Source organism: Rhynchophorus ferrugineus, unplaced genomic scaffold (genome assembly GCF_030347505.1).
Source record: "Rhynchophorus ferrugineus isolate W39M unplaced genomic scaffold, kcgeb_rfMv2 rfM1, whole genome shotgun sequence".
Taxonomy (NCBI): Eukaryota; Metazoa; Arthropoda; class Insecta; order Coleoptera; family Curculionidae; genus Rhynchophorus; species Rhynchophorus ferrugineus.
Genome location: NW_027472580.1, coordinates 2,361,842 through 2,650,199, shown reverse-complemented (window position 1 = coordinate 2,650,199; position 288,358 = coordinate 2,361,842). Strand labels below are relative to the sequence as shown.

Sequence of the window (288,358 nt, the reverse complement as noted above, 5' to 3'; positions counted from 1 at the left end):
TAATGGAATATCGATGTATCAGCGCGTTAAAAAGCCCACTGCTTTTTCTGTCATTTATTTTACCTTTTTTTCAGTCTTTATCGGGAAAATAAGAGCGGTCCTAATCCCTGACACTGGGTACGGTTCTGATGACATAGCGACGTAGATTGGCCGAGAAGAGAGTCAATAAATGCGTCACCAAAAACAAACAGATGATGACGATTCTTATGCAACGCAGTCTCGATTTTGCCGCGAGTCAACACGCCAGAGACCAAAAAAAAAAATAAATTCTTAATTACTATAATAATTTCTACGTTTTAATTATTCTGAAATAATTACATTCGTTTATCACAGCAAATACACAGTTGTTGATACTTCAGAACTTCATAAACATTCCTTATCAAATTTTTATATTGTCAGTGCAACTGTTATAGATGTTATGTACAAATTACGTGGTTGTATTAAGTTTTATTTATGAAAACATATACATAACTATAACAATATAAATACTAATTAACATTGGAATAGTATATTCATTCAAGGAATATTAAAAATCCCTATCTAATCAAACAATAGTGATGTCTAGATTTGTTTTTTTATTAATCTCCTAGAACGTTAAGAATATGCCCGTGGGCAATAAGTGTTATTATATGACTTCAGTTATATAATATAACTATCCTGACATGTAGTAGATCACTTCAGTAAATGATTTACTGTACAACTTATAATCGAAATCTTATTCTAGATACTATTCTAACTTATTTTAAAGTATATCCTAACTTATTCTAAAAACTATTCTAGCTTATTCTAGGGATTATTAAATCTCACTCTGTGTCTATTAATTAGTTTGTATGGCAGTTTGCGTTTGAGCCTACGCATTTCACTATCATCGCACACGTTTAACTGTTTGGCAAGTGCATTAGGATGCACTAATAATCAGCCAGTGCATTTGGTTTGGTTTAAGCCCAAGCTGTTTGCGTTTTGTAAGTATATGTTTTTACCTTGTCAAACGTTGATCGAAATGCATTTCCAGACATTAAAGTTGTCTGCTTGCGAAAGTTCATGATTATTCAGTTTTACTACAAAGTCTTCTACAAAGACTGTATGTTACATGGGTAGATTTTGTCTCATTTGCTTTGATACGCCAGGTTTTCAACCACAATTCGACTTTGTTAAGATGAAGTAGGAGGTTTCTTGTGGCTGATTTTGGATCCTCGTGTGATGATAAAACCTCTGTATCGTCAGTATATGTTGCAACACTAGTGTTTCTTGAGGTGGGTAGGCCAGCTGTATACATAAGATATAACAATGGACCAAGAACACTGCCTTGTGGAACACCCAAATATATTGGGTGTAGGTCAGTGTATTCGTCACCTTGTTTTACAATAAAATGTCTGTCTGTGCGGTACGTTTTCAGCAATTGAAAGTGCGTATGTTGCAAAAGCTTTTTCAATTTAACATGCAGTCCAGTGTGCCACGCCTTGTCGAAGGCCTGAAAAATATCTAGAAAAGCAGCGGAGTAATATTTTTTATCGTTCAAGTTCATGTTAATTTGGTTGACTAATCTATGTAATTGTTCTGTTGTTCCGTGTTTATTACGGAAGCCAAATTGATGGTCTGAAGTAATATTTCTCACCTCTGCGATTATTTTAAGTCTTTTAATGTATAATTTTTCGAGTACTTTGAGATCACGGGTAACAGGCTTATAGGACGATAAGAGGAGACGTCTCTTGATTTTTTCCCAGATTCATATTTCCCATTTTCCCTGATTTGAGCCACTTTCCAAGTACTAGCAAAGTACTTAAGTCTTAGCATGGTATTAAATATGAATGTTATTAATTTGATGTACTTTCCAGACCGTTCTTTTAAGATTCTTTCAGTTATTAAGTCAATACCAGGAGCTTTTTAGAATTGATTTCTTTATGTAATGTTTGTTTTACTTGTCTGACATATATGAAAAATTATTCAATAGGCCAATAATATAATTTTAAAAGGGCATATATAGAATAGTTTTTCTTTGGGTCATTAACCATAACATATGTCAGATATATCTCCTTTTTTCAATATTTATACAATTAAAATATTTTCCTTTTTTACAGCATTTAAGTTATTTCAAGAAGTCGTGTGTTTAAAAGATTCTGTGGGGAAGCATATTTTTTAATTTTAGCCATATGATGTTTTATAATACTTGTTTGTTTGCGTTATTACATTTATATTCACTGTTCAATTATAATCAATAGCGATATTCTGTAATAGCTTTGTTTGGTTTGAGTTTCCATTTCCTGATGTTGGAAATTCACCTATTCATTAAAGTGTTATTTTCAACCAATCTGATATCACCGTTTGTAAAATTAGTGTCATTTTGAATAATTTTTTCAAATTTTTTTTTTGTTAAATATAAAGATATATAAGAAACATATAATCTAAATTATTTAATATGTAATATAACAGTTTTTAACTTACTTATTTCTATTTCAACTAATTATAGGTCTTACACAAATCTAGTAATTCTGCAAAATTAAACAGAGTCATTATTAACATTAAAACCTTAAGGATACCTCCACCAAAAGCTTCTTATATTTTTATGGCTTCTTTTCATTTTATGATAGACAAAAAGCTTTTTTTATACATAAAACTTAGTTTTTTACGATTCATTATTGTTATTATTAAAGTATATTAATACTTTTACTTAACGATTTGTTGGTAACATGATAATTTTAATAATATTATAATAATAATTTTTCTTAAACTTTTCATATACAAAATCAGACGTTGAATAAGGTGTAATTAGATTTATATCTAATATTTATACGTATTCATATATTCTTAACTTACTTAGTAATATATATGGTTAAGTATTTAATAGCATTGGGATCTATCGACTGAAAACAGCCGAAACAGTCGATAGTCGAAAAACAATCGAAACAGTCGATGATATAATATCAAAAACTAGTAATTACTCTTATCAGTCGAATGCACGGTTCGACTTTTTTTTCCATTCGTGAAGTCAGACGAAGATGTACGAATCCTTTCCTATATAAATTGTAAGAGAGGAAAGGATGAAGATAATTGCTTGGACCAGTTATTTTTAAATGATCTTATATTTTCCAACGGTAGTATAAGCGAGATATACTCCTATACGTATATATTCGTTCACGTACTAATTTTATGAATGAAAAGGAAAAAAATAATTACTGAGTACCTTGCAATGAATGATTTTAAAGAATTTATAATTACTTTTATATTTGACTGTTCTGTGGATATGTAAAATGGAATGGAATAGTAACATCACAAATGTTTTATCGTATGCTAATATATTAATTACTCTGTTTAAATAACATATTTCAATAAATATAGATAATACAATATAACTTAAATAATAAATAACCATAAATACTAAATAAAAATTAAACATATACCTAATCATAGAAAAAAACTAATATGACATACTTGACATACAGGCACAATAACTTTTTTAAATAAAATAAATGCTTTATTTATTATTGAACGGTAATGTGTTTTAATGTATATATATATATATATATATATATATATATATATATGTATATATAAGCCTAAATTCGGCATATTTTTGTCAAGGTCGCGGCTAGGACGCCAGAATGTTAAAAATCAATCGAATGAATCTACTAAAGCCGAAAATAGTAACTAAAAGTACACGACTAAAATAGTTGATAGTAGTTAGTAAAAAAATCAGTCGGACCGAAAATAGTGACTGAATGCAGTCGAATGAAACAGTCACTAATAAAAAGTAGTCTATTACTGAACAGAATTTCGGTCGAAAGTTCTCAACGCTAGTATTTAACTAGTACATTAAAATGCGTTAATAAGTAACACGTTTCATCATTCCTATTGCACGAATTCACGAAATATATGTTATATGATTGAGCATTTACGACAAGTAGTCTTGAATTTAACATAAGTTTGAGAATGAGTGATATAAGTATGTAAATTTAGATATATTTGCAGGGAGTGGATAAAATACTATGACTGATACCTGATATATACACAATATTTATATATTAGGTGATAAGCCATAATATTCCTTCAAACCAGTTGCATCCCATTCTTATACCAAAACATCCGTCCATTGTTTCAATAATGTTGGAGATGGAAATCTAGTTCTCATACTCTGTTCTAAATCTCTCCATAATGGTTCAATTATATTGACGCCTGATGATTGTTCTGAACACAGAAGATGCTTGGTGATGATGCTCTCAGATGATGATCTTCTGATGCTTTTTAAACCAAGACTGAACCATTTTGCCTGCTTGTACGAGCCGATTATCATTTTAGAAAATTCATACTAAAGCAATGTTGACAACTTTCCTGTATTCCTATATTGTATATCCCCTGTAGATTATGATTTGTAGAGTCTATGAACAGACTTTTAATCTTAGAATAAATTTTTTTCTTGATTTATTATCTTATTTATGCTAATCGAAGCTTCTATTACAAATACCTCAATCATCAGCTTACAACAGACGACTTTGATGAAAATTCATAAGTATCTTTACTTTAATGTATCATGAAAATATTTTTTACATAAACTTTATAAACACAACTCTAAATGAAAAATTTCCACAATCAGGTCAATGAAGCAAAATATTTCCATGTAACTTAACTCGCTTAGATTTCAGTAAGGTTTTTAGGAACAATATCATTCAAACCATAGATAAATCAAACAAAAATAACATTAGGAATGAACTCGTTTTGGTATATCGGTTATAAAAAGCTAATTTAAATAATTATACGTTAAAAGTAATATTATTGCTGGGGGTTTTTGTTTTTCATAAAACCCAATAGTAAAAATAAACACTATACAGATCACTTAGTTCCAATTAACGTAAACACAGTTCCTAATATAAATATTTATCGATAACAAATAAAAATGGTACAGCAAAAACTACTTTAGATACGGCACAAATAAAACAGAATCAGCCCTAATACGGTTTTGGTAGCCAAATCAATCAATAACATTTCAATCTGTATATCTTCATTGTTTGGTTATACTTTACGTATATAGTTCGGTCGCGTAATCTACAAGGTGCGTTCTAAAATAAACTGGACTTTATTCAAAATGGCCACGAGACTCTTCTTGCCTTAATGAAAAAGTATAAAGATCTTTAAATCCATCTACATATATATTTTTTATAACATTTTTATTAGATACGCTTAGTACAATTTTAATTTACAATTAATTTATTACTATTTTTCATTTGTACTTGGATTAATTCACAAGCAAGAGGAGTTGGAGAAAATACATCGATATATATTCCCCAATTATAAAATTATAATAACTTATAACTACAGCTTACACTAAAGTATGTTCGAATGGTTTGATTTGCTTCAATCTCCTGACATCCTGCGCGCTGTCCAGCAATTGTAATGCTTCCACGTTAATATGATTTAGTAATTTTCTTTCGTGTTTCAAGGCGAAATCTTGGATATCTACGCAAATCCATTTGATTTCCAGGTCATCGTGTAGTTCTTTGTTACAGATAGTAGCGATAGGCATTGGTAATCAATCGAAGAACCTTGTTTTGACAGCGTTGGATTACTAGTTGATTAGAATTTAAATTGGCTTTATAATTTTCTTATAAATCAACCTCTTTGATTTTAGATCAAGTTGAGAGTATCTTCCGACTAACCAGTAATGTATTTTGTCTTTTGTCTAACATGATGTTTCCAATATAATCCACCGTCAAGTTGGATTCCGAGGTATTCAGTTGATTCTGCTTGAGGAATCGGGCATCCGTTGAGTGATATAATTAAATTTTTATTATTTCGCCGCAATGCAAAATTAATGTGGACAGATTTGGTGCTATTAAGTTGAATTTTCCAATCTTTCGTCCATTTGTAGATTTTGTTAACTTCCACTTGTACTTTTTCTACCGCCCTAGACAGAGATATATCGTTTGCCATAACAAATGTATCATCAGCAAAGGTTCCAAGTAGTCTTTCTTTGTTGTTGTAATGCCAGCAATGTAGAGCAGATATAGGAGAAGTCCTAAGACGCTACATTGTGGAACTACAGTTGAAAGAGTTTTAAATGATCAGAACGCCATATCGTGCGATACTCTAAATTTTCTTCCAAAAAGAAATGACTCCACTTTTTAACAATAGTTACACGGTAACAATTTGCTCATGTCACAGATTAATCCCAAATGCCAAACCCGATCACAAGCTTATGAGATATCTGGGAATATTGCAGGACTGTATTTATTTTCCTCGAACGCTTTTTCAATAGCCGCAGTTACTCTGTGCACTTATCGACTGTTGAGTGGTGTTTTCGAAAACCAAACTGGAAATCTGATGTTATTACAAAATTTTTAACCCATTTAAGTATTAGTTTCTCAAATAGTTTTGATATTGCAGGTAGTAGCGAAATAGGCCTGTAAGATTCGACTTCTTCTGCCGATTTGTCAGGTTTTTTTGAGCATAATTATTTGTGCCACCTTAAAGCATTCCGGAACATGCTTCAGTCTTAGACAGGCATTAAATATATACGTTAACATGATGATTGCTTTTCGTGGCATTTCTTTCAATAATCCAGCTGAAATATCATCTATTCCAGGTGCCTTTTTAGGATTGAGATTATTAATTTCAATGGCAACTTCCAATGGAGAAATTAGATTTAGATCTACATATATTCTTGAGAATATTAGTGCAAGCCTTTTGGTGCAAGTCTCCAAAGGCTTTATACGAAAAGCAAAGCAGGTTATGAACTTGTTTAATATATAAGATTTTAATCTTAATTTTAGCTTAAGTAACCTAATTTAATGTTAATTTGAAAAATACATGCTGACATATTTATCTCGAACTCGTCCTTCTTGTATATTGATTCAAGTACAATAGAACAATAACAATAAATTAATTTTTAACCGCCCTCGAAATAGGGGAAGGTTCTATGTTCGGCTGTACATATTTTTTTAAAAGTATGTTTGCCGATTTCTCCATCAATTATGTAAAGAGTGCACTTTCGAGGTGGTCCCATTGGAACCAAATCGGGATCTGATAGGGGGAAGGGGGGAAATCGAGAGAAGTGCTTAAATTTCAAAGATACATACAAAGTTTTCACATATTTTTTACCTAGAATAATTAGATATTTGTTTATTATGTTATTTTGAGCTAATGTGACGAAGAATAGGAGGGAATTTAGTGTAAAAACTATTCAGTTTGCTTTTTAAGCACTAACCTTATGTTATGAGATGCTCAGTAGAAACAAAGTAGGCTACTGTTCGTATGGTGTAAAGATTACAACGCTATGCTTACACGAGGGGATCTCTGCTTCGATTTTCAACGGTGACAGCACCTTTTTTGTTCTAGTTTAGTTGGAAAATTTATCAGATCACCTAGACTATGTAGCGGGCCCCGGGTCCTGAAGCGTTCGTAAGTTTTAATCATCGTTTCTTTATTGGTTTATTTTATACGGGCTGCACTTTCAATTGGGCTATCCATTGTAATACTTAATAAAACAATTGCGTAATTTATTGAGTAAATATCACACTAAAAGGGAAAAATAAAATATTTACAACAAAAAAATTGAACCGACTTCAAAAAATAAATAAGGAACTCGAACAAACCTAATTTAGCTTAACACCTACCTAAACCTATTTATCTATTTATAATATTATTTTAACTGCTACCAACTGATTAATTTAGACGATTAGTTTTAAGACGTTTTTTTTGCGTTAAAAATCTAAGTTTGATTATTTTTTAATTTTTAGGAGTTCTTTATTTATTTTTTGAAGTCGGTTCGATTTTTTGTTAATAATATTTTGTGTAAATTAAGATTGTACTAAGCGTATATAATGAATGATGTAATCTTAAGAAAACACAGTTTTGGTGACTTATTCTGTTATCACAAACTTCAACATGACAGACAATGACAGCCAACACTGCTGTTCAGCATGTTCACGAAATATAAGATATTGTCTATAGTTGTAAAAATTACTTTAATTTTAATTTTATTTTCTCTCAACTTCATACAATTATCCCAACAATCATCAAATCTATGGAACCTATCAATGTACAAGTTTTGCTGAAGATTTGCAAACCCTTTACTCTTTACATCAGCTGTGGCCCTTTTATTTCCCGAAAATTATTTTTAAGGAAATAGTTTTTTGAGCTATGAGTAAATTCAGAAGTTAGAGGGAAATAAATCCGATCAAAAAAAAAACAATATTGAAACTATTTACCGATTTCAGTCTCTTAAAATTCTTACCATTTATGTAAATTTGGTTCTACTCTTATGAAAGATAATATATTGAAATACATAAAAATTATTGGACTTAAAACTTATTGGTTATTACAGAACGGACCTTGTAAAAGGACATTTTTAGATAGGCTTACTTTTGGTATGGAATGTCATAAAATTCTATTTATGCCCTATTTTATGGAGTTGTATGAAAATTAAACATCGAAATAGGAATTTGTTTAAATGACGAATATGTTATTCCAGTTTTAATATATTTTCATTTGTATTGGGTGACATTTAACACTAAAAAGTCGCGAAATGCAAATTTCTGGGGGAGTTATTGAGGTATGAAGAGATAAAAATTATCTTGTATGCTAAATAAAACACATACAACCAATATGGTTTTATTTATATTAAATATGCTAAAATATATTTTTGCAATTTGCAGCAAAATTTCCATGAATGCATATTTGTAAATGTAGAAATGTTGTTGTTGAAAGTACGATCAGTTGGTAACTAATACGTGTACTAGAAATTAATATTATATATTCACAATAATTGATAATTAATTACTTCCTATAGTCAAGCATGACGGAGGTTCCTTTGGGCAGCAATATAGTGGTATTCTGCTCTCTTGCTGACTCACATCACTGACCGTATTACTGCGAATGAACGAATGAATAGTTTGTAGTTTTTCCTAGCGTTGGGAACTATCGGTTGAAAACGACTATCGACTATTTAGTAATTCACTACTTTTCACTATCGACTATTTCAGTAGTTATTTTTGGTTCGAGTGGTTTTACTACTTTTTACCAGTGACTGTTTCAGTTAACTATTTTCGATCCGATTAATTTTGTTACTATTTACAATCGACTGTTTCAGTCGTGTACATTGAGTTACTATTTTTTGTTCTACTAGTTTCATTGGACTGATATTTAACGTTCTGGTCTATCGTCCTAGCCGCGACTTTGACAAAAATGTACCCAATTTATACTTACATAGACTTATATGTAATACTAGCGACCCGCACCGGCTTCGCACGGGTGCAATGCTGATACTAAATTAAATACACTACAGAAAAAATATGAACGTTGTATATAAAAACATAGCGGCCCGCTCCAACTTTGCACGGGCATAAAATATATATGCCTATGTCACTCAATGAAAACATGATTAAAATCGATCCAGTATTTTTGGTTCATTCATTACTGCCCTTGGCCTGCACGCATTAAATTTGGAGTAAAACAATTCCTCTTCCCCTATACTTACTATGAAGATTTCCTGCTATCTTTGGAATATCTAAATTCATACAATTTTTATTACATTACACATTTTTAAACGCAAATTTTAAATTTGTAATATCTCCGAAAATATTTGTTTAATTTACATGCTGTAAGGAACCATATTGATCTATATTAATTGCACACTGTATTTAAGGTATTTAATTCGATAAGGATTAATGCCGTATTGCTTAAAATAGCTTCGTAAATAAGCCATTTTCCCACGTAAAAAGTAAACAATAAAAATGGTTAATGTGGGTTATCCCTAAAAGATAAACATATACCATCGCGGACTTTTTTGTAGACCTTTTTATGGTGTACAATACTGTAGTACATTAATTTGATCTAACTCGTAGGGTTAGGCAGCGTTTTTGCTAATTGCTAAATAAGCCTAAAAAAATAGGTTAATTTACGACATCACGTTAGAAACGTCTAAAATTAGCAATGTTGCCTTAGTATATTATGCATGTATTATACATATAAACCTTCCTCTTGAATCACTCTATCTATTGAAAAAAAACCGCATCAAAATCCGTTGCGTAGTTTTAGAGATTTAAGCGCACATAGGGATATAGGGACAGAAAAGGCGACTTTGTTTTATACTATGTAGTGATATATAGTTTTATGACTTTGTTTGCCACTTTGTTTTTTAATAACAATATATTTTATATTAATATTTTGCAGCATTTTGGAACGATATTTTTCAAGATTGCTAATGTAATAAGGTAAAAAGATAAAAATTGTGAATGATAAATAGTAAAATACCGTTGACTGTTTTTATGGCAATAAAAATTTAATCCGTTATAATCACAGCATACGTATAATTAAATAATTGAAAATATTACACAAGAAATATATCAGCCTTTTATTGTCAAAGAAAACTTGTTGTTTTAATTTAGTGAAATTTAATTTAGTTCTTTTTGGAATATTAACCCCCAGTTACTAGTAGCAAAAATATAATATATTAAGACTTATTAAGAAAATATAAATAAAAATAAGAAAAACATGTTTCGCACTCAGTGAAGGAAATGGTCTACAATTAGTTCGTCAATATAATTTAGTAACGTCTGTCATTGATACGAGATATATTTAAATATTCTACCAATTTTCTTAATAAATGACACTTTAAATTGAAAACATTATCAAGCTTAGCTTAGGTCTAAATCCAATGAATACGGAGGGTGGACTCAGAATTTCCATGTTTTTGACCATCAAAACTACATATAATTTGTCTCAATGAAAAAAAAATTCAAATGAGAAGGCTCTTGGTGGTTTATGTACTCAACTATTATAATAATAACCCTTAATTAGAGAGATAGGAAAGAGATTGAGAGATATACAAGGTCCAATAGTTTCTTGCTTTTATTAACAAAAACAATTGAACTAAGTAAGGAATGCAATTAACACGATCCACTGAGTGATGTTTGTTTATTAACAAAGAACTTATTGAATGGCCCTCGTATATTTAATGTAAACTATGTATGTAGGCTATGTCTAATAAGTTGAAATAAATCAAGTTCTCAAACAATTGAAAAAGCAGGAGTATCATTGCTAATCCGGAAAAGTACTCTGTTCGAAAATATACTTCTCCGTTTGTACGGTTAAGTGTTCTTAGTCTCTAAATATTAACGTATTTTTGAGTTAGTAAAAATACATAAACATTTTACTTGTGTATATATTTGATGCGGATTTTGAGATGGAGGCAACTCTAGATGATATTTTATCTTAGGGATATCTGCATCTGCATTAATCGTAATTAATTATTGAACATCATTGGTAAAAGAGTGGGTAAAAATCATCCACAAATTATATAATGCATATTCTTAATTAACGGACCTAACTGTAACTAAAAATACTATAAGATGATCATAATAACATACAATTAGTGGAAAAAATTCTAGAATCCTATCGCAGCGCCACCTGAAGATATGAATCCAAACGATTATCGAAACTATTAAACGTACAAAAAAATTCCATCACAATTGGTCCAATCTATAAATTGAGTTCAGTGACATACGCACGGATAAAACAGTTATATAAATAAATATAAAGATTTATACTTAAAACCAAAATTTCAACCTTCTTTGATGAACTTGTCTTGTTTGTACAAAATTTTAAATAGTATATAAATTTCTGAGCATTAACTCATAATCTTAATAAGTATTGCGATAAAACAATCTTCAAAAAAAAGTGCAGAACAAATAATCAATCAGTTTGTTTCATAAGATGGGTTCCTGCCCATGACCTAGGTCGCTAAATTTTTTGTTAACTCAAGTCAATAAATGCGGAAAGCGATAGACATTACGTAATATTTTTTCAGTTTAATTTGAGAATTAAATACCCAATTTTTCATTATTTCTAACTAGTTTATAACATCCCAGGAGCTTCTTTATGTTTTGAACATTTGATTAATTTGTTTTCCTACTGTATTTTGTATGTCAACATCTAAAAAATGTAGACGTACATATTAATATGTTGGTGATTTAACCATGCCTGAAGAAAATCGAATTTCTAACAGATGTGTCATACCCTAGGTCATCTTTGGAATTTTTTTAGCATAAAAAGAGATTATTTTTTATTTGTAGAATTATCTTTTGGCTCATATTAAAATTCCTTATTACAGGATTAAAATTCTTTACAATAATAGCATGAATGAATGATATTTTGTCGCTATCAATGAAGGAAATGGTCTACAATTAGTTGGCCAATATAATTTGATAACGTCTGTCATTGATACGAGAAATATTTAACTAAATGCTTCTTATCTGAGCTTTGATGGAGAATTACATTGGAATATAATATCAAAACAGATATTCGGCCACAACTACCAATATTTAGTGTATGAAAAAGTAATCCACGTTATTATCAGAAAGTTAAACAACATTGCATCTGGTTTATAATAGATTGGGTAAGATCTCAAATATAACGTTAACCAAATTGGTTGATATGTTACCACACAAATTATAAAAAAACCTCTTCAATGTATATTTTCCTTCCCTTAGGTCTATAATAGTATGCCCCTTTCTTCAAATTAGTAGTTTTTCCCATTTACATATTTGTTCAGCTTTATCATTCATTCTTATTAAAAAGCCTACGGGTTATAAGGTAAAGTTGTTGTGCTTTGTTCTTTTAGAACAAAATTTTGTTCTAATTTCTTAGTCGTTTTTTTAAATGTTAAGATTAAGAATTTATAATTAGCAACATAATTTCTAAGCTACACACGCAGTTAACTGTAATTTTAATGTTTTATGGTTTGATTGTCGTAAAATATTGGATGTGGCAAATGGAAGAAAATGGTAACAGCTCACTTATAAAAGCTAAAATCTCGTATTAAAATTCTCAATAATTTTAATAAATATAGATATCATTGTATTGGGTGATGGGATGTAGTTTGATAAGCGATATCTACTGGTAAAATTATGGTTTTGACATTTCTCTACATAAAATAACAGTTTTTACTTAGTATTATTGAGTTTATTCATATGTATACAATATGTATATATAGACTCACGGAACAGTCAAAGTTTCATTTTCGATATTCAGTTCTTTCTTGCTAGATTTGGAGAAATCTTCTAGCAAAACCCATCAAAAGGTTTTAGGAACTTATGGTGATGCAACTCCGTGACATCGTAAATATTCGTCTAAATGTCCAAAAACTTTTATCTTATTATTTTAACGGGCCGTTTCCTGAAGTCTATATGTGTAGGAATGTTCGTCTGGTCGGTCGGAATGTGTGGCTGTCGATGTGATGGTATGATTGTTTGTCCGAACACTCACTACTATTTTGTGGAAGGAATTCCTTCCACGGGAACTGAAAACACTGGTTGAATAAAAACTTGTTTATCTCGATGTTGAATGATACATGCGGTCGACGGGATGATGAACAGGATATTAGGTTAGGTAAAGGAAGTACGGAAAAGCTATGGAAGTGTTACTATTACAAAGGGTAGAGGAAAGAGAAAAGAGAGCGAGACGTTTTTTTTTCTTATTCCATGATGACCAGCTAGAACCAGATATTTTTTTGCTGATGTCGCTTCGGGTTCGGGGTAGTGAGTGTTTTACGGGCGACAGAGACCCTGGGTTACGACTGGGATTGTCGTAGTTGGTTTACTACCGAGATTGGTGGATGGGTAGGTGGAGAACCTTACACTGAGCATGTTCGTGAAATTCTTCACACACGGAGTTTTTTGGACTGAAACACTTGGAGTAGTTCAAGTTGTCTCTCAGAGACACACCTGTACCACATCTGTGCTCCGTAGAGGCAGACTGGACGGACTACGGAGGACAGACGACGGCATTTTGTACAGTGTCGCTTTCTGGGGGATTGAAAGTTTACTTTTTCTGCAGAGGAGTGGAAATAGTAGGCTGTACACGTCATTGCCTTTGCAAATAGCGTGCGGTACCTGAGTTGACCATTGGAATCTGCGGTCGAACTTGATACCGAGGTATGAAACTTTCTGGAGCCAGGGAATAGGGACTTTGTCAATTTGGAGGCGATACTTTTGCTCGGGTTTATACTGGAGAGAGGTCCTGTCCGCTGAAGCTCGAGTTAAAACAGATTCCAATCGGTCTCTTTCTTGGGTATAGGAGGGAGGGAACTCGGGGAAAAGTCACTGACAGTAAGGACGACTGGCCTGAGGTTGGAATCGACCTTGTAGGTCGGATGATTGATTCGCATCTTGATAAATGAAGAAGCCCATCTCGTATATTATGCCGCCGATGCTCGCACCAGCAGTATTTCGTCTGCGAAAAATTTGGAGTTGTTCCCTTGAAATAATGATTTAAGTTCATTTTCAATGAATCGATCGTTTTTTCGATACATTGATGTGAATTTAATTCGCCTGCTATTCGACTCGATGTCTATTTAGGTGTGTTCAAGACTTGATAGAGACTGCGATTGTAGTTGGATGTGCTTGATGTTATTCTTGTTGGCGATGGCTGTGGCACCGCCGTGACCTGTTGTTCTATCATTTCGATAAATCGAATAATTCCGAATCTTGAATCGGATGGAGGATTTTAGAAAGGTTTCCTGGAGAAGCAATATGTCGACATTGTGTGTCGGCAGTGCGATGATAAGTTTCTACTTCTTACAACGCAGAGAGCGAGACGTCGTCGTGGTGGTCTTTTATAGCTGGCAACCGCATGGTACCAATCCACGAGCGTTGCCAACATTTGACGGTGATGTAGGTAAATGCGTAGTGGCTGTGAATGCTGAAGGGTTGTAGTGGTCTCTACAAGCCCAATGGGTCTTTCTAGATATATAACTAAAATAAAATTATTGTAAAGACAAATTGTAAGTTAGTCAGTAACGATTAATAACAATATAATAAATAAATTAAAAAAAAGAAGCATTTCTAAGCTCAAAAAATTGCGTGAAAGCACCTAATTTTATGCATGTAATGTTAATTACTTCTCATTATTATATTTTGATAGAACTTAAGTTGTAAGAAATAAAACTATGTTATTCTTAAACTAGTTCATTAACATTCCCTAGAAAGATACTCCTCTCTAATATGACTAATTTATGATAAATGAAAGAAATAATAAGCTATTTAATTTACTCTAATAATAATTTTAACTCTAATTATTGTAATACAAAGATAACTATTTTTTCGCCAAGTCATGACCTTCGGAACGTATCGATTACGAACTAAAAATATCGATTAATCAATCGAGGTCTGTGATATCGAAGTGACTGACTACACACTCACACTCGCGCAGTACCTTTATGTCGATGATCTCTCATTTGCTACTGTTCCCTGTAATCGTTGTCGGCCAGATCAAAGGCTCAATCGTAATTTCTTAACACTTTTATCTAAGTATATTGACTACCATTTATTGCAATCAATATCGCAGATAAGACGTACCGCCATTGATCTCTCACGTAGTTTATTTTCAATTTTATTGGAATAATAAATAAATAGATGTTTTCCGAAATTAGAATAGACTTATTGTTCGTCGTTGAGGCGTTTTTAGTTGGTGATAAAGTTGAATGTTTTTTTCGGGTTGTTGAAGTTGTTTTCGACGTGTTACTGATTAGATATTGAGGTTTCGTTTATTCATTCGGGGTACGCGCATTTATATCTTCAATGAAATAATTCATTTGCTTATACATAGTTATCAGTTAAAAAGTTTAAGAGTTGTTAAGTTAAAAAAGGAAAAGGATATTAAATATAAAAACTATAAATTTACTTAAAAACTATTATATTTAAAGAAAAGAAGAGACGACTTGTTGTTCGACCGAAATTGACTATCGACTGTTTAGTAATTTACAACTTTTTACTGTTTCAGTCGCTATTTTTGGTGCGAATGATTTTACTACCTTTTACTAGTGATTGTTTTAGTCGACTGTTTTCAGTCGCTACTTTAAGCCCAACTGATTTTGTTACTATTTACTATTGACTGTTTCAGTCGTGTACTTTTAGTTACTATTTTTAATTCTTCTAGTTTCATTCGACTCATTTTTAAAGTTCTAGGTCTGCCGTCTTAGCCGCGACCTTGACAAAAATGTACCGAATTTATGCTTACATAGATTTATATTTAATATATATATAGCTTTATGTCTTTTTTGGTAGTTTGCTTATAAATAACAATATATTCTATATAAATATAGCAGCATTTGGAATGCTAATTTTCAAGATTTTTAATGTAATATGGTAAAAAGATTAAAATTGTAAATGATAACGCTCTATTTTTGTTCAAGTCTTTTGGTTGTCAAATTTTCTTTCCTGAAATGTTGAAAACAAAATTTAGATTCGAAAGGTTCCAGAATTTGAATCTATTCCAAAAGATTAGAAGAAGTTTTTAGAGTAGCCGTTTAATTAAATCCCCTAGAATAGGTTAAAAGTTGCTTCCTCAACTGAATAATTTTCAGTGTTACAAATTCTAGTTTAAAATGCATTTGTCTAAAATACTTTGACAGAGATTTTGTTTTCTTTGACTTAATAGCCATAGAAACCTGAAAGATAACAAGTAGGAGAACACTTATTCGATTAACTTTATTTAAAAAGCATCATGTAGATATAAATTCTTGATAATTTCTTGATAATGAAGAAAAGAAAAAATGTATCTGAATTACAGACTGTCAAAATGTCAAATTTACCTTTGTCTCATTGTTTCATTCTAGGTGAACAATTATTGAGAATAGGGAATATTTTATTATTTACTAACAGGGGGAACTTTTCTATATCAAGGCAAATTTAAATATTTTAAATGTAGTAATCAAATTAAAAATAGAAAATATACAAATAAAACAATTTTGAAATTGTTCTTCTACTTTGACATGTATATTAAAACAATTTGATAATTTATTTTTTACAATTTAGAAGTGTATGTTAAAGGAATGTATTTACAATTCCTAAACAAACCATTGATTTTGCAAAATTTGGGTCAATAAAGTAAATAATCAAGTAATTGATACAAGGTTCAGAGAATAAAATATCATATAGTCACACATCTTATTGCATAAATCGTTATGTGCTTAGTTTCACATGGAAACACACAACTCAACAAAAAATGAGGAGTTAAATTTTATAAAGCTATAAAGTTTTAGAGTAGCTGTTAAATTTCGTAAAAAATATTAACCGTAAAGAAGTTATAAACTATATTCACAATTCTCTATACTAAATATTATCAGATATAAAACAGAAAAAACTGAACATATATATTATATTTTTGAATAGTAAATAAAAAATATTTCCGTCCAATAATAAAGAAAGTATTAATTTTATTTTAAAAAGTTCTAGTAGTTATTCTGATATCATTTTAAATTCTGTCGTGGATTAATTTTTTTTTGTGAATAGGTATTTGTTTAATTTTTATTTAGTATTTATTGTTATTATACATCTTTAATATTTAGGTTTTGTTTAAATAGTATGTTATATTATATTATATCGGTAGAAGGGCCGTCATCTCGCCTTGACAATTTCGCCAAACAATCCGACTAATTAATCACACAGTAATTGCTTGTCCAAGAGATTATTACTTAGTTGACTCTAATTCTGGATCTTCGGAAGTTTTCGTTGTTGATTGGAATTATTAAAACTTTAAAGTTTTCAGATCAAATTCCATAAATATCAGGACTGTCGTGTAAAACTTAACTGAATGATGCTGAATTGTATATCCAATGTTTGTAAATACACTGAAATCAGTCGTCAATATGATATGAAGAAATATTTTTAACATGTCCTTTTCCCTGAGAATTATTTTGTTTATTTTTTACCATTTATATTAGTAAGCAAATCGTATTAAATGTGTGAAGAAGTTCAGGGTAATAACAGCTGAGATAATACAAATGTTGATCGGAAGAAGAAGACATACTGTCAGTCTGGACCTATTCCTTATTATTAGTATATTTTCAGCCTGCTTGGTTGGCGCAGTGGTACTGTTGCGATTGTTACGAGTTCGAATCCTGCTGGGGCATGGTCGTAAATTTATGTTTGTGATTATTTGACATTTGCAGTTGCCCTTAGGCAAGATTGCAAAATCCCGACAAGGAAAATGATCCCAGTCAGGCCAGTAATCAGGCTGGATAAGACCGGATGTCTTCTGGAATGATTTCTAAGTTGGTCAATCGGTAGGCGGTAGTCTTAATGGCTATGACCGTGGTTCGAAGCCCACGTTAAACTTAAGGCCCAGTCCAGATGAACACTCGTTGTTAAAAATATCTTGAAAGAACAGAAATGGCTTTCTTTTGAAATCTTTGAAAATCTGTTCTTCTCTCTTGATGAGATCTTTTGAAAGGTTGCTAAAATAATATAAAATTTCTGAGATATTTCTCTCATTCAGACTATTACAACTACACTATCGGCTGTACAAATTATATAATATAGCTATTCAAATGGTGTTTGACGCAATAAAGTGAGATTAAAATAGTCAGATATGGGAAACTAACGTTAGGTATGTAATATCACATATCGAGATAAGATATATCTCGTTATCTCTACCATACAGACACTATCTACATTTTAATAATGATATTTCAAATGAGGATAAAACAATATCAAAGTAATTGAGTTTTTTTAAATTAATTATTTCACTTTTGATTAAGGTCAAGCTTACTATGAAAGACTGCTTTCAGTTGTTATAACATTGTTTTCGAGTAGCGATTTTATCTCCGACTATCATTTTTCTTTTGTTGTTATTACTAATTATACTGTTTTTACCCAAATTTCCATGGTATAGCCTATATAGTATGATTCCTTTTTTGTTGGTCCAAATCTCGATAATCTATGTCTAACCAATTGAGGTACTTCAATTCGCTTTTAGTAGTCGTACATCTTGAACTACAAGCTTCCATCCAAATTCCCCTAGAATAGGTTAAAAGTTGCTTCTTCAACTGAGTAATTTTCACTGTTACAAATTCTAGTTTAAAATGCATTTGTCTAAAATACTTGGACAGAGATTTTGTTTTCTTTGGCTTAATAGCCATAGAAACTTGAAAGATAACAAATAGGAGAACACTTCTTCGATGAACTTTATTTAAAAAGTATCATGTAAATATAAATTATTTCTTGATAATGAAGAAAAGAAAAAAAATTATCTAAATTACAAACTGTCAAAATGTCAAATTTATCTTTGTCTCATTGTTTCATTCTAGCTGAACAATTATTGCGAATAGGGAATATTTTATTATTTACTATTAGGGCGAACTTTTCTATATCAAGGCAAATTTAAATATGTTAAATGTAGTAATCAAATAAAAAATAGAAAATATACAAACAAAACAATTTTGAAATTGTTCTTCTACTTTGACACGTATATTAAAACAATTTGATAATTTATTTTTTACAATTTAGAAGTGTATGTTAAAGGAATGTATTTACAATTCCTAAACAAACCATTGATTTTGCAAAATTTAGGTCAATAAAGTAAATAATCAAATAATTGATACAAGGTTCAGAGAATAAAATATCATATAGTCACACATCTGATTGCATAAATCGTTATGTGCTTAGTTTCACGTGGAAACACACAACTCAACAAAAAATGAGGAGTTAAATTTTATAAAGCTTTGGTGAGATTTATGATTTATGATTGGTGAGATTATTTACAACATTCATTTAAACTCTTTTTAAGAAATGAATTTATTAATGAAACCTGAAATGTATCAAAAGTTTATACAACTAAAATTTACAAGAAAGTCTTAATAAACTCTCCTTTGAAATTGCCTCTAGTACAATAATACACTATGTTTTCATAACCATATCACTTACTATTAGTTCTTAAGCAAGAGAAATTTTTTTAGCTGTTCTGTCTTCACCATCCATCAAATTAGATCTAATATTGATTTCGAGAATCTAATTATCTTGAATTCTCGTTATTCTTGAATCTTGTTAATCTATGTTGGGAGGAGATTTTATTAAATTTTAGGTCTAAAAATTCTTCCTCTATATTAATTTGCAAAATTGCATGGCTTCACGTGCCTCAGTTTGAGAAAATGAGGCAAAATTTTCGCTAAGCCGATTAAGATATATATAGATACTAGCGACCCGCCCCGGCTTCGCACGGGTGCAATGCTGATACTAAATTAAATACACTACAGAAAAAATGTGAACGTTGTATATAAAAACATAGCGGCCCGCTCCGACTTTGCACGAGCATAAAATATATATGCCTATGTCACTCAATGAAAACATGATTAAAATCGATCCAGTATTTTTGGTTCATTCATTACTGCCCTTGGCCTGCACGCATTAAATTTGGAGTAAAACAATTCCTCTTCCCCTATACTTACTATGAAGATTTCCTGCTATCTTTGGAATATCTAAATTCATACAATTTTTATTACATTACACATTTTTAAACGCAAATTTTAAATTTGTAATATCTCCGAAAATATTTGTTTAATTTACATGCTGTAAGGAACCATATTGATCTATATTAATTGCACACTGTATTTAAGGTATTTAATTCGATAAGGATTAATGCCGTATTGCTTAAAATAGCTTCGTAAATAAGCCATTTTCTCACGTAAAAAGTAAACAATAAAAATGGTTAATGTGGGTTATCCCTAAAAGATAAACATATACCATCGCGGACTTTTTTGTAGACCTTTTTATGGTGTACAATACTGTAGTACATTAATTTGATCTAACTCGTAGGGTTAGGCAGCGTTTTTGCTAATTGCTAAATAAGCCTAAAAAAATAGGTTAATTTACGACATCACGTTAGAAACCTCTAAAATTAGCAATGTTGCCTTAGTATATTATGCATGTATTATACATATAAACCTTCCTCTTGAATCACTCTATCTATTGAAAAAAACCGCATCAAAATCCGTTGCGTAGTTTTAAAGATTTAAGCGCACATAGGGATATAGGGACAGAAAAGACGACTTTGTTTTATACTATATAGTGATGAATATGAGAATGGTGATGAAAAAATAGCGAGAAATGAAGAAACTAAGAACATATTTTTGTGTTATTTACAATTTGATAAATTATATAGGAAATCAAAAAATATATAACACTAAATAGATCTGATCTTGATCTTAAGTGTTATTTTGATATTATTTTAAGTAATGGTGATTTTAAACTATACAAGTAGTGAGAAGAATTCAAAAGAATTCAAAGATACATCATACAAAAATTATGTTAATTTTACTGATTCAATCGTTAATATTTTTAATATAAACTTATCTGTGAAATTATTTCTTAAATGTATCTATTAATCCTTCATTTATATTCATTTTTGTGTAGTACGTTAATAATAAAGCCTCTTAATATTCTACAAATAACAACGATTTTTTCGCATTTAAGTAGTTGTACGTGGTCTGTCGTCCAGTTCGTACATTCGAAGATAACGAACAGCAAAGCAATTTTGCATTGAAACGATATGCGTGCGTCGAAGTACACAGGTTGGATTAAACCACCAAACAGCTGTGCTGTTGTTAATCTGGGGAAGTCCAGAAGTAACGACACTCCCCCATTAACACCTTAGCTACCTGTATTAAAGGACCCGGCAGCTCAATCCGTGGTTCCGAGGGTACAAGGAGCTTATCTCTTAGAAAAACAGAACGACAATAAGGTGTAATAAGTGGATGATGGCGATCGCCCCATTAAGGGTTTTAATTATTCGGGTGGTGCTTTAATAAATTCTGCACCATTTCTTCGGTGTGGTTTCTAGTTTAGTACCTCTAAATATATTGAATTTGTGGCCGAAACAGGTAATAGTTGAAAACGGATTTCAACCGAATTTTAGATTGGGAAATTACAACCTTTCCATTCTGAATGTTATATTATATTACTAGCGACCCGCCCCGGCTTCGCACGGGTGCAATGCTGATACTAAATTAAATACACTACAGAAAAAATGTGAACGTTGTATATAAAAACATAGCGGCCCGCTCCGACTTTGCACGAGCATAAAATATATATGCCTATGTCACTCAATGAAAACATGATTAAAATCGATCCAGTATTTTTGGTTCATTCATTACTGCCATTGGCCTGCACGCATTAAATTTGGAGTAAAACAATTCCTCTTCCCCTATACTTACTATGAAGATTTCCTGCTATCTTTGGAATATCTAAATTCATACAATTTTTATTACATTACACATTTTTAAACGCAAATTTTAAATTTATAATATCTCCGAAAATATTTGTTTAATTTACATGTTGTAAGGAACCATATTGATCTATATTAATTGCACACTGTATTTAAGGTACTTAATTCGATAAGGATTAATGCCGTATTACTTAAAATAGCTTCGTAAATAAGCCATTTTCTCACGTAAAAAGTAAACAATAAAAATGGTTAATGTGGGTTATCCCTAAAAGATAAACATATACCATCGCGGACTTTTTTGTAGATCTTTTTATGGTGTACAATACTGTAGTACATTAATTTGATCTAACTCGTAGGGTTAGGCAGCGTTTTTGCTAATTGCTAAATAAGCCTAAAAAAATAGGTTAATTTCGACATCACGTTAGAAACCTCTAAAATTAGCAATGTTGCCTTAGTATATTATGCATGTATTATACACATAAACCTTCCTCTTGAATCACTCTATCTATTGAAAAAAACCGCATCAAAATCCGTTGCGTAGTTTTAAAGATTTAAGCGCACATAGGGATATAGGGACAGAAAAGGCGACTTTGTTTTATACTATGTAGTGATTTGCATGTAATTCATAGTTACTTAATTAGTAGTATTTAAATTAAATTAGCCGAATATTTAATTATCATATTGTTTTTAAATACACTTTCTGACGAATTTTCTTTTGTTGTATAACCTTAAATAAAACGATATTTTTTATCAAATTGTACCTGCTAAACAAAAAATATGTTTGGTTTTTTGTAACACGTACCATTTGAGAGTTATGATAAAAATTAATATAAGTAAATAAAGAAAATACGAAAATATTTTTTTTTACATATTTTAAAGTCCCCTTTTACCAACTCTCTGAAATGGACCTACTATTTAACGTGGGCTTCGAACTACGGTCCTCGGTGTTAAGCCTACCGACTAGCGAGTGACCAACCTATAAATCATCCCAGAAGACATCCGGTCTTACCCAGCCTGTTTACTGGCGTGGCTGGGATAATTTTCCTTGTCGGATTTTACACCTTTACCTAGAACAATCAGAAATATTAAATAATCACAAACATAAATTTATTACCATGCCTCAGGTCCTGTAGCCTTCACCATTGCGCCACCAAGCCGGCCAAGCCATCTTAGATATTACTGGCTGCAGTGACATAGGTTTATAGGCTTTTATTTCGTTTGGTGACTTCCCAGGTTTTGGGATCATTATAATTTCCGCCATTTTCCAAATGTCTGGGACATGTTTTAATCTAAATGCTGTATTGATCAAGCTGGTGAGTTTTATAATTCCCTTTCTTGGTAGTTTTTGCAGTAATTCTCATGTTATTGAATCGTAACCTGGTGATTTCCTGGGGTTAATGTCAGTTTTAATAACTTTGGTTAACTCTTTCAGCGTGACTAATTCAATCATCGAATTTTCAGCTTCTATGTCCGTCAAATTATGTTCAATATTAGTTTCGTGTGGTTTGTAAGCTTCTTAATAATAATATAATTTAATGGTAATTTCTTTCTTGAGTGCTACTTGGTATCTGTAGGTCTCGGTGTAAGTAATCAGTCCTGTAGTATCTGGGTGTATCCACAAAATTTCTCAGGAACTGAAAAACAGGATTTACTGTCTATTGTAGATTCTATATCATTCGATTGGAATACGTTAGCTAAATGTTCATAATTGGTCTTTTAAATCCCTTAGTTGATTTCCATAGCGTGTAATCTTTGTCTGCTTCCGGGCTTAATTAATTTACATATTTCTCGAAGCACACTCTGTTTATATTCTTTAATATTTTGACTTGTCTGATTACTGATTCTACCAAATATAGTTTTGTCTACAGCATTTGCCCTAATTTCGTTGGAGTAATTTACCTCCTATTCTGATTTCTCTCTTGATGTTGGTGTAACTTCTTTTGCAGCAGACCGAATTTATTCAATTATATTTCGGGTTTGCAGCTCAAGATCGTCTGTAGCTTTAAGTCTTACGTTTTAAGTGATTTGTTTCTGCATTATGTCTAAAGGTGTTCCAGTTAGTAAATTTGTTAGTAAGATTAAGCTTCTTTGTTTTTTCAGAATTGTCGTACCTAAACTAGACAAGATCAAGGAATTCCATATTCAAAATACAAAAGTGTAAACCAGTTACTGAACGACTTTCTGATCATACGTTATTTGCACAATTCGATGCTGATATCATGAAGTGATAGTGGTTTAACGATAAATACTAGTTTATATTTATTAATGAATCATGAGCGACATACCGCTCCTCAACGTGTCATGAAATATTTAGGGAAACTCACGAGATTCCCTATAGATTAAAAGTTTGCTAATCTGTCTGGTATAATATTATTTCAGATTGTTTGAGAATCCTATATACACATTTACTTATATAGGTAAATAACTTTATAGAAATAGGTAGGAATGGTAGAAATTGAGTTATTTAAACTCTTTGAGAAGGTATTGCTTCAGATATTTAAATGAACAAAAAAAACTACAAGGTATTGTCATCCAAATATAAATGTCAAGAAATTATTAATTTGTGTTCTAGTAAATTTTAATGACAACAATTTGAAATCTACTAATTATTAGCATTCTGTAATTCCATCAATACAAAAGTTAGATAATTACGGAATGAATATATTAGCATATAAGGATTCTAAATTAATTTTAAAGGATTTTATTTCGAAGCTATATTGTGAATAATCGGTACAATACATTTTATTGAAACTATTCTTCATGGATAGCTAAATTTTTCCACCCTTCTGGAAATTTATCGGAATATCCGCGAATATCCGAAAAAATCGTCCCATTTTTTTTTGTATTTCATAAGAAACTCATATGAATCTAACAAGTAGCAAACAGAACGAATAAGGTCTGCAAAATATGGGGTAGCACTTTCCATTTTAATGTTTCTTAACCGATGTATTTTTAACCAATGTTGTAATATGGAGCGAGGCGTTGTCATGCTGAAAAATAACATGATTGAATATCAAATGTGACGTCGTTGATGATAATAACTAAATACAAGAATACTCTATATAGACCTAAATAAGGTAAAATTTTGCTGATATTTAATTAGAACTGACAATACATTGATAATACAAATAAAAAACATTAGTGTAATAGACCACCAAAAGATGAGAATGAACAAGATTAATATTACCAAATCAATGGGATAACATAAGTAATCTTATCATTCTGTCAATCTTTTAGGTAAATATAACAATATAAATTAAACCTCCAAATATCACTGTTCCTTTTTTAATTCTAATAGTAATATTGTTATAATTCCCATCGATAAATATATATAAAATATAGCATTATACTTGGAGCCGTTAATCTTTTAGTTTGTTTTTATAAATTCAAAAATCTACACATAACGGTGTACGTTATTATACTTAAGAATCTGAAGCCTAATGATGAAACAAACAATACCATCTATTGTAATTCCCCCAAAATTATTAAAAATATCTACACTAATACAAAGAATTCAAAATTAACAATACAAATACAGTGAAAGCTTTGAAAATGGACAATAAAATAGCCGAGCGTGCTTTGAATCCATCACTCGGGATCAGAGTTCGGTCGAATTCGGATTACAATCGAATGAAATTTTTACAACCATTTGTTCGAATACCAGACAGATAATCTAAGATTTATTTTTACAGCATAGGGTTTTATTTGATGATATTATTACAAGTACACATTATTTGAGCAAAAGTGTTGGATTTATTCAGGTATTTGAATTTCCGTTCTTTAGCAGGTATTTCTATTGGTTTATTAAGGTTATTGTAAGATTATAATCTATAGTAGAAAGTTGTGAAGCTTTCATTAAATTTATTAGTTATTATTACATACGTTTTTTAGTTCACAAGCGAATGTTAAATAACTATGCCTGTATGTATTTTCCAAATTAAAATTGTAATTAAATAATTTACCTCAGAGTAAAACAATTTTTTTTACTACTTCTAAAAAATGCGGGAATACAAAAAAAGTTTAAAAAAACAGCAGTAATTAGTAAAAAAAGAATATATATAGAATATATAAAGAAAGAATGTGTAGAGAAGATACGATACGATAGAAGGTGCAATAAGAAGTTGTTTAAAAAAAACACTTTTAAATGTTCGATTTTAGTTGCCTCATCACTAAATCATCTATATCTCCGAAAATAAATTCAATTTCGAAAAATCCTGTTTTTATTCGTAAGGGCTAATCTTAAAGAATATATGAAAAACATCGATTTTTCCAAAATTACTACAGACTAGAATACCACGTTAACTTAAATTCGATGGTAACATATATACATTTGGCAGGTTGTGTGGTATTGCTTCCATATCGCTTGCAAAAATTGAAAATATAACAAAAATAATATTGCAGAATTATCATATTCAAAGAACAGTAACATTTGAGTGAGTAAACCAACGAAGCTTTTTATATATTCACAATATTACCTATGGACTATTACATTTCATACATTAGGACTTAATTGAATACGTTTTAGTAGTCAATTCACCTTATATGATTTAATTAATTAAGGTGACAGATATAATTCTGGAACTCTCTAAGTCTATAAGGCGATCTAGGGGAACAGCAGTGAAATATTGGAGAGTATCTCTTAATTAATTTAAATATTATTAATAGCTTGAAAAGAACCAACTAATTATCAGATTTCTAAGGATTTCATGTTTTTGGTACTGCTATTAACTCGTAAGTTAAACTAGCATAAATGCTAGATTATTAGTAATTTAATGATGATGGCCGAATCCAAAAGGTGGTTGTGGCATTACAAGAATCTCTGAGAAAAGGTCTAGTATAACCAGAAAAGCAAATTAATCAAACAAGCCAGCAATTTCAATATGTTCTCCGAAAAGTTAATAATTTAAATCATGTTAGATAAATGTAAGATATTATATGAAATTAATATAAGATTCTGAGATATAACATTAGTGCTATGTAGTAGGTCCTTAGATGCATTTTAAGCAACGATATATTTCGGTAAAATATACCTACTAACCTTTATACAACATTACGAACATTAATTATTAAATGCTTAAAATTGTATTTTCCACATACATTTATATTTTTGACTGATTCGAAGAAACTTTTACTTTGAATTAATTGAAAGTGGTGATTTTGATATCAACGATAAAGATCGGCCTGAAGGAGCAAGACAATTTGAGAACGGAGCACTTTCATAATCAACTGTTTTCAGACATTTATAGATCTGAGGTAGGAAAGAATCAAAAGATGGGAATGTCTACTACAGTTCCAAGAAGAAAAATCATGGGTTAGTTCAGAAGAGTTCCTTAAACATCATGGTCATAAGGTGTTTCTGTGAATACGGTAAGATCAGCAAGGTGTAGCCTATTATAAACTGCTAAATCCTGAGTCACATGTTGCAAGAGTTGTTAGAATACACTGATGCAGCTCAAATGGGACATTTTGCCGCACCTAGGGCACTCACCAGATAGAGCAGTTTCTATTCTACCGATTAGCACTTGTTCAGATAATTACAGCATAGAAATTAATGGAAAATATTTTAGTTAATATATACTGTATCAGTTTTGTCGTATAAAATTCAAAAAATTATCATAATACATGATTGAACCTAATATTAGATAAATCATATAAGATCTATGGTTTTTCTTGGAATTATTATTTATAGAAATAGCAATCACATAATTGATAAAGTATCATTTTATAAATAAATTTAAAATGAATTTTTGTAAAATTATATCAACACTGACGACACTTCACAACTTACTCATCAGTCTTTACTAGGTACTCTGTTTAATTATAGTACATGGAAATGATAAATTATCTTCAATTTCCAAGGCACTAGTTTTGGCGCTGCTTTTTTTATTGCAATTTCCTGCTGCCAAGTAAACGCCGTATCTCTTGAGTGTAAAATTAATGAGATAAGATCAGGGGCAGTATAATTTGAAACTGCATTACAACTCTGAAACAATTAAAGCAATATGTATATGAAAATTGCAAATCTGAATTGATACGTTTTTTATTTTTTTTATCTTGTATTATTTTTTGGATATATTTAAACTTGAATTTTCTGATTTCATGCGTGTTTGCCCAGTATTTGCATTTCTTCTACGTTTCTGTGATTTAGTAATCATATTTCATGTGTTAGAATAAAATCTTGGATAAATTCATAAATCTCTTGGATTTCGTGGTCATCGAACAGTTCTTCATTAATTACGAAACGATAAGCGTAAACTGGTAATTAATTGTAGAACTTTGTTTTGGCATCGTTGGATAACTAGTTGTTTTACTCCAATCCTATATTTGACCTTCATAAGTCCAAAGAAACATCATAGTTAACTGATAAACCAATATTTTGGATTTTAGGTCAAGCTAATATTTTGCGATTAACCTGTACGATTCTTTGATTTTCATCCTGATCTACATGCAGGATGTAAAGGTATTGCGCTGATTCTGTTTGAGTAATTAGGCAATTGTTATGTGTGTGGATCTCTACGATTTTTATTGCGCGGTATTTTGGTTATGTGACTTTTAGCTCAATTTCGCTTTCACCATTCTGTTGCGTACCTGTCCAAATTTTATTATGGATAAATATACGCCACAAGAACGAGCAGAAATAGTGACAATATTTATTGAAAACAATAGTTCCAATATTTATTTAACGTTTAGATACGAATTTTCGACAGTACGGTACGTCAGCAGACAGGCCTCGTTCTGGAAGACAACTGACGTCTCGTAACGGTGAAAATGTGGCTGTGGTGCGTGATAGTATTGCAGAGTCTCCAGAAACATCAATTCGGAGACGTGGTTCTCAGTTACACATTTCTGCACGCAGTTTAAGGCGAATTTTGAAAACTGATTGCAAAATGTTCCCGTACAAAATTCAGTTAGTCCAAAAATTGCTGCCGAGAGATCCTGATCAACGAGTTGACTGCACTAATGCAATTCTATGGCTGTCTGGTAAAATTGAAAATTTTTCGTCTAAATTGATGATGAGCGATGAAGCCCATTTTCTTCTCAATGGCCACGTCAATAAACAGAAGAGTCAGTTTTGGGGAACACAGAATCCTCAATTAATTCATGAAACATCATTGCATTCATTAAAAACACCTGTATGGTGTGGTATTTATGCTGAAAACATATTTGGCCCCTATTTTTTAGAAAATGACCAAGGTGTTGCAGTTTCTATTACTGCTGAATGGTACCAAGACATGATCTCAAATTGTCTTGTGCCTGAAATGGAAGAGCACGGACTAGATCACATGTGGTTTCTGTAAAATGGGGCCACAGTACACACAACTCGTTCAACAATTGAATAACGTTTTTTCACGAAGACTAATTTCGGGAATTGACGTTTTAACATGGATTGTTTTTGTTATTGAGAAATCAGCAGTGTAGTGGGAATCCGGGCAAAATACACAGACGACACAGCAATCTTAGCATCTCGTGAAGATCCTGTCACAGCATCAATGAAACTACAAACACACCTGGATCAAATACCACTCTGGTTGCAGACATGGCACATTAAAGCCAATGAAACAAAATCAACAATATAATTCAATGCGTTTGTGTGAAGTACTTCGAAAAAGAGTCAGTGCATCCCATAAGTATCCATCCCATTAGTATTTATACAGGAGATCACTTGATACGATATATATAATATATACATCAGATATACTTATTGCCTATTGGGCAGATTGTGGGACCACCAAGACTTATAAAAAAAGTGTAATGTCAAAGATATTTCACCTTTTATAAACATAATTAAATTTAAAAGCAGAAAGAGGAAATGATAAAACATGTAAAGTAACAAATATCTCAAAATTTATCTCTAAAAATCACTAAATAAAATATCTTGAACGCCTTTAAAAAATACCATTGTTTCCTCATCCAGTCTCTTCGATAGGCAAAAACAGCATGGAAACTAATGCTGTGGACTGAATATATGAGTAGCGACCCGCGATTGTGATAAGGTATACGCTCATAACGGACGTCGAGTCAGGTCATATCTGTCCTCTTGCTTTCGCAGGGTCAACTATGCTTAAAGTACAATCAAATTGGTATGGAATTCAATCAAATTTGAAAAAATAAAATAAAAATTAAATGGCTATGCACATGGATGGAATGTCCTCATATGTCTGTTCAGATTAAAAATGTAATAATAGCCTTTTTGACTGTTTGTTGTTTTGCTGTTTTCGCAAAATCAGGCGTAAACTACCGAAATTTGCCGAATACTGTTTGGGATTCCCCGGAAATTACTGCTACTGCCTGTTATTTGAGCCGAGATTAGGAAAAGGAAGAACGCATTATATTATTGGTCGTTTGAGTTGACATGTCTTAATTGACTATTACCTATTATCGCTATTACTCAAAAACACGACAAAAATCCATTATACCTAATGTTATGCTTAAATTTAACAACTGAAAACACTTTAAATGGTTGATCAAATAGTAGGAATAATTTTAGTGACATTTTCCCATGTGTGAGTGTCGTCTCTCTCCCCAGACTAACCAAACAACTCCGCCTGATGGTCGTACGCCCTCCCGCAAACCTTTACATGTACTAAAACGATATGATATCGAGGCAACAACATCGCCGAACGTTTTCGCCAACTGATTTTCACGTCTTTCCGACGTCTGGCGGCCACATCAAAGGGTTCCCATCAAAGGAGCCGTTATCTCGCCGCCCGAGGTGACACAGTTTATAGTAGCACTGATAAGCGTATGAACACACCTTTTTCACCATATTCAGCGGCGTGCCGCGTACATCACTTCCGAGAACATCGGAACAATTACACACGTATGTCGTCGTTAATCCCGAAATAAACGGAATTGAATAGGTTCGAGGTATTCTATCAGGATAGCGATGGAGAAGATAGATATCAGGAATACAATAACGATCCAATGATTAAGTTAGTCCTTAAGATGGTTTAATGTACTATATATGAGATAGGAGATGTGAAGCGTTTGAAATAACAAAACTGTTATTTTCTTTCGGAAATTATGTGACGATTGTTGTACAGCGAGCACCAAATAATACTGACGGTTACATCTTACATTAGATATTCTTAGTATAATCTTGATTTACAAATTAATTTGTTACTACTGTATACATCAATGTGAGTTTCCCAAATTAAAATTAAACTAAATTTGTTTCACGTAAGAAAATACAGAACGGCATTGTTGACGAATTACGTAGAATGCACCTCATGACTCGTCCGCTATATATTCGTAAAGACTTTGCGATAGCTGTACTTCCATAATCGCCAATTATCAAATAACACTATTAGAGTCATCTTCTTTGAACGGCTCCTTCTTTCAGGGCACAACCATCCTGAGTGTATTTTGGGAATATCCCCACTTCTGATTTGATCCACTTCTGAAATACTATTATTTCTTTATAAATCAAACTAGCGACCCGCCCCGGCTTCGCACGGGTGCAATGCTGATACTAAATTAAATACACTACAGAAAAAATATGAACGTTGTATATAAAAACATAGCGGCCCGCTCCGACTTTGCACGGGCATAATATATATATGCCTATGTCACTCAATGAAAACATGATTAAAATCGATCCAGTATTTTTGGTTCATTCATTACTGCCCTTGGCCTGCACGCATTAAATTTGAAGTAAAACAATTCCTCTTCTCCTATACTTACTATGAAGATTTCCTGCTAACTTTGGAATATCTAAATTCATACAATTTTTATTACATTACACATTTTTAAACGCAAATTTTAAATTTGTAATATCTCCGAAAATATTTGTTTAATTTACATGCTGTAAGGAACCATATTGATCTATATTAATTGCACACTGTATTTAAGGTACTTAATTCGATAAGGATTAATGCCGTATTGCTTAAAATAGCTTCGTAAATAAGCCATTTTCTCACGTAAAAAGTAAACAATAAAAATGGTTAATGTGGGTTATCCCTAAAAGATAAACATATACCATCACGGACTTTTTTGTAGACCTTTTTATGGTGTACAATACTGTAGTACATTAATTTGATCTAACTCGTAGGGTTAGGCAGCGTTTTTGCTAATAGCTAAATAAGCCTAAAAAAATAGGTTAATTTACGATATCACGTTAGAAACCTCTAAAATTAGCAATGTTGCCTTAGTATATTATGCATGTGTTATACATATAAACCTTCCTCTTGAATCACTCTATCTATTGAAAAAAACCGCATCAAAATCCGTTGCGTACTTTTAAAGATTTAAGCGCACATAAGGATATAGGGACAGAAAAGGCGACTTTGTTTTATACTATGTAGTGATATATATGTTCAACAAAACATTATAATGGATTACAATACCATTAGTCTATCAATTACGCCAACAAGTGCTCTTCGAGAGACTCTAAGAAACTATCCAATTTCTGTCATCAGGTGCCCTCTACGTAATTTGTCAACCATGCCCTTTTGTATTTTTTTACATTTTACATATATTTAACCTTCTGATTTCCTGGATGTTGTCCAGTACTTGTATTGCTTCCACGATTTAGAATCTTATTTCATATTTTAAGGCGAAATCTTGGACGAATATACGAACATACATCCCTTTGATTTCGAAATCATTGTGAGGTTTTTCGTTGGTTATGTAGGGATAATCATTGGTAATGATCGTAGAACTTTGCGTTGGATTGTTAGTTGATTTGATGTTTTAGTGTACCCCTATATTTCCACCCCATAGGTCCAAATAGGGTTTATAAACCAATCTCTTTTATTTTAGGTCAAGTTGAGACTACCTAATCCGTACAGTTGCTTGATTTTGAGTCTGATCTGCTCTATTTTTTCTCCAAAGTGATGTTTCCAATTTAACCTACTATCTAGATGGATACCGAGGTATTTAACCGATTTTGCTTGATTAACTGGGCATCTGTCAAGTAATATAATTAGATTTTTGTTATTTCGCTTCAACGCAAAATTTAGCACTTATAGATTTAGTGCTATCAAGCTGGCGACTGCTACTTGCATTTTTCTACGGTATTAAGCAGAAATATATCTCTTACCATAATAATTCTGTCTTCCGCAAATACTCCAAGCACTGTTTTTTATTGTTGGGATATCAGCAGTTTAGGCAGATACAGGAGTAGTTCAAGACACTACCATGGGGAACTTATTTCATATTTTAAGGCAAAATCTTGGACGAATATACGAACGTACATCCTTTTGATTTCGAAATCATTGTGCGGTTTTTTGTTGGTTATGTAGGGATAATCATTGGTAATAATCGTAGAACTTGCGTTGGATTGTTAGTTGATTTGATGTTTTAGTGTACCCCTATATTTCCACCCCATATGTCTAAATAGGTTTTATAAACCAATCTCTTTTATATTAGGTCAAGTTGAGACTACCTAATCCGTACAGTTGCTTGATTTTGAGTCTGATCTGCTCTATTTTTTCTCCAAAGTGACGTTTCCAATTTAACCTACTATCTAGATGGATACCGAGGTATTTAATCGATTCTGCTTGCCTAATTGGGCATCTGTCAAGTAATATAATTAGATTTTGTCATTTCGCTTCAACGAAAAATTTAGCACTTATAGATTTAATGCTATCAAGCTGGCGACTGCCACTTGCATTTTTCTACGGTATTAAGCAGAAATATATCTCTTACCATAATAATTTTGTCGTCCGCAAATACTCCAAGTACTGTTTTTTATTGTTGGGATATCAGCAGCTTAGGCAGATACAGCAGTAGTTCAAGACATTACCATGGGGAACTTTAGCCGAAATAGGTTTAAGTTGTGACTTTGCTCCTTCCTAGCAGCCTCTATATGTCCTTTCGAAAGGATATAACACAATAACTTGACAATAGTTAAACGGTAGCAGTTAATTGTTCTTGTAAATTAGTCATAGGTACCGTATTCGATCAAAAACGTCCAGGAATATTGTAGGGCAGTATATATTTAATTCAAATACTCTTTCAAGAACCGTTGTTCTGTGTACTTGGTCCATTGTTGAGTGGTGATTTCGAAATCCAAATTCGTAATCTAGTAATTTAATAAAAGGTTTAATGTGTTACAACAGCAATTTCTCAAATAATTTTGATATCGCAGGTAGGAGCGAAATAGCTGACAGTTTAAATCTATTCTAGTATTAACCTACATTCATCATATGTTCACACATGTTTCTGTTAAAGAAGCGACCCTATGGGGTGAACGTAATATTAAAATTATTTGGGAGTATCGCTTGTAATTTTGTCCGCCAATTTGCATTTAATGATCTTTTGAATAATGCTTTTTCTACCAAAATTGTATGGTATACCCTGTATGGAATGGAGTTTCAAACCTCGGTAACTCCAGATTCCAACAGTCTAGGGCTAAGAAATTAAGCTACTGCTATTCGCCTCTGGTGGTCGTACATCCTCAACGTTATTCAAGTTTCTGTCCAAATTCCAATAAACTATGATAGCTCAGAGTAACATCAGTTACTCTTTGCTGGCCTTGTATTTTAAACTGCCACACTTGTGCCAGGAATATAGAGACTATTATATTAACAGTTCAATTGAAAAACACATTATTTGGCATTTTTTTTTTAAATTCAACATAATTCCCTTCAAGGGTGATACACTGATCATAGCGACCCGGCAACTTTTCGATACCATTTTTGTAGTACGATGTGTCCTTTTCTTCAAAATAGACCTCAGTTTCGTCGATCACCTCTTCATTCGACGAATATTTCTACTCAGCGAACATTCTTTTGAGATCTAAGAACAGGAAATATTTGCTGGAGGCCAGATCTGGAGAATACGGTGGATAAGGGAGCAATTTGAAGCCCAATTCATGGATTTTTGCCATCGTTTTTACTGATTTGTGATACGGTGCATTGTCTTGGTGAAGCAGCATTTTCTTTTTCTTCAAATGCGGCGGTTTTCGACGATTTCCTCCTTCAAACGGACCAATTACGCTATACAATAGTCAGTGTTGATGGTCCTTCCTTTTTCAAGGTAACCAATGACAATTATTCCTTGCGCATCCCAAAATACAGACGCCATAACCTTGCCAGCCGACTGTTGCGTTTTCTCACGCTTTGGAGCGGGCTCATTGCGTGCAGTCCACTCGGATGACATTCATTCAGTTTCAATTTACAGTCATTCAAAATCCTTTTGTGGATTTTTTTAATGTTTTCGTCGGTAATAACCTTTTTTGGGTGTCCATTGCTTTCACCGTCTTCGGTGCTCATTTCACCACATCTAAACTTGGTATACCAATCCTTGATGATTGATTTCCAGAGATAATGTCCGGAAGCTCGGCATCAAGCCAAGTTTTTGCTTCAACTGTATTTTATCCCTTTAAAAAGCAATATTTTATCAATACGCGAGATTCCTTTCCATCCATTTTTTCACGATAACAAAAGTTACCTCATTTAAAATGCTATAATTCACAAACTAATGATCCGATAGCTGTCAAATTTATACATGCGTCTTTTGAGGGTTAGCGATTGCGTATCCGATATCAGCCTGTCTTCTTTGCTTGATAACTAGTTTGATTCCGGTTAACTGAATGCGGCAAGCCAATATGCGGCAAAAAATATATATTCTATTATATAATATAAATTGATAAAAATTAATTGCAAATGTATGTAAGCTAAACACTTCTGATTTATTGACAGGGTTCGTATAGAAAAAACATTTTAGAAAATGGTGGGGAAAAGTGAATATTTAGACTAGTAAATATCGATAGTGATTGAGACAAAAGGCTCTAGAATGAAAGATTATTGTCAGAATTGTTCTCCATTTATTCAGTTCGTCATGTCAGTTTGGCTTTTAGATTTTACCGATTAATCTAATCGACAATTTGTCCGAAAAATAGCTTACATAGCTAAACCGAAAGGTTATTCTATGAAAAAAGTTCTGGACTCATTTTCGTAATAATGTATAAAAATTAATTGACTATGGAAATAAATTATCTTTTATGGATCCATTAATCCAATTTCATTAAATAAATATAATATTTTTAGATTATCCGACAAATTATGCGTGTCTTAAATATATAACATCTCATGTTCTATTGAACGTTTCCTACTGCTTTAAATTTTACTATATTAAAAAAATTGAGGAACATATCGTTTTTTCAATTCTTGTTCCAAGGGCCTGGCCATAGCGAGGCCTTCAATAACCATGAGTATTTTGCTTCAAAACGCTACAAACATGTCTATCAGTAAATCTTTTTTTTTTGGTGATTTTTATTGATGACTGCATATTTATTTTTATACTTATAAATATAATACAACAAAAAGCTATATAAGTAAAAAACTTAATAAACTTATATTACCAAGAGTTTGGTAGTACCAAGAATGTAAACAAAATGCTCTAAAAATCCTCCTAAAAATCCTAACCTCGTAGACCTTTGTGAGGTCTGGTATTATAATACACGGCGGAATTGGTATATAGGGTTATCAATATCAATCATCTCTTTCTGTATGCGAAATCTGAATTCCAGATATCTAAGTACCGCCTAAACCGATAAATAATAACCACTAAAGAGGAAATGCTTCTCAAAATATGTCATAATAATATCATATAAATATAAAATATTTTGTCTTAATTGCAACAAGAAATATTTTAAGAGAAAAGAACCGCTCTGCTTCTGTTCTGTTTTCTTGTCAAGTTATTAGATACGATATTCATTGGTGAAAAGGTTAATTGTAAATCTGTGATACAGAATAATAATAGCAATTATATAACTACAACAGATTCCCCTTCATATACTTGTATCACTTTTGATCTGAAAAAACTACCGAAAACCTTCAACCTTCAGTGATGGTTCATTTTCGGTATCACTATCAGTCAGTCTCTTACTATGCTTATCAGTTTTCAATCTTATGTCTTCAAATAAAGTACGAACATGGCGACTGGCTTATTAATACCAGTTAATGCATATACAAATGCACATACACCATATTGGAATCTGTGCAGCTGTTTATCATTGGTTAAGAGTATTTGCCAGAGTAATGTTTGTTTTAATTAGATATGACTTAGATAGCATAAAGATATAAAGATTAATATTTAATTCGATTTAAGATTTTTATATTTTTATTTGATTTATATTTATTAGACGGTAATTCGACTCTTTTTAATTGCGCTTATCTTGTCGATCTTACTGCATGGTTGTTAGATTTGGACACTGTTAGAGTCTGACATCTTCACTCGGAAGAAGTTTTTTAATTGAGAAGGCAAATTCGCATTAAAATTTAAATAATTTGTTTAAAATAAGTAGAAACTTTTGCCTATCGCCGGCCATGGATATAGAATATATAAATATATAGTCAATTCAAAATAGCAGTGACACGAGTGTTAATATGTTTCTGTCTAAATTCGTTTTACAGTCAGACAATATTATCTTTGTCATTTTATTCTATTTAAAAAGAGATAAATTGCTGTTAGAGAAGTTCGAATATGTAACGAAATGAGCCTGTAAAAGTTGTCTAGTTGCCAAACCTCTGAAAATTCTCCAAAATATTATAATTATTGGTTATAAACCGGAAAACGTTGTTTTAATAAATTTGAAATCGCCGGGTTTTTATTGAAAATATTTTTTACGCCTTGCAGCTGCACTGTATACTATATAGTACGCTCACTAAAATATCTCAAAAAATAAAAAACAATATAACTTTAAATTCGCCAAAAAGAAACCGTGTTTATGCGAAACAGGTGACGAATCAAGATCAATCTTGGTGTATCAAAGATCAAATATACGAAATGTATAAAACAGTAACTAGTTTTTTCAATCGAAACATAATTTAATACAATTATTTCAGAGATTTTCTCTTAGTCTGGAGAGTATCCACAAAGATCCAAAAGTTGTACAGCTATTTGAGAGATGTAGAACATCCATACATTGTGGGATAATATAGGATTTAAGTAGTGTAAAGATCACCCACGAAGGGATTTAATGGAACTTCCAGAGATTGCTTTTAAAAGAATACAATTTTTAAAAACATATAACAAAATCAAGGAAGAATTTATTTATTTAATAGAGCCATGAATATTTTAGAAGGGTACATTGGGTTGCTCATGACAAGTTGATAATAAATCTAGTGTGAAGACAACAAATGTTCATGGAAAAATGTAAACGTTGGAACAACTATCGATTAGGTTTTGTAAGTCATAACGTTTATTCATTGCAGACATTTGGTTCTTCCTGATGGAAACAGGAATGATTTTATTCCTGGTGCAGAATTAGTGTTTCTCCAAGTCCAAAGGTGACTACCATGAAGAAATGAACCATAACTTGTCTTTGCATTAGTTTGAAAATCAGTTATTGTTATGTACAATGCACCATATCTACCATATATATATATATATATATATATATATATATATATATATATTTATATATAGTACACTAGTTTCCCATGCCACTGCTATTTTTAAATGTCTATATATATTACAGCAGTAGGACGACCATCTTCATTAGCCGGCTTCATTAGAATGGAGATTACTTGAACTGAATTGTTTTTGTTGTAAACACTTATTGCATACAAGTCAACACTAAAACAATTCACATGATTAATGGATCATTCAATAAATAATATAATATTATTCAACAACCAATTTTAAATTTGTTAATTATAGTATAATTTTTAAAAAGAGTTGTAATAACATTTATATTATAAATAATACCCTGTATTGAATTAACATATCATATACTGGAATAAGGATAATTATTTTAAAATAGATAACATCGATACGGACAAATTCTATGTTAATTCACGTAAAATAACAAGAAGCTTATTTGTTAGTTGTTATTCAGAAAAAATGTATTTGGAACCGTTTTTTATAATAATATTGTATATACATGTTGTTTTATAAATATGTTGTACCCATAAATTTCAATACAGCTCAGCTGATAAATGACATCAAATAATACTGATAAATGATAAGCAAAACTAACAGTTTATTTAAACTGTAGACCAGTTATCCAATTTTGAAAACCCATTCAAAAATAAAATCAAAAATAAAGGTTTTCAGAAGAAAGAACGTTTAAATAAAGATTTAAATTTGCGCCAAAACAACGATATTGTGCGCAAAAGTTTTAAAACCAATTATTTGTCATATTACCAAATATACAACAAAAGCTATGTTACTTCAACAAATGAGATATATTTAACTAGCGACCCGCCCCGGCTTCGCACGGGTGCAATGCTGATACTAAATTAAATACACTACAGAAAAAATATGAACGTTGTATATAAAAACATAGCGGCCCGCTCCGACTTTGCACGGGCATAATATATATATGCCTATGTCACTCAATGAAAACATGATTAAAATCGATCCAGTATTTTTGGTAGAAACCTCTAAAATTAGCAATGTTGCCTTAGTATATTATGCATGTATTATACATATAAACCTTCCTCTTGAATCACTCTATCTATTGAAAAAAACCGCATCAAAATCCGTTGCGTAGTTTTAAAGATTTAAGCGCACATAGGGATATAGGGACAGAAAAGGCGACTTTGTTTTATACTATGTAGTGATAAGTAATAATTGACATTTTTTTAAAATTACGATATACGGATATATCGGTGGGTTTGATATCCCTGTAGCATTCGTCAACGAACATTAGCGTTATTATATCTGATTGGCGTTCATTATGGTGTTTATTACGTATGTTAAAGCCTAGCGTATGTTGTAACTGTTTCGTCTTTAAGGATACCAGCTACGTAAATAATAACCAGTATCAGATCGAATTTGGAATCTTGTTAAACAATGTGAATGAATTCTCAGTTAAGAATAACCCAACTCTTTGACTCGGAATGATCGGTTCGAAATATTCTTGTCTTGAGAAATACGTTTTATTTCTTTCTCTTCTTTCTTTTTCTTCCTCTTCATTTTCACTACAGTTATTTGACTGCCGATTTCCGTAAAATAATCATTTACGAGGTTTAAAGTTAGCATAAAGTTAAAGTTAAATTAGAATTGATCTTAAAATGTAAATATCCTTCCTGGGTCACTAATACTTCTATACATTCATATTCAAAATCTCCATTGTTAAAAGAATCACCTCACGTGCTGCACCTATTAGACCGGAGGACGCTCACTAAAACGCTTGTAACTTCTAAATGGTTTGGAATTTTCCTTTTAAATTTTCAGCTTACCTCGCAGCTTGATGAATCAACGATTGTTTAATTCGAAATCCAAATTGTCCGTCTTGATATTCTTCAATTTCGTAGCGTAAGTAATGTAATATAAATAAACTGTAAAAAGCGACTACATTTCCTCCATTCGTAGAAATCCGTGTGTTTCTCTACGAATTACTTTAGTATATGTGTAGACAATGACTTTCGTTCGTTCATTTGACATTTGCAGCCGCAGCAGTAGCCATTCAAAGCATTTGCAGTCATTGAAGGAGACTGCTAAAATGCTAATTAGTAAAATTATTTTTACAAGCTGCGTTTGTATGTATATTCCATGTCATCTATAGCGTGGCTGTTTTATTGAAAAAACTATATAGTCTCTTTAATAAAGCAGTGAATTTACGTCATCAAAATTTATGACGTCAAAATGTTACAATATTATCCCATAGTGAGCTTTAGTTTATTTTGGCTTTGATACGTAACAAAATTTTAATCTAAGTAAAATTATGAAATAAGTTATCAAATAAAATTTATTTTAGCATTATATTACATCTATTGCATATATATATATATATATATATATATATATATATATATATATATATACTTCTACACATTCATATTCAAAGTCTCCATTGTTAAAAGAATCACCTCACGTGCTGGACCTATTAGACCGGAAGCCGCTCACTAAACGCTTTTAACTTCTAAATGGTTTGGAATTTTCCTTTTAAATTTTCAGCTTACCTCGCAGCTTGATGAATCAACGAGTGTTTAATTCGAAATCCAAATTGCCCATCTTGATATTCTTCAATTTCGTAGCGTATGTAATATAATATAAATAACCTGTAAAAAGCGACTACATTTCCTCCATTCGTAGAAATCCGTGTGTTTCTCTACGAATTACTTTAGTATATGTGTAGACAATGACTTTCGTTCGTTCATTTGACATTTGCAGCCGCAGCAGTAGCCATTCAAAGCATTTGCAGTCATTGAAGTAGACTGCTAAAATGCTAATTAGTAAAATTATTTTTACAAGCTGCGTTTGTATGTATATTCCATGTCATCTATAGCTTGGTTGTTTTATTGAAAAAACTATATAATCTCTTCAACAAAGCAGTGAATTTACGTCATCAAAATTTATGACGTCAAAATGTTACAATATTATCCCATAGTGAGCTTTACTTTATTTTGGCTTTGACACTTAACAAAATTTTAATCTAAGTATATGAAACAAATACTGTTATCAAATATATTTTATTTTAGCATTATAGTACATCTATTGCACATATATATCGTTCCTGTTCGAAGTAACTGATTAGAAACACTATCTGTTTCCAACCCTGACAATTCAATGGCTTCGGCTCCTTCTTTATCAGAGTAGTAATAAGCGGCGATTTGAAATTCACCCAAACAAGCAAAGGTCCAAAACCACGTTGGTCGGTTTATAATCTCTTATGTTTCATATCAGTAATGTTTTGAAGAATTTTGCAGACATCTGGCGGATTCAGTTCCATGTTCAAACGCATCCGAGAGCAGTTTATCTATTTTTATATCTTTAGGTCTTTAGCTACAATGATTTTTTTTATTATTTAATTAATACATTGTTACTAGTCGTTTCCGTCTAACCTACAATTTGTCTTTATGATAACTTAAATCTTGGTATATAACTAGGATGACCCATCGGCCCTATCTCAGTCTCTGGTGAAATAATGTTTATATATGTCACTGCTGTACTTTTTAATATGTGCACCTCACTGCACAACACTACACAAGATCAGATGGTTTGATTCTTTTTAATCTGTGTCCTGTTGTGGTGGTATCCAAAATCTCCAATATTTCAATTTTTGTATGAGAATGGAGTCTTTCCTCATGCCCCCTTGCAATTCTCTTGATTTCTTGACTGACTGTGGGTATCTGAAGGTCTCGATATAGTTAATCAGTCCTATAGTATTTGGGTGCACCCACAATACCTCTCAGGACTTTGTTCTGAAAAATTTGTATTTTTTTATGTTACTCTTTGCAGAACATCCCCATAATTGCACTCCGTATGTCCATATAGGTTTCAATATTTGCTTATATAATAACAATTTATTATGTACTGATAATTGTGATTTTCTTCCAATTAGCCAGTACATTTTCCTATATTTCAATTCCAGTTCTTTTCTGTTCTTCTTTATTCCTTCCAGCAAAGTTTTGCATCGATATTCATTCCGAGATACTTAGTGTTGTTGCTATATGGAATGATAGTGTTATTTAATGTTATTGGTGCTTGTACGGTCTGTTTATAGGTAAACTGCACATGTACATATTTACTTTCATTAGTTCTTATTTTCCAAGTTTATATTGTCACTTGCCTGTCGTAATTTTCGTAAGGCTTCTTCACTATTTTCTTCGACAGTTATAATCGCAGTATCATCAGCAATGTCAGTTTTAATAACTTTGGTTAACTCTTTCGGCGTGACTAATTCAATCATCGAATTTTCAGCTTCTATTTCCGGCAAATTATGTTCAATATTAGTTTCGTTTGATTTGAAATTTTTTTCTATATATTCAGCAAATGCTTCTGCTTTTTGGCGATAGCTAGAATGAAATGATAATGAAAATATTGTGTGATTTTCAAATTGCGATAGGCAATTGATTGTGTTGACTGTATTACACCCCGATGACATAAGTCCAGTGTTGGAAGTAACTAATAAAATCAATCTGTTTTGGCTGGGTTCGGAAAGTTTGGTTTTCAACTTTCAACTTCTTTTCGCTATGCAAATTTCGGCTCTTTTTGTCATTTGTCATGACATCCTGCAACATCTAAATTCCTTCAATTTCGTGACGAATATTGTCTTTAAGATGTTGAACCGTTTAGGTCTTATTTACATAAACTTTTGATTTTAAAAACCTCATAAACCCCATCTGGTTGGCCACATTAAATCGCCATTTCGCGAAATTAGTCTTCATTAAAAAACGCCATTCATTAATTGAATTATTGAACGAGCAGTGAACAACTACAGGTGATCTAGTCCTTGCTCTTCCATCTCAGACAAAAGAAAATTTGGAATCATGTCTTGGTACCATACAGCAGTAACAGTAAACGCAATACCTTGGTTATTTTCAAAAAAATTGGGACGAAGCATGTTTCCAGCATGACTATCATACCATACAATTGTTTTTAATGGATGCAATGTTGTTTCATGTATTAAATGAGGATTTTGTGTTCCCCAAAAACCGACTGTTCTGCTTATGGACGTAGCCACTGAGAAGAAAATGGGTTTCATCGCTCAATATCAATTTAGACGAAAAATCTTCTATTTCACCAGACAGCCTTAGGATTCCATTACTGTACTTAACTCGTTGATCAGGATCTTTGCGTAGCAATTGAATTTTGTAAGGGAATATTTTAAAGTCAGTTTTCAAAATTCGCCTTAAATTGCGTGCGGAAATGTGTGTAACTGGAAACCACGTCTCCGAATTGATGTTTCTAAAGACTCTGCAACACTATCGGGTACCAGAATCACATTTTCAACGTTAGGAGACGTCCGTTGTCTTCCAGAACAAGGCCTGTCTGCTATAGTACCGTACTGTCGAAAATTCGCATATAAACTGTTAATTAATTGTGGTTTTGTGAGGCACCAGACGAATAGGATATATTTGACGCATTTTCCGCTGAGTTGCAATAATGGAACGATTATTTTCAATAAATATTTTCACTATTTCTGCTCATTCTTGTGGCGTACATTTATTCGTAATAAAATTTGGACGTCTACACAATATAATGGTTAAAGTAAAACTGAGCTAAACGTCACAAAGCCAAGATGGCGCACAATCAAAATGGTAGCGATACTTTTGCCCCATCTTATAGAATAAAGTAAGAGGGAAAAATTGCCTGATTCTGAAATGAATTTACAAATTGCCGCAGGCAATACATTAAACCTCTTGATGTTGTGAATTCAGAATTACTTTGAACAGACTATAGGATGTAATTCAGTAAGCTCGTCATCTTGTTTTATGGTAAAAATGTTTATTTGAGGTAAGATAAGTAAATAACTAAAGTTACACTATAAAAAGTTAAGAAAAGTAATTTAAAAAATCTAGAACTAATATGCTTATTAAAAATAAGAATTACTATTTCACAATATGTCCATAATCGTCCTTTATTATTCACCTTATTGCTCAACTTTGGTTTGTGTATTTTTCAACGATAACGGGGAGTGTTTGAAGCCCGACAGCCGAAGGTGTTTCAGTCGTCGCCGTCCTCGCTACGCCACTGCTATACTCTTGTTCAAATGTCAAGCGTGTGCCGCCCAATAAACTGCGTAAACGTCGACACCGAGGGCGAACAGTTTTATTTCTATTTGCACAAGACACAAAGGAGCCGCCCGCGATTGTTCGGCCTGTCGCTTTTGTGCGTTTCCAGTAAACATCACCTGATAACCGGCTAGTAATGGGAAATTTTTGTACCGTTGCTTATCGGCGAAGGGTGAAATCACGCTCGTTGACCAGATAAGGTCGCGACTGACGGGTCTCCTCCGGATCTAGACTATTCTTCGTTCGAAATGTGCCAGAGATTGATCTAGACGGAATTAGCAGGCTTACTATCAATTCGTCTACATAATGATATCTTCGTCCTAGGATTTGCTTCTTTCCACTCTCTCTTCTCCAAATTTCTTAGCCTGTCTTATTTCTTCTATGCACTCAAAGTGCCACCACCAACTGAGTTGTTTTTCTCAGTCTCCTTTCTATGTACACAAAGCATTCAATTTTTTTGGTTCAAAAATTGATAGTACAGCTATTCAAGATTATAGTCTGAAAATTTGAGAGAAAAATTCCAAACCTTTTATGAGTTCCTCCGGTTTAATAGGTGCAGCACGTGAAGTAGTACTGGGAGGTATTGGAAGGATTCTTTGATTCCTTTAACAATGAAGATTTTGAATATACAATGGATATTTACATTTTAAAATCAATTCCGATTTAACTTTAGCTTTATGCTAATTTTAAACCTCGTAAATGATTACTTTACGGAAATCGGCAGTCAAGTAATTGTGCGGAAATCGGCAGTCAAGTAATTGTGCTGAAAATGAAGAAGAAGAAAAAGAAAGAAGAGAAAGAAAGTGAAGATTTAGCGAGAGATGTTTAGACGGTTATAGTGAAAATGGATTTAAAAATCGTTGAGGCCTCTGCATATATTACTGCGTGATTAGTAAATTAAGGAACTTCCAGTATTTTAACCATTCTGTACGAGCTCAATATTACTTTTGATAGCAGAAGTTTAAATTATGTCTAAGAAATAAAACCAAGACTACAGGGACAGTAAAGAAGCTCGTAAAGTACAGCAGCAAACCTAAAATAACACTTATACATATACAAGTTAACGAAGAACTGAAAGTGATGAATCGTATTTTCTTGAAAATATGTTTCTCCAATTTTTACATCTTTTTTTATAAGAAATTTTTGGCTAAAAAATTCATAAAAATGGTTCAAAATACGCCGTTCTACACATATTTCCTCCTTTAAATTCAGGTATTTTCTGCTTTCGTTGATTATTATCCTGTCAATTATAACAGGATCAAATATTTGACATTTTATTGTATACATTTTGTTCATCCCTCAGCTTCTCGATGAAGCCAGGTCTGATGCACATGACATGTGCGATAAAACTTTCCATCCAAATATCAACACTTCTTGGTCATAACTTTCTGTATGATGACATCGTCTCAAAATCACCATTTCGATGTAAGCACAGCTACTGCAATTGTTCAGTTATTGTTAATAGGGATCAGTATAAACCGTTCCTTCAAATTGAAGAATAATAATAATATATGACAACAACCTGGTCCCTCCAAACATAGAGCAGCGCCTTGCGATCAAAGCCATTTTCGAAATTAATACAATTTTCATCGCCCTTCACTATTCGATCCCGAAATGGAAATTCCTAACATACCCTTAAAGCAGTCTTTCAGTGCCGATGTTTCAATGCCTTATTCCATTCCATCTTCTCATTTTAGACATCCTCAAAAAACAAAATTTTCACATAAATCAGAGAATATGAAATTAAACCCTGTGGAGAAAATATAACACTGAAATTCTTAAAGGAAAATGGAAAATTAATTAATAGCAATTATGGAAAATTAATCTATTCTCTCGTAGGAAGATTGTTCTTTGGGATTTTGTATTTACCCACCTAGTTTGTAACGTAACAAACCGAGCATTAGTTCATGTTGCTTTCGTATGTTATGAACCACGTTGGGATTAGACTTACTCCTTTGAAAATTTAGCCATATTCGACCACTAAAGCTTTTTAAGGATACATATCTTAAATACAACTGATCTCCTGACCATAAAAATCACTATTGGGTCAACGAGAGCAGGAGGCACTGCAGTCTTAATAACACAAAAAGCATTAAAAATAGTATCAAATAAACTCCAAACACTACATAAAGGAACATGCGCACCAGTGAACATGAATAATTCTCAGCTCCTCCAGACCGAAGGTATTAAATAACTTTCCTATACTAGGAGATACTTCTAGAAAGTCTAATGTAATCATAATTGCACAGGTCCAAAATAAACTGTTGTGCGCTTTGTTGATGCTCCATACTATGTTTTTAATGAAGTTTTTTTTATTAATTACATCTTACAATATATATGCTTAGTACAGTCTTAATTTAAAAATTAATTTTTTACTACTGTTCTTTTGTACTTGTATTAATACACAAGCAAGGCAAGTATGGGATTGATACATCAGCCTATATTTCCCAAATTACATTAAAACTTAACTACCTAACCAGAAGTTAAGACACACACTTATACACTAAACAAGTTTGTTGTGGTTTGATTCGCTTCAGTCTTCCTGATTGATTTCCTGCGGGTTCTACGTTACTGTGATTTAGCAGCCTTGTATAATGTTTTAAGGCAAAATTTTAGATCACTTCGTATATTCATTTAACTTTTAACATTTAACTTTAACATTTTACTTTAAGTTATCGTGCAGCTCTTCGTACATAGCGATAAGTATTGGTAATTAATCGTAAAATTTTGTCTTGGGTGCTAGTTGCTAGTTGGTTTGATGTTTTAGTGCAACCCCATATTGACTAAATTGGCTTTGTGATTGACTGATCTTTAATGAAGTGTCAATAAATCATAGGGAACCAAAGAGGAGGATGTTTCAAATATCTCTGTCGTGTGCTGCGAAAAGTATTAATGCACATCAACAAGCTAAATATGTAACATAATTGTTAAGTATTTAGATTTTTTTTACTCCTTGTGATTCCACAATCTGCCCCATAGGCAATAAATATTTCTTATGTCTATATTATATTTACATGGCAAGCAGAAAATCACTTCATTAAGCGATCTTCTGTAGTGTTTAGAATAAAAAGTTTAAGAATATATTTGTGTAAGATTTGTGTGTGGATCACTTATATGTATAACTGTGAACCACGTCTCCGAATTGATGTTTCTGGAGACTCTGCAACACCAGAGCCACATCTTCAGCGTTACGAAACGTCCGTTGTCTTTCAGAACGAGGCCTGTGTGCGTACCGTACTGTTAAAAATTCGCATAAAAACGATAAATTGTAGTTTTGTGAGGCACTGGACGATTAAGATATTTTTAACACATTTTCCGCTGTGGCATTAATGGAACGATTAATTTCAATAAATATTGTCACTATTTCTGCTGAGTTAAATTGGGCTAAACGTCACATAACCAAGAGGGCGCGCAATCAAAACAGTAGCGGGTAGTGGAATAAAATAAGAGGGAAAATTTTGTCTGGTTCTGAAATTTATTTACAAATTGCGGTAGGCAATACATTAAACCTCTTGATTATGTGAATTCAGTATTAATTTGAATACACTAATGGATGTAATTCAGGAAGTTCGTCGTCATATTTTAAAATTATATTAGTGTAAGATTTTGAATAAGATATTTTACACAGTTAATCAATTAATTAAGTGATTTTTAGCATCTGGAAAGTAGCTAAAATATTAATGATTCTTAAACCAGGAAAAATATCAGTGTGTGTGACCTCATACCGGCCTATAAGTTTATTACCGAAATTCTCGAAAGCTTTCGAGAAACTATACATAGAAACCATATAATTGAAAAATGAAAAATTATTTCAGAACATCAGTTTGGCTTTCGCAATAAGCATGGGATTATAGAACAAGTGCATGACACGTGAGTGAACACTGACCTAAATGCCTAAAGATATTATTCGACTGCTTTTCTAGATATATCTCAATTTTTTGACAAAGTATGGCATACGAGCTTGCAGGTTAACCTAAAGAAACTTCTCATTCATCCAGACTATCAGTTACTAAAATTGTATCTCACTGATAGATATTTTATTATAAATCAAGGCGATGAACATACCGAATTAAATCCCATATATTCAGGAGTTCGGCAAGGTAGTGTACTGGGTCCATTACTGTATCTTCTGTATACGGCCGATCTACCCACCACAAAAATAACTATTGTAGCAATATACGCAGACAACACAGCAATCTTGGCATCCCATGAAGATCCAGTCACAGTATCAATAAAGCTACAAACCCACCTGGAGCAAATACAATTATGGTTGAAGATATGGCGCATTAAAGCCAATGAAACAAAATCCACGCATATAACGTTTACCCTGCGTAGAAGAACATGTCCACCAGTGAATATCAATCATCGTCAACGCTCCCAAGCAGAGCATGTTAAATATCTTAGTATGCACTTAGATCGACGCCTTACCTGGAAGAAGCACGTTCTCTCTAAACGAAAACAACTTGGACTTAAATTATATCAAATGTATTGTCTGATCGGGCGCAAATCCAAGTTATCATTACATAACAAGATGTTGCTGTATGAGTCTATACTCAAACCTATTTGGTCATACGGAATCCAACTATGGGGTACCGCCAGCAAATCTAATATATCCATTATTCAACCATTGGCCATGCCATTGTTGATGCTCCGTACTATATTTCAAATAAAGTGATACAACGCGATATTCCTCTTGAAACTATAACGAGTGTAATTCAACGTGTTTGTGTGAAGTACTTCGAAAGAGTACGTCAGTGCATCCCAACATACTCGCTAACTAGCTAAATATGCGACGTGACAGTGAAGTGCGTAGACTAAAACGTGTAACACCATCTGATCTGATCACTAAACACTGAACATATATATATAGACTTTAAAATAAGCTTTAGAATAAGACTAATTAATTAAGATAATATTTTATACAGGAGATCGCTTAATGAAGTGATTTTCTACATGCTTATTGCCTATAGGGCAGATTGTGGAATCACAAAGAGTATAAAAAAATGGAGTGATTTTATAATAGTTATAAGAAATACTTATTGCCCACTGGGTGGATTGAACCACTGATAATTGTAAAAATTACAAAGAAACTAACCGAAATATTAGAAGTCGAAGGAGACTGCACATTAGTCCGTCAAAGATTGGTTTAAGGAAACAAAGTTGTTCCGAACCGTCCGTATAAATAACGGTCTCATTAAAACAAACTGGCCGGCACTATTTAAACAAGGCGACGCCCAGAAATTCTATTAGGACGTCGGTTTATAACCGGAGGGTCGAGAAATCACATGATCGTTGCGTAGCTCCCACACTGTTGGCGGTCTAGTTTTGTGGAACGGTCGAGATCTTCGGTCGGTTCACCCACGAGCCGAAGAAGGTCCCGGGTCCGAACAGGTGAATAAGTGACCGCATGAATAATGCAACGGCAACAAGGTGCTGTTACGAATTCGCCAGCGGACATTCGTTGTGCGGGCGCATATCTATACAGCCCCCAACGTGCGTATCAATGATCTTGGCCAACCGTAGAGCTGTGAATCGATGGGATCCAGAAGGAATTCACAATAGAAGATGTATTGTGTATATTTTAAAATGCTATAAATAAACTGGAAATGAATAATACTTCACAACGCTACGGAACTATATTTGTCAAAGAATTGTTTTTTATGATCTTCAAGGTAATAAACCAAATAATATGAACACCTGACATATAACAGGTCAATTGAAAAGTTCCCAGTCTACCATAGTAAAACACATTTTTTTTGGCAAAATTAATTTATTTTATTCAACATAATTCCCTTCAATACACTGATTATAGCGATCCTCCAACTTTTCGATACCAGTTTTTTAGTACGATTTGTCTTTTACGTCAAAATAGGCTTCAGTTTCGGCGATTACCTCTTGGTTCGACGAAAATTTCTTCCCAACGAGCATTCTTTTGAGATCTGAGAACAGGAAATAGTCGCTGGGGGTCAGATCTGGATAATACGGTGAATGAGGGCTCAATAACACTATGTAATAGTCGCTATTGATGGTTCTTCCTTTCTCAAGTTAGTCAATAAAAATTATTCCATGCGCATCCTAAAATAAATTATCAAGTTTTTCCTTCAGAAAGTAATATTTTATCAACACGCGAAATTCCTTTTTATCTATTTTTTTCACAATAACAAAAGTTGCTTCACTCAAAATGCTATAATTCACAAACTAATGATCTGACAGCTGTCAAATTTATACACGCACCTTTTGAGGATTAGGGCTAACTAAAAAACGTATGGAATTAATTCTAGTAGCGCCATCTATGTGTCAGACCGGGGACTTTTCAAATGACTTGTTATGACAATATAGATATATAACTCAAAATTAAAAAATATAGTTTTAGTTTTATTATTTTTATAGTTTTGTGCCTTTTTACCTACAATTACTTTAAATTATTATAAGACGAATATGAGGTGCTTCTTGACTTATATTTTCTATAATGTTTCTTATATAGTTTTTCTTCTGATCTAATGCATTCTGTTGTTTTCTATGAAATGACCTACAGCATTTTTGGAATTTTTCAGCGACTGCAATTTTGATCTTTGTTAATTTAAGAAAACGATATCATACTTGAGAGCCAAATAGTTTCCATAGCTTCAAAACTGTTTAATTTATTTGTTAATAAAATGTGACTATTTAAGAGGAAAATATAAGGAAATGTACTGGCTAATTCGAAGAAAATCACAATTATCATTACATAATAAATTTGTGATGATTTGTGTGATTGATGATGTGTGATTACATAATAAATTGATTACCTATGTCGAGACCTTCAATCAGTCAAGAAATCAAGAGAATTGCAAAGGTACATGAGGAAAGACTCCATTCTCACGAGAATATTAAAGTATTGCATCTTTTTGATTCCACCAGAACAGGACACAGACTCAAAAGTATCAAACCATCTGATCTTGTGTAATGTTGTGTAGTGAAGTGCATATAATAAAAACATACAGCAATAACATATATAAATATTATTTCACCAGAGACTAAAATAGAGACTAGGATGACCCTAGTTATATACGTGTTATTATTTGTATATATTTAGGTTATCATAATGACATATAATAAAACAAAATTTTTTAGAGAAAATATATAATTTTAATAATCACAAAGAATTTAAAGAAATGGTAATACGCCGACTACATGAGGTGGTGGTGAGTTGAGTGATCAGACCATCAGATCATCTACGCTTAAAGTAAGGTTGTATATTGGACGACGTAATCAGAATTATATCCGGACATACGAACAGCAAGTTTATTATTTGATATATTATTCTGTTGGTTACTGGAAAATTATATTTAGTGAATGACTTTACATATATACATCGAATGGCTTTTCACAGTACTTTTCCACCAACGTATATGCCGATGACATGCCGTAAAAATTCTGCTTGGTTGTTGTAAAGTAACATAAGTATTTTATAGCATCCTTCACGGTGAAATTTAGTGAAAGTGACAATTAAAAATGATGTTTGTCACGTTTTCTAACCGAACGGTACCTTTAATTAAGCCATTAAAGCTAATCTCACTATAAAGCCGGGTGTTCATAAAGCTTTTATTCATTTATACGTAAATTATATTTAACAATTAGTGGTATTTAACTCATCATTCTATTTGCATGTTAAATACAGTAAATATCAAGAATGTTTTTTGAATTATACATGTATCATATTTAATTTACACTGGGTGTTTCAACACTACCTGGAACATTTGCTGACGACACAATTATCATGGCAAACGACATATCTCTGCCTAGGACAGTAGAAAAAGTACAAGTGGCAGTCAATAAAATCTACGAAAGGACGAAAGATTGGAAAATTCAACTTAATAATTTCAAATCTGTCTACGTTAATTTTACATTGGGGCGAAATAATAAAAACTTATTTATATCATTCAATGGATGATTCCTCACGCAGAATCATATAATCAGACCTCGGAATCCATCTTGACGGTAGATTAAATTGGAAACCTCATGTTAGACAAAAAGCAAAACACATTAGAACCAAAATAAAACAAATATACTGATTAGTCGGAAGATGCTCTCAACTTGATCTAAAATCAATGAGGTTGATTTATAAGACAATTATAAAGCTAATTTGGATCTATTTGGGTGCAAATACGGGGTTGCACTAAAATTCTAATCAACTAGTCATCCAACGCTGACAAAACAAGGTTCTTCGATTGATTACCAATGCCTATCGCTACGTAACCGTTGCCGGCTAATTTACAAGTGGTGTGATGTGAAGTGTTAGGACTTTATTATGAAATACTTGTATAATGGTTGCTCCTTCGCTTCTACAGCAGCATCTTATTATATGCAGATATATTTCCTTTTTTTGTGATATAATTCTTTTTTTGTTTGTTCTGGGCTAAAACCTGGTGGTGAAATGCATGACGCATACCTGGTCGTGGAAACGTGCCCTGGAGTGACAAGTTGGGCCGAGTTATGTGGGACTGCCTCTGGGCTTACCAATACACTAAACCGAAACTGCCTGACAGTTGACCCCTGTGGGTCGCTACTGCTAATTCATTAAATTTGGCGATATGGCACCGTCTCACCGGACAGCCGTTATTGGGCACGAGGACCTGGTGAAACAGATAGTGAAACTATGTTAAGTATTGATTCGCGAACTTGAGATAACACACGACTGGATACTGTCATATAAGGCCAAAAGTTATAACTGCAGCGACAGATGAGGTCGTTTCTGCCTGCAAAAGAGAAGTTTAGCGGTCACGCGGCGCTAAGCTCCCAGCATGTTCACCAGCTCGCGAAAAAGCACAAAGAACAAAGAACTTGAGCTGAGTTGTTGTTTGTGGAAGGATTTAGATATGACGTGCTTGATTTCTATATTGTCAGTTTCCCTATAGTGTAAATTTGATTATTTCTGACAAACCATGGGGATTTTAAAATTCTCCTGAAGAGATTATTTTCGAAAATTTGAAACCTTTTCGTCTGGTTGGGGCAAAAAAACTTGAAGTAAACATTAGATCCGTAGGGAAAGGGGTACGGACCGAATTAACAACTTGTAAAATAAGCATTTTATGGAGATGGGACGTCTGCTAGAAGTGCAGATCAGAGAAATCAACAGGTTTGCTATCCCCGAACCTTTCTAGATTGCTTTCTGGATTTGGGAATGCCAATCGAACCGCGGTCCTAAGTGGAGATCTAGGTACGTGGCGTTGTCCAGCCATGGAATTGTAATATAATGCAAGATCTTTTCGTTTCTACATGGAATAATAGTATTATTTAAGTATTATATCTATTGGTAAGTGAACAGTTCAATTATGGACTAATTCAATATTCGCATATTGACTTTGGTTGACTTTTTTTCTCGATGTATGGGTCCACTATTTATACTATTACACACATGTTGCAGTTTTTTGGTTAATTATTCGCTATTATCTCCAATAGTAACTGTCGTAGTATCATCAGTAAATGTAACTATGTATTGTGAAGGTAAAGAACAGGACTGAAAACACTGTCTTGCGGTACACCCGCTTTTGTTTTTTCCCTAATTTGAGCTTATGCTTCTTCCTGTTTAACTCTAAACATCCTAGATGAGTTTTAGGAGTTTATGAGTTTTAAGGACTAATGATCATGGTGGAAAGTTATAAGTCTTCTTATATTATTATAAAACAGTTAAGTTAAGTTAGTAAAGTTATAGTCTTCAGAAAGAATACGAAAATTTTACACCTCTTGACTAGATGCTGTTTGGAAATGTGAAAAGTGATTTTCATGCTTCGTGGCCAACAGAGAGTATTTATAAATTTGTTGTATTTTATATGTGATTGGGATAGCAAAGATTGAATTCATCCAAGGAACAATAGGCGGTAATAAAAACTGGCACTTTGCAAGAAGAATATCTTTCGTTAAACTAACAGATCTTAAAAAGATTGACATAAAGTTGGTCTTAATGAAGTAATTTATTAACATTTTGGAAAAAGATGGCAATTGCTTTAAATATTTTTACTCATTTATCAGAAACTAATTTGGAAATAGGATGTTTCGCTGCATAACTCGAAGCAACGATGACTATAAAGCTAAGGAAACATAATATTTAAAACTCTTGGCTGTCTGATGAATCTTAAAAATCATTTCTTGCACCAGCATCTTGACTTTTTTGTCCAAAACTTAATTGGCGTGAACGAAGACCAAAGGGAACGATTTTATCAGTACATAAAAGTTTTTCTTTAATTTATTTATTATATTGTAATTAGTCGTTATCGACTAACCTTCGATTTGTCTATATAATAACTTAAATCTAGATATACATCTAGAAGGACCCTATCTCTGGTGATAAAAAGTGTTTTGTTTACGAAATGTTTATGTATTAAAACTGTTGTTTTTCTGTCAAATGCACCTCACTATATAAGATCAAATAATTTGATTATTTTGAGTATTTGCCATGTTCTGATCTTATCTCAGAATTGTATTACTTCCATGTTGTTCGGTGTCTAGAGGTCTCAGTATAAGTAATAAGTGCTGAATATCTCGATGCACCTACAGTACTTCCCAGGACTTAATTTTAGTAAATTTGTTAGGTATTTGTACAGTATTCAAACAATTCCAGTATGTCCATATAGGTTTCAATATTTACTTATATAATAGCAATTTATTATCACTACATAGTATAAAACAAAGTCGCCTTTTCTGTCCCTATATCCCTATGTGCGCTTAAATCTTTAAAACTACGCAACGGATTTTGATGCGGCTTTTTTTCAATAGATAGAGTGATTCAAGAAAGAGGGTTTATATGTATAATACATGCATAATATACTAAGGCAACATTGCTAATTTTAGAGGTTTCTAACGTGATGTCGTAAATTAACCTATTTTTTAGGCTTATTTAGCAATTAGCAAAAACGCTGCCTAACCCTACGAGTTAGATCAAATTAATGTACTACAGTATTGTACACCATAAAAAGGTCTACAAAAAAGTCCGCGATGGTATATGTTTATCTTTTAGGGATAACCCACATTAACCATTTTTATTGTTTACTTTTTACGTGAGAAAATGGCTTATTTACGAAGCTATTTTAAGCAATACGGCATTAATCCTTATCGAATTAAGTACCTTAAATACAGTGTGCAATTAATATAGATCAATATGGTTCCTTACAGCATGTAAATTAAACAAATATTTTCGGAGATATTACAAATTTAAAATTTGCGTTTAAAAATGTGTAATGTAATAAAAATTGTATGAATTTAGATATTCCAAAGATAGCAGGAAATCTTCATAGTAAGTATAGGGGAAGAGGAATTGTTTTACTCCAAATTTAATGCGTGCAGGCCAACGGCAGTAATGAATGAACCAAAAATACTGGATCGATTTTAATCATGTTTTCATTGAGTAACATAGGCATATATATTTTATGCCCGTGCAAAGTCGGAGCGGGCCGCTATGTTTTTATATACAACGTTCATATTTTTTCTGTAGTGTATTTAATTTAGTATCAGCATTGCACCCGTGTGAAGCCGGGGCGGGTCGCTAGTATACTGATAATTGTGATATTCTTCCAGTTAACCAATACATTTTCCTGTATTTTAACTACACTTCTTTCCCTTTCTTTTGTACATATACGTTTCAGTGAAGTCTTATATCAAGATTCATTCGCTTCTTTTATTGTAGGGTAGGATTCCTCTTGTTTGACTCTAAACATTCTGGCTGTAGTGTAAGATTTCAATGGTTGGTTGGTTCAGTGTGTTGTTTAAGCAACAATTTCTGTAACTTATAAACAAAGACGCCAAGCTATATCATAAGGCTTGTGCTAATGTGTAGGTATTATGTCTTTTCTCTTTATAATCGGTTTTATTCCTTTCGACAGTTTTCGACAGTAGCGATTACTTTGAATTAATGTGAACTTCAATTACTTCGGTTACTTCTTTCGGCGTAACTAATTATTTTAATTATTAAAGTGACGGATAAATGATAACACATGCAGAAAACTTAAAATAATCAAAGAAATATTTAATTCTATACTTCCAGCATTTTATAGCTCGATGGATTTAAGCCGGGATCGCTTAAATCTAAATCAGCTTGTCGAGATACACCTGTACCCTCAAGGGCGAACGTGCGTTAATTTTACGAGTTTTAATTAGTCGCTGACGTGCCGACCCCAGAAATGAGACGTCAAGATTGGACCTTATGTGGTCCATTTCTGTTCTCGACCGTAACAACTTCGATTGCCTTAATAATTTGTTTCCTTTCCCTAACGGTTTTATCGACCAGCAGTTTTAAGGATACAAAGGAAGATAAACGAAGACCAATTGGTTTAATAGATTAATAGTTGCCAAGTTTCTGAGGAAAATGGACTCAACAAAACGATTATTTTTCAGTTGTCTACTGTCATCAAAAGTATTTGACTTTAGATGTGCTATAATTTTGGTTTGGTATTTAGTAATGAGGATAAATTTCGTTCTTTTATACCAGTTTATATTTATAACATATTTCACTAGCAATATAAGTATGCATTATAATTTACTCATTAGCCAAAACTATACAAATTACGTTTCGCCAAAATAACAGCGCTACAGATATATAATTTTGTGAAAATGTCGAGTTTTGTGTTTTCTTGTCTCATAAAGAGAAGAAAATCGCCGAAGAATTAAGTTTGGATACTTAATCTTCCCACAATAAGAACTTGTAAAACTTTCAAGGCAAAGAACGGTAGGCTGGAATGGTAAATGCGAAATTGCAGGCGTTATTGGATTAAAACACAACACAAACTCAAAAATAATTACTAGAAAATTTGAGCTTGAGCCAAGCCACAACTTTGAACGATTACAAGCGATGGGAAAGAGCCACAAGATGGGAAGACGGGTGAATTAGAAAATGGGGAAGAACTCTATCTCTTTCTCTCTCTCTCTCTCTATAGGACTAACGTGGGCTCCGAACGGTTTTATCCAGTCTGATTACTGGCGTGACTGGGATCATTTTCTTTATCGCATTTTGCACTCTTGCCTAAGGACAGTCACAAATGATAAACAATCACAATCATAAATTTACGACGATACCGCTGGTTTAAGATTATTCCTTTATTCACCTTGTACTTTTTAATTCAATAGAGGGCCATTTATGGTAAAAAATAGTAAAATAATTAATTTATAGGCTATTTCGAAAACCAGAGCCAATCTTAAAGAACAAATTACTGATTTGGAATCAGCCAGATCAATTTACCTTAAAATAGCTCGGATCCAAAACCGTGTGCAGTTGTTTTATTACAGGTCTTATTACATAATGTTTAACTAAGATGTTAAAATAACAATATAAACACAATTAGGTTGGATTATATCCAGTTTTGGAAACAATCGACTGAAATTGACTATCTATTGTTTAGTAATTGACTACTTTTTACTATCGACTGTTTCAGTCGTTTTTTCAACAAACAATTTTCGGTTCTACTAGTTCATTCGACTGATTTTTAACAATGTGGCTGTATCGATCTAGGCGCGCCCTTGAAAGTAATGCGCCGAATTTATGCTTATATAGATTTATATATAATATATGTGTTGTTATGTCTTTTTGTAGTTTGCTTGTGAATAACTATATACTGTAAATTAATATAGCAGCATTTTGGAACGCTAGTTTTAGAGGGCAAAAAAATTAAATTGTAAATAATTAATAGTAAGATACCTTTGACTGGCATAATAGGTAACACTTTGGGCTGGTATAATAGGTAATACTTGTTTGATAAACTTTCACGATTTTTGTTTGTCAAAACTTTTTTCCTAAAACCTTGAAAACTAAAGTTAGTTTCCAAATCTTTCAGAAAATGCAGCGATTCCAAAAGATTTGAAGAAGTTTTTGCAGTACAGTTGTTAAATTTCTTTTAAAAATATTAACGGTATAGAAGTGAATAAAGTATATTACATATTTGTAATAAACATATTTTCTGATAGGTAAACTCTACTTTAATATTAAACAATTTATTTTGATGGCTATTAAGAAGAGCGCCACAGCTTTTATTTGTTGACGAATGGACTATCTTAACAGAATGTATTCATCTTTTAAAGCCCATTGAAATCATGGCCACCGAATTATCACAAAAGAGATATCTTCCATTCTAACTTCAAAAAATACAAATATAGTTCCACAACTCGAAATTCAAGACACAACTACTGATCAAGAATGTGTTGACATCTGGAGATATTTTGATAAAAAATACGGCGAGAATGAAAGAAGTAATTAATCCAAGTACTGTAGTAACTTTACAGATTAAGCAGTATCTGGAAATGCCATTTATTGGGCGTTTAGAAAACTCTTTTGGCAAGTCCATAAATTGCCCGCTACCTGAATTATATCAGTTGCATGTAAAATATTCCTCTATACCCGTAACATATGTCCCCTATCTTTAATTAACTAATTCTATAATAAGAACATCTTTAATTTTTAGGTTTTGTTTAAGTTGTATTGAACTATTTATATGTATTATACTACGTTATTTAAAAATTGCAATTAATATATTAAAACACGATAAAACATTTGTGGTGTTATTATTCCATTCCTTTTTACACATCCACAGAACATTCAGTATAAAAGTAATCCTACTTCCTTTAAAATTTTAATATTTAGTACACGTAAATAGAATTTTCTCTTCCTTTTCTTTTTTAAAGTTATATAGCACGGGAATGAATATATATACATACTGTCTCGCTTATACTACCCTGGAAGACATAAAACCTTTAAAATTAACTGGTCCAAGCAATTATCTTCGTCCTTTCCTATCTCACAATTTATACAGACAAGAATTCCTACATCTTCGTCTGACATCACGAATGGAATAAAATAGTCGAACCGTGCATTTGACTGGAAATAGTAATTACTATTTTCAGTCGCTATTTTTTTGACAATCGACTATTTCGACTTGTTTTCAGTCGATGGTTCCCAATGCTAGTTATATCTAATATTTCTTTTAATTTACAAAAAGAAATTGATTCTCAATTTTATGAATTTTTTCAAAAATTAATTTCAACACTCAAAATATATTTAGTAAATATAATTTACCCTTAAAATTAATATAAGTTTGGTAACTCGATAGTTGCACTATCTTGAACGGACTCGCAAAATTCCGTATTTTAAAGAAGTGTTTCGAGAACTTAAAACAGAAGTACCTAATTTATCTCTAATATGCCTTAACTAGGTTTGACGTGATCACGTTCCAAATGAAAAAAACCAAACCACTGTGTGTTTTATCCATTAGCGAAATGTAGTTCGGTTTGAAGGTGTTGTGTAAAAAAGATACTTAAAATTTTGCCAGCTGTTAGATTCTTTCCCATCCGCTATTGGGACCTTTTTAACGCAGGCCTGTTTTATCACGTTCGAAAGTAAATTCAAGTGTTTCCACAAGAACATTCAAGGGCCTCAACCTGTTACGTCTTATAACGCTTTCAGGATAAACAAGCTGAGAATATTTAAACACCCATCATTAGATGATTTAGAGGATGTGGCCGGTTGACAACTTATAGAGTGAAATATTTAGGAAAGTTTACTTGTTTGGATAAAAGTTATAATCTGCGTTTTGTTGGAAAGGATGTAATTAATCTATCATCGTATGATTATATTTTTATACAACGATTATGGTTTGGTCTAAAAAAACCGATAAAGATTATTGAATTTTTATTTTCAACTATCTATACTAGACCACACATTGCTACAACTCAATTTTGATTAGAAGGGAAAAAGTTAAAATAAAAAAATATCTATATATTTTATTCCAATGGAGATACGCTCTTCCTATTGCTCTATTGTCTGCAAAGATATTGTATTGATTATATTTTCCAATGATATTTTTTAAATGTGTAAGAATTAATTTCAAGATTGTTAAAATAAAACAATTTTTTGTTATACTTTAGAATCTCCTTTTACCTGGGCTGGACCTATCGATTAATGTGAGCTCCGGCATTGAGCCAACCGACTGAGTGAATGACCAACTTAGAGATCATCTCAGAAGATAACCGGTCTTTCCCAGCCTGGTTACTGGAATAACTGGGATCATTTTCCTTGTTAGATTTTTCAATCTTGCCTTTTGGAAAATCACAAACATAAATTTACGACCGTTCCCCAGTAAAATTAGAACGTGCAACTATCGCTGTAGTAGGAAGATCGTCCTACTTCGACTGTGACCACTGTAGCAAACAAGTTGGCAAAATAATGTATTATTTTTATCAAGTGTTATGATGAAAACTGAATCCGTATGTAAACAAAACTAAACAAACAATAAAGAGACTGATAACTAAAATTCATATATTCAATATATATACCTTCTAATATTTAGATTGTTTACTTCTCAACTTCTATTGATATTCATTCTTACTCAGTGTGCAATAACCTTCAATTCAACCCAGATTATATAATAAACATCAGGACTTTCAGTTACCTACTGTTACTCAAAATTACTCAAGTTAATTAAATCAAGAGTATGGCAAAGAGAAATTAACAATGACTCCACTTTCATGCTAATAACAACTCTTGATATTAACATGAGATACAACTGATATATCCAAAACCTGCTTGTATATTACAAGATATATTAGCACTATGAGTTTCTACGACTAACTAAAGCATCAATATCTCTAGATCTAGATCTGTTGTAATTATTAAAAATGGCACAATGGACATTTGAAGTTGAAGAATTAAATATTCCAAGCAACAGGCTTTTTGTTATAATAAATAACGGCTTAAATAATGTTCTTCGGTTAAAATTAATAAAACAAAAATTATTAAATTTTCTGAAATAATTGACTTCAAAAATTTAGACTAACATAGACTTTTCGCATTTTGTACAAATAAAAACTAATGTTTTCATTTTACATAGTTGATTTCGAGACCGTTAAAATCAATATTTACCAAGAGAATTGTTATTGAATATTATTTAGTTCCCAATTCTGCAATCGTACACGTCGAAGGTCCAAATAATAAATTCAGTTTTAAATATAAATCCTTGAAAAAAATGTCTTCCTAAAAGATGACAAATTTCACTTTTTCTCATAATATTTTATTATCTATATATTAAATACATGCCTTCCTTGCTTCTCCCTACATAGTAAATTTATTTCAGACGTAATTATATCTCCATAAGACAATTATGTCCTCTAAGTACTACTCGTGTTTTTTTCATTCGAACTGTATCATGGGACATTTTAAAATCTTAAAATTCCTGACCGCTTCCTTCATATCTGCTAACGATAATAACTGCCACTTCAGAGGGTAGAAGTTTAACGCCACATGTGTCAGTAGAGCAATAATTTCTCGAAGGCATCTCGATAAGGACTTCTCATTGCGATAAAACTACTTATCTGCCAAAAAGTTTTTAATTTTCGGTCGGGCGGGTGTCGTGTTTCGGGCATCTGGAACTTACGTACGTCCACAGGCTACGGGGAACGATCTGGTGGCGTTCGGGTGCCGACTTTGTAACAGTATTTTTCGGTTTCAAGACAGATAACGGTTGATTTTTTGTATTGTGAACCGGCTGATTTATACATAATAATATTTGGAAGTAAATGTAACAATATATTCATTACAGTAACAGGAAATTATGTTTTAAATTAAATCAAAACTAATTGGAAGACGTTTAGATTTATAATGTAGGAATAAATTAGTTTAAACGTAAAACTTAAAAGTATAGACGATCTTGACCTCCAAACCCAAAATACATAGAAATCAGAATATGAGCAATGAATAACAGCGATATATTTAAAATACCTTTAAAATTTTTAAAATAATTACCAAAATACACTAAACCTTTGGTACCACTACCAAGTGCAATTTTATAATGTAAGAAAAATCATCAATTTTTTTTAGATATCGAAAAATATCGATATATCGGTTAATAAAATATCATACATCAATAGATATCACCACTACTACTCAAGTAATGTGTAAAAAATAGCCACTTCACTACATAGTATAAAACAAAGTCCCCTTTTCTGTCCCTATATCCCTATGTGTGCTTAAATCTTTAAAACTACGCAACGGATTTTGATGCGGTTTTCTTCAATAGATAGAGTGATTCAAGAGGAAGGTTTACATGTATAATACATGCATAACATACTAAGGCAACATTGCTAATTTTAGAGGTTTCTAACGTGATGTCGTAAATTAACCTATTTTTTAGGCTTATTTAGCAATTAGCAAAAACGCTGCCTAACCCTACGAGTTAGATCAAATTAATGTACTACAGTATTGTACACCATAAAAAGGTCTACAAAAAAGTCCGCGATGGTATATGTTTATCTTTTAGGGATAACCCACATTAACCATTTTTATTGTTTACTTTTTACGTGAGAAAATGGCTTATTTACGAAGCTATTTTAAGCAATACGGCATTAATCCTTATCGAATTAAGTACCTTAAATACAGTGTGCAATTAATATAGATCAATATGGCTCCTTACAGCATGTAAATTAAACAAATATTTTCGGAGATATTACAAATTTAAAATTTGCGTTTAAAAATGTGTAATGTAATAAAAATTGTATGAATTTAGATATTCCAAAGATAGCAGGAAATCTTCATAGTAAGTATAGGGGAAGAGGAATTGTTTTACTCCAAATTTAATGCGTGCAGGCCAAGGGCAGTAATGAATGAACCAAAAATACTGGATCGATTTTAATCATGTTTTCATTGAGTGACATAGGCATATATATTTTATGCCCGTGCAAAGTCGGAGCGGGCCGCTATGTTTTTATATACAACGTTCATATTTTTTCTGTAGTGTATTTAATTTAGTATTAGCATTGCACCCGTGCGAAGCCGGGGCGGGTCGCTAGTATAGAATATGACACCTTTTCAATGTAAAAAAAACCCTTGGTCAGTACACGATTGTGCTTCCTAAGTGGAGAAACATGTGACATTGAAGGAGTGTTCGGTTTTTCGGAGACGGTCCGATGGCGCCAATAAATCGACTGTGAAAAAAATGCCGCCCTGTGATGCCTGACAATATTTCATCGGCATTTTTTAACATGTGGCCGCATATCCTGAGGAAAAGCTTTATTTCCGCCCAATTTCGTACCAATTTCAATATTTTAACGGTACCCTTGAAATCTAAGTTTTATTATTTTTGAATTGATTTAAAAAAATCGTATTTGTAAATCCTACCAAATAATTTTAAACAATTCAACAGAAAAAGTCGTTGTATCACTATCACTACATAGTATAAAACAAAGTCACCTTTTCTGTCCCTGTATCCCTATGTGCGCTTAAATCTTTAAAACTACGCAACGGATTTTGATGCGGCTTTTTTTCAATAGATAGAGTGATTCAAGAAAGAGGGTTTATATGTATAATACATGCATAATATACTAAGGCAACATTGCTAATTTTAGAGGTTTCTAACGTGATGTCGTAAATTAACCTATTTTTTAGGCTTATTTAGCAATTAGCAAAAACGCTGCCTAACCCTACGAGTTAGATCAAATTAATGTACTACAGTATTGTACACCATAAAAAGGTCTACAAAAAAGTCCGCGATGGTATATGTTTATCTTTTAGGGATAACCCACATTAACCATTTTTATTGTTTACTTTTTACGTGAGAAAATGGCTTATTTACGAAGCTATTTTAAGCAATACGGCATTAATCCTTATCGAATTAAGTACCTTAAATACAGTGTGCAATTAATATAGATCAATATGGCTCCTTACAGCATGTAAATTAAACAAATATTTTCGGAGATATTACAAATTTAAAATTTGCGTTTAAAAATGTGTAATGTAATAAAAATTGTATGAATTTAGATATTCCAAAGATAGCAGGAAATCTTCATAGTAAGTATAGGGGAAGAGGAATTGTTTTACTCCAAATTTAATGCGTGCAGGCCAAGGGCAGTAATGAATGAACCAAAAATACTGGATCGATTTTAATCATGTTTTCATTGAGTGACATAGGCATATATATTTTATGCCCGTGCAAAGTCGGAGCGGGCCGCTATGTTTTTATATACAACGTTCATATTTTTTCTGTAGTGTATTTAATTTAGTATCAGCATTGCACCCGTGCGAAGCCGGGGTGGGTCGCTAGTATTATATATTAGGTGAAAAGTTGGTACGACACAACTTTCTATCAAAACTTCTATCATTATATACAACGTTTTTCCTAATTCTGACAAGATGGTGATACCGTGTCACAACACGATGTCAGTTTGGCAGCAGCGATAAAGAAAAATCTGTTTACAGTGGTTGGATAGTTTCTATGTTGAAAAAGCAATAAAAAAAATATTAAACAAGTATATACATAAAATTAAAATTATTTATAACGAAAATTAAATTGTTTTTAAATTTTTATATGTATGTTTGTTTGATAAGCAGACAGAAAACTGCAACACACAAGTAAAAATATTAATAAGTAGTTAATAAGGCATGGAGAATAAAAGCCAACGACAGTAAATCAGTGCATATCGAATTCATCTACAACCATCTGTTCATAAATCAATAAATAGGAATAATATTATTATAAGCATGAGATAATAACAATGTTAAGTATCTTGGAATAAACCTTGACGTAAAACTTTGTTTAAAATAGCATATCAAAAAGAAAATAAATAAATGTATTAAATAATGTGTAAATAAGTTGTAGCTATACAAGCAGATACTAAAACCTGCTAAAAAGTGGTAATCAGAAGGCGTTATGCCTGAAGAGTGCATTGAGTGCAAACTGTATTCAACAACTTTTACAACGTATGGCTAAGCGTTGTCATGAGAGGAGAATAATCATTCAAGGCAGACAGTTTGAATTGAAGCTTCACGCCTCAATAAATCTGGCAAATCCATCAAAGTCCGAGGTTACGATGAAATAAGTCAATATTTGCTTGACCAAAATGTTTGAAACAAGAATTAATTTACTCTGTAGTTTCAAAAGGACTCACCCTTACGCTGTCTTCTTTCTATACTCTGAATCGTCGAAATTTTTTAGTTAACCCTGATTCGGACCAGTGTTTGAAGATGATCAAGCATAACGCATTTAAACCGTTCGCATTTGAGGAAAAGAAAGTGCTGCTTCACCAAGACATGCACCGTGTCACAAGTCAGTGAAAACGATGGCAAAAATCCATGAATTGGGTTTCGAATTGCTTCCTCGCCGTATTCTCCATATCTGGCCCCTAGCGACTATTTCTTGTTCTCAGATCTCAAAAGAATGCTCGCTAGGAATAAATTTTCGTCGAATTAAGAGGTGATCGCCGAAACTGAGGCCTATTGTGAAGCAAAGGACAGAAATGGTATCGAGTAGTTGGAGGATCGCTATAATCAGTGTATCACTCTTGAAGGGAATTATGTTGAATAAAAAAAATAATTTTGCTTGTTATAAAAATAACTCGCTCTAAATTATATTCATACTAAAATTGTACAGGCAATTCAAGAGCAATTTATAAAAGCAATGTATTTGGATTCGAATATTTTTCAGTATCTTTCTAGTTTTTAATAAACTATGTTGCCACTATTATTCGTTGAATTTCTGTTCAATAATGTGTAGTATGGCACTGATTTGCAATGGATATCAATTATTAAATATAATCTATAAGTCTGAGCTTTCAATTACAGAAGATAGTGGTTTATTGCGTAATTGCCGATTAAATTTTAGCAAGATTTATTGAAGACTATTTAAGGTTCTGTGGTACTTACAGCAACATAAAAAAATTGAAAACACTTTCTCCGAGCATCAATTATGACAATATTATATCTAATTATTATAGAAAATTAATTAATGTGGTAGTCTGCAAAATATTCACCTGTATTCAATATAATAAATACATTTAAAAGTTAAATAAAAATAAGGAATACTTTGGTAAACATTATATGAATTCCAATATTTCACCAGAACCTAAATTATTTGTTATAGCAATATGGTAAATAAATACTAATAAACTATTTGTTTTTAGACACTTTGAGCTTAACATTTATATCACTCTTTTAAATGTGCTGTTTTAATGTCACTGTTTTGAATTTTACGTATAACTTCACTAAACCAGATCAAATGTCTTTGCTTCTTTTAACATTCTGACTAAGGCGTCATTATCTAAGAGCTGGATAACATCGACATTGATGTGCTGATGGAGCCACTGTTTATGTGTTTGAACTTTCAGTAACTTATGCAGATTGTCGTTACGAATGTAACATGGAAAATCAACAATTGTTCGCAGTATCTTGTTTTTGGTACCTTGCACTATATAAGCTTAATGCAATATTAAGTTACAAATTAATTTATTACTACTGTTCTGTTGTACTTGCATTAATACACACGCAAGGCGAGTACGGGATTAATGCATCAGTATGTATATTGCAAATTAAATAAAGCTAAACAACTTAAGTTAAAGTTAAGAATACAGTTAATTAAGAATACACTCAATCTTCTGATTTCCTGCATGTTATCCATATTGATTCCACCTTGCTATAATCTTGCAACCTTATTTCATGTTCCAAGGCGAAATCTTGGATCATTTCGTATATTCATTTCATTTCAGGATCATCGTGCATCTCTTCGTTGGTTACGTAAAGTTAAGCATTGGCAATTAATCGTAGAATTTTCTAATTTTGGGTGTGTTAGATTACTCGTTGATTTAATGGTTTAGTGCAACCCCATATTTGCAACCCATTAGTCCAATGGCTTTATAATTAACATGGAATGATTTGGGGTTATTGAGCTGTATTTTCCATATATCACAATATTTTCATTCACATTGATGCCTCGTTTTCTGTCCAGTATCTTTTAACTACCGGAGAAATTAATTTAATATTAAAAACAATCATATTTATTAGAGTTTAATTAACATAAAGGGCAAATGGCACCTTTCCACTCCCGAAGTATCACAATTTTTTTATTTGTTGGTTTTTCTAAAGGAAGTAAAACAAACAATACATAAAGAAATCAATTCTAAAAAAGCACCTGGTTTTAACCTAATAACTAGAAGACACTTAAAAGAGCTATCAGGAAAGTGCGTCAGATTAAGGACATTCATATTTAATGTCATGCTAAGAATAAATTACTTTCCTAGCACTTGGAAAGTGACTCAAATCATTATGACTCTGAAACCTGTGAAAAAAATAAGAAGACGTCTCCTCTTATCGACCAATAAGCCTTTGACCTGTGATCTTTAAACTATTCGAAAAATTATACATTAAAAGATTCAAAATAATCGCAGAGGAGACAATTATTATTCCAGACCATCAATTTGGCTTCCATAATAAGCACGGAACAATAAAACAAATATATAAATTAGACAACCAAAATAACAAAAATTTAAACGATAAAAAATATTGCTCCGCTGCACATCTCGATATTTCTCAGGCCTTCGACAAGATGTGGCGCACTGGACTGCATGTTAAATTGAAAAAACTTTTGCCTCATACGCAATTTCAACTGCTGAAATCGTACTTTACAGACGGACAATTTGTTGTCAAACAGGATGACGAATACACGGACCTACACCAAATATATTCGGGTGTTCCGCAGGGCAGTGTTCTTGGCCCATTGTTATATCTTATGTATACAGCTGGCCTACCGCCCACAAGAAACACTACTGTTGCAACATATGCTGACGATACAGTGGTTTTATCATCATACGAGTATCCAATATCAGCCACAAGGAACCTCCAACTTCATCTTAACAAAATCGAATTGTGGTTGAAAACGTGACATGTGACATTCGCACTTTGTAGAAGAATATGTCCCTGAGTAAAATTGAATAATCATGAACTTCCGCAAGCAGACAACGTTAAATATCTGGGAATGCATTTCGATCGACCTTTGACATGGAAAAAACATATAGTTACAAAACTCAAACAGCATGGCCTTAAACTAAATCAAATGTATTAGCTGATTAAATCTAAATTATTATTAGATAACAAGGTTTTACTGTATAAGTCAATACTTAGACCCATTTGGACCTATTGTATTAAACTGTGGGGTACTACTAGCAAATCTAACATAGATATCCTCCAGAGATTCCAGAATAAAATGTTGCGAGTTATCGTCGATGTCCCATATTACGTATCTATCCAACAAACTGATTCAGCTCGATATCCCTATAGAACCCATAACTAGTGTGATTTGGAGTGTTAGTGGGAAGTACTTTGAAAGACTATTAGTGCATCGCCAAACAGTTAAATGTGCGCGATGACAGTGCATATGCTCAAACGGAAACTGCCATACGAACTGATTAATAGACACATAGAGTGAGGTTTAATAATCTCTAGAGTAAACTAGAATAGTTTTTAAAATAAGTTAGGATAGGCTTTAAAATAAGTTAGAATATTATGTAGAATAAGATTTAGATTATAAGTTCTTATATTAGAATTTAGATTACTTACTGAAGTGATCTACTACTTGTCAAGATAGTTATATTATATAACTGGAATCATATAATACTTATTGCCCACGGGCAGGTTGTTGACGTTCTACAAGATTAATAAAATAAAAAAATGTGTTTTCACAGTCGCTCTTTAAAAAGGTACAAACAACCCGACTATAAAAAAGTCAGCTCCAAAACAGTAAAAGGCCCAACGAATCGGGACGTTCGACTCGCAGACGTCCTTCCTATTTGTGCCAATAACGGGCGATTGTCACGGGATGTCGCCGACAAACGTGATGTTTACGTTTCCTTGACAATGTTTTTACGACCGCCATTGTTGACTATTGGGAACCGTAGATAATCCTATTGCTTAAGACCGTTCCAGGTCAATTGTTAGAGAGAAAAGAAGGGTGCCGGCCCAGAGATGGACTTCTGTAAGTTCTCGTAAGGCGACATTTCAAAAAATAGTTACATTAATCCCCGAAAATTATTCAATGATGTTCTATGTTTTTTTATTCAATATAATTCCCTTCAAGGATGATACACTGATTATAACGATCCTCCAACTTTTCGATACCATTTTTGTAGTACGATTTGTCCTTTGCTTCAAAATAGGCTTCTGTTTCGGCGGTAACTTCTTCATTCGACGAAAATTTCTTTGGAGCGAAAATAAGAAATAGTCGCTGACGACCAGATCTGGAGAATACGGTGGATTAGGAAGCAATTCGAAGCCCAATTCATGAATTTTTGCCATCGTTTTCACTGATTTGTGATACGGTGCATTGTCTTGGTGAAGCAGCACTTTCTTTTTCTTCAAATGCGGCCGTTTTTCAGCGATGTCGTCCTTCAAATGGTCCAATAACGCTATGCAATAGTCGCTGTTGATGGTCCTTCCTTTTTCAAGGTAGTCAATGAAAATTAATCCATGCACATCCCAAAATACAGACGCCATAACCTTTCCAGATGACCGTTGCGTTTTCCCACACTTTGGAGCGGGTTCATCGTGTACAGTCAACTTGGATGACTGTCGATTGGAGTTCGAAGTAAAATGATGGAGCCATGTTTCATCCATTGACACAAAAATGAAAACTCGGGTTTATTACGCTTGATTATCTTCAAACACTGCTCCGAATCATCAACTCGTCGTTGTTTTTGGCCAAAAGTGAGCTCGTGCAGCACCCACGTTGCACAAAGCTTTTTCATACTCAAATATTCATGAATAATATGATGTACACATTCACTTGATATCTTTAGAGTGTCTACTATTTCATTCAATTTCAATTTACAGTCATTGAAAATGATTTTGTGGATTTTTTAAATGTTTTCGTCTGTAACAACCTCTTTTGGGGGTCCACTGCGTTCACCACTCATTTCACCACATCTAAACTTAGCATACCAATCCTTGGTGGTTGGTATTCCTAGGGCAGCGACCGGAAATTCGGCATCAAGCCAAGCTTTTCCTTCAACTGTATTTTTTCCCATCTATATGGCAGGCCGGGGACTTTTCAATTGACTTGTTACAGTATCAAATACAGCATACTGCCTTGTGTAAATATGTTGAACGTAATTGAGTCAGTCCATTGTCTTGTTTTATAGCGAAGTGTATATCACTGAGAAAAGATTTATGTAACTGAATATGTGGATGAGCGAAGAGTTTCTTTAATTGAACCTGCAACCCTGAATCATACTTTCATTCCAGAAATTCACCCGAACATACCTTTTGGCATTAAACTCCATATTTATGTTGTTTAGAAGTCTTATAGTCACTTGTTCCATAGTCTCGTGCTTATTATAGAACCCATATTAATTTTTTTTAAGTTATATTATTAACACTCTTCGGTAGTGAACTTATAGGCCAGTAGGAGGTTACATCCTCTGGTGTTTTTTTTAGTTTGAGAATCATTATTGTGTTTTACTCTTAAGTTTCATGTAAATCGAAGCGACAAAACTGTAGCACAGTTAATAATATAGCGATCGATATTCTTAATATTTATATCAGCAATGGGTACATCCTCCTCTATTTTGAAGTAATCACAAAAAAATGGTTTCAAACCTAAGGTCGATCAATATTATTCCCTAGAACCTGACCAAATGAGTCATATCAATCATGGCCTGACTGGCATACCGTTTCGTTCTTTCAACATTGTACCGGCATGTTGATAGAATAATGGAGGAAGTTATAGAATGTGATATAATGAAAATATCTTAATTAATATACAATGACTATATATTAAGTGCTCAGGGCATTCCTCTAATGAATTAATTTTTTATTAAACTGTTATTGCACACATGATCAAACAATTTCAAATAAAATTTCATTCAATTTCATTAATTTATTTTACAGATACCTTATATATCGTTTGGGATAATTTTAACAAACATTTCACCTACCAAATAGATCAATATACAAGGTATGATTTATTGGTTTGTAACAAATGTATATTGTATGCATTTACCATTTAAACACAAGAACTTTACCTGGAACTACGATATTATTTAGATCTAAAAATATAAAAATGCTCTTGGCCAATTTCAGAGTGATAAAGAGAAAGATGCAAAGGCTAATTTTTATTATCGGTAATAAATTTTATATAACTACAAAAAAAGAATAAACTTGTTATAAAATTCATATTTAGTTACATTTCGTCACGACAATTTAATCCCTAATGGAAGAATCGACAATTCCCTGCACAGGTCGGTATAAATAAAGATACATTAATATATCAAACAGTACATTATTTAATTTAAAAGCAAAACCGACAGGTTACAAGCTTTAACAATAGGAAAAACTTATATATTAACCTCCAAACAGTTTTATCTCGTTTTTAATTCTACAAATACTAAGGACTCTCGATGGAAAGTCTAATGGCTTATTCAGAACTGTGCGATCCAACCATATAATATCCAAAACAAAATATTCTACTATTCATACCACTGCTCTAAAATATTCATACCACTGCGCTTAAATATAATTATAGGCAAATTATTATATTGCTAATTCTTTCCAAATAACTAAATGTAACAAGCAAACACTATTTCTTCTACCTTTACAACGGTATATCATCGAAAGTGAGCTGTTTGCAAACTAAAAGAGGTAATAAACGATAATACAATAGGTTTCCATTCGATACGGCTACCTGTATACAATATTCATACCTAGTGAACTAATTTTACAAAATGTGATGTATTTTCTCGAATAACTGTTATAGTAGGGGTCATAAATCATTTAAGGATTTCAACAAACTGTCCCGAACATTTTTTATATTGACCATTTAAATTACTTAAATTACATTGACTTAAATATGAGTTTTTTTTTATAGCTGCTGTTTTACAACTCCTCCAGTATAATTTTATGATTATCTGAGTGTATTTCAAGTTTTATGGTATTTCAAATACACAAAGAATTAATTTTAGCGCAGGTTCATTATTTTATATTAATATATTACCAATCGATACTTTGTTCAACTTTTTATTTGTTAAAATTTAGTCACCGAGGATTCGAAATACTAAATAACCATTTCATAAAATATTCGGTACTACTTACCCTGGTTACTAGTGACAATCGTTATAAAACACCAACATAAATTTACAACTATGCCTTCATTGCCCTGTTAAGAAGACATTTATTGTGAAAAATTTAATTAGTACAATATATATATATATATATATATATATATATATATATATATATATATAACCTTGTTAATTTTACATACAAGTCAGAAAATAAGTTGCAGATTGAAATAATCTAAATGATATTAAAAGTTTATTAAATATATTTTAAATATAAATGGAATAACTGAAAAAATAATATAAACATTTAAGGAATAAAAAAACCTGAATATATTCAGAAGAACATATAGTATGTTCAAAGTCATTTTGTACAAACGTCATCTAAATTTGTGACATCAAAACGTCGCAATGTTACCGCATCAATTCTGAGATTTAGCTCAGATTGGTTTTGACATACAACAAAATTCTAATCCAAATAAAATAATTGAACAAAAATGTTATCAAATATCATTTATTTTAATATTATACTATATCTAAGAACTACAGATAATTTTACTGCCACAATAGTTTATAGGTTAGAGTTATAACCTCTAATCACGTCTGACAACCGGATGACTTGAACAGGCTCATTCGTTTACGTGTTTGAACTAATCAGATGTTTCTCTTGTTAACTAGCATAGAGTGGGAAGGAAAATGTCTGATTCTAAAACGAATTTACAAATTGCGGCAGACAATGCATTAAACATCTTGATGACGTATGTACAAAAAAACTTTGAACGTTGAAAGGACTATAATTTATAATCAAAGCAAAAGGAATAATTTAATTTAAATAGTAATGACCATTCAGAATAATAAATAATAATAACAGAAATATTCTTTACACATCAACTGTATCCAGTAAAACACAAGATAACCAAAACTTCTTCAAAAATAAAGACTACTGTGATAATAAAAGATTTTGATTTAAAAGAAGAATTCATTCCTAACCAAATTATCAACGAAGAATACAATTAAATATTTTGCATTATTTGCGTATTATCTGCCTCCTAAAAATGTCCATAAAAATCATATTATTGTACAACTATTCATTGATTCAGATAAAATGAAAATAACAATAGCAATAGAAATATTATTTGCAAATCAACTGTATCCACTAAAACACAAGATAACTAAAGCACCAAATTATCAACGAAGAATATAATTAAGTACTATGCATTACTTGCGTGTTACCAACCTCCTAAAATGTCCATAAAAATCATAATATTCCACAAGTATTCATCTGAATCAGATGAGTCGAAAACCTGGTTATTCATTAAACTCAAAATTTCTTATTGCTTAATGACAGTGATGTTAAGGAAAATACATGAGAAAATTGACGTAAATTGGTTAAGAGATATTAAAAATAATTTTCCTTATTTAAAAAGCACATGACATATATAAAACAACCAGCTATTCACCACTTAGTGATATTATATATCCTTAATATTGTGCTTACAGTATAGATATAATATTTCAGACTCAAACTTAATTTGTGTTTGATGGATATACTCACAGTGGTCCACTCCTAATATGTTTAAAATACGGTACAGTGTCCACAAATAGTTCGCCATACCAATTCAAAGGGTTTTTGGCTCTTCAACCTTCGAGTACGTCCATTGTTGTCGAGTGGTTGTAGTACTTCGACTTTTTATATTCAAGCGATCTCATCTGGCATATTTACTCACACCGTTTAATTTCTTCGCTGACCATGAATATGCCATGGGGTGTTAGCAATGCTGCGAAGAACTTAGGTTTGATAAGTTTGCATCACATCATATTAAATTTTTTTTTTATAACAATAACAATTTTTTTATAACAACCACCACATTTTTGAGCCTCATATCAAGTTCTGCTTGTTTTTTCTTAGCATGTTCTTTCCATTTGAATTTGGCGTCATATCCAAGCATTTTGTCATTATTACTACTTCACGTTTAGGGATATTACTGGCCTAAGGTAAGTACAGTATTGATGAAAAGGCATCTTATTGTTCAATCGCATAGATGGGTTTCAGATCTGAATATTCTTGATCTAAATCACATAATTTACAAGTGATTTTCTTAAGAACACAACTTATTTAGTGCAAAACTCAACATCATTAGAATTACAAAATACTTGTTAAGACTTTGGGACCTTAAAGTGTCTTAAAAGTACTATTATTCTAGAAACATAACAGAACAAATTTCCTTTTTTATCATTTTTCATTTTCATCTTTCTGGTAACAGTTGAATTCCTGGTTGGAAAAACGTTTTATATAAAAAATCGATATATTCTCATCTATTTATTCTTCTTTATCCAAACTAATCTCTGTATGCTTTGTTTGTGATGATATTTTCGACATAAATCATACGAAATATAGTTTTTTAAAGACACAAATTCTTCTACTACAAAACTCAACATAATTAGAATTAAAAGATACTTAAAGTATCTTAAAATACCATTAATTAAATTCATATCAGTGTAAAAGATGTAAGAAATATATGTTTTAGTATCAATGAGAAAAATATAAAAACTGAAAAGTAATAAGAAAATATTATATAAAAATTAAGCAATATTTTTGTCCCAGTACTAACGCGTTGTTTACGTATATCCAAACCAGCACTAGCTGTCACAAAATACGTTTAAAGGTGAATTTCCATCACAGCATCGTCAGGAATATTCGAGAACCGCGGAACACCTGAAAAAGTAAAACGGATTTTTACCTAAAAAACCGAGACCCGCCATTCAACAACCAACAGCCGATATGTTCGACTAACAGTCCAGTCGCTCGATAAAATCCGGCATAGGAATGTCATAATTGCATCCAATATGAATACCAAATATTCAGTATTTATTAAAATCGAACTGGTACGCGCGAACACAAAATTCTTAATAGCCGTCAACATAGCGAACTAACCGGTCCACACCATTGGTCGTATATTTCAATTTCAACATTAGGTTTAGTTCTTTTATATGCGTCAGCGTTTATATTTATTATTTTCGTTTTATCTGTGATACTCTTTCGTTGTCTCTCTGCCTCTCTCTCACTCACGCGTACTACGTGAGTGCTTGTCTCACGGAAGAAAAATCCATAGAAATATACTACGTTTCGTATATATATATATATATATATATATATATATATATATATATATATATATATATATATATATATATATATATATATATATATATATATATATATATATATATATATATATATATATATATATATATATATATATATATATATATATGAAAATGTTTCCCATCATTTTCTACAACCATTTTTATGGCAACATGGTCGTACTATGCTGGAAAAGAATGTTGGTTTAACTGCGATCCAGTCATGCATATGAATGACAATTGGTAATCAGAGGGTGCTACAATCAGTAGACAGGTATGAACCTTCTATTCGAGCTGAAAAGTGAATTTTTACAACTCTAGCAACTAGAATTGTTGTAGTAAATCTACTTTTGATCGCCAGTCACAATATTCCACAGAAATCTATTATTTTTGACCGACAATTAACGAAATCGCGATATTGTACCCGTTAGAAATACGTAAATGAAGTAATGAAAATAAGCAGCAGTAAAGAAAACTAACTACTTCGTATAAATATTAAGGTGTTTATCGATTAATATTACAAGTTATGTGACTATTAAACATTTTATTGTTTGAACTTATATCACATTCAATTTTTCTAATTATTTACTTTATAGATTTAATTTTTGAATAATTAATAGTTAATTTAATGATTGTCAATGCAGTTCTTTGATACAAGTTTCCAAATTGTAACTAATATATTAATAATTATATAATTGTGTTTTTTATTGTTTTAATCAACATGCTAATGTCAACTATAAGTCTATATTTTAATATTAATATAATATAATTATAATGTTCAGTGAAATAGTAATGTAAACATATTAATACTTATTGATTATTTAAACTTAATGGAATCTATATTAACTAAAGGTAATTTTAAAGAGATTAGTGTGTGTTAGTTCGTGAGGAAGTTATTTTAATATGTCTTAGTACACAGATATTTATAATTTTAATTAATGTTAACAGGTCAATTGAAAAGTCCCCGGCCTGCCACATAGCTGGCGCTACTAGAATTAAATCCATACGTTTTTTAGTTAGCCCTAAACATCAGAAGGTGCGTGTATAAATTTGACAGCTGTCGGATCATTAGTTTGTGAATTATAGCATTTTGAGTGAAGCAACTTTTATTATTGTGAAAAAAAATTGATAAAAGTAATTTCGCCAGTTGATAAAATATTGCTTTTTGAAGGGAAACAATACAGTTGAAGCAAAAAATTAACCATCAAAGATTGGTATGCTAAGTTTAGACGTGGTGAAATGAGCACCGAAGACAGTGAACGTAGTGGACGCCCAAAAGAGGTTGTTACCGAAGAAAACATTAAAAAAATCCATAATATGATTTTGAATGACTGTAAATTGAAATTGAATGAAATAGCAGACACTCTAAAGATCTCTAGTGAACGTGTACATCATATCATTTACAAATATTTGGGTATGAGGAGGCTCTGTGCAAAGTGGGCGCGATTTCACTTTGACCAAAAACAACGACGAGTTGATGATTCGGAGCAGTGTTTGCAGATGATCAAGCGTAATAATACTGAGTTTATACGTCGATATGTGACAATGGATGAAACATAGTTCCATCATTTCCCAATCGACAATAATCGACTAGACTGCACACGATGAACCCGCTCCAAAACGTGGGAAAACGCGACAGTCGGCTGGCAGGTTATGGCGTCTGTATTTTGGGCCGCATTTGAAGAAAAAGAAAGTGCTGCTTCCCCAGGACAATGTATCGTGTTACAAGTCATTGAAAGCGATGGCAAAAATCCATGAATTAGGCTTCGAATTGCTTCCTCATCCTCTGTATTCTCCAGATATGGCCAACAGCGACTATTTCCTGTTCTCAGATCTCAAAGGAATGCTCGCTGGGAGGAAATTTTTGTCGAATAAAGAGGTGATCGACGAAACTGAGGCCTATTTCGAAACAGAAGACAAATCAAACTATACAAATGGTATCGAAAAGTTGGAGGGTCGCTATAATGAGTGTATCAACCTTGAAGGGAATTATGTTGAATAAAAAGAACTAATTTTGCCAATAAATATGTTTCACTATGGTAGGCCGGGGACTTTTCAATTGACCTGTTATATATCAAATACATTTCTAATATTGTATTGAAAATATTATGGAAACAAGATTTAGTATCATATCTTTTTTAAATTAATCCCTTTACTCTGTTATGAGAGAAATATAATTATTTTAATAAATTGTGACGGAATTTGGAACACATGTATTGTTTAATTAATTTCTTAGGACTAAATATTATTTTTTATTTGCCTATTTTTACGAATATATGAATCAAATGTGTATATATTGTTTTAAGGTTTCTATCACAAGCAGTAGAAGTCGCGAGGAAGGACACCTATTTTCAAAATCTTTCAAAATTTTTATTAAAGCATATCCTTTTGCTATAAAATATGGACTTTAAATCTTTTACGTACAAAGTATTTTCTTTAGTCTATATATCGTAAATGTTTTACTAGATGATCATGCGGAGAATCTGCAGTAGAATGTTGAGGTCTTGAATGAATGAATGTACATGAATAGATCTCAGAATAAAAACCCCGAAAAAGAACTGAAAAATCTTCACAAAATCATAAAATATATATTTTTATTTTCATTTTGTTTTTCTTGCCTCGGACCACTGCTTTTCCAGTATCTCATTTTGCTTTCCAACTGTTTTTGGTGAATGTACTAAGAGAAAAGATGAGAGGACTCAATTCGGTTGTCGCCCTATTCCACATTCAATGTTGTATCAACATCAACTTCGATTTTGTACCTTTAAGAGCACATACAAGTTTCAAGAAGATTCAGCGTTTCTGGAAGATAGCACTAAGTAACCTCGTTGATACATCTTGGTGCTGCAGATACAGATACATCTATTAGGACCTTGATGGATATTGTTGACCAAGCCATTGGCCAGTGGCAATAGTTCTCTCTATAAGTCATATTTTAAACAACGAGAAAAGTATGTCCTAATTAACGGCGAAGTACTTGAACAAAGGGCTAACTTGTTAAATGAAAAACTGAAAGGAACATTTGACAACTAGTCATGGATGGTTACAACCATTTAGGTCACTATTTATATTTCGGCAATAGGAATAAAAACAAATAGTTAAGCTGTGAATATATTTTTATTGTTTTTCAAAGTACTCGCCACGATGATCGATATACTTTTGCATACGCCTAAACCAATTTTCAAAGCATTTATTCCATTCCGAATGAGGTATCTTCAAGACATTATATTTGAACGCTTCAATAACTTCTTCGGACGATGAAAATCGTTGACCACGCAGTTTGTTCTTCGCGGACGACCCAATAATTCGATGTTTTTAGTGCTCAAATAGTCTCTTATTTGAGCCGATGTGTAAGAGCTCGCATTGTCATGATGAAGAACAATCCGGCGTCTCTTGTTGGTTTTCCTTATTTCACCGAAGACTTCTGGCAAACATATGGCTGTGTACCAAGCAGAATTAAATTCTGTTCTGCGATCCTCTAGAGTTATTGTTGCAATATGATCAGTTTTCCCGAAGAACCAGGCCACCATTTTCTTTGAAGTGCTTCGTGCGCGAATATCTTTTGTTGAATTTGGTTCATCTTGGAACACCCATACAGTCGACTGCTGCCTACTTTCGGGCTCATACGAATATATCATGATTCGTCACCTGTCACGATTTTGTAAACGTCTTTTGATCACCGGGATTGAATTTCTTAAGTATTTCTTTGCACTACCTTTTTAGTGTCGATGAACCTTTTTTTGAACGATTGTCAAATTTTGTGGGATCCAACACGAACATAACTTACACAGCTAAGTGTTCATGTAATATCACATATAAACTGGTGGAACTAATGCTTAGGGATGGTTCAATCTCACAATAGCTGACATGACGATCTTGCTTAATCATTTCGCTAACAGCATAGATGTTTTCTAGCACAACAGCCGATTTTGGACGGCCAGCGAACTACGACCACAATTGAATTCACTAAATCAGAGATACACGGTGGTTTTTGATGGAGCTTCATCGCTAAATGTCAAATTAAGTTGATTGAGGTACTCTTGTTGTGATAATCCACATAGAAAATCGTCCAAAATCATCGCACGAAAATGTTCACGACTCAGTTCCATTTTTTGTCTAGATTAAACTTTCTACTAAATATAAAATAAACAAATAGCGTCCGTGCGACAAAATGTTCTGAGTACGTATATCGTCAAAAATGTCAAAATTTACGATGCAACCATCAGATGGACTCACATGACAACAGTGTTGCGAATTCACTAAATATAAATAGTGACTCTCGTACAATATATAAAATTTGAGTGTTGTCTATATCTGGTGAGTAATTATCATCTAACAACATCTAACACTGATATAAATTTATTGAACAAAGATAAATGGATGATTTTCCTTCTAAATTACTAAGAAACTAAGAATAAAACACTTATTATTCAAATCAGTTAAATTACGTCCGTAAATATAAATATTACAATAAAAACATCGATACTTGCTTTGAATTGGTTCACATTAACAGTAAGAGAGCCATTCGAGACAGCAGAACTAAATTATGTATTCAAATTTCCATAAATCAAGCCATGTAAATTTCACTAGTGCCACTGACAACTGTTGCAAATCGACCAGGAAAGGGTGACGGATCGACCGTCAAAGGGGTTGTTGCAATATCGACCATCTTTATGCAAAATGACCTGAAATGCTGTCGACTGAAGTCATTTTACGTGATTTTATTATAGCATCCATGTCTAGGAACTACCTAAATCTAGTTTTGTGAAATGTTGGCCTCAATTGGTAGTGAAACTAATGTTTATGAGTTGGACAATACATTTTATTTAAACGTAATTTTGAAGATATATTCAGATTAAGGCATTTACATCTTTTGAATTTGTATCCTTAACCTCTCTGAAGAAAAATTCTATTACATTTTTTTTATAACTGGAAGTCTGAGTTTAATTTTTAAAGTTAAAGCAATTTTTTCGGTGTTTAATTACTACATTATACTAAAATATTATTATAACCAGGAAATTATATATGAAACAAAACTTCGGAGTAGTCCCAAGTAAGAATTTATTGTGTTACATGCTTAGACAATGTGAAATCAGAATCATCTCCTTTTTTGAAAATTTGATAGAAGGGATTCGAAAAAAGGAAAAAAATCCAAGAGAGTGTCTAATATTTACATTTTGGTAATGAGTATTTTTATAAGGAGTTATAAAATATTCCATGATTTAACAATTATTACATTAATAATAAAATATTACATTTTTATCCTACAATAATACCAATAATAGCGAAATCAGAATGATATATCACCACAAAATTATCCGAAAAAATGTGCTGCTCATTTTACAATGTTTATATACTTCAAATATGCATCGAAAACAACATTATGGCAAATAAATTATATCGTTACTTCACCGACTTACTTTGAGATGTTTCCGAAAGCTATAAAGATAATCCAACAGAATTTGCTTGAAATTTATGACATCATTGACGAAAATTATTTATTTTGTCGATAGGAAGAAATATGGTAGGGCTATTAGTAAAGATATTGTTTTAAAACAAAGTAACATTAGCTAAGAAAACATAATACTTAATAATATTACTGAAACTGCATCTGTATGTTAAATATATTAAGACTACAAACAGGTATATCACATTAAGCCTGTAAAATTATTTAACTTAAAATACCAAATCATTGACTGGAGACATGTGTTGTCAAAACAAACTTCCCAAAACCTGGGAAGTCACGAAACGAAATAAAAGCCTAAAGACACAGCTGCCGGTAATATCTAAGATTTTTGAAAAACTCCTGTTGAAACGAATAAAACCGATCATAGAGAGAGAAAACCTAATACCAACACACCAGTTTGGGTTTATTAACAAGTATTCAACAATTGACCAGGTCCACAAAATAACAGATAGTATTGAAAAAGTCTACGAAAGTAAAAACGTATGCTCAGTTATATTTTTAGATGTAGCCTTCGATAAGGTTCGGCATAAAGGCATTGTTCATAGACTACAGAAAATGTTACCAAAACAACACACCGAACTATCAAAATCATACATTACAACCAGAATGTTTAAACTCAAACAAGAAGAAGCTTACTCTACAATAAAAGAAGCTAAAGCAGATGTACCACAAGGAAGTGTACTGGAGCCAATGCTTTATCTACTCTACACTTGTGATATACCACAAATGGAGAATATTACGATGGCTACTTTTGCTGATGATACTGCGATTATAGCTATCGGAGATAATAGTGAAGAAGCCTCATGAAAATTACAACAGTCAAGTGACAATATAAATGATTGGACACAAGCTTGGAAAATAAGAATTAATGAAAGTAAATCTGTACATGTGCAGTTAACCTACAAACAGACCGTACAAACTCCAATAACATTAAATAAAACTATCATTCCATATAGCAACAACGCTAAATATCTCGGAATGAATCTTGATGCAAAACTTCGCTAGAAGGAACATATAAAGAAGAAAAGAAAAGAACTGCAACTGATATATAGGAATATGTACTAGCTAATTGGAAGAAAATCCCAATTATCAGTTCATAATAAATTGCCATTATATAAGCAAATATTGAAACCTATATGGACATACGGAGTTCAATTATGGGGATGTTCTGCAAAGAGTAACATAAGTTATATAACTGTTTGGGCATGGCACCGGCTTCAAAGTGATTTTTATTTAGTTATTACAATGATTATTACGTACATATATTATCTTAAAACTGTTTTCTGTGTTAAAAGTCTATTTTTTGGGGATGCAGAAAAAATATGACTATATCGTATTTTTCAGAATAAATTAAAATGTAATTTTTCATACAACGTGTCTATCAAAAATATCACTATTCTTTAAGAAATTTAGAAAAAATATATATTTTTTTAAGCTAATATTTCACTATTTTTATTTTTTCTTAAAATATCGATATTTTTTATACTTATTACAATAAAAATATAGATATTTTTTCCTCCGATATGTCGATATATCGATATGTTTTAAAAAATATCGAAAACGATATATCAATATACTGAAATATCGTTATTTTTTTCGGTAGCCCTACATCCTGCCCATACACCCCTACTATGTTTGATTATGTTTTATTTTAAAACGCTTTGTTATTTTAATCGCAATCGCTATAAAAACATGGTCTCGCGCATTTATTCTTCATCTACTTTTTTCGTGTTGCTATCTGAACGAGGACGTAACGCACAGATAGCGAGATAAGATAGATGGCTGAAAGGTTGACACCTTCGAGAGTTCTATTGGCTGGCGGCACTATCATTTTTCGGTCGAAATTGGATTTTAAATTTCAATTTGCATAGAGAGTGACGTGTCTCGCGAACAGGGCGGGACGGATATGTGCGCGCCTTTGATAACAACAAACTACGTTACGGCCGCTTTTGATCTGCCTTATCTGAATATCGTTTTTATCGGTCTTTTAATCTGCCGCTGCGATTTACAATTTGACGATATGTCCTCTTACGTCGCCTCGTTATAAACTAATTGCATTTGAATGTCATTTTACAACCGTTCTCGTTGTAGAATGTTTATATTTAGGGCGGAAACTACATCAAGTGATTCAACGAATATTTGTTAAGCCATAAAGAGTCAGATAATTTCATCTATTATTAACCGACTTCAAAAAAGCAGGAGGTTCTATGTTCGGCTGTATATATATATATATATATATATATATATATATATATATATATATATATATATATATATATATATATATATATATATATATATATATATATATTTAAATGTATGTTCGCCGATTTCTCTGTCAATTGTGGATCGATTTACAAAATTATTTTTTTATTCGAAACAATGCACTTCCGAGGTGCTCCCATTAGAACCTAATCAGGATCTGTCGGGGGAATAGGGGAAACCAAGGAAAACGCTCAAATTTCAAAGACACGTACAAAGTTTTCAAATATTTTTTAACTAAAATAAACAGATATTTGTGCATAATATAATTGCTGAGCTGATGTGATGAAAAATCGGAAGTGCAAAAAACATTCCTTTTGCTTTTTAAGCACTAACTATTGCATATAAAGATGCTCCTCGTAGAGATATTGTAGACAAATTCCTCTATGGTGTAATGGTTAACCGTTTAGCTCCCTAACGATAGGCTAGATGTTCCTCCATGTGCTTTATCATTTGGTTGGTTTGTGTAATACAGCTTGTATTTCGGAATCCATAAATAATTTCAGTCAGTAAATAATCAGTGAAATATGTTTCGGATACCAACATGATATCAATATCTTGTTCGTATAAGAACATTTTAAGCTCTCTGGCATGTTGCTGGAGTCCACCAGCAATCCAGATAGCTATTTTGTATTTGCTGTAGTGGCTATCAGACATTAGGCTAGCTTGGTAATGACGACGGTGAGTAAATTCATCATTATATTCATTTGCTCCATAATCTTAATCATTTCCTCTAATTTATTGATAGTACTTACAGGGCCAGTGGTGATTGGCATTGTCTGCGTGTTAGGTTGGGTCTGACTGTTGGTTATTGCGTATAATATAACATATAAAGTGACCATCCTATAATTTACAGGATGGTCATTATATATATTTATATATATATATATATATATATATATATATATATATATATATATATATATATATATATATATATATATATAATTTATATATTATATACATACTTTTATATACATATATTATATATACATATATATATATATATATATATATATATATATATATATATATATATATATATATATTCATGAGCTTCCACTAAGTAATAGACATAGCAAAATGTAACAAAATTATTGTAGAATATTTACACATATATGCACAACGTGCAAAAAATAACGAGTATAACGATATTTTTTTAGCTTTCCCTTTTGTTGCCAGTTCTTTTTAAGAAACATTTTTACTTCGAAAATTAGAATAAGTATTTATTACTACAATAATAATAAAATGTGTAGTTAAAAAGAAGAATCTATATCTATATCTTCTCTACATCTCTACAATTCTCCGATTCTTTTATTCTCCGATATATCCATACTTCTTAGAAATATCGAAGGCGATATATCGACAATATTACATTATGTATGCCATGTATACCATAAGTATGCCACATATCCAGAAATGAAATTGAATGAAATTGATTGTTAAGAATAAATTGTTGTTAATTGAATGAAAAGAAATTGATTGTTATAAATAAAAGCTTGTTGGTCATTTGATGTTCATCATAAGAAACATACATGTTTTAAAGTAAAAGTGGATTACTTATTTAAATCCCAATATTACATTTATTCTAATAAAAATACTTATTTACATCAAAACACTTTATATCAGTGTTCCCATAAGGAACATGTGTTTTTATGTTGATATATTTCTACTGCCAATGTTTTTTAGGTTGAAATTTTATTAAAATGTGTTTTAAAATATCGAGTATTGTAAAAATGTGTTACTCTAGCTACCTCAAACATCAACTTCACGCTAGTTGGAAACAAATATTCATAAAAAACTCACTCCAGTTACGCGAAATAGGTGTTTAAGTGTTTGTTGACGAATGCTATCCTGTGTCGTAAATGGGTACAGTATCTGTTAACAATAGGCGACAATAAACGGCGTCCTTCTTTGTTGTACATAATTTACAAACTGCTTCCTCTCTTGGGTGGGCCATTCTTTCCATTTTAGAGATTCCGAAACGTCAAGTTCTGGCCCGTTGTTCAACTGTTGATTTATTGCACTTTCGGTCGAAAAGCACGATTCTTTTCGCTACCGATATTTACGTCAATTATTACTTTTTTGCCCAAAAATCCATTTCACTAGTAGATTTATTAACACTTCTAATATAATATAAAGAATATATTATATTTATAGTGTTATTAGACATGAACAATAGCTTATGAAAATAGTTTTAAATTAATAAGATAACATGAAGTGACATATATATATATATATATATATATATATATATATATATATATATATATATATATATATATATATATATATATATATATTATATCATTTTGTTACGAGAGACATTAAAATGATATATGATACATTAAAAATCATCGTGGTCCGGTAGATTGACTATACTGCGCTACCGCGCGCGTCCCCAGTGTAGAAATATTTGCATATTCTCAGTATTGCTTGGGACGTCATAAGTAGGGCTGTGTCTTATCTATAACCAAACTTCTGATATCGGCATAGTGTTAGTCTTCGAGGCATAAAAATATACTCTGTATTAGTTATTAAAATAAACAGGAACGTTCATAAGTTTTGTATAAAGCTATCTATACCATACATATGTATATATAGTAAAAAGGACTTAAAAAAAACATTAAGAACACGAATTTAATTTACGAATTTATCTTTTAGAGGAGGTAAAAAGAAAAATACAGCATAATACTATATTTTTGTATTATATTCATTTATATATTTTAAAATTTAATATTAATTTTAAATTATAAATTAGAGGATATAAAACAACGAATCTTAACTATGCCATAAACTATTTACTAAATTACCACATATTTCAATATACAATGCTACAAATGTATTATATATAAATAAAATATTGCAACAACTTTCTTGTAGATACAGTTTTTTATGCTTCTCAGACTAATTACTAATTAATTACAATACAATGAAAGGTGCAATAGATGATTTCCAAATTTCAAGTTCCTAAAAACTCAACGATTTTAATATTTTGTGTTTTATTTTAGTATATTTTTCATAAATATAATTTCATAATGCCTTTCAACTTATTCTTTTATTTCTGCCTAGGTCTGCTTTTCTCTTCTTTGATATTTTGGCAGACTACTTTTCCTTATCAACAAATCATACAGCTGTAGCAAGTACAATCCTTTTCTAAATATCTACCTTTTCAAGATTAATGGTATACAATATTTTTCTACACTTCTGCAAAGTGTATAAACTAGACGATTAACTGAAATTACTTATATATATAATTCTCTATTAGCTTGTCAAAATTAAATTGTCGAATATTATTCTGGGATTCATATTAGCTACTTGTATTTGCTTCAATATTGAGTCTTATAACATTCTTAACCAAAAAAAACTTATATAGACCGGCTCAAATTAATGTTTTGCCTGTAACCCTTCTTGACTTATCCTAAAATTGATTCGTAAGATAATAATCATATCAATAGTTTTATGGAAAATACTACCTTTATGATAACTTCTTATACAGTGATATATAAGCTTCTTGACTTCTTGTTTTCTAAGAAATTCATTAAGCAACATTTTTTTCTTTATCGTCCTGTGGCTTCCAACTTTCAAAACCTTACAAATTCTTAAAATATAGATTACTAGCGACCCGCCCGGGCTTCGCACGGGTGCAATGCTGATACTAAATTAAATACACTACAGAAAAAATATGAACGTTGTATATAAAAATATAGCGGCCCGCTCCGACTTTGCACGGGCATAAAATATATATGCCTATGTCACTCAATGAAAACATGATTAAAATCGATCCAGTATTTTTGGTTCATTCATTACTGCCCTTGGCCTGCACGCATTAAATTTGGAGTAAAACAATTCCTCTTCCCCTATACTTACTATGAAGATTTCCTGCTATCTTTGGAATATCTAAATTCATACAATTTTTATTACATTACACATTTTTAAACGCAAATTTTAAATTTGTAATATCTCCGAAAATATTTGTTTAATTTACATGCTGTAAGGAACCATATTGATCTATATTAATTGCACACTGTATTTAAGGTACTTAATTCGATAAGGATTAATGCCGTATTGCTTAAAATAGCTTCGTAAATAAGCCATTTTCTCACGTAAAAAGTAAACAATAAAAATGGTTAATGTGGGTTATCCCTAAAAGATAAACATATACCATCGCGGACTTTTTTGTAGACCTTTTTATGGTGTACAATACTGTAGTACATTAATTTGATCTAACTCGTAGGGTTAGGCAGCGTTTTTGCTAATTGCTAAATAAGCCTAAAAAAATAGGTTAATTTTCGACATCACGTTAGAAACCTCTAAAATTAGCAATGTTGTCTTAGTATATTATGCATGTATTATACATATAAACCTTCCTCTTGAATCACTCTATCTATTGAAAAAAACCGCATCAAAATCCGTTGCTTAGTTTTAAAGATTTAAGCGCACATAGGGATATAGGAACAGAAAAGGCGACTTTGTTTTATACTATGTAGTGATATTATTTAACATCTATATTATGGATCCGACAAAATACTGCCGAAATGCACTATGTACGGAAACTAAAATCATTAAATTGGAGATACAGAGAAGGCAGATGATTCTTCTTGTTATCGGCTTTAGTTGTGCAGCAAGCTCATGGTGAAATCTTTCTTTCTCTTGCTACTAAATATGTCATATTACAAACTTGACATATTAGTTTACTTTCACTGTAAAATTTAACTCATTTAATTAATTTATCCTATTTGTAACAACTGAAACTAAACCTACCTTTGACTCTCCATATTTTTAATTCCGTTAAGACGCTGAAATGTTAAACTAAAAGGCCTTCTTTTTAAGTAAAAAGGAACATCACAATATAACTTTAAAAATGCCATATCAAACCGCCATTTCTTTATAGAAACGCTTGGTTTGCATAATTCCATGCAGTGTTGCCAAATCTAAGGGCAAGACTACATTGTACCAAATACTAAAAAAACGTATTTACTCTATTATTGCTTTTTTTTAATAACAAAATATAAAAGTTAATTTTGAGAAAGCCTTTTTTTATTACTCTTCGTGAGTCCACAATCTGCCCTATTGGCAATAAGTATTTCTTATGTCTATATTATATATACATGGCATGTAGAAAATCACTTCGTTAAGCAATCTTCTGTATAAAATATTAAAAGTCTTCTTTTTTTTCATAACAAAATATAAAAGTTAATGTGAGAATTTTTTTTTATTACTCTTCGAGAGTCCACAATCTGCCCTATTGGCAATAAGTATTTCTTATGTCTATATTATATATACATTTTTTTTATATAACATCTTTATTAGATACGCTTAGTACAATCTTAATTATTATTATTATTACAATTAATTTATTACTACTTTTCCTATGTGCTTGGATTAATTAGCAAGCAAGACGAGTACGAGAAAATACATCAGTATGTATTCCTCAATTATAAAATTATAATTATTTATTAATTATTAACTTATAGCTATAGTTTACACTAATAATACACACTAAATGTTCACACAAGTTCGTATGGTTTTGTTCGTTTCAGTCTCCTGACATCCTGTGCGCTGTCCAGCAGTTGTATTGCTTCCACGTTAGAATGATTTAGTAATCTTCTTTCGTGTTTCAAGGCGAAATCCTGCACAACTTCGCAAATCCATTTGATTTCCAGGTCATCGTGTAGTTCTTCATTGGTTACATAGCGATAGGCATTGGTAATCAATCGAAGAATCTTGTTTTGACAGCGCTGTATGACTAACTGATTTGAATATTTAGTGCAACCCCATATTTGCACGCCATAGGTCCAAATTGGCTTTATAATTGTATTATAGATCAACCTCTTTGATTTTAGATCAAGTTGGGAGTATCTTCCGACTAACCAGTATAGTTGTTTTATTTTGGTTCTAATGTGTTTTGCTTTTTGTCTAACGTGATACTATTATATATACATGGCATGTAGAAAATCACTTCGTTAAGCAATCTTCTGTATAAAATATTAAAAGTCTTCTTAAATATATTATTTTTCTAAAATAAAATACATCCATGAAGCAAATAGCCTAGCTGTAAAATTGACCACATCGACTTTTACGCCGTAGATTGTTCCGAAAGTTGCCGAATCTCCGGACTACGATGATTTTTAATGTATACTCTTAAAACTGGCGATAAAAATCGTTTTAAAACTGTGAATTAATGATCTGATTTGATATACATTTTTCTCCATAAAAGTCCATAAGAAATCACCATCAAAGAAATTACACAACCACAGTAATTAATTTAAATCATAAAAACCGGGAAAAAAGAAATGAAAAATCATGAAACCGGTGATTATCTAATGTAAAAAGTCAGTCACTACGCTATATTCAGACTAGTGTATTATTTTCTAAATATTTTGTTCTGATAGCGTTCGACTATTAGTTGATTTGATTTTTAGTCCAATCTGATATTTGCACTTCGCATATCTAATTAAGTTTTATAGTACACTGCTAAACCTAACAATAGTTTTGATTTCAGATCAAGTTTAGAGGATATTTGGATTAACCAGTACAATTAATTTATTCTGATTATTTCCTGCAGTTTTTTCGTTCCAACGTGATATAGCATGCATTAGTTTCTCTCTAGCTCGTTAAAATTAAGCTCTATTTCAAAATATTTGATATTTTTGTCGCCTCAACACATATATCGTTTGGCGACAAAAATAACAAAGTAAAAATACATATATATGTATGTAGAAATTTGTACAAGATTAAAAGGTATTTGGTTATAAACGGTGGAATCTTTGGATATAAACAATTCGTTATCAGATGTACTGTTGTAGATTAAGGATTTCAAGGAACCTAAGTAGCTCAGGTAGATTTTCTGAGGTGAACAAGTGTGATAGACAGAGCCTCAGCGAGGACATTGAGGAAGTAAATCTCCTCTCAGAAAATGGAAATGGGTAAATGAATAAGTCGAATATCGCAGCAGAAGTCATTTAAAGATAACTTGGTTGGACCTGGATTTGATACTGTGACTCTCTTCCTTTTTTTTAATAGTAATCCAGGTGCATAGAACAGATATAATTGAAGAAGTCTATGAAGGTAAAAAGCTCTGTTCAGCTATTTTCTTATATATAGCAGAAGACTTCGATAAGGTGAGGCATGACGGTTCATAAGTTACGGAAAGTATTATTGAAGCAACGCGTTGAACAATTAAAATCTTATATTACAGCCAAAAAGTTTTTAGAGTGATACAAGAGAAAGCTTATAATAAAAGAAGCTAAAGCAGGCGTACTACACTGAAGTTTATTGTGGCCAATTAATTACCTACTCTACACATGTGATTAGTTGATGATACTGCGATTTTTACTGTCGAAGACAAGAGCGAAGAATAAGCCAGTGATGATATAAATAATTACACCCAAACCTGGAAAATAAAAATGAACGAAACTAAATCTGTGCATGTGTAGTACCGAAAAGTGAGTATTGAAACCTATATGATCATACGAAATTCACTTATGGAGATATTATGCAAAAATAATATATCTGTCCGGGCAAATTTCTTTAACAGCACTAATATACAACATTACGTGGACTTGAACTTTCTCTTTGTGGCTTTTTAAATACGACCTTTCAACTCTTTCTGTTGTTATTTGTAAGACGCTACGTTCCGGCGTAACGCTACCCTCATGAAGTTAGTCAATAGGGCTAAACCATGTATTGTAGGTACACCCATATATTACAGGATGGATTATTTAAAACGAGATATTCAGATACCGACTGTCACTCAGGAAATTAAGAAAATCGCAAGAATGTCATGAGGAGAAATTCTATTTAGTGTCAATATTAAAGTATCACAACTCTTGGATAAAATCAGGAAAAGACACAGGGCCAAAAAAAAATTGAATAGTGTAGTGTACTGAGGAGCATTTAGTAGAAAAATAGAAGCGTAAATACATAAATATTATTAAACCAGACATTAAGATAGGGCCGAGGGGTCCTCCTAGATATATACCTAGATTTAAGTTATTGACAAATTGTAGTTTAGCCGGCAAAGAGTTGTAACAATGTAGCAAACATATTTAAAATAATTGCTTTTCACTATATAATATAAAAATGCATTTAATAAATCAGAATCACAAATAAAACAACACGAAACCCCATGCAACTGTTTAAAATCGCCCGAAAAAACAACCCTTCAACATTTAACTACATCTAAAGGATCAGCTGCCCCCAAAAATAATAATAACACGTTTTCAGCACGTCAATAGTCGCGTCATGCAGCCAATTCTCGACGCCCACTCACTTGTATACCGAAATTAAGCGATTAACTCGGCACGATATTAAATCCTCCACCCTCCGCGGACCCGGCCCGCTCTGCTGCCCCATCAACCCCAAATTAGTCGTCGGAACGGGCCGACGGAAGATTACGGGACCTGAACGCCTTCGGGCCGCCTCGCCGACGAGGTCAGACTCGTGGGGGGTTGCGACGGGAGACGAGGGGAAACGGTTATCCTAATTGGAGCTGGGGATTGAGCCTTTGACTGCTCACGAACGCCTCTGATCGGATGAGGAATCGGGGCGATTAGATCAAGGCTTTGTGTTTGACGTTTTATATCCCTGATTTATATTTAAATATGGTCGAAAGAAATACGATTCTCATTTTAGGTATTTAATTTTATGGGGTTGGGGGAAAATAATATGAACACCTAACATATATGCAACATTTCTTTACCAAGTGTATCAGAAATTCATCATTCTTTTTTCTAAAAAAAAAATACAACGTTTTCAAGAAAAATATTGGCCATTTGATTCTACAGATCTTGTCCATATATCAGGCAATTTGTGAATGTCATCCTAAAAAACTGTTTGTCCTTTGAGAAAAACAATTCGTAGAACCATTTTCTAACTTCTTCTTAACTGGCGATTGTTTTTATGGCCAATATGGTAAAAATCTAAAAAGAAATGATTATTTCTATTTCGAAAATATTTTAATTAAAATTAAACTTACATTTTTTTGCAGCATCATATTATATGCAGATATTTTAAAGATTAATTTATACTGGTAACCGATATTTTTTTATTATAAAACCCAAAATATAATAGAAATCCATCGTTTAACTTGAGAATTTTTTTTTGTCTAACATTACTATTAACTACTATATAATAAATACCAGATAAAAGAAAACATGATTTGTATTTTTATCATAATAATAAGCATTTAAATTATATACTCAAATAATAACTATCTTCTGCACCTGGTCCATCCTAAACTAGCGTGTGTGGTGTGAAATGCTATAAAACAATCCTAAGAATGCCGAAGATTATCGTGCCGTTTCGTTCCCAATTTGTGCGTGCGTCCATCACCGTTGGTCACATCCTGAGGATAATTGGACTGACGGGAAATTGCTACTTAAAATTATTTGCACGTGCATTGGCTTTCAACAGCTTGCCAGCGGCTCGCAACTGACTCGCCAGCTAGGGGGGTCATATAAATCTGTGTTGAGAGTAAGATTCTATTTTAATGAGTTATTTTAAAATATCAGGTTAAAATTATAACATTAAGGAATTTTAAATAAATTAATCAAAATTGGCTTAAAAACGTAGACGCAGCAATGATATTCCAAAAATTACTAGTACACAAAAAAAATTAATAAATGGACCAAGCAATGAAGAATCAGTTTAAACGAGAGTAAAGGTGTCCACGTCAATTTCACAAAAGGAGAAATCAATACATCCCTATCAAAATAAATAATAAGCAATTGTCATATACTAGCATAGAAAAACATGAAGACGCGAAGTTGTGCTAAAAGGTTCATGTAAAGAAGAAGAAAGAAAAACTAGATATTAATGTTTGAGCTATTTGGAATAATTTTTGCCTTGTCAACATACTAAAAAGTACAGTATAAGCAAATCAGAAATGTAATATTTTATCGTAATCAAACAATAGGAACAAAAACAAAAATAAAAATATTACCTCATTTATAATATCACCAAAAACGTTTAAATTATATCTTTTATCTGTTAAAACATTTCAGGCTTTCTGGCTAGCCACTTAATAGTTTAAAAATCCGTATTACTACAGAACAATTTCTACATTATACTAAAGTATATTAAATCTTGAAAATACTATAAATTTATATAGTTTTTCTGAGATATGTTATCTTAAAGGATTAATTACTTGATTATTAATTAATTATTATAATATAATGATTATTGAAATTACAGATGCTATTTGTTCTTAATAAGTATTGAACTACAACTAAAACAACGTTCGGTTTTAACAGCAGTTTTTACAAGAACTGAAATCATAGAACAATCAATATATCTCTGAAATTATGAATAATAAATTATAACGAATCGTTTTAGAACGTCCCTTCGTTAGTAGCGGTTAGGTTCTATAACCGTTTTCTTTGGAGATTTGGAAGGGCTATATTACATTAACTACAGTCTGTTTGATTGTATTACTCTTTTACCATGTCTGTGTTTCTTTTTTACTTCCCGGAATTCTTCAACAGTTCATATCTACTTCAAAGAGTTCCAAAAGAGAAAAGAAAGAAGTCAAGAATAAGAGTAGGTAAGATCTAGACTGACTTGCGGTTGTGACAGTTGATAAGATCATTCTCCACCCTAAATGTATGCGTTAGAAGTAGAAAATGAAAACGGTGATATATATGTTTTAACTTAAACAATTTAGAAAGATATCTACTAATTTTTATCAAACACATGTACAGTCTTTCGCTCCAACTTTCGAACTGGCTTCAATATATAGATTTGTAGAAAATGATAGTGTATTAATAATAATATATATGCTATAGCCAATTGTTGGGTGGAGTTATAAGTATTTCTGTGGTAATAATATAACCTCTGTTATCTGAGTCTTCTCTGTTATTATCGAGTACGTTTTGTGTCTTCTTCGGCTCAACAGATTTGTTTTCTAGTAGGTGTGAAAGTCGTTCAAGATTAATATCCATAAAACATATAATCTTCTTCATACCTAAATGAAATTGAAATTGGAGGAAATGAACAAGAATTTTTTTGTGGTATATTCTGACTGACGATGAAAATAGTCATTTATGTCGACACATAGCCAGCAAAAGTCGTAAAGTGTATTGTTGCAGCTTGAATAGAAAATTTTGATCTATCCAAGATACTCACCAGATGAGCTGTTCTCTTGATATCCTGAGGGACAATAGATATCTGAAGATCTCAGTGTGAGTTATCAGTCCTATAGTATTTGGATGCACTTACTTATGCTTCATAGGGCTTTGTTCTGAAAAACTTCCTATTATATTTATACTTCTTGTCGCGAAATATCCCCGCAATTCAAGTCCATTGGTCTATGTAGGTTTTATAATTTGCTTGTATAATAGTAATTCGTCGATTGAATTAGTTATGCCGAAAGAACTCACGAAACTTACGCTACAATCACTAGGCTATGATTTAATAATAGAACAATTGCTGCAACATCTACCGAGAAAATCTGCCTGTCTAAACTGTAAACGATGAACCTACTAGATCTTATTATTTAAGTAACTAAACTCTTTCTGATGTAGAGCAGGATATCTTGGGAAGCAATGCATTCTATTCAAACCACTATAATCTAGAACGCAACACATAGGTCTTTAGCCAAAATTCTGAGAAACGCTACGCTAATACAGCAAATATTTAAACATTCTAGAAAATATTACATTATCCGTATTACTACAGAATAATTTCTACATTATACAAAAGTATATTAAATCTTGAAAATACTATAAATTTATTTATTGTTTTTCTGAAATATGTTATCTCAAAGGATTAGTTACTTGATTATTAATTAACTATTATAATATAATGATTATTGAAATTACAGATGCTATTTGTTCTCAATAAGTATTTAAGTACAACTAAAACAACGTCCGGCTTTAACAGCAGTTTTTACAAGAACTGAAATCATAGAATAATCAATATATCTCTGATATTATGAATAATAAATTATAACGAATCGTTTTAGAACAACGCTTCGTTAGTAGCGGTTAGGTTCTATAACCGTTTTCTTTGGATATTTGGAAGGGTTATATTACATTAACTACAGTCTGTTTGATTGTATTACTCTTTTACCATGTCTGTGTTTCTTTTTTACTCCCGGAATTCTTTAACAGTTCATAACTACTTCAAAGAGTTCCAAAAGAGAAAAGAAATAGGTCAAGAATAAGAGTAGGTAAGATTTAGACTGACTTGCGGTTGTGACAGTTGATAAGATCATTCTCCACCCTAAATGTATGCGTTAGAAGTAGAAAATGAAAACGGTGATATATATGTTTTAACTTAAACAATTTAGAAAGATATCTAATAATTTTTATCAAACACATGTACAGTCTTTCGCTCCAACTTTCGAACTGGCTTCAATATATAGATTTGTAGAAAATGGTAGTATATTAATGATAATATATATGCTATAGCCAATTGTTGGGTGGAGTTATTAAAGTGTTTCTGTGGTAGTAATATAACCTCTGTCATCTGTGTGTTCTCTGTTATTATCGAGTACGTTTTGTGTCTTCTTCGCCTCAACAGATTTGTTATCTAGTAGGTGTGAAAGTCGTTCAAGATTAATGTCCATAAAACATATAATCTTCTTCATACCTGAAGGAAATTGAAATTGGAGGAAATGAACAAGAATTTTTTTTGTGGTGTATTCTGACTGACGATGAAAAGAGTCATTTATATCGACACATAGCCAGCAAAAGTCATAAAGTGTATTGTTGCAGCTTGAATAGGAAATTATGATCTATCCAGGATACGCAGCAGATGAGCTGTTCTCTTGATAACCTAAGGGACAATGGATATCTGAAGATCTCAGTGTGAGTTATCAATCCTATAATATTTGGGTGCACTTACTTATGCTTCATAGGTCTTTGTTCTGAAAACTTCGTATTATATATATATACTCCTTTTCGCGGAAGATTACCGCAATTCAAGCCCATTGGTCTATGTAGGTTTTATAACTTGCTTGTATAATAGTAATTCGTCGATTGAATTAGTTATGCCGAAAGAACTCACGAAACTTACGCTACAATCACTACGCTATGATTTAATAATAGAACAATTGCTGCAACATCTACCGAGAAAATCTGCCTGTCTAAACTGTAAACGATGAACCTAATAGATCTTATTATTTAAGTAACTAAACTCCTTCTGATATAGAGCAGGATATCTTTTGAAGTAATGCATTCTATTCAATTCACTATAATCTAGAAAGCAACACATAGGTGTTTTAACCAAAATTCTGGGAAACGCTACTGATACAGCAAGTATTTAAACATTCTAGACAATATTACAGAATATATGTAATTATCAAGGAAGTTCAAGTTGAAGTATTTCTTCAATCGAAGAAGTTAACTTCAACAGCTCTTAAAGTGAATTACGTCAAATTTGTTATTTACTGTGCTTTTGCACTTCTTGTAAGCCGTAAAAAAAAATAAAAATAAAAATAAATAAAATAAAACGCTGTTTCATACGCGCCCATTTAAGATCTTCCATATTCTCTATATTTTGTGTTCACTTTCTCGTAGTAATAATAGTTCTCTTCATATTTACGTGTCTATATTTTTATTTTTAGTTTATTTTATCTAATTACAATTAAAAGTACTTTAATATTGTTAGGAATCACTTATAATTCAGGACAAGGCAGTTTTCGAACAAGAGAGAAACTTTATTTACATTTTTGGCCTTTTATACAAATTTTAAATAGTCTCTAGACAAATTACAATGCCTTCTACTCAATTTCGTCGTTCTTCTTCTTTTCTATATACTAGGAATGTTCGTGTGGTCGATCGGAATGTGTGGCTATCGATGCGATTGTTTGTCCGAACACTCACTACTATTTTGTGGAAGGAATTCGCACGAGAACTGAAAACATTGGTAGAATATGAACTTGTTTATTTCGATATTGAATGATACATGTTGTCGACGGGAGAATGGATAGGATATTAGGTTAGGTAAAGGAAGTACGGCAGCGCTGTGGAAGTGGAACTGTTACAAGGGGGTAGAGAAAAGAAAAAAGAGCGAGACTTTTTTTTTCTTATTCCATAATGACCCGCTAGAACCAAATGGTATATTGCTGATGTCGCTTCGGGTTCGGTATTGTGAGTGTTTTGCGGGTGACAGAGATCCTGGGTTACGAATGGGATTGTCGTAGTTGATTTACTATCAAGGTTTGTGGATGGGTAGGGATTTAATCAACGTGTCGTCGTGTTCTAAGGCGCCTATGGAAAACCTTACACTGAGCATATTCGAGGTGAGTGTTGATGTTCCTCATAAACCATGAGGCATTGAGCAATGCGCAGACTTTTTTGATTGGAACACTTGGAGTAGTTCAAGTTGTCTCTCAGAGACATACCTGTACCATACCTGTGCTCCATAGAGGCAGACTGGACGGACTAGCATTTTATACAGAGTCGCTTTCTGGGGGGTTGGAAGTTTACTTTTCCTACAGAGGGGTAGAAATAGTAGGCTGTACACTCCACTACTTTTGCAAATAGCATGCTGTATTTGGGCTGATCATTGGAATCTGCGGTCGAGTTGGAAACCGAGGTATGAAACTTTCTGGAGCCAGGGGATAGGGACTTTATCAATTTGGACGAGCGAGACGTCATCATGGTGGTCTTTTATAGCCGGGAACTGCATGATACCAATCCACGAGCGTTGACAACCTTTGACTTTGTAGGTGAAAACGTGGTGACCTAACGGGTTGTAGCGGTCGCTATACTAGAAATGAACTCTTGTATCGAGAGAACCATATATTTAACAAATATATATGTTAAAATCAATCGAGTATTTTTTTCTATTCTTAATTTATAACGATAGTATTTTAGAAATATTTTTTTTATTACTCTTCGTGAGTCCATAATCTGCCCTATTGGCAATAAGTATTTCTTCTGTTTATATTATATATACATGGCATGTAGAAAATCACTTCATTAAGCAATCTTCTGTATAAAATATTATCTTAATTAATTAGTCTTATTCTAATGCTTATTCTAAACTCTACATATGTCCAGTAATCAGATCAGGTGGTGTTAAACGTTTTAGTCTACGCACTTCACTATCACATCGCATATTTAGCTGATTAGCGAGTACATTGGGATGCACTGACACTCTTTCGAAGTATTTCACACAAACACGTTGGATTACACTCGTTATAGGTTCTAGAGGAATATCGCGTTGTATCACTTTATTTGAAATATAGTACGGAGCATCAACAATGGCACGCAACACCTTATTTTGGAACCGTTGAATGATGGATATATTAGATTTGCTAGCGGTACCCCATAGTTGAATTCCATATGTCCAAATGGGCTTGAGTATAGACTCATACAACAATACCTTGTTATCTAATGATAACTTGGATTTGCGCCCAATGAGCCAATACATTTGATATAATTTTAGTCCTAGTTGTTTCCGTTTAGAGAGTATGTGCTTCTTCCAGGTTAGGCGTCGATCTAAATGCATACCAAGATATTTAACATGCTCTGCTTGGGGGAGTTGACGATGATTGATATTTACTGGTGGACATGTTCTTCTACGCAGGGTAAACGTTATATGCGTGGATTTTGATTCATTGGCTTTAATGCGCCATGTCTTCAACCATAATTGTATTTGCTCCAGCTGGGTTTGTAGGTTTATTGATGCTGTGACTGGATCTTCATGGGATGCTAAGATTGCTGTATCGTCTGCATATGTTGCCACAGTAGTTATTTTTGTGGTGGGCAGATCAGCCGTATACAGAAGATACAGTACTGGACCCAGTACACTACCTTGCGGAACTCCTGAATATATGGGATTTAATTCGGTATGTTCATCGCCTTGATTTACAATAAAATGTCTGTCAGTGAGATACGATTTTAGTAGCTGATAGTCCGGATGAGGGAGAAGTTTCTTTAGTTTAACCTGCAAGCCCGTATGCCATAATTTGTCAAAAGCCTGAGATATGTCTAGGAAAGCAGCCGAACGATATCTTTTGGCATTTAGGTCAGCGTTTATTTGGTTTACAAGTCTATGCACTTGTTCTATAGTCCCATGCTTATTGCGAAAGCCAAACTAATGTTCTGGAATAATTTTTCTTTTTTCTATTATATAGTTTAGTTTTTTTATGTATAATTTCTCGAAAACTTTCGAGATTATTGGTAATAAACTTATAGGTCGGTAGGAGGTCACATCTTCTGGTATTTTTCCTGGTTTAAGTATCATTAATATTTTAGCTACTTTCCAGATACTAGGGAAGTAATTAATTCGTAGCATAGCATTAAATATATATGTTAATAGTTTTATAGCCTTTTCTGATAGTTCTTTTAAAATTTTGCCAGTAATTAAGTCATAACCAGGAGCTTTTTTAATATTAATCTCTCTCATTATTGTATGTTTAACTTTTTTGACCGTTAATTTCTCATGCGGTAAATCCATTTGAAATGGCGAATCTAGAAAGCTAGTAATTTTATTTTCGTCATCTTTATGTAGCTGAGACTGGAAAGGTTTAAAAACATTTTTTAAGTGTTTTGAGAAAATGTCTGCCTTCTCTTTATTGCTTCTCGCCCAATTATTTTATTTTAGAAATATCTACTTAAAATGTTAAACATACTTATAAAAAAATATATTTCATTATTTTTATAATATTTTTATACTTATTATTATTTCTGTTATTATTATGATAATTTAAATTTGTTATTCGTTTTAAACGACAGTAGCACCACAAAACATATCTAAACTTTTTCACCATTAACGCATAGCAAATTCTCGATATCTTGTGATTTTCGCGTTATTCGTCGCCACGCGTCACCTCTCGCATCTGTTCGCGTAGCATCAGCTCGGTTGCCGTTCTCCGAGACCGCAAAGAAGCCACGGACACGAGGCGGTGCCGCGCCAACCAGCCATTTGCATTCGGCGGCCGGCCGCCATTACGCGCCTCCCGGAAACCGATCAAAGCGGCACCGCCCCCGCCGCCCCCTACGCTATCGATCCGTGGAACGAGCCCCGGAGCTGGAGGACCGGAGCCTAATCGCATTTCCGACCGGTAAATCCGGATGGCGGTGCAAAGGGCCCGGAATCCGGAGATGCGGCGGCTCTGGTATGGCCGCGGGGGCTTGCTTCTCCCCCGTGCCGAGCACGAGCTCGTTTCGTCCGATGCGATCGTTAATGGAGCGGTCCCGTTTCAGAGAAAATGGATTTTCCTTTTTTTCTACGTTACGTACCATTATTTGCTTCGCAAAAAAGAATTGTCATATTCTTTATCAAATATCCATTACGTGAAAATATAATCCGCGTTGTTGTGTTGAATTTTGTTGATATAAATTCTTTGGCTACCCTAAGACCTGATTTTTTTAATTTAAAAAGCACTTCTTACATGTATTTATTACAATGCTATTAGTCGTTGCCGACTAACCTACAATTTGTCTTTATAATAACTTAAACCTAGGTATATATCTAGGATGACCCGTCAACTTTATCTTAGTCTCTGTTGTAATAATGTTTATGTATTTACACTGCCGTTTTTCTATTTAGTGTATCTCACTATACTACACTACACAAGATTAAATGGTTTGGCATAAGTGGATATGAATATTAACATAAGAATAGAGCCCGTCCTCGTATCTTTTGATTTCTGAAAGTCTCGGTGTAAGTAATCAGTCCTGTGCACCTACAATACTTATAAGGGCTTTGTTTTAGAAAACTTGAATTGTATTTATATTACTTTTTGCGGAACATCCCCATAATTGAATTCTGTATGTCCATATAGGTTTCAATACTTGGTTATATAATAACAATTTATTACTCACTGATAATAATGATTTTTTTCCAATTAACAAATATATTTTCCTATATTTCATCTCCAGTTCTTCCCTTCTTCTTCTATTTCTTCTTTTATTTTACGTATTCCTATCAGGGAAGTTTAACATTAATATTTATTCTGAGATATTTGCCTTATTGCTGTGTGAAATAATATTATTATTTATTGTTATTGGTACTTGTCCGGTCTGATTATACGTGAACCGCACATGCACAGAATTACTTTCGTTAATTTTTATTTTTGAGGTTTGGGTCCAATTATTTTATTGTTACCTGCTTTTGATAATTGTGGCTTCTTCGCCATTGTCAGACAGAATCGCAGCATCATCAGCAAACGGAGCCATTGTGATAATTTCTATTTGTGGTATCACATATGTAGAGTGGGTAAGGAATTGGTACTAATACATTTCCTTGTGATACGCATGCTTTAGCTTCTTTTTAATGTGTCAATCAGTAACATATTCTGTAGCTTATGAGCAAGAACATCATGCCATACCTTATATAAGGCTTGTGCTACATCTAAGAATATTGCCGAACATAGCTTTTTACCTTTACAGTGTTTTTCTGTTACGTCTATTGTTCTATGTCGAGTATATATTAACAAACCCAAACTGATGTGCTTTATTGGTGCCTAGTCTTTCCCTTATAATATTGTTTAAAGGGTACTGTGGTGTGGTACACATAAATACAGACACAGGCACATTTCTGATGATACAGAAAGCATTAATTTAAAAGAGCAAAATTTATTGTACTATCTAACAATTCTTCATATTTATATATATATATATATATGTATATATATATATATATATATATATATATATATATATATATATATATATATATATATTATTTATATAATATTATATTAATTTATATAATAATATTTTAATAATAATATTTTATATATAATAATATTTTATATATATATATTATAATCACTTTAAATGCGTATCTATAAATTTTAATACAATTATCTATAATAATCTATAATAATGCACATTTTGCGGTATATATAAAATATTTAAAAGACATAAACATATTTAAACATTAATACGAAAATACAGCATCGATTTTTTTTGAAAAGACCGTTGATATAAATGCTTCATATTATATTTAACTTTATATTTTAATTTAAGAGTTATGAGAATTCACTTTTCATTAAAACTGTTTTAAAATATTTATGTGAAGTTTAGATGAAGGATCGAAATATTAATGACTGATGGATCTGCTGCTATTATAAAGTTCATCAGCATCCAATTGAAGCAAGCGCAGAATTTGAAGCACTTGGGATCAGTAATACGACCGAAGAAAGTGTCACCCAACCGGCCAATCTAAAATAGTTTCTGTAAGATGGTACTGTGAAACAGAGGAAACTGTACAATCGAGACTAAATTATGACTCTCTTGAATGCTTGTTTTGTCAATTCTTCTGTATAGCTTCGAAATTTTAACACTGTTATCTAACATCTGTTAGTATCTAACATCTGTTGGTCTGGTGTATCTCAAAGCCGATATTTAAAGCAATCCCTATCTGATTATCTCTGAGATCGTAATAAAATATACAAAAAACAATATATTTTAATTGAAATAAGATTCAGATTTAATTTACAAAGAAATGTTTGCCTTATTTCAATAATAAGGTTCACTTTTGAAGTTTTGAAGATTCAATAACAGAATGTTTTTATAAATTTGGCCTGTGTGAACTAACAGGCAACTCATGTATTATCAACAAAACAAAACCACATTCTTTGAATAACTATAAAACCAAACGACTATTATTTAAAGAGATAATAGGCAGTCTAATATCCCTAAATTTAGTTCTCAAAACTAAAAGAGATACAGAAATAGTAGCAATAAATATTAAAAAATATATACAAGAGGCAACGTGGTACGCAACTCCTCAACTCAGTAAAAAGCAATAGAACGACATATCAAAAGTCTAATAATATATCATCTACAATTAAACAAAAAACTGGGCAAAAAAACATGACAACAAATAAGAACAGAAGAAAACAAGAGAAGATTTAACAAGGCAACAAAACAGTTGAAAGAGATAACGAACAATATCAAGGAATTCAAAAATATCTAGGAAACCAAGCGCCAACTGATGTGACGGAATATTTTCTCCGGAAAGTAACAAAAAAGATTAAAAAACATCAACAACATAACCCATCATGATAAAGATAAAGCGGAACCTAAACACTCAAAAGAAAGTATTTAATCTTTACCGGTCTGAAATATCCGCAATAGAAGAAAATAACATGGTTAGCTTTCTTAAAACTCCGTTTCAAATAGTTTGGCTACATGAGAAATGCAGTGTTAAGGAAGCAAAACAAACAATAGTTAAAGAAATCAATGCTAAAAAAGCCACTGGTTTTAAATTAATTATTGAAAGAATCCTAAAAAAGCTCTTAGAGAAGTTCATGAAATTAATATCCTTTAAATACAATGACATGTTAAGACTTAATTACTTTCCTAGCACTAAAAATCATCATGATTCAGAAGACGTCTCCTCCTCTTATCGTCCTATAAGCCTCTTACCTGTGATCTCTAAAATTGTTTAAAAACTATACATTTAAACACTCAGAATAATCATAGTAGAGAGAAATATTACTCCAGACCATCAATTTGGCTTCCGTAATAAACACAGAACAACAGAGCAAATACATAGATTAGTCAACAAAATTAATAAAAACCTACATGTTAAAAAATATTGCTCCGATGCATTTCTCGATATATCTCAGGCCTTCGATAAGGTGTCGCATACTGGACTGCATGTTATATTGAAAAAAGCTTGATACGCACTTTCAACTACTCAAAATACAGACAGATATTTTATTGTGAAACAGAGTGACAAATACACTGACCTCCATTCAATATATCAGTGTTCATGGTCCACTGTCATATTTATTGTATACAGCTGACCCGTCGATCTCAAAAAACATTACTGTTTCAACATATGCTGACGATACAGTTGTTTTATCATCACATAAGGATCCAATATCAGCCACAAGAAACCTCCAACTTTCGGCAAAATCGAATTGTGGTTGAAAACATGACGTATCAGAGCGAATGAGACAAAATCTATCCATGTGACAGCCATTAACCCTTTGTAAAAGAACTTGTCCGTCACTAAAAATAAATAATTTAAATCTCCCTCAAGCAGACAACAAACGCTAGCGACGACAAAACGCAAACAGCTTCGGCTTAAACTAAATCAAATGTATTGGCTGATAAGGCGTAAATCTAAATTATCCTTAGATAACAGGCTTCTGTTGTATAAATCAATACTTGGGCCCATTTGGATTCATGGTACTGAACTGTGGGGTACTGAACTAGTCGCAAATATAACATAGATATTCTCCAAAGGTCCAGATTAGAGTGTTGCGAGTCATCGTCGATGCCTCATATTACGTGTCGAATCCGATATCCCCTTAGAAATCATAACGAGCGTGATTCGAAGTATTAGTGTGAAGACTTTTAGTACATCCCAATGCACTCGTCAAACAGTTAAATGTGCATGATGAATGGCCAATCTACAATAGTTTCTATAAAATGGTGCTGTGAAAGAGAGAAAACCTTCTTGAACGCTTGTTTTGTTAATTCTTCTGTATGGCTCCGAAATTTTAACACTATTACAGTATCTAACATCGGTTAGTCTAAGGTTACCTTAGACTAACCTAAGATTATTCTGGCTGTTTCCAAACCCTATATGATCCTCTCTGATGTTATAATGGATTATATAAACAAACAATATGTTCTAATTGCAATGAGTTCCAAACTTAATTTACAATAGCTCTATTTTAATTATAAATTATACCAGTTTTGAGGATTTGAAGATTCAAAGATAAAATGTTACTTACTTAGAAATTCCTAACGAAAATATAGCGAACACAATAATTTTTTAAAGAGCAACAACTAGAGACGTTAAAAATTTTACTGAATAGTAGCACTGCTGCAGTAAAAAAAAATCGAATGAATAGAAACTCACAATAACAGATCGATAAATATCAATCCTGAAACGTATAAAACCGTATTTTCAATTAGTTTTATTGCTCCTTTAACTGCTAACCTCGAAATGATTTAGAACGTTTTTATGCGTCCTGTAACGGAGAGCGAAGAAAAAAAAGAAAATCCGATCAGCGCTTACGATATGCACATAAAATGCCCTCGACAAATGCTCCAACCTTGTGAAAAACACTTAACGATTTCACATATTCGTAAATCGACGATTTACTGCCCCTAAAAAGCGCTAAAACTTTTGAGAAAGCCGATCTATTTGCTACCTAGAAATTTTTTAGGGGCACCTTAAAAAACTTTAACGGGCACGCACCTTCAGCAATAAAAATAAATAGGAAACAGCTTCGGATATTCGACGATTAACGGAAGGACAATTCAAAACGGTTTCGGACTTTTTCTCAATCTTTATACTTGTGCCTGTTATAGCGCCAAATTTTGATTATCGTTAATAAAAAGTAAGAAAAACACATTTGTCAATATTAAACTTAGAAACATTAAATAATAGCGGATCCAAAGACGTTGTCCTATTCAAACCTCATTTTTTATACCGAGCCATGTATAACCAAGCTTATCAACGATTTTAATTTTTGTTTAAATATAGGTGCATTGATATCATGGCGATGCAATGATGCATGACTTGGCAACAACAACATATTGATAGATATACTCAACTGTATGCAGCACAAATATCATGAAGTTTTGAAAACATCTTTGCAAATAATGCGGTCACCATACATATGAAAATGGAGGAATATATAGTATACCCAAAGTTATTTTATATATACGTCTTCTAATAAAAAATATCTTCTTCTCTGTAATAACAACCCCATAATCTTATAAGCATGTGCTGCTACAATATTTCATCAAGTTTTCTACAACATCCGTGTATAGACACTCAATTTTTCCTATGAATTCTTCAACTAGATATCTGTTAGATTCTTTCACTTTACTTAACTTTAGTGTCAACATTTGTTTCACACATTGTCGATATATTGTAGGTATTGTTAGAAATGTTTGAAATGTCTATTTGTAATTGTTGAGATTTTACGGTTATTAATTGATATACTGAGATTAATATCCAAACAGTTGAAGGCTCTATATAAACGAACTAATGAATTAATCTATATGCAATTACAAACAACAACAACGTGTTTTCTCTCTTGACTTACACTTCTATATATCTGACACATTTTTACACTTAACACAGATTCCTTCTTTTAACTAACGAATAAATATTTACTTTAAGACTTTCCCTTGTTAAGTACAATAATGAAACAACGAAAAAGGATTCATTCATTCCTACAGCAACCACACAAAACGAGCAAACGAGACCTCTGAAGTGGTTTGGTCATGATGTCTGCCATCTGCTGCCCTGTCAAGATATGTTGAATTCCGTTGTTAGTTATTCCTGACTGTAGGCTGATCTGGTCGAGTCCCAAGCAATAGATACATTTATGCTCCGACTGCTTCTCTGTTTGGTATCTTCTGCTTTGTATTATATTCTTTCCCTGATTGCAAAGAATACGATCATTCAAAGACTGAGGATTTTTTAAAGGTGACCGATCTCTTAGCCTGGCATCTAGTCCCTCTTCTTGAAGCTCTGAACAACTTCATTAAAGTCTTCCTTTGGACTGTTTCTCTCACAATCTAACAGTTTCCAATGGTAATGGTAGTTTAATATGTTCATTACAACACCCAGGATTCTCTTAAAATGGTACATCTCTAGACCAAATAACGCTTTGATCATCACGATCATATCTCATGTGGCTCCCTTTTGCGGCTTTTCTATTCATTTTTATTCCTTTCTGACTAGGGATATGGGCATAATACGATGAACCAAAGATCCTTAGATGCTTGGTTCGCGGCTTCTTTCCTTTTCATAATTCGTAAGGACTAAGACCATCTACAGATTATTTCCCCGTTATGTTGAGAATATATACCGCGGTGTTAACTAACTCTGCCCATACTCCTGCTGAATAAATCTGATAATTTGAATATTTCAAGGTCATGGCTATTTCAACTACAGTTCTATTGTCTCGCTCACAAACTCTGCTTAGGAGTGCGTTTGTCTCCACTGTCTTGTCCTCTTCCTCCTTCAGCGTTGCATCCTTAAACGGTCGTCCATCAGCAATCCACTTTTGACATTATCTAATCGAATAGCCCAGTTGTTTGCAATAGTTAGAAGTACCTTCTCCGTTAAACTTATTTTTTATTCTGTTATCGTGATTTTCTTTACTTGATTTTACCACTAAAACTTCCTGTTCAACTTTTAAACTTATTCTTTTAGCTCTTCGAATGTCCTTATGTCATTCCTAGTTAATAACATCCAACTTGATTTGAAAGTTTCAAAGTTTTCTAGTAAAATATGCACAACTTTGCATAGTAACGTTAAATCAAGCAATTCATTGTCGTTTTTGGCTTTAAGTCCATTATTTAATTGGTTCCAGAAACCTGTCAATTTTGCAATCTGTGTTGCGATATCTTTCTTTTAACTAGAAAGAAGATTTTAAGAAGAAATATTTACTTTAACAGTAATAACACATATACCAGGCTATAAAAACTTGATAAAATCACGTTGTTCAATTCAAATATGCATAAATTGTCCTTAATATAGTGAAGTACAGCCCATCGAACTATTTGGTTTACCAGAAACCAGATATTTGTTACACCCTTTCGTAATCTAACCATACTAAGATTTGATTGAGACTTGTTGAAGGCTTGATTTTAATTAATATTTTTCTTTGCATTTTAAGAATATACGGCCAATATTGAACAACAGTGAACGTTTAAAGAGTTTAGTTAGAAACACATTTCCTTCTGTCTGATCAGCATTGGAACTTTGTAGAAACATATACTACTTCGCGCACACTTGTACAATTAAACCAGTCATATTATATTAAATACAGTTTTCTATATCATTTTGTAACTGAAAAAAGAACAAAACTATTGGTGACACATATACAAAATTAACGAAACAAATGAGACCTAACTTCAAATGTTCCCAACAGTGTTATGTACCTTGATATTACATTAATTATACTTTAAACATAATTAAAGGCACTTGAAATAGTAAATATAAGTATTTACTATTAAGCATTAGAATAATATTATTGCTGTGAATATATTACCAATATTAAAACTATACTCCCTGATTCTCGCCTTCCAATATTATTCTGCCTTGGAACGAAAATATACAACTTCTTTGGGGTTTTTAGAGATGTTTTATTACATTAGGCATCTAGCACTATCGACATATCTATAGGCTATTTAATTATAATACAAAATTATTAAAATAGTTTACAAATAAGATCTGTACACTTACAAATCGTCCACTACGCCCAAAATATCTACGTCACGCGCAGATTGAAGGCGCGCGTCACGTTTTAGCTCACATTTAAAATTTCATTATTTCAAATATCAGTTTTTCTTTCTAACCATTTTTTACTTCATCTACTTTATTTATTTACTTTTTTTTACTTTATTGTACTTGTGATATACCACAAATGGATAAGATTACGATGGCTACATTTGCTGATGATACCGCGATTATAGCTATCGGAGACAATAGGGAAGAAGCCTCACAAAAATTAAAAGATTCAAGTGACAATATATATAATTGGATACAAGCTTGGAAAATAAGAATTAATGAAAGTAAATCTGTACATGTGCAGTTCACCTATAAACAGACCGTACAAGCAACAATAACATTAAATAATATTATCATTCCATATAGCAACAACGCTAAATATCTTGGAATGAATCTTGATGCAAAAGTTCACTGGAAGGAACATATAAAGAAGAAAAGAAATGAACTGGAATTGAAATATAGGAAAATGTACTGTCTAATTGGAAGAAAATAACAATTATCAGTACATAATAAATTACTATTATATAAGCAAATACTGAAACCTATATGGACATACGGAGTTCAATTATGGGGATGTTCTTCAAAGAGTAACATAAATAAAATATAAATTTTCCGAAAAAAAAGTCCTGAGAGGTATTGTGGGCACACCCAAATACTATAGGACTGATAGGTAATCAGTAATCAGTACAGTGATAGGTAATCGAGACCTTCAGATACCCATAGTCGGGCAAGAAATCAAGAGAATTGCAAGGGCGAACGAGGAAAGACTTAATTCTCATAAGAATATTGAGGTATTGCAGATTTTAGATAACACCAGTACAGGACACAGACTCAAAAGAATCAAACCATCTGATCTTGTTTAGTGTTGTTTTCAGGTTCATATAACTAAAAATACAGTAGTGACATATATAAAAAATATTTCACCAGAGACTGAGATAGGACCGACGGGACCTCCTAGTTATATACCTAGATTTAAGTTATCATAAAGACAAATTGTATGTTAGACGGAAACGACTAAATTATTAAAATAGTTTATAAATAAGATCTGTACACATACAAATCGTCCACTGCGTCCAAAATAACTACATCATTTCATTATCACTGCTTTCATTATTTCAAATATCAATTTTTTTAAATCATGTTGTTACAGAAATAACTTTTATTGATAGTGAAGTAAATAGGTAGAATTGTTTTGAAGTGGTTTTCCAAAAATAGTTATCTAGTTTATAATTTTGCTTTTAAATAACATATCTAAAAGTTTACAAAAATTCAATTAATTATGAAAATTTCAGTAAAATATCAATATTCGTCAATATCAACGACGTCAAGTAGATATAATATCTTAAAAAGAAATGACTGGAGTTTTGTATTGGACTATGTGCTATTATGGGGTGTATTACCGATGTTGTCATGATCCAAGCATAGCAAAACAAATTTCTCTGCAGCATTGTTAATGTCCAATGGTATACTAGAAACAGGGAAATCCCCAAAGATGTAAAGATTAGCGAAGAAATGCTAAAAAGCATCAAAAAAAATTATCACAAACAGTACTACAACTGCTCAACAACAGTGGAGCACCTATCCAGTCTTATTCGGATGTTGAGGAAACCCTTTGAACTAATATAGTTATTTCTAGAAACCGTGTCCTGCTTCAAAACTATATGGAGTGCACCCTCCCACTGGTGGGGGTACACCAAACAAGGGTTTGTTAAGTTTAGGTCTTCGATCAGAACTAGATAGTTATATAAAATAACTAATTGTAATTAGTATGTCGTGTAGTTTTTAATAAAAAAAGACTTTGAGCTAATTCTAACTGACTTATGTACATAAGTCAAGAAACATGATTTTTTTATAAATTAAGACAGATTAAAGAGACAAAACAAAAATATAAACAAATATCACAATTAATTTTTGTGATATAGACAGCAGATGTTTTTAATGAAAAATCCTTTAAAACTCAATACCATATCTGATACTTTTTTTGTCAAAGAAATAAATCTACAGCAATAAACTGAAATCAGGCTTTTTATTAAACCGGTAGCCTCCTACAAATCTGGCAACAAGAGAACTCCGAAAATTCACAGTACAAATAAAATAAAAAGTTCTTTTCAAACGTTTTATATGACCTAGAATTTTTGGTTGTTAAAAAACCCCTTTTTATTGCCAACACGGCGGAAGGGTACGGTTTTGGACGGGTTTAAAAAAGGGTAATCGCTGAAATGCAGTTCTAAATGAATATTTACTAAAAAAATAATGACCGTAATAAGGTTGACGTTTACGATTTGATAATACCCAAAATATTTGGGCTTTAAACTTAAATAAATACTGAACGGTTACCGTGAATGCTTCGTGGTAGAGAAAATAACGGCACAACTTTCAATTCGTCTTTACATTCGAAGTTATTGAGGTTAGATTGTACATAAATTAATTAAACAGTATTTTATTTATTTCTAATGTAAAGTGTGGTAATTGGCACTCAGAAAGGAAGTGGTCTGAGGTATATAGCCGGTGAATTGATAACAACGTTTCAGTCCCATTTACAGTTAAATTCGAAGAACTCCAAAGAAAACTTTTAAGTTTCAAAGTAAATATTATGAACATTATATGGAAAAATCTTAGAAACAATTATATTGTTTTTATTACCCTTAGCAATTTCACAATCTCCCTATATCAATCTATTATATATATCGATGGCTTGAAGAAAATAACTTCATTAGGTGATCTATAAAAACTACTATTTTAATTCATTAGTTTTGTGTTAAAGCTTATTCTAAAGACTATATATTGTTCAATAATCAGGTCGGATGGTGTTAGAAGTTTTAAACTATGCACTTCATTGTCACTTCGTATAGTTAGCTGATTAACGAGAACATTGGGAAGCATGCATGGTAAGAAGGAGGAACTTCATCACAGCAGCCCTTAAAACCACTATGAGGTAAATTACCCAACCGAAATTAAAACATTCTTAAAAGAAGTACGAAAAGCCAGAAGAGTATGGTATAGAACTAGAAATGTTGTACACAAAATGATATTTAATAGAATTACTAATCAATATATTAAAAAAATCAATATATTAAAGAATATAGGAAACAGAATTTGCCTCGAAAAATATGTAAGTGAATTAAGCCCGGAAAAAGACAAAGATTGCACATTATGGAAAGCAACTCGGAGATTTAAAAGAGCAATTATTAAAGTACCGCTTATTAAAAATGACCGAGGTGAACAACGTATTTTAAACGAATAATCACTACATAGTATAAAACAAAGTCGCCTTTTCTGTCCCTATATCCCTATGTGCGCTTAAATCTTTAAAACTACGCAACGGATTTTGATGCGGTTTTTTTCAATAGATAGAGTGATTCAAGAGGAAGGTTTATATGTATAATACATGCATAATATACTAAGGCAACATTGCTAATTTTAGAGGTTTCTAACGTGATGTCGTAAATTAACCTATTTTTTAGGCTTATTTAGCAATTAGCAAAAACGCTGCCTAACCCTACGAGTTAGATCAAATTAATGTACTACAGTATTGTACACCATAAAAAGGTCTACAAAAAAGTCCGCGATGGTATATGTTTATCTTTTAGGGATAACCCACATTAACCATTTTTATTGTTTACTTTTTACGTGAGAAAATGGCTTATTTACGAAGCTATTTTAAGCAATACGGCATTAATGGTGTCGAAGTTTATCCTATAAATGATGATCCGAGATCCATATCCAAGATTTCGCTCTAAAATATGAAATAAGGCTGTTAAGGCACAGCAATGTGGAAGCAATACACCTACTGGAAAGGACGCAAGATATCAGAAGATTAAAACAGACGAAACCACACGAACTTGTTTAGTGTATAAGTCTTAACTGTAGCTTAAGTTGTTTAAGGACATGGCGTCTTTATCACACCACCCAGCTTGCGGTACATGAGTTAATCGCTCGTCGGAGAAGGTCGAGACAATTTGGAGTTAGAGCACAACGGGATAGTGTCGGCTGTGATAGAATAAGGCCACGAAGAGCCAAATGAGTTATTGGCCTAAAATATCGGCCACCTAGGTAATACATCAATTGTCCGAGAGACGAAAAGTGGAGAAATATCTCGAGTAGAGCTCGGATATAAAATAGTGAACCTGGGGGACGTTTGTTTTTCTATGAATTTGATTATTCCTGACGAACCATGGGGCATTGATTATTCTCCTGAGAATTTTGTTTGAAAGACCTGAAGACGTTCCACCTAACTGGGTGACACGTATTTTAGATAGGCACTGGAGTCGTATAGAACGACTGATCGAACCAGCATCTTGTACAGGAGAGATTCTATTGCGAAATAAAGCCTGCTGGCCCGGTTGATGAGCGGAAACAGCAAATTGACAATACCTTAACCTTACTGAATGGACCGTTGCATCTGGGAGTTCCACCTAAACTTGCAATCGAAGACAAGGCCGAGATAGGTGGCTTCTGGATTTTAAGACGCGAAATGCTCGGTGCAAAACGTTTCTTGTGGAAGAAGAAGCCTGGGTTTTCTGTGGGTTGACCTGCAACTTCCAGAAATGTAACTGGTGGGCCGTCTCATCGATTTTTTTTGGAGTCTGCTTTGGATGTGCGGTGCTACACTTGAAGAAGCAAAGTAAGTAGTATCGTCTGCGTAAAAAGCTGCCTCAACTTGTGGTGTCCTAGGGATATCTCAAAGAAAAATATTAAAGAAAGCGGGTGCCAGGTGGGAGCCTTGTGGAACTCCTGCGTCGATGGATCTTCACCTGGAGCGATCGTCCTGACAAAGATAATTTGATATGAGCTATTCGGTCATGAGATAAACCTTATCAGAGGCATTTCGCCACTAATCATTCGTGCCAAACCTTGTAAAAAGCTTTGGTTAGATCCAAGAAGACCGCTCCAAGTCATTCAAGGCGGTTAAAAGCACAATTGATGTTTTCGGCCAGCCGAAGGGCCTATAAGAAATACATACTGACGTATAGGTCCAGTACTCGTCTTGCTTGTGTATTAATGCAAGTTCAACAAAACAGTAGTATTAAATTAATTTATAAATTAAGAATATACCAAGCATATTTAATAAAAGATGCAATTAACTTTAAAAAATGACCAGATTCTTTTCACATTCTGTCAGCCAACGTATATTTTTAAAAATTTTAAACTATAGCATAAACTGTATCCCATCTGAGCGTCCAAAAACCAATAAACCAACGTTAATATTTTACGTTCTCTAATTTACTGGCGGAAAGCTTAACGTGTCGATACGGCGCGATGTCGAGAGGTCAGAATCGTGTAAATAAATGGATTGTTAATGAAAATATGTTGTTTTTATGGGCGGTCGTTTTCTGTAGTGAGTTATAGCGACGACTTCCGTCATATCGACGAGACCGACTCACAAAAAGCGCCTATACTTTCTCTAATTGAGTATGACGCCGTTTGGTTTATTGGGCTCGACGGTGTTGAATTACGTGGCCATCAAAATCAACTTGATTTCGTTCCGAGTTTACATTGTAACAAAATTAATAAGGACCGGCTTGTTTATTGCCTTTACGGATACTCTCGGGTCGGGTTTGCGTGTACAGAACGTAGATGGACTAACGGGAGGTTATCTTTAGAGAAGATGTGTTCTTCGACCGGAAAATGAAGACTATATCGGTTTAACTGTTTACTATCATTAACTGTTGTGTGCTCGAATAGTAGTTGTTCATCATCGCTTACAATATCATTCTAACGTAATAAATAAAATTTTAATTACAATAACACCTTAATTGTCAGGTCTGTAGTATAACCCATTTTAATAATATAAAGCTGGCGAAAAAGTAATTTCGGGGTTCCCTAACACAACAGACGAGACGACAGTGAAAAAACCTATCCAGCAAGTTTGGCTGGAATTGCACATGCGCACTTGCTGTAATCTAGTCTGACAGTTTTTACAACTACGTATCCTTTTCTATATACGCCTTGTTGTTGTGGTTAGAAGTCACTTTTAGGTTAATTTTTTATTTACATTTTGTTGAGGTAATATAATTATTTCATAGGCAAAATTAGGGGCAGATAGTGCGAAAATAATTGTATAAGGTATGAATTATTAGTAAAATATTATCATTGGAGATCTGGCTGGCCATGTTAAATCGCTGCTTCGTGAAATTAGGCTTCGTGGAAAAACGTCATTCAATAATTGAATTGTTGAACTAGCTTTGTGTGCTGTGGCCCCTATCTTGCTGAAGCCACATGTCCTCTAGTCCTTGCTCTTCCATTTCAAGCACAAGAAAATTTCGAATCATGTCTTCGTACCATTCAGCAGTAACAGTAACTGCAACACCTTGGTCATTTTCAAAAAAAGATAGAGACCAATAATGTTTCCAGCATTAATACACATACAGTTGTATTTAGTGGATGCAATGATGTTTCATGAATTAATTGAGGATTCGGTATTCCCAAAAATCAACTGTTTTGTTTATTGACGTAGCCACTGAAAAGAAAATGAGTTTCATTGGTCATTATCAATTTAGACTAAAAATCTTCAATTTTACCAGGCAGTCTTAGGATTGCATTACTACACTCAATTAGTTGATCATGATTTCTTGGTGGCAATTTTTAGACTAATTGAATTTTGTACGGGGTTTGTCGTTATAAATAATATAAATCTAAATCTAGGTACATATCTAGGAGGTGCTATCGGCCCTATCTTAGTCTCTGGTCTATACTACACAAGATCAAATGGTTTCGTTATTTTGAGTCTGTATCCTGTTTTGATGTTATTGTAGGAATGTTCGTCGGGTCGGTCGGTCGAAATGTGTGGCTGCCGCTACGATTATTTGTCAGAACACTCAATACTATTTTTGGAAGGAATTTGCACGGGAACTAAAAACACTGGTTGACTCAAAGTTGTTTATTTTAACTTATGATTGATACATGTGGTCGATGGGATAATTGACAGGATATTAGGTTAAGGTGAAGGAAGTACGGTAGCGCTGTGGAAGTGGTACTGTTATAGGGGGACGGCGATAAGAAAAGAGAGCGAGACGTCGTCGTGATGGTCTTTTATACCCTGGAACTTGCATGGTACCAATCCACCGGCGTTGCCAACCTTTGTAGTTGTTGATGGTGAATTGGTGGTGGCCTAAAGGGTCGTGGCGGTCGCCACATAACTCCCCTCCTAGTGGAACAGCCGTGGAACGTACCTATATGTGGTGCAAGTTCCGGAATGCACCCGCAATCACGCAAACAAACGCCCGGGGACTGCTGATGAGATGGGGATCCCAACCTGAGCGAGGAGTCTTACGGGATCAGCTGCCATCGGAGCTGTAGCAGGACGTCGTTCGTCTTGAGGCGTTTAGCTTTGTTTGAGGGTACCTGTAAATGTGTTACGTGTCCCGTTTCGTGATGCGAGGGTGCTCATGTGTTGCTGGTATACATGATGGGCTTCTGTGGTTTTCGTCCATCAGGCTAGTCTCGTGGGATGTCGTCGACCACGTGATGTTGATGGATTCCGTTCCTCGTGCTATCCTTCCATGTACGTGTCAAGCACCTGTCGAGTGGCTTATGTTAAGTTGATTTACCTGTTAGGCACTTTGATCACGTCGGGGTCACCAATTGTAGGAATGTTCGTCGGGTCGGTCAATCGGTCGAAATGTGTGGCTGCCGCGGCGATTATTTGTCAGAACACTCACTACTATTTTTGGAAGGAATTTGCACGGGAACTAAAAACACTGATTGAATCAAAGTTGTTTATTCTAACTTACGATTGATACATGTGGTCGATGGGAGAATAGACAGGATATTAGGTTAAGGTGAAGGAAGTACGGTAGCGCTGTGGAAGTGGTACTGTTACAGGGGGACGGTGATAAGAAAAGAGAGCGAGACGTCGTCGTGATGGTCTTTTATACCCTGGAACTTGCATGGTACCAATCCACCGGCGTTGCCAAACTTTGTAGTTGTTGATGGTGAATTGGTGGTGGCCTAAAGGGTCGTAGCGGTCGCCACATAACTCCCCTCCTGGTCGCCACATTATCTAAGAGTTGTATTATTTCGATATTGACATGAGAATTGAGTCCGTCCTCATTTCTCCTTACAATTCTCTGGTTTTCCTAAATGGCAATCAATATTTGAAGGTTGTGGTGTAAGTGGTCCTGTAATATATCGGTGCATCTACAACACTTCTCAGAACTTTGTTCTGGAAAGTTTGTATCGTGTTTATATTGCTTTTCTCGGAATATCCCCATAATTGAATTCCTTATGTCCTTATAGGTTTCAGTGATTTTCGTCTAAATTGCCTAAATTTATTTCCTTTTCCTTTTTATATGTTCCTTCCAGCAGAGTTCTAATGTAAATTTCAATAATTCAGTGTGTTGTAACACATTTTCTGTAGATTATGAACAAGGCCGTCATGTCATACCTTATTAAAAGCGCGTGCTACATCTAAGTATATAGCTGAACATACTTTTCCTTCATAAGCTTTTTTATTTCAATCTGTTATATTATACTCATGGCCAATTGACAAGTGTTTGTTAGCAAACCCATTGTGTTGATATTAGGATTTTTCTCTCCATAATCGGTTTTATTCTTTTCAACAGTAGTTTACGGGTAACGTGAGATAGGCTTTTATTTCACTTGGTGAATGACAGTATTATTGCAGGTGTATACCGACAGCAATGTCATTTTCTTACATGATAACGCTCGACCACGCGTTGCTAGAGTTCTAAATGATACATTGTTGCAGTTAGAATGAGAAATATTGCCGCATCCGCTGTACTCGCCTGACATAGCATCTTCTGATCACCACATTTCAAAAAAATTATAATTGCACAGATATTTCTCATACCCAAATATTCGTGAATGATATGATGTACACTTTCAGTTAATATCTTTAGGGTGTCTGCTATTTCATTCAGTTTCAATTTATGCTCATTCAAAATCATTTTGTGGATGTTTTAAATGTTTTCGTCGGTTATAACCTCTTTTGGGCATCCACTACGTTCACCGTCTTCGGTGCTGATTTCACTACGTCTAAACTTAGCATACCAATCCTTGATGGTTGATTTTCCTGGGGCAGTGTCCGAAAACTCGGACTTGGTATCAAGCCAAGTTTCCAACTTCAATTGTATTTTTCCACTACAAAAGTTGCTTCACTCAATATGTTATAATTCACAAACTAATGATCCGACAACCGTCAAATGTATACAACGCATCTTTTGACTCTCATCTTGGAGTGATCTATGGTCAGGCCGAGGACTTTTCAATTGCCCTGTTAAAGCAATATTTTTTGTTGATGATAAAATCACAAAATACGGAAGGTAAGAAAAAGAGACCACTACAGAATGACAGAGCACGCCAGAATTACAGTGTTAGTTGACAAAAAATATATGTATCCCATAATTAACATTGTACGCTGTAAAATATACCAGACCCGTTTCTGTTTAGGTATTAACACCTAAAGTGAAAGGCAGCCAACACATGGCCCTTTACGCTCTCATTATCTTTTACCCAAAGTGTCAGGACACGACGAAATCAGCCAGTCAATTATCGAAAGCACCTTATCGACCCGAACGTGAGAATCCACACCAAAACAAGTGGAAATATCAACATTCTCGGGCACAGATAAAACTGTTCACGAAGCGATATTACTTTCAAGGTATCTCTTTATGTGTGAAATGATACGTGAGAACGGTAAAAATCAGTGTTTATAAATAAAATCAGATGTACGTTTTGTAGTTGTTGAGTGTTCGTAAAATATGTACTGATACAGCAGACTTATTACGTGTAATTAATACCAATTAACAAATTTTTATAATAGATTGTTTTTTATGCATTATTCCATCCTGTAACTATTGTCAAGATTTTTTTTTATCAAATTGTACCTGCTAAATACAAAAAATTAAACTATTTTTGTAACACGTATCACTTTAAAGTTAGAGTAAATTAAAGTACTATAAATAAATAAAAACAGTATGAAAATTTCAAATCATGTTTAAGTATTTATATTATTAATTTTATTAAAAATTAAGCCATATATTCTGAATAAAATTTACGAAATATTAACTTTTCCTCTTGTGAACAATAGAGTTCGCTTTCCATACAAACTAGCAGAAATCTGCAAACGCTTTAGCATTCCATCTTCCTTTATAACGCCCTTCTATCCGTTTTATATCCTGGTTATAGCGCTCGCCTTGTTCGTCAATCACCATTTGTAGATTAGGGAGGAAAAATCGAAATGGAAATGCGAGAAATGTATTTTTAAAGACATTCTACATTCCATCGTTTTAAATTTTTGTAACAAGTCATTCACTAAAAACCCGGCATTTTGGGCTTTAAGATTGCCTAAAAATCCATGAATTACTTTCTTTAGAGATAACACTTTCATCGAATTTATTGATTTTTATAAATGTTCTTATTTGTGGACTAACAAAAGCGCCTTCTTTAATTTAGCATTACTTAATTTTAAAAAAAACAGTTTTCAAATACAACAGTCCTTTACCATGTTATCCATGGCTTTGACAATTTTTTTCAGTAACACATTTTTATATGTAAGGATGGAAGAATTATATTTTCTTGTGGAACTGATTTACCACAAATAAAGTCAGTTCGTTCTGTCCAATCTTTGACTTCATAGTGGTTATTGGTGTCTCTACTGTCTGAAGCCTCCCAAGTGGTTCAAGCTATATAGTAACACATTTTCTAGTTTTATTCTTTGTATTTGATTAACTCTGAAATTAATTTTTGACATTGGAATTATGGTGTGCAAATATGAGGTTGTATTAAAACATCAGACCAACTATTTATCCAACGCTGCCAAAATAATTTTTTTCCATTAATTGCCAACGCTGGTTTACACAGTTACAGTTACTAGATAACGTGCAGGATATTAGTAGACTGAAACCAACAAAACTACATTAACTTATTTAGTGTGTTAGTGTTTACTTTTAATTTTAACTTAAATAAACTAATTTAATTTTAATTTAAGGAATACATACAGAAAAACAAAATATATTCACTATCAAGCTTTATTTGATCTCGTTTAAATTTTGAATGAATATGTATATTATACGTAGGCCATCTTGTAGTTTCGTCTTTTCCTTTTTATTTACCAACCTTTTGATTTCTTCTTTGGCTATAGTGATTCTTTTCTTGAATCTAGGGATTCCTAAATCTTCATTTTAGTACTTCATTGCGTACATGCCAAAATGAATCCGATAAATTATTTCAAAGATTGGAACATTTTTTATATAACCATTACTGGTTTTATCATTTGTGAATTACAATATTATTGTGTAACATATTTTATTTTGATCCAAAAATTCGAGAGATTTTGTTTTTAACGTTGGATTTCATTATGATATCTATTGATGTTGTAATACCGTTTAAATTGAAGACATTCCTTCAGTAGCAGGCAATGTAGCGTTATATTTTTCTATATCGTTTGGAACTACGATATCATTCCCGCAAATCGACTATCATAGTTTATTACACATTATTAAAGAATCATAGACATTATTGAAGAAGGTTATGAAGAGAAAAAAGTTCCCTCAACTATATTCTTGAGGGTAGCCCAAGTTCTGGCATAAGAGATTCATTCATAAATTACATGAAATAATACAGAGGCAATACATTGTCTAGAATTAGATAGAAAAAAGCTAACTGAAGAATAAAATAAACTAAGAAAATTACGACAAGGAAATGTTTTAGTACAATTTTAACTAATAGAAAAGATGTTACTATGGTTACATTAGCTGATGACACCGTGATGTTGAGATACTAGTGAAGAAGCAAAGAGAAAACTGTAACACATAAGTAATAGTAAAAATGAGTAAACCCGGAGAGGGAGAATAAAACTGTTCATATCCCAATAAATGCGAATAACAATAATATCCCATCTTGTAACAACATTTTGATGTTCATTGGGGTGAACCTTTATGCAAAACTTAGAAGCGGTATATTAAAACGTTAGAATCAGCATATCAAAAAGAAAAAAAGTCGAATTAAAATACAATAGTTTGTATTAGTTGTCTGAAAGAAATTCTAAATCCTAGATCTAGTCTTCCTACAGAGATTGGGTAACTATATTAAACGAGTTATTACACTAAAACAAAAGATAAAAGACTTGAAACATATTAATTTGATTACAAATCATTAACGATAATATATTTTTTATCTAATGTACTTTCACTAGCATATATTACAACCTTTTCTTTGACCCATTGAGGCTCCTCTTTGTATATTTCGCTTGTGGGAAAAATCTGGAAGCACTCTCTAAAACGTCCAACATCAACCTGATATTATTGAGATGCCTCATTTTTCTTGGGATCTTTCCTGCATCTCTTTAATGTCCTAGAACATTCGTTCACCACGCTGTTCACTCACATCTCCCAACATTTCCTGAAAGAAGTCGAGGCGGGAATGAAGAAAATGTACTTTTAGACACTTTAGGCAACCTAAATCTTAAATACTTTTAGAATTCTTTTGACTGTTCGTTTAGAATCAGAGTATAATTATCTAAAAATTTCTCTATGACCTATGACCTCCTTAAAAAAGTCCACAATAATTTTTGAAAATCCATCATGGTCGTGAATTGTGGGTCATAAGCCGCCTAATATCCGATTCGACTTAAACATCGCCTTCACCTTTGCTTCTGAAGAGCCTAAAAACTTGGAACCTATGTATTTGGAACCCTTGAGAAGTGATTTTACAAATTGTATCATCAATTCCTACTGTATATGCAATGGTTGTAAAACTGTGGAACTTTATGTAGAGTTACCAATGTTTCTTGGAGAATATTTTGTTCACCATTTAAGCGGCCAACTCTTTTTGACCCAGTAATTTGCTCGGTCTCGGCTATCCTGTGGATATAAAAAGCAAGGCAATTTGGTAATACACTTGTCTCTTAACTCTGGTCTTGCTAAGTTAATTTGCAAAGGAGCAATGCCAATTTCTTCAATATAAATAAAAGTACTAGTGAAAGTATCTTTTAACAAATGCTTACTGAAAATTAGTTTCAAATAAAATCGCTTATTTTTATAATAATTTTGAATTTTGTAAAATATCCTGACGTCTTGATTTTTTTTGCATTCAACATACCAAAATACATAGAAATAAGTTGAAACAGCTACGAATCACTTAGTTATGATTCGAGAAGGGACGGAATTAATAACACCACTTATGACTTTGGAACAAAAGAGAAACTTTATTTACATCTCTGGTCTTTTATACAATTTTGAACAGCCTCGATACAAATCACAATGCCCTCTACTATTTCTTCTTCGTCTTTTCTACGCTGGCTCTTGTATCTATATAAATCATACATTTAACAGAAACTGTAACAGCTTTTTTGTTAGGGACAAATAAGGTAATTAATACAGAACTAAAATTATTGTACCCCAATAACAATCTGTGTCACGAAAAACTCATTAATTGAAATAATTCTGTCGACAAATATCCCAAAACCCGATGATCTCTCCAAATACGCGCGGGCATTACCCATCAGAAGACCGAAATGTTTGTTTGAATATAAAAAGGGACTTTTGTGGATAGAGAGATTCCGACCCGTCAATATTGGCTCGAAGATAATAACAAAAACCTGTAAATGAGTTTACTCAGGTCTAGGGCGTGCTCGAAATGACATAATTATCTGAAAAACAAATCCGAACAAATCAGATATAGTAAGCTGTACGGGCGGGTTATCGTGGAGCGCCATCTGCCTTGGACACAATTTCGCTATTTAACCGTAGTTACGTAGACATTCAGCGCGATTACTTGCACCTTTTAATTATTTTCGGGTATTATTTGGCGGGGACCGAAGTGATGTGTGTTGATTGGTGAAGCTGCTCGGCATATGGCGAAGATTTTCGCCCAGTTTCGACTAATGCGTTTCAAGATAAAAATACTATTTAAATGACAACTTAATCTGACAGGGAAAAACCAAAATTAAACGGGCATTTCGCTAATATTAATTAATTTGTTTTATTCTTGTTCGAGGGATTACTTTAAGTCAAATATGTGAACTATCAGAAAAGAATATTACAGTAAATTATTTCGAATAAAATATTCATTTAAAGTATTAGGTGCTTGCATTTGTAGCGACCGCTACGACCCTTCAGGCCACCGCGCATTCACCTATATCAAAGTCAGGGGTTGGCAACGCTCGTGGATTTGTTCCATGCGCTTTCCTGCTATAAAAGCCACCACGACGACGTCCCGCTCGTCCAAATTGTTCCTATCCCCTGGCTCCAGAAAGTTTCATACCTCGGTCTCTAATTCGACCGCAGATTCCAATGGTACTGGTTCCAGCCCAAATACAGCATACTGTTTGCAAAGACAATGGTGTGTATAGCCTACTATTTCCTCTGCAGGAAAAGTAAACTCCCAATCTCCCAGAAGGCGACTCTGTATAAATTGCTAGTCCAACTAGTCTGCCTCTACGGAGCACAGGTTTGGTACAGGTATGTCTCTGAGACCAACATAACCAACTTATGTTCCAATCAAAAAAAAATTCTGCGCATTGCTCAATGCCCCATGGTTTATGAGGAACGTCAACACTCATCTCGAATCAGGCATCCCGTTTGTGAAGAATTTCACGAATATGCTCAGTGTAAGGTTCTCCATAGGCGCCTTAAAATACAACGACACCTTGATTAAATCCCTACCCATCCACAAACCACGATATTAAATCAACTACGACAATCCCAGTCGTAAAGGAGAGTTTCTGTTTCTAGCGGGTGATTATGGAATAAGAAAAAAAATTCTCGCCCTTTTTTCTTTTCTCTACCCCCTTGTAATAGTACCACTTCCACAGCGTCGCCGTACTATCTTTACCTAACCTAATATCCTGTTCATCCTTCCATCGACCACATTCAATATCGTAATAAACAACTTTTTATTCAGCCATTGTTTTCAATTTCCGTGCGAATTCCTTCCACAAAATAGTAGTGAGTGTTCGGACAAACAATCGCATCGACAGCCACACATTCCGACCGACCAGACGAACATTCCTACAATTGGTGACCCCCGAAGTGATCGAAGTGCTAGCAGATAAACCAGCTCAACATAAACCACTCGACAGGTGCTCGACACGTACATGGAAGGATAGCACGAGGAGCGGAACCCATCAACATCACATGGTCGAAGTTATCCCACGAGACTAGCCCGATGGACGAAGACCACAGAAGCCCATCATGTATAACATCAACACATGAACACCCTTGCATCACGAAACGGGACGTGTAAGGCACCACACTTATAGATACCTTCAAACAAATTGGAACGCCCCAAGACGAACGACGTCCTGTTACACCGTCGATGGCAGCTCATCCCACAAAACTTCTGACTAAGGTTGAGATCCCCATCTCATAAGCAGTCCCTGGGCGATTTATTGTGTGATTGCGGGTGCACTCAGGAACCTGCACCACATTGAGGACGTTCCACTTCAGCTTCACTAGGAGGGGAGTAATACAACGCTATGACCCTTCAGGCCAGCACGCATTCACCTACATCAAAATCAAAATTTGTTAACGTTGGTGGATTGGTACCATGTGGTTTCCGGCTATAAAAGATCACCACGACTACGTCTCGCGCTCTTTTCTTTTCTCTACCCCCTTGTAACTATACCACTTCCACAGCGCTACCGTACTTCCTTTAACTAACCTAATATTGTCCATTCTCCTGTCGACCGCATGTACCATTCAATATCGTAATAAACAACTTTTTATTCAACAACAATCAATTTCTTCCACAAAATGGTAGTGAATGTTCAAACAATCGCATCGACAGCCACACATTCCGACCGACCAGACGAACATTCCTACACATTTAATTTGATCAGCGATATCTATTGGTAAAAATTCAAATTATAAATGTAAACAACTGTTAAACACAGCTCACGTCACTGCTTAAAGTTTTCCACTTTTCCATCCTTCATCATTCCAACATTTTTGGACCTTCCAACATTTTTGGACACTTATGGTGATTCTATTTTTCAACAATCTAAGAGCTGTAATTTTATTGTCAGTGTCAAATCATGTTCAAAAAAAGATGAAGAAAATGAGGTGTAAGACATATTTGCCGAAAACCAAGTTCAAACTTTAAAAAAACTTTCAAACTTAGCAGTTGTTGGAAAGATCGAAAAGGAAGAACAATGACTACCACACGAATTATTTTAGTTAACTACAGCTTACGTTATGTTAGAAGTGCTTAGCACAATCTTAATTTGCAAATTAATTTATTGCTACTGTTCTGTTGTACTTGCATTAATATAAAAAAGGCGAATACGGGATTAATACATTAGTATGTATTTCTCAAATTAAAATAAAACTAATCTACTTAAGCTAAACTTAAAAATACACTTATACACTGAACAAGTTTGTGTTTCGATTTGTTTCGATTTATTCCACGTTGCTGTAATTTAGCAACCTTATTCCATGTTTTAAGGCGAAATCTTAGATCAATTCGTGTATCCATTTGATTTCGAAGCCATCTTGCAGCTCTTTGTTGGTTACTTCGCGATAACCATTGCTAATTAATCGTAGAACTTTCTTGGCTTTATGATTGACTGATAAACAAGTCTCTTTGATTTTAGGTCAACTTGACAGTATCTTCCGACTAACCAGTACAGTTGCTTGACTTTGAGTCTAATCTGCTGTGCGGTTTGTCTGACATGATGTTGCCAGTTTAACCTACCACCGAGATATATTCTGAGGTATTTAGCTGATTCTACTAGAGGAATCGAAAGTGCATCAAGTGAGTAGTAAAGTTGTAGTCTTTGTACAGCCTTAGATAGAGATATATATTTTTACTACAAGTACTATTTAAAGTAGTCCCAAGACACTACGCTGTGAAGCTCCAGCGCTTGCTGATTTTGTATATTAATCCCAAATGCTAGACCCAGTGAAAAGCTTGTGAGACGTCCAGGAATATTGCAGGGCAGCATTTCTCTTCTTCGAATGCCTTTTCAACAACCGCGATTACTCCGTGCACTTGGTCGAGTGGTAATTTCAAAATCCAAACTGAAATACGTTTTAACAGCAGTTTTCGAACTAATTTTGGTATCGCAGCGAAATAAGCCTGTAAAATCCAACTTGTTCTGCCAGTTTGTCAAGACATTCTGAAACATAATTCAGTCTCAAACAGGCATTGAATATTTGTTTCAACATGATTATTGCTTTTATCACACGAATTAACTGAAAATGCCATTTTAAATTATTTCAACATCACATCTCATGGCTTGCTAAGTAATAATAAGGAAGAATTTTCTACAGCGTCTTATTGACTACCACAATCCTAAGAGAAAAAATTTATCGGAAGTGGAATAATCATGGCCATAAAGTCTATGAGGTAGTAAAACTGAATTAATATCTTACTACAATGTTTAAAAAAGACCAGCAGTAGTGAGTAACAAACGCAAAGTGATCTTACATGACAGCGCTTGCCATATCTTCTTGGGTTGTTGAAAAACATACAGTTCGAGCTCGAATAAAAATAATTCTTCCACACTCAGAGTACTCACTAGACACAGCGCCTTGCTGAGTTAAGAATTATTGTTTTAACTTATTTCATGTTTTAATGCGAAATCTTGGATCAATCTACCAAGTTAGATGCATTTGATTTCGAAGTCATTGTCCAATTGGTTTGCTTTTCACCTAGCCATAAGCATTGGTAATTCTACGATTAGAACTTTGTTTTGGCTACGGTGGATTATTAGCTGGTTTGATGATTTAGTGTAACCCCATATTTTAACATTAAGTCCAAGTAGGTTTTGCAAGTTGATAGTATATTTCAATAAACCTGGTCAGTTTTATCATTTAGAGAGCCTTTTCTAACGTGATATGTCCAACAACCAATCATCGAGATGAATGTCACTGTATTTACATGATTCTGCTAGAGCACTCGGCTATTTCTAAAGTGATACAATTGGGTTTTTGCAAATTAACCGGAACGCAATATAAACATGCATATATTTAGAGTCGTTACACTGTATTTTTCAATATCTAGTCCTTTTATGGATCTTGTTGACTGCCACTTGCACTTGATGACTTAAGAAAAAAAGGTAATAAAGAAACCTTATCGAAAATTATTCAGGCCAGTTTTCCTGGAAGAACAGTTCCATTATTCCTGATTGTGATCGCCTGGTGGGTGCCTAGAAGCATATTTAAATATATCTTGGTTGACAATGAGAAATAAAATGCCATTATTTTTAAAACTTAATGAACAACATAAAACAGTAATTATTTTCATGACTGTTTATTAATAGTACTACAAGAAATATAAAACATGGTCTGAAAATTCCCGGACCTAACACAGAAATGGCGGTAGTTTTATTTCTATCGCCGGTTTTTTCAATTAGTACTAAAATTCAAATGAAGGCTGTTAAAATAGCATGACATTTTACTAATAAGTTTATGAATTATTGTGTTAAGTGTGACAGTACTTTTTTTATTTTTAAAACAATGGATCAAAAACAATTTCGTGTTTTAATTTTACATTGCTTCTTGATGTAAGAAATACCGTTTAAGGGAAGCAATGGCTTCAAAAGTGTTATAATGAATTCCACTTCATCAGAAACATCAATAAAAGGCTGGTTTGTTGGCTTCAAACGTCGTCGTAGAGACATAGATGATGCAGAACGCAATGGACGTCTAAATGAGGTGGTAATACGAGAAAGCATCAGCAAAATCGTTTTTAATGATCAAAAAGTGAAGTTGCGTGAGTTAGCTAACATCGTAAAGAACGTATTGGTTTTTTTATGCATGAGCATTTGGCTACGATAAAGCGTTGGAAGTGTTGATGATTCTGAGCAGCGTTTGGCCATGTTTAAACGTAAGAAACCGGATTTTTTGCATTGATATGTGATAACGGATGAAACATGGATCCATCACTTCCCTCCGGAATCAAAACGATCGTCATCTGAGTGGACAAGAATAGGTGACAGGTCTATTTTGAAGCAAAAGATAAATTATTATTCAAAAGTGGTATTGAAATGTTTAAGCGGCGCTGGATTGATTGTGTTGCTCTTGATGGAGATTACTTTGATGAATAAAGCCAATTTTGAACAAAATAAAAACGCGTTTTCTTTGTAACGCCCGGAACTTTTCAGCTCATGTGTTATTATGCAAACACAGTATAAAATGTATGTACTGTAGTAACTGAATGATTGCATAAATACTAATATAATAGGTCTATACATAACAACATCTGTCATTCTTTGAAAATAATTTGACGTGCACATAAATCGTCGCAAAAAACACCGAACCCGCTGTCTGAAGAGTGAATTTTCTATCATCATAAACCTTGGCCCGATTCCCGGCTCCGTCAATCCGTTTTTATTTGTTTATAGTTTTATTACTTTTACTTTAGCGGCCCATGACGAATTTTATTGCGTTCCACCACGCGCCCAAGACAGCCGTGACGACGCTCCTTTGTCATCCACTGTAAACACGTACTCTACCGTTCGACTGGACAATTTACAAGCATCGTACCGGGGGACGTAACACAACAGACGCAGATTCGACATGCTTTCAAAAAGCGATCATGAAATCAAATTTTTAAGGTAAACAACGACGACGATGTTTCGTAGAATAGAGAAGATGGTGATCCTTGCGCAGCGACTGTTTCAAGGGAGGGTAGGTGATGGATTATTGCCATCTAAAAACCGGCTACTGACAGTGCAGGAAGGACACGATTTGGAAGCGTTCGAAACAATGGGCCGAAGTGGATTTACGACTTCGACTGCGCGTGGAATTCGACGACAAAACAAGCGAAGCTTAATCGAAGATTAGGCGTAAAATGACACCTTGAATGGGACCTTTTTTCAAAAAACTAAATACTTTGACAGGGCATCGGTGGGGGGTATGTCACTGATGAAATATCGGGGCATTTAATCTATTTAGCCCCACTGACTACTAGGTCAGTTGCACTCTTTTATCTCTGTTCGAAGTAAATGCAATGATGAAGAGCCATTATTTGCGTTAGTATACGTCAATACGTCAAGGATTCTTTCAATTGGTACATTACAGACATGCATTGAGATATATTAAAAGTGCTGGCGTCCTGTGACTTCAAGAAGGTCAATATTAGGTGCTTGCTTATATAACTCTTCCAGTAAAACATCCAATGCACGTCATCAAAACTTATGATGCCACATCAAATTTAAGCTTTGATTTGTTTTGACTCTGATAACAAACTACTATGTAAATAAAATATGTTTTGTTATTATTTAATTATTACATTATTACTAGTCGTTTCCGACTAACCTACAATATGTCTTTAAGATTAAATATGTCTTAAGATATGTCTTAAAACTTAAATCTAGGTATATAACTAGGAGGACCCGTCGGTCTCTGGTGAAATAATATATATACATGTCACTGCTGTATTTTTTATTATATGCACCTCACCACACAACACTACACAAGATCAGGTGGTTTGATTCTTTTGAGTCTGTGTCCTGTTCTGGTGGTATCCAAAAGCTGCAATACTTCAATATTCTCATGAGAATGGAATCTTTCCTCATACCCCCTTGCAATTCTCTTGACTTCTTGACTGAATGTGAGTATCTGAAGGTCTCGATGTAGGTAATCAGTCCTATAGTATTTGGGTGCTCCCATAATACCACTCAGGACTTTGTTCTGAAAAATTTGTATTTGATTTATGTTACTCTTTGCAGAACATCCCCATAATTGAACTCCGTATGTCCATATAGGTTTCAGTAATTGCTTATATAATAGCAATTTATTACGTACTGATAATTGTGATTTTCTTCCAATTAGCCAGTACATTTTCCTATATTTCAATTCCGGTTCTTTTCTTTTCTTCCTTATGTGTTCCTTCCGGCGAAATTTTCGATCAAGATTCATTCCGAGATATTTAGCGTTGTTGCTGTATGGAATGCTCGTATTATTTAATGTTACTGGGGCTTCTACGGTCTGGTTATAGGTGAAGTGTACATGCACAGATATACTTTCAATAATTTTTATTTTCCAAGCTTGGGTCCAATTATTTATATTGTCACTTGCCTGTTTTTTAGTGTGACTTCTTCACTATTGTCTCCGACAGCTGTAATCGCAGTGTCATCAGCAAATGTAGCCATCGTAATATTCTCCATTTGTGGTATATCACAAGTGTAGAGTAGATAAAGAATTGGACCCAGTACACTTCCTTGTGGTACACCTGCTGTAGCTTCTTTTATTGTAGAGTAAGCTTCTTCTTGTTAGACTCGAAAAATTTCGGTGTAAATAAAATAATTACACAAAAATAAGGCTCCAAAATAAAATTTATTTTAATATAAATGTACATCTAATGCATATATTATATCCTTCAATGACAAACTACACTTAATTAAACAGAACAATAATTCGCATGTTAGAGTTGTTTCATTGTATTTACATTCAACTCTCTTCCACACCACTTATGAGTTCTAGTCACGAGTTTTATGTAATAGTATCTCATAGAGACATAATATATCAAATTAATATTCAAGTAATGTAGTTTACTTTCATTAGAGAGAATATTTACTTTTTACGTTTAATCCTTCATTTCTTTGTTACCTTGTCAAATTATTTGGATATCACAGTATTTTCCCTTAGTTTCTTCTATTACTCACTGTATATTTTCCTTCCTAAAATTCATGAGATTTAATAACTGCATTCTCTTAATATATTTGCCAAAACTGCAAAACAATTTCTATTAATTCTCTTCCCATAAATTCTAACCTAATGCAAATCTATATTCTGAAAAATTAGACACATATCTACGCACACTAATCTTTCACACTCAACAATACGTTTCTCTATCCTATATTAGTTGAATACTCATCTTTAGTTGTTTCCACTCTCTCCACTGTAATGGTAATTGTCAGCACTGAGCCCACAAAAAAAAGATTCAATCAGTCACTGCCCCTTTCAGTATCAGAATTACTCTTCAAGTCAATTTTTAATTTCTAATCTATCGAATACTTGTTGACCATTTCACCATTTGTCAATTTCTTACTCTGTCTGCCTGATGGAATTTATTCGCCTTGAAGGTATTATTGTAGGTAGTGCTTCTTTCTACAGAGTATCATTTTCAGGTTTAAAAGAAAAAAAGTAAATTACTTAAAACACAAACATTTCATACATATTTATCAACTGACCAAAAACTAACTCAGCTCCGAGTGTAACACCATGCCCGTTCCACTATAAACAATAACATATTTGCAGTGAATTATAAAAAATAATATAACTAATAAAATGTTATTTTATATTTTACCTTTGTTCGTCAACTTATGTTGTCTTTACACTCTTTTAGCATTTTGCTAAGAGTGACCCAATATTCCATTTTGAAATATCCATGTCTCATTTAAATACCTACCAAATACCAATAATAAATCTTCGTTAATTTTATTATATGCTTTCAAAAATGGCTTGTATTAAAAGCAATGTCTTAAAGTTGCATTAGACCTCTTTCTTTATGTGTTATCTTTATACTATTTAAATGATCTGCCACTACTTGACTGCTATATTAATATATTATTATTATATAAGGCTTCTTATATTTTTACTTTTAAGAAATCTCTTACATAAGTTAATTTTGACGCTAATAATTAAGACAATCTGAAGGACCAAAAGAGTTTGAAGACAGTGAAGTGCACAACTTTTTGGATGAAAATCCAGCTCAAGCTCTCAACGATCTGACGATGAATCAGGTGTTTCCAGACGTTTACATGTGATGGCAAAGATCTACCACGCGAATTGGCTGCAAATATAAATTTCGAAGCATTTCAATTTTTAATATTTTACGACAAAAGTCATAGGAGATATATCGACTTCGACTGGATATGATGCTTTCGACAATACATTTGATAATGTAAAATTATTACTGCTCAATATTTTAACGCAATGCCAACGTCGGGTTCTTCCAAACACCAACTAATTACCTTATTTTCGATCTAGGATATCAATCCATCCTTTTGTATTATTATAAAATTCTGTTATCTCTAGCTTTCTCTATAGAAATAATTATAGCACATTGATATTCATGAAATAGTACACGAAAAGGGGGTGATATTTTACCCCAGCACTATACATATCTGGTTCAATGTTAAAACTAGGTATGCCGAAAAATATAGATTAAGAAACTAGTTTAATAATCATAATTATTATGATACTTTCAAATAACTCTGATAAGATAAAAAAATATTTAAAAAAAAATGAACCGACTTCAAAAAATAAATAAGAAACTCACTAATATGTAAGAAATAATCAAAATTAGACTTTTAGAATAAAAAAAAACATTTCAAAATAAAATATGTACGTAATAGCCGTTGTAATAACTAAATAAAAATCAGTTTGATGTCGGTACCGTGCCCAAACAGTTATATTAAATTAGATTTGTTTATGTTTAATAATCATAATTATTATGATACTTTCAAATAACTCTGATAAGATAAAAAAATATTTAAAAAAAAATTGAACCGACTTCAAAAAATAAATAAGAAACTCACTAATATGTAAGAAATAATCAAAATTAGACTTTTAGAACAAAAAAAACATTTCAAAATAAAATATGTACGTAATAGCCGTTGTAATAACTAAATAAAAATCAGTTTGATGTCGGTACCGTGCCCAAACAGTTATATTAAATTAGATTTGTTTATGTTCCTTTTAATTTTAATTTTGTGTTTATGACATAAAATTTTAATTACTTTACTTGACTTTACTTTTTAATTACTTGACTTTTAATATTAGATATTTACTCAATAAATTACGCAGTTATTTTATTAAGTATTACAATGGATAGTCCAAGTAATAGTACAGCCCGTATGACGAAAAATAAAAATAAAGAAACAATGATTGAAAATAAGGAATGTTTCAGGTATTGGAGCCCGCTACCTAATCTAGTTGATTTGACAAATGTTCCAACCAAACTAGAAAAAAGAAAGTTGCTGTTCTGTTGGAAATTGAATCCGCGACTTTCGCGTGTGGGCTTAACGTTCTCACTATTACACCATAGAAACAGTTGCCTACAATGTTTCTACGACTTCCAATATCATATGGTTAGTGCTTAAAACCAAACTGAATGTCTTCTACACTGAACTACTTCCAATTTTTCGTCACATCGGTTCAACAATAACATTATACCCAAATATCTGATTATTTTAGATAAAAATTTGTGAAAACATTGTACGTGCCATTGAATTTTGAGGTTTTCCCTCGATTTCCCCCCTTCCCTCCATCTCATCTTAGCTTTCAATGAGACCACCCCGGAAGGGCACTCTTTCGAATAAAAAAAGAATTTTGAAAATCGGTCCATAGTTGACGGAGAAATCGGCGAACGTACATTAAAAAAATATATATATTCAGTCGAACATAGAGCCTCCTCTTTTTTTGAAGTCGGTAAAATCCAAAAAGTGTGTTGTTAAATACACTATTGAACTTTTAATTTTTTTTCGTACTCTAAAATAGGGTTTGGCAACCCCTATTAAAATATTTAAAAAGTATATATCGATATATAAGATGAATAAAATATCGATATTTACAAAAAAATATATCGATGTTTTCAAGAAAAAATAATAATAGTGAAATATTAGTCCAAAAAAATATATTTTTTTTTCTAAATCTCTTTGTTTAAAAAATACCGGTCAAAAATATTGATATTTTTTTCAGAGTTCTCTAAAACCAGTTCCAGATGGTATTCGAACTTGAGATTGTTACAGCACTAGGAGGATTATTTTATTGATTTACCAAACAGTATCTTTAAACAGAGAAAGTTGATATTTAATAAAGAAACAAGAACAATAAAAATTATAGTTGAAATTAGCAGAGTGAGGTACAAAATTTAGAAATATGTTTAAGCTAAAAGATGAAACATTTTTTTAATATAATAAAGACATTTAATACTTATATGACTTGCACTTAAAACATATGAAAGAAAACTATTTATTTTGTCGAATTTATTTCATTAAAGCGTTTCGTATTCTTCAATTCTATTATAACGTTTTCATTCAATAATATCGTGAATACTATACAGTCTACTAATGTACTATAATTGTACTATAGGACAAATAACATAGTAAATTTGCTATAGTACAAGTACTATAGTAGGTTTTGTTATACTACAGAACGAGTATTATGGTATTATTGTATAAAATAGTACAACAACACCTTGAATGAAAATGTTTTTATTTTTTAAGACAACACAGTGGAAAAATATAATGCGATTAAGATTATATCATATTATACACAATTTATTTTAATAATTTAAGCTTTTTAGCAAATGTAATTTGTGTTACTTAGGAAAGTTATTTATAACAACAAACCTTATTACTGCAAAGAATGTTTATGACTCCGTTATAATTAGGATTAAGGAAATTCTTACTGTTTCGCAATGCGATATAGCATGTATTAAAACATACTATAAAGAGGGTTTAATAAAATAATTGTGTACCTTAAATAATAAAAGTCTTAAGTCACATGTTTGAAATTATGAAATATTAAAATATTAAAATATTTAAAATTATTATGCTCTTTATGAACTGTAAGAAAATTTGTTTGGTAGATGAAATAATGTTGTTTCTGCGTGAGTCGAGAGTAAAAACATATTTCTCTTTGTCATAAATGTGATAAGTATTTTGAAACAAAATATTATTTGGTTTAAAACAACTTTTTTTATTTTCACACAATACTATTTTCACTCATGGTATTAGTATAAATAAATGTAAATTGTAAAATATTAAAATAAATAAATCAAATAAAAATTATCAAGTTATAAAGCAATCTGTGTATGAGAAAATAAATAGAGTTTTATGTGATATATAATGTAGTATTAAAAAAATGTCTTCTTGTCTGTGTAATCTCTTTTCAGAGTCAGACCGAGACGTCTTTAAACTAATAATTCAAAACAAATATTGAAGAACTTAAAAATAATGGTTATTGAAATTTATGAAATTGGCTCAAATCATTATGATTCTTAGACCAGGGAAAAAATCAGAAGACGTCTCCTCTTATCGTCCTATAAGCCTCTTACCAAATTTTCGACAAACTATACATTAAAAGACTCACAATAATCATAGAAGAGAGAAATATTATTCCAGACCATTAATTTGGCTTCCGTAATGAACACCAAACAACAGAACAAATACATAGATTCAACAAAATTAATAAAAACCTAAATGATAAAAAATATTGCTCCGCTGCATTTCTCGATATATCTGAAGCCTTCCTTAAGGTGTGGCGCACTGGACAGCATTTTTAAATGTAAAAGTTCTTGACCCATGTGCACTTTCAAATACTTAAATCATACCTCACAGACAGACATTTTATTGTGAAACATGGTGACGAATACAGTACGTCCATCCAATATATTCGGGTGTTCCGCAGGGTGGTATTCTTGGCCCATTGCTATATCTATTGTATACAGCTGACATCCCGACCTCAAAAAACCCTACTGTTGCTCTTGCTTTTTACTGGGGAACAAGTTCTTCTACAAAGGGTCAATGTCACATGAGTAGAATATGTGTCATTTACTGTCATAAGCCATGTTTTCAACCACAATTCGACTTTGTTAAGATTAGTTTGGAGGTTTCTGGTGGCTGATATAGCTTTCTAATGTGATGATAAAACCGCTGTATCGTCAGCATATGTTGCTACAGTAGTGCTTTTTGATGTCGGTAGGTCACCTGTATACAATAGTAACAGTGGACCAAGAACACTGCCTTGCGGAATGTTATTTTGTGTAAAACAACTTTCTTTATTTTCACACAATACTATTTTCACTTATTTCTTTCCAAATATATTATTATTATAATTAAGTATTAAAATAAATAAATCAAATAAAAATTATCAAGTTATAAAGCAATCTGTTTTTGAGAAAATAAATAGAGTTTTATGTGCTATATAATGTAGTATTAAAAAAATGTCTTCTTGTCTGTGTAATGTCTTTTCTGTAAATCTCTGTTGACTAGAATGTCAAACTGAGTCAGACCGAGACGTCTTTAGACTAATAATTCAATACAAATATTGAAGAACTTAAAAATAAAGTTTATTAATACTTATAAAGGGAATTATATTTAATTTTTTATGATTGAAATTATAAATTAATTAGGCGAATTCATTCTAAATATAATCCTTTTTTTATTTTCAAATATTAAGTAATTGTTGCTTAATCATAAAACCCTGAGCACTTTATAGGAACAAAATTAATTAAATTTTATACCCTAAATATCCTGTCTATTAATCTAATCATTTTAATCCAATTAATACATTATTTTCTTTTCATAAGCTGATAAATAAATAATCGATTATTGGGGATTTAAATTGATTTAGGGATTTATGGGAATTTAAATAATTTTAATAATTAATAATAAATAATTAATAATTTCTCGAAATTATTTATATACTAGCGACCCGCCCCGGCTTCGCACGGGTGCAATGCTGATACTAAATTAAATACACTACAGAAAAAATATGAACGTTGTATATAAAAACATAGCGGCCCGCTCCGACTTTGCACGGGCATAAAATATATATGCCTATGTCACTCAATGAAAACATGATTAAAATCGATCCAGTATTTTTGGTTCATTCATTACTGCCCTTGGCCTGCACGCATTAAATTTGGAGTAAAACAATTCCTCTTCCCCTATACTTACTATGAAGATTTCCTGCTATCTTTGGAATATCTAAATTCATACAATTTTTATTACATTACACATTTTTAAACGCAAATTTTAAATTTGTAATATTTCCGAAAATATTTGTTTAATTTACATGCTTTAAGGAACCATATTGATCTATATTAATTGCACACTGTATTTAAGGTACTTAATTCGATAAGGATTAATGCCGTATTGCTTAAAATAGCTTCGTAAATAAGCCATTTTCTCACGTAAAAAGTAAACAATAAAAATGGTTAATGTGGGTTATCCCTAAAAGATAAACATACCATCGCGGACTTTTTTGTAGACCTTTTTATGGTGTACAATACTGTAGTACATTAATTTGATCTAACTCGTAGGGTTAGGCAGCGTTTTTGCTAATTGCTAAATAAGCCTAAAAAAATAGGTTAATTTACGACATCACGTTAGAAACCTCTGAAATTAGCAATGTTGCCTTAGTATATTATGCATGTATTATACATATAAACCTTCCTCTTGAATCACTCTATCTATTGAAAAAAACCGCTGTACTTATATCTTTGTTTTACATTTTAACAATGTTCTATAATGTGAAATATATATATATATATATATATATATATATATATATATATATATATATAAGTATATTAATTTATCAAGCTATATCCACTTCAACATCTTAAGAAGAAATTTTATGAATGGTGGCGCCCTCTATGCGTGAAATTCATTACTCCTTCTCGGTTGCACAAACTATAACAGAAACCTGTTATCACGGTGCTAATAATATATAAAACTACTTTGGTACTTATAATGATAAAAATAGTGTTTACAATTATCACTAGATGGCACATGTTTATTAGATTAATATACTAAATTAGTTGAATATAATTTGATTTAAATGATAAATGTGTTTAAAATAAAAGTGTTATATGATTATAAAAGGTAACTGGTTAATTGACGTAATTAGTTTTAACATATATATGATTATGATAATGAGCATTCTTCAGGGAATATTCTGTAAATCCAAATAACATCCTGAAACAGCATAAACATACGCAGCTGCCACCTTCTCCATTTGCTTCATTGCGAATATATAAACCCAACACCTGCCCAGATATTCGTTTCAGAAGAACTCTCTAGATTTTATTAAGTATGTCGGCCTAAGAACGCCGTCATTTGTTTCAGATGCATTACCTTTTTAACAGGTTTTTTTGGCAGGTGAGGAAATCAATAAATTGGCAATAAAAGGTCAAAAGCATATGGTCACGAAATTGCTTATTTTATGCCTTTAAAATAAATGAGGAAGTCGACATTTTGGCAATAATAATAAATAACACACTTTTATTCAATTTTAAGACCGACAAAGTAAGAAGAGAGCAGCATACTATATTAGAGCAAAGTGGTGTAAGTAATGAAATCGATATGAGTATAAATACCAATGCAACAACATAAAATCAAATATCTTAAAACCCTAGTAAGGATTAAAACAAAGCGGAAGTTTAAACCTAATCCTGTTTATAATTAATATAATTATTTTTTTTATTAATATAATAGAATTACAAAAATATGGAAAGAATGTATTATAGGTCAACCAACCTACAGTAGTTTTTTATCATTTAGGTTTTTATTAATGTTATTGAGTAATCTATGTATTTGTTCTGGTGTTCCGTGTTTATTACGGAAGCCAAATTGATGGTCTTGAATAATATTTCTCTCTTTTATGATTATATTTTGACCCTTTTAATGTATAGTTTTTCAAAACTTTCGAGATCACTGGTAAGAAGCTAACAAGATGATAAGAGGAGACTTCTTCTGATATTTCCTCAGGTTTAAGAATCATGATGATTTGAGCCACTTTTCAAGTGCTAGGAAAGTAATTAAGTCTTAACAATTTAAATAAAGTACTTATTACATAAGAATTAACCGATATCCAACATTTCAGACATTTTAGCACAGATACAGCTTTCAATCTTTCAAAAAAAAATTATATTTGGCTATCTAATGACTGGTTATAAATACATCGCCTCCTAGATAAAGTTTATCGTAAAAGTCGCGCAGTAAACTGAAGGTCGGTTTCCAATCAGTTGAACAAACATTATAAACACGAATGTAACAGCTTTAATCCCGACACTAATAGGCCTCGCCCCGTTATACTGGATCGCCAATATCGCCGGAGTCATAAAACTCGGCTCGTTTCTACCAAACGTGTCGCCGGCTGGGTCCCGTACCCGCCGTATCGGGACAAACAAGGACGTCGATCGGTTCGGGGGTCCTTTCCAGTTAGGAAACGACGGTTTTAATCAAAGCCGCCTCAGTTTCCAATAAGTAGGAACGTGGGGGACGAGTTACGATGTTTACCGAACATGTCGGATGAAATAGCTCGACTCACTGACACGAATCGTCTGGTTTGTTTAATTAATTTCGATAAGAGCGGGTGGCGATATATTACAGGACTATATAAAAGAACTTGGATGTTCATTAAACATTTATTATGAAGGAAAATAAGTTTTGTTTATTTCAATGCTTGAACACCAATATTTGCATATAGTCTATCCAAAGTAGTAGCGAACTAACGTCATCTCAATTTATGACGTCAAAACGTGGCAATGTTGCCGCATTTAACTTTGACATTTTTCACAGTTTAGTTTAATTTAGCTATGATAACAATATCCTAATATAAAATAAAATATGAAACAAAAATGTTATAAAATGTAATTTATTTTATCATTACAGCTCATGTATGATCGAATGACTTAAACTGCAATTAATTAAACAGCCACAATAGTTTGTAAGTTAGAGTTATTTTATTATGTTTATAATGAACACTTCAGAAGAGACACTGATTAGTCAACCAAATTAATAAAAACTTAAATGATAAAAAATATTGCTCCGCTGCCTTTCTCGATATATCTGAAGCTTTCGATAAGTGTGTTCGACACACGACTGCAGGTGAATTGAAAAGGCTTTTGTCCCATACCCACTTTCAACTAGTTAATTCATACCTCACAGACAGACATTTTATTGTAAAAACAGGTTAACGAATATACTGATCTACATCCAATATATTCAGATATTCCACAGGGGAATGTAATTGGTCCATTGTTGTATCTATTGTATACAGCTGACCTACCGACCTCAAGAAATACTACAGTTGCAACATATGCTGACGATACAGCCGTTTTATCATCACATAAGGATCCAATATCAAACACAAGGAACCTCCAATTTCATCTAAAGAAAGTCGAGGTGTAGTTGAAAAAAGGGCGTATAAAACAAAGCATAATCTACCCATGTGACATTCACCCTTTATAAAAAACTTACCTTTCAGTAAAAATGAATAATTATGAACTCCCGCAAGCAGTCAATTTTAAACCTCTGGAAGGTATTTTGATCGACGTTTAACATGGAAAAAACAAACAAGTTTGCGAGTCATATTAAGTCCCCAACAAACTAATTCAGCGCGATATCCTCTTAGAACCCATAACAAGTGTGATTCGAAGTGTTAGTGCAAAGTACTCTGAAGGATTGACTAAACGTGCGCCATAACAGAGAAGTTCGTAGGATGAAACGCAAACTACCATACGAACTGCCTAATATATACTTAGAGTGAGACATAATAATGTCTAGAATAAGTTATAATAGCCTTTAGAATAAGTTACGTTTGTAGAATAAGATTTAGATTATCAGTTTGTACAGCAGATCACTTACTAAAGCGATCTTCTACATGTCAGTATAGTTATATTGCATAACGGAAAATGAAGTATTAAGAGATTAATATAAAAATTAGTAAAAACACTTTTCGACACCACCTATGGTAACCCCTGGAGGATTAATCCACCTACTTAATTAATGTACATTTATGTAATGTAATGTGTCTTATTTTCATTAAAGAACATAATTACCTTTTTATGTTTAGTTCTTGTTTCCCTCGTTAATGTGTTTTCATGTCAAAATGTCAAATAGTTCTAGATAGTACTGTATTCTTCGCTAGTTTCTTCTGTTGCTACCTTTGTACATTTTTCTTAACATATTAATTCTCGCTTAGTTGATTTAACCAAATGTTCATATATATTCTGAATAATTACAAACATATCCATGCACATAATTCTTTGACAGTCTACAATACGATTTTTTACAGTGGTTCTAGATTAATTATATACTCAACTTTAGTGGTTTCCACTCTCATCACCCTGTCTTTGTCTTGTCAGCATTGAACTATTTACATCAATAATCACTTATCACTAATGTCTTGTAAAATTTTGCAGACATTTGATAACTGAACGACTTTTTCTGGCTGATTCGGTTACATGTTCGAACATATCAGAAAATATATTCGGCATCATTGTATCTCTATTTGACAAAAAAAAACGACAAGGAAAATATTGTCTGGTAATAAATCGAATTTATAAACTGCAATAGGCGATACATTATATATCTTAATGATGTAAGTGCACTGTTATTTTGGATAGACTATAATAGTCCTTCCAATAAAACAGCCAATGCGTGTAATCAACACCGTCGAACGTCAATACGTACAAATTCAATTTATTAAAATGTAAAATCCCTTTTAAACTCATAGCATTTTAAACTTACTTGAAAATATTATTTTATTTAATGGAAAGTAGAGGTAAAAGACAATACAAAACGCGACATAAGGACAAAACAGACCAACCTGTATCATTCGTTCACCATTCAGGGAACTTTAAGATCTTCTGTAATAGCTCACTCTTAAAGAAACAGCCACAGGGATGTAAAAGTTTAATTGAAAAGTCCCCGGCGTCAATGTTTTCTAGTTAGTTCTTACCCTGAAAAGATATAAAAAATAATGCGTGTATAAATTTGACCGCTGTCGGATCATTAGTTTGTCAATTATAGTATTTTTAGTGAAGCAACTTTTCTTATTGTGAAAGAAATGGATAAAAAGGATTTTCGCGTGTTGACAAAATATTTCTTTTTGAAGGGACTGCTCCAGGAAAATCTATCATCAAGGATTGGTACGCTAAGTTTAAACGTGGTGAAATGAGCACCGTAGACGGTGAACGCAGTGGACACCCAAAAGAGGTTGTTACCGACGAAAACATTTAAAAAATCCACAAAATGATTTTGAATAACCGTAAATTGAAATTGAATGAAATATCAGGCACTCTAAAAATAGCAACTGAACGTGTACATCTTATCATTCAATATTTGGGTATGATAAAGCTGCGTGCAAAGTGGGTGCCGCGCGGGCTCACTTTTGACCGAAAACAACGACGAGTTGATGATTCGGAGCAATGTTTGAAGATGATCAAGCGTAATAAGCGAATAAAAAGTTTGTCGCCGCTTGCTGACGCGATACGAGGCAGAGGGGGGCGGTTTTTTAATGCGAATCTTCACTACAGACGAGATATGGGTACACTATTACACTCCGAAAGTAAGATGTCGCCTAAAGAGTGGAGGAAGAAGGAGGAAGGAAGTCAGTCAAAGCGAAGACAACCAGGTCCGCGGGTAAGGTTCTGTGTACGGTGATCTGGAACCGGCGGGGCGTGCTGTAGGTCGATTTTCTACGCACCCAACTCTGCATCTAACTCTAACCTTCTGAAAACACTCGTGAAACCCGCTTATCGCTCGAACCGGAGGAGCATTCCGGCATGAACTGCTATTCTTCTCCAGGATAACGCTCGATACAATATCGGAATTAGGGCGGCAGGTACTAGAGTACCCCCCCTACAGTCCGAAATTATCACCCTGCGACTACCACATATTTGGACCACTGAAAGAAGCTCTCGGAGATCAAAGATTCAAAACCAACGAAGAAGTAGAAGAGTTCGTGCGCACGTGGCTGTCCGAGTTGCCCAAGGAATTCTTCGATACCGACATCAAAAAACTTGCAGAAAGATGGACACAATGCATAACTAGTGAGAAAAACTGTAAATTTTTGTAAATTTTTTCAATGGTAAATAAATATATCAGAATATTTGTCTAGATCATATTTGAACCACCCTTGTATACACCATCATTCTAAGTTTAGAGTTACTCGTTTGTTAAGAAAACCGGCACCATATAAATGTTAGAATTTTAATCTAATTATATAAAAATTGTATTCCAATAGTTAATCAATTTATTAATTGTATCTTATATCATATGGCATTAGAGGATATTTTCAATGCATCAGAGAGACTAAATATCCAGGGTAGGATACTATTATAACAGGGGAGAGATTATAACTTTATATTATGGAAAAAAACGGACTATTCTTAAGAATCAACTACATTTATTCATTATTTAATTATCTATTAGCAGACTTTTAATACCCAAATTAAAATGACTGCTGAGATATATTTATAACTGCTAGTACCAGCTGGAGTGTCATATAATAGAGCAATAAAATAAACAACATTAAAAACGTAGGATATCTTGCTGAACAATGATAACTATGCTATTCGTACATGGAGTAACGTTTTATACATGAAGAAACAATTGAATAATGGGTGTGAAAGGTGGCTTAATAGGCGTGGTATCAACACGTTTTTTTTTCAGAAATGGCGTAATGATTACCGATAAAACCGATAGCGAGCAACTTATTGACACCCCGAACAATGAATGACTTCATACTACTTCGTGACTGTTGACCTTTCGCCATGATTTTTTTCGCCGGTCACAAAAGAACCCGTTACACCCAACGTTACTAATTTTATTGCTCATTTATGATTAGTACGGATCCAGTTGCGAATAAATCTCAATTTTAATGTGGAAGTTGTTATTGAACCGTTTTCGTACCGACAAAATGTGTTGCATAAAATTAAGTCTTAATCGTTCCGAAGATTATGTGACTCATATGTTGATATATTTCTAGAGATATACTATATTTCGTTAATGCATTTTAAACAAAATATCTTTCAAAGGTGGTAAGATTTTTTTTAAATTAATATCTTAGAATCCAACAATCTGCCCGTGGGCAATAAGTATTATTATATGATTTCCGTTATATAATATAACTGACATGTAGAAGATCGCTTCAGTAAGTGATCTGATTTACAAACTTATAATCTACATCTTATTCTAGATACTATTCTAACTTATTCTAGAAGTTATTATATCTCAGTCTATATGTCTATTAATCAGTTCGTATGGTAGTTTGCGTTTGAGTTTTGACGAGTGCATTGGGATGCACTAATAGTCTTTCAGAGGAATTCGCACTAACACTTTGAATCACACTCTTTATGGGTCCTAAGGGTATATCGCGCTGAATTAGTTTGTTGGAAACGTAATATGGGGCATCGAGGATGACTCGCAACACTTTATTCTGAAACCTCTGAATGATTGCTATGTTAGATTTGCTACCAGTACCCCATGCTACCATCAACACCATAGGCCCAAATGGATCTAAATATTGCCTTATACAGCAAAACCTTGTTATCTACGCCAAAGCTGTTTGTGTTTTGTTACTATACGTTTTTTCCATGTTAAATGTCGATCAGAATGCATTCCCAGATATTTAACGTTGTCTGCTTGAGAGAGTTCATAGTTATTCATTTTTACTAAAGCACAAGTTCTTCTACAAAGGGTTAGTGTCACATGGGTTGTTTCATTCAGTCCAATGTGCCACACATTGTCGAAGGCTTGAGATATATAAGCAATATTTTTTATCTTTTAAGTTTTTGTTAATTTAGTTGACTAGTATTTGTTCTGTGTTTATTACGGAAGCCAAATTGATGGCCTGGAATAATATTTCCCTCGTCTGTGATTATTTTGAATGTCTCAATATATAGTTTTTTAAAATCTTTAGAGATTACAGGTAAGCTTATAAGAATCATAAGAGAAGGTGATTTTTAATGTTTTCCCTGGTTTAAGAATCATAATGATTTGAGATATTTTCAACGTACTAGGAAAGTAATTATATCTTTACATGGCATAAAATATAAACTTTATTAAGATTACTTTATACAAGATTTAATCCATGAATTATCATTGTGATATAAATAACAGAGTTAACAATCTGTTACTTTTATGTCTCATTATTGCCACAGGTATTAGGCTGTTCACTATATTTGTAAAGTACAAGCAATTCGTAAGTAAATTAATTGTTAAAAAAGTTGTTGTTTCGCTAAAGGAAATACATTGTTTAGATTTTTTTTACAGTAGATATACTCAGTGTAGTCTTAATTTACAAATTTATTACTACTGTTCTGTTGTTCTTGCATTAATATACAGTGTGTGCGAGATTAATACATCAGTATGCATTACCCAAATTAAAATAAAAATAAACTCCTTAAGCCAAAATTAAGAGTAATTTATGCACTCTTATGCAAACCTCTCACTTCCTGCATTTTGTCCAGTTGCTGTGTTGCTTCCACGCTGCTGTGATTTAGTAACCTTATTTCACTTTTCAAGGCGAAATCTTTGATAACTTCGTAAATACATTTGATTTCGAGCACTGATAAGCATTAATCGTAGAGCTTTGTCTTGACAGCGTTGGATTATTAGTTGGTTTGATATTTTAATGCAACTGCATATGTCCACCCCATATGTCCAAATTAGCATTATAATTAACTGATAAACCAATATCGTTGATTTTATGTCAAATCATCTTCCTTTTAACCAGTACAGTTGCTTGATTTTGAGTCTGTTCTGCTTTTTTCTAACATAAGGTAACCAATTTGACATATCATTTGGATGAATGCCGAGCTATTTACCTGATTCTACTTTGAGGAATAGAGGAACCGTCAAGTGGTACAATTAGGTTTTTGTCATTTCAACGCAACGCAAAATTAACATGGACAGATTTGGAGCTATTAAGCTGTATTTTCAGTCTCTGGTCCATTTGTAGATCTTGTTGAGTGCTACTTGTGCTTGTTCTATAGCCTAATAGGCACTACTAGAATTAAATCGATATGTTTTTAGTTAGCCCTAACCCTCAAAAGATGCGTGTATTTGACAACTGTCGGATCATTAGTTTGTGAATTATAACATTTTGAGTGAAGCAACTTTTGTTATTGTGAAAAAAATGGATAAAAAGGAATTTCGCGTGTTGATAAAATATTGCTTTTTCAAGGGAAAAATCACAATCGGACACTGCCAAAGGAAAATCAACCATCAAGGATTGGTATGCGAAGTTTAGACGTGGTGAAAGGAACAGTAAATTGAAATTGAATGAAATAGCAGACACTCTAGATATCAATAGGACGTGTACATCATATCATTCACGAGTATGTGGGTATGAGAAAAATCTGTGCAAAGTGGGTGCCGCGCGAGATTATTTTTGACCAAAAACAATGACGAGTTAATGATTTGGAGCAGTGTTTGAAGATGATCAAGCGTAATAAATCCGGGTTTTTGCGCCCATCATTTCACTCCGAAATCCTTTCGACAGTCCACTCGGATGACTGTCACATGGATATGACAATGGATGAAACATGGCTTCATTACTTCACTCTGAAGTTCAATCGACAGTCATTCGAGTGGACTGCACACGATGAACCCGCTCCAAAGCGTGGGAAAACGCAATAGTCGACTGGCAAGGTTATGGCGTCTGTATTTTGGGATGCGCGTGGAATAATTTTTATTAACTACGCTGAAAAAGAACAAACCATCAACAGCGACTATTACATAGCATATTGGATCGTTTGAAGGACGAAATCTCCGAAAAACGGTCGCATTTGAAGAAAAAGGAAGTGCTGCTTAACCAAGACAATGTAGCGTGACACAAGTCAGTGAAAACGATGGCAATAATCCATGAATTGGGCTTGGAATTGCTTCCTCATCCACCGTATTCTCCAGATATGGCCCCCAGCGATTATTTCCTGTTGAATTTCCTGTCCTATTGTTGGTGAATAAAACTAATTTTGCCAAAAAATGTGTTTTACTATGGTAGGCCGGGGACTTTTCAATTGACCTGTTAGTTAAAATGTATCTATTCAGAGCACTGGATGGCATTCTAAAAAAAAATAGTTTATCATTTGACCTAAACCACTCATGGAGCAATTTTTTCATTTTGGGAGATCTGTTGCTCTACAAGCGCGTGAACCATCGATGCGAAAAGGTAGTCGAATGGAGCCGGGTGTTAAGAATACGATGGAATATCCTCTATCATCAATCCATAGTCCTTTCCATAACCATCCATAGTAATCCAGCTGATTTAATCTCCGACAATGTTTGCTGTGTCTTTTAGCTAAAAGGTGGATTTCGCCACAGAAGTATCTAATCCCTTCGTCATTAATGTATAAATGACTATAATCAGCGTCTCCAAATTTGTTCCTTAACTATGTATTGGTAAGATTAGTGTTCGAACGAGACATATAGAAACAAAAGCTCCTGCCGCTTGGCCGATTCGGTTTATTGCTTCAGTGGTAGACGTCACTTTCTTCTCATATATTACTGATCTCTACTACTTGAACTGTTTCAGTTACTCTCACTGAATCGGCTGATTTTCGGTGGCTGTTGGCCATCGAAAAAAATATCGATATTAAAAAAATATCGATATTTTTAAGAAAAAATAAAAATAGTGAAAAATTAGCTTAAAAAGATATATCATATTTCTAAATATCTTAAATATCTTAACCAAAATTCGCTAAACCTTTCGAAAGATATCGGCCAAAAATATCGATATTTCCTGAAAATTATATCGATATTTTTTCTGCATCCCCACTGGATCCCGTTAATATTTACAATAGTGAGAGATTTACATCATTAAATAATAAAATGCAACATATATCTAAAAATTATTTTTATTGAAAAACAAACATACAATGTCCACTTATATAATTCCTAAAATACGTAAACATAAAAATATAGAGTATAAATAGACCAAGAATAATTTCGATTCGACATAACTTTCATACAATCAACCTCAAAAAAATGATATAAACGACTCTGAGAGATCTCTTGAAAATAGAATTTTAACTATATCATAATAAGAAAACGAAAAACATACCAATAAAGCTAATCTAAAAAACCTTAAAATACGGTATTATCCTAAAAGAAATAACAGAAATATATTTTGTACAATTGTATTTGTCGTGATTCATGACCAATGCAATGTTTAGTGGTCCACAAAGTGGGGAGGACCATGGAAGACCAAATAAAAATGATGTTGTTTTCCATGTGTATAATATCATGCAATCTACACTAATCGTTTTTATTGTACTTAATAATAAATAAACGTAAATATATTGCTAGATAATTCATAAATTAAAGCAAGATTAATAAACATATAGTAAACATAAACATAGTCTAAGATTCCGTGATCGCTAATTTTTGCCTAATACAAAAAGTTAATAATGATTAAATGATGTCTTCACGGTATCTTGTACTAGATACCCCTAGTTGATAGACCCTAGTTGATAGACAACACATTTAACAACCCCGGGGTGATCATATATACTATGGAATGTTTTGTACGTATTCTATCTCGACCGCATTCCAATATTAAACACAAACGCTTTCTGGAAATAATGTTAATAATTATAACTAAAAATTATAATACAAGTAATTGCGAGTCAAGGTCCCTCTATAGAAATTTACAAACGTTTTACAAAATATACATATTTTTACAGCTTATTGCTTAAAACAAAAAAAGTTAAATACACACAAAGGAAGGAACATCGTAGGTTGTTTACAGTCACTTAAATTGAAGTCTTCGGCAACAATAATGATACAGAATAAATGATGTAAATAATATATGAGGGTTTTAGGCATTTTCGTTGATATATCTAAGCTGTATCCGTTAAAATAGCTTTAAGAAGTCTGGGTCTGATAATTCTCATCAAATACTACACGAAACTGGGAAACGGACAGACCTTAAGTAACTCTACTCAATAATCACAGTAATTCTAGCACTATAGTCACTGAGTTATACATAAACATGATTCATTTAGAACACAAAATATGGAAAAAGTTCATTTTGTTTAATTATAATAATATTTCCTTGGGGGTATGCAACCAAATATCACTGTCTGAATCAAATCAAAACATTAATTTTGACGATTATTGTTGTTTAGCATTTTATTTGGGTATGTTACAGAGTCAAAATGCAACATTGCGTGGATTTATCTTCCCATTATATCAGCGATTGTGAAACCAGTCTTTTTAGGAGGCGGCCTTACAGGTGGAGGCGCCTCCACCTTCTTCATGCTAAGATCGCTGGGCATACTGTTCGGAGATATTTGCCCAGAACTAGACGACGGCTTCGAAGCCCCCGCTGTAGCTAATAAACCGCCTGCATTGGGCATTGGTCCAGCGAAAGATCCGGATCCATCTGGCGGTTTCAATATGGTGCTCGCTGTCGGAGGCAGGGTCACATTCTGCACCGGCAGGGACAAGTTCTGGGCGTATTGCGGATGAACGTGGCCCATCACGCCCATCCTCAACGACATCGGCGGGCTCAGAGGACGGGAATGCGTATAAGAGGAAGGAGTCCTGGGTCTGGGCGAACCCAGGAATCCCGGCGAACAGCTCGGACGGTCCTGGTCGAAGCCGCGTTTACGGAACGGTCCCAGGAAACTGGGCTCCATCGATTTGCTGGTGATGGTGCTCGGTTTGGCCAGGAGGTCTCGTCTGATTTGGAGCTGAGGTAATGGCGAAGGTGCCGGGCGAATGGATACCTGCAAACAAAATACACAATAAAGACTATTCTTATATCAGGGATATGAAAAAGTTTAAACTTTTCGCCAGTCAGTCAAAACAAGATATTTTAACCAACGTACATCAGAGCTCAGTTTTAATTAGATTAATTCGTTTTATTTTTATTCTATTGAACAATAATTGCTGGAAAATCGCTTCATTCTAGTGTTTGCCAGCATCTCCAAAATGTGTAAAGCACGTTTATATTCGACAATATATGTGTTTACTGTTGTCGTTTAAAAATTACTTATATTCATAAAATTATATTACCATTATGAATGTTTTTTTTTTCGAAAACGAAATAACCCATTGAACATCACATCTTCCTGGTTCATTACTACATTTATCTCACTTTATTTATATTGGAAGAAGTTTACCATCACATACATTTAGCCTAATATAAGCGATCCATAAAAATATAATTGGCATTCATAAATTTGGAAAAATAATTAGACCTTAGTCTATCTATTGCTCTATCTAACAGAAATATTATGGGTTATATAGGAACAAAGATAAACTAAATTATAAAATAGTAAGCGTAATTCAAGAAGTATATAGGACGAAAACAAAAGCTGTAAATACGGACAATAAGAAATCATCTTCAGAATTCAAGCAGCATTAAAACAAAACGGAAGTATAACCTCAACTTTGTTCATAGTCAGATGGAACACAGTACTAAAAGAATATGTAATTATACTGAATAAAAACAGAACGAAAATATTTAATATCTAGGAATAGAAATTGAAATAATGGATTCCAAGAAAAGGAAATTAATATTATAGTTTGAAAAGCTATGGTTTTATACTTTGCAATAAATGGTAAAATTATTGATAAAAAATGATGTCGAATACAACTAAAAAAGAAGCATACAAAACGATATATAGACTAATTCTGACGATAAAAAAATATAAAAACAAAATCCAAGCAGTGGATATGATCTGCATCAATAAAGTAAGAAGGATGAGCATCATGACAAATGCAGACATAAAAATAGACCTCAATATAGCAGCTTTAGTAGAGGATACAGGAAAGAAACAACTTTGTTGGTGAATACTATCAGCATATTTATGACTTAAATGAACCTTGTATCAGTCTGAAAAATCAGTTCTTTCAAAATAATGAATTTGTACACCAAATTTGACGTAAAAGATACCAAATATTAAATACCTGAAGTACTTAATCATAAAAATAATATTTTTGGAAGATGAAAATGTAACATACCTCATGATCAATTTCATTGACAACATCCGGACAATCCTCTTGACCTGGATCGATTTCTGGATCATCCTCGTCTTCTTCATCATCCTCCACTTCATGCCGATAATCTAATTTGTCCATGGAGGGTCTCATTGTATACGGCGACGCGGAACTGCTCGGTTCATGACAGTGTGTGCGTTCCGGAGTTGGTGAACAGACGCGGATGGAAGCATCATCTCGGGATTCTTGCGATGGCGATCTAGAAATCAACGTTCTCGTTAATTTTACTGTTATGTGATAATACAGAAAGACTAACCTTGGCCGCGGAGACATTCTCTCTCTTTCTCCGTCAATGTCGCCCTCAGGAGGCACATCTCCGACCGCGTGGGTCAAGGCATGTCTGCGTAAATCGCAATTTCTTCGAAACACCTTCCTGCAACTGCTACACTCGTAGGGCTTGTGGTCCGTGTGTGTTAGAAGATGGGTCTTCAGGTTGGAGCGTTGGTTAAACGATCTGGAGCACACCTGACACTTGTGCGGCGACTCCTCCATATGGAGGATCTTATGCACCGCCAACGTGCGGGACTGGCAGAAGCCTTTACCGCACTCATTGCACTTGAACGGCTTTTCTTTTGAATGAATATATCTGAAATAAAGAAGAATAATCATTAATATGTTTGTTGGAAGTTCTAGTATCTAAATACTGCAGATGCTCCATAACTTAAACATTCAAAATTGAAAGAATACGCGATAATGTGAACGACATTTGCATTTGATTATATAAACAATGATTGGCTTGGAGACGTAGAAGGGGAATCCCCAATCTATTTTGAGAATTCTACAAATTGAGCGTCAAAATAATTAAAGGAAGGAACACTGTAAGAGACTGAAAATTTCAGAGCTAGTAATGATAGATATATAATTCGACTGCTGACTATATCTGATGACCATTCAAAAGAAAACTGATGAAAACTATTAACGATGTAGACTTAAGAATAGAACAAATTTATAATGCTAATGACAATATCTTCTAATGGAAAATGTTCCCATCCCTGAAAATGAAAAAACGTATGCTGCATCACTTAAAAAATCTGCTTCGGATAGAGAGCCGGAAAACAGCAAAATTCGTTTCAACTTTATACTAATGCTAATGGTTTATACAAAATACGAAAAGCAAAAACTCCGAGCTCAGTAAAAACTGCTTGAATGACAAGCAATGTATTCCTGAAATAGTTTCTCAAACGTTTTGTTTATCAATAACTTTGTCATCGCAAATATTCTATTTAAAATTTAAAAACATGTTAAAAGATGTTCTAATAATATAAAATATTTCCATAAAAGCATTGTTACTGTTGGATAATGTATTTAGTCATCCTCCAGAAAATCAACTGGGGTGTAAGAATGGTCAATTTTTCCCATATATCTGCCACCCAACGTAGCTACATTAGTTCAACCAATGGACATAATACGAATTGCCATATTTTACTATCGAAAGTGTCTATTTTCATCTACTCTATCAAAGAATTCTGAAAACATTTGGCTTTAAAGACAGGCTAAGAGAGGTTTTTTAAATTTACATATTGCCTGGAATGTTCTTAATAAAAAATAATGGAACAATCAATTTTGTACCAAAGATGAAGATTAGGATGTTTCCTTAAGTGTAAGTAGGTAACAATTACGACAGAATACGGATATCGTCATTAGTACTTCCTCGAATATTGTTAACTTACTGAAAATGGTGAATATCAACATTGGTTGTACTCCAACTAATGTTAATTTTTAACAAAAAGAGAAGGGCGGACGAATTATAATAAAGAGAAAGATGTGGACACTAAATATGATGACGATATTTCCACTGAATTTAGAGATATAGTAATTGGCTCATAATTTAAAAGTTTTTTACCAAGCTTTAGATTTTTTGGATATTTGGTTCTTCGTAAATTACGGCTGCAAGAATTGGAACACAATGCTAAAAGCTTTAATTGGTTATTACAGATTATCTTTCATCTAATTAAAATAATTATCACTGTTGAAATATTTCTTTAGTTTGTTGTGTTTGTAAATGTGTAAATAAGTGTAAATGTATGTATATGTATTAATTGTTTGTTTAAATAAAACGTTTAATATTTATATAATTAAGTCACATTTCGATAATGTGCATTATACTTTTTTGGTTTGAAAGAGCATTTGCTGTATTCTTAAATGATATAGTTAGGAATGTTTCCTAACATAAAGGATGCGGTAGCTATTAAAGCATAATAATTTTTAACTTGGTCAATCGATAAAATAGTTATAGAACCAAGCTAGAGAGAAAACAACTATTTACCACACCTCTTTTATTAAAAGATATCGATAATTACGAGGCGTAGAAAGGTATCTCAACATTTTAAGCGGAAATAAATTTATCTCATTTGGATCGAGCTATTTTTGTCGGTAAAACTTTTACCAATATCAATTAGAGTAAAAATGATTTTAGCAAAATTAATAGTATGTAATTTGAAATAAGAATATAAAAATATCAGAGAACATTAAATAAAGCTATATAGCTGATATATGATCTGATTTTTGATATAAGTACAATGTTAACTGAATGAATCAATTGATTAATGGGGGTTTTCTGATACAAAAATGTTAATAAAAACTGAAAACATTATTCATTGAAGAGGATTATTTGAAATTATTGGATGAAACATTATTTGAAAAATGGTGAAATCATCTTGTTATAACTCTGATCAACAGTTATTGACTTACTATGTAATTATTATAAGTTGTCTATATATATATATATATATATATATATATATATATATATATATATATATATATATATATATATATATATATATATATATATATATAGACAAATATATATATATATATATATATATATATAGACAAATATATATATATATATATATATATATATATATATATATATATATAGACTATAAATTATTTATTTGAACAAGAAAAATTGACGCATTATTCACCATCATCATTCGTCATCGGCCCTCTTAATGACGTAGATCAAATCCGAATAATATTGCTTTCAAACTTAATTTAAAACCAATTTAATTCTTATTCTTAAAAATTATTTGGAAAATGGTGAAATCATCTTGTTATAATTCTGTTCAACAATTATTGACTTTCTATGTAATTATAATAAGTTGTGCTAACTTATTTCCAAAATCAGTGTACTGTTAGTACATTTATTGAACAGACCGTTTGAATTATGTATTCGAACAAGAAAAATTGACGCATTATTTACCATCATCATTCGTCATCGGTCCTCTTAATGACGCAGATCAAATCCGAGAAATATTGCTTTCAAACTTAATTTATAACAAATTTAATTCTTATTCTTGTAATTTTAATACTTTTTTAATTAATCAAATAATAGTTTTGTTACATTTTAAAGTCTAACTAACTAGCCACTTCTTTTGCTTAACCTGTGCTCCGAACCACGGTCCTCGGCTTTAGCCTATCAACTGGCGAGTGACCAACTTAAATATCCAAGCTTGCCTAGCTTGGTTGTTTTACATTGTTGCTTTTTGGACAATCACAGACATTTAGTTAGGAGTATATGCCCCAGCGGGATTCGAACCCGCGACTATCACAACAATAGGAGCACTGTCATATCACTTTGGCCACTGCGCCAACCAAACCAGTAAACAGTAAATAGTGTTGGTACAATTATGTAGAAACAATGATTGGTATATCTATGATTATTGAACATTCTTAGATTTCTTGACCGATATTTCTGACTGATAACAATACTTTAACATTTTTACCATTGTCCGTTATTCTTTTCTATATTATATATTTATACAAGAATAATATTTTTTCTTATTAAGTTATTCAACAAAAACATCGTGTTATTTTAAAACCATATGAAATTATAAAGGAAGAAGACGAAACGAAACATGTATATATCGTAAATTATATTCGGTTTCACGTAATTAACTTAATAGATTAGCGTTTTGCTGGACTGGATATATATTTAAAAAAAAGTAACGAGATTCAGACATCAGAACGAAGACCAACAACTAGTATGGTGTGAAGTAACATGCAAATTAAAAGGCTTTTTTTCGAGAGGCGAAAGAAAAAACCGACAATTCCTAGTAGAGCAGAAAACGAAATTACCAGACGATGGTGATTATATGATAGCATCACGCGTGGAAAAGAATCACGGAAGCATGCCATTTGCTGTTTTAATGTTGTTCAGGAAATGGGTTTCCTGCCACTGAATTACAACGTTATGTTCGATTGGTATAAAGACCGGATATATATTTTATGTGATTGAAGATATTTAAGTAATCAGGGGATGATTTATTTTACTATATACTGATTAGACACGTGCATATATTTAAATATTGTTTTGAATATTTTTTTTATTATACTAATCAATTTTTTAAAATACTACTCAAGTCGAGTAAAAACTGAAAACATAAAAATATATATTGGCCGTATTTATTTAGTAACATTTTAGTCTCTACTCTACCAAGTTTGTACCAATTAGCGTCAATCTGGACTGGACCTAATGCTTAACGTGAACCACGGTCCTCAGCACCGACTGGCAAATGACCAACTTAGAGATCATCCCAAAAGACATCGGGTCTTACCCAGCCCGGTTACTAGCGTAACTGGGATCACTTTCCTTGTTTGATTTTGCACTCTTTCCTTTTGTATAATCACAATTATAAACAATTACAAACACAAATTTACGACCACGCAAAACAGGATTCGAATCCTCGACTATCACAGTAGGAGGACCATTCTGTCACCTTGACGACTTCCCCAACCAAGTCGGCTCTTGATATCTATTGTTTAATATAACCAATTGAATGTATAGAGCGTATTTTCAATGATAGAGCTTTTAACACGGTTTATTGCAGGTTAACAGGTAGAAATAATTTATATTGATAACGAGCAAAGTGCATTGCATCTTAGGAGTGAAATATATTGTATCCTGGCGACAATAATGTAATATATATATATTTAAATCCTCATTCATTCATCAAAAGAATTGTGGAGTTTATAATTCTCCTTTAAAAATATATTTAAGTGTGCAACGAATTAGACAAATAATTTCATACGTACTTCTTATGGATCAAAAGGCATTAGAAAATAAAACTGTAGTCTTACAAAATTAGAAAGCTCATAATTTGAAATAAGATATTTGCAAATCTGTTAACCGAGCAAAATATCCTGTTTTCACAAATATAGCGAATATATCTAATATATCTATACTTGTTTCAAATATATACACTTGAAGATAACGAAGACCTAAACAACCTTCTATCCTCACTGATTCCAATACTGAAGATTCATCATTATTATTTTTCTCAGGATATAAACTTAATTATGATTCCTTGGTTAGAAACATGTAAACTCATTTTAATAATATATTTAGGGACTGTGTATTTAGATATTACAATAATATTATTAGGGACTCATATAAACAAATGATCAAAACTGGTAAATGTGATTGTAATTGTAAATCTCTTTATAGGCAACAGTGGAAAATCTGACAAGGACTAACCATCTCAGTCACGCTAGTAACCAAGCTGGGTAAGACCGGATATCCTCTGGGATAGTCTCTAAGTTGGTCACTGGGCAGCCGGTAGGTTTAATGCTGAGGGTCGTGGTTCAGAGCCCAAGTTAAACAGTAGGTTCAATACTGATAAACCCTCGTTGGTAACAAGGAGACTTTATAATATAACAGAAAAACGGAACCGGCAAATAATTTGAATTGAAGAATTGAATAGATGAAGAAGTGACGACTTTATAGAAGAAGAAGTGACGATTCTATCGAATAAGAAGTGACGACTCTATAGAAGAAGAAGTGACGACTTTATAGTAGAAAAGTGACGACACTATAGAAGACAAAGTGACGACTCTACTGAAGCAAAAGTGAGGACACTATAGAAGAACTGACGTCTCAATGAAGAAGAAGTAACGAATTTATAGAAGAAGAAGTGACGACACTATAGAAGAAGAAGTGACAATTCTATACCAGAAGAAGTGACGACTCTATTGAAGCAGAAGTGACGACTATATAGAAGAAGAAGTGACGACTTTATAGAAGAAGAAGTGACGACACTCTAGAAGAAGTGACACTCTATAGAAGAAGAAGTGACGACTCTATCGAAGAAGTTACGACTTTATACTAGAAAAGTGACGACTCTATAGAAGAAGAAGTGATGACTTTATAGAAGAAGAAGTGATGATGCTATAGAAGAAGAAGTGACGACTCTATAGAAGAAGTAGTGACGATTTTATAGAAGAAGTAACGACACTATAGAAGAAGTGACAACTTTATAGTAAAAAAGTGACGACACTATAGAAGATGAAGTGACAACTTTATAGAAGAAGAAGTGACGACGCTATAGAAGACAAAGTGACGACTGTACTGAAGCAAAAGTGACAACACTGTAGAAGAACTGACGACTCTATCGAAGAAGTAGTGACGATTTTATAGAAGAAGTGACGACTTTATAGAAAAAGAAGTGACGACTCTATAGAAGAAGTAGAAGAGACGACTCTATAGAAGAAGAAGTGACGACTTTATAGAAGAAGAAGTGATGACACTATAGAAGACAAAGTGACGAATTTATAGAAGAAGAAGTGATGACGCTATAGAAGACGAAGTGACGACTCTATAGAAGAAGTAGTGACGATTTTATAAAAGAATTGACGACACTATAGAAGAAGAAATGATGACAATATAGAGAAGAAATGATGACAATATAGAAGAAGAAGTGATTCTTTATAGAAAAAGACGTGACGACTTTATAGTAGAAGAAGTGAAGACTTTATGATATTAGTTGCGTCTATAAAATGCAGTTGCTGGGATTGCGTAGTAGGAGTCGAACACGGAAGCTACGACGGAGTTATTAAAGATTCCACATCGATTCCCATTAGATGACACTTTATGGACGACGGTACTACCGCAGTGGCCGTATATTGCGAAACAGTTCCATGGCTAATTAAGCGAAATACCGACCGATGGACCCACCGGGACATCGCTCGTCGGCGAAACCACTTGCCGCTCGCGAGATAATCACCCGATCTGCCGCATTCCATGCCGTATTAACCAGAGCAATCCGTAAGATACGACGTCTGCCCCGCTCGAGAAGAGATTAAATCGGAACCGGCTCGACCCTCTCACTCTCTCGGTCTCCGTCCCTCCATTTTTATATTCAAATCCCGCTTTTTATGTTCTACCTGCCGGGAGAGCCCGACCATTCTTATTTTTTCTGATCTGTTCTCGGATTGAACGTACCCCGCCATTGTTGGGATGGAATTAATATACGGGTTGCTTTCCGTATAAATTATTTTGGGATGTCCACCGCTACCAACTATTGCAAACATCGTTTTTTATAGGCGTTTTTTTATAAGCGGTTATTTAAAGACTCGTGTGAATAAAGCGGTGTTTTTGATAGGTGAGAGTTGAAGCGGTACCAAAAAAGTATGCAGTGTAATAAATACATTCACTTGTTTTTAGATGCTAGACTTTACTCGTCAAAGTACAGCTTCTCAATGGTACCAGGTGTACCGGAAAGTCATTATCAGGTTTTCCAGATGTCGCTAGGTTTAAATATGTAGTATTATGATTTCATACATATGTCATTTTATACTACTGGTATCAACCTTCAAAGCTATACATATTATATTTTGCGAAAGTAACATCGTCATATATTTATGCCCATTCGAAAATGTCAAGTTTGGTGCGTGAAAACGTGCATTTGTGGTACGCATTACTTTTCTTATTTAATTGTAAGAAAAAGCCGCTGGAAGTTATCATTTGTTGGTAGAAACTTACGATCAACATGTACTAGCCTGAAAAACATGCGGAGCGTGATTTCGAAAACTCACACGTGGTAATTTTGACGTACAAGACAAAAAATGTAGACCGAAAAAGTTTGAAGATGCGAAGAGTTATTAGATAAAAAACCAAGCCAAACTCAAATACAATTGACAGAAGTGTTAAATGTGGCATTTCTGCATCGAATAGTGATGGTGATGGAAAGTGGATTAATTTTGAAAATCGTAAAAATCGCAAAAAATCATCCGGTCAAGTCATCATCTGGCGAAGCCGGTCGATCGACTCCAAAGCCAAATCGTTTTGGTTGCAAGACAATGCTCTGTGTTTGATGGGACCAGAGTGACGTGGTGTATTACAAACTGTTTGAACGTGAAGAAATAGTTAATAGTTATCGCTACCGCTGATTGATAAAAAACGTCCAAAATGTGTCCGAAGATACGGTAAAGTGATTTTATAGCACGATAACACGCGGTCTCATACATATTATCGTACCCGCTGTACTGCCCATATCTTGCTCCTTTCGGTTTTTTTGGGATGGCATCCATAAATTACCTGAAAGATAAGCAAGATAGAATCAAATGGCCAATATTTTGAATATATAATTTTTATCATTTTCTTCAAAATTATGTAGTATTTTTTTCGAAAAAAAGAGTAGTTACTTTCCCGTACACATGGTAAATATTTATTGCTACGCTTCCATAATATTTTGATGCCTCTGGAATATCCATTTATCATTTATCATTTTAGTATCATTTTGCTTTAATATATTTTCGGCAAGCATTGACAATTTATTAATTGTTTCGAAAACATCAAGTTAGAACAAAATCAGAGCAGATCAGACTCAAAGTCAAAGACATTGGTTTATCAGTCAATTATAAAGCCTAGTTGGTCTTATAAGATATAAAAGATATTATAAGATATAAAACGGGATTGCACGAAGACATCAAACCAACTAGTAAACCAACTCTACCAAAACAACAATTTTCGATTAACTGCCAATGACCATTGTTATATAACCAACGAAGAATTACGAATGTATCCAACATTTCGCCTTAAAACATGAAATTTGATTACTAAATCATAACAACGTGGAAGCAATACAACTACTGAACAGTCATACAAGCAACATAACTGCTGGTATAAGTGCCTATTCTTAATTTCAGCTTAAGTATTCTAATTTATTTTTAATTTGTTTCACTTTGTTTGCATCAACACCAAGTACAATAGAACAATAGAAATAAGGTACTTTATAAATTGAGGTTGTGTTAAGTATATCTAAAGTAAACCGTAATAAAAAAGAGTTTCCAAAGGCCCGAAGACACCAAAACATCGTTGCAAAAACAAAACATGGACTGACAAGACAGAAATATATATCTGATATGGATAGTAGAGCCTAAAATATCCATTTTGTGATTAAAAGTATAATTAAATTTTCTCTAACGTTTATGAATCATAGAAATTGAAGGCATTTTATCTGACTTGGGTTCACTTAAGCTTGGTATTTACCTTCTAAAGCTAAAAACTGGCTAATACATAATGAATATGATGTACCTTCTGTTGTAATTAAATAAGAAGTAGCCAAGAGGAAATATCATAAGAATGAACATGAAGAATGTGTGAACATGAAGATGGTGATGACGAATGTTGAGGAATTTGTATTTTGTGTAACTATAGTTTATGTATTCTGTTGTTTTTATTAAAAAATGACACTGACTGTCATCGATTCAAGTGTTCTCTATTTGCCAATATCTTAGTAAATGATTGTTTGCAATTAAAATATATCGTTTGTCTGCTATATACTAGTGATATACCTAAAAAAATTGAGTGAAATTGTCATAAAACTTTAACGGATAGTACAGCACTTTTGACAGTGGATAAGAAGAACCAACTGACATTAAAAAATAGACTATCAACTTTATCAGCAAAATATAAAAGAGCCCAGAGTTCTTTCAGGTGACAAGATGAAGAACACATCGTTGACAGAATAGATAGAACCAAACCCTGTGAAATTACGTACTACCAGGTGAGAGAAAATGTTAAAAATGGAGACAACGAAAGTACGAACGTAGTTAAGGCCTAAGTGTGACAATAATTGATTTAACGTATTATAGTGCTTAAAATATATTGATATCAGGCACTAAATAACACTATATTGGCTTAAATTATAAACACAATTCACCATGATGGTGTGCCCAACATCCCTCCATGGCCACCAACACAATCGTATTAACCGTTAAAGGGAATTTTACAGTAGAGAGTGATGAGTAGATTTCCATCTTCATCAGCATTGAAGCATATTATTGAAGCATTGAAGTATAAAAATAGAACAACAGACTAAACTATTCAGACATTCTACGAATCTCTTTAGCGAAGAAATGCAGCTGTTTAAATGTATAAATAAATATTATGTATATGTCAGGTGTTCATATTATTTTGTCTAAACCCTGTAATTGATTAAAGTTTTCTAAACTACATAATTAATATGCATAATGATTTAATATGACTACTTCTTTCTATTATACAAGAGATATGGCTTCATTTCATGGCAGTTAATTTTTTATATACGACATTTAACTATATGTATTTGCATTATAAAGGCCACACTAGATTTATAATACAATATATATGTAAAATAATAAAGACAATGTAATCGAAAGAAATTACTCTAACAAAAAAATGAGTGGTTGTTAATTTCAGCTTCGTGGTTAATGAGAACATGATCTAGTTGTGTTAGTGGCATTTTCCATTAATGAAGTCATCAAGTTCACCTTTGTCGCATTAGATCGAATAAATTTGCATTAGAACATGTCTCAAAGGTATTATTAGATCATAAAGATTGTTCTACTTATTTTACTTTATGTATTAATCGATGAATAATGCATCCTTCACGCACTGTCTCGGTGGTTTTGCGTCAAGTATTTCTAATTAATCTTGAGTAATTGTGATTAAATTATTATTCGCATCTTGCGATATGATATTATGAGGTTTTTCTAAATATTGTTAGTTTTTGCAGTCGATAGGACATTGAGATGCATTTTTTTGGCGTGCGGCCTTCTACTTCAATGACAAATAATGAAGAAATATTTCTATTAGATCTGTCATAATAGTACAAAGCCAAGAAAGTAACTTGGATCCATTGTTAACACCAAATGTGGTCATAAATGGGGATCAAGACGAATGAAGAAATATTCAAAAACCAACATTCTGTTCATCAAACACAAAGAGAATTTCCTGATTTTTTTTGTTAACGTTTTATATATACGGACATATAGCAGAAACTATTTTACAATTAGAACAAAAATATTTCTAAATAATTCAGAATAAACCCAAGATCAAGCCCAGGAAGATCTATCTAAATAATCGTTTGTTGTTAATCAGTAAATTAATTAAAAGAATAATTTATTTACTATATTGCAAGCGTCACTTTTATTGTATCATCAAGGAAATTCCTGCAATAATTAGAAAGTTATTTGATTTTCAATATATTATGAAAATTTTCGCTATATTTTATATTATTACAGCAAACTTGAGAAAGAACGGTGTTTAAGATTCTAAATAAAGTATTTATTGAATTTACCTTTAGATAAAACTTTTATCTTAATTTTTAGTGTGATATTGATAATTTATTTAATAAAATATAACTACGAAATTGAACAATTAAAACGTATTTCGTCACGTTTATATAAACAGATGCAAATGGCATTTTGCTTTGGACCAACTTAGATAATCTTTGGCTCTTCAATTATTATTACCTATGTTTTTATAGTTTTCCGTGCTTTCTAAATATCAGTTCTACAGCTTTTTGACGTTAGGCAAAAACTTCTGTTCAAAAATGAGAAACTCAAAGCTTTACTGTAAATATATTAATAATAAATTTAAAAGGCGATATTTAACACCTAAAATATCGAAAAATGTGAATGTAATATTGGGCGAACCGCCAAGATACACAAACTATTTCATCGGAATGTAACAAAGCATTTTGAAATATTTCAAGTAGTAAACCTATAGGAATTCTCTTTGATATTTAACTTTTAAACAATTTGCTGTTACTAAGCATTGTTTTTTTTGGTATATTATGAAGTATAATATTTTACAAACGAGGGTTTATCTAGACTGGACAACTGTTTAACATGGGGTCCGAACCACGGTCTTCAGCATTAAGCCCTACACTTTACAATTACAATCACAAACATAAAGTATATCCATGTCCCAGAAGCATTGTCAAATTTAAAAATATAATCATTTTTTAAAAGAATATTTTCAATAGAAAATATATAACTTGAATTTTTAAAGCACATCTTCATATATTGTTATTAGAGACAATATTACATTATTAAAAGGGCACTCTAGTCTAGAGTACTAAAAAAATTTTTTTTTTCATATTTTCAAGCTATAATATATGCATTAGGTGTACTAAAACAGGTCAATTGAAAAGTCCCCCGCCTATCATCAGCCCGGACGAAAATTTCTTCCCAGCGAATATTCTTTTGAGATCTGAGAACAGGAAATAGCTGCTGGGAGCCAAATCTGGAGAATACGGTGGATGAGGAAGCAATTTGAAGCCAAATTCATGGATTTTTGACACGGTGCATTGTTTAGGTGAAGAGGCACTTTTTTTCTTCAAATGCGGCAGTTTTTCGGCGATTTTGTCCTTCAAACGGTTCAATAACGCTATGTAATAGTCGCTGCTGAAGGTCCTTCCTTTTACAAGGTAGTAAATGAAAATTATTCCATGCATATCTCAAAATACAGACGCCATAAGTTTGCCAGCCGACTGTTGCGTTTTCCCACGCTTTGGAGCGGATTCATCGTGTTCAGTAGATTGGATTTTGGAGTAAAATGATGGAGCCATGTTTCATCCATTGTCACATATCGACGCAAAAACTCGAGTTTATTACGCTTGATCATCTTCAAACGTCAATTCGACGTTGTTTTTGGTCAAGAGCCATCTCGCGCGTTACCCACTTTGCACAGAGCTTTCTCATACCCAAATATTCGTGAATGATATGAGGTACACGTTCAGTTGATACCTTCAGAGTATCTGCTATTTCATTCAGTTTCAATTTACGGTCATTCAAAATCACTTTGTGGATTTTTTAAATGGTTTCGTCGATAACAACCTCTTTTGGGCGTCCACTGCGTTCACCGTCTTCGGTGCTCATTTTACTACGTCTAAACTTAGCATACCAATCCTTGATGGTTGATTTTCCTGGGGCAGTGTCCGGAAACTCGGCATCAAGCCAGGTTTTTGCTTCAATTGTATGTTTTCCTTCAAAAAACAATATTTTATCAACACGCGAAATTCCTTATTATCGATTTTTTCACAATAACAAAAGTTGCTTCATTCAAAATGCTATAATTCACAAACTACTGATGATCCGACAGCTGTCAACTTTATACACGTATTTTTTGAGAGTTAGAGCTAACTGAAAAACATATGGAATTAGTTCTACTAGCGCCATCTAGGTGTCAGACAGAGACTTTTCAATTAGCCCGTTAATGTTATAATAAATTATATTTGATAATATTTGTGTTCAATTATTTCTTTTAGATTGGAATTAGTTGTATGTCAAAGCCAGAATTAACTTAGTTGATGATGATTAGTTGTGTTGATGCGGCAACATTGCGACGTTTTGTCGTTATTAATTCAGATGATGTAAGTTCACTGTTTTATTGAATGGACCATGTTTTCCACCCTATATAAAGTATAATTAAAAATCTATGTCCGTAATATTTCCTTGGAATCAAGCGTTCAGCGTTTTCCGGATAACCAATTACTCTCAAAGCGAAAAATGGCTGCCGTGCATACTTATTATTCCTATTTATTTATCACGACTATTCGTTTTTTTCTCGGCTTCCAAGAAAATTAATTCGATGCAATTAATTTCTCGCATATCCTTTACATGTGGCTTATAGCTGGCGCGTTTTTATTTTTCCTATTTTCAAATAACTTCTCGGAAAACGGCTCTTGAGCTGTTTCCGTCGCGCGAGCCTTAAAAAATGGTCGCAATTTACGTAGATATGTTTTCTTGGCATTCTTTCGGTTGCCCAGTTTTATGTATCACGCCCAAGATTTATCGGAGGTCGAGATCAGAGCGGGAACCCGTGTAACTCGTAGCCGCGATATGGAAGCGGTTGTCGTAAAGTCGTTTATTGCACCTCAAATAAAAAGCGTTAAGATGGAATGCTACATTGTGTTAGAAAAGTGTTCCTTTAAGCGGATAAAAATCCACTTACGGCGCTTGCGGTTTTAACGACCCGGGATTCCAACTTAATTTTATCACTGCAATAATTAAATTCCATTCGCTATCATCGATCCACAGCCAGCGCTAAATTTCCTTCATCAATTGCGCGTTCCAACGAATTCCAAAACAAAAAGACAAGGTTAATGCTTAGAATATAGTAAAAGGATTAAGGTAAAAACAGATCTCTTTAACGATATCATCTATAAATTAGTATGTTTTAGTAGCAGGTAAGTTCGCCTTCATCATTTATACGTTCCAAGGAATTCTAAAACAATAAGGCAGGGCCAGTGTTTAGAACTTTTTATTATTTATAATTCTCTCTTTTCTAAAGAGGTAACAGGGGGAAAGAAGCCCTTCTTAATGAGTCAAAAGCTTGTTCTCCTGCCCCAGCAGGACTCACTTTAGCTGCACTAGGCTATCTATCATATGCTCCATAAATGTGGAAAGATTTTTTTTATAATATAAAGTCTTGACAACTTGTACGTCTTCAATAGCGTTTTTGGTGAAGTTTTTGATCAATTTGTTCCCAGGTATGCTCTTATAGCTGGGGATCTAGACAAATACTATGTTGGTTTGTGATGGTGATTTGCACCAGTAGGATGTAAGAAAAAGAAACATCGATTATCGATAGTTTTTGGCATAGAGAACTTAGAGCCACCCGCATGAATAATCTAATAATTCAAATCCTCTGACAGGGTTTGAAGGAATAAGTTATTAGAAATATTAGATTATTGAACTTGAAATGTGTTTGTTATACTTATGCTATGTTGTTATACTATGTTTTTAAACCTTTGCGATGAAATATTTTCGTCCTACGCAGGTAGGAAAGGCTCGCTTGGAGATGGTAATTGAACATAATTTCTTCTTCTCCATTATTATTTCCAAACCCAGATCCTCCCATATCATATTCACGCTGAGATATTGCAAATTTACATACTCATATCTTCTGAGTGGAGTTTTTAGAGTAAGTAATTATGAGAGTAATATGTATGTTTAGTATGAAAATATGGACTAGAGAGTGTGTTAAGGAAGTTTCTCATATTATTTACCTCATCACAATGTGTTAAATGAGCTCACTGTTACAACGAAAACTTGGGGCAAAATTCAATAGATCAGCAAACCTACATCAGGACCATCATTTAATGGCATTCAACATACCGATCAAAAATGATTTATTTATATAGCTATAAAGATGAGCTATTGGCCATATTCTTGAATCTCTATAATTGTAATTATAGTAGTATTGTTTGTACATTATTGCAAAATAGACAGAATAATTTTAATAGAACTATATAAACAAATCTGACCATCAAGTCAAAGAATATTGATTATATGAACAAAATTAACATTTTACTCAAAAATAAACTGATTAAAAGAAATTGGTTTGCAAAGTAGTATACGCTTGTAAACTCTGAAAGTATTTTGGGTGGCCGTGCATGCTTTATATGTTGACAATGTTGAAGATTCTCAAAAAGTTATTAAATTATGTAATTGATTTCTCAGCGATTTTTATAATTTCTTATTAATGGTTATATTTAATAAAAGCGATTCTACTTAGGAAGTTATTCACTTTGGTTAGAACGACAATTATAACGTTATGTTATTATTGGTCTTTCAATGAAGACATTTTAAGTTTTATATTCAAATTCTTCCAATATTGAATCCAAAAAAACTAACTGACAACAAAATTAAATTAACAATTTTAATAATAACACAGAAATACTAATAATACAAAGTGCTCAATGAAATATCCTTAAAAACAAGTCCATTTTCTTAGTTCCAGTTACATATACGATCACTCAAGAACTTTATTTGGCCATAGAAAGCTAAAATATTGATTAAAACAGTCAATATAAAGCAAAATCAGTGAATTTAAATGATAGAAGAATGTGTAGAGAAGGCTCACACCAAATTTTAAGTAAATCGCGTCGGTAGAACTTAGATATCACATCAACCATCGCGAAAAAAGTACTTTCGATATTAAAAATCCGTTTTTAGATGTCGCGTCACTAAAACTGTCATATATAAAGTAATAGTAATTTAAATTTTGAAAAATCCTCTTAAGAGGATGATGAGGCTTATGCTGTGAATTTGTTTTTCAAACTTCAAATGTGATAACCTCTATAAGACTTTATACTGAATATCAGCATGACAAGAGCTGTAAGAAGCCATAAACAAACTTGAAAATATCAACTCGACAAGAAAACCGAAGAGAATGAATCATCCTGAGTAAATAACGCCCCTCAAGCGCTGCTAATTTATTTATAACACGCCATTAAAATAATTAATCGCACATAAGAAATATTTTATTACGCTCTCTGTAAAATATTTAACTTTCAAATATTCTGCAAGATTAGTTGTGGTACGTTTGACTTGTTTCCGAATATTTTAATATTAAATAGTCTATTATAAATGTCCGCCAGTACCATTTCTCTTGTATTTCTGTTTGATTTGTAAGTTGTGTCGGATTCCTTACCCGGACATAGATGTGTGAATGCAAACCACACGTATATATATAATACATATAATTAAAATACACTTTGAGAATGATTTATTCCAGTTTATGCAAAATATAATTCGACGACTTCAATGGCGCGCGTTTTTCCTTGCTACGAAAGCTATAGATTTAGAGGAATAAATCATGTTAAATCTGATAATTTAGCACCTTTTCCATAAGGCTAGTAGGCGCACGAGCAATAAATTACTAACTATATTACAGTAAATATACCTAGCAATCATTATGTATTCTTGAGGGCGTTATGAATACTTAAACAGTTATTTCAGCTCCTTTGACAAAACGTTCCAGAGGTAGAATTAATTCTTGATCTCGTCGGTTGACCTGCTAATATTACGAGGACTGTTTGCATCTATTAACAGATTTCTGTGAGATTTTAAGAATACGATATGCAGAAGGGAATTTTCAGATTAGCGCTTGAGTAAAATAGGTCATATTGTTCTCTCTATTTCTACCTACAGTATGTATGATCAAAAGTATCGATGTGCAATAAATGTCAATTGAAAAACATCGATGTTTTCGATAACAAATAAAATTGTCTATTATATTTATGAAATGTGTATTGTTATTGAAATTATAATAGCTAAAGAAAAAAAATCATTCTATTTTTACCATATATTTGGGCATACTCTTTCCTATTTAAGCCATTTTTTCATTGATCCAGCTATCTAAATTCTGTCGGGATACTGTCAGTTTTCAGTCCCAGAGTGCCCGTCAATTGTTTTTTTCTTTTTTCCCTCCATAATTACCGAATAATGGCCATTGACAATTGGTTATTACAATTTGTCTGTGTATTTATGCCAACATTAATTAAAAAGTAAGATGCAGATACTTAAACTCGACTTGATCACGTTCGTTGTTTATGCCTCTACCGACACTTCCCGTTTCTGATCTATCCGCTTCAGTGTCGGTTCTAATTACTGCCTTCGCCCAGTTATTTATCTGGTCTATATAGGTTTACGGCCCTTGTTCTTTTGTCGAGTGTGCATTCCACCATTATGTGCTTGGTGTCCTCCACACCATTACCACAGTAGCACAAACCTTCACTTTCCTTTAATCTAAATCTGATCATGTATGCAGCCATATTGCATGTCCCGTCGTTAGTAGCACCACCTTTCTGCTTAAGCTTAATCTCTCGCATACCATCCTCTCTCAGAAGTCATGGAGAGCTCAGCCATCGCTTGAGTTGTTCCATGCCAGTTGCCATCTGTCGATTGCTTCCATTTTACCGGATTTGATCTGTCTGATCTTATCATTTCTGGTTATCTATCAGTTCTGATAATGTGTTTGCCAATTATTTTGCTTTTGTTAACAACGTTCACCGCTGGCGTCAAGGCGACGATTTCCGCCACCCCTGCGTTAATGTTGCCATTTAGCTTAATGCTATATGCTGTTTCCTGTCCATTTTTAATATTTACAACATGCCCACAAATTTTGGATCAACTGATTTGGAGCCCATGGGGTAACCATATCGTTTGTTCAAAGTGGCCTGCACCAGTGTTTCTATGTGCAAAGCTGATATAAGTATCACTGTGCAATACAAATACTTTAGAGCTATTTTCTAAAATAAATTAGGGTAAGTTCAGTCTTCATGAATTGTTATTTCTATTGGTCATAAAATCTCATAAATTTTAGTTAAATTAAAAATAATTGACCTTTCGATATTTGATTCCTATGACAGCCATGTGTCGATCATATAGAAGTCAACACATCGATATTGAAACATGGATTTTTTCCAACTAAATATCGATCGATGAATATCGATCATCTCCAATATATACTCTCTGAAGGTGGAAGAGTGAAAAGAATATATTTTTATAAAGGAGCATAGGTTAATACTGGACTGGAGACTTCTTTCAGGTAAAAAGTAGGATGATCCGTAGATGAGAATTCTGCTTTAAGGTAGATGAATTACATACAAATATAGTTTTTGTATAGTTTCTAAATAATATGATATCAAGTCTTTATGTAAATATTGTGTCTTTCAATCAATAAAATGTTCTAATAGAATATGATTTGTTAAATGTTTCACTTGCATCATCCTCATGAATCCATAGACGTTCGGGGCTTGCGTAGTAATATATGCTATATCACTATAGTGCCATCTTATTTTAATATATTTAATATTTTACCAATAATAATCTATTTAGCTCTAACTATACTACTTAATTTGTTATGAGAATATAACCAAAATTGTTTGAATGTTATTTTTATGTAAATTATTTGCATTGTTTTGTTCATGTAATCATGCGTAAATAGAGCACCTGCCAATGTTAGTTGGTTCTAGAGTAGTTCCTTATGCGAAGTCAGCAAAATACTCGGGCATAACACTGGATGTCAGGCTTTGGTGGAAAGACATGTTTAAAAAATAAGCAGATCATTGTATCAGGCTCAAAAAATGGTGGTAGTTGCTTGGACGACAATCCGAATTATCACTCCACAATAAATTGTGAATGTATAAACAGGCATTGAACCCATTGTGGACCTACATTATACAACTATTTGGTTACACAAAGAAATAAAATGTTAATATGATCAAAACAAAGTTTGTCTCAACATTATTAACGATTCATCAGTACTGTTAATGACTTAAGAGTAATTAGAGAAGGATTAAAACGGTTTGCGAAAAAGCAACAACTAAGTATTTATTACGTGAACAAAAAAAAAGTGAACAAGAGTAGACCTAACTAAAGGTTGAAGAGACAAAAACTCTCTGGATGTGTTTTAAACTTATGTGGAGTACATCACTAGGAGTCGAATCCATCAAACTGTAATTATGTGTGAGTATGAAATCTTCAAACTGAATGTTAAGAACAATGTGAAAGAAAAATTACTACTTGTTGATAGTGTGTGATGCATAGCATCTGAAGTAAGTAAGTGTTCAACAAGATGCAGTTGTTCGAACTTTGCTCTTATTTTCGAATTGCATTCAACCTAGTTAATAAATAACATACCAGTTTGTGCCAAGACAACTCAAGACAACAAAAAATAATAACAACGAGGAAAACGATCTACCAGCAATCACACTAACATCCCGACAACTAATTAATATTTGCTTTAATAGAGCTCTTGATTCGGTTCGCATGTTCCAGCTTCGTTTGCATGAGAGAAAATTTCAGCCAGTTAATTTGGTAGTATAATTACGGACGGGAGACGTCAAGAATTATACCGAGACGGTTTGTTTTTATATCGGGACTTTTGAGAAACGAGAAAGAAAAAGAGAAAAAAAAATACGACAACGTCGAAGATGAAAAAATATTTTTGATGGCTCTCGGTCACGCGAGATCGGTTCTCGAGGAGCTTGGGAATGGTGTCTTCTGGTTTGGGTACAGGTGTTGCCTGAGGCTTCGTACGCTATCTGCCGAAATAGCTCGCTATTGATCTTTGTCGATAACAATATTGATTTCTATACATCCTATTATAAATCAATTATATCATTCAACACCAAGAAACAACCAAGGAAATTCAAATAAATCTAAACTCACATCCATAGAATCAGCCAACCATATCCATAGAATGATAGACCATGAAGTATCTTCAAAAGAAAGCTGTACATTATATACAATTAAACAGCAAATCACAGAGAAATGGAAGCAAGGAATTATAAAACGAACTGAAAGAGTTGATTCAAAATAAACAAAATTATGGGCATCAACAATACTTGGAAAGCCTAACGCCAACTGAAGAAACAGGGATATATTGAATTTAACAAGAAATCCCAAAAGACTTCCAAAAACTAATGACAATAATTGGGCTAAATTTAAATCGTTATATCAATATAAATAAAAATGAATCGCAAAAATGTATGTACGCGCATAACTTCCCACTCCTCGAACCTCCTCACTATATTAGATGGTTAGTTTTTATAAATAAATCAATATATCAATTATATAATTCAACCCCAAGAGACTACCAAGGATATTGAAATAAATCTGAACCCAACATTCATAGAATCAGTCGACCAAATCCATAGAATGATAGATCATGAAATATCGTCAAAAGAAAGCATCATACACAATTAAATGCAAATCAGAGAGAAAAGGAAACAAAGAATTAAACGAACTGAAAGAGTTGATTCAAAATGAACAAAAATATGAGTATCAACAATACTTGGAAACCTAACACCAACTAAAGATACAGGAAAATATTGAAATCTACAAGAAATAACCTAAAGTGTTAAATCTATATCAATAAAAATGAATCGCCGAAATGTATGTACGCGCATAAATTTAGAACCTCCCCACTATATTGTATGGTTATTTTTTTATAAATAAATCAATAAAGCAATTATATAATTCAGCCCCAAAAAACAACCAAGGAAATTGAAATAAATCATTTATAGAATCAGTCGACCAAGTCCTATAGAATGGTATACAGTAAAATATCTTCAAAAGAAAGTTACACAATGATCTACAATGTAACAAAAAATCTTCAATAAGAAAATGTTAAAAAAGTTAAAATGAAAAAGAACAAGAAACACATTATCAAAGAACTGAAAGAGATGATCTAAAATAAACGAAACTATGGGCTTTAATAATACTTGCCAAATCTGAACTGAAGAAACAGAGTATTCATTAGAGAAATCAATGATTTTATATGTTGGGCATTATATATTGTGTGCCCGGGGGTTGGCAAGTCAAAGCTTGTTCTTTTATGTCCATCAGGGTTTAATTAACAAAACTATTCATAAAATAGTATTATGTAATGAAAATAATATGAGTTTTTCTTTCGTGCTGTTATTAAAATATTCTAAAATTTGTATGTAACACTTATAAGTATACAGATATACTCAAACACATTTGATAGGTCAAGTTGTGATAAATATACCCGTGATGACGGGCCAAACAGTTACAATATATTTAGAAAAATATTAAATTTTTATATTTAAAATGTTTGAACAGGACAACGTCTGCCCGGTCTGCTATATATTGTATTATTTTTTATGTCTGTATTATTATTATTATTATTTTAGGCGGTACAAAGTTCGCAAGATCAGCTAGTACATAATAAAACCTTATGAGTAACAAGATTATTATATAACCAATAACTATAGGAAAATAATTGAAAATAATAAAACTAAACTAATGAAATAACAAACAGAGTTAACTGGCAATTATGCCTTTAAACTGAGCAAAAGTAGCTGCCTTTCGCAGTATTCTAATTTATTACGTTTATATAATCATAATGTTAATAATACTCAACATTCATGATTAAATAATTCTCATCTCTTTGTCCCATACTGGGACCCGATCAGGTAAAAGCTCGGTATAGTATTCTGATACGTAAGGTGCTATACTCTTTTAAAAAGACACCTGCTTGGGTTTAAAGTTAAAATTGTACCAGTACACTTGGCCTTAAATATTTGACTGCAGACATGCAAATCAGATACCTGCTTAAAATATTTTAACTTTTCTATATAACAATAGCTTTTTGGAATCTTAATAAGAAGATGCTATATGGTCTTACTATCGATCCCTTAAAATACGAAGTAGGACAAGAATGTTATTGTAATAAATATTTCTGGACCAAGAATTCAGTATTTTATCTCAGTATAATATTCATTTCGAATAAATTCTTTTAAAGCTAATTTTATAGTTTTGATAGTTTCATATCAGTTTGTTTAAGAAATTCGCGATTTAAAAACATATGAAAACTAATTTGATTAATGCCTGTTTTTATCATTAGTCCCAAAATATAAAAGGCAACCCCCCATTATAATTAAATAATGTATTCGATAGTTTGGCCCATAAAACTACTCAACCGAAATGTTAGTAAACAAACAATCGACCACACGGTATGCCTCGCTCTAAGAAATAAAAAAACTTTCATAAGTTCTACCGCGACCAAACTCCCGGGTACATTAAAAGGTTCGTGAAGATAACACCTGACCATTAACAGCATTATTTACACCCGACGGACTTGGCATACGTCCGAAGCGACTCTCCCGAGCTAGCTCGAGGTGTTGGGAAGTGTCTCGGCGCTCTTAGAATGTTCGACGCGTTTTAAAATCCTCGATCTGATAAGTGTTGTTCTAGGCGATGCATTAACGAAAATGCCTTCGGATAAAAGGGATCCACTCGGACCAATTAATGTATGGGATGAGTTCGATTCGATATAGATGTTTAACGGCCGCAGTGATTCGTACAAATGTTTACGAAAATCTAGTCACATTCTTTGAGAGGCGAAAGTAAATATTTTTAAACCCGCAAATAACTGTTGTGAAAATGTCAATATACTTCTTAGTAATACTCTTTTATTTATATGACCTAATTTTAAAGGATTTTTCTTTTTATTTGAAATCTTATTGGGAAAAATCGGTACCATTTATCTTATCTAAAGTATTTTCTATATATATATATATATATATATATATATATATATATATATATATATATATATATATATATATATATATATATATATATATATACATTTACATATATTTACATAGTTTCGTTTATTTTAAATCAGCTCTCTCATCATACATCGTTTTTTCGAGATGGAAACTGTACATTTTCTGAAAGATGAGAAAATGTATAGAAAATACTTTAGATAAGATAAATGGTACCGATTTTTCCCAATAAGATTATATATACAAACAGAGTTAACTGGCAATTATGCCTTTAAACTGAGCAAAAGCAGCTGCCTTTCGAATTATTCTAATTTATTACGTTTATATAATCATAATGTTTTAATAATACTCAACATTCGTGATTAAATAATTCTCATCTCTTTGTCCCATACTAGGACCCGATCAGGTAAAAGCTCGGTATAGTATTCTGATATGTAAGGTGCTACACTCTTTTAAAAAGACACCTGTTTGGGTTTAAAGTTAAAATTGTACCAGTACACTTAGCCTTACATATTTGACTGCAGACATGCAAATCAGATACCTGCTTAAAATATTTTAACCTTTCTATATAACAATAGCTTTTTGGAATCTTAATAATAAGATGCTATATGGTCTTACTATCGTTCCCTTAAAATACGAAGTAGGACAAGAATGTTATTGTAAAAAATATTTCTGGACAAAGAATTCAGTATTTTATCTCAGTATAATATTCGTTTTGAATAAATTCTTTTAAAGCTAATTTTATAGTTTTGATAGTTTCATATTAGTTTGTATATATCGAATGTATATATATATATATATATATATATATATATATATATATATATATATATATATATATATATATATATATATATATATATATATATATATATATATATATATATATATATATATATATATATATATATATATATATTTATAATATATGTATACTCGCCGATTTCTCCGTCAATTGTGGGCCGATTTTCAAAATTATTTTTTTATTAAAAAGAATGCGCCTCCGAGGTGGTCCCATTGGAATCAAATCAGGATCTGTTGGAGGGAAGGGGGGAGGGCATTTGTCAAAGTCAAATCCCCTAGTCTAGATAGTGGACCCCGGGCATGAAGCATTTTTTATTTTAAATCATTATTTCTTTATTCCTATTTTTCCTCATACGGGCTGCAGTTTTACTTAGCCTAACCATTGTAATATTAAAAATTTTAACTGATTTTGATTTCAACGATTTCAAGGATTTGAAAATTTTGAGAATGACCAAGATGACTAAGAAAGTATGAAGAAAATAAATTGCAAGACTAATTAGATGAAAACCGAGCTCAGTTGGTACTCATCTACATGCGTTGCGAAAGTTCAAAAAGAAAAATCCTCTTTTCATTAGTTAAATACTGTAGTGAGAATTCGACAATCTCGCGAGAGCTATGACAGTCATGAGCGAAATACCAAGGTTCGTGCTAGAACCATTTTATTTTTCAGACACATTCCGTGTGGCCGCGTAATGCGATTAATTACAGAAAACGTGATACGGACACAGAAATGGCGCCATACAGGTTTTCCTTCGGGGTTTGACTTTTTTAACGTATTCCAAGTACAGTTTTGCGCTTTTACGGCACGGAATACCGATCACGCCGCGTGTGAATTTCTAAATTGCCACTAAAAATAGTTCCTGACACTTATAATAAAAGCAGAAGCTAGTAGCCATAAAACATTAGACTCTGTTCATAGCCGATACTACATTTTCTACTATAAATCATGATGAAACTATTAATATTGGATGAATCACTTTATACACTGGGTCTAGCGGGAAAATTCCAATTACACTGTGAGTACATTTCAAAACAAAAATAATTGTAGAAAAGTTTTTGTCTGAAATATCTTATAAACGTTTTTCATCCTTTTTTTCAACCATTTTTTTTGTTTCTTTGTTTTACACTGCTGATATCACAACAAAATAGAAACAATGCTTGGAACAATCGCCGATGACACAGTTATAAGGCCATAAAAAAAGTACAAGTAGCAGTTAACAAGATATATAAACAGACTCGAGAAGACAAAAATGACAAAACCCTATTCATCACCTGACGGATGTCCCTTGAATCTTCCTAAAGCAGAATTCGCTAAATATCTCGGCATACATCATATTAGATTAGAAAGAAAGAAGTGCAGATTAAACTCAAAGTCAAGCAACTGCACCGATTAGTGTGAAGATACTGTGAACTTGACCTAAAATTAAAGAGATTGGTGTATCAGTCAATCATAAAGCCAATTTGGGCCTATGTAGTTGCACTGAAACCTTAAATAAACTAGTATTCCAACGTACTCAAAATAAAGTTCTACGATTAATTACTAATGCTTATTGGTACGTATCCAACCTCGAAATCGAAAGAATATACGAAGTCATCGAAGATTTTGTCTTAAAACCTGAAATAAGATTGCTAAATCACTGCAACGTGAAAGGAATACAACTACTGGACAACAGGCAGGAAATCGGAAGATTGAAGTGAACCAAACCAGACGAACTTAATGAGTTTAGTTTTATTTTAAGTTGGAATATACATAGTGATGTATTAATCCCATACCCGCCTTGCTTGTTTATTAACAAAAGTACAACAGAACAGTGATAATAAATTAAGTAGTAAATGCAGATTGTACTAAGCATATCTAATGTAAGATGTAATTAATTACTGGGTACCAATCGACGTTTTCGTTGTAACATGGTATTGTTGAATATAACATTCTTCAGAACATTCTGCAATTTGATCATGATGTATGCGATTCTTTTTTAAATATTTTGAGGTACATTATCAAGACAATGGGGTAGCGATCTACTTAATTCTATATATGGTCATCAAGTGCCATACCATAACACCTTCAGAACCTAGTATAAATGGTTGGCTGTTGGCTAAAGGCGAGTGATCCTCATCCACGACATTGCAAACCAAACAGGCAGTAGAATTTTCGACAGGTAAAAACATCAAATCGATCTTTCTAGCCCTGGTTTGACACCTAATGACTTTTTCCTTCTGACTCATTAAAAACAAACTGCAAAATGCAATGCAAACATTTGGTTTCATTACACAAAAAAGTGATTTTTACAGAAAATGTTTGAAAAACTGCAAATTCAAATTCGATCATCAATATTTGTTTATTTTTTTATTATTAGGCTAGAAATATAAACAGAAACTCTCGTAGTTACATTTCGACTGTGTAATAATCTTTGAGTTTTTTTTATTTTTGGTCTATTACAAATCACATGAGCTTTGTAATGCTTTTTCATCGTAATTTAGTGAAGCTCCAGTTAAGAATATTCAAAAATTACCTTAAAATAGCCTGATTAAGATATAAATCAGATGTATCGAATAAACAGGGAAACAGAACCAACTATGACTAGTTCACTTCACTACAGGATGTCCGAAGACATTAAGTGATGGCTCACCAAGATGCTAAAAAAGTTGGCGTCTAGTACTGAAATATTCATATTTAACTCTTCTTATATTCATTAAATAACATTTGAAACCAATTCGCAACAGCTACAGCACTTTACTTATATACTTGATGAATAATTTATTATTACTTAACTGCCTCTATGCCTCTCAATATGTTTATTTTCAAGTATGTCGAATGAAAAATAGATGAATGGATTTGAAAATGATAATGTGTTACTCACAAACAAAAACAAGTTAAACAATAATTAAACTATTATACTAAGCTAGAACAAGATGATATTAGTTAGTTAAAATGCTTGATGTGAAGTGAAGTGTGGACTTTATGATTTTCAACTCTAAGGAAATACAAGTCAAAGCAATAGAAATATTACACACACGCTACATTTATAACGACAATATGCCGAAGGACCTAAAGGTACTGTCGATAACGTTATCAAGGACTATGCCCAAAGGCATGAACATTTAAAGAGAATAAAACCTTTTGATCTAGTTCAGTAAAGTTATAAGTAAAACTCAGTTCAAATTAATAACAGTTGCATAGATCTTAAGCTCGAAGTCGCTGAATAAGTAGTTATATTAAAATCGTAACAAATTGGAATAAAAAACAAAGAGCTTATTAGTATTAATTTTTTATATTGCTATAATAAATATATTATTAAAAAAATCTGCAAGAAAATAACAAACATTTTCTGCACTTTTCAACATTATTCTTTTCACAATACAAAAATTGAAGGAAAAATAGAAAAACACATTTTGAAATCAAGACAAGAAGAACAAAAAACACAGATTTTTAAGACATTTTAAGACAAGTTAATCTTTACATTATTACTATCGGTTCTTAACAGCACAAAAAGATACCCATTTCTCTTATATGACACTAAGCCCAACTCTTTATTGTAGCGTATATTCTTTCTGATCTCGTCTGTGTCCGGAACATATAAAATATATGGTGAAAAATATCGCTAAGCTAGCGCAACGCAGCAAGAGGAGAAATAAATAATATTCTACGATACGAGATTAAATTAGTGAAGCATTTCTAGTGCGCGGCATGCTGGTACGAGGTCTCTTCCGAACTCTTCGCTCGTACGACTTAACCTTGAAATGCGTTCAAAGACCGCTGAACGCGATGAAGAGCACGGGTACTATTCTTGAACCCTACCGCGTACCAGCGTTGGATTTATTCTTGTTTGTGCTTTTAAAATAACTACGATTAGTTTTCTTTATCAATTAATCAGATAATTAAGTATTACAAATTATGCGGTCAATCATAGTTAATGATAAATGGAAATACTGAGAATTAGTAATTTTACTAAATCACTATTTCCACAGCATCAGGCTTCACTACATAGTATAAAACAAAGTCGCCTTTTCTGTCCCTATATCCCTATGTGCGCTTAAATCTTTAAAACTACGCAACGGATTTTGATTCGGTTTTTTTCAATAGATAGAGTGATTCAAGAGGAAGGTTTATATGTATAATACATGCATAATATACTAAGGCAACATTGCTAATTTTAGAGGTTTCTAACGTGATGTCGTAAATTAACCTATTTTTTAGGCTTATTTAGCAATTAGCAAAAACGCTGCCTAACCCTACGAGTTAGATCAAATTAATATACCACAGTATTGTATACCATAAAAAGGTCTACAAAAAAGTCTGCGATGGTATATGTTTATCTTAGGGATAACCCACATTAACCATTTTTATTGTTTACTTTTTACGTGAGAAAATGGCTTACTTACGAAGCTATTTTAAGCAATACGGCATTAATCCTTATCGAATTAAGTACCTTAAATACAGTGTGCAATTAATATAGATCAATATGGTTCCTTACAGCATGTAAATTAAACAAATATTTTCGGAGATATTACAAATTTAAAATTTGCGTTTAAAAATGTGTAATGTAATAAAAATTGTTATGAATTTAGATATTCCAAAGATAGCAGGAAATCTTCATAGTAAGTATAGGGGAAGAGGAATTGTTTTACTCCAAATTTAATGCGTGCAGGCCAAGGGCAGTAATGAATGAACCAAAAATACTGGATCGATTTTAATCATGTTTTCATTGAGTGACATAGGCATATATATTTTATGCCCGTGCAAACTCGGAGCGGGCCGCTATGTTTTTATATACAACGTTCATATTTTTTCTGTAGTGTATTTAATTTAGTATCAGCATTGCACCCGTGCGAAGCCGGGGCGGGTCGCTAGTAATGTATAACCTTTTCTTAATTTTTCCATCGACCATTTGGTAGCAGTCTCCATAACACGGCACACACAATGCTGGGGCCTCCTTAATTTGGACTGATCTAAACAATTCATCTAACAACTGTTCAAATAACAAACAGCCTTATTGAAAATCTTTTCCTATAAGGTGTCAACATATAAACCAGCTTTTCAAGTATCTCTTACTATTTTTAGGAGGCCATTGTAACTTAAAAGAATGATGTTAAAAACATATTTAATGATAATTAGTAATAACTATAATCGATAATTTTATTAGGTTGTTTGCACAGTTCACCATATCATCAGCTTCAGGCAGAATAGACTGATTTAACTCAATTTTTCCCTCCAAATCTTCAATTATCATTGAATGAGTACTCTGCATAACACGTCAATGCTCATATCTCCTTAATTTAGATTGATCTAAACAATTAACTAATAACATTCTTGAACTTTTTATAAACTTGTTCTCCTTCCTTTCCCCAAGACTATTCTTCATTACTCCAAATTTATTTAGCATCCATTGAATAAGCAACAATACAAACAGCATTGAAACACTATCTGACCGAGTACTTTTGTCAATATATAAATTTACTTTTCAGATATCTTATACTGGAGGTCACAAAATCACTCAAAAATCACAGTTTATAAATTAACTATTAGTAATGAGACCATTGAAGAAAGCTAATAAAACATTTCAAATTAATTACGTGTATTTAATTATATTAATTATATATAATGCTGCTGCTTGAATGATGTATAAACACTGCGATAATCAGTCGCATCATTAAAGAAGATAAACAAGTTTGTTGCCTCTTTTAATGATTTTTTTTAATTTGTAAAGAAATCGTAAGAAACGTAAGTATGAAATACATTTTGATCATTGTCATATTGTTTGATAATATTTTATGAATTCATCATTTGATAATGACACCACAAGTTACATTCCATTCCTTCTTCTTCAGTCACTCTCACAATACTATATACTATACAGGTTCTATAGCCTCTACATACCTTTTCACATCTATATTCAGAAACCGTGCAATGTTCTCAACAGCTTGTTAAAAGAAGTTTAATTTATAATCTATAAATATTAAAATTTTTTGCCGATATAATTAAGAGTTTATTATTTATTTTCTTGATGATTTGTATCAGCAAAATCATTTAGTTTTGACAGACATTTTCATTGCAAGCGGATGTAACATTTATTAATGAAAATGCTCATTAACCAATGAATATTTTTATAAGATAAAATGAAAACATTTTATAATAAAGTTTGCAAAAATTTGAAACTTATTTGTTATTAAATTCTAGTATCTTCTTCGATCTTCACTATTCGGTTCGAGAATAGTCGCCCATTAAACCAATCTACCTCCAAGGAACGCACCTGTTTGGAACGATAGAGAAGAAGTATCTTCTTTCTTCCTTTGAAACGATAAGGACAGAAATAGATCACCGGCCAATTAAGGAGAGATAGAGATAGAGAGAACAAGCCAAGAACGAGAAATTAGATTGATTCAAATAGGGCTTATAAAAACGAATGCCGCATACAAAATGTTCCAGCGGTAGGTAAAACGTAATTAAATTTATTGCCATTTAATTGAAATGGTTATTTCTCGGTTAATAACAGACTTAAAATGCAATAAAAACCAGTAAAATTAAATTGGTATAATTTGAATTAATGCATATATCATATATATAGTATAAAAAGTCAAATTATATTCCACAATATCTCTTAGCAACCGAAAATGTTTGATTAATTTGAAAAATTGTTTCATTGCCTTATTTTAGAGAAAATTAAATAATATACGTGGAGACGAACAACTAAAACGTCACGGTATTCTTCTTAACAGTGAAGTTTGATGGGTCTAGAACGAGTTTTTTATAGATTAACTTGTCTAGGGATGATTTATGGTTTTGGTGTCTACTACGATTCTGTGTAGGTAACTCTTTAAAAATTACGAATTATTTTTGTTTATCTTTGTTAGTTATGAAATTTGGTATAAAAACATAACATCATTTAGGAAAATTTGTCTATTGTAAAGAAAAAATAAGTTCAATAAAAGATTGGTCTTATAAAGTTCTTTGTACATAAAAAAGATTATTTATATCTTTTTAGTTACCAAATTATATTCGATATAATGCTGCTGGATTAGTAGTACAAGTGTACCTGATGCCAATATATGTTTTTACAAGATGAATGCCAACTAGACAGAAGAAAATTTGCTTCTAACTCACTAAACATTTACTGCTGCTCACTACTGACCATGTACTCTCAAAGTACCAATAATAATATTAATTAAATTCAAACTTTCATCAAGATTACGAATAGCCAATAGTACATATCTGATTTCTTGTTATATGCTTAAAAGATTATTAAGCTATTATTAAAATCAATTTTTTGTACATTATTGTATACATGTATATAATTTAAACACTTCTGTGATGGAGAAAATAAAATTGTTGATAAAATTTGAGCTTGGGCCTTATTGTTTTGTTTATTGCGTATATGAGTCCAATAATTTTCTTCAGCTATGTAAAATGAATATTATGGTAGCTCGGCCAAGTACATTTACATCTGCACCTTCAAATTATCGTCATAAAATGTTTCAGTTGGTTTGCCATCGAAACAGTTTTGATTTGTCTTAGACAATATAGAGAACTTGATTTTTTCTTATTCTCATAGCTCTCAAAACAATACAAAAATAATAATACAATTTTATCTTATAAACACAAAATTAAAGAGGAATAAAACAAATCTAATTTAATATAACTGGTTGGGCACGGTACCGACTTTAAACTGATTTTTATTTAGTTATTACAACGATTATTACGTACATATTTTATTTTAAAAGGTTTTTTTGGGGTATAAAAAATCTGTTAGAGAGTTCATTATTTATTTTTTAAAGTCGGATCTATTTTTTTGTAAAAATATTATTTTAGTAAACATCTGTCTATAGTATATTATTACTATTATAAAACAATATTTTATGATTCTTTATTACAGATATATAACCTATATACATTCCAAAATATATATATAACTGTAATTAAATCACTTCTCAATTAAGGCGAACAAATTGTAGATATAGAAACCAAAAAGGTTCCACTTAAACCAAGATATTTTATCGCCATTCCTTCGTAATATTCTCTAGAAAGGAACACTGGTATAATAAATCGACTCCGAATGGACATAGAAAACCCGCATAAGAAATAGTTTCGGTGGAAGAAGCGAGACGCTTGCTAGAGCGAGAACAACGTTATATTTTTTAATTAATCCCCATAGATGTTAAGTCATGATTGGCTGAATGCGGCGATGGGATGCTGATACCGCAACTTTTTTTTTCTTGTTAATAGCGCAGGTTCTTTTGAAATTAATTGTAACTGGTAATGGAAATGGTATCGGATCGAAATTCTTCGTCTGTAATGTGGCATCGGCGATCTAAAAATATGACCGGCCGTAGATATAACATCCTGGATTGGCTATCAGCTGGGTATTTCGCTAGGTTGTTTTTTCTGCTCTGATATTTATGGGTATCCAGTAGTGCGAGAAGAGGGTTTTTCATAACTGATTAGAGCTAATGAATGTCGGTGATGTAAAATAATATTGCAATTACCATCATGATTTCTATAAATTTATACATATTTCTTACTTCACAGGTCAATTGAAAAGTCCCCGGCCTGACATATAGATAGCGTATCATTAGTTTGCGAATTATAGCATTCTGAGTGAAGCAACTTTTGTTATTGTGAAAAAAAATCTATAAGAAGGAATTGCACGTGTTGATAAAATATTGCTTTTTGAAGGGCAAAAAACACAGTTGAAGCAAAAACTTGGCTTGATGCCGAGTGTCCCGATACTGCCTCAGTAAAATCAACCATCAAGGGTTCCTAAGTTTAGACGTGGTGAAATGAGCAGCGAAGGACGCCCAAAAGAGGTTGTTACCGAAGAAAACATAAAAAAAATCCACAAAGTGATTTTAAATGATCGTAAATTGAAATTGAATTAAATAGCAGACACTCAAGATATCAACTGAACGTGTACATCATGTCATTCACGAATATTTGGGTATGAGAAAAATCTGAGCAAAGTGGGTGCCGTACGAGCTCACTTTTGTCCAAAAACAACGATGAGTTGATGATTCGGAGCAGTGTTTGAAGATGATAAAGAGGAATAAACCCGAGTTTTTGCCTCTATATGTGACAATAAATGAAAGATGGCGTCCAAGGCGATAAAGTCCAATCGACAGTCATCTGAGTGAACTTCACACCATGAACACGCTTCAAAGAGTGGGAAAACGCAACAGTCGGCTGGCAAGGTTATGGCGTCTTTATTTTGGGATGCGCATAGAATAATTTTCATGGACTACCTTTAAAAAGAAAGGACCATCAACAGGGACTATTATATAGCGTTATTGGACGGTTTGAAGGAGGAAATCGCCGAAAACGGCCACATTTGCAGAAAAAGAAAGTGCTGCTTCACAAAGCCAATGCACTGCGTCACAAGTCAGTGAAAACGGTGGCAAAAATCCAAGAATTGGGCTTCGAATTATTTCCTCATCCACCGTATTCTTCAGATCTGGCTCCCAGCGACTCTTTCCTGTTCGCAGATCTCAAAATAAAGCTCGCTGGGAAGAAATTTTCGTTGAGTGAAGTGGTGATCGTCGAAACTGAAGCCTATTTTCAAGGAAAGGTCAAATCGTAATACCAAAATGGTATCGAAAAGTTGGAGGGTCGTTATAATCAGTGTATCACCCTTAAAGGGAATTATGTTGTTTTGTTACTACTTATGGAATTATCCAAATATGGGTCGATTCATGGATAGCCTCAAAGGATTTCATTCGTTCAAGATAGAGTTCATAAATTGCCTGAAAGATGGTAAAAGGTCACGGCTATCGATGGACAATACCTTAAATAATATACATTGTTATTTGTTTATTGTACAGTTTTTTACAATAAAGCTTGAAATTTAAAATAATCCTTTAAAACTAATTAGTAGGCTTAACAATAGTATCGAATTTTGATGACGTATTAATGAAATGAATATTACTATTATCCAGACATTAATTATCATTGATAAGTTATGTTTTATTGTAACAAATTTCAATAATTTAACAACAATTTATTAATACTATACGCAAAACAAAACTCCTCTTTTCTCTCTTTCTCTTCTCCACATGTCACATGTTTTCCAAATGTCAGCACAACGTCTGGATCAGGACTAGTTGCGATAACCAAAATATTTAGAGGTCGAACTCAGAAAGTCAATAATTAAAAAATAAGTAGTTGTACGTTCCAATATTTTTTTATCTAATTTAATATTTATGTGCATATATATTTTATCCGAATTAGGTTTACACACATCAAAAAAAAAAAACAAATAATTCAATATTTGTTTATTTTCTCATGTTTTGTTTCATTTTATAAGAAACAATGCTCTTAAATGTTTCCAGCTTACAAATACGCTAGAGCAGCCATTAAAACATTATTGAAAATATCAGTTATTACGATATTGAAGTATTTTTTCGTTGGAAATATGTTTCTTTACTAATTTGGGATTGAATCCTTTACTCGTAGATCACTTTTGTGTGCTCAAAAATTGGTTTGATGATTTAAATTGAGAATATCCTCCCATCTTACTCAATATCTATATAATTTTTAGACTTATCTATAATTAGATATCATCATACCATCTTATACAATCTCTAGAAAAATATTTTAATGACATTTCTTTGTCATTAGACCGAATATCAAGGTCACATCGAGATCAAAAATAATCCACTAAAAACTAATGACGGGTAATTATGGATAAAACAAAAAATATTTCGGTGGGTATCTTTGAGGAAACACCTTTAGACCCCAACAAATAACCCTTTCCGAAAAAAGAACGCTTATTATTTATTTTTAGTCGCGTCCTTGATTTATATATAAAAATCGGACCCGTAATTTCGAACGAATTTACATGCCATTAATCTCTGGCCCTGTAATTATTGTTTTATGAATAATGGTCTTGGGATCTCGGAACAGAGTCGCTGAAACTAATTGGCGTATAATAATAAAGATCGATTTTTTCTGGGATCCCAGTATTCTCGTCCATTTTCAATGAATTCTCCCATTTATAACCATTACTACATCAAGTTAGGCAAAAAGCAAAGTACTGTACTGGTTAGTCGAAAGATACTCCCAACTTACCCTAAGATCAAAGAGATTGGTTTATCAGTCAATTATATAGCTTATTTGAACGTACGTAAATAACAGGTGAATTGAAAAGTCCCCGGCGTGACACATATATGCCACTACTAGAATTAAATCTATATGTTTTTTAGATAGCCCTGACCCTCAAAAGATGCGTGTATAAATTTGACTGCTGTCGGATCATCAGTTAGTGAATTATAACATTTTGAGTGAAGCAACTTTTGTTATTGGGAAAAAAATGGATAAAAAGGAATTTCGCGTGTTGATAAAAAATTACTTTTTGAAGAGAAAAAGTACAGTTGAAGCAAAAACATAGACGTGGTGAGATGAGCACCGAAGACAGTGAATGTAGTGAACGCACAAAACAGGGTGTTGATGAAAATTGTGTTAGTATTGTTGAAAATGATTTTGAATGACCGTAAATTGAAATTGGATGAAATAGCAGATACTATAAAGATATCAACTGAACGTGTACATCATATCATTCACGAATATGTGGATATGAGAAAACTCTGTATAAAGTGGGGGCCGCGCCAGCTCAGTTTTGACCAAAAACAATGACGAGTTGATGATTCGGATCAGTGTATTGATGCAAGTACAACATAATGACAATAGTAATTTTATAAATTAAGATTGTATTAAGCATATCTACTGTAAGATGTAAAAAATATTGTAGGAATGTTCGTCGGGTCCGTCAGTCGGTCGAAATGTGTGGCTGCCGCTGCGATTATTTGTGAGAACACTCACTAGTATTTCTGGAAGCAATTTGCACGAGAACTGAAAAGACTGGTTGAAGAAATACTGTTTATTTTAATATTAAATTATACATGTGATTGACGGGAGAATTGAAAGGATATTAGGTTTGGTAGAGGAAGTACGGTAGCGCTGTGGAAGTGGTACTAGTACATGGAGAAAAGAAAACAGAATGCGACGTCGTCGTGATGGTCTTCTATCGCCTGGAACTACATGGTACCAATCCATGGTACCACCGGCGTTGCCAACCTTTTGTAGTCGTTGTTGATGAATTCCTGGTGGCCTTTCTCAAGATATTCTCAATTCCTAGGGTCGTGGCGGTCGCCACAAATTCTTACAAAAGAAGGAACAGGTCTACGAGACAATAATCCGTTCAATAATCTAGCCGTCAAGCATTTAATTAACAATAGTAGATCTTTTGCTGAAGCCTAAAAATAAAAATTCTCCATCCTTTTTAATCACAGCTTTCTCAGTGACAAATATTCATGGGAAGTCACTAAAATAATGCATTTAAAGGCAATATATCACCTCATAAATGTTATTATAACAGTATTTTTTGGTAAAAAACAAAATTTAGTCAACACATATAATTCCTTTTTATCAATTTTTGAGAAAATAATGACAGTTGTTTCACTAAAACCAGTATAAACTTTAAACTAAACAATACACCGTGTCTTGTGAAAGTTAGGATCTTTATACATACATACATAGAAGGGAGATTTAAATAAGGACTATCGGAACCATGTGTTTTTGCTTTTAAGTCACTAGAAAGCCGGAGATATAAGAGGAAGAAACATTTTTGTGTATATATAAATGTTAAAGGCGGTTATGTTTAATGAAATTTTTATGACGTAACTTGTATAGCATTTAGGGTAAAAATGTTTTATTTAAAAGTAAAAGCAGAACAAAAGTGTTTATTTTGAGGCTGTGAAAGTTCAAATAGAATGAGTTCTCTTTCAAAGCTTGAGTAGAATAAGCGTAGAAACATTTTTTGAAAGTAAATATTGATAAACTTAAGGCAATCTCTATGAGTTGCTACAACAAGCTTCAGGGTAGGAAGGCTTGTCCTTTGTATTTCAGACCTAATGATTAAGGACCCAAATTTGAAAGAATATCATATGTATATTTGAGAATATTGGAATCGGCAGTTGTACAGCTCACGTTAGAATTCAACAAGAATTAGAAGTAGAAATATTATGTATTTCAAATTATTATTCATGATATACAATTTTTTATTATAGACGTTCAAAACTTGCTTTTTATTTGAAACATAGGAGATCGCATTCCATGCCTTCTTATTTTATGACCATATATTTGGTAGTATATATAGTAAATACATTTATCTGCTACCTACATATAATATATTTAAATGTAAAACTTTAAGAATAATCATATTCTCCGGTACGTTAACTATTATTTGATCTCTTTTGTTTTCTCGAGCCTTTTCCCGTATATATTCATAAATACATACGTTTTGGAACATATAGATCAGATATAATATCCCTTTGTTTAGACGCACCTTGCTATTAACTCTTATAATATATATTTGTAAGTCGAGCAAATAGCGTAGGTGTGGCCTGTTGAAATTTGGAGTGTATTTGATTTCTCGGTTTCTGTTACGCTACTATAATTTGGTCCCGAAATGACACCTTCGATATTCGTTCGACGGAAGACGAAGAGTCGACCCACCCACAGCATTTGATCATCAAAAGGACCGCTCCGAAATATTTCGATAGTGTTTAAAGGTGATTCTCCGATATTAATTTCAATTTTAATGACATAAACTGAATTTGAACTCATTTTAGTAGTTTTATTAGTATTTTATTGAAATAAATTACTGCCTTTTTTGGCATTTGTATAATGCCATGTGTCATTTGTAACTATTATTTCGAAATAACGTGAAAAAATACTTCCTAAGAGATTAAAAACTATAACAGAAGAAAGTAATCACATCTCCTGCCACCAGTTTGGATCAGAACCTCACTCGACTATCGATAAGATACTTAGGATAACAAACGCCGTTAAAAATAACTAAGAGAAGGAAAACTCTTCTTCACTGCTTTCCTCGATGTCGCTCATATTTTCGACAAAATATGGCAGAGATACTTATTTACAAATTTTTATTTTAAAACTGAGTCTACCACAACAATATGTACAACTTTTACAAGCTTATTTATCAGAAAGATATTTTAGAATTAGCAAGATATTTATTCTGAAATAAACGAAATGAGACTAGGAGTACCACAAAGTAGTGTATTAGGGCCGGTGATCTATCTAATGATGATATCTCAAATATGAAACAATAGCCAGTATTTGCACTGCACTTATTGCCATTTTCCAGAGAGTCTGCTGATAAACTCCAACCCTCCATTAACAGAATTAACACGTGAACTAAAATTTGACGCATTTAATTGAATGAAAGTAAGCCTGACAGATCCCTTTTGCTACACGAGTTAAATATCTTTAAATGGCATTAAGCACCAGACTTTGCTATAAAGTTCATCTCAAAAAGAAACCAGACGGGCTTAACATCAACATGAGGAAAACCTATTGACTCCTTGGAAGAAATTTCTAGTTGTCTACCTATAAAAAACTGCTCCTATATAAGCAAATATTGAAACCTGTTTAGACATTAAAATCTGGGGTTGTGCTAGCAGAAACAACAAGTGATCCAGCATTTCTAGAATAAGGCACTAAGAAACATCATTAATGCACTCTTCTACTACCGAAACAAAAACACCCATGCAGCCTTCAAATAAATATTGGATACTGTTGACCAAACCATTGCTAAATTTACCAGTAACCTCGAACAAAGACTACTCAACCATTTGAACGTCGAGGATATTCAGCTCCTAGTCCCTGTCTCCAACACAAACCTAATAAGAAGATTCTAAAGGATGAAGCCTCATGAGTTAATGATATATTACAGGACGATTTAGTGCTTAAAGACCTTAGTGTAAATACTGCGCGGGATAAAAGTTATTTTAAAGAGTTTTATAAAGTTTAAGCTCATTTAAACATAAAATAGCCACACATTTTGAAATATTAATGGTGTTCCTATATAACATTAAATTTGACAAATTTTAAGATATTTCAGCTTCAATAAAATATTTAAAAAGCAACAATATTACAAGCTTTATTTACCACGTTAAACAACTAAATGAAGACAATAAAGTTCAAAATAATAATATGTTGAAGAATTTTTAGTCAAAACGAATTGTGAGAGGACAACAAACTAAGAATTATAATACTGATCAGAAGGAAATTATATTGTGAAGGACAGGTCAGTTTTTCAGACAAAACTAAGCAAATTTACAGAATTAGTACAATTCGACTCTTAAATATTTGTTTAGATCAAATTATGCCCTCGTAATAATAGATGGTAACAATCTATCATGAAACGAAAAATAGATAAGAAAGTGCAAGAATAATATTAGTTGAACTACAGTAATACAATTCACAATATTCTTCTAGAACTACGAGTACATATTTCCTAAAGAGAAATATTCTTGTTTAAAGTGCCGACTTATTTATTGATATATATAATTTTATATGATATAATTTTAAAAAGTTTTAAATTCGATTGTTTCAGTCAACTGTCATTTAAGCTGAACTAAATAAAAAGAAGCGTAATTGCTGTTTTCTTGTTTTAATATATTCTATTCGTAATTTGCTGATAATATTATCAAACCGTAACAAAATTGTGTATACAAGAAATATGGCTTCATAACACTTAATGTTAGAATACAACAGTCTATAAATTTGCTAATAAAAATCATACCACTTCTCTGAATTTACTTATAATAATTAGTTCCTCAACTAAGTAATTGAGATTACTTATTGTAATAAAATAATTAATTTATTACCGATAAAAATAAAATATATTTCTCGTATCTAAATCAAATATATTTATTTTCATATTATTATAAACTGCAATACCTTTTCCCAGTATAAATCTTCTTTAGAGCTAAAATATAAATAAATATTATATTAACATCTAATAAAAAGATGCCCAATAAGGCTGCTAGAATATAAATCACCCTATATACTGTTTATTGCACTATGAAGATTCTCTTGAGAATTGTTATTACGCTACATCTTCAATTTTACTGTTTACATAATCGATTAATAAAACACATCAAGAAACATAAAGCTCCAGAAATCCGATAAATTTTCCATAAAAAACATTAATATTGAATATATACTTTTTAAATATGCGAATTCTTGCTGGACTGTTATATCAAAAAAAAACGGTTTTCATTAATGATAAATTTATCAGTCAATCATATTTGGAGCTATGGGGTGCAAATATGGGGTTGCCCTAAAACGTCAAACCAACTAGTAAATCAACGCACCCAAAACAAACTTCTACTATTAATTATCAATGGTTATCGCTACGTAACCAACGAAGAGTTGTACCATAATCTCGGAATCAAATGATACACGAAGTGATCCACGATTTCGCCCTAAAACATGAAACAAGGTTGCTAAAGCACAGCGACGTATAAGCAATACAGCTACTGGACAACACGCAAGAAATCAGAAGATTGAAGCGAACCAGACCACACGAATTAGTTTACCGTGATATAAATATATATATATATATATATATATATATATATATATATATATATATATATATATATATATATATATATATATATATATATATATATATATATACTAGCGACCCGCCCCGGCTTCGCACGGGTGCAATGCTGATACTAAATTAAATACACTACAGAAAAAATATGAACGTTGTATATAAAAACATAGCGGCCCGCTCCGACTTTGCACGCGCATAAAATATATATGCCTATGTCACTCAATGAAAACATGATTAAAATCGATCCAGTATTTTTGGTTCATTCATTACTGCCCTTGGCCTGCACGCATTAAATTTGGAGTAAAACAACTCCTCTTCCCCTATACTTACTATGAAGATTTCCTGCTATCTTTGGAATATCTAAATTCATACAATTTTTATTACATTACACATTTTTAAATGCAAATTTTAAATTTGTAATATCTCCGAAAATATTTGTTTAATTTACATGCTGTAAGGAACCATATTGATCTATATTAATTGCACACTGTATTTAAGGTACTTAATTCGATAAGGATTAATGCCGTATTGCTTAAAATAGCTTCGTAAATAAGCCATTTTCTCACGTAAAAAAGTAAACAATAAAAATGGTTAATGTGGGTTATCCCTAAAAGATAAACATATACCATCGCGGACTTTTTTGTAGACCTTTTTATGGTGTACAATACTGTAGTACATTAATTTGATCTAACTCGTAGGGTTAGGCAGCGTTTTTGCTAATTGCTAAATAAGCCTAAAAAATAGGTTAATTTACGACATCACGTTAGAAACCTCTAAAATTAGCAATGTTGCCTTAGTATATTATGCATGTATTATACATATAAACCTTCCTCTTGAATCACTCTATCTATTGAAAAAAACCGCATCAAAATCCGTTGCGTAGTTTTAAAGATTTAAGCGCACATAGGGATATAGGGACAGAAAAGGCGACTTTGTTTTATACTATGTAGTGATAGTGATATACACGTACTCGCCTTGCTTGTATATTAATGCAAGTACAGCAGAACAGCAGTAACAAATTAATTTGTAAATTAAGATTGTACTAAGCATATCTAATCTAAGATGTAATTAATAAAAAAAATTAATGACAAATTAACTGGCGTAATAAATCAAAATTCAGCATGAAATGCTAAGGATTCTCTTGAAACTTCCATATAGAAGGTACATAGAAACATTCATATGATAAGATGCAATATTGCGTACAAAAATAAGCTCAATTGATCAACTTGCTTTTACGAGTTTTGCGGACACAAACATACGGAACTTGACAAAAGAAGATGCAAGTATATGTTCTAAAAGTTATTATCGCAATTATAAAAGTAATCTGAATAATGTTTACTGATTATTTGCTGTTATTAATCATCGCCCAAACTCATCTCAGTTGTGCAACAAAGAAATCCATCGAAACAGATGAATGATCAAGGAAATCAAACGATATACTACTACGTTGTCAGCTATTGAAAGCATGAAAAAACAACACTCTGTTACAATCGCCGTAGTTTTTTTTTCTTCTCTCGGAGTTCGTTTGTATTGTTGCGAATTCGGTCCTGTAGTGGTATCGTGACAGCCCAGAGCTGTGTATGTGCGCTGGCGGCTATTTCTTCCAAATGTATAATTAAAAAATGTGTCGTGGGAACGAATGGCTGGGCTAGCTCGCCATTAGAAATCGTTCGCGGTTGACCATACACTGTGTCGGAATTGAAGTGAACCACAAAACTGGTTATTTAATGTGTACGGTTCGGTGTGAGGCCTGTGAGACTAACGCATATTGTGTTTCAAATGACGCCACATATCTCGCTCATTTGCCCGATACGACTTTCGGTTAAATTAACCATAATTGACTTGCATTAGTGATTCGATACAGTGATTCTGTTTTCTATTAGCATATTTTCACAATATTTCTGTTGTCGGTTGCATAAGATAAAAATAACAATAGACCTCATGATCTCAAATAACAAAATACGATATTATTTCGGTTTCAGAGTCATATTTCATTATATTATCGGGTTTAGTAGATAATGAAAGATAGGAGAAGTCGCTGTACGGCTGTGTAGTGTGAACATTGGCAGTTTTGTTCAGATTTTCGCTTTACAAAATAATTGTTTAAAATTTAGTAAATGTTGAGTGATATTGAAAAAATAAATGTATTGGATGGCAGAATCAAATAGTGATCACTTAATATGGGTTTTGTCGCATTATTTGTTTTTATTCCTTTGCAAATGAAAAACTACAGATGTATTATTTGACCGTATGCAGGCTGATACACGTTGGCTGCCAATAACGCGCTAACGCGTAATGTGACGCTTTCATTGGACGCCAATTACGATTAAGAGCATTAGATGCGCGGTGGTCTTTCTAAACATTGTATTTAGTTCGGTACTAGCTGTGTGCCCATACAGTTATATCGGCATTATCTGAAGAATATAGGTGATTCATTTACGTGCTTAGTTCGATTTTTCTTTTTTGATTCATATGTATTACAGAATTATATATGGCGTCTCTTGTCCTAAAAGTGGAAAAATGGACATAAAACGTGCCCTGACTGTACAATAAATTCTGGCATTGATATTCCAATTTACGACTTTCCTTTGTCTGTCATAAAAAGGTTACTAAAGGCTCCGTCCAAAGCTACTTCCAGAGAACATATTTTGAAAATACGAGAAGAGAAGAAAGCAATAAAGGTAATGAGAAATTAATGTGAAAATTGTTATTTACAAAAAAAAAGAAAAGGCATAGTTTATGTATGCAGTGCATGTCCTGGATATCCTGGTTACTGTTTAGACTGCGCCATTAGTTAATTAGTTATGAGTGACCTCTTATGATTTATCTGAATAGGGCTTTTATTTATTTTGTGAGTTTTAGTAAAAATTTGTATTAACTTATAGTCATTCATTTATTTCTAATGACTTCTCAATTTACAAATAATATAAAATTGAATATATATTTTGTTTGTTTGTAGTAACATTTACTTAGTTATATTTTATCTTATATTTGTAGTTGATTCATTCTCATTATATATATATATATATATATACTAACGACGAAGTTGAAACTGTTGTAGATATTCCAGAATGGAACGAGTATCAGCTTACGTTACATCAATTACTCAATCTCTCAAGAAGTATCTAATACATCAAAATTACAATAACCCTAAAATAAAGAGAATATTTAAGAACTTAAATTTAAGTAAAATAATATAATAAATAATAATATAGTAATATACCACCAGACTGTGAATCGCATTATACAGTATATGTTTGAGGCTTAGGTAACAAATATTAAAACTGAACAATATAAAGCAATTAATATGAGTTTAACAAAATATAAACCAAAAACCCTAACCAATATAAAATATTTTATTCATATTTCAAACCTAATTTCGACTGATTCCAAAATTAGCATTTAGTTCGAAGTGATTAATTTATATGGAGATTGATAAATAACAAATAAAATGAACTGATGAATTTGGAAATAAGTTCCCATAGCTTGTAGATTATTTCCACTATCCATCAAATGGTATGTTGTGTCATTCTAAAAAACCATCTTATACAGGAAAACAACACATAAACAGTTCAATATTTAATACTTCTACCAAAACTTCGAAGAAAATTAAAATAAAATAATTTTTCAAACCTTATGCATAATGCATATTTATGGGTTTTAATTTAATTAATTCAAATATGTGAATTTATTTTCTGAAAAAACAATATCTACTGAGAAATTTTAAGATATTTGAGTGAAAAACTGAATCACTAAATCTGAAACTGAATGTATAGCTTCTCGTTGAGCCAGCACATATCCGCATTGTAGTTGCACATAAAAAAAGGAACTGGATTTCAGATAAAAAAATGTTTTGGTTATTTGAAAGAAAATCTGAATTATCAATGTGTAATAAGTTGCTGTTGTATAAGCAAATTCTAGAACCCATGTGGACTTCAGTTAAGTCTTAAATGTAATGACCGAGATCTTTAGATACTAACTACAACTCAAGTAATCAGTATAATCGCAAAGAGATATGCGGAAAATGTCTCACGCTCATGTTTATACTGAAATATTGCAACTCTTAGATAACACTCAAGCAAGACACAAATCCAAAAGTATCAAACAACTTTATCTTGTAGCAGTATTAACACATTTTTTATTATTTATTATAGCAACCTAATAAATTAACACTAATATGCTGATTATTTTTAATCTAATTTGCATTTAAAATTAAAAAGTACTTATTCTATGATACTATGATATGTATACTTTGAGTTTAACATATATAACTTATATAACTTATTATATAACTTAACTGAACTAGATCAAATAGGTTTACTCTCTCTAATCTTTTGACTAAGCTATCATTATCTAGGAGCTGAAGAACCTCAATATTGATGTGCAGATGAAGCCTATGTTCGCCTTCGTCTTTGGGCAAAGTTCTTGATAATGTTATCGACAGTTTCTACCTCCAGATCATTGTGCAAATTGTCCTTACGAATATGCCATGGAGCATTAACGATATATTGCAGTACCTTGTTCAGTAATATTTGTATGATTTTTCTGTTGCTCTGGGTGGTACAACTCCAGAGTTGAACATAATAAGTCTACACTGGTTTTAAGACTTGTTGGTCTATCATATCTATAGTGACAATTTAAACTAGTAATTTTTTAATAAACTTCAGGTTGAGTGCTTCACATTATTTTCTCAACAGGTAGCTTCCACCTGAGTTTAACACCAAGAGTGTATTTCCATACACATGTAAACATATGAAAAAAATAACACATATTGAACATAGCATGGCTTCGTCGATCATGTATATATTAGAAATAATAACAACAATATCCAGCGCCCTCAAAATAAATAAAATCCTTCTCACCACCCATCATGATAGATATAATAGATTACGATATAATTAAATAAGAACTATACGAAAACATAATGAAGATTGGAACATCAAAATTGCTTTCTTCCTAACCCAACAAATTAATTATAAATTTGAACCAAATAAGATATCTAGGCCGTCAGTCAGCATCATAACGAGAAACAAAATCGACCATTATAGATTATCCGCGCTGAACTGCAAATGCGCTCTGTTATAGGATATGGGTATGTTAAGATATAACAAGACATTTGACTATAGCTACGTACACATGATAAAATATGAAAAAAACACCAGCATTGAACATAGCATGGCTTCATTGAACATGTACGATGGCAGTCATGTAGTACATTCTCGTGGACACCTACTGTCGAAATTTCAGCTGCATCGGTAGTTTTGTTTTGACCGCATGTGGAAGCGGGCGTGTCCGTGGGTTATTAGAAAGATGGGAGAAGAACAATATCGATGATTCAATTCTTGTTTTTGGAAAGGAAATTGCACAGCAAAACCAAAGTGCGCTTGGACGCTGTGTACGGTGACTATTCTCCTTAGATGGCAACCATTGAAAATTGGTTTTACGTGCCCCGAAAACGGCTACCATGGTTAGAAAGAGCAGTGGAAATAGTGGACTACATCCGGCGACCGTACTCCAAAGAAGGCGAAGACTGTCCCATCGGCCAGAAAGGTGAAGGAGTAAAATCTATACAGCCAAATTGGTTAAATTGGGCTGCGAACTAGTGCCCCATACTCCGTATTCTCCAGATTTGACCTCGAGCGAGTTGTTTTTGTTTGTAAACTTGCAACAGTCGCTCGCCGGGCGGAGATGCCACGGGGGTCCACTTTGCGGACCATCAGCTTCAAAGAAGTTGGGGCATAGCTAGGTTAACTGTATCAAGCTAAAAGGAGACTATGTTGAGAAATAAATCGCCACTTCTTCAAAATTTTGTTTTTTTTTTTCTGGGCTAAATACTTAACAGACCACCCGAATATTAGAAATAAAAATAACAAACTGAAATTAACAAAATATAGCGCCTATAGACACTGCATCTATATTCCGTTAATGTGATATCAATATAAGTAAGCCCTCAAGATGATAAACTTAAATAGATTGCGATATAATTAAGTTATAAACAAAATCAGAACAGAATTAAGACGACAATATCTTCCTATAGTAAAAAGAAATAAAATGTCTTCCCAACCCAACAAATTAATCATAAATTTGAACCAAATAAGTTATCTAGGCCGTCAATCAGCATAATAGTCAATACCATAATAGATTATCCGCGCTGAACTGCAAATGCGCCCCGTTATTGCACCAGTCCAGCGTTGATAAAGGCGAATTAAGTTCGAACGGCATCGAAAGTCCGAATTAAACAATAAATTACCGGTCCGGGACGCAATCAAGTAGCAACAATAATCGATGCATTTTTAGCCTTTCGCTAACCGTCGAACGCGAACCTACTACGGTGAAAAAATAATTATGCAACGAGAGCAACGACGTAGAGAGAGGGAGACGGAGAGAGGACCGATCGGTCGGTAACGCGCCGGCAGAATTTATTGAAAATTCGGGCCGAACCCCCAGAGACCACCCGCGGTCCTTGCCAAACAGAATCGGCCGGAATACGGAGCTCAGTTCCGACATTTGACGTGTGTCGAAATATTCGGCACGATCCGAAACGCTCAGCGAAACTACGAAGGTTTCTGAAATTGTCTCTGACGATTAATGAAAGAGCAAGAGCATTTTTTCCGCGTGTTCAAATCGCCAAAGGTTCTTTGTTGTTCCTATTTACTTGCGGGCTTGTTTTTGTTTCGCCTTTTGTAAGCCAGTCATTATTAAACTGTTATAAACTCAATCAGAATCAAAATAATTTGGCTGTGAATCAAATGAATATTTACATTATATATATATATATATATATATATATATATATATATATATATATATATATATATATATATATATATATATGTTAGGCTTAATGCCTACTGACTGGCGAGTGACCAACTTAGAAAATCATATCAGAAGACATCCGGTCTTACCCAGCCTGGTTACCGGCGTGACTAGGATCATTTTCCTTGTCGGATTTTGCACTCTTGCCTAGGACAATCACAAATTTTAAATAATGACAAACATATATTTACGACCATTCCCCAGCAGGATTCGAACCCGCGATTATCGCAACAGTAGGAGGACCATCCCGTCGCCTTTACCACTGTGCCACCAAGCCAGCTAAAATGAATTTTTATTTATAGTGTTGCATTTAAATACACTGGTCAGACATTGAACGAATCAAGAAATGTGAGAACATTAAACGTATTTTAAAATGTTCGACAGGACCTTTCTCCGAAATCTCTCCGAGCTTATTATTAAAACTTATTGTTTTAAAAGTATGATGGTCAGCAAGATGATACTGCTTTTAAATAGATGAACGACATATATATATATATGGTTTCTGGACTTTTTGTAAATAACACCAAGTCCTTATGTAAATATGGTTCATAGACATTCTTTAAAAATATTTCATAAGTATGTATGTAAATATGCTGCATGGACTTGATTTTTTTTGTAATATATATATATATATATATACTAGCGACCCGCCCCGGCTTCGCACGGGTGCAATTTAAATACACTACAGAAAAAATATGAACGTTGTATATAAAAACATAGCGGCCCGTTCCGACTTTGCACGGGCATAAAATATATATGCCTATGTCACTCAATGAAAACATGATTAAAATCGATCCAGTATTTTTGGTTCATTCATTACTGCCCTTGGCCTGCACGCATTAAATTTGGAGTAAAACAATTCCTCTTCCCCTATACTTACTATGAATATTTCCTGCTATCTTTGGAATATCTAAATTCATACAATTTTTATTACATTACACATTTTTAAACGCAAATTTTAAATTTTTAATATCTCCGAAAATATTTGTTTAATTTACATGCTGTAAGGAACCATATTGATCTATATTAATTGCACACTGTATTTAAGGTACTTAATTCGATAAGGATTAATGCCGTATTGCTTAAAATAGCTTCGTAAATAAGCCATTTTCTCACGTAAAAAGTAAACAATAAAAATGGTTAATGTGGGTTATCCCTAAAAGATAAACATATACCATCGGGGACTTTTTTATAGACCTTTTTATGGTGTACAATACTGTAGTACATTAATTTGATCTAACTCGTAGGGTTAGGCAGCGTTTTTGCTAATTGCTAAATAAGCCTAAAAAAATAGATTAATTTAGGACATCACGTTAGAAATCTCTAAAATTAGCAATGTTGCCTTAGTATATTATGCATGCATTATACATATAAACCTTCCTCTTGAATCACTCTATCTATTGAAAAAAACCGCATCAAAATCCGTTGCGTAGTTTTAAAGATTTAAGCGCACATAGGGATATAGGGACAGAAAAGGCGACTTTGTTTTATACTATGTAGTGTTATATATATATATATATATATATATATATATATATATATATATATGTTCTTTCTTCTGAGGCATTAGCCATCTGGAGAATAAATAATAAACAATAAATAATATAAAATATAAAAGCAAAATTATAGCAGATTTATTTTCTCAACCATATGAATGCCCGATTTAACGTTCTAAAAATGGAGATTTTGAAGTCAAAGGTCAAGAGTATTCTGGACCAAAAAAAAATTATAAAACGGGGATTCTAAGGCATTACTGTATGAAATCATAAACGGGGATCGTTATTGACTAGAATTGATGTATTTGAGCCGAGTACTGCGCGAAAAACTGCCGGAATACGAGCAGAAATAAACAATGTTGCTCTTCAGCATAATAGCACTCGACCACATGTTACAAAACCGGTGAAAAGATGCTTGGAAACATTAAAATTGAAAGTGATACTCCACCTGTCGTATTCTGCAGACCTTGCTCCTTCTGATTACTACTTGTTCTGATATATGTATCGTGACCTGTCTCAATAGCGCTTCATTTCTTATGAAGATACCAAAACATGGGTCGCTTAGTGGATAGCCTCAAAAGATGCATCGCTCTTGCGATATGGAATCCGTAAATTTCTTGAAAGATGGGTAGCGGCCATCGATGGATATTATTTCGAAAAAAAAACTGTACCGATTTTTTTAACAAATTCAAATATATAAAATCACTCACGTTTTTATGTATTTCGTAAATGTTTTATACAAGTGTTAACTAGTAATTAGCCTCCAACAATTACTAACAAACGATTTTTTTGTCTACAATGTAAATATTCTTTGTTCTTCTTTCTATTTACTTGTCGCCTTGTATCCCATTTACTTTCGTAATATGCCTATTAACAAAAGATTAAGAGCTGAATTAAGTGTAATATAAGTTCACTTGTGAGACAGATTAAAATCTATTTATTGTACTACATTAAATATGATCAATATTTGAACGAATTACAGTTACCACATTAAATGTTTCTTGAAATGTTCAGCAGCATCTTATTCGAAATTGTCCTTGAAAATTAATAAAAGAGAACACTTTTTGTGCGCAACCTAAATATTCTAAAAAAAATTCTTCCTATTTAATTGTTAGCGCGTATATAATTAAAATATTAAATACCATATTCTTAAAATGTCGATGACGAAAAAGGGCAAGGACATGGCAAATGAAAAATATAGAACATAAAGAAAATATAATAAAAATAAGCGTAGCAGAGAAGAGAGAAAAGGAGAGATAAATTGTCGAAATTTGGAAGATTTTTATGTCTATTTCGGAGTATATAAAAGCAAGAGAACATCGATGGCTATAGTCTGCGTAATAAATAACAAACTAGGATTAGAAATAGAGAAAGGGAGAATATATTCAGACCGAATTTCACTGACTGAAAGAGAATCATAAGCATTTCAAAATATTGACTCAATTAAGAGAACACCCTAACCAGCGGAAAGATATTTAAGATATGGATCTGGAATATCAGAGAAAAGTACTACATATTGCTTGTAAATTTATAACAAATTAAAAGACAAATGCAATAGACCAATAGGCTCGTTAATGTGAAGTAATTAAAACCGAAATGCAGTTCATATAAACTGGCGAATTTTTTTGCTGTTGAGTTTGTTTTCATTATTGAGTGTTTATGTTATCGAACGTTTACTGTATAAATGGTAGACATAAAAAGTAATATAATTTTAATAACAATTTAGTGATCATTTATATATCGAATATTTCATAAATATGTGATGTCAAATCCTATATATTATAAAAAGTGATGTTTTCATGATTTCAAAAAAAAAAACAATAGAGACACCACAAACCACTATGAAGTTAAAGAATGACAAAAAAAGACTTTGTGGTAAATCAAACGATGAATATGAAGTTCTTATTCCACAAGAAAATGTGATACTTCCACCCTTACATCTAAAACTTGGGTTAATTAACGGGGAATACACGGAGGTTTCATGAAATATTGTTGACATCTCTATCTTGTGAAACAATAGAGACACCACAAACTACTATGAAGTTAAAGAATGACCAAATAAACTGACTTTGTGGTAAATCAAACGATAAATATGAAGCTCTTATTCCACATGAAAATGTGATTCTTCCACCCTTACATATATAACTTGGGTTAATGAAAATTATATCAAGGCCATCGATAAAAAAAGTAAAGAATTTTTGTATTTAAAAACTGTTTTCTCTAAACTAAGTGATTAAGCTAAATTAAAATAAGGCAAAAAAATGAATACATTAAAAATATTACAGTGAAAAAGAGGCTTGGTTTTCTCTAAAGAAAGTTATTCAAGGATTTTTAGGCAATCTTAAAGCTGAAAATGCCGAGTTTTTAGTGAATGACTTGTTACAAAAAGTTAAAACGATGGACAGGATGTCTTTAAAAACACATATCTTGCATCCTCATTTTGACTTTTCTCCGCTAATCTTGGAATGGTGAGTGGGGAACAAGGTCAAGCATTCACCAGGGTATAACACAGAAGGAAGAGCGTTATCAAGGAAGATGGAATGCTAAAATGTTAGCAGCCTTCTGCTGGTTTGTAATGAAAGAGGATTCTACCGTTCACAAGAGCAAAAATTAATATTTCGTAATTTTCTTTCAGAATATATGGCTCATTTTTTTAATGGCCACATAAACCTGAGCTATTTTCTAATTGTATTGTCTAATTATAAATATATTTTACTATTTTTTTTATAACATAATATAAATAAATAAATATGATTAAAAAGTTTCATACTGTCTTTATTTATTTGTAGTAATTTATTTTTATCATAACTTTAAAATGGTACGTGTTACATAAAATCTATCTAAGTTTTTGTGTTCAACAGGTACAATTTATATAAAAAAAGCCGTTTTATGTAATCTTATAGAACAAAAAAATGTTGTGTAATGCACGCAGTGTAATGAGTGCCTGTTAATATAAAAAACATAATTATTTAAGTAAACGTGTCACAAGAAACACGCTATCTATATCGATTGGAAGAAATTAGTTCGAATTACATAGATACAACAACAACAGGGGAAAAAACTAAGATTTCTATCCATTTCTTTGCCATGCGATCGAGCGTGAAGATCGAACTTTGATGAAAGACGCCTCGGTAGAAAGGCAGCGGCTGATCCGATTTTTGCTTTTTTCTTCTAGTTTTTTTTTCCACCGTCCAAGCCGGGCCATTCTTTTTTGTCACCGCGTGAAAGGCGAGAACGAAAAGTTAGTTGACCGTAAAAACGCTAATTAATTGACTCTGCGTCCATTTTTTTTCGCGTAATGGTCGCCCGGACGACGGCGAAGTAGTGGCGAGGCCCTAACGGAAAAGTCAACAGACTCTCTCGTCGAAGAAGACGATGAAGAACAGGTTCTTGATGTTAGTGGAGCAATCGCCACAGGACGTCTTGAAATAACCATTTGTATAGATAAAGAGACCAGAAAAAAATACAGATTGACCATCCAAAAAATTAACGGATGGTTCTTCGATATTCGAAGATATCATAACGTGCTAATAAGCGATAAAAAATAAAATATAGTCTCGTTTACCCTATACAGAAACTTATTTTAAAAACAGGCTGGTATCTTATTATTGTTTTATTATAACAGGTCAATTGAAAAGTCCTCGACATATAGATGAGATGCGCATGGAATAATTTTCATTGACTACCTTGAAAAAGGAAGGACCATCAACAGCGACTATTACATAGCGTTATTGGACCGTTTGAAGAACGAAATCGCGGAAAAAAGGCCGAATTTTAAGAAAAAGAAAGTGCTGTTTCACCAAGAAAATGCACCGTGCTACAAGTCAGTGAAAACGGCAAAAATCCATGAATTGGGCTTCGAACTGCTTCCTTATCCTATGTATTCTCTAGATCTGGCCCCCAGCGACTATTTCCTGTCCTCATATCTCAAAAGAATGCTCGCTGGAAAGAAATTTAGAAAGAAATAAAGAAAGAGGCAAAAAACCAATTGTACTACAAAAATGGTATCGAAAAATTGGAGGGTCGCTATAATCAGTTTATCACCCTTGAAGGGAATTATGTAGAATAAAAAAAATAATATTGTCAAAAAAATGTGTTTTACTATGGTAAGCCGCGGAATTTTCAATTGACCTGTTAAGACTATAAAATCTATAAATGAATTCTGATAATTATATTAAAGCGTTCTTTATATCCGAACTTGATAACTCAAAACATGGTTCCAGCAAAATAATTATTACGAGCTGGATTAAATGTGATTTCATATAGATTTCTTAATTTATATCCCTCGTCCATTTTATATTCCTTCTTGACTTCTTTTTGCGAGTATATCTCAAAGGGAACTGCACAATCTTAATAATTGTAGACAACAGTATCTCAAAATTAAATAGAATTAATAATAATAATAATATTATATTTATTATTATAAATGTGCAGGGGGTGTAAAGACAAGTTGCATATCCCCATTCTACTTTCTTGCGGTAATATATTTAGTTGTTCATATAAACCGACATCGTAGACATAGTAGTATATAAAAAATAAATAATTTAATTCAAAACACGAAAAATATACCCAAATTTACTATACCTAGAGACCAAGGGTGCAGCAATAATATAATAATATTACTGAGATATTATTTAATAAAAATATCATTATTTCAATGATATTTCATTTAGATAAAATTAAAGTCCATAGATAATCTCTAAGTGACATAATGTTAACACTATCGAATAGATATGCAGGCTCAAAATATATCATATTCTACAATACTAACTATATATCGAGTGTTGTTATTTTAGCAGATTAAGAAATGCAACATTCCTCCATTAGTCATACACAATAAAAGTTACGAAACCCTTATGTCCTATTGTAATTGTACCTAAGACCCACGAATCTCAGCGTAAATATTAGAATTATTTTGTAATATACGACTAATATTCCAGCACTCGTCTACTAGTATGAAACTCATTAAATTTTATTGATCATAACTGACATGTTTCAAACTGCAATTTACGGTCGAGTAACCTTGTCGAATCGCACTGTATAATCTGGCTACAATAAGTACTTGTAGCGGCAATATACATTTTTTGTTCTGCACACATTTCATCAACCACAAAAGTTCTTTTTGTTGAGCGATTGGCGATAAGTCGGTTGTTCAGTATAAAAAAACGTTTGTTTAAAGTTAAATGCATAGTTTTGAAGTGATAAAAGATAGAATTAATTTACGGTTATTAGAAAGCATAAACAAAAATTAGAATTTAAACATATCCTTATTATTTAATAAATATATATGCCTATGTCACTCAATGAAAACATGATTAAAATCGATCCAGTATTTTTGGTTCATTCATTACTGCCCTTGGCCTGCACGCATTAAATTTGGAGTAAAACAATTCCTCTTCCCCTATACTTACTATGAAGATTTCCTGCTATCTTTGGAATATCTAAATTCATACAATTTTTATTACATTACACATTTTTAAACGCAAATTTTAAATTTGTAATATCTCCGAAAATATTTGTTTAATTTACATGCTGTAAGGAACCATATTGATCTATATTAATTGCACACTGTATTTAAGGTACTTAATTCGATAAGGATTAATGCCGTATTGCTTAAAATAGCTTCGTAAATAAGCCATTTTCTCACGTAAAAAGTAAACAATAAAAATGGTTAATGTGGGTTATCCCTAAAAGATAAACATATACCATCGGGGACTTTTTTGTAGACCTTTTTATGGTGTACAATACTGTAGTACATTAATCTAACTCGTAGGGTTAGGCAGCGTTTTTGCTAATTGCTAAATAACCCTAAAAAAATAGGTTAATTTACGACATCACGTTAGAAACCTCTAAAATTAGCAATGTTGCCTTAGTATATTATGCATGTATTATACATATAAACCTTCTTGAATCAGTCTATCTATTGAAAAAAACCGCATCAAAATCCGTTGCGTAGTTTTAAAGATTTAAGCGCACATAGGGATATAGGGACAGAAAAGGCGACTTTGTTTTATACTATGTAGTGATATATATATATATATATATATATATATATATATATATATATATATATATATATATATATATATATATATATTGATTATATTTATATATCAAGAAATTATATTATCCAAGTATAATTAATAGTTAAGTTTCTAGTTAATAGTTTTGCTATTAAACCAATAAATTCGTTTTAAAAGATTTTTTAATTTAAACTTTATTGTAAAAAATCGATGCAATGTATTTTTTTCAAAGTATTGTCCATCATAAGCGCTCTTTTTCCCATTGGCTTTTTGTAATCCAACCATGATGGGATTTGATTGTTCTGCCTTGGAATAACAATATAAAACTTGTTTGTGTTTTTTTAAATGTATTTTAAAGTCTCCTTTTACCAACTATGGGTTTATCTGGACTGGACCTACAGTTTAACGTGGGCTCCGAACCACGGTCCTCAGCATTAAGCCTACCGACTGTGAGTGACCAACTTTAGAAATCATCCCAGAAGACATCCGATCTTACTCAGCCTGGTTACTGACGTAACTGGGATCATTTCCCTTATCGGATTTTACACTCTTGGCTAGGATAATCATAAATTTTAAACAATTACAAACATAAATTTACGATCATGCCCCAGCAGGATTCGAACCCGGGGCTACCGCAACAGTAGCAGGACCGTCCTTAGGAGGTCGCCTTTACCACTGCGCCATCAAGCCGGCGTTTGGGGTTTTTACCGATGTATAATTACATTAGGGATACTCACACTATCGATAACATTAGAATGTCTAATTATAACAAAAAATTATTAGAATAACGTATAAATAAGATATTACAAGTATATAAAATGTATCAATAAGTAAGAATGAGAATAATTTAAAAATGATATTTTAATATTAATAAAACTTTTATTGATAATATTTTCAATGTAAGAAATAAATTTGATATATTAAATTAATTACACTAACACATTTGTGCATAATAAAATACATGGAAACTATCTCAAGAATTAACATTCACCAAGTTTTATAATCAACAAAGTGTTGATATGTTTAAATTATTATATCACTACACATTATAACGAAAACATCGACAATGGCACACATTTTATTTATTTATATATATTTTTTTTTGATGACATCTTTATTAAATATACTTAGTATAATCTTAATTATAAGTTAATTAATTGATTACTACATTTCATTTGTATTAGGATTAATTCACAAGCAAGACGAGTGCGAGATAAATACCTCAATACATATTCCTCAATGATAAAATTATAATAACTTAAGCTAAAGTTTACACTAAAGGTATACACTTTATATAATTTCGTATGGTTTGGTTCTTCTTATAAATCCTTTGACATCCTATCTGGACAGCGCTGTCCAGCAGTTGTATTGCTTCCACGTTAGTATGATTTAGTAATATTATTTCGTGCTTCAAGACGAAATCTTGGATAACTTCGCAAATCCGGTTGATTTCCAGGTCATCGTGCAGTTCTTCGTTGGTTACGTAGTGATAGGCATTGGTAATTGATCGAAGAATTTTGTTTTGACAACGTTGGATGACTAGTTGATTTGAATTTTTAGGGTAGCCCCATATTTGCACCCATAGGTCCAAACTGGCTTTATGATTGTCTTATAAATCAATGTTTTTGATTTTAGATCTAGTTGAGAGTATCTTCCCACTAACCGGTATAGTTGTTTTATTTTGGTTCTAATGTGTTTTGCTTTTTGTCTAACATGATGTTGTAAAAGACATATGACTGGATTTTGTTTCGTTGGCTTTAATGCACCATGTTTTCAGTCACATTTTTTTTATTTAGGTGTGTGTAGGTTAATTGATGCTCTGGATCTTCATGAGAGGCTAATACTGGCAGACGATACGAATCTGCGCATATTGCAACAATGGTTATTTTTGTTGTAGGTAGATCGGCTGTATACAGAACATTTCGGTTATCTTCATGGCCCTGTTTTACAGTTAAATGAAGAAGAAGTCTCTTTAATTTAATCTACAATTCCGGATGCCATATTTAATCAAAGGCCTGTAATATGTCCAGGAATAGAGCTGAACTATATAATTTGGCATTAGGTCCATATTTATTTTGTTTATAAGTCCATGCTTATTGCGAAACCCAAACCTTTCTTTTTTCTATTGTACAGTTCAGCCTTTTTATATACAGTTTCTCCAAAACTTTTGAGATTATCTGTAATAAACTTATAACTTATATAAATGGATAATTATATTTCTCTAGCCCGCTTCACTTCGTTTCCAAGCCTAGCTAGATAATGTTCGCCGCTCTCTCGCTCTCTCACTGTCTCTCTCCTCGATCGTCCATTAAGTCTCTCCTACTAATTACTTCTAACTGTCCGACCTGTACGCTGTACGTACGATCGAGACGAACGATAAGAGTCCATCGGTAAAACTCGCCGGACCAGTTATTTTGACGCACGACTGATTCCGCCCGATAAAATTCTTCTCGCGGCCGAGACATCAGGAACGGATTCTCGGAGCGTTCGCCCGATTGATGTGCCCTCGATTGCGGGGAATCGTCCGTAGTCTCGTCGATAGGTGAGTTTTAATATAAAAATATCCAGTGTTTTATTTCGGCTGCCCCTTCATTTGTAAATCAACTAAATACGATTTAAAAGTGGCTGGCACACTGGCCTCTCGTTCACAAACGTTAGACAGTCAGCTCAGTGAGATTTATGCCAGGGTTATCTAAGTACAGGCTTTTTTCCCCGACAAATAGTAAACATGCTTACTATCAGGTAGTCTTCACCAATTCCATACTGAAGTATTTCGAATTGTCCTGTATTCCTGCTTATCATTTCAGTATCTGGTGCCTACGCATTGTAGCTAACTTAAACTCCCCCATTTTCCAAGCTGAAACGACCTGAATGATCCGTCGCTGCAGTTATAACTTTTGCCCCTATACGACTATATAGTATCCAGTCGTGTGTTAACACAAGTTCGCGAATCAATAGAGTCGCCGAGTCCTCGTGCCCAATAACGGCTGCCCGATATGCGGGTGCCAAATTTAATGCAGTAGCAGTAGCAATCCACAGGGGACAACTGTGAGGCGGTTTCGGTTTAATGTATTGGTAAGCCCAGAAGTAGTCCCACATAACCCGGTCCAGCTTGTCACTCCAGGGCAAGTCTCTGCGACCAGGTATGCGTCATGCATTCCATCGCCTAGTTTTAGGCCAGAACAAAAAAAGTTGTAGTTAACTTAATGTTTACATTATTCCTGGATTATTTAATATAAGTATTTATTACCTAACAGAGAAAATTAACAGTCAATACGCGCGTAAATAACGAATTACAGGAAAATGTTATTAATTTTGTACATTGCTGTGGAAGTTTATTTATGTTAAATAATAAGAAAACACTGAGCAATATGACGTGGGTAAATACGACATGCGAAACAGGCTGCCGAGAAGGTACTGCTAGAAATGACAATTGTGTTTAATTTAATGTAATTGTGAGTGTCCTGAAAATAATATCAAAGATATAGCGTGTAAACACATTCTTGTCTGTTTTTTCATAAGAGAAACTACCCTACCACAGCTTGATTAGCAAACATGTGATTGGTGAATATTACTGTATACTCAAATTAGCAAGATCAACATCTCTAGAGACCAGCACAAAGGCTCATATCGTAGATGTCATGTCGTCGATGCCTTTTTCTATAATTTGCACCTGTCTACATTTTCTGGCATTGATCTCTCCATAAAGAATCCCCCAAGAGTAACTGTTAACCTCTTTAACTAATAGATACCCTGAACATTTTTTTATCAACACGGACGAATCCAAGAGCAGTGATTATGTGGACGCTGATTTTACATTATCGTTATCGGAAAATGACTTCGAGGTTCCCTCTTCATTGGGAATCTTAAACAGCTTTACTACTAGCCATTTACAAAGCTCTAAGGTTTCTACAGAATATACATAAAGGTATTATTGCTTCCGACTTGATGAGTTCCCTGGAAAGCCCTAATTCCATACAACCCCATCACCAATCAGGTTACCTCATCCGAGAATTGACTATAAACCCGAGAAGAAGCGGTAAAATCGCCACAATTATGTATCTGCCCTCTCACACTGGAATCGAGGGCAATGGGCTTTTCTGGCTACGAACACCGAGCCTTTAGTTTTAAATTAAGGACCCGACGCCTTTAGACTTTTTAAAGTCGTTTTATTTTTTCAGGGTAGATGTACGTACAATAATAACATTTATAAATTAAGTGTAGCTACCTAAAGGAGTAAAACAACAGTAGTATTTATAATTTCAGGTAACATATATAACTAGAAATGTATAATAAATGGCAATTGGATACAAACACATGGCAATAATGTTCTATAATGTAGTATGCCGAGTCCCAGTATATGATTGATCTGAGTAATAATATTCAGCGCACTTATTCTATCTTAGTGAAGATTAATTTATTTCAATAGTTTATATGTCCCTGAATAAGTCACAGTCTCTGAGGAAGGTGATCAAGTTATCCCAACTGCTTATATGAAGGATATACTTTAGGTTGTACCATATATTTGCCTTAGTTGTGAGTATTTCCCTGCATAATATCATTATGTGCTCAACAGTGATCTTTAAGTAGTATACGATGCAAATTGGGGGAGGTTCATTTTTAGAACTTAATCTTAATTGATCCGGTTTTCCGTAAAGTTTTGCTGTGTACGCATTAGGAGTAAGGTTAATCACATAAAGGTTATGGATTTGTCTTTTGGGGTCTCAATTTTGTTGATCATAACCATGATCAGTGACTGTTTGGAATGATTTGACATAAAACATTTTTTAAGGGAGCTCATAGAGTCCGCCGTATTGCATATTTTTTTTATTAACGTTGTAAAGAAAATCAAGGAATTTTTATATGGCAAAGGATTGTTCTGTCGGAATGCCCCAGTCTCCAAATGTACCGGAAGCTCTTCTCCTGTTCTAGGTTCATGTAAGCAGCTCCCATATGTTTTAAACTTTTCTTGCTTAATTTGATCAAATAAAATGCGTATGCCTTGTGGTTTCATTTCTTTTTTTTTGGAAAATTTTTTCATTGATAAATTAATATTTATGGCTAGTGGATCACATGAGATCAGATCGCCGTTTGCAATAAAAGCAGGTGCATATGTTAAATTAGATTCAATCTGCTTTTTAACTCCCAATATCGACAGTAAAATAATTTGTACTTATTATTTTTTAGAGCATTATATTTCGGACATAATATTTGTTGATTCAGATTTCCCCTTCAGAACCAGAGAAAGTATGCATATTTTAACAATAGTATCTCTCTTTTGTTCTCTATAGAGACTATTTCTGCTTCACAATATATATTTAATATGGGCAGTTTTATTGTGGATGGTGGTATGATATTCAGCTTGCCTATAGTATGAAGGAACTGCTGCAGGAATAACACTGGCTACCATAATCCCTTTTTAACAGTGTGACCGCCTTGTAGATATTAATTAAAGTGGTCCTGAGGGCTCCCCAGTAGTATCCAGACAATGATTAGAATACTCTGATATCATATATCTATCTCTTGGGTAATTTATGCGTGGAAATCATGTCAGGCAGGAATCAAAGATACCACCAAGGAATTTGTGGTATTAAGTTATTATCAACGAATTCCTCATATTAATGGTGTTGGTTCAGTGATAATATGTATGTATGTATATATTATAATTTTTATACTTCTGTATACTTTTACTTTGTTATGTGCTTTATATTTTGTATCTTGTATTTGAAATAGTTGCCCACCTATATTTCGCTTGAATATTATATTATTTTATAAAATTTAGGATAGATCCTAAATAGCCCAAGGGACTGATGGCTCTTGGATCTCATCACTGGATAAATAAATGTAATATAAAATCGTATAGGCCATCTATTGGAACAAGAACTGCCAACAAACATCGTTTACTTTCGATTAATATTTATCGGTTGCGAGGAAATTGTCGCCAGTACGTCCCTGGTGAAATGTAAATCGAATGATAAGAGAACGAGATGCTTGCAGAAGTTGGGTAGTAATGGTGTGGAAATAATCGGAGGGATGCTTTTATTAGCCGACGCAATTGATCGTGAAATTTTACTATGTAATTACGAATAATCAGCGCTACTTTACGAGCAGTGTGTGGTCGAGAATTTTAATGAAGATTATTTAAAATGTATATGTGACCGTTCTGCGACAATTAATATTTTATGTCCCTAATTATTCGACAGTTGATTGGATATAAATATTCAAATTTATCTATATTGTATTACATTATTATCTTTATTTGTAGTAGCTAGTCATCATTTTAATGTTTTGAGATTTTATGATGTTGCTAGCTATATTATAACCGCCATTATTTATATTTTATTTTTTACGTCGCTGGCTTCACAATTCCTGTTATTTCCTGTTGATAGTGAAATGAGGTATACTCAATGTGATGCATCTTAAAACCTCTATATATCTTTCAATATTGACATATTCCCTGAAGGTTATAGACGACGCTGTTACTGTATCCATAGATTTAGTGGTTTTTGTTGCTATTTTTGTTTAACTTCGCCCGCAGAAATAGAATTGTTAACTAGGTTTGATCGATAAAAATAGAAACATTGAAATATCTGGTTTTGTATCTGTTATTTGATCAATTTAATATTCAGACAATTTACCAGTTCATTGTTTCACTATTTCTCATCCCAAATGAAGACAGTGTGGAGAGGAAACATTCAGTAAAGCTATCACATTCCATGACCCATATAATTTTATTACATTCTGTTATTTGCATATATACCTACATTCTTTTATTTCATACTATTCTCCAGATTTCTTGCAATCTATATGATGCTGAAGAAGACTATCTGTTAGTTATATCGACAAAAAGTGAAGCAAAATAAAAACAACAACTTCAAGAAGAAACATTATAAGCTTATATGATGAGGGATTTCAACTATTCACTGAAAAAGAAAATAAAGTTTGGTTGAAAACTAAAGACACTCAATTAATAGATACATGTTATAAATGTAAATATATACATCTGATGCTAAATTTGCGCGAAAGTGTTCCACAGATACAACATAAAAGAGATTATCTCTGAGTTAGTATCGGATTATGGAGATATTTCCGGATTACATAGCTATTATGCTAGATGGAACATGTCGGGTTGAATACAGAAGTACCGTTAATATTGTCGGAGCTTCGAAGAAAACCAGTAAAAAAATTATCGCGTTTTAAAGTAAGTTGAAGCATTAAAAGGCATACCGCTTAATCTCTAGTTAAACAACGGTAAAATACGAGAACTAACATACAGAAAAGGATAAAAACTGGTATAGAATGTAGAAGATAAACACTGTCATTCACACGAACTAACACGGCTTATTTGTGAAGCTTTTATTCGCGTATACTTGTATTATTTAAGAGGTTATAAACGACTCAAGAGGAATAAAACAGACTGGAAATATATAGATTCATTTGACACATTCATACAACATTTCAAGGATTCATTCGTTTTGAGGAACACAGTGAATAGTAGATAAAGAACAGGTATATTCACAAATATTTTAATGCCTTACTAGTAAAATTAAAAGTATAAAAAGTACAGAAGAATATTCCAGCAACAAAAAATAAAGAGGAATCCCAAAATTAAACATACAGAGTGAATGACATTTTCAGTGACTAGAAGTAACCATTTAAACATGAAACTAATAAAAATTAAAAAAAAAACAAATCTAAAATTGAATTCGCTAGGACAACCGTAATAAGCATACAGTAGTCTTCAATAATCAGTAATATTATCTTAATATAATCGTAACAGAATCTTCATAAATTCCACTCACATTCTTGCTGTTATAACTGTGGTATGAATGTTGTCTAGTATACCTTTGATATCATTTTCAGTGTACTGGCAGTTATATAAAAGACGTCACTTACCGTAACTACGTCATATTGCTCAGTTTTTTCATATTACTTAACATAGATAAACGTTTGTTCCTTAGCAATCTACAAAATTATTTTTACTATGTTATAACATTTTACCTATAATTCATACTTAACACACGTATTGCCTGCTGCTAATTTTCTCCGTTAAGTAATAAATAGTTATATAAACTAATCCGTGAATAATGGAAACATAAAATTAACAAAGAAAAATATCACCTAAACAACAATCTTAGGAAGAGCAACATGTGAGTATTAGGCACTGAAATGATAGGGATATGGCAATTTGTGTATTGGTGAAGATTACTGTATATACTCACAAAATATAAACAATAATTATGGGTGATATATAGTAGGAAGCTGAAAAAAACACATCTGAACTAGAGAAATGTTAAACTGACATAATATGAATCCAAAAGATTCAAGAAAACGTGGAAATGATATGAGTTTATCAACAAATATAATAAAAATCAACAATGTCTTGTTAGTTAATTAATCATCGATAAACCATGCTAGTATAAATTATGGATAAAATATTGATTCATATTTGAATCACCTCAAGTACCAAAACCTACTAATTAACATATCGAAATCGCCTAATTATTTGAAAAACAAACCCAATAATTAACGGAGATGATAGTGTTTATGGGCTAGCTCCTAAAATGTCATAAATGGAACGCCTGATTAGCATACGGTAATTAAAGTTGGTAGCTCCGATTATTTTTCATCTTCCAGTCGCCCGAAATGGGACAGGTCGCGAAAGCAACTCGTTAAGAGCGTTTCGGTGCCGCTCATCTTCGGTCCAATCTTAATTAAAACATACAGGGCGTTCGGCAGATCGTAACTTTCCTCCTTAACGTTCTCGCTAATTAAAAACGACGGATTAAAAACTGGACGCATTATTTTTTATAGGCCCGGATTTCGAACCGACCTTTGTTGTATCCGATTGACTTATATATAATAAAAGCTCGAATATATATATATATATATATATATATATATATATATATATATATATATATATATATATATATATATATATATATATATATATATATAATATAAGAGAAAACGACAACTAGAAATAGCTGTACATAGACAGGACAGCACCAGATTATATACTACCTTTAATTAAATTATGAATTCTATAGCTTCTAAAGGTGAAATTCTGGACGAATGGAAGAAAAATTACTTCTTTAAAAAGACCACATGTCCTTTAAAGATCATCATTTCGGCCGATATTCTGTCTGCTGGACATTGAAGATAAATTATATGAAAAATATGAAGACTCAATCAAAAATTAACGCGCATTTTTTTATTAAAATCATCATTATTATTGATCTTGAATGAGAATCAAAAACAATCACTTGACGTTAACGATACCTTTAGTAGTCCATCTAGGACATTTATCCTAGACAATCTCAAAAGAAGGAGAATAAAGTAGGTGGCCAAATTATTAGGGAAAGTACAGGTACAGGTAATTTATAGTTTATTATAAACAAATTATATTATTTTTAAAGATTTATTTTATTATAAATAAGGGCATAAATTATTATTATTGTTTTTGAGAAGTGGCGACACAATATGTGCGCGTCAATTATCAGTTGTGTGGTCAGTATAACTGTTATATTGTTTAAATATTGTGATTTCATTCTTTTAACCAATCTTTGTATTTAATACAATCAAAAGGTAAGTAATGCTCCGTATAATAACACTTTTGCTATATTTTGTGCAAAAATTTAAATTTTATTAATGGTTCGACGCGATTATTTCAAGTTTTCAACTTTTCAGGATGAGTAAGGTTTTGGACACATCTCTAAAACAGAAGATGTAGAGAGATACAAACGTTATTACTGCATTCTACACATTTTCAGAGAGTGATGACAGCTATTACTGGGGTTTCAATGTATGCCGTCCATCAAATTGAAATTAAAATTAATAAATATATATATATATATATATATATATATATATATATATATATATATATATATATAAGAGAAAACGACAACTATATATACATATAGACAAGACAGTATCTGATTATATACTATCGCTAATTAAATTATGAATTCTATAGCTTCTAAAGGTGAAATTCTGTACTAATGGAAGAAAAATTACATCTTTAAAAAGACCACATGTCCTTTAAAGATCATCATTTCGGCCGATATTCTGTCTGCTGGATGTTGAAGATAAGTTATATGAAAAATATAAGGACTGAATCAAAAATTAACGCACATTTTTTTATCAAAATCATCATTATTATTGAACTTGAATGAGAATCAAAAACAATCACTTGACGTTAACGATACCTTCAATAGTCCAACTAGGAAATTTATCCTAGACAATCTCAAAAGAAGGAGAATAAAGTAGGTGGCCCAATTATTAAGGAAAGTATTAGGTAATTTATAGTTTATTATAAACAAATCATATTATTTTTAAAGATTTATTTTATTATAAATAGGGGCAGAAATTATTATTATTGTTTTAGAGAAGTGACGACACAATATGTGCGCGTCATTTATCAATTGTGTGATCAGTATTGCTGTTGTATTGTTTAAATATTGTGATTTCATTCTTTTAACCGATCTTTGTATTTAATACATTCAAAAGGTAAGTAATGCTCCGTATAATAACACTTTTGCTATATTTTGTCTAAAAATTTACATTTTATTAATGGTTCGACGCGATTATCTCAAGTTTTCAACTTTTCAGGATGAGTAAGGTTTTGGACACATCTCTAAGAAAAAAGATGTAGAGAGATACAAACGTTATTACTGCACTCTACACATTTACAGAGAGTGATGACAGCTATTACTGGGGTTTCAATGTATGCCGTCCATCAAATTGAAATTAAAATTAATAAATATATATATATATATATATATATATATATATATATATATACATATAGACAAGACAGCATCTGATTATATACTATCGCTAATTAAATTATGAATTCTATAGCTTCTAAAGGTGAAATTCTGTACTAATGGAAGAAAAATTACTTCTTTAAAAAGACCACATGTCCTTTAAAGATCATCATTTCGGCCGATATTCTGTCTGCTGGATGTTGAAGATAAGTTATATGAAAAATATAAGGACTGAATCAAAAATTAACGCACATTTTTTTATCAAAATCATCATTATTATTGAACTTGAATGAGAATCAAAAACAATCACTTGACGTTAACGATACCTTCAATAGTCCAACTAGGAAATTTATCCTAGACAATCTCAAAAGAAGGAGAATAAAGTAGGTGGCCAAATTATTAGGTACAGGTAATTTATAGTCTATTATAAACAAATTATATTATTTTTAAAGATTTATTTTATTATAAATAAGGGCAGAAATTATTATTATTGTTTTTGAGAAGTTGCGACACAATATATGTCATTTATCAATTGTGTGGTCAGTATTGCTGTTGTATTGTTTAAACATTGTGATTTCATTCTTTTAACCAATCTTTGTATTTAATACAATCAAAAGGTAAGTAATGCTCCGTATAATAACACTTTTGCTATATTTTGTGCAAAAATTTAAATTTTATTAATGGTTCGACGCGATTATCTCAAGTTTTCAACTTTTCAGGATGAGTAAGGTTTTGGACACATCTCTAAGAAAAAAGATGTAGAGAGATACAAACGTTATTACTGCACTCTACACATTTACAGAGAGTGATGACAGCTATTACTGGGGTTTCAATGTATGCCGTCCATCAAATTGAAATTAAAATTAATATATATATATATATATATATATATATATATATATATATATATATATATATATATATATACATATAGACAAGACAGCATCTGATTATATACTATCGCTAATTAAATTATGAATTCTATAGCTTCTAAAGGTGAAATTCTGTACTAATGGAAGAAAAATTACTTCTTTAAAAAGACCACATGTCCTTTAAAGATCATCATTTCGGCCGATATTCTGTCTGCTGGACATTGAAGATAAGTTATATGAAAAATATGAAGACTCAATCAAAAATTAACACGCATTTTTTTATCAAAATCATCATTATTATTGAACTTGAATGAGAATCAAAAACAATCACTTGACGCTAACGATACCTTCAATAGCCCATCTAGGAAATTTATCCTAGACAATCTCAAAAGAAGGAGAATAAAGTAGGTGGCCAAATTATTAGGGAAAGCATTAGGTACAGGTAATTTATTGTTTATTATAAACAAATTATATTATTTTTAAAGATTTATTTTATTATAAATAGGGGCAGAAATGATTATTATTGTTTTTGAGAAGTGGCGACAAAATATATGCGCATCATTTGTCAATTGTGTAGTCAGTATTGCTGTTGTATTGTTTAAATATTGTGATTTCATTCTTTTAACCAACCTTTGTATTTAATACAATCAAAAGGTAAGTAATGCTCCGTATAATAACACTTTTGCTATATTTTGCCTAAAAATTTACGTTTTATTAATGGTTTGACGCGATTATTTCAAGTTTTCAACTTTTCAGGATGAGTAAGGTTTTGGACACATCTCTAAAACAGAAGATGTAGAGAGATACAAACGTTATTACTGCACTCTACACATTTCCAGAGAGTGATGACAGCTATTACTGGGGTTTCAAAGTATGTCGTCCATCAAATTGAAATTAAAATTAAAAAATAATTAATAACCTCTTGAGGCAAATCATAATGGTAAATGGAACAGAAAAAGAATCATCACACCTCGTACCGATCAAAAAATCAGAAATATCTGCCTGGAAAATCGCAAAAAAGGACATGCGATAATAAACGACGACGGTGTAAAGACTTCGGGGAAGATAATGCAGAGGCGGTTGGGCTAGAAAACATCGAAGTGTGACTGGAGTCGTCAATAACGATTTTCTAATATTAATTCTATTAATTTAGAGGTGTGATTCTCCGACGAATCAACCTTCCAACTTTTGATTTTAACTTCTTTGAGTCAAAAGATTACAATAATAACCAGAGTTTGGTTCCCAAATCTAATGCTATTTTTCTTAACCATAATACGTTTCGGGCTCTTGACTTTCTTGAATTTTTATTTTAATTGGGGATCATCGCACAAAATCCAATCAAATCTGACTTGAATACATTCGTGTTCCATGATTAATAATTATCTGTAATTCAAAGCTTCAGACAAAATATTGTTTATAAAACTAGTGAGAGTTATTGAAGACCAAACTTGCTGAACAATATATAACATAACATATGGGCTCAAAAGTCCCCGACGTAACAAAGAAAACGCGTTTTTCGTTTGTTCAAAATTGGCTTTATTGATTAACGTAATCTCTATCAACAGCCACACTATCATTCCAGCGCTTGTCTAATATTTCGATACCACTTTTCGAGAACGAATTATCTTTTGCCTCAAAATAGGCCACTAGTTGCTGTTTCATGGACCCATCGTCTGATCCATCGTCACATATCGACACAAAAATTCCGGTTTGTTGCGTTTAAACATAACCAAACACAGTTCAGAATCATCAACACATTCTTGTTTATGGTCAATAGTGAGCAAAGCGGAACCCACTTTGAACAGAGCTTTCTCATAGTCAAATGTTTCTGTAGTATAAACCAACACGTTCTTTTGATATCCTTACAATGTAAGCTAACTCACGCAACTTCACTTTTCAATCATTCAACACGACTTTGGGGATTTTATGATGATGCGTTCTGCATCATCGGTGTCTCTGAGACCACGTTTAGAGTCAGCAAACCAACGTTTTATTGATGTTTCTGATGGAGTGGAAACCTTATAATACTTTTCAAACTATTACTTCGCTTGAACTTCGCTATTTTTATCGCTTAATTTTTTCCATCAAGAAGCAGTGTAAAAAGAAAGTTAGAACGCGAAATTGTTTTTGTTCCATTGTTTTGAAAACAACAAAAGGAGAGTCACTCTTAGCACAATAACTCACAAACTTATGACTAGAATATCGTGCAATTTTAAAAGCTTTCTTCTGAAGGTTAGTAGTAACTAAAAAAGTGGTGAATGCAATAAAACTAGCGTCATCTATGCATTAGGCACGGACTTTTCAGTCCATGTGTTATATAAGTAACAACAAGAGTATTATTGCTGTTTTGTCGTATTGTGATGTAGAATATTTCATGTGTATAAATAAAATATACCTACTATTAAGCACAATCACGTTTAGCTCCGAACCAAAAACAATAAATCGTCTTAAACGTTCGTATAACATTAAAATAGACTAAAACAATATTTGATCGACGTTCCGAGTACCCTAAATTATCCTTTCGACTCTCCCGTTTTATTTACCTTTAACTCCCACGTAAGCCACTCGAAGCCTTTGAGCCGACCGAGTCCGAGAATGTTGACCTCTCGGTCCAGGTGCACCATTTACACTCGGGCCACAATGCATCATACATAAAACTTTCCATCGGATTGGCTGGTGTTCGGTTTTGTGTAGGCAACGCGCCGACGAAGAAAAACCCGAGCAATTTCTTCGCGCGCCTAGGCCTTACGAAATCGCCCTAGGAAGTTGGAAGTAATGGTGTAAGTTCGTTTCGAAACAGTGTTGAAGAACCCCAACGTAATAAATCCAACTGTCGTTGTTATAAATGTAGAGTACAATAATGAAGAAATACTTGATCAGTACTAAATAAAAGCTGAAATATATATATATATATATATATATATATATATATATATATATATATATATATATATATATATATATACTGTTTCAGGCAACTACTTTAAGTCGCTATTTTCGGACCTACTCATTGAAAATAGTGTGTCGAACATATGGTTACATTGATTTATATGTAATTTATATGGTTTTATGTTTTGTTTGTAGTATAATTGTAAATAATAATACATTAACATAGCAGCAGTTTGAAGCTCTAATTTTCTAGATTATTTATTAATGTAATTTGAAAACTCCCCGGCCCTTGCCTAACGACAACTACAAATGTTAACCAATCACAAACATAAATTTACGATCATATAGGATTCGAACCTGCGACAATCGCAACAGAGCTCCTGTCGCTCTTACCACTGCACCACCAAGCCGGCTACAAATGAATATTTGTTTCTAGAGACAGTGACACAAATGTGCTATATATGTGCAAGTAACTTTGCTCCGAAATTGTCCTTAACGCCGAAGAGCGAGATAAACTAGGAAAAAAGAATTTATTTTTAAACAAGAGCATAGGTAAATTTAGCAAGTTATTGTTTTGTAAAAATAATTTTTTTTAACAAAAAAGCGAACTAAGAAACTCATTAAAATGTAAAAAATAATAAAACTTAGACTTTTAACACAAAAAAATGTTTTAAAATAAAATATGTACGTATTAATCGTAATAACGGAATAACAGATCAATTGGAAAAGTCCCCGGCCTACCATAGTAAAACAAATGATTTGGCTAAATTAGTTATTTTTTATTCAACAGATTGACCCTTGGTGTGGGTGATACACTGATTATAGCGACCCTTCAACTTCTTGATACCATTTTTGTAATACGATTTTTCCTTTGCTTGAAAATAGACTTCAGTCGATCGACGACCATCAACTTTTCATTCGACGAAAATTTCTTCCCAGCCAGGATTCTTTTGATTTCGTCCTTCAAACGGTCCAATAACGCAATAAATAGTCACTGTTGATGGTCCTTCCTTTTTCATGGTAGTCAATGAAAATGATTCCATGCGAATCCCAAAATACAGATGCCATAACCTTGCCAGCCGACTGCTGCGTATTCCCACGCTTTTGAGCGGGTTCATCGTGTTCAGTCCACTTGGATGACTGTCGATTGAACTTCGGAGTGAAATAATGGAGCTATGATTCATCCATTGTCACATATCGAGCAAAAGCTTGGGTTTATTAAGCTTGATCATCTTCAAACATTGCTCCGAATCATCAACTCGTTGTTGTTTTTGGTCAAAAGTGAGCTCGCGCGGCACCCACTTTGCACAGAGCTTTCTCGTGAATTCGTGTATAATATGATGTACACGTTCAGTTGATATTTTTAGAATGTCTGCTACTTATTTCAATTTCAATTTACGGTCATTCAAAATCATTTTGTGGATTTTGTAAATGTTTTCTTCGGTAACAACCTCTTTTGGGTGTCCACTGCGTTCACCGTCTTCGGTTCTTATTTCACCACATCCAAACTTAGCATACCAATCCTTGATGGTTGATATTCCTGGGAAAGTGCCCGGAAACTAGGCACCAAGCCAAGTTTCTGCTTCAACTATATTTTCCCCTCAAAAAGCAATATTTTATCAATATGCAAAATTCCTTTTCATCCATTTTTTTCAAAATAACAAAACTTGCTTCACTTAAAATGCTATAATTCACAAACTAATGATCCGACAGCTGTCAAATCTATACACGCATCTTTTAAGGATTGGGGATAACGAAAAAACAGATGGATTTAATTCTAGTAGCGCCATCTATGGGTCAGGCCGAGGACTTTTCAATTGACCTGTTAGAAAGAACAAAATTTTGATTAACCAATAGAAAAATAACTTTGACTGCATTTAAGTTAACTTAGCAACTATTTCGTCTTTTTGATTTTTCAAATGTCAATGTCTCTCGGTGCTTGTTCAAACCTTTTGTATGTTAATACTCCTAATAATAATATATTCTTTATTAATGATAAATAAAATTATTATTGTATTTAAAACGAGTGCTACAGTTAAATATTTAACAAAGGTTGATAAAGCGCATGTTGGAATGAACTAGAAATAAACCAAGTACTTTTATTTTATTGTGTCATACTTTCCGAATATGTATTAAATATATCCGTTCTAATACTAAATTCTAATCTAAAGTTTTGTGGCGATATATATAGTAAAAAAGTAGATAGAAAGAACCAGCGACTGAAAATAGTAATCAAGATCACCTTCATATTTTTCAAACTTTATTCGAGCTTTATTCGAAATGTTGTAACAAACTGTAAAAACTGTACTGTACACCTTCTTTCTTAGTTTGAACAAGCTCTATCATACAGACAAAAGAAGAAATTGACTAATGGTGGATTTCGATAGATTATAGATTGACAGTTTGGTAATTAACTTGAACAGTGATACTGATTATGGCATTTTGGCCTAATGTTGAGAAATACACAGAATGCTAAGATCGGAAACACCTGAAGATATCAGAAAAGTCATATATAAATAATATACGATAAATGTAGAAAATCGTATTGAGAGTGTAAAAGATTTGGTATGCATATATATGCATCAAATTGTTTAGAATATACATGAGCATTATGAGGAAAGGATTAATATTAATTGTTTTACTTTAGCAAAAATGTAGTGACTAAATCTAGTTTTATCAATTTTATGAAGAATATGTATACAGGTAGTAACAGAAACAAACTAAAGATCAATTCAGTAATATCAAAATCACTAGACAATGAAACAAGAACTAAACGTAAAAAGGTAAATATGTTCTCTAACGAAAGTAAAATACATTACTTGGATATACAATTATCAAAAAGAAAGATTAATCCTCCTCAAGGGGAACATACTATAAAACAAATTATGTAATTTGTTATGTCAGAATCAAAATAAACTCTGAATGACGTGATTTTATGATAAATTTTGATGATGCGTATTGGCTATTTTATTGGAAGGTCTATATAAAACTATTTAATAAATTCCCACAATGCTACCTTCTTATATCAGAAAAGGGAAAAAATCACGGTACCGAAATTAATTACATTATAATTCCTCTCTCGAATATCCCATTCGGGGACGGAACCCACTGAGCACCTGAAAGTTAATTGTCGAGGCCGCCAAATTGAAAAAAAAACCTTCCCGTACAACGGGGGTCGATTTTTGAGATAAAATCTAACTTTTCGAGACACGTCTCAAAACACAAACTTCTCTAATATGTGAGCCACAGTCGTATTTTGGTGGGTGTGTTGAGGTGTCCACTTTATATTCGTTCAGTGGCGTCCAACATCCATCTATCATCTTCATAAAAACATTCTTTAAAATATTTTATAGAAACTAATACCAAATAAAAATTAAATTAAACAATTTGGTAAAATCAGTAAAAGAACATTTTCCAAAAAGGAACTTGCAGAAAAGTATCAAAAATCATATTGAAATCGACTGATTTTAAACCATAAACCTCTGAAATATTCCTAAAAACTATATTATATAAACAATATGTCTTAAAATAAAGGCATTTCATAATAATTATATGAAAAAATGGAACTTGAAAGAAGAACTTTAAAATTTATTGGGAGCAGATTGACCTACATCCGGTATTTATTTTATTTGGTGACTCTGATTTCCTTTCGTCTTCTTAATGTTGGTTATTTTTTCTTATTTTGCTCATATTCTTAACAGATCATGTCTTACCTTAAATGGCCACAATGCTACCTTCTTATATCAGATCAGATCTCGATCTTGCTTGATATTTGATATTGATTATTTCCGTTTTACTACTTTCTTTAACAGATTGTCACAATTACAACCTTGCTTACTTCTGTGCAGAGTTACTTTACTCACGTCTGTTTTATTGTTTCTTTTCTTTAATGCATAGTTAATTTATATTCTACATTTTCTCTAGTATTTCGTAATTTCTCTAGTTCTTAATACCCTCCCTTTTTTTTTCATAATTTTTCTTTCACATATATTGTTGTTGTCTTTGTGACTGCACTTTACATTATTATTATCTCTGTTATTCATTATTTTATGTATTCGTACTTTTATTCATTTTGATATACGCATATTTATTTTTTAGTCTAGCATTGTGAGAAATGAGATTTTATTTTTCCCAGTATACACAGCAGGATATCTTAAATAATAATGATAATAATAATAACACACACAACTACAATAGATTTGTTAAAATAATATTATCCATCGAATAATTACAAAATCTAGCATATCTACTGCAGTTTATCCAAATATAGCCAGCAAAATTACAGTAAAAAATATATTTTATAAACAATATAAAATAAATGTTATGCTCAATCGAATTCTGTTAGTGTACTTGCTTCTTTTACTGTTGTCTCTTTATACACCACTTATAATTAATGATATTTAAAATTAATAAACCTATAACATTATTTTATTGTCCATATTGTACAACGGAGTATTTAAGATAATAAAATAGTATAAGCTTTTGTAGAATTACTAGAAACAAAAACGTCCTCGGTCAAATCTTGAACGTATAAAAAAATTAATAAAAAAGTATTATAACTAAGTATTTCCTTGTTACATGATTCTGCTAAGAAATTTCAGATTTTATTATAGAAATATAGTAGCAAATTAGTTAAAAGTCAATAAGAGAGAATGAAAATTAAGGCAATACGTATGTAAAGAAAAACAAAATAGTAATTAAAAACAAGCAAAGTAACTAAGATTGATTAAAATATATACTACTTGTAGAGAATCTTATATGAATAACATTCATATTTGGCAATATAAATATAAGCACGCCACTGAGCTTGTACCTGGGCCATCCAACAAACATGACATCAAAAGGAAAGGCTGTCAGAGCGCCTCGGACTGGTCTGTCCTATTGTCCTTCTTGTGATTAATATTTTTGAACCTTTTTAACTCTAATCTATAGGAATTGTATCATTAAGAAAGGGAAAAAACGTTCGCGTCTTGTATGGATACACATGCTGGTCATCTAATTTCTTTTCGAAAGAAGTTTTGTGATATTTACAGTTTTAGTTTTTATATTTACATTTTTAGTATGAATAGCAGCATAGAATAATAATACCGCTATCAAATAAAACGTATACGAAATTAAAAAATATTTATATACAATGATAGAAAAATAATTAGCATATACAAAATGATGATTGGTTATTTGAGATTGATGAACAAGAGTCAACAGTGCATAACTATTAGGGTCAGAACGTATTATACAATAAACATAATATATCTTGGCAGTGAGATGGTCAGATGTAGCATATTTACTAAAGAAGAATACGTTAATAAGACAGAATCTATACGTAATTAAATTTAGGTCTAATCTTAGTTGTTTGCAACGTAATAAAGAGCAACGGAAACTAAAAATCATGCTAATATAATCTAAAGTCTGCGCTACAATTATTATGTCAGCTATTAATAAACAAGGTTACTAATAGATACAAAAAATTAAATTAACTTTCACGTAATTAGAGTATATTTAAGAAGCAGTGCAACGCATTCACTTTCCTTGAGATTTTTTTGCTTGGTTGCAGTTTGACTCAAAATGTTATATTTCTTTATATATTGTATATTATATTATATTTCGAAAAAGATGATAAAGCAACAAAGAGAACGTTTAAATCAAATTAAAATCATTATAATAATATTTTGTAATTAAGTACTGCTCTTAAAATATTCAACATCACCTTCATATGGTAGTAATTGATCAGTAATGAATTTGATTAACTCGAAATAGACATACCTGTGGTCCCGAAGGTGATCCTGTCTTCTGAACGCCTTTCCGCAGATGTCGCAACTGTACGGACGCTCATCCGTGTGGGTTCTTTCGTGGATCAACAGGTTGTAGCTCTTCGTGAATTGCCTGTTGCAGAATTTACAGATGAATTGCTTCTTGGGCCTCGATGCTCTACCGGGCGCTCTTAGTAATCTCCGATCAAGATGAGCGTGCATTTGTGGCGGTCCTGCTAATAGATTCACAGTTGTGGCATGATAATTTCGTTCTATCTGTAAGGATATTTTACCTGGTGGAAACAGTGCACCGCCTCCTGGGAAAGAGAATGTACCGGCGTTCGCGGGACTGGTAGGCAAGAAGCCAGGATAACCGTGAGCTTGTTGACTGCCAGATGATTCTAGTAGGGCACCTGGAGGACCAGGACGATGAGGCAACATCAACGCTGCAGCGTGTGCGGCTGCAGCGACACATGCGGCTTCCTCTCGGAGCTGCAGCTCCTTTCTTTTATCCGCCATCATCGCCATCAAATCGAAGGAGGACGTTGATTTACGCATGGCAGGCGAACCTGCTAATAAAACTACTATTAATGATAGGCATTATTATTATAAAATAATATATCGAATGCGAATGTACATTAGTTTGTATTTATTGATACTTCTGAAACTGTACCAAGTTTTTATAGAGTAATTGTCCTCATAAAATAATTTAAAACAGCTTAAGATAAAATCACTGAACAAGAGCCTTTTTGACAAAGTTCCTACTCCAAGAATTTTGTACGAAAAAGCGAATCGGAGTTTTCTCCAACTGATAATAAAGTCTTTCCTCTACAATAATCTATAATTCCTCTGTGACATAATAATTAATTCTTCTTCTTATTAAAATTCAATAATATCATCAAAATAGAGCTAATGAAAATGTTAGGTCAACGTATAAATATAAGAACATTGCTTTGGAGAAAAATACTAAGACATATCGTAGATGTGTTGAAAGGGGAGAAAAAACAATAATTTAGAGTAAAACCTTTAAAACCAACTGGTCACTGGCGTTACTGTATACTTTAGCTTAAGTAGATTAATTTTATTTTATCTAGGAGGCGAGGAAAAGCGAAGAGTAGTTAGTAAACGGGAAGAGTAAATGACTAATTAACTCATTACTAAAGTATTATAACTCTAGAGAATAATAGTAAAATCTAAAATATCCCCCAGGATAAGTATTTAGTTTTAAAACATCCTGATAATAAAAAAAAGGAATATTTTTATAAAATCTATAAAAGTTTAATTAGCACAATTCACATCAGATAATAACTAAATTCTTGAAAAACATTTCGATTGTACTGTCGTTATGGTGAAAGTTATTTTTTCGATTCAACGCTTTATAAAAAGTTTTTGACCCTTGTGATGTTATAATTTTCGCCGCGCATTGCCTTATATGGGAACCGGGCAATTCTTGGTAGTTTACTGGTTGACAAGAATTTATGAAATTGTCATCGAAATATGAAACAGGTGGGCGGAGCTGGAGAATATATTACTTCACGGTATCAAAATGACTTGAAATATCGATTTCTGTCTACGGCATTGGTTTAGTATTTGAGACGCCTTGATCTTTCCACAGTCCTTTATATTGAAGAAACTTATGGTAATAGTTGTTGAAGAACTTACAGAATATTTAGCTTATGCTTACTACAGTGTATTAGATGTACAAATATGACTCGGTCCATTTTTTTGTCAATAGCAGACTTGTTTACTTATATTGATTTTTTCAGGAAAATTATATCGATACTGTTACCTGCTATTTAATATGTTGTATATTCCCTCCCGAATAAAAAAAATTAATACCGAACATATGGAACATAGAGCGTACTTATTAAATAGCACTACATAATATTGCGGGCTTGGTAGCGCAGTAGTAAAGGCGATGGGACGGTCCTCCTACTATTGCGATAGTTGCGGGCTCGAATCCTGCTGGGGCATGGTCGTAAATTTATGTTTGTGATTGTTTAAAATTTGTGAATGTTCTAGGCAAGAGTCTAAAGTCCGACAAGGAAAATGATTTCAGTCATGCCAGTAACCAGGCTGGGTAACACCGGATGTCCTTTGGGATGATTTCTAAAGTTAGTCACTCGCCAATCGGTAGGCTCAATGCTGAGGATCGTGGTTCGGAGCCCACGTTAAACTTTAGGTCCAGTCCAGATAAACCCATAGTTGGTAAAAGGAGACTTTAAAATATATATATTTAAAAAAAACTACATAATATTTACCAATTTTTTAAATAATTTACGATTTTCCTCTGTACATGTCATACTTATTAAACTGTGATGAAATTAATCAACTTATTATTAACATTTTTCGATATGTTCACCTGTATTGTTCAACATTTCAGGAATATTACTCACTAAATTAAAAAAAATAGCGACTATCGCTTCTCTCTTCTATCATAAGTATTTTAACACATTAAAATAGCATGAATACAGCTTTTTATGCTCATTCGGCTATTCTGGATTATCTCTGGTATTTGTATAGCATTATCTTGATGTAACGAATATTTTTCTTTGGATGTGGTTGATCTACTTTCTTCTGGTTTTGTTCAATGTATTTTCTTTACCAACAATAATCTAATATAGATTTTTTTTTAAATTTAAATATCAAAATGCTGTTTCGTAAATGAATGTCTTTAAATTATATTTACATTAAATAATATTTTTCACCAAATTCGTTTGTTTTCCTATGGGTGTATTGTTTGAACTATTCCTATATTTCTGTAAATATTTTACGTCATGTGCCAATAGCAATAATATATTCATTTTTTATTTAGTTGATTTTCATAGATTCTGTCCTCTGAGTCAAAAACTATTCCCATCTTAAGTAAATGTTGTGAAACATATTGCATATGACGAATACTTAGAAACCATTAATAAATTACGTAAAATAATTTTATCGCATTTTGACGCAAGCTGCAATATAAAAAAAACAAAATCTGTTTGAAATTATAATTTTAAAATAATCTCAAAATTGATGAAATCGTATCCCCTGGTCAAAATGTATTGGACCTCTTTAAGCTCTGTCATTTCAAAATCGTCTTAAATAATAAATAAACAACCCCTTGAAGATGAAGTACTTTTAAAAACAAAAAATAAATTGTCATTGCAATTTTATTTCAAAATATGTAAAGACAGATAATAATTGAGCTTTTCTTTAGAAATCTAAAAGAAAAGGGCAAAATTTATTGTAACATGTATGAGAATTAAAAGTATTGTGAATTAAGATAAAGGGATTAATTTAAGAGAATTATTGAGTATTGAAAAAAAGACACAATTATAATTATATATAGAGTGGATAAACAAAATAATATGAACCCCATGCATATAGTACATCTTGTTGACAACACTGCTTCTGTATTATATGCAGGTATATTGAGACACGTATGTATTGCTCATTTTGCATGCCAAGTATTGTGGTTATAGTTTAATGTATTATTCGACTGTTTAAACAAATGATAGGTAACATGTGTGATTTGCTAGATGTTTGTTTCATGAGCGACAGTACCTATGGTAATGGCAGCACACATAAAACATGCTAAAATATCACCAACGAAGAGGAATTGTAAGATTGTGGTCAGAGAACATAAAATTACCGCAGCAAAAATAAAAGCAGAACTCAACAATCACTTGTGGAATAATGTTTCGACAAAAACGGTACGGTGGAAGTTCCATAAAGTTAACATTCATAGAAAGGATGCGATTGGAAAGCCCTTTATAGAAAAGTGGTGCAACGATCATAAAACCTGAACACTTGATTATAGGAAGAATGTGGTATGGTCTGAGGAATAATTGTTTACATTTTTTCTTATAAACGGTCGTGTTTATGTATGGGGGAACTCCAAAGGAAGCCTGCCTCTTGCTATTTGTTATTTGGGCGCCAATATCGTGGTATTCAACTGGTCCTCTCATTCACATCCCTGAATGGATTGGATTGCTGAATATCTTGACATGTTCAATAATCAAGATTTTACATGACTAACATATTGCTGTCAAAATCAGCCATGTTGTAAGATGATAATACGCCCAGGTACATTCAACAAAGTTCAAACTTAGTTCGAGGAACATCATTTTCCATGACCAGCACCATAGCCAGACATCAACATAATTGAAACATCATGGGAAATTTTAGAACAGAAAGTAAGGAGTTGATCTCCATGTCCAACACCATTGAAGCATTTGGTGCATGTTTCGGTTGAAGAATGGGACAATATTATCTTGCAAATAAGTACAGGTACTCTAGGAATCTATTCCGCAATGAATTACAGTTGTTTTAAAGTAAATGGTAAACTTAATAAGTAAACTTAATGTTATGATATCATTACTAGATTTATAGTAATACCTTCAGCATTTTTGTTATTTTCATTTCCACGCTCTCTATTTTCCAAACCCAGCAGCGGATGAATGTCGCCCGGATACAACATGGGATGAGGGATGTTCCTAGACGGGACCACCGGAACGAAAGCCGAACTCTCCCGATGATGACTCATCGTAGACGATAGGGAGACCTGGGAACCAAGTATCTTCGATATTACTCGTTTTTATCGCACCTCTCGATTACCTTACCTGATGATAAGCTATTTGTCCTTCGTATCTGCTCCCGGACGAGGACCTATTCGAATTTCCTGGCGACGGCAACGGGAAGTCTCGTCTCGACAACGCCAGAGGGCGCTCCTCGGAAGCAGACGTGGTAGCGGTTTCAGGCATGACTACCTGAAAAAAAAACAGAATACAATAAACTCTGTCATTTTTTACCTACAGCGTATAATCGGCCATTTTGGAATTAACCGTTGATAGAGTCAAAACAAATAATCTAGAATATTTAGATTTTGTGATGTATCAACAAGTTTATAATAATTATAATTAAATTGTCGTATTATTCTTAGTGTTGTAACATACATTGCTTTTATAATATGGAGGAACAATTTTTCACCCCGATAACAAGAAGCAAACAATAAAATTATTTTTTTGCTCAAATAGAGACGTTACAAAAAGTATGAGAAAAATAATATACTATTGTACTAGAAGTAATATTAAAGGTAATTATGACGTTTATACACTTTTTGTTGTAACTAACCATCAGGGGTGTGAACTCCAATGGTAAGTAGTGGGGCAAAGTTTTGCTTAGTTCAATTATTGGCGGCGCTGACAACGTGAATTTGATTGGTTAGTTTAAAATCGTTATGTAGAAACCTGTAAGGAAGATACTTTGCTTTGATTGGTCTGCCATTTCGCCTGATTACTTTGTGACGTCACATTTATTGGCCAATAGTATTTAAATGAAAATCAAATATAATTTTTAAAATTAATTTATTAAAATAAAATCCTATACAAATATACATAAGTGTAAATAATATAAATATATATAAACAAAAAGCGAAAAAAAAAACAATTATGAACTCTGTTCTAGGCAAAATTAAAATATCTATAATTCTTGTATAAAGCCTTCCCATATTTGTTTAGTGTCATCAATTTTATGGAATCTATTAGAGTTCTAACTTATCTTGATATATTGAAGGTAAACTTTAAATCCTTCTCTGTTGATATTGCATTAACTTCATTAAACCAAAAATACAATCAAACGTCATAATAACTTTTAAAATTTGGTCTTGAAAATATTATGGATTAGACAGTTGAAACACTAAAAATTTATGTGTTTTTTTAAGATATTTAGATTTTAGAGTACTTAATCTGTAGAACTACTTAATATAGAATGTAGACAATATTGCATGTTGCCTTTTTTTCAGAAGTTTTGTTAAATAGCCTGAAATAAGACTAAAAAACAATATTAGATTCTTGTTTTTCTCAGAGCAATGTTCTCTGGAACTGAAAATATAGACTCAACTGGTGATTTAACAACCTCAGTCAGGTGGTACTAGATCTCCCGCTAAAAAGAATATAAGTTATCTAACATTATCTTCTTATTTTTATTGCAATAATTAAAGTTAGTAGTAATTTTATTACTAATAACATCTTCATAAGTAGGTTTTGATTTTCTGTAAACAAACAATATATAAACAGACATGTAGTTAGTAGTAGACAGATAATTTTATATTGTGGCAACCGCCACGACCCTTTAGGCCACAAGGAATTCATCAACAACAACTACAAAGGTTGACAACGCCGGTGGATTGATACCATGCAGTTCCAAGCTTTAAAGACGATCACGACGACGTCTCGTTCTCTTTTCTTTTCTCCATCCCTTTGTAATAGTATCACTTCCACAGCGCTACCGTACTTCCTCTACCTAATCTAATATCCTGTCAATTCTCCCGTCGACCACATGTATAATTTAATATTAAAAATAAACAGTATTTCTTCAACCAGTGTTTTCAGTTCTCGTGCAAATTCCTTCCAAAAATAGTAGTGAGTGTTCTGACAAATAATCGCAGCGGCAGTCACATATTTCGACCGACTGACCGACCCGACGAACATTCCTACAATATGTACCTGATAAAAACAATGTTGGATATGCATTTACCCTAATATCTGTTCGTGAAGGAATGGTAATTCTAAATTTTTCACTAAAATGTCCGTGACAGACACCATGACGTTGATATATTTGCATTTTGGTTTATCCATGTAACTTACTACTATTTACTTGATCAACCCATTTTTGGAAAGGAGCGAGATCATTCTTTGGGAAACGATGTCTAATTTCCGCAGTAGATTTTTACCCCGGTATACTACATCTTTTACTACACTGACGCATTGTCATCAATTTTTATATTATTACTCCATAATAATTAATGTAAAACAGAAAATATGCACAACGTAAAACGAAGATTTCTTGATCTATGCAAAAACACAACAAACCAAAACCTTCAAACAACAAACTAAAAAATGGACGCCCATAGAAAATGCTGACTTCACACAATTTGATCGACCAATCACGTTCCATGTTAGTGGCGGCACCAGGAATTTAAACTAGCAAATCACAATTTGCGATCGCAGCGCTACCTTTGATTGAACCAAACAAAACATTTCCCCAAGGTCGTCTATACCGTGAAATTTCTATTTATTCTATGCTAATCATCCATTCATTTTAGGTTAATAAAAGCTACATAGTCAGTTTAGTAGTCAATGCATTACTGAGGTTTATTCATCAAAAATAATAGCAAATAATGCAGCAACTGATAAAATTTAGACACTTACTTTAATCATGATATATATTAAAAAATAGAAAGAATTGCATGAGCAGATTCTTGAAGTTCTAAGATATTAATTTAAAAAATTTAAATAAAAAATGCGCATGTGCTAAACCGAAATTTCCTTCTGTTTACTACATCCTAAAAGAAACGAGGACATCAGTCGAAGATAATCGAATGAATGCATTTTCTTCCTCCGTCAGACCGACGACGTCCAGGTATAAGTTTAGTTCTCGATGTTGAGACGAGAGCGTGTGTTTGCTTATCTATTATGGAACCGTGTTTGTCGATGGATTTCTCGGAACGTGAAGAAACGGCCGATGTGTTTGTTTTAAACATAACTTTATAGTTTTCGTCAGTACCACCAGCCGGGCAAAAAAACGCTTATTTGTCCGAGCCAAACAGACTTGCACAACAGATGGACAAGGTACTTTCCTATAGTTTTACTTAGCACTTACATCTCGCCGTTCATCCGAGCGAACGATCCCACATGGTTCAAGAATTACGATGAATAATTAAATTACGTTTCTTGAAACGAGTATAAAATGCAAATTTTCGGTTTACGACCTTTTTATGAGGTGGTTTATGAATGACCGCGGAAATATTGGTATATGATAATCAAACAACATTAATTTTTCATTAAATTCAATGTTTTTGGCACCCAAACATTAAAATATCAGACATATCAAAAAATAATCCATATTTTTAACACCTAACTCTTTCTGGGGCCATATCTCCATTATTAGTAGTAAGTAAAAATATTATTTTTTGTACTGCTATCTCTGCTGGATGGTTAAGTAGCATATAGCGCTTCGGTAATGTAAAGTATCATAAGCTTGTTTAAGATAAAGTTTAGTAAACAAAAATATTTCCTCTGGAAAGAATAGCTGAACTAGAATAGCATCTTCTACTGTTTACAGCTAATTTTTAAACTTACTTTAAATACATAAAAAAACTAAAGATAATTATTCATAAAAAAAGTTCATATTTATTTTAAAAAATTACTTTGATAACTCTTGCTAAGAGCCAATTCCCACTGTTGGTAGTAAGTAAATATATTATTGAATGTACTACCTCTCTATTATATAGTTAAATAGTATATACCTCTTCTGAAAAGTAAAGCATTATAGCTTGTTGAAAATAACATTTAATAAAGAAAACAAACCTCTGGAACGAGTAGCTAAACCAGAATAGTACATTCTAATATTTTCTAAACTGACTTTTTATAAGCACAGAATGATACTTGTGTAACACTTTTTCATCACAAAAGAAATTATAAATAATTTTTCATAAGATAGTTCAGAATTATTTCAAAAAATTAGGCTGATAACTCTTGCTGGCAGCAGATCCCTATTGTTAGTAACTTTTTAGGTAGTTCAGTGCTATAGCCGCTTCAGTAACGTTGTTCAAAATAACATTTAATTGAACTGAATGGCAATGAATGAACCAGAATGGCATCTTTTAATGTTTTTAGGTCAATTTTAACATAAAAATGTAAAGAAAATTCTTCATAATAAGATTTATTCATAGATTAATTCAAAATATTATATTTTGAAAAAACGTAGATTATTTTTTCATTCCATCTAAATCTTTATTCATATTAAAAAATAAATAAATTTACTTATTAAATATAACACATGCTACAATAATACTTCAAACGTTAACACAGAAATATTACTATATAACATAATTAAAAAAGTCAATCCACTAATATGTAAAACGATCTTAATTCAGAAAAATTTATTCTTGCGTTTATTCCCTTTTTATTAGCGATTTAATTTACAGCAATTTACCAACCTTGATTATTTTTAACACCCAGACATTAAAAGGTAAAAGCCACAAAAGCAATGGGAACCCAATCCCTTAGTTACCTTAACAGGGCTTGGTTAATGAAACGCAGGTATAAACTTCTTAACTTTACTAGAGGGCCTTTCCCAATACGATGCTTTACAGAAACATTGTTTGGATGAAATATTAACTCTTACTTTCATGTCGCTATTTATGTTTCATTACGTCTTATTCAGTTTACTCAGGTTTATTTAAAGAAAGGTTGGTAGATAAAACATTAAGGAAACATTAATTATAAACATTTTTAAGCCTTAACAGTCCATAAAAAATGAGAAAACAGTAATAAAAATAATGCCCCTTGGGAGATATCAACAGCCGACTAGAACGCAAAACTAATATAAAATAATGTGTTAAAATTAATGATATTTATTGTAGTGTCAAGGTTTTCATATACATTCGACAAAATCTCTATATTTATTGTATTTTAAACAAATTGTAAAATGTATTAAATATATTACAAATACAATATTTTCCAATATTACCTTTTTGAAATTCCATTTTATTGAAGTAAAATTATAGATTCACAAATTTAGTGCTTAAAGTTTTCTATTAAAATAAATGATATAACACAGCCCAAGCAACGAAACTACATGCACAAGTGAATATAACTATCATACTATGATAAGGATAAAGCCACTCATTAAAAAAATATTCTATGAATTATCAGGTCCACAGAATCATCAGTGTTACAGAAAAGTCATTAGAATATAATGAAATTTGTTCTACACTACTTCTGGCTCAAAATTTTGATAAATAATTTTTGTCTTGAAGGTTTAAAACATAAGATTATACGTTTCTCCCTGACCAATATTCAAAAATTTTAGTCACATAACTGACCCATACTACCAAAATATCTTAAAAATACACTCAAATGTTAAGAAAAATTTATAAAACTCAAACTGAACTACAAAAAATGTACTGATTATTGAGTAAATATTCAGTCCTGTCCGTATTTAATAAACTTCTACTTTACCATCAAGTCTTGAAATCAGTGTGGATTTTTGGTATTTAACTCTGGAGTTGTTCCAGTCAAAAAAATAAAAATATTATACAAATATTGAAAAACAAGTTACTGCTAGATATTGTTGATACTCCATGATAAAATTCTAATAACAATCTGCATAAAGATATGAAGGTAGAAACTGTCGATAACGTTATCAAAGACTATGTCCAAAGACATTAACAGAGTCTCCATCAGCACGTCAATATTGTTATAAGTTCTCCACCACGTAGATAACGATGGTCTAGTCAAAAGATTAAAGAGAATAAAACTAATTGATCTAGTTCTGTGAAGTTATTAGTAAGTCAGTGTACATTAAAAACAAAGACTTAGTTAAAGCTAATAAGTACTTTGTAATTTTAAAACCGTATTAAGTTAGTTTGTTTTGTTATTAATTGCACGTTAATAGTATTCAGTAATATCTACTCCTTTTCTCTTTTAAAGTCAGTACGTGAAGGAACATATTCATCTCCGTCTTGCTTATACTACAGTTAGAACATAAGCTGTTATAAAATTAACCAATCCAAGTAGTTAACATATTTACGACCTTTCCTGTCTCACAGTTTATACAGGAAAGGATTCATACATCTTCGTCTCACATCACGAATTTAACAAAACAGTCGAACCGTGCATTTGACTGAAAATAGTAATTAATATTTGCGATTATCCACTGTTTTGCGATTATCTGCTGTTTCGGTTGTTTTCAGTTGATATTTCCCAACGCTACTTATTTTTATAACGAATAAAGAAGATATATGAACTATATGTATATCTATATAACTTATGACGAACAGGCTAAATATTTTTCGAGCAGAATTTAAGAATTTAAGAAATAATAACGACGACATTGACAAATATACAGAACGGCTTTATTGCACATAATAATTAAGCGCGACACCTTTCCTTCTATGCGAGACGATTAAAATTGCGATCGGAATACGCGATTATCTAAAAATGTCCATAACGCTTATTCTGAACGAGCCCGATAACGTCGAACCGACATCTCAATAAATAAATCACACAATCGTCCGTCTAAAATCAGCGTTTTGCCGCAAATAAAGCCATTTGCATATCGTTTCGCGACATCTATATGCGAAACTTATCGGTATTCGTGTTGTCTCTTCCCACATTCGGAACGCAACAGAAGTTAAAAACATTAATTTACAGTTACCGCTTCGATTTACTGCCGCACTACTGTTTAACGACGTCAGACACGTCGTCCATTAAAATACACTAACGACAAAAATAATAATTTTCGTGCATTCTTAAATAGATTCGTTAATTAATCATTCCGTTCAGAGCTTTACGACGGTATAATGCTAAGGTCGGAGAGCTTCTATTTTATGAAGGCACTTGCTAGTAATTTATATGTATAAAAATGAACTGCAGATTGTTGGTCTCGTTAAAACTAGAGAACAGCTAGACGGATGTGGTTAATTTCGATCAACAAAAACTTGTAGAAGTCCAGAGAAGGTTTATATAGCGAGAAAATATGGAATAATTGCGAAGAAAATATTAAAAACAACAATTTAGTTTTCCCTTATAAAGTGGAAACTCACTATCATCAATAGTGTCAAATATTTATAGTCTATTCAAAATAACAATGAACTCACGTCATCAAAATCTGATGTACTGCCTGTCGCAATATGTCGCAATTAGAATTAGACAATATACTCCTACTCATTTTATTATAGTTTTTTTTTGTTTTTATTAATCTCCTAGAATGTCAACAGTCTGCCCGTGGGGGCAATAAGTATTATTATATGATTTCAGACATGCAGTAGATTACTTCAGTAAGGTACAACTTATAATCTAAATCTTATTCTAGATACTATTCTAACTTATATTAAGGCATATCCTAACTTATTCTAAAAGCTATTCTAGCTTATTCTAGAGATTATTAAATCTCACTCTAATTGTCAGTCTATTAATCAGTTCGCATGGTAGTTTGCGTTTGAGCCTACGCACTTCACTATTATCATTTAACTGTTTGGCGAGTGCATTGGGATGCACTAATAGTCTTTCGGACACTCCGAATAATACTCGTTATGGATTCTACGCGGACATGACGCCGAATCAGTTTCTTGGCCACGTAATATGGGGGGCATCGATGATGACTCGCAACAATTTATTCTGGAACCGCTGGAGGATATCTATGTTAGATACTTCACACTTCAATACCATAGGTCCAAATGGGCTTCAGACTTATTGACTTATACAGCCTTATTATCTAATGATAATTTAGATTTATGCCCTATCAGCCAATTCATTTGATTTAGTTTAAGCCCAAGCTTTTTGCGTTTTGTCACTATATATTTTTTCCATGTCAAACGTCGATCGAAGTGCATTCCCACATATTTAACGTTGTCTGCTTACGGAAGTTCATGGTTATTCAGTTTGACTGAGGGACATGTTCATCTACAAAGGGTGAATGTCACATGGGTAGATTTTGTCTCATTTGTTTTGATACGCCACGTTTTCAACTACAATTCGATTTTGTTAACATGAAGTTGGAGGTTGCTTGTGGCTGATATTGGATCCTCGTGTGATGATCAAACCACTGTATCGTCAGCATATGTTGCAACAGTAGTGTTTTTTCAGGTCGGTAGGTGAGCTGTATACAATAAATATAATAATGGGCCAAGAGCATTTTTACTCCTCAATATTGCTGCTGATTTTACAGAAAATGTGTGTTAGTGTGTTGCAGCTGCACTGAATATTACTAATAACACGACCACTGAAATACTTCAAAGAATGAAAAATATAAACTTGGTTTCACTGAAAAAAAATCATCATATATATTGGGTGGAGAATCAAGGTCAGTTTGATGTCAGCCCTGTCAGAGATGAAATATATGAATTGCATAAAAACGGTCAGTCGTTTTTTCAATATAAACATAATTTATTACATTTATCACAGAGGATACTGTTAGTCTAGATAGTATCCATAGAAAGCTTAGATATATAGTTCTTTGAGGGACGTAGAACATCTCTGCAGTGTATCTTTAGCAATATAGAATTTAAATAGTGTAAAGATGATTTACAGATATTGCTTTTAAAATAAGACAATTTTTAAAAGCATATAATAAAATCACTAAGGACTTATTATTCCAATTTGTATATTTAGATGAGACATGGATATTTCAGAATGGAGCTAATATACCCAATTGCCAGTCATTATAAGATGATAATAAAAATAGTGTTAAGACAACAAAAGTTGATGAAGAAAGATTAATGTTGGAACAAAAATGGATTAGGGTATTATTCATGGCATTTGTTAATAAATCATTGCAAATATCATTGCTCGATCGATCTCGATCAGAAAGATTGAAGAAGGAATTGGTAAATGATGAAATTGTGAACAAATATTAGATAGATTTAAAATTAACAGCTTAGTTATTCAGTTGAATGAAACTTTCTGAATATAGGGTTATGATTCAATGCTGACAATTTCCAAAAGAGGATGATGAGAGTGGAAACAACTAAAAATGGGTATATAGTTAATATAATGATAACTATAACACATATAAATTAACAAAATCTTAAACAATTTAAGAAAAAAAATTGTCACTTACTAGGTCCTAGTATTGTCAATTACTACAAATTTATTTTATGAGCAATTGGAATGCGGAAATTGATAGCCGTTGTACGTTGTACACGCGACAGTGAAGCGATATATTGTCCAATAATTAGAGAAGTTTTTTCGATCGATATAGTCAAATGTTCAACATAGCATTGGATCTGATACTATCTGACTATCGTCATCAGATCTGAAAAAACACGTGAGCGCGCAAGGAGGTTGACTATTGTTATTGTCAGAGAGGATTCGTAAGATATATGGCAAGTTCAGATAGTCAAGTCCAAGAAAATGTATCAGCTTCAACAACCCAGTAGAATACAAAATTAATATAGATAGATTAAAAGATAAATTAAAATTGATTATTTTTTACTATTATTATTTTCTGCTCGCAATACATGCGAGGCAGAGTTAGTAAAGATTATGAATATCAATCTTAGAAGCAAGGATAATTAAAAACAATCTATGATTTAATTAATTATTCGAGTCACAATGTTACGACGGTAATTTGCCAAGGTCTAAGTGCTTCTAATAATTAAGACCTTCATTTTTAAAACCGATGAACTGACATGAAGAGACAATTTAATATATTGAAACAAAAAAATTTGGTTAGCAACTGAAGGAGATGTCAAAGCTTCGAACAGAAATTCTACAAAATTAAAATTTTGTTACTAAATAGAAATAAATAAATATCGAATGTAAACAAATGTTGATTGTATATGTGTCATAGAATAATTCTTTCGTAATATTTATAAGAATTTGTTTAAATATAACTAAAAACAACTTCATTTTCTAATATTTTCCATTTATAAATTTATATCGTTATAACCTGTTAAAAATCTATATTAATAATTCTGGCCAAATATTTCAAAATTGCTTCAATGCAGTTTTCTTTTGCTTTCAGTTGGCCTTTTATTACGTTCTTATCACGTAACAGAGACATATGTCAAATACTTAAACCTCAAAAAAAGCCATAAAAAAGAAAAGACAATATTAAAAGCATACGAAAAACCTTCTCTAGCAAGCAAGAGTGTAAATGATTGTTCCGTCTGTTAATTATTGGTTAAAAATCATCAGATTATAGACATTCTGGCACTTGAAATCATAATAGAGATAATAGATTATAAATATCCCGTGTAGAAGTAGATCTATCGTAAAAGTACACAACAATCAAAGGCTATTAAAACTTTTATTAGCACCATTGAGGAAACCAGAAGGTGGCAAAATATTTCTATTTATAGTTTCATAAAATTACCGCATTTTATAAACACATTTTATTAATACTCAAGCTATTTACACTTAAGCGACAACAAAAAAACCCGCTTGGTTCTTTCTATTTGTTTTTATCGACATTGGATATGACCAAAAAAAATGAACAAATAAAAAAGACGATATTGTTTTTCTAGCGAGCCAGCGCCATCTGTTCCTACCATCATACTCCGCATCGATAAACAAAGACAAAGATGTCGACTGTTTATGAGCCGTCACGTCTCCAATACTAATAAGACGACAGATTGAAGATGGACCGAAGCCCGAGACAAGTTTACAACCTCTGGAGACAGAGCCATTAAGAATGCCGCGTTAAAATTAGCATCTCGCCCTTTTCGTGGCTGCAATAAACATAGATAAGCTACCTGCGGAATTACTACCGACCACTGAACATAAATCGGCGGACGAAAGTTCTTCGGATATCATTTTAATGTCGTTATGGAACCCGTAATAGTAAGAAACCTCATAAAAATATATTTGTACCAATCATAGAAAACAAAATTTCTATTCGGTCATAACTAAACTTTTTTTTTTATTACTCTTCGTGAGTCCACAATCTGCCCTATTGGCAATAAGTATTTCTTCTGTTTATATTATATATACATGGCATGTAGAAAATCACTTCAATAAGCAATCTTCTGTATAAAATATTACCTTAATTAATTAGACTTATTCTAATGCTTATTCTAAACTCTACATATGTCCAGTAATCAGATCAGGTGGTGTTAAACGTTTTAGTCTACGCACTTCACTATCACGTCGCATATTTAGCTGATTAGCGAGTACATTGGGATGCACTGACACTCTTTCGAAGTACTTCACACAAACACGTTGGATTACATTCGTTATAGGTTCTAGAGGAATATCGCGTTGTATCACTTTATTTGAAATATAGTACGGAGCATCAACAATGGCACGCAACACCTTATTTTGGAACCGTTGAATGATGGATATATTAGATTTGCTAGCGGTACCCCATAGTTGAATTCCATATGTCCAAATGGGCTTGAGTATAGACTCATACAGCAATATCTTGTTATCTAATGATAACTTGGATTTGCGCCCAATGAGCCAATACATTTGATATAATTTTAGTCCTAGTTGTTTCCGTTTAGAGAGTATGTGCTTCTTCCAGGTTAGGCGTCGATCTAAATGCATACCAAGATATTTAACATGCTCTGCTTGGGGGAGTTGACGATGATTGATATTTACTGGTGGACATGGTCTTCTACGCAGGGTAAACGTTATATGCGTGGATTTTGATTCATTGGCTTTAATGCGCCATGTCTTCAACCATAATTGTATTTGATCCAGGTGGGTTTGTAGGTTTATTGATGCTGTGACTGGATCTTCATGGGATGCTAAGATTGCTGTATCGTCTGCATATGTTGCCACAGTAGTTATTTTTGTGGTGGGCAGATCAGCCGTATACAGAAGATACAGTACTGGACCCAGTACACTACCTTGCGGAACTCCTGAATATATGGGATTTAATTCGGTATGTTCATCGCCTTGATTTACAATAAAATATCTGTCAGTGAGATACGATTTAAAATGCCAAAAAAATAACTAAACTGAAAATCTTTAGGTACTTCTTTTCTCTGTGGGATTTCACAGGTTCTCCGAAGCTTTAATATGTAAAACGAAATAACCAGAACTAATTTTTAAAATTCAAATTCAACCACAAATGATGGTTACTCATTAGAAATTAGGACAGTTTTCATAACAAATGAATATATTGTTTTTGGTTTCCAGTAACTATGACACATTAGATATATACACATTAACATTCTAATATTGTTAAATGCGGTAAAATCAATAAAAACCTTTCAAACCAATCTTTTTAGATGATTAAATGACTAATATAATTATTCTATATTGTTATCATCATTTTTAATATATATGTTATGCATGAATAAAATATTCTTTTTAATAAAATCAAATTTATTTCACGAATAGGTCCAATTAAATGACGTCCGAACAAAAAAAAACGGACGAAAAATAATACCACATCGTAATATTGAGTACTATCGACACGTCAGTTGATGATTGATAAAGGAACTTTTACCATGCTATTAAACAGCCTTTCTAAGTTATAAAAACACATCTGTCGCTCTCTAAAAGATTGATCGTCATACTTTAAATATTACAAGAACAGTTCAATTCGATTTCAATAACTACGTATAAGTTGAAATTAATAAGATTCACGTATTAAACTGACGAATGAAAAAATCAGAAATAAAATATTGTAGTACTTATTTCGTTGTAGTAAGTTCAATCACATGGATATTAGTTTCATTACCACCAGAGATATCAATAAGCAGTAAGTAAACTAACCCTAGACCTAACTTGTCAACTTTTATTTTTGTGCTTGTCTGATATAATATTGATTTAACCAATGCCATAATGAAATTATTAACAATAATCTTATTTTTATAATGGCCACACAAATATTTTGTTGAAAGTATTATATGTTTGTTAATTTTACCCCAAAGTTTTCTTGGAGACATCAACAGGCAAGAAGAACACAAACCCTTTCTATATATTATCCAAAGTTGCTGTCCAAATATACGTCATAAATATGTTTAATGTATTGACTGTATTCATACATCCGTTTTAAAATAAGACAATATTTTCCTTCTCATTTTATACTAGTTAAAAAGAGATACAAGCGGATGACGATTTAAGATCAGCTTGATGTTAACACTATCAGCGATCAAATATATGAAATGTATAAAAACAATGAGTAGTTTTTACAATATAAAGATAATTTAGTAGAATTATTTCACAGGAAAATGTTAGTCTAAAGAGTATTGAAGATGTTTAATGGGTTAATTTAAACTTCCAGACATTGCTTTTAAAAGAATAAATTTTTAAGAGCATATAATAAAATTTAAAAGATCGCTTAAACTTATAAACTTACATTTAGTAATAATTTATTACAGATATATTGTGCTTCATGCTGAAATCAGGAATGGTTATTAACACCTTCAGTTTCGATGATCTCGATCAGACACATTGAAGAAGAAGTTGAGAAATGATGGAATCGTTAACAGACATTCGGTAGATTGGAAATGACCAGTTTAGTTATTCATTTCAAAACACACTTTCACAACCAAACTTTCTGAATATGGGATTATGATTCAATGCTGATTATTCTCAAGACAGGGTGATGAGAGTAGAAACAACTAAAGGTGTGTATATAATTAATATACGATAATTGTAGAAAATCTTATCCTAGGGCTGTGAAAGATTTATGTTCGTTAGATATGTGTGTAGCTGTTTTGCAGATACTACTTTTATTAAGAATGGTGTACACAGGTAGTAACAGAAGAAATAAAAAATACAGTGCCAAAATGACTTGTGAAGGAAACACTTCATCGAAGGAAACTGGAACTAAACGTAAGAAGGACATATTTACCCTCTAATAAGAGTAAAATACATTACTTAGATATATAATTCTTAATTATGTATATTAGGCCTCCAGAGACAGGACATAAAAAATGCGCCTAGAGTTCCACCTCATGGGCGGTCTGGAAAAGAGTTAAATGTAAATATAATAAAACAATTCTAACTTATGAACATTGCGACGTTTTGACGTCATAAATTTAGATGACATATGTTCACACCAACTTTGGACAAACTATATAATGATGACATATAAATTCGGATTGATCACGTTATAGAATAGAATTTCCGATTAGTCATCGTGTGAAAAGTAAGTGTTTTACATAAATACAGTGCACGAAAAGTATAAGGATTGTTTCAAACAAACCGACAAAGAAACAATTCGGTGGGTTATACCTGGTTGGAATACATAACATCTTTATTCGGTAATTATCAGATTTAGTTTTGTACGTGAGAGCAATTTTAACCGATGCGTTTGTTTCAGAACTTGGTTTTCGTCGTTTTCACGCTACTCTGACGTCATCTTCATAACGCCATATATATGGGTAAACCCTATTAAAATATTAGATAAGGTTCATCAACGATCCCATTTCAGTTTAATAAAAATGATATCAGCGTTAGGAGGATGTGAAAAATATGTAGTGCATATATAATCAGCAATGAAAACCACATCCTATCTAAACCGAAGACAGAAACAGTTGCTTTCGATAATATGATACATGGAAACCATATCATGCTGATATCAAACTTCAACCATAGCTTACCAGTTATATTTACTTTTGGATTAGCTACGAGTGACGCAATAAAAGCGATTAGGAAGTGTGTTTCTAAGTATACATTAAAAATCATCGTGGTCCGGAGATTCGTCTACTTTCGGAACTATTCGTATATTCGTCGGCCCAATCTACTCGCCGCAAGCCGAAATGCTAAAAGTCGATGTTGCCAAATTTACAGCTAGGCTATTTGCTTTATGGATGTATTTTATTTTAGAAAAATAATATATTTAACAAGCCTTTCTGTATTTTTTTTTGTATTTAGTACAATACATAGTCTTGCTCTTAGATTTGGCAACACTGCATGGTATTACAATCCAAGCACTTCTCAAAAGAAATGGCGATGTAAGGTATTGCTTTAACTAAACGTTGGGCATTTATTTGTTTAACTATTAAAGCGTTTGATATGGCATTTTTAAAGTTATATTGTGATGTTCCTTTTTACTTCAAAAGAAGGCCTTTTAGTTAAACATTTCAGCGTTATAACAGGATCACAAATATGGATAGTCTAAGGTAGGTTTAGTTTCAGTTATTACAAATAGGGTAAATTAATTAAATGACTTAAATTTTGCAGTGAAAGTAAATTAATATGTCTAGTTCGTAATATGACATACTTGGAAGCAAGAGAAAGAAAGATTTCACCATGAGCTTGCTGCACAGTTAAAGCCGATAGCAAGAAGGATCATCTGCCCTCTCTGCGTCTTCGATTTATTGATCTTGGTATCCATACATACTGAATTTCGGCAGCATCTTTGTCGGATCCATAATATAGATGTTAAATAATTTAATCTATATTTTCAGAATTTGTAAGGCTTTGAAAGTTGGAAGCCACAGGACGATAAAGAAAAAAAAATGTTGCTTAAAGAATTTCATTTCAATGCTCAGAAAACAAGAAGTCAAGAAGCTTATAGACCACTGTATAAGGAGTTATCATCAAGGTAGAATTTTTCATAAACCTATCGATATGATTATTATCTTACGAATGATTTTTAGGTAGGGTACTATAAGTCAAGAAGGTTTACAGGCAAAACTTTAATTTGAGTGTGCCTATATAAGTTTTTCGTTTTGTTAAGAATGTTATAAGACTCAATATCGAAGCAGATACAAGTGCCAATATGAATCACAGAATAATATTCGACAATTGAATTTTGACAAGGTAATAGGGAATTATATATTTAAGTAATTTCAATCAATCGCTCAGTTTATAGGCTTTGCGGAAGTGAAGGAAAATATTGCAACCATTAATCCTGAAAAGGTAGCTAGTTAGAAAAGGATTGTACTTGCTACAGCTGTATGATTTGTTGATAAGGAAAAGTAATCTACCAAAATAAAGAAGAAAAAAGCAGGCCTAAGCAGAAATAAAAGAAAATAGTTGAAAGTTATTTAGTAATTAGTGTGAGAAGTATAAAGGACTGTGTCTACAAGAAAGTTGCTAATTTTATTTGTGTAACAAATATGTGGTAATTTAGTAAATAGTTTATGGCATAGTTAAGGTTCATTGTTTTATATCCTCTAATTTATACTTTAAAATTAATACTAAATTTAAAAATATATCACTACATAGTATAAAACAAAGTCGCCTTTTCTGTCCCTATATCCCTATGTGCGCTTAAATCTTTAAAACTACGCAACGGATTTTGATGCGGTTTTTTTCAATAGATAGAGTGATTCAAGAGGAAGGTTTATATGTATAATACATGCATAATATACTAAGGCAACATTGCTAATTTTGGAGGTTTCTAACGTGATGTCGTAAATTAACCTATTTTTATTTATTTAGCAATTAGCAAAAACGCTGCCTAACCCTACGAGTTATATCAAATTAATGTACTACAGTATTGTACACCATAAAAAGGTCTACAAAAAAGTCCGCGATGATATATGTTTATCTTTTAGGGATAACCCACATTAACCATTTTTATTATTTACTTTTTACGTGAGAAAATGGCTTATTTACGAAGCTATTTTAAGCAATACGGCATTAATCCTTATCGAATTAAGTACCTTAAATACAGTGTGCAATTAATATAGATAAATATGGTTACTTACAGCATGTAAATAAACAAATATTTTCAGAGATATTACAAATTTAAAATTTGCGTTTAAAAATGTGTAATGTAATAGAAATTGTATGAATTTAGATATTCCAAAGATAGCAGGAAATCTTCATAGTAAGTATAGGGGAAGAGGAATTGTTTTACTCCAAATTTAATGCGTGCAGGCCAAGGGCAGTAATGAATGAACCAAAAATACTGGATCGATTTTAATCATGTTTTCATTGAGTGACATAGGCATATATATTTTATGCCCGTGCAAAGTCGGAGCGGGCCGCTATGTTTTTATATACAACGTTCCTATTTTTTCTGTAGTGTATTTAATTTAGTATCAGCATTGCACCCGTGCGAAGCCGGGGCGGGTCGCTAGTAAATAAATATAATATATAGATTTAGTATTATTCTGTATTTTTCTTTTTACCTCTAAATATTTCGTAAATTAATGTCATGTTCTTACGGTTTTTTTAAAGTCATTTTTACTATATATACATATGTATGGTATATATAGCTTAATATAAAACTTATGAACATTATCTTTTATTTTAATAACTAATACAGAGTATATTCTACGCCTCGGAGACTAACAATATGCCGATATCAGAAGTTTGGTTATAGATAAGACACAACCCTACTCATGACGTCCCAAGCAATACTGAGAATATTAAAATATTTCTAACACTGGGGACGCACGCGGCAACGCAGTATAGTCAATCTACCGGGCCACGATGATTTTTAATGTATCCTGTGTTTCTATTGTGTCGTTACATTCACAATATTTACATCATTTAACATCTTATGAAGAATCAAAGGATAACCAATCTTATTGTCCATCGCTAGTCGCTACGTTTCTCCTTTTTCAGGCAATATATGGATTCCATTTCGAAAAAATGATATATCTTTTGGTATCTTCATAATAAATATCTCGCTACTCAGACAGGTCAAGACTCATATATCGGAACTAATAGATATCAGAAGGAAAAGGGTCTGGATCTTCTTTTCTTTTTTATGTAAATTGAAGTGAAAGTGTAAACCTTTCCGCAAATGCGATTTATTCGCCACAAATTCTGATATTTTAAACGGCCTGATATATTCCAGTTCACTTGACGTATTGCGAAAACTACTATAAATAGAATATTTATTTGATTTCCAAGAAGTAATAATAAGTCGTACGACTACTTGCAACCGAAAAGCTGCCACAACCTTACCGAATACGATTTCCTGATGCGGACTAGGCTGGGCTCAGATTTCGGTTGAACGTTTTAGTGCAAAAGAATTACCAATTAGTCAGCACACGAAAAGAAAAAAAACTTTAGTCGACATTAATACCGCGACTGTACATGGACATTACGGAATTAAATTATTTCTACCCACAAAAGAATAATTCAACGTTTTTTTTTTGTCATATGGTTCCTGACTTGAAAGACTTATTAGCGTTTTTTTTCGATAATATAAAGATATAGGACACAAGAGACACATTTAAATTAGTGTAATATGTATATTTGTCTTGAACCAAATTTTTATTTTTTTATTTTTGATTTTGATTGTGAATCAAGTTATAAAAACTAAACTGATGTAAAGTAATAGATGTATCCTCGTGACTTAACCATTCTGGTGTATATTTATTTAATGTTTTAATGAATATGCCATTCTAACATAAACTGATATTGTTGTGATAAAACTATTTAAAACAAGAAAATACCTAGGATTGTAAGCACAGTATAATTCTATATATAAAATATCATAAAGTAAAGCAAAAACTAAAGTAAAAATGTTTATGAGTAATATGTACATTTAGATTCCAGTAGCTTGCAGATAACAGATGCATTTTTAGCTGAATCATCGATATTTATATATTAATAATCTCTATATTCTTCGAACTCTGATCATCTGATATATAACCTCTTTGTTAATGGTGTTTGTATTCTTGTATTGTATTATTCCACACGAAATATTGATTATGCTATATTTTTCAAATCTTACATACAGTTTATTACAGCGATTTTGAATGAAAACTATAAAATATGTTTCAAAAGATAATTTTTTGTTTTTTTTACATTTCACAGTTTTTAGGTTTCATCCTGTCCATCTCTGTTGTATTTCTGACTCTTCAGAGGTATTTTATTTTTACTTTTTGGATCTTATATTTATTTCTCTTTGATATAACCCACGTTTCTCAACAGAATGTAAAAAAAACTGTCTGTAATTTACGTGTACCAAGTTCTAAGTTCCATTTTTGTTCCGCTTTATATTTCGCTTTTATTCGCTATTTATAGTAAACTGTAAATTAATAGTTTATCCAGTTCTGGAATTCATTTCCGTCTACACTTAATAATAACGAATATGTTACGGAATGATTTATTAGTTGATACTTAAAAAAAAGCCAGTCCTAATAAGTCCTAATCAATAGACGAAGTAATAGAAACGAAACTTTTAAACTATAACAGTTCTTTTTGTTATATGTAGTAATTTATATTGAAAAAATAATTACCAAAACATGTTAAAATAAATAAGCAATATAACAGTGTTGAGCAAAATTCATCTTAACATGTTGACTATTTCTTGTTAACGCTTGTTAAAGATAAATCAACTCAACGATATACGACTACAATCTACAACATTATAAAACAGAAGCAAACCCAAAAAAAGCGAACACAGCCACCAAAAAAAAACAAGCTACCTGCTTCAAGCTGCAAACGACATATATTATAACGTCCGACTGAATAATATATTATAACGATATTATCTAGAAGAGACAAATACGGATATAACTTTAATATAGAATATAAAAAAACTAATGATGGACTTATAGATAATATTGTAATTATTCAGCTTTCTAAATGTCATAGTTGAATAGCATCATTTCTGTATTGTATCTATTAAAATAATCGAGTTGTTGAAAAATATCATTAATTACGATCCGTACGAGTTATTGTGTAAATTATCATTGTCATGAAGCAATAACTAAAGTACATTTAATGTTAATACCCGATGTCGAGAAATTCATTGTTCAGCGTCTTTAATATCGTGAAATATTATATTTGAACATAAATATATTAATGCTCATTTCGTTCTTGTTTATTGTAGTAGTTTAGCGTCAATAATCAATATTTCATTAATAATCTTGTCGTTTTTATTTGAATTTTAATAATAAAATATTTTTAAGAAAAAAATGAACCGAAACTCACTAAAAATTAAAAAATATTCAAACTTTGATTTTAATATAAAAAAACATTCTAAAATAAAATATATATATAATAACCGTTGTAATAACTAACTAAAAATTAACGAAAGCGTTATTTAACTTATCTACTACACGTATATTATGTTCTAGTATATACTCACAATTTAGCTTAATACCTACGTTAACCTATTTATATATTTACAATATTATTTTAACTATAAAAAGCTACTGACCCCGCTGGGAATCGAACCCATGACCTCCGTTAGGGAGCTAAACCCTTTAAGTGTTACAACATAAAACCAGTTGTGTACAATATTTCTACGTGATAATATATATGGTATAATTTGTATTTAAAAAGCAAATTGAATGGCTTTTACACTGAACGACTTCCGATATTTCGTCGCATCATCTCAGTAATAATTTTATACACTAATATCTGATTATTCTAAATAAAAAATATGTGAAAACATTGTATATATATATATATATATATATATATATATATATATATATATACAGCCGAACATAGAACCTCCTCCTTTTTCGAAGTTTCGGTTAAAAAATCGGGATATATTTGTGAGTACATTAGGATTACTTTTGCACAAAAAGAACATACTACGATAAATACTATGGAAATCTTGCACAATAAATGTTAATGGTTAAAAAGTAGTTTACTAAGATCTATGGTGGTTGTCATGTCAGAAATCGTCTATAGAATCCATGGAATGATATTGGATGATTGGAGAATGAAAGTATGCATGAAGCTGTAATAAAATAGTGAGTAAAACAATCACTGGCGAATATTATTCAGAGCTGTTAGATACATTTAATATTGTTTTGAAGCAAAAACGGTCGCATTTTGTGAAGAAAAAAAGTGTTCGAACAATACAATATACAATACACTAAAGACGATACAGTTCACCTGTGTATAGGTACTCTTGCAAGAATCCTGTTATACTATCCAGCTCATTCTCCAGATTTAACCCCATGTGATAATTTTCTATTTCCAAATCTGAATAAATAACCAGATAAGAAGCATAAAAAAGGAATTTTCTTTCAAAAATGTTGGGTAAGAAACGAAAACTGATATCTGTCTTGAAATATATACAGGATTGGGCTGTATTTTTACTCTTGCAAGAATCCTGTTATACTATCCAGCTCATTCTCCAGATTTAACCCCATGTGATAATTTTCTATTTCCAAATCTGAATAAATAACCAGATTAGAAGCATAAAAAAGGAATTTTCTTTCAAAAATGTTGGGTAAGAAACAAAAACTGATATCTGTCTTGAAATATATACAGGATTGGGCTGTATTTTTACTCTTGCAAGAATCCTGTTATACTATCCAGCTCATTCTCCAGATTTAACCCCATGTGATAATTTTCTATTTCCAAATCTGAATAAATAACCAGATTAGAAGCATAAAATAGGAATTTTCTTTCAAAAATGTTGGGTAAGAAACAAAAACTGATATCTGTCTTGAAATATATACAGGATTGGGGTGTATTTTTACTCTTGCAAGAATCCTGTTATATTATCCAGCTCATTCTCCAGATTTAACCCCATGTGATAATTTTCTATTTCCAAATCTGAATAAATAACCAGATAAGAAGCATAAAAAAGGAATTTTCTTTCAAAAATGTTGGGTAAGAAACAAAAACTGATATCTGTCTTGAAATATATACAGGATTGGGCTGTATTTTTACTCTTGCAAGAATCCTGTTATACTATCCAGCTCATTCTCCAGATTTAACCCCATGTGATAATTTTCTATTTCCAAATCTGAATAAATAACCAGATAAGAAGCATATATAAGGAATTTTCTTTCAAAAATGTTGGGTAAGAAACAAAAACTGATATCTGTCTTGAAATATATACAGGATTGGGGTGTATTTTTACTCTTGCAAGAATCCTGTTATACTATCCAGCTCATTCTCCAGATTTAACCCCATGTGATAATTTTTTATTTCCAAATCTGAATAAATAACCAGATAAGAAGCATAAAAAAGGAATTTTCTTTCAAAAATGTTGGGTAAGAAACAAAAACTGATATCTGTCTTGAAATATATACAGGATTGGGGTGTATTTTTACTCTTGCAAGAATCCTGTTATACTATCCAGCTCATTCTCCAGATTTAACCCCATGTGATAATTTTCTATTTCCAAATCTGAATAAATAACCAGATAAGAAGCATAAAAAAGGAATTTTCTTTCAAAAATGTTGGGTAAGAAACAAAAACTGATATCTGTCTTGAAATATATACAGGATTGGGCTGTATTTTTATTACTTACAATTAAATACGTATTGAAATACAAATACATATGTGGTATTTGTTATTCAAATGCTTCTTAAAAATTTAATTTGCAATTGGTATTTCAAGTCCTGACGCTTTTTTTAGTTAGTATTTCAATTAGTATTACAAATCTGCTGAGGTTATAAAATACTGTCTAGGACATCAATAAATATGCTCCACGAGATGAAACTCTCCTTACGCATATAAGCTAGAGTACAGCTTATGACATGTAAATCAAAATTAATTTCTTTGATATATTAGTAAGACTACCACTTTTTCAGCCGTAGAACTAGACTACTTGGAGGAATATATTGAAATAGTGGAACTAATTGCTACAGGTTTAGTTTGGGTTCTATATACTAATAACTGATGCTATAGCAAACTTCTGCCTATCTGTAAGCACCACATTAGATCGATTGCAGGATTGCAATTTTAAGTAATTTACTCTTATTGTATCTCAACAAAAAGAGCGCTTAGAAAGAAGATTAGATACGTTTTTAGACTATCGTCTGAAGTAAATATAGCCGTATTGGCATTACGCTACTACCCAGGTTACAAATTGCGCTAGTTCCTAGAAAACATGACAGTAGATGAGCTACAGAAAATATAGAACTTTCAATTTAGGCCTAATTCTGTCAAGATATTTATTTCCTTCAGTTGAATCTTCTCCAAGTAATACTACTATTATGTTTAGCCAATTATTATGTTCTCCTGGAAGGAGAATGTACCGTGTCCTCTAACTAATTATATAAACTTCGGAATCTTACGAGATAACATTCAGGACACGACATTACAAATGGCGACCGATACATTTTGAAATTTTCTAAGATTAACATCGAACTCTTTACAGATCATTCGAGTTCGTTCTTCGGGTTTCGTAATCTGTCTTATCTCGACGGATAGAAGCCGGTTGGTCTACGACACGGATTCGTGACGTAATAATTCGCTTTAATCTCTCAGATCATTCCTAATAAGTCAAAGCGTTCGCGGAAAATAAAATGCGGTATCTCGTCCGCTCATATGCGAATCACGAAGGCGAGTTCTTCGTCGCAGTCCTCATTTTTTGTTCTGCTTCGTTTTTATTATATGTAAACGAGGAAATTTCCATTGTCCTAGTCGACCGCGGATTTACAACGACGGTACGGTTCGTTCGGTTAAAAGCGCGAGATCGGTCGTTGCGATATCGAGGTGAAATGGATATGATACGACGGAGATATGGCAGCGTCCATGGGGTAGGGTACCCTTTTGTTGCAGGACATTGAACGTATTCGGGTTTTTGGAACGTATGAATGGATGCGTGTGGCTTTGTTGCCGGTTTTCTGCGAGCATAACACGCTTCAGTAAGAATTTATGATTGTAACATGATTTATTTTCATTTATTTTGATAAGATTATACCCTTCAATCGAACAATATTGTCCATAAGAGATAATGAATAAATAATTTACATTTTCTACTTTTATATATCAGGTTTTTAAATTAATTTTAAAGAATTCACAAAAGATGGTGTTACCGTGCATTAAGCTGTAGCGACCGCTACAACCCTTTAAGCCATCACGTATACATCTACATCAAATCCAAAGGTTGGCAACGCTAGTGGATTAGTACCGTGCGGTTCCCGGCTATAAAATAACATTACAACGACGTCTCGCTCTCTCTTCTTTTTCTCTACCCCTCATAACAGTACCACGGTCGACCACATGTATCATTTAACATCGAAATAAACAAGTTTTTATGCAACCAGTGTTTTCAGGTCCCGTGCGAATTCCTTCCACAAAATAATAGTGTTCGGATAAACAATCGTATTGACTGAACTATCCTACAGATCTCATCGGGTAGATTTGTGATCAACTTCATGTTGCAGCTTGAATACGTGTTTACGTGACCAGACAAAAGGACTGCATCTCATTTTTATTAGTGTTTAAAATAATTTCATCTTATTTTACAACAGTCCTTTTGAAATTCATTTATAGTATTTATAGTAAAAAACTAGTGCTAAAATAACGTAAGTGAAAAATGAAGTGCGTGAAATAAACAATGTATTTATTTTATTTTTTTTATCCTCTGGAAGTAAATTAAATAAAATATTAAAAATTAAAAAATGGCAAACAATAGCGATTCAACCAAATCACCTGCACACTTTGATATAAGATTAGAACAAACAGCAATAACGCAAACTCCACCATCAGAATGGACTACAGTCGTTAACAAAAAACGATTGAGAAGTCCAGAAGAAGAAATCGCGAGGAAACAAACAAGAATCAGTGACTATTGGTTGCAGAAACCGATAGAGACAAAAAACAGTTTTAGCAACCTGTCGGAAGAAATTGAAGAGAACATACAACCAAGCCCTGAAAAAGTTGTTCCCAAAACCACCACCAATAACAGTCTATAAGGTAGGAATAATAAAAAACATCCATGATTTATTAAAAACCATTACTACGAACTACACAATTAAAACAGTGAGCTATGAAACAATTAAAATCCAATTGTTCGAAGCGGATCACTTTAAAGTTCTTATAAAAGAATTAGATGAAAGAAACACCCAATACCATACATTCAGGCCAAAATCCGAGAGAACATTTAAATTCGTATTAAAAGGATTACATCACGGGACGGACTTTAACACCATCAAGGTAGCACTAGCTGAAAAAGGCCACGAGGTCGTAAATATTCACAATATACGACATCACACGACAAAAAAACCTCTGCCTATGTTTTATATAGACATAAAACCTAATGGAAACAATAAGGCGGTGTATGAAATCACCAAATTGGAAAATAATATTATTAAATGCGAACCACCACATATAAAAAGAATTATACCACAATGCACAAGGTGTCAAGCGCACGGGCACACGAAGACTTACTGTCGCAAATCATATAGATGCGTAAAATGTGCAGGAGAACATAAGACAGGAGATTGTACTCGTAAAGTTCGCGATGAAAAAGTGAAATGTGTTAACTGTAACGGAAATCATCCAGCGAACTACAAGGGTTGCGCAGTTCACAAGCAACTACAGCAGAAACTCTATCCTGCCTTAAGGGAAAAAAGGCATCAACAAAAACAATCCACTACTGCCAATCTACCCACCAGAACAAGTCAACCAGACATAACTTATGCCCAAATAGTTGAAAATGGTTCAGCACAAAAACGAGAGACAATATCTCAACCTACTGAAACTAGCAACATCTCAAGATTAGAAAATATGATGGCCAAACTAATGGATCAAATGAGTACGATGCTTGGTCTACTCACAACCGTCGTAAGCAAACTTGCCTAATGCCTGAAACCAATAGCTACAAAATCGCCGTCTGGAATGCCAATGGGCTCCAACAACACGCCAGGGAACTAAAAATGTTCGTAATTGAACAAAATATTGACGTTATGATGGTTTCCGAAACACACTTTACGGACAAAAATTATTTGAAAGTTCCTAAATATAAGCTTTATCATACAAATCACCCTGATGATAAAGCACATGGAGGTACAGCCATAATAATTCGAGATGATATAAAGCATTTCGAAAAAGAAAAATTCCGCAAAGACTACCTGCAAGCCACCAGTATAACCATAGAGGAAGCCCATGGACCATTAACAATTTCTGCGATTTATTGCCCACCCAAACATAACAACAAGGCAGAACAATTTCAAGAATTCTTCCGTACGCTAGGTAATAGATTTATAGCAGGAGGAGATTATAATGCAAAACATTTAATGTGGGGTTCAAGAATAATAACCTCAAAAGGTAGAGAACTGCTCAAAGCCATAAGGATAGATAACTTACAACATATCTCTACTGGTGAACCAACATATTGGCCTTCAGACAGAAATAAAAAACCAGATATAATAGATTTCTGTATTACAAAAAATATTGATCCAAAAAAGTGTCAGGCAGAATCATGTTTCGACCTGTCTTCTGATCATTCACCAATAATAGTAACAATTTCTTCAAAAATTACCATCAAAGATAAACCCCCTTCTCTGTGCAATAATAGAACTAACTGGCCCTCATTTAGAGAAAACTTAGACCAAAATATCTCTCTAAACTTACCGTTACAAACTGAAATGGATATAGAAATAGCAGCAATAAATCTTACAAAAAATATACAGGAGGCAGCATATTCCGCGACTCCCAACATTGAAACATTTCCAAGAAAAAATACACATATATCATGTACAATACAGAAAAAGATAGCAGAAAAAAGAAAGTTACGACGAAATTGGCAACAGCAAAGGACTGAAGAAAATAAGAGAAAATTTAATAGGGCCATAAAAGAGCTGAGAGATCTAATCCAAATCGAACAGAACCAAGGCATTCAAGAATACCTAGAAAACTTGACATCAACTGAGGCTACAGACTATTCGTTGTGGAAAGCAACAAAAAAGCTTAGGAGATCCCAGCAGCATAACCCACCTATTAAAACAAGCGAAAATAATTGGGCGAGAAGCAATAAAGAGAAGGCCGACATTTTCTCAAAACACTTAAAAAATGTTTTTAAACCTTTCCAGTCTCAGCTACATAAAGATGACGAAAATAAAATTACTAGCTTTCTAGATTCCCCATTTCAAATGGATTTACCGCACGAGAAATTAACGGTCAAAAAAGTTAAACATACAATAATGAGAGAGATTAATATTAAAAAAGCTCCTGGTTATGACTTAATTACTGGCAAAATTTTAAAAGAACTATCAGAAAAGGCTATAAAACTATTAACATATATATTTAATGCTATGCTACGAATTAATTACTTCCCTAGTATCTGGAAAGTAGCTAAAATATTAATGATACTTAAACCAGGAAAAATACCAGAAGATGTGACCTCCTACCGACCTATAAGTTTATTACCAATAATCTCGAAAGTTTTCGAGAAGTTATACATAAAAAAACTAAACTATATAATAGAAAAAAGAAAAATTATTCCAGAACATCAGTTTGGCTTTCGCAATAAGCATGGGACTATAGAACAAGTGCATAGACTTGTAAACCAAATAAACGCTGACCTAAATGCCAAAAGATATTGTTCGGCTGCTTTCCTAGACATATCTCAGGCTTTTGACAAAGTATGACATACGGGCTTGCAGGTTAAACTAAAGAAACTTCTCCCTCATCCGGACTATCAGCTACTAAAATCGTATCTCACTGACAGACATTTTATTGTAAATCAAGGCGATGAACATACCGAATTAAATCCCATATATTCAGGAGTTCCGCAAGGTAGTGTACTGGGTCCAGTACTGTATCTTCTGTATACGGCTGATCTGCCCACCACAAAAATAACTACTGTGGCAACATATGCAGACGATACAGCAATCTTAGCATCCCATAAAGATCCAGTCACAGCATCAATAAACCTACAAACCCACCTGGAGCAAATACAATTATGGTTGAAGACATGGCGCATTAAAGCCAATGAATCAAAATCCACGCATATAACGTTTACCCTGCGTAGAAGAACATGTCCACCAGTAAATATCAATCATCGTCAACTCCCCCAAGCAGACCATGTTAAATATCTTGGTATGCATTTAGATCGGCGCCTAACCTGGAAGAAGCACATACTCTCTAAACGGAAACAACTAGGACTAAAATTATATCAAATGTATTGGCTCATTGGGCGCAAATCCAAGTTATCATTAGATAACAAGGTATTGCTGTATGAGTCTATACTCAAGCCCATTTGGACATATGGAATTCAACTATGGGGTACCGCTAGCAAATCCAATATATCCATCATTCAACGGTTCCAAAATAAGGTGTTGCGTGCCATTGTTGATGCTCCGTACTATATTTCAAATAAAGTGATACAACGCGATATTCCTCTAGAACCTATAACGAGTGTAATCCAACGTGTTTGTGTGAAGTACTTCGAAAGAGTGTCAGTGCATCCCAATGTACTCGCTAATCAGCTAAATATGCGACGTGATAGTGAAGTGCGTAGACTAAAACGTTTAACACCATCTGATCTGATTACTGGACATATGTAGAGTTTAGAATAAGCATTAGAATAAGACTAATTAATTAAGATAATATTTTATACAGAAGATTGCTTAATGAAGTGATTTTCTACATGCCATGTATATATAATATAAACAGAAGAAATACTTATTGCCAATAGGGCAGATTGTGGACTCACGAAGAGTAATAATAAAAAAAAAAAAAAAAAAAAATGTTGCAGCTTCACCTAAAGACTTCACTTTTTAGTATATGTCAATTCGCCGAAGTGTGAACAAGACATTTTTGAATTTGTAGCAAGTAAATCGCATTTGCGGAAAGTTTTTTTTTTACTCAAATTTGAAGAAAAGGCAACTAAATATCACCAAATGCTGTACGAAGCTCATGAGAATCATTCTATAGATTTTTTCATGTGAATACTGTTTTCAACCTTTTAAAATTGGTAATTTTGACACCTAAGACAAGGAGCAATCTGGACAGTTAAAAAAATTGAAGACGAAGATTTGAAGACTACTTGATGAAACCATTAATGGTATCTGGATCGGCTACATTGATGCATTGCATCAAGCATTGCGCGAAAAAGGACCGACCGTAATACGAGCAAAAACAATGTTATTCTTCAGCATGACAACGCTCGGACACTTCCCATTAAAATAGGATATATTAGTGTTAACCAACACTAGCCGTATTTTCCAGACCTTGCTCCCTCTGATTACTACTTCTTCCGACATATGAGTCTTAATTTCGAATAAAAATACCAAAAATGGGTCAATTTGTGGGTAGATTCAAAAGATACTTCCTTTATTCCAACAGATCAATTGAAAAGTCCCCGGCCTACCATAGTAAAACATATTTTTTGGCAATTTTTTTTTATTCAAAATAATTCCTTGCAAGGGTGATATAGTGATTATAGCGTCCCTCCAACTTTTCAATGCCGTTTTTGTAGTACGATTAGTGCTTTGCTCCAAAATAGGCCTCAATTTCGGTGATCACCTCTTCATTCGACAAAAATTTCCTCCCAGCGAGCATTTTTTTGAGATCTCAGAACAGGAAATAGTCGCTGGGGGTCAGATCTGGAGAATACGGTGGATGAGGAAGCAATGCGAAACCCAATTCATGGATTTTTGCCATCGTTTTCACTGACTTATGACTTATCTTGTGAAGCAGCACTTTCTTCTTCTTCAAATTCGGTCGTTTTTCAGCGATTTCGGTCCAATAACGCTATTTATTAGTCGCTGTTCAGTCCGACGATTTCTACTATTCTGGAGGTAATTATTGAACAAAATTCCTTTCATATCTCAAGAAAACGGCCGCTTCTTTGGTGGATTTATAATTGATAGATCCAGAATTAATATATTTATGATAACCATGCAACTTAAAAAATATGGATTACTTTTTAGGCACCTTATATATTTAAAAATCTCTATATTATACTTATATTTTATAAAAATTGTATCAATTTTTTACTTTAATTATATTTACTTAATTTTTTTAGTTTATTAAAATGTTGCTATTTATTCAAGTCCCATTTCTTTCAAAGCACTTCTAAGTTTAAGAGTACGTTTAACATTACTTCCTACTTCAGAAATAATGATAATGATTATAAAATAAAACAAATATATAAATATATTATGTTACTTATTGGACAAGAAAATGTTCATATTGCAATTTTAGTAATATTACTGAGATATCACTTAATACAAAAAAAACAATACATTTACATAATTTCCTTATCATTAACTATAATTTTGTCAACATTAATTAATCCTAAACATTCATTACGTCTATTATATTTGTTGGATTTTATTTATCATTTTTAATGGATACACAGGTTGCAATAAAAATAAAATGTTAGCCATAAATCATGTAAAACTTACTACCCATCTCATGTCATAATATCATAAAAGGACCTTATATAAGTCTCTTGAAAATAGACAGGTACTACAAGCACTAACAGAGAAAGAACCCCACAAACAGGGTTAACTTTATTTCAACAATCGCTCATAAAATTCTGATACCTCCCCACAAGATGAATAGACACAATAAGTTCTAACAATTTATTTTTATAGCATAGAAGTACTAAATTAAAAAGTAATTAATTAGTTATATTTTTAATAAATGTTTACGTCTATTTTGATCATTGTCAATTCATAACAGTAATAACACAAGTGACCAATATGTGTCTGTCAAAAGTTGTAAATTCGTTTTATAGTCCGACCATATTTTCCTTTTTTTATTCCTTTTAAAAAGAGATAGAACGCTGTTAGAGAATTCGAACATGTATCCGAAAGAGCCTGCAAAAGTTGTCCGTTTGTCAAACCTCTGCAAACCGACAAACGTTAAAATATCTCTAAAAACACTAAAATATCTCTAAATTACAAAACAATATAACCATAAATTCACCAACAAGAAACTGTCTGCATGCGAAACAGGTGGCGAATCAAGATCAGCTTGATGTTTCAGAGATCAAATATACCAATTGTTAGTCTGGAAAGTATCAATAAAAAGCCAAGACATATACAGCTATTTGAGGGATGTAGAACATGCCTTCATACACTATTGGGTAATATAGGATTTAAGTGGTGTAGAGATAAACCAAGAAGGGGTTTAATGGAACTTCCAGAGAGAACCATAACTTGTCTTTGCAGTAGTTTGAAAATCAGCTTTTAAAGAACTTGGAGGAACCATCAGTTACTGTTATGTACAATGCCCCATATCTACCATATATATAGTACACTGGTGGAGAAAATCCCAACAGTTAAAGCTTAAAGTACACAATATAAGTTTCGAGGAAACCATATTAAATAATAAATTATTTCAAATTGTGCATTTTATGTAATTTACTTTTTTAGTAATAAGCCTGAGAAAAGATACATAGTAGATCAGATTACTGAATGTTATGGCCATAGAGTACTACGTCTCCTTCCACTCATTTTTGCACTCATCACTGCATTTTTAATTCAATTGAGATGATATGGGGTATTGCAAAGAATTATTACAATAGATATTTAAACCAAAACTATGTGGATTTATGAAAAGAGGCACTGTCGAAGATAACACCTTCGGTTTGTGTGAGCTCGATCAGACACATTGAAGAAAAAATTGACAAATGGTAGAATCTTCCGATTGTTTAACAGTTGTTTACATGAATATTTCGCTTTTTCATCAATACACGATCATCGATAATACACAAAAGCAATGAGTAGCAACTCAAGCAACTCTTAATATTGATACCTTTAATAATATTGATACCTAAAATCAATACTGCCAACTACTAAACAAAATTGTTACGTTAACGACTCCAATAATAAAAGTTATGCGCAATATTAAACTTTAATAATAAACTAGCACTCGAAGCAATTTATTTTAAAGTAGAAAATCTCTATAAAATAAACTAGGCTCTTTAAATCCGACTTACAAGCTTCATCTGGGATTATCTTAAACACAGACCGATAATAAGCAGCTTTAAAACACGACAGACAACTACAATACAATAATTCAGTTTAGACTTTGTGTGACTCCCGAATTAACTCTTGTGTCGTTGAATCAATTAATGATATTGTTTTAGCATAACCAATTATACAATTCCAGACACCTAACATGCAATATTCATATATTACCACTTAACCGGCAAACAGTTTAAACACAATTCGACGAATTTATAACGAAAAACAACCGGACAATGAAGTGGTGCTGTTCACTTTAATGCTAACCATAACGAGCTCAGGCGAGGGCAAAAAGTGTTGAATAAATACATGAGATTGTATTAAATAATCGGCGAGACAAATTGTCTAACACGCGTGAAGCTCTGAAACTATCGGCATTGCAAACATGTAGGTTAAATTTTGCATGAGAATTTAGATATGGGAAGGTTTGAAGCAAAAAAACTACAGCTGTTACTTGGTTATCATAATTTATAAATGTTTATAATTAGTTTCAGTAAGTTCTATGTTCAGTCATTTCACCATAACAACACAAAAAAAGCATGACAAAATCTATCAACTAATATACGAGCATTCATTCGCCAGATTTAACTCCCTCTGACACATATGTTTGGTTTAATTTAAGCAACGAATATTATATTAAATATTCTTTTAATTGATTCTCTAGAACTAGAGTCACTAAACTAAAAATCAACGAGGCTAAATTCAAGACATAACAGATCTTTCTCAATATATAGAGACAGTTTTAAATTCATAATTAAGATGTTAAAATTTAAGAGTGTTACCAATTGTCGAAGACATCTTAGAGATCAATTTATCAATCTTTCAGGTCATCATTATTCTGCTATTACTATTTCAGCTGTATGGTTGTTGTATATTATGAGTTAATTAATATTTGTATTAATTAATTTAGCGTACTTGGACCTTTCTTCGCGTAGACACTTAAAACTAATTCAAACCAAATCGAATCCACCATTTTTATATGTAAAGAGTCAGATAGCATATATTTGCATTCACAAAACTCAGAAAGTAGACCATAAATTAGTTTGAAATTATTGTGGAACATTTTATTTTAATAGTGAAGTGTTTATATATACATATTATTTCGACATTACAATACAAACAGAATAATTATAAGCCTTTTTGTTCGATTTATAATAAATCATGATTAAGTTATCAAAATAACTTCTATTATGTAGCATTGCATGCTATTGGAAATGTTTCGTTATGATTTGGACAACAATATCATGGTATTCAGCTCATTCTCTCATTTATATCACTAATCTGAAGCTCCTAGTATATCTTTAACTTTTAGTTTTAGTGCCTACACAGCTTTTTCAGTTAGTACCAACCAACCAAGAAAGCTGTTAAAATTTCATGATATTCTACTCATAAATTTGTGAGTTATTGATATATATTTTGTGACTAATAGTGACACTACTTTTGTTATTTTCAAAACAATGGATCAAAAACAACTTCGTGTATAATTTGACATTGCTTCTTAATCGGGAAAAATACCGTTCAAAAGAAGTAATGGCTTAAAAAGTGTTATAAGGACTCGGCTCCATCAAAAACAACAACAACAACAAAACGTTGGTTTGCTGACTTCCAACGTGGTCGTAGAGACACCGATGATTCAGAACGCAGTGGACGTCCAAATGAGGTGGTAAAACCAGAAAACATCAAAAAATCATCAAAATCGTTTTGAGAGATCGAAAAGTGAAGTTGCTTAAGTTAACTAACATATTAAAGATATCAAAACAACGTGTTGGTTATATATTGCACGTGTGTCGTGTGCCATGTTTGCTCACTGTTGACCAAAAACAAGAATATATTGATGATTCTGATCAGTATTTGGCCAAGTATAAACGTAACAAACCGGAATGTTTGCGTCGATATGTGACAATGGATGAAACTTGGATCCATCACTTCACTCCGGAATGAAAACGATCTTCATCTGAGCGTAGAGCAACTAGTGACAACCGTATTGAGAGGTAAAAGATAAATCGTTCTAAAAAAGTAGTATTGAAATGTTAGAGCGGCGCTGGAATGATTGTGTGGTTCTTGATGGAGATTACGTTGATGAATAAAGCCAAGATTGAACCAAAAAAATGCTTTTTCTTTATTACGCCCGGGACCTTTCAGTTCATGAATTATGTGTTATTTATAATTGCCTTAAAATGTTCTAAAGCCAAGTAGTAAACAATATTGTTAATGTTTTGCATCATAGAGATGCGCAACTGAAATAATATAACTGGGGAAAAAAAAAAAAAAAAAAAATATATATATATATGTATATATATATATATATATATATATATATATTCCACAAGTACTTAAGTGTTAAAACACAATAGCTCTCGGCTTAGGAATCATATATTTTAAGACAATGAAAAGCAGATCGCAGAAAATTCACCCAAACGCAGGAATTAGCCAAAATTTACTATTGGTATCAGGATTATAAACTTTAATGGTTGAAATAAAAAATTATTTATAGTTATCAAATTTGATGCGGTATATTCGTATTTATTGTTTTATTATTAAAACAATATAATTTTTCGGGTATTTTTTGCAATCATGTTTGGTATTATAAATATTAATCCTTATATATCCACGTATTAACAACAACTAATCCATTGATACAACATGGAGTAATTGAATTGTTCTTAAAGTATGTCCGGACTCTTTGATCGACACACGAATCATTTAATAATTTATCAGAGAAAGTATACGACGTACCGTAAACGCTTCAGATAAGAAAGCAAAGACAATATATTCCCGCGTATTAGCAAACAAGTAAATTTAGATAGGAAACGAAATCCGTTGACTTATTATGGGTTTATCTTAATTAAGTTGTTTACCCCTTGTCATTAAAATCGTAAAAAATACTCAATATCGTTAATATTACTGATAATTTTTGGTGGTGGGGTTTACTTTTGTCTTGAATATGATTCAAAATTAATTTTAATTGGTGCAAAATTGGTTTTTCCTAATATGTGGCACGTATCTCTAGTAGTACTTATTTAACGAATCCATGCTATAGCGAGTTCATAGAATCTTCTAGATATAGAGTCGTACTTTTACTCCGTCAAATTTATTGAGTTTGAAAGTGGAAATTCGAGTATGTGATTGAAAAACAATTATGTGATATTTATAATAATGAGTGTTTAGGGGAACGTCAACTTTAAAACCATTTTGCTGATATTCATTCCAAACACTTCATTGTTAAAGATGAAGCTTACCCCAATCGTTGAAATTTTTATATATATCGAGGTAAATTGACATATTTAATATCATCACTATATCACTACAGAACTAAACATGATTATAAAATACTTTTGAAACATTCCCATGGAACTAGGTACCAAAAGAAGCTCGATACTTGGATTCCATATGAATTAACAGTTACCATCTGTAAATCGCTGTTGAAACAAATCGAAATCAAGTCATTGCTGAAACAAATGAATATGTTGAATGAAAAGTGGATCATATACGATAACATTATGGGAAAAAAGCCGCAGAACTGTTAAAAACTATTGCGTGATAATAAACGCCATAAATCACACTAAGTTTTTGACAGGATTGAAAAGGAAATGTTCTTCATGAACTGTTTATCAAAATAGGACAAATCATTAATTCTATCTAGTACCAATAGTTAAAGCGATTAAAACAAATGATTAAAGAGCCACCAAAAGTATGGACCACACACATAATGATAGGAAAAAATTTGAGAGAGGCCTTATTCAACAACCAGGAAAATCCAATATTAATGGTGAAAAGTTAGCTTCAAAAAAGGCTTATTTAAATCATTTCGTTCAGTTTCTTTACCCACACATCTCAAGTTATGCCGTGATGGTAGATAGATTAGTGTCTGAAAGGTAGATGAAGAAACCTACTTAAAAAAAATACGAAAAAAAAAAACTAAAATTAATATGAATGGACAAAGAAGTTGTTGGAGCTCCAAATCACAATGTAAGAAATGTAATTAGTGGGAAACCATAAGGAAGATTTATGTTCACTAACTATAATTTGAGATTATTTTAATTTAATTTATTTATAGTATATAACTAACAATCAAATAACTACAACTATGATATTTGCATTGTTTTAATTAGTGTTCAGAAATTAGTTATCAAATGGTTTTTCCTGTTTCATACGCTTAATGATATTATGCATATATAGAAATCTTAATAATAGTGTTCATAGTCTTCTTTATTGGGAATAGGCATATCTTCTAATAGTGTCCTTGTTCATCTCAATTTCTAGGTATTTACTTCAATTTCAAGAAAAATGCAAATGAAGGTAATCGAATGCTGTGTGAAGCTTATGACAACCATCTTCCATCGATTTCAAGATGTGAGTACTGCTTTAGGGGTTTTAACAGAGAAGATTTTGATACCAAAGACAAGGATCATTCTGGAGAGTCAAAAAAAATAAGACAATAATTTCAATACAATACTCGATGATCATCCCTGCAAGAAAAATATGCAGAATTGTTGGGTGTAACACAATAAACCGTATCCAAACGCTAGAAAAGAAACATAGAAAGGCGTTAGGTCATGTATGAAATGCTGATTCAACGGCAAAATCGGTAATGCTTTTTTCACTGTATTAATGTTGGTGGTAAAAAGTGGTATGATAATCAAGAGCAAGGTCGAATATCCATGGCTTTAAGCTGACGTTCTCTATTTGGAGAGATCAGCAGTGTGATGTACTATGAGCTGCTAAAACCTAATGAAACCATCATTAGGGATCGCTATCCACAATAATAAATGAGTTTGTGCTGAGTACTACTTAAAAAACGGTCGGAATACGAGGAAAGACACAACAATGTTCTTCAACAATTCTTCAGCATGATAACGCTCAATCATATGTTGCGAAACCGATGAAGACATAATTGCAAACATTAAAATGGCAAGTGTTTTATTCTATAGAACTTGCACCTTCTGACTACTACTTGTTCCGACATGTGAGTCGTGGACTGCCTGAGCAGCACTTCACTTCTTATGAAGATACCAAAAAATGGTTCCATTCGCAGATAGCCTCAAAAGATGCATCACTTATTTAAGATAGAACCCGTAAAATGTCTGAAAAATCGACAAAAATAGCTGCTAATATACTTTGAATAAAACTTCAAATTAGAAAAAAAAACTTTAAAATAGATTTACAGAATATACATAATGTTGCAGGGAAATCAGTGACACATATGCAAATAACATATAGTAATAATTTGAGATCAGATTCATATTTAACATGGAAGATCGATTATTCAAATAAAACTGCTTAAGGATATGTGGCTTTGTTTTATGCATTAGTGTCCCATGTCCCACTCACACAATATCATCCACACCCCAGTCCCACATCAAACCTGTGCAATATCGAGAAATACTGTAGAACACACACATTTATTTTCAAAAGACTTAAAAAAAACAATATTATTTGTCCACCAGATATTATTCAACGTTTCTCATTATTCCAACATATAATAAACAGGATTGAATAAATCGATAAAACAATTATTGAAGTAGACGGGGAAAATGCACGAGTACCACGAAAACAACTATTAAAATTTAAATGAGGCGGTTCTGTAATTACCTATACCTGGGTACTATAAAAGTAATGGGGTTGCTGTGGAATTATTATGTTAATAATCAGATATATTGAAAGCACAATTACCGTACGTAAGAGTGGTAGATTACTCGGAGATTAATATTTTACGATAAAATTACGAGCGCCTATTAAGCCTCGTTCGTTGTTTTTTTCCTGTATTCCGGTCGTATCCTACCGCGAGAGTCCCTATCGCCATGCGAGATACATAGTAGACGATATAAAATTTATGTTTCGAGAGCTCGGTGATGTAATTAGCGATAATGCGACCGAAACCACACATGTTGTAAGCGAAATGGAACCATTTCCAGAGACAGAGGAAACTATTTGGATAGAAATTGGTTCAAGTGTACGTAAACTGGGCTGACGTCATCCCGATAGCTGTGGTCTACCAAGTAGTCGACATGATATCAATCGATATACGCACTAACTAAAGCCGGAGTCTGATCAGTCCTTGGATTTATTGATTTTAGTATAAAATAATCGATATATAACTTTTAGTAATTTTTTTTATTATCGTTTCCGACGAACCTACAATTTGTCTTTATGATAACTAAAATCTAGGTATATAACCAGGATGGCCCATCGGCCCTATCTCAGTCTCTGGTGAAATAACACTATACACAATACTATACAAGATCGGATGGTTTGATTCTTTTAAGTCTGTATCCTGTTCTGGTGGTATTCAAAAGCTGTAATACTTCAATATTTTCATGAGAAGGGAGTCTTTTCTCATGCCCCCTTGCAATTCTTTTGATTTCTTGACTTACTGTGGGTATCTGAAGGACTCGATGTAGGTAATCAGACCTATAGTATTTGGGTGCGCCCACAATACCTCTCAGGACTTTGTTCTGAAAAATGTGTAATTTGTTTATGTTATTCTTTGCAGAACATCCCCATAATTGAACTCCGTACGTTCATATCGGATTCAGTATTTGCTTAGATAATAGCAATTTATTATGTACTGATAATTGTGATTTTCTTTCAATTAGCCAGTACATTTTCCATTATTTCAATTCCAGTTATTTTGTTTTCTTCTTTATACGTTCCTTCCAGCGAAGTTTTGCATCAAGATTCATTCCGAGATATTTAGCGTTGTTGCTATATGGAATGATAGTATTATTTAATGTTATAGGTGCATGTACGGTCTCATTGTAGGTAAACTGCACATGCGCAGATTTACTTTCCTTAATACTTTTACTAAATAACCAATTTTTGGGCTCCTACAATATCTAATAAGTGGAATTAATAAAATTCCACTAATTATGGCATAGAAGAACATGCCTGCCAGTGAATATCAATAATTGTCAACTTCCCAAAGCAGAGGATAGTAAATATCTTGGTATGCTTCTAGATCGACGGCTAGAAAGAAGCACATACTTGCTAAACGAAAACAACTTAAACTTAAATTATATCAAGTGTATTGACTTATCGTGTGAAAGTGCGTAATCTAAAAGGTTTAACACCATTCGATCTAGATATATGACATATATAAACTTTAGAATAACATTTAGAACAATACTAACTAATTAAGATAATATTTTACATAAGATATCACTTAATTAACTGATCTTGAACATGTCATGTATATAATTTAAATGCCTATTGCCCACTGGACAAATTGTTGAACCACTAAAAAAATAATTTTTAAAAAATCCACTCATCATTATTTCCACTAAACCATCACTTCGAAATAGAAACCAGCTCATATAACCGTAAAGTAGCACCACACTTTACAGTAATTTACTGAAAATGCTATTTGGAACCAATTTAACATCGCTCCTTTATTTTAAGAGTTTAAGTGGTGTATTGTGACTAATGATGAAACGTGGACATTTTACGATAATTTTAAATACAAAAAGTCATGTAAAAGTTATGCATCTTAACACCGGAGTGGAATAATCATGACCACAAAGTTTTGCCGCGCATATAATGGTATCAGCAAAGTGTAGTGTGTTATGAGCAGCTAAAAGCAAATAAAACTATTCCTCCAGGTATCTACCGACATCAGTTGACCAAATTTTACGATGTGTTCTTGTAAAAATTATCAGAAAAAGCTAGTAACAGATACAAAGTTCTAAAGTTGTGCGCTTGAAGTTCTGCCGTAACCAGCGTAATGATACTCATAGATAGCGTTTTCCGATTACCACTTGTTCAGATTGATACGGCATGGCTTGGCGGACACGCAACTTCGAAATACTGAAGTTGTGGGAAACCATATTCCTACTACTCCAGTGGCATACAATCGGTACCAAACAAACGGCATTCTTCAAGCACGATATTACCATATAACCAGAAATATGACAAGAAGTTGTAGAATATGATGTAAAATATTTTAATGAATGCATATTACACCATTTTATCTCAATAAATTCCTTCTTAAAGTGAAAAAGTTGCTAGAAAGGGAATAGAAAGTACATACAAGCACCTTAAGTTTACTTCTGTAAGTTTATTTATGCTATCTTTGATTCATAACGTAAAAAATAATAGTTAATATTTTGGTAATACTTAGTTAAAACCAAGTAAACAATTTCGTAAGCAAAACGTTGTTGTAATTCTTAAATTAATTGATAATGAGAAGTTTGTTAGTTTGAAATTTTAGCTATCGCCAGAACTCATCCACTTGTATCATAACATAGTTACGAAACCATATTTATTTAATGCAGTTATTGTATTAATGCTTTCTCAAAAGTTCATATTACAAACATTGAAAAAAGATTTTATTAACATGCTATATAGAGGAGACAATTTTCTATTCCTAGTAAAAATATTTCTAAATCAATTTTAATATGCACGTATAGTTTTCATAATTTTACGAATGCTATTTTACACTAGCAATCTATATATTATCATTACTTCATTTATGTATTAATACAATGTTTATCTTTTAAAGATATTTTTCACCAGTTATATTTTCGATTACATTTACATAGTGTTCTTCATCCTCAACAGTTTTGCAGAAAACAATATTTGATCTACGCGTAAACAAACTTAATGCAAATACTTACGTATTTTCTTTGTATCCCCAACAACAAAAGAAACAGCATTTGGAACATTTGTCGACGGTACAGTTATCATGGCAAGAAATATACCTATGCCCAAGGCTGTAGAAAAGCACAAATAGCAGTCAACAAGGTCTACAAATAGACTAGAGAGTAGAAAATACAGCTTAACAGGCCCAAATTTTACGTTGCCGTGAAATGATAAGAACCTAATTGTATCACTTGACGGATGGCCTCGTGATCATGTTCCTCAAGCAGAAACAGCTGGATACCTCGGCATACATCTCGATGGTAGATTAAATTGAAAACATCATGTTAGACCAAAATCAGAGCGAATTGGATTCAAATTCAAGCAACTCAGTCAGAAGATACTCCCATTTTGACCTAAAATCAAAGTAATTGGATTATCATAAACCCAGTTAAAACCAATGGGGTGCAAACATGGGATGACATGAAAATATTAAACCAACTAGTAATCCGACGCGTCCGAAATAAAGTTGTACGATTAATTACCAAGCCTTATCGATACGTAACCAACAAAGACATCACCTGCACGATGACCACAGAATCATATGATGATACGTGGGATCCAAGATTTCGCCTTAAAACACAAAATAAAGTTACTAAATCACAAGTATTGGACAGCACGCAGGAAATCAGAAAATTGAAGCAAACCAAACCAACACGAACAAGTTTTGTTTAATTTTAATTTGGGATATACGTACTGATGTATTAATCCCCTACTCGCCTTTCTTGTGCATAATACAAGTACAACAGAACAGTAGTGATTAATTAATTTGTAAATTAAGATTGTATGTAACACGTCAATTGAAAAGTCCCCGGCCTACCATAGTAAAACATTTTTTTTTACAAAATTGGTTTTTTTATTCAACATAATTCCCTTAATGGGTGATACACTTATTATAGCGACCCTCCAACTTTTCGATGCCATTTTGTAGGACGATTTGTTCTTTTCTTCAAAATAGGCCTGTTTCGGCGATCACCCCTTCATTCGACAAAAATTTCTTCCCAGCGAACAATATTTTGAGATCTGAGAACAGGAAATAGTCGCTGGGGGCCAGATCTGGAGAATACGGTGGATAAGGAAGCAATTCGAAGCCCAATTCATGGATTTTTGCCATCGTTTTACTGATTTGTGACACGGTGTATTGCCTCGGCGAAGCAGCACTTTCTTTTTCTTCAAATGCGGCCGTTTTTCGGAGATTTCGTCCTTCAAACGGCCCATCAACGCTATGTAATAGTCACTGTTGATGGCCCTTCCTTTTTCAAGACAGTCAATGAAAATTATTCCATGCGCATCCCAAAATACAAATATCATAACCTTGCCAGCGGACTGTTGCGTTTTCTCACGCTTTGGAGCGAGTTTATCGTGTGCAATCCACTCGGATGACTGTCGATTGGACTTCGGAGTGAAATGATTGAGCTATGTTTTATTCATTGTATGTGACAACAACGAAAAACTAGGGTTTATTACGCTTGATCATCTTCAAACACTGCTCTGAATCATCAACTCGTCGTTATTTTTGGTCAAAAGTGAGCTCGCGCATGGCACAGAGCTGTCTTATACCCAAATATTCGCAAATGATATGATGTACACGTTCAGCTGATATCTTTAGAGTGTCTGCTCTTTCACTTAATTTCAATTTAGGGTTATTCAAAATCATTTTGTGGATTTTTTAAATATTTTCGTCGGTTACAAGCTCTTTTGGGCATCCACTGCATTCACCGCTTTCGGTGCTCATTTCACCACGTCTCAGCTTAGCATACCAATCCTGATGATTGATTTTCCTGGTACAATGTCCGAAAACTCGGCATCAATCCAAGTTTTTGCTATAACTGTATTTTTTTCATTCAAAAAGCAATATTTTATCAACATGTTAAATTCCTTTTTTTCTATTTTTCTTTTGCAATAACAAAAGTCAAAATGCCATAATTCGTAAACTAATCATCCGACAGCTGTCAAGTTTATACACGCATCTTTTGATTTAATTCTGGTAGCGCCATCTATGTGTCAGGGCGGGGACTTTTCGATTGACCTGTTAACTAAGCATAGCTAATGTAAGATGTGAGTAATTATTATAATTATTAATAAGATTAATAAGCATCCGCAATATTTTTGGATTCAACCTTGTATCACGTATTCAGTAGTATATTATTTATTATCACCATATTGTTAGCTGGCACGTTCGCTTTGGAAGAGGAATTGAACACGAGATAAAAACCGCAAAATTATATCATCAGTAAATGTTGCAATAGAGAAACACGCCACTAGTATTAAGAAAAATACTAAGTTAACGTTTCCAACGAATAGTTCGACGATATTTATAGAATATGAACTCACATTTATATTAAACAGATTTAATCGAAAACGTCAAATAATATTAGAACGATTTTCGAATCGAGATGGCTTCGATGCTTCGATCGAGCGTTAGTCTTTTTTTTCTTCAGTCTCTCGATTCCCTTCGAGCGACCGGCGTTCGGAACCAGTTTGACGTATGATTTGCATATCGGTAGCCAATTTCGGAATTTTAATTTAATATGAAGCAAAGCGTTTCCTTTTAATGTATTTTATGCGCTAAATTTAAATCATGTTAACTGACAAACGTCAACTTCCTGTATTTTAATAAATATTTAATTATTTTTTTCATGGTGTCGGGTTTATGTCGGGAATTATTATAAAACGAAATTATTATTACTACGTAAGTAGGTATTAGAAATAGGAATTTATTAATACCACATTCTGTGACGCAATCCGTTCACAAGCAACATGTCCTGAATATTTGCAAAATGGCTGAAGTTATCATGATTCAGAAACCTGGAAAACCACCAAAAACAGTAAAATTTTATCTTTTGAAAATATTTAAAAAATCTTATTCGTGCACCTCAGTTTGTGTTTATGAACAAACATTCAACAACTTACCAAGTATAGAAAAGTCTACGAAGATTGCTCAACTATGTTATTCGACGTAGCGTAAGTCTAAATTAAAAACTCCATATAATCCATAAAAAGCGAAACGATACCTTAAACTTTTAAACTTCTACTCTAAGCCAGGCTGTTTCGTGTTAAAAAAAAGAAGCTTATACCAAAACGCCACTCAGACAAGTCACGACTCATATGCCAGAACAAGAAGTAATCTGAAGGAGCAGATTCTTGATAATAAGGCGGGTGGCGTAGTACTTCTCATTTTCACGTTTCCAAGTACGATTTCACCGGTTTTGAAAAATATGATCGAGCTTTGTAGTGCTGAAGAATAACATTATTGTGTTTTGACTCATATTCAGGCCACTCAGTTTAAACTCATTAATTGTAGTCGATAGTAATCCCCATGTTGCTGAGACTGGGTATGTCGCATCTTTCGAACTACATGTGCTCTTGTCTTCTGATTCCCACTCAGTGCCAATGTCAGTTTGCACGTATGCTGCCCAAGTCTCCTCTAATAATTACAGGTAAATGCTATAATTATTAGTTATTAAGATAAGAACTTTTTGCTCATAATTTGATATTGCATATTCCTGGACCTCTGAAGTTTTTTCAACATTTCTATATTGCTGTTGCTTGCTGTAGAGTGCTTGTTGTGATAGAGATTTGATATGAAAATAACCTTATATTTTCATTAATAGAAGAAGTTAATAAAAATATTGAGTAAGCCAATATGTCAAATTCGTGTTATTGAAATAGACCATTAATAATTTAGTAGTTTAATAACAAGTAAGACAACAAAAGTGGAACAAACGCTGTTCTTGGATAACTGATAAAAACCACTTAGAAAAAGAATTATTTAGTTTATTACATATAAAAACCATGCTAAATATCGCATGTTTGTTTTGAGAATGAATGAATCACAACTACCGCTCAATCAAAACATTTTGATCAATTCGTGTACTCTTCTTGAGTCAATTGTAAAGATAAGAATGAAAGATGGTCATATTTGTACCTGTTATATTACAGATATTTGAAAAATGAACTTTAGTAAGGAATTTTTAAATTTGAATTATTAGTAAAATGTTAAAATTTAGTAACCCTAACTTTATAAATTACTTCAGAACAAAGGAACATTACTTCATATCGAATAATATGCAAATAGAACTTGTTTTAGGACTGTAGTAAAATTAAGAATGAAAAATAGACATATTTTTATACATATACATTTCTGATATAACAGATATTTAGAAGATGAAAAAAAGTAAAAGGTAGTTAGTATTTTTAGGTTGATTCGGGTTTATATTATTTTCCAATTAATCTATATAATTATTTATTAATTAATAGAGAAAATTAGCAACTATAAGGTACGTGCTATTAGCAAATTGTTATAAATTAGTCACCCTAACTTTATAGATTGCTACAGAAGAAAGATATACTTATGTCGAATAATATATAAAATAAAACTTGTTTGAAGATGATAGTAATGATAAGAATGAAAAAGGGTCGTATTTTTATACGTTTCTGATATTGCAGATATTTGAAAATATTAAACAAAAGGTAGAAGGCATCTAAAGAAAATACCATGGATTTTAAAATACGCCATCTAACGACTACACTCGTAAAAAATGACGCGTGGCCACCATCACCACGTTACTCCACATCTCCGGATTTGACGCATGGCATACATGATTTCATCTCCTGCATAGAATAAACCTTAGAAAATAATAAACTATATTGTCTACCTTTTCTAATGGCAGTCCATTCTTTTCGAGTGGATCGGTATAGTCAAGTCAAAAGAACAAAAAAATCTTGAATATTTAGACTATGTGTTACATTAACAAATCTATAGTAATAATAATAAATTGTTGTGTTTAAATTATTGTGTTGTGTTGGGTAAGAACAAGGGTAAGTGCAGAATGTAAGGTTAAGTTTTTCTTAACCTTACATTAATAAACAAAGTTATAAAATTCAAATAGCATCTATTTTATTTATAGTGGGTTTGTGAGTTATAGGGGGTATTTTATTTATAGTAGCTCCCAAATCTATAACACGACATCATTTTCAATGACATCGAATAGGCATCAACATATGCCAAAATTTAATGATAACAAGAACAGAGAACAAAATTATTCTTGTTGTGTTGGAAGTGGTCATTAATGAGGTTTTCCATCAAGAATAGTAGCAAAAATTGTAGTAACTGGTAATAGTTAGACATTTTTACATATTTTAGTAATGATTTAAATTTTAATTTATAGGTGAGATGTAGCTAGAATTTGTTAAGAGTGAAAATCGAAGCATGTGAAATTCGGAGAAGAAAAAATTAGACTACATTTTGCTAAGATGTAAGAACAGTGTACAGTTATACTATGAAATAATTAAATTTGTCAACAAAAGTATACCTAGATCAATAAACAAAATATAAAACTATCAACGACACCCTAGTGATCTAATGACAAGGAAAGTAAAATGCATTATTACATAAGAGTATAAGAAAATACATTATTGTTTTGTAAAAATTATGATGTATTGACTGAGATTTACTTCAGCTTAAAAGTACGATCATCCATTCGCTTTAGCCTAGTAAAGGTATAATATGTTAATCAAAAGCTCGAGGTAGTCAATTCATTAATGGAGTTTGTGGATGAAGAATAGTACCGATCATATTTGGTCATATTTGGAGTTTGTTAAGGAGATTTCACTGCTTTCATATATAGTGGTGGCTTTTTCATTTGGTTTTAACTATATTGGCTGGGTTTGATCTAAACAATTTCAGTATTTTTATGGTACTGTTTATTTATATGGTTCTTGGAGATCTTGTTAATTGTTGAAATATGTAAATTAATGTAAATATGACGCTTTTATAAAAATAGAAACGCATATAGAAATTATTTTTATTTCATTTTATTCAATATTTTTTTAAATAAAATGTGTTATTTCAAAAAAATTTCAATGTTTACTTCTCTCCTTATATATAGTTTCAACATCAAATCAATTATTTATCAAATTAGTTTGATTGATTGATTGATATTGATTTATAAAAAATAATAATGTGTAATATGATGTTTTTATAAAAATAGAAAGGCTGGACATTTATTAATTATATTTTTATCACTTCATTTTTCAATAGCATTTGCATTTACCCTCCTGAACCTATATATATATATATATATATATATATATATATATATATATATATATATACATATATATACATATATATATATATATATATATATATATATATACATATATATATATATATATATATATATATATATATATATATATGTACATACATATGTATATATATGTATATACATGTATATATATATATATATATATATATATATATATATATATATATGTATATATATATATATATATATATATATATATATATATATATAAGTATAGATAATATAAAAAATTTAAGTGAATAATGTATGCTGTATGTACGCTTGCGCCAAACTCAGATTATTCTGTTTTACAATTAAATGGAGCTCAATATAGGCATGCGCCAAATCCGGAGATATTGTGGAGTAACGTATTCTATCACCACTATCCAAATATTGGTCAGAAGCACAGAAATATTTTATTAATGCGCGAGATAGTAAGGGAATCCGTGAAAGTTCACTTATGATATTAGAAAGAAGTATTGTTATGCAATACCGGTGACACCGGCAATAAATCTCCAATCCGTCATTTATCCCAGCAATGGTTCGTTAAGAGCGGCACAAGACGAATCAATATTAATGTATTCGATTAGAACCATAGTGAATCGAGGTCAAAACCTCTAAAACAAATACTGGTTCCGAAGGCAGAGGTAGATAACATGTCATATAATGTCACTAAATGCGGCTTGAATAAATTTAATTAACATATTGAAGTGACTACCATCGCGGCTTCTTGGGCGGTGGCCGCCAGACCAGGTGGTTGTGTTGGTCTCTTGCAAAACGTTCATATTTGGCTATTAATTAGTTGAATGTGATATTGCTCGATTCGGAAATGGGTATTAATGAAATGACAGTTACGACCATGCGAATAGTCGAGTAACTAATAACTAAGATGCTCCATTGATTATTTGATATTTTAAAAAATTTAAATACTGAGAAAGGCTCAAGGATCTTTAGAATTGTACATGCCGAATGGAATAAGACATTTTTAATTGTCATTTTATTGATTCTCGTTATTAAATAGTATTACACTATCGTTAAAAAGCTTGAAAACATATTTTCACGGGTGTAACGGCGATCCAACATATGATACATTTATAATATGATGTGTGGTTTCAATGTTTTAAACGTGATGATTTTAGCATCGAAGACAAAGGGCGTTATGGGCAGCCAAAAACAATTAAAGACGATAATTTGAAGCCATTACTCGATGAAACATTTCATGATGATTTATTTAGTGCTTCTTTTAATAGTTTCCCAACCAAACAACTTTGGAAATAGTTGTATCTTAGAGGCATCCTATCGTTAAAAGAATATTGTTTTGAAGGAAATTATTAATTTAAACAATAGAAACGTGTTTGTATAATTCTAATATTGAACTAACCGTTGAAGGACGAAATCGGCGAAAAACGGCCGCATTTGAATAAAAAGAATGTCTTACTTCACCAAGACAATGCACCGTGTCACAAGTCACTGAAACCGATGGCAAAAATCCATGAACTGGGCTTCGAATTGCGTATTCACCAGATCTGGCCCCCAGCGACTATCTCTCAAAAGAATGCTCGCTGGGAAGAAATTTTCGTCGAATGAAGAGGTGATTGTCGAAGCTAAGGCCTATTTTCAGACAAAGGACAAATCGTACTACAAAAATGTTATCCGAAAGTTGGAGGGTCGCTATAATCAGTGTATCACCCTTAAATTTTGTAAGACCTCTTAGGCTGTATTAGTTTTGTTTATTTTTGTGTACAATTTTAAGGAAATGTGTTGCTATGGTGTTATTTTTATAACTCTTAAGGTAAATATTTGTTTAAATGTAAAAAACATACTAAGAGGATTGTTTCCCAGGATGTGAGGGTTCAAATAAAATTAATTGTTTTCCAAAGGATTCTTCTTTAGCGCAGAAAGGGTCTTTAAAAGTCAACAATGATAAATTGGAAGGTTTATTCCTGGTAATTCAGATCGACCAATATGCATTTCGTAATTGTAATTTTAATAGTAAATCTTTCATTAAAGTCTACATCAATAATTGAATTGAAACACATAATATATATATGTTGACAGATCATTTCCCTTAACCTATCGAAGAAGAAAATGTGGCTACGAGTTAAATAATACCTTAAATACACGAAGATTCAGTAGCTTGAAAATTGAATAACACATGTTTTTCAGCAGATGCTTCTGAAACAGCCAAATATGTGCCTTTAACTTCAAATAATGATAAGAACCAGATAGTAAAACAACAAAAGGACTAAGAATTAACTGTAAATATGCTAATATTGCAAGCAAGAATTCTTATATATATTTTTTACGATTCTGCTATTATGCTATGTTGTCTAAATATTATTTAACAGAACCAGGAACCTATTTTATGCTATGCGAAGATCTCTAAACTTTTTAATTTATTGGCAAAATTATCTACAAAAACCAATTTCACAAAAATTCTCTTTCAGATAATATATCAGCAAATGGTGGTCATATTTAAAGCAGTTGATGGTATACAACATTCTGAGCAAAGCAATATAATATAAAAAAATAATAATTATATGTTCTGAATGTTTAATTACCTAGGAGTATGATATGGATATGTACAATAAGACATTTTGAATTATAATGTTGTCGATTCTCATTATTATATAGCAACGATATTTTCATAAGTACAACGTCAATTTCAACATGTAAATATTGGTATGGATGTTTTGAAAATGGTGATTTTGACAGCGAAGATACAGAGCATCCTGGACAGCCGAAAACGTCTGAAGGCAAGAATGTGAACTGCTATTGGCTACAGTTGATGCATTGAGACCTTTGAGCACTTTAAAAGTACTACCCCACCCACCGTATTCTCCCGGCATTGCCCCTTCTACTTATCCCTACATATGTGTCACGACCTGTCTGAGCAGTACTTCACTTATTATGAGAATACGTGGATTTCTAGATTTAATCCGTAGATTGCCTGAAATTTAGGAAAACTAGTGACTTTCGATGGACAATATTCTGCACAATAAGCTGCACATTAAAGAAAAACTGAAAACGAATTTATAGAGCTAATATATCAAACGTCTTATTCAACAAATAGTAATATCAACGTCAAATATCGAAATTGACATTACAATTTTATCAGTCTTATTAAAACTGATTAATATTAAAGATTACAATCTTGACATGTTCCTTTCCATATATTACTGTGTAAATAAATTAACATGCCATGTCAGCCAGTGCCACAGAAAATAAAAGTTCGAATAACCCTATTATCCAGTGAGATTTTAGACTGCGACTTAATGGTACCGCATCCCGATAAAATCATTAATCATCTGAAATAAATTAGCTTAAATAGAACGCTCCTTCGTGCAATGCATGGTTAATGCATTTTGATTACTGCCTACGAAGATTCAGTGGGAATGCTAAGATGCAACTGGTTTAAATTAGATCAAAAATACTTGATATTTTAAATTATAACATTTATATAGTTACTGTCAGGTATTTGCATGTATTTTCGGTAGCGATATCTAGTAGTTAAAATAGAAAGTATCAAATGACTGTTAAATTTGATGGTTTTAACATTTCTCGGCATAAAATGAAACAGTTTTCCACTTAATGTTGTTAGTAGCTTAAGTTGTACAGTATCAAAATTATATTTACGATATTCATTACTTTTGCAGTTTGATTAGAGCGTGGGTAGTGATATTCCATCAAATCTCATTTATTTATTTTAGTTTCAATGATTAAAGAGTAGGGATTTTGATGTCAATGACAATGAACAGCCTGGAGGACCAAAAACTTCGAAGATAATGAGTTACAAGGCTTCTTCGAAGAGAATCCAACAAAACTCTCAAAAATATTTAAGGAAACAACAGTTTGAAAATTAAAACAGGATTAAGAAAGAATTTAAAAAGACGAAAAAAGGCAAATAATACCGATACCGAAGCCAAATAAATAAAAGTTAAAAAAGTAACCAAAAGTTAATAAAATAACCAGAGTATTCATAAACGAATTGTATAACAGGTCAATTGAAAAGTCCCCGGGCTGACACATATATGGCGCTACTAGAATTAAATCCATATGTTTTTTAGTTAGCCCTAACCCTCAAAAGATGCGTGTATAAATTTGACAGCTGTCGGATCATTAGTTTGTGAATTATAGCATCTTGAGTGAAGCAACTTTTGTTTCCGGACACTACCCGAGGCAAGTCAACCATCAAGTATTGGTATGCTAAATTTAGACGTGGTGAAACAAGCACCGAAGACGGTGAACGCAGTGGACGCCCAAAAGAGGTTGATAACGACAAAAACATTTTAAAAAATCTACAAAATGATCTTCAATGACCGTAAATTGAAATTGAATGAAATAGCAAACATTCTAAAAATATCTACTGATCGTGTACATCATATCATTCACGAATATTTGGGTTTGAGAAAGCTCTGTGCAAAGTGGGTGCCGCCCTAGCTCACTTTTGACCAAAAACAAAGACGAGTTGATGATTCGGAGCAGTGTTTGAAGATGATCAAGCGTAATAAACCCGAGTTTTTGCATCGATACGTGACAATGAATGGAATATGGCTCCATCATTTCACTGCGAACAACGATGGATCCGCTCCAAAGCGTGGAAAAACGCAACAGTCGGCTGGCAAGGTTATGGCGTCTGTATTTTGGGATGCGCATGGAATATAATTTACATTGACTACCCTGGAAGAGGAATGACCATCAACAGCGACTATTACATAGCGTTATTGGACCATTTGAAAGACGAAATCGGCGAAAAACGGCCGCATTTGAATAAAAAGAAAATATTACTTCACCAAGACAATGCACCGTGTCACAAGTCAGTGAAAACGATGACAAAAATCCATGAACTGGGCTTCGAATTGCTTGCTCATCCACCGTATTCTCCAGATCTGGCCCCCGGCGACTATCTTTCAAAAGAATGCTCGCTGGGAAAAAAATTTCGTCGAATGAAGAGGTGATCGACGAAACTGAGGCCTATTTTCAGGCAAAGGACAAGTCGTACTACAAAAATGTTATCGGAAAGTTGGAAGGTCGCTATAATCAATGTATCGGTCTTGAAGGGAATTATGTTGAATAAAAAAAGCTAATTTTGCCAAAAAATTGTGTTTTACTATGGTAGACGGGGGACTTTTCAACTGACCTGTGTACATGAGAGATCGAATTCTAAGTGTGTCTTTTATGTGGCTATACATTTTAAATGACTTTAGTCATTTTGTATAATTAAGTTATCTCAAAAAGCTATATGACATAATCTTTAGTCTAAGTACTCTCTCTCTCTCTCTCTCTCTCTCTCTCTCTCTCTCTTCTCTCTCTCTCTCTCTCTCCATGGCGCACACTAACATGCACTCAGCAACATAAACTGTTACGAACGCTTTCTTTCGTTTAGAAAAAAAAGCCCGCACATGTTTCGCGATATTAGTAGCCCTTATCACGTTTTGTAACAATCTCGAAAAACTTCAATAAAAATTATGACACCTTATCAGCGTTTGTGTATTAAAATATTAAAATTACAACGGACCATTAAAATATGCAATGCTCCCAAGTGCGCACATCAAATATTTATATAAAAAATTATGTTTACTGTGTTTAAATTGCGGTATACTGTCGAAATTTGATAAGTCCATAGTCTGTACGATATAATAATGTTAGATAATAGAATTTCCAGTCGGGCAAATGATGTAAATAAAACGGAGAATTAGCATAATTTAACGTTGACATAAAGTACCCTTTTTAGCCTTGACTACCTCTCGTTGTACAAACAACACCAATAAAATGAAAAAAAAAAGAAGGGACATCCTACATTCCAGGAATTACCACAATATTTAATATTTCTTAGTGGTTTACACAATTATTATTGTCAATAAATAAAAGATATTTTCATGGTTCTATCCATAATTTCAATTAAATTAAATAACATTTCTCACGTCAAAAACAATAATAACTTTACGAAATGCAAATAATAATAGTATAAAATAATTTACGTCTATTAATGCTTATTGCCACGAAATATTCTGGTAGCATTAGATAAAAATACTTTTAGAATGTTTCATCATTAATTAAACCTTTTAGTTTCGAATTTTTCCTGACATAAATTAAAATATTTTATACCAAGTAAGTAAAGTAGCTGTAGTTTAACATAATAATAAAATAAAATAAACTACAAACAAAACTTATTATACTAATCCTTAGTTTCTATATTTTGTAGTAAGTGTAAGTATATATATATATATATATATATATATATATATATATATATGTAGATATTATTTGACATTATTAGAACTAAATACAAAATATTTGTATATTATTATTGTTAATACAAATTTGTAGTTATGATATTAAGACACTTAGAAGATATTTTTAAAATATGTTATGGTAGTTATATTATGAGTATACAGAACAAGAAAATTATATTGAAGAAATTTATGTTATGTCCTATCCTTTATTAGGTATAATATATCGTCTATAATTAGTATAAATAGCACCAGAAATTATATATTACTATTACTATTATTATTACTATTACTATTAAATTATTATTACTATTAAATAAAATATTTAACCATAGAACAATAAATATTATATTTTAAAAAGGAACACAGCTAAGACATTATTAGAACTATATTTTAGAATATCACAAAATATTTGTATATTATTATTGTTAATACAAAATTGTAGTTATGATATTAAGACACTTAGAAGATATTTTTAAAATATGTTATGATAGTTATACTATGAGTATATAGAACAAGAAAATTATATTGAAGAAATTTATGGTATGTGCTATCCTTTATTAGGTCTAATTTATCGTCTATAATTAGTATAAATAGCACCAGAAATTAAACTTTTTTAAATTGGCCTACTTGTTTTCATAACCATGGTCTATATTTAGATAAAGAAAGCAAAGTTCTAGCATAAAAGTATGACATTAAATTTGTGACTTAAATGTATGAGTGACTACAGAATACATTATTATGTTTTATTTAATTTAGTTTAATTTTGTATAAAAATTATGTGACTATACCATAGTACCTAAAATTGGGCTTGTAAACATTATAATTTTATTTGATTGTCTTTTTATTTTTTATGGTTTTATTTGTTCCTATATTACTTTTCTATTATCTTCACTCACTCTCTATGAATCTCTATATTATTTCTATATCGTTGTAGATACTTATCTAAGCTTTATTTAACATAAAACGAAATATACCTTGTAACTTTATACTATATACTATATATTCTATAAATAATACCAAAAATTTAACGTTTTTAAATTCGAATTTTTTTATAATCATCTTTATAGTGCTATCTTTAGAGAAAGAAAAAAGTTCAGATATGAATTTATGGTATAAAATGTATGAAATTGTGATGATTATTAATAATAGTAAATTAAAATTCGGCTTGTATACAAAAGAAGATATATAATATACAATGCAGTTCACGTATAATCAGTTTGTATAAGCACCAATAGCAATAAATACTAATATAATTCCATATGGTAACAACGCAAAGGACTCGGAATGAATTTTGATGCAAAATTTTGCATGAGGAAATACGTAAAAAAGAAAAGGAAAGAACTGGAGTTAAAATATTGGAGAATGTATTGGTTAATTGGAAGAAAATGACAGTAGAAATGAAGAAAACTGAATGAAACTTATGAGGACATATGGAGTTCATTTATGAGAATGTTCTGTAAGAAGTAAAATAAATACAATAAAAATTTTCCTGTACAAAGTACTGAGGATACTGTAGGTGCACCCAGATACTACAGGACAGATTACTTACACGAATCAAGATAATCGCAAGAAGATATGAGAAGAGACACCATTGTCATGTCAATATCGAAATATTACAATTCCATGTGCCAATTTTTCATTTAGAAATAATTTCACTATTTATTTTGAAACGTTTTATTTACATTATAAATTGATTCAATTGTTCTTCATATTTTAATGTTCTGCTAAAATTTAATTTTCGCTTTCATTATCTTCAACATATCTATATTATTTCTGAATCTTTCAAGGTACTTCTTTAAGCACTATCTAATATGGAACTAAAAATATTTTGTAATTTTATCGTTCTAATGGTCTCGAATGAGTGCGACATCGTTTGAAAGTACAAACTGATGGACATAAACAAATCCAATTAAGTTACCAACGACCGATCGTGATTGCTTGATGGATGGTACAAGAAGAGGATGATGAACCAGTGACCAGAAATCTAGAAAGCATCTCGAGAGCGGCCGCCGAGAAGAATGAGCGCGGTCGGCCGATGCGCGTGACTTTCTTCATTCTTCATCTGACTTTATTACCACGGCGCGCGGCCATCTTGATTTATATGCTGCCTTTACTGGCGGCTCCTTCTTCAAAGTTTATTTTGCCACTTCAATTGAAACTATTGCGTTACGTGTTTGTTTATTTTGGCACACGGGATGCTGGTCACTTTATAGTTTTCATTTTAAACGGTTCCGTTTGTAGATAACCGACGAACGTTTACAAACACTGCGATAAACAAACGGATTCGATGAATCAAACTCTATGTTTATAAAGTCGATGGTTTGATGACTGTACGAGTAATATAATAAAACTATTTACATCAACTTACCTTGAGATATGTTTGAGGAAAACGATCAATATCCTGTTGAGGTTAAATGTACACCCATCGCACACAGTACAGTACCAACACAAAAGTCACAGAACCGATGAAATCGAACCGGGAAAATTGGTCCATAAAACGCGGTTAAGTTCAATTCATTCGAAACCGAATAATGATCGACGACGAATCGATGACTGAATGTCGAGTTAACTACCGAGTACCCGCAACAATACGTAGGGTAGTACCCCGAGAGTGTCGGCGGTGACCGACACACGCCAAGACAGGTAGTTATTTCGGAAATAAAGGATGGGTTCAGGTGGTGGACGGACGATGCGAAGTCGCGGACTTGCCCACAGTACGGCCAGCTCGAAACTGAGGTGAGAGGAGCACGGGTAGTACCGCGGTTGGGTCGGACCTACGATAACCGTCCGCTTCGGTAGGCCGGAGTAACTCGATTTGTTCGATTACTCGACGGTCTGTGGTCTCTTCCTCTCAATAATTCTATATTAACTGATGTAGGGATAGAATATTGGTTTTTCTACTTAGCTGACAACATCTAGATTATTACAACGATAATTAAATTAAACATTAGCAGAGTACTATTGTTGATTAATTGATTGTTACGGTATATGTATATAAAACAAACAGGAGGGACTAGAAGTATAAATAGTGTATATACAATTTAAAAATTGACACAAATACAAGACCACAAACACAACCATAACGAAGTAGAGACTCTATCTAAACAGCACACACTATCAGCCATACCGAAGCCATAGAAGCAATCTCTATCAGTAGTTGATTCTTTTGTAGGTTTGTTTTTTAACTCTGCATGGTCTTATATTTCTGAATATATGAATTTCGCTAAAAAGCTTCGATCTTGTTACCAGAAATTTAATCTGAACGATATTACTTTGTATAAAACTTAGCTCTAGCTTGCAAAATATTATATTTTTTATGTGCAAAACCTTGGTAATAATATTAGCTTTACCAAATGTTCTGTACCACAAGAGTAACCACAAGATTTCGTAATGAACATGGTAAATTTACACTTATGCTATTTGTTATCTCATAAAGTTGTTCCATAATTTTGGATAAAATTTATTGAATAAATATTATGCTCAGTGATTGGGTCACAGCGTCACTCATTAGCAATGTGAAGTTTTGTCATTCTAAAGCCTATACAGTTGTTAATAAAATCATCATAAATAATAATTTCATTATAAGTTTCATACATTGCTTCATTTTTTTTTGGAAATCCAAATCGTTGGACTTATAAAGAATCAATTGATGGTACTGTTTTTGGAAAAAAAAAATGTATATATATATATATATATATATATATATATATATATATATATATATATATATGTATATGTATATGTATATAAAACAAACAGGAGGGACTAGAAGTATAAATAGTGTATATACAATTTAAAAATTGACACAAATACAAGACCACAAACACAACCATAACGAAGTAGAGACTCTATCTAGACAGCACACACTATCAGCCATACTGAAGCCATAGAAGCACTCGTGGTCAGTCGTTCAGTATGTAGTAGACTGAAATAAAATACAACGGACTTTGAAGGAGGGAAAAAGAGACCAGTGGAGGAAATCTTTTTAGGTAGCGCAATAACATATTGATGGAATTTTTACCTGCGTTTCGGGATCTATAGTTTATCCAAAATAGCAAAGAACTCAGGTCATTAAGATGTATAATGTATTGCCTATTAATGTTTGAAAATTCGTATTAATATCAGACAATATATTCCTTCTAATTTTATTTCAAATAAAAAGAAATACAATGCTGTTTGATACGTTCGAACATGTAAATGAATCAGGCTGTAAAAGTCGTTCGATTGTCAAAGGTCTGCAAAGTTCATCGAAACACTAGTGATAATAAGAGGTTATGAATCGGCAAAGTCAGAAACAGATTACGTCTCATCAATAATTTCAACCAGGAAGCTGTTCTTACCAGTAATATGCGTTAGAGAGTTAAGTATTAATACCATTAAGCATTAAGCTGCTGGTGTTTTTATTGTAAATATTTTATTGTGCTGCGGCTGCACTGAATTTTACTATGAGCACTGTAACAAAAATATCTCAAATTAAAAAATATCATATAATTTTGAATTCACCGAAAAGAAAGTATCTACTTGATGATAGCTCTTGTCAAGATTAAATTTACGAAAGATATAAAAACGGTGAGTATTTTTCCAATATACACACAATTTAATACAATTATTTCTGATTAAACTGTTAGTTTGGAATGTATACAGAAAAATTAGGGATATGTAGCTTTTTGAGGGATATAAGGCATCACTTCCAACACTGTGGAGAAACGCAGGAATTAAATACTATAAAAATCACCTACGAAGAGGTTCAATGTAACTTCCAGACATTGATCCCTATAAGTGTTAGGCAAAGGCTGTAATTAAGGATTGACTTGCAAAACATACATTAAGTTTTGAAGGTATCACGTTAGAGAGTGAAGCATTTCAAATTATCACTTGGACATGCAACTTACCTTTTTATAAATAGACCGGAAAAAATATACATAGTAGATTACCTTCCTATCACTGCACATTCATTCAATCAATCAAATTATGTATGGTAAATAATTACTACAGTAGATACCACTAGGTCGAGAAAGATATACGGACAAAAACTGTTTCTATATGTAAAAAGGATTGTCTACAATAACACCGCTCGGTTTGGATGAACTTCATCAGTCAAGCAGAAGAAGAAACTGCGAAATAATGGAATTGTGAACTAGTGTTAGATTGGAAATTAACAGCTTAATTATTGACTTTAATACTGGCTCAGAAATTGACAGTAAGTGAATGAAACTTTCTAAATGTGGGATTCAATCATTTCAATTCAATAGCAATACTAAAATAGGGCGATGAAAGTAGGAACAACTAAAGGTGGGTATATAATTATTATAGGTTAACTGCAGAAAATAGTATTGTAGAGATTTATGCGCATAGATATATGTGAAATTTTTCATAATATATTTAATATATGTTATATGGATTTTGTTAAAAGGTACGAGGAGATAATGAATACTAACTGTTTTGTAGAAATGGCAAATGCATTAGGGAGAATGCAGTAATTAAATCTAATTTTAACAAAAAAACTTTACACAGGTAGTAACAGAAGAAAGTCTCCAGGGGATACCATGGATAGCTTTGAAGAACAGTTTAATATAAATATAATACAAAAACTCTAACCTACAAACTATTGTGACCGTGTAATTAACTGAAGTTTAAGTCCTTCGATAAATTATGCATAAGATGTGATATTATAACATAAATAAATTATATTTTATAACATTTTTTGTTTCATTGTTTTATTTACATTAGTATGTTCTATAAATGTATTAGTGTTCGTCGCCCTCTTTCAGAATAAAATGTCTGTCTGTGAGGTATGACTTTAGTAGTTGAAAGTACGCATGAGGTAAAAGATTTAACAATTTAACTTGAAGTCGAGTATACCACACGTTATCAAAAGCTTGAGATATGTCGAGAAATGCAGTCAAGCACTATTTTTTTCGTTTAAGATCTTAATTATTTGATTGACTAATCTGTCAACTTGCTATTTGGTTCCATGTTTGTTACAAAAACCAAATTGTTGCTCTAGAACAATACTTATTTCCCCTGTGATTACTTTGACCTTCTTAATAAATAGTTTCTCGGAAACCTTGGATATCACAAGCAACACTATCACTTTTAGGAGACTTATAGGACGACAGCAGTAAACATCTTCGATCTTTTTCCATAATTTGAGAATCAGAAAGATTTAGGTCACTTTCCCAGTACTATGAAAGTTGTTTAGGTTAAAGGTTAAATGTAAATATACACTTGAAGCACTTTTCTGACGGCTCCTGTAAAATTCTTCCAGCTATTAGATCAAAACCGGGAGCTTTATTGGCATTAATTTAATTGATTATTTTTCGATTTACTTTCTTAACAGTAAATTTTTCAAATTTCGAAGTAAAATCAACTCTGTTGTGAAACTGACTGTACTTGAGGTAAGTTGGTTAAGTAAGCAAGGTTCCTCTTTTATTATTGACCACATTATAGATAGAAAAAACCTAATACCTACACACCAATTTGAGTTTGTTAACAATCATTCTATAATTGACCAGGTGCATAGAAAAACATATGTAATTAAATAACGAATGTGCCACAAGGAAGATATTTTCTGAGATTATAATTATTGCTGTAGGAGACAATAGCGAAGAAGTCACAAGATAATTACATCAGGCAAGTGCAATATAAATAATTTGTAAACATGTGCATGTCAGGTTCACTTATAATCGGACCTCCCAAGCAGCAATAACATTAAAGAATATTATCATTCCTTGTAGCAATAACATATAGCAATATATACCCCGTAGTAGATTTCCTTCCTAACACTGCACATTCATTCAATCAATCAAATTATGTATGGTAAATAATTACTACAGTAGATACCACAAGGTCGAGAAAGATATACGGACAAAAACTGTTTCTATATGTAAAAAGGATTGTCTACAATAACACCGCTCTGTTTGGATGAACTTCATCAGTCAAGCAGAAGAAGAAAC

At 32.3% G+C, this 288,358-nt stretch overlaps 1 protein-coding gene across 4 annotated transcripts; it reads right to left on the bottom strand.

Annotated features, from left to right (window-relative positions):
• Nucleotides 1-146,558: 146,558 nt before the first annotated feature.
• On the bottom strand, nt 146,559-284,241 carry LOC143194722 (uncharacterized). 4 transcript variants are annotated; one of them, XM_076401393.1, is made up of 8 exons: nt 283,771-284,241; nt 229,053-229,199; nt 228,829-228,994; nt 224,742-225,017; nt 224,462-224,684; nt 149,982-150,311; nt 149,690-149,924; nt 146,559-148,449 (listed from the first exon to the last, which is right to left on the bottom strand). In XM_076401393.1, the coding sequence occupies exons 2-8, from the start codon at nt 229,191-229,193 to the stop codon at nt 147,895-147,897; spliced, it is 1,926 nt and encodes a 641-aa protein (XP_076257508.1). In that variant the 5' UTR covers nt 229,194-229,199; nt 283,771-284,241; the 3' UTR covers nt 146,559-147,894. The 4 variants fall into 4 exon arrangements, with proteins under 4 accessions (XP_076257508.1, XP_076257490.1, XP_076257499.1 ...); XM_076401375.1 differs by having other exon boundaries at nt 224,742-225,020; nt 283,771-284,240; XM_076401384.1 differs by having other exon boundaries at nt 224,462-224,681; nt 224,742-225,020; nt 283,771-284,135.
• Nucleotides 284,242-288,358: the final 4,117 nt, after the last annotated feature.

Excerpts from the sequence above, each read along its gene's own strand:
- LOC143194722 (XM_076401375.1), bottom strand. The coding sequence starts at position 229,193 with ATGCCTGAAACCGCTACCACGTCTGCTTCCGAGGAGCGCCCTCTGGCG. Across the intron at positions 225,021-228,828 it reads AAATAACAAAAATGCTGAAG|CAGGTTCGCCTGCCATGCGT; the intron begins GTATTACTATAA and ends TAGTTTTATTAG. Across the intron at positions 150,312-224,461 it reads GATCACCTTCGGGACCACAG|ATATATTCATTCAAAAGAAA; the intron begins GTATGTCTATTT and ends TCTTTATTTCAG.